Source organism: Podarcis cretensis, assembly GCF_951804945.1.
Source record: "Podarcis cretensis genome assembly, chromosome: Z".
In the NCBI taxonomy this organism is placed as follows: Eukaryota; Metazoa; Chordata; class Lepidosauria; order Squamata; family Lacertidae; genus Podarcis; species Podarcis cretensis.
This window is the reverse complement of record NC_137184.1, coordinates 40,005,260-40,265,225: the sequence shown is the minus strand read 5'-3', so window position 1 is coordinate 40,265,225 and position 259,966 is coordinate 40,005,260. Positions and strand designations below refer to the sequence as shown.

Sequence of the window (259,966 nt, the reverse complement as noted above, 5' to 3'; positions counted from 1 at the left end):
CTGCCATCTTCATCTGCCATTCTTCCAGAGTGGGTAGGTCTGATGTCTTCCAATACTTTGCAATAAGGATCCTTGCTGCTGTTGTTGCATATAAAAACAAAGTTCTGTCCTTCTTTAACACCACATGGCTGACCATACCTAGGAGAAAGGCCTCTGGTTTCTTCAAGAAAGTGTATTTAAATATCTTTTTCATTATATATCATTTCCCAGAAAGCCTTTATCCTTGGGCACGTCCACCAGAGGTGAAAAAATGAACCTTCATTTTCTTTACACTTCCAGCATTTGTTATCTGACAAGTGGTAGATTTTTGCAAGCTTGACTGGGGTCATGTACCACCTATAGATCATTTTCATAATATTTTCTCTCAAGGCGTTACACGCCGTAAATTTCATTCCGGTGGTCCACAACCTTTCCCAGTCAGCAAACATAATGTTATGACCAATATCTTGCGCCCACTTGATCATAGCTGATTTAACTGTTTCATCCTGCGTATTCCATTTCAGCAGCAAGTTATACATTTTTGATAAATTCTTAGTATTGGGTTCTAACAATTCTGTTTCCAATTTAGATTTCTCCACCTGGAAGCCAATTTTCTTATCCATCTTATAGACCTCCATTATTTGGTAATAGTGAAGCCAATCTCTCACTTTATCCTTTAATTTCTCAAAGCTCTGCAATTTAAAATTACTACCCTCCTGTTCTAAGAGTTCCCAATATTTCGGCCATATACATTCCATATTAAGTTTTTTCACAGCTTTTGCCTCCATTGGTGAAAGCCACCTTGGTGTTTTGTTCTCCAGTAGGTCTTTATATCTGATCCACACATTGTACAATGCTTTCCTGACAATATGATTTTTAAAGCCTTTATGAACCTTAACTTTGTCATACCACAAATATGCATGCCACCCAAAAAAGTTATTAAAACCTTCTAAATCTAAAATGTCTGTGTTCTTAAGGAGCAGCCAATCCTTCAACCAGCAGAAAGCTGCTGATTCATAGTAAAGTTTCAAGTCTGGCAGGGCAAATCCCCCCCTTTCCTTTGCATCAGTTAAAATCTTAAATTTTATTCTGGGTTTTTTGCCCTGCCAGATAAATTTAGATATATCTCGCTGCCATCCCCTAAAACACTCCATCTTGTCAACAATTTGTAGTGTTTGAAACAGAAATAACATTCTAGGCAATACATTCATCTTAATAGCTGCTATTCGACCAGACAAAGAAAGCTTCAAGTTTGACCAAATTTCTAAGTCTTTTTTCACTTGGTTCCAACATTTCTCATAACTGTCTTTAAATAAATTCAAATTTTTAGCTGTCATGTTAATCCCCAAATATTTTACACTCTTAACCACAGTTAAACCTGTTTCGTCCTGAATTGTAAAAAATTTTAGGGAAATAAGGGAATGGAATTGCTGATGGGATAATGAAACTAGAATACAAAACGGTGAGGTATGAGGAAGTCAGGGAAATTAGGTTGAGAAAATAAGTTTTAAAATTATACTTGTTGTTTCTTGTTTGTGTCTGTTTTTTATTGTAGTTGTTTTGTTTTTGTATGTTTTTATTGGAAATTTTAATAAACATTATTTTTTTAAAAAAAAAAAACCTGTCTACTTTAGGTAAAGGTAAAGGTAAAGGTACCCCTGCCCGTACGGGCCAGTCTTGACAGACTCTGGGGTTGTGCGCCCATCTCACTTAAGAGGCCAGGGGCCAGCGCTGTCCGGAGACACTTCCGGGTCACGTGGCCAGCATGACATCGCTGCTCTGGCCAGAGCCAGAGCCGCACACGGAAACGCCGTTTACCTTCCCGCTGGTAAGCGGTCCCTATTTATCTACTTGCGGAGGTGCTTTCGAACTGCTAGGTTGGCAGGCGCTGGGACCGAGCAGCGGGAGCGCACCCCGCCGCAGGGATTCGAACCGCCGACCTTTCGATCGGCAAGTCCTAGGCGCTGAGGCTTTAACCCACAGCGCCACCTGCGTCCCGTCCCGTCGACTTTAGGAAAAAGCCTCAAAACTTTGGAAATTCATATAAAATCACTAGTTCCTTCGATTTGCTTGATTCCAGTGCCCTTTAATACCTTTGGCCAAGGACTTCAAACCCCATCAGTTCCCGCCATGATCCCTCAGGCGTGCAGTCACGTACTCAAGCTCTCCTGGGCAGCCCCTTTGCCACTGCAGAGCGCTCCTTCGGTTCACCGGGTCTCGCCTGGTGAATGGGGCTTGGGCTACAGGGCACATACCAAACTTTCTGTGGGTTGGCCGCCCCTGGAGCCCTTTCCAGTGACTGCCACAGGGAAGCCTGTTTATTTATTTCTTGGAGTATTTTAATCAAAGTATCACAGAACTGGATGGTTGGAAGTGACCCCGAGAGTCCTCTAGACCAGCGTTTCCCAACCTTGGGCCTCCAGCTGTTTTCGGACTACAACTCCCATCATCCCTAGCTAGCAAGACCAGTGGTCAGCAATGATGGGAATTGTAGTTCAAAAATAGCTGAAGGCCCAAGGCTGGGAAACACTGCTCTAGACCAACCCCCTCCAGTGCAGGAATCACAGCACAAGCATCTCTCACAGTACTTTTGTACTGTTTTATTGTTGTTAGCCGCCCTGAGCCCGGCTTTGGCTGGGGAGGGCGGGATATAAATAAAATTTATTATTATTAGTGCTGTACTTTTGTACAGTGGTGCCCCGCAAGACGAATGCCTCGCAAGACGAAAAACCCGCTAGACGAAACGGTTTTCCGTTTTGGAGGTGCTTCGCAAGACAAATTTTCCTATGGGCTTGCTTCGCAAGACGAAAATGTCTTGCGAGTTTTTCCGACTTCCCCCCCCCCTTTTTCTAAGCCGCTAAGCCGTTTATCCACTTATCCGCTAAGCCGCTAAAAGCCGCTAATAGCGCTAACCCGCTAAGCCGCTAATGAGCTTGCTTCGCAAGACGAAAAAACCGCTAGAAGAAGAGACTCGTGGTATGGATTCTTTTCGTCTTGCGAGGCACCACTGTACTGTTTTATTGTTGTTAGCCGCCCTGAGCCCGGCTTCGGCTGGGGAGGGCAGGATATAAATAAAATTTATTATTGTTATTATTATTATTATTATTATTATTAAAACACATTTGCTCCATCTTCCCTGTGAACTGAGGAGATTTCACCCCTCCCATATCCAAGAATCTCCTGTTGAGTCTGGTGATTTTCCAGAGAGGAGGGGGCTGTGTTCTGCTCTCTACTTATTCCACTCCAGCCTAACATCAAAGAGTCAGTCACTCAGTGGGGGGGGGGGGGAGAGACTGAGTGTTAGAGATCGTTTGTATAGATAAGATTGCTGCTAAGAGCAGCTGCAGGCACTCAGTGCAGTTCAGCATTTTCAGTTTAGACCTCATTTAGCTCTGTATATAGTTGTGTATTATAGTTGTAGATAGAATAAAGAAGACATTCTACAGAGCTGCTCTCCGAGTCGTTTATGCTCTGCTATACTCTGCTGTGTGGGACGCAGGTGGCGCTGTGGGTTAAAGCCTCAGCGCCTAGGGCTTGCCGATCGAAAGGTCGGCAGTTCGAATCCCTGCGGCGGGGTGCGCTCCCGCTGCTCGGTCCCAGCGCCTGCCAACCTAGCAGTTCGAAAGCACCTCCGGGTGCAAGTAGATAAATAGGGACCGCTTACCAGCGGGAAGGTAAACGGCGTTTCCGTGTGCGGCTCTGGCTCGCCAGAGCAGCGATGTCACGCTGGCCACGTGACCCGGAAGTGTCTCCGGACAGCGCTGGCCCCTGGCCTCTTAAGTGAGATGGGCGCACAACCCCAGAGTCTGTCAAGACTGGCCCGTACGGGCAGGGGTACCTTTACCTTTTTACTATACTCTGCTGTACTCTGCTGTGCGACGACTGTCTTCTTGTGGAAGTGAATCTGGTGCTCACAACTCTAAGCTGTGAGTCCACAGCACTTTGACCTGTTCCTGTCCAGAAAGTGGTCTCTGGAAGTGCTACCCAGCTCGCCTAGCCCAGTCCGGGCTGAAATGGATGAGTCCAGTTGGTGGCACTAGCTCAAGGGCGATGCTGACATGAACAGGCCTTCAGTTACAACAGAATAACAGAACCATTCACAGAGTTGGAAGGGAACCACCAGGGTCATCTAGTCCAACCCCCTGCAATGCAGGAAACTTTTGCCCAACATGGGGCCTGAAACCACAACCCAGAGATTAAGAGTCTCGTGCTTTACTGACTGAGGTATATCTAAGTTCAGCATTTTCTCTCTCATTTTGGTGCCAGGTTAAGCTATGCCATTTTGCTTGGACAATTTAAGACTTGTCAGATTTTGGCTGGCCCACATGCATCTGAGACTATATAAGTGTGTATATAGGTGCATAGTTAATAAATGAATAACTAAAAAAAGGTTGTTTATGTTTCCTGTTTTCTTTTCCCAAGCAGAGATAATGTGTAAGCGTGGTGTCAGCTCCCTTAAAAAAGGTCAGCAACTTTGCCCCCCCCCCCCCCGTTGACAACTCTGGGAAAAGGGGGGGGCGCAGGAGGGATCTTTGCACCATAGCGCCGGATATGCTTAAGACAGCCCTGGCGCTAGAACTAAACTCCCCGAGCCACGCGCGCTCCGGGCTCCTAGGCACGGACAATCGGGCATCAGTCACCTGCCTCGACCCCTCTCCAGCTTCAAAGGGTCAGCTCTCCCTCCCTTTCCCGTCTCCAGACCAAGTTGGCACCGCCCCGCGACGGCCTTGCGTAGCGCACATAGGGGCTGGACTGCCGGGTATGCGTCGCTATGCGTCCTCCTCGCTAGTTGCCCGGCCCGCAGCGGGCATGGTGCAGCCGCCGCCCGGGCGGCATGGCGACCTGGAAGCGGGACAGTCGGCTCACCGCTCTGCAGCGGCTCAGCTGCGCCGGGCTGGCCGGGGCGCTGAGCCACAGCCTGACGGCGCCTCTGGAAGTTTTCACCGTCTTGGCCCAAGTTGGCACTCACCACTCGCGGCGAGGGCTCTGGGAGACGGGGCGCAGCTTATGCAAGGCCGAAGGCATTGGGGCCCTCTGGAAGGGCAACCTCACCGCCTGTTTGCGCCTCTTTCCCTACAGTGCCCTACAACTGGCCTCTTACCGCAGGTAAGCCAGGGCGAGAACCCCCCTCGGCTTTCGGACCCAACCAGTTGATACCAAAGCAATGGCGTGGCGCGAGGACACGGCTCTCCAAGGGTTAATAATTCCTGCAGCTCGTTGTGGCTGCCCAGCATTTTTCCATTTCTACAGGCTCATGGGAGGGGAGGGGACTCCAGTAAACTTCAGTCTTATTTTCACCTAACTACGACTAAGCTCTGTTGAACACAGTGAGACTTCCGCGTAAAGATGCACGGAGGTCCGAGTAAGAATGACTTCAAAAATAAAAAAAATCTATATAGTATTAACCAATCAGAGGGGTGGACTGAAGAGACAGAGGAATACTGGTAGTTAAAGGGCGCTTTGAACGGTCCAGCTGATGTCGAATTTCCTCCCTGTCTCTAGGAAGGTGTGTGGAACAGTGTAGCTACACTTTCTGGAGGTGTTTGTTTTTTAACTGTCTCACTCTGAAACCTAAAAGATAAAATATGATTAACTGTCCACAAAATGTATTTTCCATGCAGAAAGTGGGTTCCAAAACTGGTTCTTGCCCTGTGCAATATACAGACTTTCATTATAAGCTGTATTCTGTGCCCAAAAACAGAACTTATATTTCCCCTTTGGTTTTGAATAAGATGAAGGTTTTCTATATTTCCCCCAGTGGTGGGAGCTAGATGTAGCTTCCCGGGGGGAGTGGTGCTGAAGCTGTAAATCAAGTCTGATTTCTTTTAAAAGAAAGACAGAAATAAATTAAACCTGTTTTAGATAATCTTAGGCAGCGGGGGGGGGGGGGGGTTGCCTTCTATAGCCAGACTTCACACATGCGTAGTAGGCCTGCCATTTTTGTGTTGGAAGAGAACTGAAACTTGCATTGAATGGAAAGTTCGCAGAAGGCCTTTTTGATTATTGTCTGGGGTGGGGTGGCCAAACTACAAAGGTACAAGGCAAGAGCCACTGAAAAAATGAAACAAATGAGGGGGGGGGGTCATGGGGGGTCAAAAATGAAACAAATGAGGGGGGGGGTCATGGTTTCTTTGGTTAACTCATGGTTTGTTAAACAGTGGCTTAAACAAACCATGATTTAGTGTTACAAATGAATCACTGACTTTATCTATGTTGTGTATCTGACTTGTGATATCCTCACCCCCATATATCATACTAGGTTTGTCTTGCTGTTTGTGGATGATTTGGGCCACATCTCCCAGTGGGGTTCGATCATGGCTGGAAGTTTGGCTGGCATGGTGGCTGCTGTTGCAACATACCCAACCGAAGTCGTCAAAACCCGTCTCATTGTACAGAACCGGTTGGAACCCTCCTACAAAGGAATTCTGCATGCTTTGTACATGATTTATCATCAAGAAGGCGTCACTGCACTTTATCGTGGTGTTTCACTGTCAGTATTAGGTATCGTGAGACTGCATTCTTTTTCCTATAACATTGGGGTTGGAATGGTGACTGAAAGTCAGTGCTTTTTAGTTATTTAACTTACAGTATTTTCTGTGCCACCTGTTTTCTGGGCAGCTTCTAACAAAAATACGTTAAAATACAGCTGTCAGTTCGAGCAATAAAACAATAAAACAATAAAAGGCAGCATTAAATTTTGAAATGCAATAAGACAAGCCCCCCCCCTTTTTTTTAATCGCTTGTGTCAGATTTCAGTCTATTGCCTGCAAAACTGGTGTATCGGCAATGTGCTGTTAACTGCGTTCTCAGTCATTCATCCTCCCCAAAGCGATGTGAGGAGATCCAATTCTTCTGATTTTGCAGATGGGGCATCATGATTGAGAGGCATAAATTTTCCCATGACCAAATATAGCAAGGAAAAAAGAGGCAATGCACACAATCTGCAATAAAGATTCTGATTGGACCCAACAGCAGATGCTATACAGTGGTACCTCTGGTTGCGGACGGGATCCGTTCCGGAAGTCCGGACGGATCCTGAGGTTTCCACAACCTGAGGACCGCTTCTGCGCATGCGTGTGTGGCAAAACCCAATCAAATACTTTTGGGTTTGCTGCTTTCGCATCCTGAAGTTTATGTAACCAGAGGATTACATACCCGGAGGTACTACTGTATATGGTTTTTTAAAGACCCATTCAATTGCCAGTGATGACCTTGGCGCCTCACCTACTTCGGCTTTTATAGTCCAAATGTTTTAGAAAACCAAATATATCCCAAAAGAATATTTGCACCTTACATTGTGCCGTTTTGTAGTACAATGCTTTTCTGTTTTACCCTTAACAGAAATGCAATCAGACTTTGGAGTTAGTGACATTTCCAGGACAGTAAGCACATGTTAATCAGCAACTTCTGCTACAAAAGAGCATCAAAAGAATCCTGCTGGATGAAACCAAAGTCTTATGTAGTCTAGCATTCTGTTCTCACTGTGGCCAACCAAATGACTGTGGGAAGCCCCAAAAGCAGCCCCTGGGTGCAAACACACTTCTTCTGTTTCCATTTTCTGGAAGCAGAAATTATTGCAGGAGAAAGATATTCCCATCACACCCTGCGTTGCAAACTTCTCAGCGGCATCTGATTGGCCAGTGTTAGCAGATGGAATGTTGAGCTAGGTGGTTTCTTGATCCGAACCGGCATAGCAAGTTGTATCAGTAAGCGCCTAACAACTTCCACAAGTCTCTTTTGCTTGCTTGCTTTTCATGACAGGTGCTATCCCGTTTTCCATCGGCTCTTTCCTCGTTTACACACATCTGGATAAAATCTGGGGTCAGCCCAGCATCCACTTCACTCCTGTGCAGAACTTTGTGAATGGTTGCCTGGCTGCTGGTGTTGCACAGTCACTTTCTTTCCCTTTCGAAACAGTCAAGAGGAAAATGCAGGTATGGAATTTAGGGCTACCATATTCCTCTAGAACTGGGGTATGCAACACACCAGCCTCTTGCTCAGGGGTTGCCAACCTTTGGTGGGGGCCTGTAGGCACATTTGCAAAAGCTCTTGTGGGCACCACACCCCCACAACCAAGCACATGTTGCAACCTGTTCTGAGGACTACAGGAGAACGCTTCTTTCACACCTAATTTCATTGGAGGGAGGGAGAGGATACTGTTGGCATCAATGAAGGTCAACGGGCACTACATTGGCAACCTCCGCTCTAGTGGCATAGGCAGCGGAAAGGTTGTGGTGTATTGGGAGCAAGGGGACCCATTCATGAGGCGATCACACCTCTTCTGGGCTGCAGTGTTGTCTGCTTAAAGGACGGGAGGGAAAATCATACCTGGGACTCTGTGCATATGTTTAGCACTATGTGCTAGATTCTGGAACTAGAAGGTAGATGTATTGGTAGACCTTTGAGTTGTTTGCAGGGGATCATTCAGGTTTTCTGATTTGACTGATCCAACTGGCAGGTTTTATCTCGGAGTCTCAGGATTTCCTAGCTGTAAAATGGGGCTCTATTTATTTAACAATTTCTTTACCACTTGATTAGCACAAAAGCTCTGAGTGATTTACAAGAAAAAATATCAATAAAAGCAGTTAAAATCAAGTAGCTAAAATGCAATTAAAACCAGCTGTAAACTTTAAAAGAGTTTAAAGCACATCAACATGTATGTGTTTGGATAGGCTTGCCTTAAGAAAAATGTTTGAATCAGACCGTATAGTTCATAACTTGCTGTGCCTTAAATTTGCAAGTGCAAACACCCCTCACATGCCACTGTCGTGTCTTGCCTTTAGTCAATCACTTATCTCTCATCTTTAGTGTTCCTTGCCTATAAATAACATGAGTATTAACTGGCCAGCCCTTAGACTAATTTTAGAGCTTTGTGATAGAATCCCTAGTCTGTAATAAGTCAGAAGTAGTTTTGTATTTGTATATGCAGTTTATCTAACTGTATGGCTCATGGAGGGGATGTGGGTGGCGCTGTGGGTTAAACCACAGAGCCTACGACTTACCTATCAGAAGGTCGGCAGTTCGAATCCCCGTGACGGGGTGAGCACTCCCGTGACGGGGTGCTCAGTCCCTTCTCCTGCCAACCTAGCAGTTCGAAAGCACGTCAAAGTGCAAGTAGATAAATAGGTACCGCTCCGGCGGGAAGGTAAACGGCGTTTCCGTGCGCTGCTCTGGTTCGCCAGAAGCGGCTTAGTCATGCTGGCCACATGACCCAGAAGCTGTACGCCGGCTCCCTCGGCCAATAAAGCAAGATGAACGCCGCAACCCCAGAGTCGGCCACAACTGGACCTAATGGTCAGGGGTCCCTTCTCCTTTACGGCTCATGGACAACAGCAGAGAGTTGCACCGCCATTTTGTATCTGTAGCCCAGCTGTTGAGCCTTGGGGTTCTAGTAATGAGCAAAGCAGACCACCACCATTGCACTAGAATGGTACCAGTCCTTACATTTGCCATGTGACATCCTTTGTCACAAAGGAATTGTTGCTTTAGAGCAAGGTTGGAGAACCTGTAGCCCACCGGGTGTTGTTGGACTGTGGTGCCTATCACCCCTACCATTGGCCATTCTGCGTGGGGCTGATGGGAGCTGGAGTACAGCAGCATCTGGAAGGCTGCAGTTTGCTTGCCCCTGAGTACCTGTGTTGTTTCATGCATCCAATGAAAAAGAGCCTGGGAAGCAGGGCTTGTGGGAGACACTGCAATGGAGGGGAGGATCAAGCACACCCTGTTCCATCCACCAGTTTTCCCCTTCAGATGCTCTCTAAATGCACATTAATTTATAGATTTGGAAGCTTGTTATAGGAAAGCAAGGAGGTTCTTAATACTGCCATTGGTGCATCTAGCTCAATATTGTCCTCACGGACTGGCAGTGCCTCTTGTATCCCTACCTGGGGATGCCAGGTATTTAGTCTGAAACTTTCTGCATGCAAAGCAGATACTCCACGCCCGAGTTATGGCCCTTCCTTGTCTACTACATTTGCCTTGTAACATGTAGTTCTGCCCTTAGCTATATAGCTGGCAGAGGAGAAATGTTAGGTCATTTTGAGCCACTAGATGGTGATGTTACTCCACAATACACTTCCCACTCAGGCTGATTCCTGCAGCCTCCAACATTTCCTCTCTGATCTTTCTGCCTGGATTTACCAGGCAGAAACCTTTTTTATTATTATTAAGTTAGGATATTGCACACACTTAAGACCCGTTGAAGTAACTGGGAGTTACTTCTCGCTAAATATGCATAGAACTGAGATATGTGTTAAGTTGCTTCTTTCTTCATTTTAAAAGCATCCTTACAAAAATGTAAATTTGCAGCATCTTTGTTGTTCACCCTAACTATATCCCTTTGTCTCCCTCTTTCCCTTTGCTCCTGGTTGACCTATTAGCGAACTAAAAGGTATAGTATGCATGTTTGCGCATGGGTCCTCGTGGCTTACAGTAAAAAGTGCAGATGCTGGGTAGGTTTCTTTTTGCTAACAGGCTACTGAATTTTAGAAAGAAAGGGGAGGGAAGCAAGAGAGTACTAAATCATAAAGCAACAATGACTTTTCATAACGCTTTCCAATTCTAGCAAATGTGAAAGGCTTAGAATTTTCTACATAAGAGCAACATTCGCAAGATCCTTTTACAGACCCTTAGATCCTTCTGTTGCACTGTGACCAAACAAACCAAGAAGCCTTCAATTAACCATAGTTGCCCAGTTTGTCCAGACTGGGAAACTGTGGTTTCCCAAGGCCATGGCTCAATGGTAAAGGATCTGCTTTCTATGCACAAGGTCCCAGTAGTTCCTGGGGGAGACTTCTGCTTGAAACCGTGGAGAGCTGCTGCCGGTAGTGTTGACAGTACTGAGCTAGGTGGACCAGTGCTGTGACTCGGTACAAGGCAGCTTCCTCTGTTCCATATAATTGCTGGCTTTGGATCAAGCCTAGATCTTAAATTGTGGCTTGAAGTTAGTTTCTTATGTACTGAAGCTGCTAACCATAGATTCTTGGTTTGGATAAAAGCTATGGTTAATTAAAGGTTTCATGTTTTAATTACATTTTGAGTGAAGGGAGATGCAGAGGGGCTTCAAGCATTGGGGAAAGACTTGCTTTATTAAGCAGATATACGACTGAAGCAAATGCACAATGGGTAAGTGCATCTTGCTGTTAACCAGAAGTTTGGTGGTTCAAGCCCACCCAGGGATAGCTGTGGGCAGGATTCCTGCATTGTAGGGGATTGGACTCGATGACCCTTGAGGTACCTTCCAACACAACAATTCTATGATTCTATGTAACATATGATTGTCTGAAGCAGCTGGAGTACTCTTAAGCAAATATATGATTGACTGAAGCAGCTAAGTATTACTCATTTATTTATTATTTACACCCCTCCATCCTTTCTCAAATGAGCGAAGGACAGCATGCAAGACTCCTCCCCATTCCTACCCCCCATTTCATCAGCATAACAACCTTGTGAGGTAGGCTAGACTGAAAGAAAAATAGCAACTGGCCCAAGGTGAGCTTTACGGCCAGCAAATATTTGGACCCTGGTCTCCAAGATCTTACTCCGTCCCTCTACAATGCCACCGTGACCGTTTCTAATTGTCGCAATTTAAATAAAAAGAAAGGGTAATCTATTCATTTATTTAGAAGATTTATATGCTACCCTTCAATATATCTGTTCCAGAGCGGTTCGCAAAATAGATCAATAAAATAATAATAGTGATAATAATAATCATCATCATCATCATCATCATCTACAATAACGGAAGTAGGCAATTCCAGGCACCCAAACATGTGGAGGGAATCCTTTAAATCAGGGGTGCAGAATTTGTGCCCTTCAGATGTAGTTTTGGGATTACAACTACCCTAATCTTGAACTATTGATCATGCTTGGCTGTAGCTGAAGGGAACTGGAATCTGCATGTGTGTAGAAAGTAGCCTAGTGTACAAAGTTAAAAGTCACACTTGTTGCTCCACCTACATTTGCCTATGGCCCCGCCCACTATTGGCATGTGGCCCTTGGGGGGTTATATAGAAGGGAATGTGGCCCTTAGCTGGAACAGGTTCCCACCTATGCCTTGTATCATCCATTTTTGATGCACCTAGAACCTGAGAGGATATATCAGAAAACACACACACACACACACACACACACACACTTCTCTTTTACAGAAGCTTTCTGGACTGGTTGCCTCGAGACAGATCTTATTTACCCAGTAGGACTGGCTTGGCGTTAGATTAATGACAGACAAAAGAAAGCTGTTCTTCGCACAATGCATACTGTACTTTTATGGAGTTGGCTGCAGTGAAAGCCACTTGCCTTACAGAGATTTCAGAGGGTGCTCAACAGGTTCATGGAGATCAGCAACTGTTAGCTCTGACATGAGGGTCCTGTAACAAAATGCTGCAGTGTGGAGTGCTTTGCTTCACTATTGAAGTCAGCCAGCCATGTCTTCCTCCACAACACTTTATACCATTCTCCCTTCCACCCCAGTTTTCCTCCTCCCTTGCAAATTCTACAACCACTGAGTTCATAGGCCTGGTTTATTTTAGGAACAGGGGTGTCGGCTCCTCAACAAGCTATACACTCATACAGTTATTCACATGTAATATTCAGTGAGTGCTGTGCTTTCCCCCCAGAGGTACTCAAGGGTACGTAGTACCAGCACCTCTTTTTCTAGAATAAAAGCACTAGCTAAAAGTGTTGCACTTACTGTAAGAACTTCATGGTGAGTACCTTTTTCCCTAGAAGGAAAGCACTGAACAAGTGTATAGTTTGTGTGCCTGGGTACCCAACGTTCAAGCTGTACATGTGCACAGTTACTTAGCCACATGCTAAGCAGATGCGTATAGCATTGCACTACATGTCATTTTCCTTTCTAGTCCCTTATTTCTGTTTCTGTTTCCATAAAGCTCAAAGTTGGGATCCCAGAAAGGAACTGATTTCTGATAGGCTTAGGAGAGTCAGAAGGAATCTCAGGCTAGGCCAGAGAAAGTATAACTTGTGGAATTGTTTGGCAGAGCTCCTGCACCTTTAGAAGCTGAGTTGAAGAGGAAAGCAACACCTGCTGAAATCCCCTGTCATGCACAGCTGCTAATATGCTGATATTTCACAGCTGAAATTCGGGGTCAGACTAGATGACCGCCGGCTCCCTTTTTGTCCTGAATGTGCTGAAATTTGGGGTCAGGCTAGATGACCCCTTGGTCCCTTTTTGCCCTGAATATGCTGAAATTTGGGGTCAGGCTAGATGACCCCTTGGTCCCTTTTTGCCCTGAATATGCTGAAATTTGGGATCAGGCTAGATGACCGCTGGGTCCCTTTATGCCCTGAATATGGAAATATGCCCACTTTGGTATCTGGTCCTCCTATAATGGAATTCGCCACCCCGAGATCTGGCACTGAGCATTAGCTCCAGTGACTTTCATAGCACAGTCCTATAGATGTCTACTCAGAAGCAAGCCCCACTGTGTTCTCCCTGATAAGTGTTTATAGGAATGATTTCTTGGGAGGAGTACAAGTCTACCAGTTGGCTGCGCTAGCTAAAAACAGAAATCCTCAGAAGAAGGATTGGAACCTCAGAACAGAATCCTGAAACATTAGATCAGATTCTGATATCTGGCAACCCCAGACCTTGTTCTCACCTTGGGTAGCCTGGTGCAAAAGAAGACAGGTGCTCTTACACCTTTATGTAGGAAACATCATTTTACCAGGTGCACAAAATCCCCCTCCTATTAAAAGTCCCATTCTTTCTGGACACCCTAGTATCTGTTATGTAGTGAAGTTTCACCCTGGGCCAGCAGGGGGATACTGTATATAGTTTTCACTCAGGTCTGTAGATAGTTTTCACTCAGGTCCACATCAGTTATTTTAGGCGGGAACTCTGGGCTGTTGTTGCTACAATGTTGACAGCCGGCTGCCTATAAAAGCAGGCCGGCTGAGCTGTTTGCAGTCAGTTCGATTCCAGCTTACAAAATAAAGAGCCGCTTTGGAGAAATCGCTGTGTCGTCTGCTATGTCAACCCACAACTTAACACTATTTCACCAGGTGTACAAAATCCCCCTCCTATTAAAAGTCCCGTTCTTTCTGGACACCCTAGTATCAACCAGCAAAGGAAGTAGTATCAACTTTTAGTGTATGTATTGTAAGCAAACCCCCATTGGAAGCCTGAATTAATCCACCACCAGCAGAGAGTCCTATTGTCCCAACCTAGTCCAATGCAGAAACCGTGCCTGATTCCAAAACTGTTTCCCTCTAGGGATATAACTGTGTCAGTTTCCCAGGCCCTTCCTTTGGGCAAAAGGAATAAGCACATCCCCAGACAAACAGAATCTCAAGTGCTTCATTGAAGCTTCGACTGAGGGCTGCAAGATTTGAAGTTGGGCTTCATTCAGCCTGGAAGTATTTAGATATCCTCAATCGGCCGTGTTAACCTAGCCCTTGAAAGGATTCTGTGTTCTTATTTTAGATTTCAGATTAAGTGAAATAAACGCCCCGAGTACTTCTGCGCCACTTCTTTTCCTAATCCCTTATTAGCAAGGCTGGCACATATTTGCACTCCTAGGCTTTCTCAATGAAAATATAATTTCAAAGAATTCTTGCAGGGCAACTTTTTTGTACCTTGGAAAGATCCATAAAAACCTGTGTCTTTATTTCTTAATTCATTTCTATATCTCTTGGGTTTGGGCTTGTGTGTGTGTGTGTGTGTATTTAGTGCATGTATTAGTTGCATTTTTGTTTTATTTACTTACAGGATATTAGTGGGGGGTATTTTAACCTTGCTTTGGAAGCAAGGGGACATGGTGAAGGGGATTTAAAAAAAAAAATTAAATTGCAATCTGTTAATCAATTAAAAAGCAGATAGTAAATCCAATCAAAACTCTTCTGTCCAGTTGAAGAGTGCTTCTCTGTAGCGGAAACATGTCCTGGAGGGCTCATCTTTCAGTAAACAAAGTGAAGCAGCCAAGAACTTAAAATATGAGCGTGGAAGCATCTCATGTATCATCACAAGGCATCCCTCCGACAGAGAGGATCATTTTAGGCTTATCACTGTTAAGAAGCTGTCTAAGGTCTGATTTAACACAGAACATGGGGCATAGAGAATGCTTTCCCCTTGTGAACCCTCCAGATATGTTTGGGTAATTGAATCTCTGGTGTGCTAGTGTTAACATGTGAATTTAAACATAACCTAGGTAGGTTGCAAGCATTCCTGCACAGAAATCTGCAGGACTGAGGCTGGGTCTGCAGATGCAACAGAAGGAAATGGTAATGAGGCAGGGGTTTGAATTGCTTGTACTACTTAGGTTGCAAGTTGAAGATGCTACTTTTGAATGCTGTCGTTTTGTTGTTTTAAGGCCGTGCAAGCAGAAATGCAACACATCTGTGAATTTCATCTGCAGTTCTGGTATTCTGTTTGCAAGAAGTTTTTATCCTGCAGTCCAAAGTGGTGTGATTTATCCTGTTGACTCTTTCTTCTTGAGTTTAAACCAGTCCTAATTCATTGTAAGAAAACGAACTTGTTTCCTCTATGCGTGAAAAACAGTTTCCAAGCTGAACCTGCAGCGCTAGTATCTTTGTACTTTCAAAGTTTCTTGCAAATTCTCTCTAATGCTGAAGAATGAGAAAAGGAAATGAGTTCTGCCCTTATGGCTTAACTTGTAGGTCTTGGCGGATATCTCACACAGTGCCTTGCAGACATTGCTTAGCATAACATTTATCTGGGAACTAGGCCAGAGAGAGAGTGAGATGCAGAATTCCCTAGCTGGAAGCACAGAACTTGTTGTCGTTTCCCTTCACTGTGGCTGGAGCAGTGATTTCCAAACTGGAGCCAGGGCACAGACATATGTCCCAAGAGTATTGCCAGTGTGGTATAAGCAAGCAATTAATTAAATAACTAAAGCAGAAGTGGCTAACCTATGATCCTCCAAATGTTGCTGGACTACAACTCCCATCATCCCTTGCTCTTGGCCATGCTGGCTGGGGTTGATAGGAGTTGCAGTCCAATTCTACTTAAACACATATACACACAGAGAGAGAAAGACTTTGCTGTTAGGAAAGTTATGGGGAAATGCATTTAAGAGTGTGTGAAAGAACGGAAGACATGTAAATACCCTCCAAACAAAACAGGACAAGTGCTTATTGCTGTAGAACCCATCCCATAAATAAATCAGAGCAAATGCTCAATGAAGACTGGACCTAGCCTGACCACTGGATAAACTTTGTGCAAGCTAAATAAATAGGTCATCTGGAGGATCCCTGAACAGACACATATTGGATTGCGCTGTAGACCTGGAATTCTAAACATGCTTCCTAACGTGTTTTCTCCATTGAAATCAGTGAGACTTGAAAGCAAACATGTCTTGAATTACTCCATGATAATGTAGCTGTTCCACGTAGAATACTAGCAGGAATGAACGAATGAATGACAAAAGTATGTTGTTGTTGTTGTTGTTTAGTCGTGTTCGACTCTTCGTGACCCCCTGGACCAGAGCACGCCAGGCACTCCTGTCTTCCACTGCCTCCTGCAGTTTGGTCAAACTCATGCTGGTAGCTTCAAGAACACTGTCCAACCATCTCGTCCACTGTCGTCCCCTTCTCCTTGTGCCCTCCATCTTTCCCCACATAAGGGTCTTTTCCAGGGAGTCTTCTCATGAGGTGGCCAAAGTACTGGAGCCTCAGCTTCAGGATCTGTCTTTCCAGTGAGCACTCAGGGCTAATTTCCTTCAGAATGGAGAGGTTTGATCTTCTTGCAGTCCATGGGACTCTCAAGAGTCTCCTCCAGCACCATAATTCAAAAGCATCAATTCTTCATCCATCAGCCTTCTTTATGGTCCAGCTCTCACTTCCATACATCACTAATGGGAAAGCCATAGCTTTAACTATACGGACCTTTGTTGGCAAGGTGTATACAAAAAAGTATACTTTTGTGTGTGTACAAAAGGTGTGTACAAAAGTATACTTTAAGCACACTTAGCAGAAGAATTTATAAGTGAATAGTATGGAATTGCTAGGCAGTGTATTTTTCATGTGTCTGTGTAATTTAGACCAAGGGTGGGAACCTGTGGTCCTCCAAACATTGGGCTCCAGCTCCCATCATCTGCAGCCAATACAGCCCATGAAGGGCTATATCTCAGTGACAGAGCATATGCTTTGCACATAAAGGGACCCATGTTAAATCTCTGGGTAGAGCTAGGAATGCCAGTAGGTGCAGAGACAGAGAACCAAAAGTCCCCCAGATGCTGATGGACTCAAGCTCCCATCAGCCCTAGCCAGCAGGTCTAATGGCCAGAGACACCGGGAGTTGTAGTCCAACAACATCTGGAGGACACCAGTTTCCCACCTCTGGTGTAGACAAGACTGAAATACTTGGACCAGTGGTTTGATACAGCAGCTTCCTATGATCTGTGATAATTGGAGTCCAGTAACATTTGGAGGAGGGACACGGGTGGCACTGTGGTCTAAACCACAGAGCCTAGGGCTTGCCGATCGGAAAGTCGGCGGTTCGAATCCCTGCGATGGGGTGAGCTCCCGTTGCTCAGTCCCTGCTCCTGCCAACCTAGCAGTTTGAAAGCACCCCAAAAAGTGCAAGTAGATAAATAGGTATCGCTGTGGTGGGAAGGTAAACGGTGTTTCCGTGCGCTGCTCTGGTTCGCCAGAAGCGGCTTAGTCATGCTGGCCACATGACCCAGAAGCTGTCTGCGGACAAACGCTGGCTCCGTCAGCCAGTAAAGCAAGATGAGCACTGCAACCCCAGAGTCGTCCGCAACTGGACTTAACGGTCAGGGGTCACTTTACCTTTTTAACATTTGGAGAGCTGCGGGTTTGCCACCCATGGTTTAGGCAAATAGGATCAGGTAGTACAGCAGTGCAGAATGGAGCATATCTCCTCTCCTTGTCTTTGTATTGGTGCAAGTCTGAAATTCAAAAGCCTGGATATTATGTTTATTACAATAAAGTAAGGCAGCAGCAATACTAAGACTACAATCTCCTCTGTGCACTTAATGCGGAAGTGTAAGGCCCATTACAATCTCCTCTGTGCACTTAATGCGGAAGTGTAAGGCCCATTTAATTCAATGGGACTTCTGTGCAGATATTCTGTATATATATATATTTGCTGCTAGGCTGCATTCTTAAATGCACTTAAGTAAGTGTAAGCCCCATGGAAAACAGCACAACCTGCTTCTGAGTAGACATGCATCAGAGTGCAGACTTAAGGGCGCTTGAAAACCATCACTGTTTTGGGGTGGGATTCAGTCACATACCAGCAAATGCAGCTTGTGCAACTGCAGCCATACTGGTGCTCTTGCACAGCAAACCCACTTCCCTTTTTGCAACGAAGGAAGTGATGATAAAATGTGGGATAAGACTTGCTTTGCTCTGCTCAAACAAATCAGAACAAATGTTCAATGCATCGCATAACCTCCCTGCAAACTTTGTGCAATCAAATTCGGACGAATGCTCATGAAGTAGGGCACCCGGAAGTGACCTTGGGCTGCAACCATAACCCCACTTCCCCACTAACCTTACTAGGACTTACTTCTAAGCAGACATGGCTAGGCTTCTGCTGAAAGGGTTTCAGAACAACAGGGACTTATTTTCCTCCTTTAAAATGGTGATGTGTTCTCTCCCGAGCAGGCTCAGAGTCCTTGCCTCCCACATCACGGAGGGGTTGATGTCCATTTTGCAGGCATGGTGGACTGTTTTAAGCAAACGGTGAAGACAAAAGGGGTTCTCGCCCTTTGGAATGGACTCACTGCTAACTTACTCAGGGTACGTACTAAAGCACCTGTTGTTCAATACCACTGGAGGTCTGATTTATTGTGCTCCTAATTAGAAATTTATTCTTTTTTCCTTTTTCCAGGATTTAACCATGAGGTGTTGATGGAAGTTGAGGATTGCATGCAGTTTTTTAAAGCTGCCATTCTTTGTAGATCCATCTTTATATAACCTCAGAGTGGTTTTCAGGGTTCTCTTTTTTTTTAATAAAATTTTTATTAAGGTTTTTACATTACAAAAAATAAGAAGAAAAAAAAGAAAAAATACAAAATACAAAATAAAAATTGTTAAAAACAGTCAATCTTTCCATCACATTATTTTTCATTAACTTGTTTCTCGGACCTCCTCATACCTCCCTTTTTTGTATTCCAAATCAAATTATTAATTCAACAATTTCTTTCCCTCTTTACGCTACCCAAATCTTATTTTTAAATTATTACAATCTTGAATTTTTACTTGTATAAACCCATTTTTTCATATTCCTTTAACCCATTACAGCTAGAAACCACTTAGTTCCAATCCAACATTGTTCTAACATTCATTAATTTTACAATGTCTCTTTAAGTAGTCTTTAAATTTCTTCCAGTCTTCTTCCACTGACTCTTCTCCCTGATCTCGGATCCTGCCAGTCATTTCCGCTAATTCCATGTAGTCCGTCACCTTCATCTGCCATTCTTCCAAAGTGGGTAGATCTTGTGTCTTCCAATATTTTGCGATAAGTATTCTTGCTGCTGTTGTGGCATACATAAAGAAAGTTCTATCCTTCTTTAACACCGATTGGTCAACTATGCCCAGAAGAAAGGCCTCTGGTTTCTTCAAAGGGGTATATTTAAATACCTGGTTTTCAGGGTTCTCTCCTTCCCTGTTTTATATTCCCAACAACTCCATGAGGTAGGTTAGGCTGATCTAAGATGACTGGCCTGCGGTCACCCAGTGAGTGGGGATTTGAACCCAGGTCTCTCAGTTCTAATGGTCCACCATTCTAACCACTGCACCACACTGCCTCTCGATTAATAAACATGCTCAGGCTTTCCCCCCATAGTAGGCTTGAAGCCTGGATAATGAAAGTACGTGACTATTTATGTGTTTTCGTTTGCTTGCTTTCTAAACAGATTGTTCCTTATTTTGGAGTCATGTTCAGCACTTTTGAATTCTGTCGTCGCGTCTGCCTGTATCGAAATGGTTACACTGATTCCCCTCTGACCTACAAGCTAACTCCAGGTGTGGACCAGAGTTTAAAGCCTAAAGAACTGCAAGAATTTAAACTACTTGGAAGAAGAAGCTTTTAAGCCTCAGGATGCATTTTCTGCAAAGCAATACTAGGTCAACGCTGCAAAATAAGACACTGTGGTTTACTACCAGCTAACTAGCCCTCAGTTTAACAGCATGTGACTTTTTCCTTAAAATGCCTCTTATTGATAAAACTAGGCCCGAACTACTGAACGGGCCACTAAGCCAATGGAGCTCACCCGATATTGATTGTGATCTGCCGTGCAGTAGAGATCCTCCAGCCTGTGGCCACAAGTGACATCAAGTGTGGAGCAGACGGCTGCCCACTTGTCAATCACAGGATGCCACAATGGCATCAGGTGCAAGGTGCTTTGAAGTCCCAAAGTCAGGACTTCAAAACACCTTGCAAGGCACTGCTAAAACAGAGGGCAAAGTCGTCTTTCGTGTTCTTGGGGTTTCCTTGCAGACCCCTCCCTGAATCAGGAAAGGGTTTGCATGGAATCCTGCCAAACTGAGCAGGATTTAACCCTGTTCATCAACTGATGAGTGGGAGTTAAATCCTGCTCCATTTGGCTGCTCACCGGTTCAGGATTTAACTCCGCCCTCCTGACTATCAGCTATCAGCTGACGTCTGCTGATGGACGGGTGGGCACAGTCTTGGGGGAAGTGGCCTTGCAGGTGGCTGTTCCCTTCCCTGCTCCAAACAGACTTCAAAGAGGCTCCCTGATCATTAGTTACAGCAAACTGCTATGGAGGCACATCTTCAAAGGAGGCTGCTGTTAATTACCAATCAGCTGTAACAACAGAGGGATGAGGAATTAGGGATCCAGCCTGCTGGTCTCCTTACCCTGGGCTGAGCAAGTCTGTTGTCTCAAACTATACGTGCTGCAGAATGAGATGACAGAATGGACTATAACACTCAAGACTGAAAGTGGGGGGTGTATGCTATTTTTTTATTTCTCTCCCATAGTTCACTCCACCGCAACATAACACAGCAGGGAGAAAAGTTCTGTTCCAGACCCCTCCTTGCTGTGCTATTTTTTTCTGACTCCAAATAGCTTTTTGATGTAAGGGAGCACTGGCATTTGTGGTCCCACCACCCCCTTTGAAATGATAGCCCTTTCTGTTCCTTTGACTACCTTATTCTGCTATGTATGTAGACCTCAGAGGCCCCTGCTGTATGTAGAGGCCCCAGAGAGGCAGCAAAAACAAGTCTATTGAACCTTTGCAGGCCATCACATATGGAAGGTGGGCTGCATTCAGCACACTGAATCTCAGGTTGTACATGCATGGCCTATTCTGATGATGTGACTGTAATAACAGCAGGGAGGCAAAGTCTTATTGGCAGTGAGGAGAAAGAACCACTTCAACGTCTTTTGGGAGGGAGAATGCCAAAATGAGAAATCAGGTGGTTTTACTTGCATGCACCGAAAATAATGAACTGTTTTTGAAAAGTAAAAAAAGCACATGCAAAGGATAATCAAAAATCACACAAAATTTTCATTTGATGCTACGTGTCTTTGGGAAATACATTAGGTGGTTCACAGGTGGGGTTGCCCTGCCCACCTGTCAAAGCTGACCTATAGGGGGCCACCAGGCCAAAAAGATTCCCTGTATATGATGTATGTGATAAGTATGTATGGATAAGTTAAGTATGGAGGAGTTGATGAAGAGTAGTGAGATGACATGATGGAAGTGCTTCTCCACATCAGAATTCCCTACTCATAAGAAACCAGCACAGGGAGATTAGATTGGGAGCCTGTCTGAAAAATGCAAGGTTTCCACAGGTACAAAGTTTATTTTGGGAGGGTGAATATTTACATAACACAATGCTGGGTGCCACTTGAGTTCTGAAGTGGCACTGCACAAAGCAAACTTTGCTACGTTATGCTTCTGGCTACGGGGACTGCAGAATTTTCTGGTGGACTGTGACCTCAATGCAATGCAGGGAAAACCCACTGCTGGGTCTCTTTGTGACTCCTAGAAAACCTCACAAAACCAGTGACTGTGCACTTTATAAACGGCAAACCAAAATGTATGACAAACTCTTCTGTCTCAGGCACATGGAATGCAGGTGTATTAACAAAAGTGAGTCTCCGGGGAGGGTGTGTGGGTGTGGGTGTGTGTAGAATTGTGGCTCTCTGTGTACCCTTGTTGTCATTTTAGTTTTGAGCACATGCATACTGTTGTCAACAATTGCTGTTGAAACCCTTGCAATAACAGTCCTTGTTTCACTTTGCCAAGGTGTATTTGATATTAAACTTACCTTTTTCCAGGAAAAAACAGTGCAAAATGATGATGTGGTTAAAGAGTTGCAATGCTGCTTTGTCCCAGTTCTCTCTCATATTCATATGTGCAAAGAAGAGGGAATTTTGTCATACAAGGATAGGAGAAGCCAGCTATGCCAAAATCCCCACTTCTACATATATACTAAAGAGGAACAGGAATGCTGTAAATGTATTTTGCATCTGTGCAGAACAGAAGGATCAATTTTATTGGAAGTCTCACTATTACTGAAATGGGTTCTTGTAGGCAGGCCAGACCCTAGCAAGGTGCAGGGAACTTCCTTCACACCAAGGGTGCCCCAGTCCTTTCTGGGCAACATTCCTAGGGCCACATGCCAGGTATGGGAAGGTCCATAGGCAAAGCAATGAATGTAAATGTTACCTAGTTTCTAGACACACAGACACACAAATGTCCTATCAATCCAGGCAAGCAGAGGGCATCATCAGAGGGCATTGGTGACTGCCTGACATCCATTGGGGCTGGTAGGGCAGAAGACAGGGTACCCAACAGCAAATGGAGCTGGAGCAGATGACAGGCAGATCCAATTAATTCTACTTCTGTTTCTTCCCTCTCTGCTCAGTTCTACAAGCATGCCGGTCACACAAGCATGCTGGTCAAAGATGGAGTTGACTCTTTATTAGAAAAAAACCCACAATCTTCACTTACTTGATTTGAGTGTCAGGCCAACAAGCATAGCAGCTCATTCCCGGTACTCATACTCCGTGAAACTCAGTTGCCAAGACTGAAAGTCCCTGCTCCCCACAGTCAGGGCTTTACCCGAGCAATCAGACTCTGCTTACATGTAGTCAACCTCTACTCCACCCGTGTCTCTTTTGGTTCTGGGAGACAAGGGGGGAAGGGAGCATGTTGCAGCAGGAAAGGAAGACACCCTTGCTTTTTCACCAGCCCGACTCATGTCTGCTTCTTGGCGTCCCCACTTCCACCCTCCTGCTTCTGCATCTGCCACTGATTCTGGGCTCCTCTCTGCCACGGGCTCTCCCCGCTCACTAAGCCATGTTACACAGTCTTCTCCCTCTTCTCCCCCTGACCACTGATCATCGTCCCATCACCACTCACCAGGCTCTGAGCCTTCTTCCCTTGGGGGTTCCCCAGCTGGATCCTCCCACCAGTCTGTGACAGTAACACTGACACTATGGAGGAGGAAGCTGGCAAGCAATGCCATCCTCTGCTGGTTGTAAGGAATGAGGCAGGTGGGGGCTGGCTGAGGGTGAAATGTGTTTGGTGGGGACAGTGTGCCACATGCTCTAATTCAGTGTTTCCCAACCTTGGGTCTGCAACTGCTTTTGGACTACAATTCTCATCATCCCTGACCACTGGTCTTGCTAGCTAGGGATGATGGGAGTTGTAGTCCAAAAAGAGCTGAAGACCCAACGTTGGGAAACAGTGCTCTGATTCACCAGCCTCCACTGTCAGAGTACACACCTTGAGGCATCATGCCTCTACCTGTTGCTTGGAATTGCAGGTGGGGAGGTTGCTGTTGCACCTTCAGATCCTGCTTGTGGACGTCCCGTAGGCATCGGGCTGACCAGTGCAACAACAGGATGCTGAACTAAGTGGTCTATTGGCCTGATCCAGTTGTTGGTATCTGTTTCGAGAGACAATGGAGCACACACAATGGGGATGAAGTCAAACCCGCTGGAGAACCACAGTGCCTGCTGTGGCTGCAAAGACCGGTAACTCATAACTGCTGTCTCCTGTGTTGTTTTTGCTGAGTTAGCAAGCCTGGGCAGCATAGGATGCAACTTCTATGGGCTAAGGTCTCTTCTGCCCTCCCAGTAAAATATCCCTCCCACCATGTTGATGGACATTGTCATTCAAGTGGTGTGTGTGCACCACATCATGTGATCAATTATGCAGGGTGGGGCTTGCCTGCTCCCCCCCCCAATATTTTATTCAAGTTGGCACCCCTGCTGGACAGCATGTATGGAGGTCCTGGGCTGCCCAGACTACGAGACCCCACTCTTGGCCTCCCTGATGTGGTCCAAGGGAAAGCAGAGCAATACGTTTGGTACCAGCTGGGCTGCAGGAGTTGCCTTCTCCTACTTTCCCAGGTCCACGAGCCCCATTTGCCCCTGTCCCAGTAGGGCTGTTCTTATTGAAGGACACCGATTCCACCTTGCTCCTGTCAGCCAGAAAATGCATTTAAGGACACACAGCCTGTTCCTTCCTGAGGTTGCCTGGGGAACACCCCGTCTGTGTCATCGCACGTCACCCAGGTGCAAACCCACCCCACATCATTCCGTAAGCGAAGCCCTGCCCCCACCTTCCAAGGTTATAGCCAATCTCCATCGCGCGCTTCTCCCAATGCGCCCCATCCGCTGCAAGCCGTGGCAACTTAGGATCGGGGCTTCCTTGTATTAAGGCATCATAGGCAGCCAAGGCCCACCCACTCCCTGGCTGTCAGGGGTCTCTCAAGAGGAAGGAGCACAGAACTCCCCCACCCTCACACATTGCCACCGCAGTTCTCTCTGCGGTTCCTCCCTCCAGCTCAGGTCCAATCAGGGCACTGGGAAGCGGCTGTACGTAGATGCCCGCGTTTCCCCTCCCTCCCTCTGTTCCCACGTTAAAGCCTGCGCGGTATAAAAACCGGCCATTTAATTTGCTCGGTCTCAGTGAGCCGGCAGCCTGCCTTCCATCTCCGTTTGTGCAGCCATCTCCCCTCCCTACGTCTTCTCTTCCGATCGGATCTTAAAGCAGTTTTTGTTTCACTTTTTTCCCGAGCGCTCAACCTTCTTCCCACCGGCATCATGACTGACGCGGCTATTTCTTTCATGAAAGATTTCTTGGCGGGCGGCGTGGCAGCCGCGATCTCCAAGACAGCGGTAGCCCCCATCGAGAGAGTCAAGTTGCTTCTTCAGGTACCACGGGGTGGGTGGCTGGGTGGGTAGAACCGCGCGCCTCTCGATGGAGAACGGTGGAAACGATTTGGAGAGGGTGGAGGGAAGAAAGATGGGGATCTTTTAAGTGGTGGCTCTCACTGGCTTTGAAGTCTGCTGGGGACGACGAGGGGGCCGGGAAGGGATTCCTCAAAAGAGGACATATAGGCGGGTCGACTGAGTTGAAAGGCCTCTTTTGTCCAGAGTGCGCTGGGATGTTCCGTGCGCTATGGCGCGACAGGCTGATCCTGCGCTCTGCCTTTGTCTGAAGCGCTGCGGCCTCGTGGCTTATCCCAGCTCCAAGGAGATGCGAGGGAGTTTTTTTAAAAAGCCGCGGTTCTCTTCCCTGCCTTCCCCACCAAGGTCGCGCCAAGGAGATGCAGGCCGGAGCATCCTTTATTCCCTGCCTTTGAACCCAAGAGAGCAACAAAATTAGATTTCCAGCCTCGGTTCTGCGCCTGCCCTTCCGCTTGCCCAGGAAAAAGGCTCTTGCTGACCCAGGTAGAGAGAGTGGGCCGCAGCTTTCTCTGGCATCCAAGATCAGCCCTAAAATTCTATGCTAGGCTTGTGATGGAGGTTTCCTATGGCCCAGGCCTTGGTGACGGTCCGAGGCAAGCGGTCGACCTCTGCCCGCCCCCGTACCAAAAGGAACACGCAGTTCTTTTCCCCCCCTTTAAACGTGCTGGTCGAAGGGGAGGAAACCCCACGCTCGTTGGCAGTTTGCGTCGGAGCTGCTGCTGGCGAAAACTAGTTCCGCTTATGCAAATCCCCGCCTGGCGTTGGATTAGTTGCGGGGGAAGGAGAGGCTGGCAAGGAAGGGCAACGCGAGTAAATCGCGGCCTGTCCCCGCAGAGAGCCTGGGTTCCCTTTCTCTCTGCTACCGTTGCGGGCAACCTGCCACTTGGCAACGTGGCTGCATCCAAGCAGCATCCCCTCGGAATTCGAGGAGGCACAAAGGTGGCACTTCATCCCCTCCAACGTGCCATTGCTTTTGGGCAAAGCCCAAGGTCTTTGGAGCTTACCTGGCTGTGTAAATGAGAAGGAAGCATATAGCACATGGTGCTAAAACCTGTGATAAAAACTCAAAACTCCATAAAAATCTTACTGAAGGTATTATTTCAAAGAATCAACCCAAAAGTTTGGGCAGGTGACCTTGAAGGCAAATCTCTAATGGACACCAAGTCGAAACTGCCTTGCTACATAAATGGGCCACCTGACAGGTCTTTGTATTCTTGTTGCTTCATCAACAGATTGGCTCCCTGCATACGGGAGAGTAAAACATCAAAATTTAATTAAACTTGCCTTCCCAAAACTAGGGTGTTGCAGCAAGAGAAGGCCTGTCAAGGTCATGTGGATGGATTGAAAGTACTGATCATAACCTATGGTAGGGGTCTGCAACTAGAGACAGGAGGGCCAGATCAGGCTCCTTAAGGAGTACTCGCAAGAGCTGCCAGTTGCCAGAGATGGTAGATGGGAAGTTGAGATGTGTTGGCCATTTTATTTGGGACACGGGTTTGTCGTGTCACCTTCCAGTCCCTCCTGTGGCACCTTGGGGCCTTTATGAGATCTGGAACACCTCGATGATCTGGGCACAACCCCTTGTAAAAGAGGTCACCTTGCAATAAGTTATCATTGGCTGGATTACAGGCATTGTCTGGCTATCTTGCCAGAGGCTAAATAGAATGGAGCCTGAATACAGATTTGAGAGATGACCTATCAGGTAGCCATTAGGTTCAGCAAGGATACAGGATTCTCTTATCGGACTGAGATTCTATTCTATTCTTCTTTTTTTAAGCCTACCTCTCTCTTGTCTTGTTAAGCTAAAGTTTAATCTCTGCCTGAAGGCCTGGTGTTTTCCTGAAGCTGACTTCGAGTCCATGGTGATCACTTTTGCTTTCATGCCTCAGAGGCAAAAAAATTGCACCTAAACTTAATAATAATAATAATAATAATAATAATAATAATAATAATAATTTATTATTTATACCCCGCCCATCTGGCTGAGTTTCCCCAGCCACTCTGGGCGGCTCCCAATCAGTGTTAAAAACAGTACAGCATTACATATTAAAAACTTCCCTGAACAGGGCTGCCTTAAGATGTCTTCTGAATGTCAGGTAATTCTTTATCTCTTTGACATCTGATGGGAGGGCGTTCCACAGGGCGGGCGCCACTACCGAGAAGGCCCTCTGTCTGGTTCCCTGTAGCCTCACTTCTCGCAATGAGGGAACCGCCAGAAGGCCCTCGGTGCTGGATCTCAGTGTCCGGGCTGAACGATGGGGGTGGAGACACTCCTTCAGGTATACAGGACCGAGGCCGTTTAGGGCTTTAAAGGTCAGCACCAACACTTTGAATCGTGCTCGGAAACGTACTGGGAGCCAGTGCAGATCTCTCAGAACCGGTGTTATGTGGTCCCGGCGGCCACTCCCAGTCACCAGTCTAGCTGCCGCATTCTGGATTAATTGCAGTTCCGGGTCACCTTCAAAGGTAGCCCCACGTAGAGCGCGTTGCAGTAGTCCAAGCGTGAGATAACCAGAGCATGCACCACTCTGGACAGCTGTGAGTCCAAAATGACTCCCAGGCTGCGCACCTGGTCCTTCAGGGGCACAGTTACCGCATTCAGGACCAGGGAATCCTCCACACCTGCCGGCCTCCTGTCCCCCAAAAACAGTACTTCTGTCTTGTCAGGATTCAACCTCAATCTGTTAGCCGCCATCCAACCTCCAACCGCCTCCAGGCACTCACACAGGACCTTCACCGCCTTCACTGGTTCTGATTTAAAGGAGAGGTAGAGCTGGGTGTCATCTGCATACTGATGAACACCCAGTCCAAACCCCCTGATGATCTCTCCCAGCGGCTTCATATAGATATTAAAAAGCATGGGGGAGAGGACAGAACCCTGAGGCACCCCCACAAGTGAGAGCCCAGGGGTCTGAACACTCACCCCCCACCACCACTTTCTGGACACGGCCCAGGAGGAAGGAGCGGAACCACTGTATGACAGTGCCCCCAGCTCCCAGCCCCTCTAGATGGTCCAGAAGGATGTTATGGTCGATGGTGTCAAAGGCCGCTGAGAGATCCAGCAGAACTAGGAAACAGCTCTCACCTTTGTCCCTAGCCCGCCGGAGATCATCAACCAGCGCGACCAAGGCAGTTTCAGTCCCATGGTGAGGCCTGAATCCCGATTGGAAGGGATCCAAATGGTCCGTTTCCTCCAGGCGTGCTTGGAGTTGTTCAGCAACCACCCGCTCAATCACCTTGCCCAAGAATGGCAGATTTGAGACTGGGCGATAGTTGGCCAAATTGGCTGGGTCTAAAGATGTTTTTTTAAGAAGCGGTTTAATGACCGCCTCTTTCAGCGGGTCTGGGAAGGCTCCCTCACAGAGGGAAGCATTCACCACCCCGCAAAGCCCATCGCCCAGCCCTTCCCGCCTCGCTTTTATCAGCCAGGATGGGCAAGGATCAAGGAGACAGGTGGTCGGTTTCACTTGTCCAAGCAGCCTGTCCACATCCTCGGAGGTAACAGATTGGAATTGATCCCATATAACAGGACCAGACAGAACTCTAGCAATCTCCCGCCCTGGCCCTGCTCCCACTGTGGAGTCTACCTCCTTCTGAATCTGAGCGATTTTATCTGCAAAAAACTTTGCAAAAGCATTGCAGGAGATCTTGGGGTCCCTACCAGGCCCCGGTGGTACAGGTGGTTCCGATAAACTGCGAACCACCTGAAAAAGTCTCCTGCTGCTGTTTTCTGCAGATGCAATGGAGGCGGCGAAGAAGGCCCTCTTCGCCGTCGCCATTGCCACTTGGTAGGCTTGACGTTGAGCTCTAACCCGTGTCCGGTCTGATTCAGAATGAGTTTTCCGCCACCGGCGCTCTAGCCGTCTCAACGATTGTTTCATCACCCTCAGCTCCGGGGAAAACCATGGGGCTGTCCGGGCTCCATGCAATCGGAGAGGGCGCTTCGGAGCCAGACAGTCAATAGCCCTGGTTAACTCCGCATTCCAGCGTGCCACCAGGGAATCAGCTGAAAGGCCATCAACTTGGGATAAAGCATCCCCTACCACTCTCTGGAAGCCAATTGGATCCATTAAGTGGCGGGGGCGGACCATCCGAATCGGTCCCACCTCCCTGCGGAGGGGAAGGGTTGCGGAGAAGTCCAGTTGCACCAGGAAGTGATCTGACCATGGCACTTCTTTTATTTCGCTTTTAGTTAATGTCAGATCACCAACATCCGTAGAGGTAAACACCAAGTCTAAGGCATGTCCGTGGCTATGAGTTGGGCCAGACTTATTCAGGGACAGCCCCATGGAGGCCATGCTTTCCACGAAGTCCCGAGCGGCCCCTTGTAAGGTCGTGTCGGCATGGATGTTAAAATCCCCCAGGACAACCAAGCTAGGTGTCTCCAGGAGCATATCCGCCACGACCTGAAGCAGCTCGGGCAGGGAATCCTTGGTGCAGCGGGGAGGTCGGTACACCAGTAGGAATCCTGTACTGCCCCTGTTGCCCAACTTCCAGAACATGCACTCAGAAAACTGGGTCTTCCCAATAGGACGCCTGGTGCAGACTAATGACTTCCTAAAAATCACTGCAACCCCCCCTCCCCGCCCACATGACCTGGGTTGCTGTGCGTAAGAGAAACCTGGTGGGCAAGCAGCGGCAAGGACAGGCCCATCTGCTTCATCCAACATAGGTCTGAAAATGATGGTTTGTGATTAGGCCTGGGTCAAGTGTGCCTAGAAAGGACAAAAGGGGCATTCAAGGTCTTTCTCCTATTGCAATAGGCCGGAAAGAAGAAACTTAAACTTAATTCTTAGTCATCATTGTGTACAGTGGTACCTTGGTTGTTGAACAGCTTGGCTCCCGAACACCGCAAACCTGGAAGTAAGTGTTCCAGTTTGCGAACATTTTTTGGAAGCCGAACGTCCGACGTGCTTCCAATTAAGTGCAGGAAGCTCCTGCAGCCAATCAGAAACCACACCTTGGTTTTCGAACGGTTCCGGGAGTTGAATGGACTCCCGGAATGGATTAAATCTGACAATCAAGGTACCACTGTAGTTCTAAATGGTGGAAGAAAAATGCACAGGCCCTGCTTGCTGTACTTGTGAGTCAGAAAGAATGATTTAGGCCCTGTAACATGATACTTCTAACTTGAGCCTTGCTGTGTGCTACTTGGTTTCCCCAATAACCTCCCTTTATTCGGTTACAGCAGGCATCGGGAACTTATGGCCCTCCAGCCTCCCCCAGCCCAACAGTTGGGAATGAGGGGAGTTGGAGTTCAAGTGGCAGCCAGCAGTCTTCATCTGGAAATAAATATCGCCACAACATCTGTTATATTAATCTTCATTATCACATGGGTGACGTGCCTGTATTTGAGTATTTAAACTGTAACTTCCAGTGTCTCTAGACAGTTCAGTTGGTTAGAGCATGGTGCTGATAATGCTAAGGTTGCAGGTTTGATTCCTGTATGGGACACCTGCAGGGGGTTCAACTAGATTATTGTCAGGGTCCCTTCCAACTCTGATTCTGTGTGTAAAGAATGATGTACTATGTTTTCTCACATATCTTGATACTGATTGTTCTATTGTATAAAATATATGTTTAAGTATATATCTAGAGAAAGGGACGCGGGTGGCGCTGTGGGTTAAACCACAGAGCCTAGGACTTGCCAATCAGAAGGTCGGCGGTTGCTCAGTCCCTGCTCCTGCCAACCTAGCAGTTTGAAAGCACGTCAAAGTGCAAGTAGATAAATAGGTACCGCTCCAGTGGGAAGGTAAACGGCATTTCCGTGCGCTGCTCTGGTTCACCAGAAGCAGCTTAGTCATGCTGGCCACATGCCTTGGAAGCTGTACGCCGGCTCCCTCTTCCACTAAAGCGAGATGAGCACCGCAACCCCACAGTCAGTCACAACTGGACCTAATGGTCAGGGGTCCATTTACCTTTATATATCTAGAAGGGCCACAGGACCCCCCCCCCCCGGCTAAGTTAGAGCTTTGGTCCATATTCTGGAGAAAAATGAGTAACTATGCTAGATTTCTTAAGCTCAGGAAGAGCCACATTGCCAGTGAACATTGAGGCATTGGCAGTGAAAGGGTTTTCGGGATAGTATTTAGGAGCCTAAGGAGAAGACTAAAAAGGTAAAGGTAAAGGTACCCCTGCCCGTACGGGCCAGTCTTGACAGACTCTGGGGTTGTGCGCCCATCTCACTTAAGAGGCCAGGGGCCAGCGCTGTCCGGAGACACTTCCGGGTCATGTGGCCAGCGTGACATCGCTGCTCTGGCGAGCCAGAGCCGCACACGGAAATGCCGTTTACCTTCCCGCTGGTAAGCGGTCCCTATTTATCTACTTGCACCTGGAGGTGCTTTCGAACTGCTAGGTTGGCAGGCGCTGGGACCGAGCAGCGGGAGCGCACCCCGCCGCAGGGATTCGAACCGCCGACCTTTCGATCGGCAAGTCCTAGGCGCTGAGGCTTTAACCCACAGCGCCACCCGCGTCCCATAAGGAGAAGACTACAGAGAGATAAATCCAGTTGTGGCATAGCATGTCATGGTTAATGATAGTCTGCAAGACACCTCTGTTTTAACCATGGTTTATGAACCATGGTATGGGACACGGGTGGTGCTGTGGTCTAAACCACAGAGCCTAGGGCTTGCCAATTGGAAGGTCAGCAGTTCAAATCCCCTCGACGGGGTGAGCTCCCGTTGTTTGGTCCCAGCTCCTGGCCACCTAGCAGTTTGAATGCACGTCAAGTGCAAGTAGATAAATAGGTACCGCATCAGCGGGAAGGTAAATGGCGTTTCTGTGCGCTGCTCTGGTTCACCAGAAGCAGGTTAGTCTTGCAGACAAACGCCGGCTCCCTTGGCCTATAGAGCGAGATGAGCATGCAACCGCAGAGTCGTCTGCGACTGGACCTAATGGTCAGGGGTACCTTTACCTTTTATGAACCATGGTTAACATCAGCTATGGTTTGCTATGGATTATGTCACTAACTATGCAGCCAAACTTAATGTCCACTTTCCATTTTGGCAGGTGCAACATGCGAGTATGCAGATCACAGCAGACAAGCAATACAAGGGCATCATTGACTGTGTGGTCCGGATCCCTCGAGAGCAAGGTTTCCTGTCCTTCTGGCGTGGTAACTTGGCCAATGTTATCAGATACTTCCCCACACAGGCCCTCAACTTTGCTTTCAAAGACAAATACAAGCAGATCTTCCTGGGTGACATTGACAAAAGAACCCAGTTCTGGCGTTACTTTGCTGGAAACTTGGCATCTGGTGGTGCTGCTGGTGCTACCTCGCTGTGCTTTGTCTACCCTCTCGACTTCGCCCGAACCCGTCTAGCAGCTGATGTGGGGAAAGCTGGGGCTGAGCGTGAATTCAAGGGGCTTGGAGACTGCCTGGTCAAAATCTTCAAGTCGGACGGCCTTCGGGGACTGTACCAAGGCTTCAACGTCTCTGTCCAAGGCATCATTATCTACAGAGCTGCTTATTTTGGTATCTACGATACTGCAAAAGGTAATTTTCTTGGGGTTTTGCTGGGGCCTTTTGGTAGTTTTATTGGCTTCCCATTCAAAGTTTGGAAGTATGGATGCTCAAGAACAGCATTCCCCTTATTTCTGATTTCTTCACTTCACAGGGATGCTTCCTGATCCAAAGAACACACACATCTTGATCAGCTGGATGATTGCTCAGTCGGTTACTGCTGTTGCTGGCCTGACCTCTTATCCCTTTGATACAGTTCGGCGGCGTATGATGATGCAATCTGGTCGCAAAGGTGGTAAGTATCAAAGCTGCTGCAGGGAGCACAGAAAGCACAGCTGGTGGTTTTGCTAGATCTTTATGCCACCTCTGTGATGTCTGCACAGTCCCACATATGTGGGACCTGTGGCTGTATACCTAGCAGGGACATGGGTGGTGCTAAGGTCTAAACTACTGAGCCTCTCGGCCTTGCTGATCAGAAGGTTGGCAGTTCGAATCCCCACGTCTGAGTGAGCTCCTGTTGCTCTGTCCCAGCTCCTGCCAACCTAGTTCAAAAGCACGCCAGTGCAAGTAGATAAATAGGTACCACTGTGGTGTTTCTGTGCACTTTGGCTTCCATCATGGTGTTCTGTTGCACCATAAACGGTTTAGTCATGCTGGCCACATGACCTGGAAATCTGTCTTTGCACAAATGCCAGCTCCCTCAGCCTGAAAGTGAGATGAGCATCGCTACCCCATAGTCTCCTTTGACTGGACTTAACTGTCCAGGGGTCCTTTCCCTTTACCTGGCAGACATGTTTTGGGGGCACAATGCATTGTCTACTTTACCAGACTGAAAGTGTGTCCCTTCTAGCTATGTATTGTTGGTTCTTGCTGATGATAATATCTTAAGTTCAAGCTTGGCTCTACTACCTGGTTTTCCTTGGTGGAAATCATAGCTAGAGCTTGTTTCAGACAAAAGCATGCAATTCTTGTAGATGACCAACTTTGTTCTGAAACTTCACGCAGGTAAATGGAGTGTTGTGGAAGGGATGTTTCTTGCTAAAGGACAGAGGGACTGGTTTATAAAAGAAAAAGAGCCACATTGCCTTCTGGAGTCTCTCTAAATTTTATTAGAATAGATTGAACATAGGCATAAAATGGACTGCTTCTTGGCTGATGGGTCTGTCATGTTAGCTGCAAGTTCTACTTCAGAATAAGAAATCCTATAGGAGAAATGCAAGACCTAGAAATTTGAGGAAGATGCTAAACTTCTGGAAGCCAGGGTAAAGCTGATTCTTTGGCCTGTCTTTTGCTCCTTTAGTGATCTCTTCAGCAATAGAGAGCCAGGGGTTTTCTATCATGTGAAAGCAGATGGGCTAAATGTCCTTTAGATACATTCTGTGTATATGATATCTCCCAGTCTTAAACAGTGAATATTTGTTAAATACATAACTGGAAATTACCCAAAGGTCATCCAGTTCACCTGCTGCATGACCAAGTCAAGTAAACTCATGCACCTCAGTTTCACCATTTAATACAAGCTCCTAGCATCTGTCCATTTCTCCCTTCAAAAGCTTCCAGAATAATTAGAGGGTTGGATAGTTTAAGAGGGAAAGCATTCTTTACCACTACAGGGTACTTTTGATAAGTACTTCCAATTTGTACAGACCACAAGCACTGCAATCTATACAAATTCCAAACATGCGGCCATTAACTAAAGGAAAACACATTTTATCATGCTTGGCAAGATGAGTGGCTCGAAAGGCTGTAGCTCTGCGGAAGAATGCCTACTTTGCATGCATTTGATCCCTGGGATCGCCAGGTAGTGCTGGAAAAGATTCCTGACTGAAACCCTAGAGAACTGAGGACAGCCAGTGTGGACAGCACTGAGCTAGGTGAACCAGTGATCTGATTTGGTACAAGGCAACTTCCTATGTAAGGGATGTGGGTGGCGCTGTGGGTTAAACCACAGAGCCTAGGACTTGCCAATCAGAAGGTCAGTGGTTCGAATCCCCTGCTCCTGCCAACCTAGCAGTTCGAAAGCACGTCAAAGTGCAAGTAGATAAATAGGTACCGCTCCGGCAGGAAGGTAAACGGCGTTTCCGTGCGCTGCTCTGATTCACCAGAAGCGGCTTAGTCCTGCTGGCCACATGACCCAGAAGCTGTATGCTGGCTCCCTCGGCCAATAAAGCGAGATGAGCACCGTAACCCCAGAGTCAGCCACGACTGGACCTAACGGTCAGGGGTCCCTTTACCTTTACTAGCTTCCTATGTTCCTAGGCACTCTTTTCCCTTTAAATATGTGCTACAGTATTAGATCCTTATTTCTGTTTGGCTACATGTGGTAATAAGTGGCCTTGAATGGCTAGCACACTCAGCCAATGGGAGAATTTTGTTCCACTTCCTACCCCTCTGGTGAACTGCTGCAGATTATCCCAGAGGTAGGTTTGTTGAACAGGGACAGATCTACCATAAAACTAATGAAGCTTAAATTTCGGGGCCCCTAAATCCAGAAGTGTCCCAGAAGTTACTTTAGTCCACGTTGCTTAAAGTTTTTGGGTCTAGTAGACCTATTTTGAGTTCCACAACTGGAAAACTATAAGGCATAGGAAAAAAATTGTTCACACCAGTGACTTTGATACGTGAGATAAAGCAGTACAATGGTACCTCAGGTTACAGACGCTTCAGGTTACAGATGCTTCAGGCTACAGACTCCGCTAACCCAGAAATAGTACCTCGGGTTAAGAAGTTTGCTTCAGGATGAGAACAGAAATCATGCTCCGGTGGCAGTGGCAGCGGGAGGCCCCATTAGCTAAAGTGGTACCTCAGGTTAAGAGCAGTTTCAGTTTAAGAATGGACCTCCAGAACGAATTACGTTTTTAACCTGAGGTACCACAGTACAGAAATTTTAACCAAAATCTGAGATGCAGTAGTTAATAAAATAAAAATAAAAATTGTGATCTGTTGTGGAACAACCCCATTGAAGAAGGTAACAGTAGTTACCCAGACCTCGTTGCTGTTTGCGATGGGGCCCCCATAACAGTTCCAGCTTCAGGGACCCCCTAATGTAGGCCTGCCACTGGTGTTAGGTATTTTTACCCTGAACGCAAAGTAAACATGGTAGATAGTGGGATGTAAGAGTACTATGTCTTCACCGCTCTTGCCTTTGGCTCAGCCCTCTAGTTTCCTTGCCCTGCTAATGACTTAGTCCATAACTAAGCCTATTCCTTCCTTATCTCAGCTCTGATTCCACTTTACTCCATTCCTGTCCGTCCCCATGTTGAATGGTAGACTTCCTGGGGCTTTGTCCTAAATTCATGTTTGCATGCATTCATGCTGCACAAATCAATGTGTGTGGAAGCCAAACAGAACAGCAGGATTGCAATATGCATCAAAAAAATCACTTGCTCTCCCATGCCAAGTTTTCTTTCTCTTTTCTTCTTTAGCTGACATCATGTACTCTGGTACAATTGATTGCTGGAAGAAGATTGCCCGTGACGAAGGAGGCAAGGCTTTCTTCAAGGGTGCTTGGTCCAACGTCCTCAGAGGAATGGGTGGTGCTTTTGTCCTAGTCTTGTATGACGAAATCAAGAAATACACATAAGCTGCTCCCCTCCCGGATGGCACTTACTATGTTATGTTCATGGACTGCGTCAAAACTATTTATCAGTTCCTACTGAGGTTTCTACTGGTTGGCAGAGGGCCACAGTTCTACTTGCCTGATTCATTTATCAAGTTGTTCCCCTGACAATGGGACTCAAACTTTATTTTTGTTCAGTCGCTTCTGTTAAAATAAGTTTGAGATAAATAAAACTTAAATTTAAAAACAGAAACAAAAGTGCTTTGATTCTGTCATTAATAACTTGAATTATCCACCGCTTTGAGTCGTACCGTTAAATCGATGAGCATTTTGCCAATGGTGCTAGTAGTATGTGGATTGCATCTGGGAAGACTTAATAAGGGTGGTGGTTTTATTTTTGCAGTATATTTTGAAGCATGGAGCTTTAGTGCTTGCTACGGGGCTTTCTGGGGGGCGGGGCTTGAGTAAAATGACCTTGATTGGTCCTTCTCCTAGTGAACGCGCCTCCTTGCCCTGGCCACCTCTGCCAATTTACATAGCTTTGTCTTCTGAGCCCCACTGGCATAATCACCCAGAGGGAGAGTGTGAGCCAAATCTGCTCTCCAAGCACACAAGCAGTGACAGGAGCAAGCAGGAGGAGGCACTGATTGGCCACTTGGAAGCAGGTGGGCCTTAGCAAGGTATCCAACAATACTGATGCTGTCTTCAGGAAGAAGGATAATGAGTGGTATTTTATGAACGACTAATTGTCCAGGAATTGATAATTTTACTTCTTAGTTCTGCAAAAACTAATATAAAACAATAGCCCAAGCAACTGTTTAGAATTACTCACGTACTGTATTGGGAAGTTAAGGTTACAAGATCCAGGAGAAAATATAAAAGCCATCTTCATTCATCCCAAATCACCTTTCTGTTAATACCTGCAAGTCACAGGTTGGTTACAATTATGTTCACCTCTAGCAGCAATAGATGATGGAGCTACTCCAGGTGGCATGAAAATCATTCATAGTTTTCTCCCCATGCACATTGAACAGACCTTTTGGTTTAAACTTCTCCACAAGTTATATTCTGCATCCGTCTTGATACCATGATTCCAGCGTTTGGGGGACATAATTCTTTCCAGGCTAGCAGCAGTCAATAAGAATGCTACCTTTTCCCTTTTTTATTGTATGACTGATTTTAAATTAGGGGTTACTTGAACATTGTATAGGCTTGGACCAAGTGCTACCCTTCCGTTTCCCATCTTTTATGGCTCAATATAATATACAGCATCTCAGATTTGGGGTAGTCTTGGGCCCTGTTGGACAAAATGTGCAATGGCAACATTGCACTGACTTCTACACCAGATTATAGTGTCTACTCTGTTAAGAGCCCAGTTTATAAGCAAAGCTAATCCATTGACCTGTTACAGAGTTTTTTTTAAAAAAAAATAAAGCTTGAAGATGTAAACAGAAGAAAATAAACATGGGGCTTTTATCTTTAAATTTCACAGGTAAGATTTAACTTTATGCCTAGTATGCAAACATGAAGCATACTGACAGGACTTCATTTCACTTAAAGATTCTATTCTATACCAATAGAGTAAATGCAGGTGCTGGGAGGATTATATTATAGCTAAAACAGGGCCACAGGAGAAACAAGGAAGAATTGGCAAGTTAGGGAAAACCCAAGGCTTGTAGAAGAATGAGTTGTTTTAATTCAATACTAGGGGGGAAAAGATTGCAAATGTTCCATTGAGGACTGATCATACTGAGTGGATACAGCATGCTAAATCTCGGTTGTGGTGGCAGTGAGAAATCTGCTTGAGAGTCCTGGAAGAAGATGTGGCTATTTTACTGCTGAGCCCCATAAGTCTACCAAGAAACACACATGAATGCACTCAGCATACACTTTCCCAAAGTAACTGCTAGAACCAATACTTGCAAATACATAATTGCAGCAAAACACATTTGATGTCTAAGGCTACCCCAAACTTCGCAGCTTGGGGGAATGGGAATGAAATACTTCTACCATGCTCTAGGGAAACCACTTCCCATTTTCTTTCCTGCTTCACCAGTCTGAGTGACGGAAAGTTTCATTGTGTAGTACTTGGCTACACGTGGAGACCATAATTGTTAAAAAGCATTAACTGGAACACAGAGTTCAGTTCCAAGGACCGGCTTGGCAAGTGCGCTGACCTGGAATCAACACCATAGCTATGGCTCCCTCACTGTACAGCCACCACCTCCTCTTCTCTGCAACTGTGATATGAGTGATATGCAGCAGTTTCTTCACGCTTACATGGCTGGCTGAAGTCCCCTGGTTGCCCGTTCCAAAAAGGCCCAGATTCCTTTGCCATGTGTTGCAGCTTGGATTGGAAAGAAGCCATTGGGATTGGGATTTCCAGTTCGGCAAGTTCCTTCCTACTGGAGGTTGAAATTAATCCTTCATGTTAAATGTACAATAGGAAGTGCCTTTCTTTTTTAAAAATAAAGTGAAGAAAGAAAAAGTGCATGAAAAAAAATAAAGAGGGCAATAAAGAGGGTATAATTATAGCACACTAAATGTAATCAATTTCACTTCCACACATTATTATATATATGCTAATGCATATAGAACTATTACTAACATAATTATATTCCTTACTTTTTTCTTTCAAGGGGAAAACCCAGTAAGGTCCCTTGCAATGCTATTTTGGGATGCACTCCAGGTAACATTAAGCACCCAGCTGATGGGGACTTAAAGGTGTGGTTGTACATAATTTTGTGCAAGTAGGACTTGCAACAAACCTTGGAGGTGTGGAGCATGTCTGTTCCAGTCAGTCAGCCATGATCTCTTCAGTACTTCATTCTGTTCCACACCTGGTTTTCTTGTCTCTTCTTTTCTTCCCCTGATCAACCAGCCAGCAGTGAACACATTCAGTCCTCAACAGATTGTTGCTGAGTTTTCCCCTCCTTAGGGTTTCTCCCCGTAAATATATTTTGTACTTCTGCAAACTTCAGGTTTCCTATTAGCTGGCGCCCCCCTTGGTGGTGCTACTTGGGCTTACAGCAACAGCAACACTTATGCTGCAACATCAGAAGCAGACACAATAGTAGTGTCGTCTTGTTGCTCAAATGCTTGGCTGAGCATGTGTTGTCTAGTAATTCTTACAACAGTCTGTATAACAGGCCACTTTTAGCTCTATATGGCTGATGTGGGAGGCTGGCAGAGAGTGGGCAGCCCAAGGGTATTTAGTGCTATCACAGCAGAGGTGAAATTTTAACGAGGGATCTCATTGTGTCTGCTCTCAGCAGCTATGCCACGTCACTTGATTGCAATATCGTGGAGAGCTGGGCCATGTGTTGGCTAGTCATCAATAGAACTGCAAGATTTCATCAATAAACCAGTTAGATTATTTTTGAAAAACCCACAATGGCTAAGAAGGTACATTGGTTAATCTAGCAGCATGTTTGCTTATATGTAATATTTTTATTATAAATACTTACAAAAGCTGCAGATGGGAAGAACCATTTTAAGAGAGGTATCCCCTATTCCCTCACACTTGGTAAACAGTGCCTCTTCTAAGATTGCCTGCTGTGGCCCAGCAGTTAGAATATAAGAAGTGGCTGGATCAGACCAAATACCCAGCTTGCTATTCTCACACTGGCACATAAGATACCACAATGGGAAACCCAATGGCAGGACCTGAATCCTATAGCACTACTGCAGTTGGTGATTCCCAGCAATTGACATTCCTAAGGATATTGCCTCCCAACAGCATAGGTAGAGAAAAGCCATTGTGGCTAGTAACTGTTAATAGCATCATCCTCTGTGAAATATAAATTGGGTAGCAACATTGAACCGCAAGAAGATCAAACCCCTCCATTCTTAAGGAAATCAGCCCTGAGTGCTCACTGGAAGGACAGATCCTGAAGCTGAGGCTCCAATACATTGGCCACCTCATGAGAAGAGAAGACTCCCTGGAAAAGACCCTGATGTTGGGAAAGATGGAGGGCACAAGGAGAAGGGGACGACAGAGGACGAGATGGTGGGACAGTGTTCTCGAAGCTACAAACATGAGTCTGACCAAACTGCGGGAGACAGTGGAAGACAGGAGTGCCTGGCGTGCTCTGGTCCATGGGGTCACGAAGAGTCGGACATGACTAAACAACTAAACAACAACAACAAACAATAACATTTTTCAGCCCAAGGGCTGCATTTTCTTCTAGGCAACCTGCCAGGAATGGATATGCCCAGGAGCAAAAGTGAGTGGGTCAGCTAATTTTATCTTTGAACGGTAGGACAGGTGCATTCACACACTCAAGTCTCTCTCCCAGGCAAGTAAGGAGAGTGATCATAATTCAAAAACACATGCCAGTCAGACTAAAACACTCAAGAAAGCTGCAAAGGAAGAGATGGAGCAAAAATCTGATTCAGTTTGCATTTAAATGTGAACTTCTGGCCAAGATGGCATCGAGAAAGGTTGTTATTGGCAGAGCTCTGCATTTAAAAGTGAACCTGCCCAATTTGCCATTTCAGAAATAATATGCAGACTGCAGAAATCTATGGAAATCCAGTTCTCCAGCCGATTAATGTGTACAAAAATGCATATGCTTGGCTAAAATGCATATATTAGTGAAAATAACAAAACAAAAAGAATTACATTAGAGAGAATTGCTTCAGAAAAATATGTATACTAGGAAAAATATCTATGTGTATACTGGGATAAATTTGCATTAAAATGCTTAATAATTTTCATGAGGACTTAAAAAAAAAAATCTCAAACTGATGTGGAAATGTGGAGCACTGAACTGAAGGTGGAAACAAATGAGATGCTGTGGGAAACCAAAATTGGTAAATTCACTCATCCCTCTTAGCAATCAAGGTGTGTCCACTTAGGCTATGAATTGCTTAATAAATAGCACTAACATATCCCCTTATGAGTCAGATATGTTGAAATCAAATGAGCAACACAGCAGCTTTCCCCTCTAGACATCTGCTGCTGCTTCCCTTTCCCCCGGCCCAATTTATCTCTTGCCAAATTGGGTTATATAACAGTTTCTTTTCCTGGAGAAACAGTGGTGTTGGGAAAATAGTGTGCTATTTTACACCTAACTTACTACCCCTAACAATTGAGGGAAATCAAACTAGTGAAAGTCATTTTGGTTTGCCCTCTTCTCGAAACCCATTGCAGAGATTTCCTAGTGACTCCCTTACCACTTAAAATTATCGATTTACAAAGAGCCTGTAAGCCAGTATTTGTTGAGGGATGATACCCCCGAAACTACCAAGACTGTTTCAGGGGTACTTAGCCGAGATTTTCAAAGCTAAATCTAAAGTTGCCTGATTTATTCAATAGTGGCTATCTAGTCTTTTATATATTGTATGTGTTTGGATTTTCAATGTATTTGGATGACTTTGTAAAAGGATAGTAGTAGTAGTAGTAGTACTAGTAGTAGTAGGTCCCTGTGTGCATCAGTAGTAGTAGTGTGCTCACTTGCTCACTCTACTACCTCTGGTAGTGAAAACGTTCAAGTGAGTAATCTTTGACTTCCCCAGGATTACCTGGTGAGTAAGAACCCTCCAGCAGAAGTACAGTGGCAACTCCCTCCCTGCCCCAATTCTCCCTGCCCACTTTCCTCAGATGCTAACTAACTATTGTGCAATTATAGTTGGCAGTGGAAGTCCCCAAAGCGGGACAGCATGCTTGATCAGGCAACAGGAGCCTCCAGCCCTTCAGGCTGCCTCCTCTTATCAGGGCCTCATGACTCTTCCCCAACATGCCCCTCTGCAAGACCACACCTCCTCACCAGCCCTGATAGCCCTGATCCTTGTACTCCCCAGGTGCTTTTGTCTGCCTGCAATGTCTCCATGTGTCCTTGAGCTGTGGCAAGGTTTCTTGGTTGTCAGGAAAGAGGTATGTATGTATGGTGTGTGTTTGTGTGTGTGTGTGTGTGTGTTTTGTAGAAACCTTTGACTTCTGCATGGCTGGAGTGTAATAAACGGTGGTGCAAAGGTAAGAGCCACATCCATGCTCTTTCCTCACTTTTGATGCTGGCACCAACCGCCCCTAGTATGAGGTCACCAGAAGGTTGTCCAGGAAGGGATAGTACGTCATAGGAGCTTGGAAAGTTGTAGATAGTCGATTTATGACCTAAAAGGGAGCTTCTTTCACATTCATTACTTGTTATTTACAGAGTGCTTTAATTGGGATAGTTACTTACAATCTTTCATTGACAAGAAGTTGTGTTAGATACTAGGTCATTTGTTGAGAAAGTCATCTGCACAAGCTCTGAAGGGAATGGAAACTGCTAGAGGCCTGCCATTCATTTCGGCTGGGCTTGTACAGGAGGAGAAGGGATAGTTCAGCTGATCAGAGCAGAAGACATTTAATCTCAGGGTTGTGGGTTTGAGCCCCACACTGGGTGAAAGATTCCTGTGTTTTACTAGGTGATCCTAGTGGTCCATTCCAACTCTTCAATTCTGTGATAAGACATTCATCTTGGAGCCCAAAAGCATTCACACAACAATGTATTGCACAGTTTCACACAACAATGTATTGTACAATGTATTGCAAGTTAATTACCTGGCTTCCAGCTCTCATGTTAGCAGTTTTAATAAGGAAAATAGTTTGTGGCTAAAGTTTGACCATTGCACTGCCACCAACAAGAGTCAACCATTGTATACTGTGTGGGAGTTTAAGCTGGCACAAACCTCATTGACAAATCAGCAGGCCCCATGATACCAGCATTCCAGTGTTGGCACTGCCTTCCTATAGATTTATGGGTGCAAAGGGACCCATTGGGGGAATTTTCCCAAAACAAACTCTAGGATCAAAGGAGGGGTTTTCCTTGGGACTGCAGTGGGAGAGGACAATATTAACCCCCCTCCCCTCCATGCCAGTTCTGATCCCTTAATTAGCAGTGATTTGTGTGTTAAATCGTCACAGTAATTTGGTCCTAATAGGATCTGAAGAATGTCCAACATGCTGGTTTCTCTTGCTGCTTCGTGCTTGAGGCCTCCTGCTGACTGCTTTAGTGACCGGTGTGTTTGTGCTGAGCAGGAATTTTACACAATGTGAAGAATGCATCTCTATGCTCTGTAGGGGAGGGCAAGCAGCCGGCTGAAAAGTTATTGCCAGAGAAGTACTTTGACCTTAAGAGCATGGCCCGGTAAAAAGACAGAGGGAGGGAGGAGCACATGGATAAATAATTGCCAGTTCATGGCAAAAGCCAGCACTACTAGGAACTATATGTTGATCAAACAGATGTCACCATGTCCTATCACAGATAGGTCTAGGGAGCTTTTAAACTGGTCCAGGGAGCTAGTCCAGGGAGCTTTTAAGCTGGATACATGTAAAAAAATCAGTAAACAATACCAGCAGGTACTGTGCACAAGATCCAGAAGACTAATGGTACAATCCTGTACCTCCATGAATTGGATTTCACTGTAAGAGTGAAAAAAGAAAAGTATGTTCAGAAATAGAATGTGGTACAGCTCTTTCTGGACTGTACCACCTCAGGCTTTAGGCTGAGATATTTGTTTGTTTAATATGTCTTTTCACTTCAAATGAAGCATCCAAGGCAGCAAACATATTTTTTTAAAGACCCTGAAAACAATTTAAAATACAGAATGGATGAAAGCCAACAATCTAGGAAATGCCTGGCAGAGTACATTTTTAGAATATGGTTAGGTCAAAATACCGCTGCAGCAAGAAGCTTTACACCTGCACTGGAACATAAAGAAGCAAAAGGTGACATGAACCAGGGAGTTCCACTGCTTGGGCAACAGAGAACAGATGTTGTCCCACAGAATAAGAAGAAAACACACCTTCCCATAGAGGTATATGAGAAAAATCTCCCTGACATAATAGCTTTCCGAAAATCCCACGTCAACGTGTGCAAAAGCAAACAAACGCTAAAGACAATCTGTTCCAATCTATGCTACAAAAAAATAAAATCTTGTTAAAGCATGTGTTCATGTCAGCTGTGCAGTTTGGTTTAGGCCAAACCAAACCAGATGTAGAAACTTTCCTCTATCTCCAAAGCTGCTTACCTGTCAAACAAGTTGCTCAGCAGGTTCAGGCCAACCGTCAGGTATGCTGTTTCCTTCAGAAAGTGTGAGTCCTACCTACATTTTCTTCATCCTCCTGCCTGCAAGCTTTTGTATACAATATGATTTTCAGATATCTGGCAGTGCACAGAACCTTTCCTTATTTGAGAACAGTAAAGCGCTGCAGGTAACTTTTAGTTTAGAATCTAAAACTTTGATAAATAAACCACAAAAATCATTTTAAAAAATAAAATGAAATAAACGTTCAGAATTTCAGCTTCCTCCAGCATTAGAAATCATTTCTGGTAGGGAAGGACCTGAGATTTTTTATAAAAAACCACACACACACACACAAAAGAACACATGGAATTTTTAAAGTGTCACTGCTTTATTAATGTTCTGCCTTTCTTCCACAATTCCAAAGACAAAATAAGTTGCCTTTTGCTGAGGAAGATCACTGGTCCATCAAGCTCAGTCTTTGCTAACCTGGAACATTCCAGAAGTTTTGGACTATGAGCTGCAGTTCAAAACATCTGGAAGGAATCAGAGTAGAAAAGGTGCACTCACTCACTGGATCATTAGCTTGTCGTGGTGCGTGGGCTTGCACGTTCCTATGACCCTTGTGAGCGAAGCCATTGGGAGTCTCATACTCCCAGCTGGGTCACCCAAGGTGGTAAGGTCAAAGGGGAGGAGCTAAACCAAGAATGATCCAAGAAGTCCTGAACGGCAGAACAAGCAGAAGATAACAAGCGGTATGTTACAATGGCTGTGAAGGCGGATGAAGGCTGCAGCAGATAATAATCTACTGGTCGTCGTGATATTCATGCCATCGGAATAGAGCCTTGCTGCTGAGCACTGCAGCATGCACAGATCTACACACATAAAACAAATTCACGCACAATGTCCCCTAACCCCCACCAATTGTAAAGAATTCAGCCCACACTTGATCAAAAGCCACCTCAACTCATATGAGCAAATAAAAGGCAATTCTAGAGGGAATTTCCCAGGGAGGACAGCAAAACCTTTGTATGTCGTATTGGAGCTACACCCGGCCATGAGTGGTGTAAAAATCAACATCAATCAATTGTCTGTTTGTGTTCTACCACTGAACTACTGCCCTCGGTACATGACAGTTCTATATTAAAAACTGAGTGTAGTAATACTGAATAACCGTTATTTCAAATAAAACTATTCCTGGAGTGCCCCTTGCCTTGTTTTTATTTTCTATCTCGCCTATGTTTTTAGGCTACAGGATTGGCAGCAAATGAATATACAGTATGTCTGTAAAAATTAAAAAAGGCTGTTTTCTTTTTTGATTGCCCCTTGGCTTGGTCTCACGAGAGTTATGTTCCAAATCATCTGGAAGGCACCAGGTTGGCAAAGGCTGCCCTCATGTATGGTTTTTGTTCATGCATGGAGCTGGGTTGTTATTGTTTGGATGAGGGGAGTATTCTAATATGTAGCCCACCTCATCCCTACACTCCCAAAGTGGTACAAATTTTGCTGAGCATACCTGAGTCTCTGAGTGCTAAGAGATCTCAGGAGTCCCAGCAAATATATTGGGTTTCGTATGCTTGGAGTGAAGGTCACTGGAAGCCTGCCATTATTGTTTTTTCTGTGATGTAAGGCTTAATTAGTCATATATATGGGTTGAGTGCAGCATGGGAGGCTCATAATAGTAACACTGCTGTATTTGACTAACTTCGGCTTAGACTAGGTCTTTTGAAGTTAATGGACCTTAGTTGGTCGTGGCCATTGACTTCAATTTACTACTCTGAGCAAAAGTGAGTTGAATGCAACCCCAGGTTTCTAGGAGCACCTGGGCCAGACTTAAGGGGGCTTTCTGTCTCTCTCTCTCTCTGTGTGTGTGTGTGTGTGTGTGTGTAAGAAAGAGAGTGCTTATATTCCTTTCTGAAAAATAAAAAAGTACAAAATTACAAGTGTGCAGAGTAAGATAAGACACAAAAAAGAAGAAGAAACTAGAAATAGTACCCATGTAGAAAACAAAGCAGAACAACAACAACAAAAAGATATTGCTTACATTACCCCCGAAAAAAGGGTGGGACTTGTTATTGTAGCCAACCAGATCTTAATCTAGTATGGTATTTATAAAAATAAATTTCAAATATCATTAAATTTGTCCATGGCAAGTCTACATTTGTACACAACTTGTTCATGTATAGCGAGTCTGGTGCCTGTGATGAAATCTGACACGCTGAACATCTTGCCACTCACCATGCAGCCACTTAGCCTTGGGCAGCAACCATACCAACGTGGCTCCTGACTGTGGGGGCTGGTGGCCATCTTAATTCCTCCAAAATGTAATGCCCTCGTCTATTCAAGGTTGGGCTCCCATTCCAAAGTAGTACTACTGTCCATCCAGTTCACCATTACAACAACCATCTGGGAACCTGGCAGGGAGGGCAGGGAGCAGTGACACAGCCAGGTTGGACCAGTGAGGGACCTTTCTGAGCCCCAAAGAGACACTTGGCCAATGCCCAGGCTGACTGGCTGCTACGTCACCTGGCCTTTGTAAGGACATAGCACCCAATCTAGTAGACAGTGAGTTGGGTCTCTGTGTCTCTTTTCAGCTCCAGTCCCAAGCCTGACTGCCCTCTTTCAGACAGACACATCTTTCTGGCATTTCATCCAGCCAGATGTGGCAGAGGGGCGAGGGGAGGTCTTTCCCCTTTTGCTCATCTTCCATTAGAGTCTCCAGCTATTTCTTCCCATGACCACTCATTGTGCAGAGCTTACATTACAAAGCATATACTTAATAGACAAGGAACTGTCCACACTCCTTCCTGCACAGAAATAATCTTTCAGGTATAAAACATGGGACTAGAGAGGACTCAGAAAAAAATCCCAAATTCATTGCAGCATAATTGGTCAGAGATTCAGGCAAAGAGTGACACCTCCCTGCTACCAGTATGTGTGTGGAAAAAATACGTAGCTGAGCCTGTCAGAGACTGCAGATCAAGCATTCTGTAGCAACTGAATGAAGACTTTTGACTTCCACGGTTGTGAGATTGACCTTCAGCAGCAGAAAAGTGCTTACTTCCCCCTCCCCTTTCTCTTTTGCCCTTTAATTGTCACCTGACTGAAGGTCACCCATGGGCCATGACAGTGTCCCCTCCCTCCCTGCTGCTGCTGCGTTTCCTTTTAAGGATATTCAAGATGCCAGGAAGTGTTTTTTACTTGATTAACTAAAGCTCCACCTTTGCTTATGTCATCATCAGAACGCCTGTCTGGGAAACTCTCTCTGAGTAGGCCTGCTGAGGCTTTTGCCAAGCGAAGGAGCTGGGAACCGCTCAGTGGCCACACTCTTAAGATTAACATCCAAACCATTTTCAAAAGCAGAGTTGCCTTGCCTTGCATCCTAAACATTTCTAAAGCAGGCAACACAGCGCCGCATCAGTTTGCATACAAGCTAGCCACATGTTGCTGGACTACAGTTTCCATAATCTCTGACCGTTGGGTACGGGGGAAGGGGCTGATGGGAGCTGAAGTCCAGCAATCTCTGAATGATCGCAATTGGCCCAGCCTGATATAAACATTCAACCCAGTCCTTTGTTAAATGCCTGCAGTGACCTGGTTCCCTGGATTCAATGCTGTTTCTTTTCGCCCAGAAGGCAGAGACCTGTTCTGACTCTAAACTACTGCCATTTGTTATGAATCCTCTGTAGCCCGCTAAAAGATAACCTATCTGCCAAAGCGTGTGTTAGAGAAGCTACAAATATTTTGCATTTAATTTCCTCTGCTGCAGTCTAATTTTCTTTGGTGTTTTGCTAGCAAGCCTTCTGTTTTGGTTAAACAAGGTGATATGTTCTAATTTGGAAGGCTCCTGCCTGCTAGTATCTCCACACTGTTTTAACAACTCCCTTCGGCTTTGCTGCCGCAACAGCATAACAGCAGCGGAGCTGGATAGTTAAAGGATGGAAGGAGGCAGAATTGTAACAGGAGACCTGTTGGATCACTTCCCACTTCATAAGTGGGAGTCCTGCCCTTTTATCTCAGTAGGTGCGAGGCAGCAATGGATTATTTAGATATAATTAGGTTGAATCTTGTTCCAGCGATAAAGCTGGAGCAATTAGATGACCACTAAGTTTGTCTTATCAGGAGGGGGAGTAAGAATTTTACAAGAGTTTGGAACTAGAGGCTGGTCCACTAGAATAAATGGAGCACTACCCCAACAGAAGTCCCTACCTGCCTATTCTCTTAGAATCATAGAGTTGGAAAGGGCACGAGGGTCATCTAGTCCAACCCCTGCAATGCAGGAGTCTTTTGCCCAATGTGAGGCTCGAACCCATGACCCTAAGATGAAGAGTCTCATGCTCTACCAACTGAGCCATCCCAGCTGGGAATTTATATCCAGTCCAGGTCTAGCAAGGGATTTTCCCTCTCTTCCTTAGTCTCAGTGTTGTCCCTTGCAGAACTCTGCACAGAAGAAGTTGGAGACAAAACCATTGGCTCTGGTTTCACCTTCTGTAGGGCTCTCAGCCCCATGAGTCGCATTTGGGTACCTGCCACAACTGCAGCTCAGAGACATCGGCCCAGTCTGCTTCTCATCCTAAGCTTCCTTACAGGTCATTGCGAAGATAAAGGGGTAGAGGAGAACAACACACATCAACACCACGAACCCCCTGGAGGAACAGGTAGGTAGCCGTGTTGGTCTGCCATAGTCAAAACAATATAAAAAAATTCCTTCCAGTAGCACCTTAGAGACCAACTAAGTTTGTTATTAGTATGAGCTTTTGTGTGCTGAAAAAGTGTGCATGCACACAAAAGCTGATACCAATAACAAACTTAGTTGGTCTCTAAGGTGCTACTGGAAGGATTTTTTTTTATTTTGTTTCCCCTGGAGGAAGGGTGGGATAAGACCACATTAGCCCTATTCTGGCATTGGAGTATATGGGATGTTAGGGGAGGGATAGTACCTCCAGCAAATGTCACATCATGCAACTTATTGGGGAGTTTGTCCACCTTTGATCCCCACCCTGCACTCAGCTCTCACTTGTGGCTATCAGCATGCAACAGCAGCCACCACTCAGAAAACTGCTTCAATTGGCTGGCTAAATCCAGCGAGGGTGGCCAATGGGTCTCAAACCTTCAATGAGTTAGGTGAGTTCCCCTGCATACGAAGATGGGCTCCAACGGATTGAGCGGATGAGACCAGTAGTGGGTCCAACAGTCAAGAGGGAAGCTTCTGCATGTGCTGTGGAGGGAGGTGAGGGGCAGTTGGGGCTTGTCAACCTAGGAAGGTAGCCCATCTAGAAGGAAAACTCTGATCCTAAACCTCTGCTGCCTTGCAGCCATACAGTGGTACCTCAGGTTGCGAACGGGATCCATTCCGGAGCCCTGTTCGCAATATGAGCAGAATGCAACCCGCGTCTGCGGGTCACAATTCGCTGCCTCTGGGCATGTGCGTGATGTCATTTTGAGCATCTGCGCATGTACTTCCGGGTCCCTGCGGGACACAACCTGAAAAGATGTAACCTGAACCGAACATAACAAGATGTATGACTGTACTCATTTGTGAGAAAGGCTTCGGGAGTACAGTGGTGCCTCGCAAGACGAAAATAATCCGTTCCGCGAGTCTCTTTGTCTAGCGGTTTTTTTGTCTTGCGAAGCATCCCTATTAGCGGCTTAGCAGCTTAGATTAGCGCTATTAGTGGCTTAGCGGCTATTATCAGCTTAGCGGCTAAGCGGCTATTAGCGGCTTAGCAGCTTAGAAAAAGGGGGGGGGAGCGAAAAAACTCGCAAGACTCGCAAGACGTTTTCATCTTGTGAAGCAAGCCCGTAGGGAAATTCGTCTTGCGAAGCTCCTCGAAAAATGGAAAACCCTTTCGTCTAGTGGGTTTTTCGTCTTGCGAGGCATTCGTCTTACGGGGCACCACTGTAAACCTTGAGGCAAAATCTGTACCCACTGCATTGCAAGACATCTTTAGGGAAAGAAAAAGCCTAAGGAGTAAACCCTACACAAATCCAGAGTGGAGTCCCTAAACCAGTTAGGTGGCGCCTTGTACTCATCCTTCCGGCAACTTCTGCAGCCAAACTGGTGCCAAATGTATTGATCTGCTTTCCTTTGTATAACAACAGCCATGCAAAAGGGGGAGTCTTTGTAATCTAAGCAGCCCAGTACTTCTATACACACTGCCCATGCTTGTGCCTCAGAGAGGCAGACAGATGCCAACAACAATTCTGGCACTGTATTCATAAATAACACACAAGTGGGGACAAGAACACTTGTCCCATCAGCAGCCCAATGTCCTCCCTGAGTTGCGATGTCCTCACGCTTCCCACACCATGTAGAACCAGTGTAAAAAACTGAGGCCCAGATTCACCCAGCCCTACTGAAGAGGCTCCTCATGAGGCCCGGCTGCGAGGCATGAAGGCCGCTCCCTGCAAGGCCCTTTCCATCTGGCCCAGAATGTGGGGCCCAGATTCACCCAGCCCTACTAAAGAGGCCCCTTATGAGGCTGGAGGAACATCACACAGCTATTGTTTTATTGATGATTTAATATGCTGTAAACTACTATGATATTTTTATTAAAAATATAAAGAACTAAATAAATGAATAAATGAATAAATGAATAAATAAAGGCATCTTAAACCTAGGTTATGGGCGCTGCAACGGCATGTCTAGGCACACTTTTTAAATAACAAAATACAAAGCTGAAAACAAATAAACTGCAGCTGAAATACTATGTTCATTTTTCACATGGTCTAGTCCTTCCCCTGCCCACCCCCCTAATATACTTAAGAGGGTCTCTTCTCCAGTTTTCAGAGTGGCTGGAAGTGGGGAGGCAGAAAAAGCTCCTCCTTTCCTTCCACACTGCAGTTTTAATCTGAAATCTGAGGCACAGTACTGCCCAGAGCTCAGAAACTGCTTGCGCTAACGAAATTCCCTGTCGCAAAAAGCGCCTAGAACAATGGAGTTTCAAACACATTGTAGAACCCCAATTTCTAATCACCTTGGAATCCTAACAGGAGCAGAGCAGGCTCCCCGCCACAGATGGTCACTTTCCCGGAGTCCTGGAGGGGGCAAAGCTTTCATGTTTGTTCCCATTCTCCCTGATCATATGATGGTCTCATGATAATAAAATTATTACTATTAATAACAATAAGAAAGGTAAAGGATGCCTGACAGTTAAATCCAGTCGCAGATGACTCTGGGGTTGCGGTGCTCATCTCGCTTTACTGGCCGAGGGAGCCAGCGTTTGTCCACAGACAGTTTTTCCGGGTCATGTGGCCAGCATGACTAAGCCGATTCTGGCAAAACCAGAGCAGCTCATGGAAACGCCGTTTACCTTCCCACCAGAGCGGTAACTATTTATCTACTTGCACTTTTTGGGATGCTTTCGAACTGCTAGGTTGGCAGGAGCTGGGACTGAGCAACGGGCGGGGATTCAAACCAACCTTCCAATCAGCAAGCCCAAGAGGCTCAGCGGTTTAGACCACAGCGCCACCTGCGTCCCTTTTATTAATAACAATACTTCCTTTAAATACAACCCGCCCTCCTAAAGGAACTCAGGGTGATGTACAACATAAGGTTAGTATGGCTGATAAGAACTGGGGGCCTCTCTGGACAACTTTTTCATTGAGCATGCAGCACTATTTGCTTGCAAGAAACTTAAAAAAGGTAAAGGACCCCTGACAGTTAAGTCCAGTCGCGGACGACTCTGGGGTTGCAGCGCTCATCTCGCTTTACTGGCCGAGGGAGCTGACGTTTGTCCACAGACAGTTCTTCCGTGTCATGTGGCCAGCATGACTAAGCCGCTTCTGGCGAAACCAGAGCAGCACATGGAAACGCCATTTACCTTCCCGCCGGAGCGGTACCTGTTTATCTACTTGCACTTTTTGGGGTGCTTTCGAACTGCTAGGTGGGCAGGAGCTGGGACTGAGCAACACGGGCATTTGAACTGCCGACATTCCGATCAGCAAGCCCTAGGCTCAGTCGTTTAGACCACAGCGCCACCCGTGTCCTTTGCAAGAAACTTACGCAGGGCTTTAAAAACAACAACCCTCGAGTCTATTGAGCAACCATTCTGATCTGTTTGCCCATTCACAGCAGCCCTCCCATGAGTGAGACTCTCCTTCCATTCATGGAACACAAACTTTTGATTGGTTCCTAGTTAACAACCTAGGTGAACCCAATCACTTCCTGCTTGGCTTGGCTATTTGGTTTGGATTTTGCCAGCACTGTGCTGTAGTTTGAGGCCCCCAGCAGGCCAAACATCGTTACTACTACAACAAAATCACTCTCTCTTGCTTAATGAAAACTTGGATTTTATACAAAAGCTCCTGAGAAACACTGCATCTCCACCTCTATTACACCAGGGTGCCGTTCCTAGACTACAACTCCCATCTTCCTTGACCACTAGCCATGCTGGTTGGGGCTGATGGAAATTGAGCTCCCCAAATCCGGAGGGCATCTGACCTGCACGGTTTCTCTTTTTCCCTCCCCTAAAAAGATAGATTGAAGCAGCTATAGAGGGGAGGATCAAAGGAGGTATAGAGAAGGGCTTTTACCCTTTTCTTCCACTATTGCAGCATTGCACTGTTATTTGCTTTGGGGTGAAAGGGGAATTCCCCATTTGCATGACAGGGAGATTTCCCCCAAAGCAAATATTGTGGTAACGGAGGGGAAATGGTTGAATTCCCTCCCCATGCATTTTTAAAACCTGCACGATAAATGTCATGTCACATTTGATGCCACCTGTAGTATGGCTTTTAGTGTGATCAATATCTGGGTGGAAGACTGCACGAGAGCTCCAGATTATCCCCTCTGATCTCTCCAAGGAATGGTGGAAAACACATGTAATAAAGAAATTTAACTTTATGTCAAGAGACATGGGTGGGTGGGAAATGATAAGCCACATAAAAACAACTTGTTAGGGATTTATTTCTCTGTACACATTGTTTCCGCCTCAGCAACACAATGCTTACAATATGTAAAATTTCTACGTACATATGAAAATTATAAAAATTTAAAAACACTGCATAACAGAGGCAAACTAATACCTCTCAGCTCTGCAGTGGAAGAAGTAAAATTCAATGGAAGTAAAATTCAATGGAAGTAAAATTCAATGGAAGTAAAATTCAATGGAAGTAAAATTCAATGGAAGTATAACTCAAAAAGTTTCCAAATACATTAAAAACATGGTGTGCAGAATAAAATGCAAAATCCATAAAAACAATGGAGCAGTTCCATCTTCCATGGTAGAATCAACAAAGCAAATTAGTGATTTCATAGGGCAGATTAAAAAAGGACGAAGGGGTATTGTGTTTCCCCCTGTCCCTGCTTCCTAAATGACATTTCTTGGCTAGTCCTCTATATCGATGCTCCTTATTTGAACTGGTTATCAATAAGAGTTCCTTTCATTTTGGCCTTCTTCGCTTCCAGCTCAGCCTGATTAAAACAAAATTTTAAAAAAATTAAAGGGTAAAATTTTATTAAATATTCTTGGAATATCCCTAAATCCAGTGTTAATTACTATGTTGGTGCTTCAGAAACACAGACAAAAGACTAGAGGAATGATACCTCCTGCTTTGCTAGTTTTCAAATTGTATTCCAGGGAATAGCAAGTTCCTCAGCAGCTTAACCAAGTATCCTTAGATCAATAATATATTGAGTTCCTGAATATGCACTTCACTGGCCACTAATCACATTTCTTCACGATCTGACATACTGCCATGCCTGGATATACCACGAGCAATTCCAGATATTTCACGCCTCTCTATCTAGGTCTCAGAACTCCCCCCAGACACGCCCATGCCCCCACTCACTGGCCCTTGAGATGAAACAGGTTTCCCTAAACCTGCTGTAATGGTCTGAATATTACCCAGCCCAGACAGCTAGCTGCAGGATGGCATTATTCCAGACCTTTCTTGATAAAACAGTTCAGTGCCTTTCTAGAACAAATGCTTCGCAACATACTGGTGGCACAAAAATATCTGTAGAGTTCATCATGCCTGTCTGCACTTGTAAGATGTGATGTTAAAAGAGGGAAAATGTGCTTATTTGGATGACTATATCTCAGCTTAATAAGCTTTGTAGGAGCACACACAGACCCATCACTCATCCCTGTGCAGAAGGAGAGAATATATCAGGAAATATTCAATTAACTGTAGTTTCCTTTTTTCTGCCTAGACTAGGACAATGTCTTTAACAGCACTGGAACAGGACAACTTGCTAATGCAGAATTCTGTGCTGCAGCTGGACCCCTGCTGGAAGCCAGTATCTATTAGCAGATTAGTGATGATTTCAAGCCCTGCTTAAATCAACAGGGAACTTCCTTTGTAGGAAATGACTTCAACTCAAGCCACACTACAAAAGAACGCTGGGTCACCTGATGCCATTGTGACATGGCGGTGGTTACCTCAGGATCCAGTCTGCTGGTTGGAAATGTTTCCCCACCCCTGAGTCTGGACTGGGAGGGATTCTAACAGTTATCTCACTTGTGCAGTCAGAAGGCTTGTTCCTGTCTTAGCTAACTAAGGGATTATCCCCTCTTACCTTTTGCCCTGCACTTTCCAGGCACATGTCCACGCTTTAACGCTCCGTGTCTGAGCATCTTATTTTTCCTTTTGCCCAATGTTTCCCCCAGAAAAAACTGCTCTTTAAAGCTGAATCGGAGCAAACGTCAATTTGGGTTTTCCATGGATTGACGTTTGCTCCAATTGAGCTTTAAAGAGCAGTTTTTCACATGGAAAGTTCTGGAGCCAGAAAACCCCCCAAAGCAGGGTGTGTGTTTGCTTGCATGTGGAGCTTTAAATTGTGGGTCATTACTGAGAAAAGCAGAAAAAGGTAAGTGTGGATAAGCCCTAAGCTAAAATGTGATTGTCTGAAAGTAGCCAGTGAGCTGAATCTTACCAGCATATAAAGAAAATGATTGCATCTAGCCCATCCATGAAATGGGAAGGAAGGAAGGAGAGAGAGAGAGAGAGAGAGAGGGAGAGGGAGAGAGAGAGAGAGAGAGAGAGAGAGAGAGGGGAGAGAGAGAGAGAGAGAGAGAGAGAGAGAGAGAGAGAGAGAGAGAAAACAACGCACCAGCTCCTGCAGCCTTCTCTTGCTCATGCCCTTCCGCTCCAGCTGCTTCTCAATCACCTTGGCGTTCTGTGCATACGAATCAGCAATTTCTCGCTGGAAAAACACACGAGAGTTAGGGAAGTTAACACAAAGTCCAACACTTAGTAGTACTCTGCACCAGAAAAAATCATTAAAAAGACATTGCAGGTTAAGGAAGTGGCATTACACTTTTTTCCCTACCCCACCATCTATTTTGGGAAGGTATTTAAACTCCTCAACTGCTAACTTCACAATCCCTTTCTGGTACCTTGATTTCCCTTGGATGCTGATACATATACCCTCCGGGTCCTTTCCAACTCCCTCCCTAATCCATACTAAAGAATGTTTACTCAGCAGCATAACGTGGTACAGCTTTTGTTTGGCTGTACCATTTGAAGGCTACAGAGGATGAGACTTGAATGCTCAGCCTATGAGAAACCACCCTCTGCAGAGAGCAGCCTAAGATGGTGGAACAGTCTCCCTTGGGAGGTTGTGGAATCTCCTTCCTTGGAGGTTTTTAAGCAGAGGTTGGATGACCATCTGTTGTGGATGCTTTACCTGAGATTCCTGCACTGGAGGGGGTTGGACTGGATGACCCCTGGGTCCCTTCCAACTCTATGATTCAGTGATATCTATTTCTATTTTTTGCTCACTGATCTATGTTAAGAATAGATCCATGGGCTTGTGGCTCTTCAAGAGATGCTTCCTTACCCTTCCTCACCAGCTGCAAAGTGGCTTTCATGTGTATATAGTATGACACCAGCCTTATATTAAACAGCTCGCCTCCTTGCCATAGGCAACCAAGAATTCTGTGCATGAGAATAAGTGGGCTTCATGGTGGAGGGATTGTTCGCCTTGTTACTCTTCTGGCAGCCCACTCAGTGGAAGGCAGTTTCTTTCGCAAGAGATTGGCATTAATTTATAGTGCTTATGTCACTCTTTCTATCCAAGAGGCTCTTGGAGCAGCTTGCATAAAGCTATCACAGTGAAAAGCTCAGTGGCATCAGGAAGAGAAATATCATGATGCACTTGGTATTTCCGGACCTCATCCTTGGCCTTCCCCTGCTGTTTCCTTTTGGTCTCTGCCTACTAGGTGTTGGGAGTGCAAAGCAGGGTTCATTCAGTTTGCAACAAGGGTTAATTCTGTTATTGTTAAAGCAACCAGCCAAGAGGAGGACAGGTAAAACTACTGCTTAGCAACCAGACAGAGTGGCATGATCTTCACAGAGGTTGAAAGGGGCCTGATTGGCTGTGTAGTTCTGAGGGAGCTTTTCCTCTGCATGTTTAGTTGAATGTCTCCCAGCTATGTACAAGGCATCAGTGAAGGAAAGACAAAACCTCCCTATTCCTTTCTCCTTGGAGTATGCACTGTTTTTGCTCAGTTTCCTCAGTAACGTGTTTATCAAGACTTTTTTCTCTGGAGGCCATCTGGGTTATTTAAGTCACTTTGCTAATGCCAGGCAACAGCTCCCACTGCTGTCCTCTGAGGCAAAGGAGTGGGGCTAGTACCTGGACTTCAGCCCACTTTGCTGGCAGTTGCACCTGCAACAGCTTCCCTTTCTCTGCAGCCAGCATGGAAACATAGGCTAGTAGTCTTTCAGGACACTGTTGCAGGCTTATTTGCAAGGATGTATGACATGCACGGTATGTATTCATGGTGCCTCTTTTCTCTACCCCTCAGAGGCAGCTGAGACTAAGAGGCAGCAGCACATCCATGCCGACATGTTAAGCTTTGTGGCAGAGTGGGAGGTTTCAAAAGCAGTTCTCCCTGGCCAAAATCTTTGCAGAGGCACTCCCTGTTGCTAGCTGCCAGAGCTGGTGGGTGTACCAGAGACAGAAACGGCCAGTAAGAGGAGGCCAGCCTTGAATAAAGCCATCACCATGTGTGCAGGTGCAGCAACCAATTGGCGTGAACTTCTGGGAGGTAGTCAGCAACAAGCAGGGCATTGGCCCCACAGAAGACTACCACAGAGAAAGAAACCTGCAGCTAGAGAGGATCAGTGAATACTACAATGGGGGGCGCTGTGGTCTAAACCACTTGGGCTTGCCGATCAGAAGGTTGGTGGTTCGGTTCCCTGCAACGGGATGAGCTCCCGTTGCTCTGCCCCAGCTCCTGCCAACCTAGCACTACAAAAGCACGTTAGTGCAAGTAGATAAATAGGTACTGCTGCGGCAGGAAGGTAAACGGTGTTTCCATGCGCTCTGGGTTCCGTCATGGTGTACCATTACACCAGAAGCGGTTTAGTCCTGCTGGCCACATGATCTGGAAAGCTGTCTGTGGACAAACGCCGGCTTCCTTGGCCTGAAAGCGATATGAGCGCCACAACTCCATAGTCACCTTTGACTGGACTAAACTGTCCAGGGTCCTTTACCTTTTACCTTTACTACAATGAAGCATCTGGTAACAAGTACGTATCCCATGCAATCCTTGTTGACTTGGAACCTGGCGCAATGGACTCAAGTCAGGTCTGGACTTTTTGACCTGACGGCTTTGTCTTTGGCCACAGTGGTGCTCTAAACAACTATACCGAGGGCCACTGAACAGAGGGAGCCAAGCTAGTGGACTCTGTGTTTGATATAGTAAGGAAGGAGTCCAAAAGCTGTGACGGCCTGGGCGGTGGCACTGACTCTGGGATGGGGATGAGCAACATCAGCAATATCAGTGTAGCGCAAGTGTAGTGCGAGTGTTTTGGGGGACAGTCTGTTCCGCTCTACTGATGCATGCATTTTCTGTTCTCCTTGGCTCTTTCCCTGTTGACTTTGCAACCAGATTTACTCATTGTGTCCTTGTAGTTGCAAATGACATATGAAGAAGTCCCTGTCTAAACATCTGATTCAAACATAAAACACATTTTTGTCTTCCACAAATAATAATAATCCTACATTCTAACCAGTTAACCATACTGGAGCTCTTCCCGAAAGGGAAATTTACAGGGCCAGCAACCGCAGAGGCCAGCTCACACACTGATCTGAACTAGCTGGCCAAAAGATGGCTACGGAAAGGCAGCCTAGATTTCGCCTACTACTACAGGGAAGGAGAGAGAAAACTCACCGCTTCAATCTCCTCCTCCTCTTCATCAATGGTGGAGACTGTGACCGAACTGAATTTGCCCATGTCTTTCGTCCGTTTGGTCATCATCACCTTGAAAACAAAGGCATGTATATTTTTAATTAAGTGTGCATCAGCTTGGGGCTTAGAACAGTGGCAAGGAACCTGGAGCCTTGCCTATATTGCTGGACTCCAAGCTCCTATCTGCCCTAGCCAGCATGACTAGCACTCAGGGATTATGGTATTTGTAGTCCAGCAGCATTTGAAGGGCCACATATTCCTCATCCTCATCCATTGCTTAGAATATGTAGAAGCAACTATCCTCTAATTAGAAGAGGCTGTTCTGGTGCTGTGAATTAGAGGCAGTAGCAGTAACAGGAAGAGAAATTAATTCCCTTTTGGTGGAACTAGAGAAGAACAAAGGGCCGCCTAGCCCAGGCACGGGTCATCTCTGTGTTGGGATTTCAGCCCCCACCAGTTGCCACGCTGGCAGGAAACAGCAGGTGCTGTTTACATCATGTGAAGTCTCACAGCATGAGAACAGAAGCTGACTGTCCTCCAGGTGCTTCTGTCTGGACCTTGGAATTCTCCCCAGATTACACAGCCCTCACCAGCCCTCCTTGAGCATTTTTGCTTCACTAGAAAGTATATTTGAACTCTGATCATACTTCTTGATTGCCTGGATAGAGAAAAGAGGGGGATTTGCAAGTGTGCATAGAAATGAGCCTACTGTTCACATTTGTTGCCTCTGGTCCTGCCCTCTGGTCCTGCCCACCGCTAGTATGCTGTCCCCAGAAGGTTGCCAACCCTAAGCTTGAAGGCCACAGCCATCTCCTACTGTTCAAGCTGAGCAACAGCCAGGCACTCAGAGCCACAGTCTCAGTTTTGAGCCCTCAGCATGGAAGCAGCCATGATTCTACAAAATCCACGTCCCTACCTTCTTGGGTGGCTCTTGCTTCTGGGTGTATATGTTCGTTTTTCCAAAGCCCTGTCCAAATTTGACCACAGCACCATCAACAATGAATGTTACTGGGGCGTTCTTCTGCTGGTGCTGGTAGAAGAGAAGAAGTCCACACCTAACAAGTAGGGGGATGGGGAGAAAAAGAAAATAAAAAGAATGAATGATCTGCTAATTCATTGGACCTTAAATAGAATTACATTGGCTGGTCAGGTATTGCTCCAGTTGTGACAAAGTTATAAAAGCTTGAATCTCTCTCTCCCTTTTTGTGTGTGAGAGCGTGAGAGTGTACCTGTATGTATGTGTGTACAAATAATATTTTAATTAATTATTTAGGAGTTTCATATAATGCTTGATCGAAGAACTTTCCAAGCAGTTTACAAATAAAATTGTAAATAAGACACTGCTAAAATTCCCAAAATACCTATAACGTTATACTCACTTTCCACACTTTTTTCTGTACTGCCGTTCAATGCCTTCCGGCCTGGGGGAGGAAGAGAGATAGTGTTGACTGTATGAACAGAAGACCCTAACCACACATACTCTGCGCTGAAGAACTGAACACAAAACCCTAACGATAGCAAGAAAGAAGATCACTGGCTTGGGGTGAAAAACATTCCTCCCTCCTGCTATATATTAACAGCGAACTGATTCCTCCAGTGTCAATCTTTCTGTAATTATAATAGCCCCATCTACACAAAGTAAGGAGGTATCAGCAGCCAAGGGAGAACCCCAAGGTTTGTACAAGTAAGAAAACAAACCTTTAGCAAGGACACCCAACTTCTGAGTAAACCATTTTCAGTTCTGTTCTGTCCATATGCAGGCTAGTAGAATAAAAAATGGCAGCCCAGGAACCACAAGGGTGATTAAGCATTATGCTTGCACAGCGACTTTGTGGAAGAGGCTGGATTTTCCTACCTGCGGAGATAAACGTTTTCCTCCTCTTCGGTGTTGCAGAATTTGTGGGCATGTTTGGCCGCATCAATCACCCGGGCCCTGTCTCGAGGTCTCATGGGCAGCTTCTCCAGCTGACAATCTGCAGAAACACAGAGACTAGGGGTAGTTTTTCACCACATAAGGACAAAATTCTGTCCTGTTAAAGGCCCCTGGGGTCATCTGTTTTTAGTAAACTAACTGGGAAGAAAATACAAATTTCCATATATTTAAAATGTACTTTCACCCTCACAGCATGTTATAAAGCAGGTCTTTATTATTCCTTTCCCCACAATTTTTTTATTATTATTTTTAAAAACACGCAAATGTTTACCCAACAGTGAAGGCAGAACATTGTTGCAGATGCTGTGGGTTGTTAGGAGGCCCTCCCAGAGCTACAATTCCCAATTCCCTGGGAAGAGGGATTCATTATTAAACCATTATGGGAACTGTAGTACTGTGAGGGGAATAGGTGTCTCCTAACAACTCAGTACCTTTGGGAAACTACAGTTTCCAGGATTCCTTGGGGAAATACGACTGTTTAAAATGGCATGATACTGCTTTAAATATATAGCTCCTAGGCGACCTAAGTCCCACTGAACTCAATGAACAATAAAAGAGAAGTGTATAAAATTGCTTGTGGTGTAGAAAATACAGATAGAAAGGTCCCACCCCCATAGAACAAATAGGCCTGTTCACACCGAATGTGAGCAATGTATCTCTGCAAATGTACAAGTGTTTGTATGAAAGAGTACATGTTTTTATTAGTTCAGCTGCTGAACTTTACATGTGAATAACTATAAACAAACAGACTGACTATTTGTATACACAGGGACAGAGATTGAACACGCAGAACCGCTGAGTTGGAAGGGGAGCCCGAGGGTCATCTAGTCCAACCCTCTGCAATTAGGAAATCTCAACTAAAGCATCCATGACAGACGACCACCCAGCCCCTGGGACAGCTCAGTTGGTGGAGCATGAGACTCTTAACATCAGGGTTGTGGGTTCAAGCCCCATGTTGGGCGAAAGATTCCTGCACTGCAGGGGATTAGACTAGATTAACCTCAGGGGTCCAAGACTCTATGATTTATTGGGGCATGAAAGCAGAAAACAGGGTCTGCCTCCTGGTGGGGGGGGTATATTTACCAAACCATTCCTGGGTCCATATTTTGCTTTTTTATGTCGTGAACCGCCCTGTGATCTCTGGATGAAGGTCGGTGTGTACGAGCGAAGTAAATATATGATTATAGAACTAAGAGGGGAACAGGCCTCGCGAGATGTTTCAGCGGCGCCCAAATCAATCCAAATATTGAGGTTCTTGCTCACCCCCCATCCCCACCCGACGGCAGCGCCTTGAACAAACTGCAGATCCCGGAACCCCTTGGTGGGGGTGGAGAAGAAGAAAGTCAGCGGCCGTGGACACAGCAGCATCGCTGAAATTTAAGCCTGCCTGTCTTTGCCTAGCCTACCTCGCAGGGTCGTCGCGGGAAAGAACCGCGCCGGCTAAACCCAGAGCCCCGGGTAGGTGGAAGGCGTGGGATTGAAATAGAGGAAGAGAAGAAGAGAAACGCTGCCTGCGGGATCGGGGCCGCCCCTGCCCTGGTTCTCTATGCTCACCCAGGACCAGCACCATCTGCCCGCACAGGCAGTAATAGACGTGCAGGGGCTTCTCGCCGTCGTCGTATTCCTCCCGGTCGCGGGTGTCGGAGCAAACCACGGAGCGGGACACTACCTTGGGCATGGCAACGGAGGAGGAGGAGGAGGGGATCGGGCCCCTCCTAGCCTCCTATGCCAGCTGCGCTTGCTCGCGAGGAAGTGCGTTTAGGGTTTCAGGACTTTTCTACAAAGGCCCATAGGGCTACCTTAGCTCTGAACGAAACCTGCACCTACACTTCCGGTTCCCAATCGACAATACACGAGGGTGCCAGCTTGAATAAAATATATCGGAGGTGGGGGCGGGCTAAGCAGATAAGCCTCTCCCCACATGCTCGAACTCATTGCACACCATTTGAACACCGAGGCCCATTAACTTGGGGTGGGGGTGGGGTGGCCCCTCAGATATGTTGGGGGCGGGGGGGGGGGAATCAAGAGACCTCATCCCTTAGGAGTTGGCTCCTATACCGATACAAAAGGCATGGGGGAGGAAATATTCTCCAGGAGAAGGGAGGCGCAGCGAAGCTCCCCACCCCTCTTCGTGTTGCCTTTCTGCCCCGCATTCGTCGGGCTTCGAATATGAACCGGAAGCGAGGGTTTTGTGCAATGCTTATAGGGATTCCCCATCCCCCTTCTTTTAAACCTCTATAGCTTAGTGGCGTCACTGCGTTCTCTCTCCGCCAGGGGACTCTCCACCTTCAAACCGCTGTGAAGGACCTCAAGCCAATCCCTCGTTCTGATTGGTTCTTCTCCCGGCCAATCCCGAAACGGCCCGAACGCCTTGCGCAGTTTTCGAGGGATGCTCCTAAAACCTTGAAACTTTCCCCTGCTAAGTCGTGTCGGATGCTGGATGTTCCCACGACTTCGTTGCCAGCCATGGTTGAGGCAGCATCCGCAAAGTTGTGAGTAGTCGGTATCTGTTTGGGAAACATTCTTCTGAGCATTTTCTTAAGTTGGTTATACACCATCTCCCAAAATTCTTTTATTGTTCTACAAGACCACCATGAATGATAAAATGTGCCTGTTTTTTCTTTGCACTTCCAGCATCTTTAGACTGGTCCTGGATGATATATTGATATATTGCCCAGGCACAGTTCTCTTCTAGCGCACAACTAGCAGTGAATTTTAAGTTTATTTTCCACAGTTGTTCCCACAGGTTCAAATCAACTTTATGACCCACATCTTGTGCCCATTTAATCATAGAAGATTTCACAAATTCTTCTTTCGTTTCCCAATTGAGTAATATTCTGTACATTTTAGATTAATTTTTAACTCTAGATCTTAATATTTCTTCTTTGAATTGTGATGGTTTTTATGCAAATCCCAATTTCTTGTCTACTTTAATTTTGAATTGATTTGGTTATAATATAGCCAGTCCAACACATATTCTTTAATCCCTTCAATTTATTTCATTTTTTTTTGTTCTTTTGAAAAGTCTAACAATTCATTATAGGCACCCAAATTATCCCTCATATTAATTTTTTTCCTTGTGTCAGCTTCTGTTGGGGATAACCATGTCGGTGTTTTGTTTTCTAATAAATTTTTGTATTTTTCCCATACCCTAATTAAGTTTTTTTATAATAACATGGTTTCAAAAGCTTTTATGTATTCCAGCTTTGCCATACCAAATACAAGTGTGCCAACAGTATTTGACGACATGCCCCTCCAAGTCTAGCAACTGTGTATTTTCTAGCAGCAGTACCCAATATTGTATCCAGCACAGGCAAGCAGTTTCAAAAGACAATTCTAAGTCTGGGAGTATGAAACCTCCTCTATCTTTTATGTCAATAAGAATCCTAGGCCTTATCCTAGGCTTCTTCACCGCCAAATAAACTTAGACAGATCTTTTCGCCACTCTTTCAGACATTGTTTGGAAAAGAAATAGCATTTTTGGGAGAGTATTCGTTTTTATTGCCAAGATTCTCCCCAATAATGATAATTGCATTCTGCCCAATATATCTAAATCCTTTTAAACTTCTTTTCACGTCCTTGCGTAGTATTTTTGTAGATGTTATTTTTATTTACCAATAGCCACACTCCTAAGTACTTAACTTTTTCTCTATCTTCCATCTGGTAATTTCCCCTGATTTGTTTTTGGGTTGATTATCCATGTTCTTAACTAACATTTTGGTTTTATCTTTATTTATTTTGAAGCCCACCAATTTTCCAAATTCGATTATCTCCTTTAACAGCTATAGTACACTTTCTAAGGGTTGTTCCAAAGCTTTTATTTTCTAGTTTTGTTTGCCCACTCTTATTCCTCTAATTTTATCATTATTCCTTATATTTTGCAATAAAGCTTCTAGGGTGAGAATAATAGCGGAGAGAGTGGGCACCTTTGTCTTGTTCCTTTCATGATACTGCTGAGATTATGTTGTTTACTATAATATTTGCCCATTGTTCCTTATGTAAAGCGTTGATACCTTTAAGAAGGCATCACCTGGTTCCATTTTTTCAAACACTTCTTTCATAAATAACCAGGAGATGATGTCATGCTTTTTCTGCACTTAGAAAAATCAGAGCAGCCGGTTTTTCACTGTGTACCTTCAGATATTCTGTTATGTTGTTAACCTTCCTTACGTTATTTTTCAGTTGCCTATTGGAGAGAAATAGCACTTGATCCATATGGATCAACTCATTCAACACTTTTTAAAGCAATCCCACCCCGCAAATAGCTTTGGAGCCTTCTTGCCTCTAGCCTAGCCCTCACCCCTTTTCCTGTTCCCGCTGGAGTCTTCTTTTGCTTGCCACGCCTGTGGGCTCTCTTCCGGCCAACGCTGCCATTGACGGATCTTAAAAACTTGTGGTCAGTGAGATTCGGCAATTGCAGCACCTTGCGCCTGCTGGACCTCCTGAGCGGAGCGGGTTGTGTCTTGCTCCTCGTGAAGTAGGGTGAAATGTGAGGAGTGTTGCAAGCCGGTGTAGAGGCAAAAGGTCTGGCCGAGATGGTAGAGCACGGCTTCTCTGTCAGGGGCTTCTTCCTAACCCAGTGGAACACCAGTATCATACGCCTCTTAGATGGGTTGGACATGCTGAAGAAGGTGCTGGAGGCCCAAAGACCAGGGTGACTTCAAAGCGGAGGACGCAGCAGGCAGTTCCCTATCAATGGTGCCAAATCCAAGCAAATGTTAGCTCCAGTCCTGTTAAATCGATCCAGAAATTATGAATGTTAAATAAGGGATTAATTCCTCAGGCAGTATGAAAAGACTTTCTGTGGCTTTTGAATAGATGGGAGCCCTCAACTACTGCCACTGTTGACAGCCTGTTGCCCCTTCACTCTGCTTGAATGGGTTATGTCACAATGGTTCCTTCATCAGGTGTTTGTGAGCATGAAAATGCTGTTGGGAGTTTCAGCAATGAAGGCTCAGGCATGACAAACTGTTTGAAAGTCTGAACATTTCCTCTTTTTTTATTTAACAAAATTTATATACCACTTTTATTAGGAGAGTAAGTTAAAAATATACTGTAGTTTATTCACTTATAGGCTAGTTTACATACTTTATTCCTTCTTATACTTCTATCCCACCTTTCCTCCACAGAGCATACACACTTCAGCCTCCACCTTCTCCATTTTATCCTGACAGCAATATTGTGAGCTAGGGCCATAGCTCAGTGGCAGAACAACTGCTTAGCATGCAGAAGGCATCAGGTTCAGTCCCCAGCATCTCCTGGTGGGACTGGGAGCGCTCCCTCTGCGCTTCGGAGGCTTCGCGTTGCTATCGCTGAAGCCAAGGAGCCTGCATTCGCTCCATAGGACACACACACATTTCCCTTTAATTTTGGAGGGGGGAAGTGCGTCCTATAGAGCAAAAAATACGGTAACTGTACAGAATAAGCACCTGAATGTAGAAGCAAATCCAAAGGGGTGTGTGTGTGGAAATAGTAACTGGGATCTGTAAGTCCTTGGCGAGACCTTGAAGTGCTTGCCAGTCAACTAATAAAAGAGTTCACTGCTTCCAGGCCCTTCTTCCCAGGGCTCGCCTGGCATTGTCCAAACAATAAAGTCTCTACCCGGAACTTCAGTCCTGCACCAGGAATCCCTGAAGTTCTCTGCTCCAGTCCCTGGTTTCCCTTTTCCAGCTTTCCATCAGCCTGTTTCTCCTCCGCCTGTTTTTCCTGCAAACCACATCAGTTAACAAACATGGCTACATATGCTATAATGTTATTGTACTAGTTAAATACATTGTTTAAATTGTTATTAAGGAAGTGATTATTTTTCTCCTTCCAATAAAGTACAGGAGAAAAGTTGTCCAAATATAAACAGTTAACTTATTAAACCTCACAATAATTTCATAATTATCTGTCTATGTATGTGCTTTGGTTTTATTTAGTTTATGGGAAATGTTACTGAATATTGCTGTTGCATTTTTATTGTGCATTGTTCCATTATTGTTTTTTATTGTTTATATTGTTAGACAGTGGGTTTTATTTCAGTTGGGCGGGTGGGGCAGCCAACATGATACCCTGCAGATGATTGTTGGAATAAAGCTCCCATTAGCCCCAGCAGCATGACCAGTGGGTATGCCTGATGGGAGTTATAGTGGAACATCATCCAAATGGGCATGAGTGAGAACACAGAGTGAGTTGAACCATTGCAACACCTGTGTGTAGGAACCAGTGGCACGATGTTATCTCAGATAGCCTCTTGCCATTGTTATAGCTTCTCTCAATTCCAGAAGGAATATTGGAAGTCAGCCCATATAAACTGGGCAGAAAGCCTTACCACTGTTTCTTTCAGTGTTACGTACACCAGCATTCATTTCAGAGTGGTCTAAAAGCATGTGATGCTGCCACGTTGTTGTTTTAATTGGGTTTTATTTTTTTTATGCTGCAACATTGTTAAAGCTACGTAAGGGTCAGACTCATCATCACTTCAATAGTAGATTGCCTGGGAATTCTCTATTAATGGTTGAGCTTCCTGAAGGAAGAGTGCAGAACACAGCATGTTAAATAAAAGAAGTCACAAGCAACAAACTCTTCTTTCCCCCCCCCCCTGTTGTTGATTCCCCCCCCGCCCGAGTAAATCCCTTCTGGTTGGCATGACTGAATGCAGCTGAATGGGAGCCTATGCAAGTCATAGAGTAGGTGGCCAAATGACTAGTTAAACTGTTAATATTAGCCTTACTCTGTCATTTCAGCTGGGGCTTAAATGCACATGCAAGGAAGTGAGAGGATGCAAAGGTGTGCCAGGTCTGAGTCATACACACATATATCCCTGTCACCCTTAGTGTGTTCATCACCTGCAGTGGGGGTGTCAAATTCAGATTCATTAATAAGGCAACAAAATACAGGTTGCAGTCAAACATATAAACAAAGATTATACATAAGAATGATACAAAATAATAAAAATAAAATCTATGCAGTAATAAAAAGTACCTAAAAACCAGAACTGACCTCCTTTGAGGTACATGCCAAAGTTTCTCTCTGTCCCCACTGCTATTTGCAGTGTTTATAGAGGCACTTTCCTTAAAACTCTGTGGGAACACTTCAGTAAAAGAGAGTAGGGTGAGAAGCGTAGAACACAACATGAAAATGTTTGTGAATGACACTCCCTTGATGCTCCAGAACCCGCAGGTGGCCTTCCCCTATATATTAAAAGGTAAAGGTAAAGGTACCCCTGCCCGTACGGGCCAGTCTTGACAGACTCTGGGGTTGTGCGCCCATCTCACTCAAGAGGCCGGGGGCCAGCGCTGTCCGGAGACACTTCCGGGTCACGTGGCCAGCGTGACATCGCTGCTCTGGCGAGCCAGAGCCGCACACGGAAACGCCGTTTACCTTCCCGCTGGTAAATGGTCCCTATTTATCTACTTGCACCCGGGGGTGCTTTCGAACTGCTAGGTTGGCAGGCGCTGGGACCAAGCAACGGGAGCGCACCCCTCCGCGGGGATTCGAACCACCAACCTTTCGATCGGCAAGCCCTAGGCGCTGAGGCTTTAACCCACTGCGCCACCCGCGTCCCGCTCCCCTATATATTAGAGCAACTCAATAAATTCTACAAAGTGACATGCTTGCAAAGTAATTACAGTATTCAGAATCCACCATCCTTTTAGTCAGCCTGAACACAGAGGATCACAATTGGGTTCTCTCTAACTCAGGGTTTTTCTAACATGAATCTTCAGCTGTTTTTTTGGACTACAACTCCCATCATCCCTGACTTCTAGTCCGGCCACCCAGGGATGATGGGAGTTATAGTCCAAAAACAGCCAAGGCCCAAGTTAGGGAAACCTTGCTCTAAACCTCCTGCCATAGCCCTAAGAATAGCTCTCACACCTGATATTAAACAGTTCCCTGAAGGAACTACAGGGAACTACCATTTTGCAAGCGGCCAAGGCATGATAATGTTGGTACTAAGCAAGTGAGAGCCCAGGTGACAAATGGCAGCACTAAAGCTCCATTCTTTATTACACACACCTGTTTTACAGCGTGCGCCCCTGGATCACTTGTGCGGCTTACTTCCTAGTAGCGCTACATAGGATCAGGCCCTTAATGCTGTAATCTTAAACAAGGGCTCTGCCCAAAGGAGAAACTCCCAGTCCCCTGGACACCAATGAGAGGAAGCAAAGGTAAAGGTAAAGGGGACCCCTGACCATTAGGTCCAGTCGTGACCAACTCTGGGGTTGCGGCGCTCATCTTGCTTTATTGGCCGAGGGAGCCGGCGTACAGCTTCCGGGTCATGTGGCCAGCATGACTAAACCGCTTCTGGCGAACCAGAGCAGCGCACGGAAACGCCGTTTCCCTTCCCACCGGAGCGGTACCTATTTATCTACTTGCACTTTGACGTGCTTTCAAACTGCTAGGTTGGCAGGAGCAGGGACCGAGCAACGGGAGCTCACCCCGTCACGGGGATTCAAACCGCTGACCTTCTGATTGGCAAGTCCTAGGCTCTGTGGTTTAACCCACAGCACCACCCACATCCCTAATGAGAGGAAGCAAAGCATAGCATTAAAGCATAGCATAGCATTCAATCATATATCATTCTCTCATAGCATTAGAAGTAATGGGCATGGTTAACTTGGGCCCGCTAGGTCTACCACACCCTGGGAACAGCTTCGACTGGCTGGCTAAACCAAGAGAGGTAGCCAATGGGTCTCAAACCTTTGGTGAGTTAGGGACTTCCTCTGCATGTTGAAAAGAACCAAAATGCTCACCGGCTGATCTCCAGTCCTTAGGGGATTCCGTGAGCCCACTAGGTGAAAGGATTCCCTGCAGTCGGAGGATTTCAAGAAAACAGACAAGACCCAGGCAAAACTTAAAGCAAAGTGGCTAAGAAGCCTGACCTTTATTTGTAAGCAAAACTGCTAAAGCAGGGTCCGCACTCCCCTTGCAAAGAGAAGAGTCAAACCCCTCCCAGAAGGTGCTCCTAACTTTTATTAGTTTCCCCATTTCCAGTTCCCCCTCCCACCTTTCATCATCACTACATCATCAGAAGGGGAGGTACATGGGCAGAGCCTGGGTGTCAGGTAGCTATCCTTTGCGCCTTTTACCCATCACCTGACACCCGAGAAAAACAAGAGAATAAAACTACACTTCCTGACCCAACTGGTCAAGTTGCTCACTATCTCCGGAGTCAGAATCCATTCCTGGGCTGCAGCTCTTTGTGATCTTGATGGCTACCTGTCTGGCACTTGGGTTAGGTAAATGGCCATCTAGAGTCTATTTTTCCTTATGCCAAACAGGACTTATGGAGATGGAAAGAACAGATGTTTTTAATGGATTCCTGAGGTTCTGCACAGTGAAAGCTGTCAATGAGGAGGATGCATTCCATTTGGCTGCAGTAACAGAGTTACATACTCTGGGTGGCACTGTTTGATAACATTCATTTGCTGGAGCTCGACAAGTTATTAAATACAGACAATTCTAAACACTCAGTTCTTTCATTGGCTATACTGTACTGTATGTAATAGTGCCGTTCTCTAGGTTGTTGTTTTTTTAGCTGTCTTTATGTACAGGGACTGTCCACTTTATTTGGAGGCTTTAGGTAAGTACACACAATATAATCAAGAACAGAAAACTGTACTCCTTGTTTTTTCTGTTGTTCAGATCTGCCCCCAGCCATGGGGGTCTTCTGGAGTTTGGGCATATGCATAATTGCTGGCTAATCTGACTGCTCTTTCCCCCCAACAGGAATAGCTTTGCAAAAAGAATGTAACAGCTACTTGACTCAAGACATATATGGATTTCCGCTGGAATGTTTGTGGCCCCTTGCAGTCTCATCTCCTGATGCACATTTCCTAGTAGTCTCAATGTCTGCATCTAATGAATAAACTGTGAATCTATTGTCAGTTAGCCTGCCTGGTGTCATTTCTTTCACTGAAAGTGTGAAGTATGTCAGTGTAGTGTATCAGAAGGCTTGTGGAGTCGCCTTTCTGCAATTGTGGTGGTTTTTTCCTCAGGAAAAAGTACAGTTTATGATGCACAGGATTCCTTTATAGTAACATTTCATATAAACATACAAGGTTCTCCCCCCCCCCTCACTGCATTTAGTGCAATGTGAAGCCAGGCTCCAGTAGATTGAAAGGACAAGACCAACAGTGTGGGTCCAGTGGTCAAGAAGGTGGTTTCTGCACATGCTGTAGAGGGAAGTGAGGGGCAGATGGGGCTCATCAGCCTGGGAAGGGAGCCCATCTAGGAGAAGGAAAACTCTGATCCTAACCCTCCATTGCAGGAGATCTTTGGGAGATGAAAAGGCTCAGGAGTAAACCCTACACAAATCCAGAGTGGAGCCCCTAAGACGGTTGGATGGTGCCTTGTATGCCGCCGTTTGGCAAGCTGTTGCCAAACGTATTGCTTGGATTTCCTTTGGACCACATCAGCAAGGCCACAAGTCTTTGTGCTTGGGCAATTGAGGATCACCATACACACTGCCCAGTATTGCACCCCAGGGTGCCCTTTGGTCTGCTAACACAGCGGTTTGACTTCATCCCAGTAAGGACACTCCGTTGTCTCTGGAGACAGACAGATGCCAACAACAACTGTTCCTGCACTGCAAGGGATTGGAATAGCCTTTGGGGATCCCTTCCAACTCCACAAATCTGTCCTGAACCTTCCAATATTCAGCATCATTGGATGTCTACAAGTTCTAGTTGGTGTGGGGAGAAGCGGGTGGCGTTTTTCTATCCACTTTCCCCATGGCAATGCATCATTTTATCAACTTCTATCATGTCCCCTCTTTTTAGTGCAGAGAAAAGGTGAGCAGAAGGTGGCATGACCGAAGTACCTTCTTCATAAGGGAGTTGCTCCATCCCCTTGATCATTTTGATTGCCCTTTTCTGGACATTTTTCCCAGCTTTCTTGTTTATTAAATAGGCTGTGTTATTTCTTTGGAAGGCCCGCTGCAGGAAAACTGCATACACACCCTAAGAAATTTAAAGCACATGACTTCCACTCCCGAGTGAATCTTTGAAAGGAGTCTATAAAGGGTGCCGTGAACAGTTTCCCATCGTTTGGTCGAGATATCCAACTCTTTATTCCATTCCTCCTTTAATAACTGTGCATCAAACTGATTTGCTACTAATAAACATTTATATAAGGTTATAGTGGGTTGTTTGTTGTAGTTACATAAGAGTTAATCAGGTGTTTTTAATATCTCTGAGGTCTCTTGAGCCTGTAAAAGCTGCTGGAGGAAGAGAGGGCTCTTGTGCCCAGAGCCTGTCTGAAGGTTTCTCCACGTTGTCACCCCTGAGAACGAGAAACTGGACTAGAAAGGTTCCTTTTCACCTGATCCAGCAGGCTCTTCTTAATGCTTCTCATGACCATAGTGACAGTGGTGACAATGAGCTAGTGAGAACGGCAGCACAAATGCTCCATTCCTTAGTCACCTTTCCTTATTCGAGAACATGTTCCCTCGAACAATTGTGGCGCTTACATCTCAGCGGCCGTGTGCAGGATCAGACCCCTAATGCTGTAATCCTAAACAACTGCCCCGCCCAGAGGCGCGGCTCCCAGTCCCTTGCGCACCAATGAGGAGGAGAGGGAGCCTACACAGGTACCTAATACAGATAGGTAGCCGTGTTGGTCTGCCATAGTCAAAACAAAAAAAAATTCCTTCCAGTAGCACCTTAAAGACCAACTAAGTTAGTTCTTGGTATGAGCTTTCGTGTGCATGCACACTTCTTCAGATACCTGAAGATATCTGAAGAAGTGTGCATGCACACGAAAGCTCATACCAAGAACTAACTTAGTTGGTCTTTAAGGTGCTACTGGAAGGTACCTAATAGTTGGTTTATGCTGCACACCAGGGTGGCTTCCACCCCCGCCTGCCTCTTCCATTTGGTATCGCCCAGAATCCTTCGCTTTACGTCACCGCCCACTCTTTCTTTCATCCTCCCTCTGGTGGTATCGCCCCCGCGAGACAAGCCGCAGCATCCCAGCTCACCCCTCGCTCCCCCTGTTGCCTGCGCAGTGGTACAGCCCGAGCTGACTCGGCCCCGCGGAGCGCCGCCCCTCGCAACGGCAGTGGTGCTGCCCGGTATTGCCCGGCAGCCTCCGCCGCCGTAGTTAGGGCCGCGTTGTTTGTGTGTGTCTCTCTCTCTCCTCCCCCCCGCGCTTTGTTGAAGTGGTAGAGGCGGCTATCGCTCGGAGTCTCGCCAGCCGCCGCCCTCGCCCCGCTCTCTCGCCTCCGCTGTCCCGCCTTCCCTGGGGGGCCGGTGGGGCTGGTGTGTATGAGTGATTTATAACCGCGACCCCGCGATGTCCACGCCCGCCCGGAGGCGCCTCATGCGGGACTTTAAGAGGTAAGCGCGGCGGAGGGACGGTTTCCCGAAGTGGGGGGAGCGGGCAGGAGAGCGAGGAAGGTGGTGAGGTGATCAAACATGGCGGCGGCGGAGGGAGCGCTGCGCCGCTGGCGTAGTGGGCAGTGTTGCGCTACTTGCGCAAGGCGGGCAGGCGAGCGAAGGGCGCCCGTAGAACGGGGGGGGGGGGGAGCGCTACGCAGTTTGCGCAGGCTGGGTGGGAAGGCGGCGCTGTCACTCCTGCCACTGAGCTGCTGGTGTCCCTTGTCCCTTTCCCTCTGTAAACAGGCTTCAGGAGGACCCCCCGGCGGGAGTCAGCGGGGCTCCCTCGGAGAACAACATCATGGTGTGGAACGCGGTTATTTTCGGGTGAGTAGGCAGAACCTCTCATCCCACCTGCAAGTGCCCCCCGTTTCAGGGTAAACATTGGGGAGAGGGACCGGGACGGGCAGAAGAAGAAGAAGAAATAGAGCTAGAAATTTAACCTGCCCTCCCTTTCTCTGAAGATGGTTTCTGAAGACAGCTGGTGCAGAATTCAAGGGCCAGGTTGCAAGAGGGTTTGAGCCTATGACACTGATCCTGGTCTGACTATTCGCTGCCAGTTAGTTTCATTCAAATTGCTGGTTTTGACCTACAGAACCTTAAAATGGTTCAGGACCACAGGCCTGTAAGGGGCAGGTGCATATTTGTATATTGCATAGGGTTGGACTACATGGTCCTCAAGGTTTCTTCCAACTCTTATTATTCTGTGAGATAACTGAGATACTTCCAGTTCTGCCTCTCCCCATGTGAACTGATCTGGACCCTGCAGTCATCCATCACCTGAGGCCCTTCTTCATGTGTCCACCTCTGGGAGAGGTCCAGAGGGTGGAAACACGTGAACGAGCCTTTTCTGTGGTGGCCCCACTTTTGTGGATTGCGCTCCCTGGGGAGGCTTGCCTGGCGCTTTTGTTCCACATCCTTAGGTGCCAGGCAAAAATATTCCTCTTTTCCCAGCCCTTTGGATAATTAAGCAGTCTGTGGCCTTTTAAATTGCTTGTGTGTTTTTTTTTGGGGGGGGTATTGTTCTTGTTTGTCGCTATGTTATTATGTTTGTATTTTATATTGTAAACAGCTCCGTGTGCCTCAGATGATGGATGGTATAGAAATTGAATAAATAAATATTAATAATACAGTTTACTACTAGTAGTACTTATTTGTGTTAACTCCTGAGCCTTGCTGCACCTTCAAGTGATCAAGATGTCACTGATCTGTTTTTCACAAACATAGGCATATGCATACATTTATTCCCAAACATAGGAATAATAGCTGTAATTATTATTATATTAGAACACAACAGCTTGTATCCCATGAAGAAGAGAAAGATGATGATGATGATGATAGTATCATCATCATCATTATACCCCACCCATCTGGCTGGATTTCCACAGCCACTCTGGGCGGCTTACAGCATATATCAAAATGCAAGTGTAGGAATTGTAATTGCTATTATTGTGCTGGTAGTTGCATCTTGCTGCTCCTTCCAATATGCTCAGGGTGGGGAGTTTGTGTTGCTATAATTATTGCTTTAATGATTATCATTGTCATATCTTGCCTTGCTCCTTGTCCAAGGAGGTTAGGGCTGTGTGGTTCTGCAGGGATGACAGTATAGCAGCTATTTTTCTTAATCGTATTTTGCTCTTTGTCCAAGGAGGGCAGGTGGTATTGGTTTTTAATCTGCACAACAGTGCTAAAAGGCTGTATATCCAGGCTGAGAGGTATGTGAGAGAGTTTCCAAATACTAGATCTGGCATTAGCCATAATTTTTTTTAAAAAATCTCTTCCTGTGAGGCAGTGATCACCAACCTTTCTGGGCCTGTGGTCAAATAGACTTTTAAAAAGCATTCCATTCTACCCAATAGAATAGGCTGTGATGTGTGTGGTGCTTACAACCATTTCATCCATTTGCACAATTTCTGCTGGGGGCAGAAGAGGATCTTGTGGGCTCCAGCGGAGGCCTCTGCAGGCACATGTGTGCTCATGAGCACCATGTTGGCACCCCCTGCTCTAAGGAGCTTTAGAATGTGCACATGGTTGTCATTCCATCGCTCTCCCTATTATCCTTGTGACAGACCTGTAAGTAGATTACTTGGGGTTGGTGTGGAAATATTGTTGCCAGTGGTGACCAGGAATCTTAATTTTGTTGACAAGCAAAGCAAAACTCCCTATATACCCCACCAGGCGCAATGTTTTTATTTTTAAAAAGCTGCTGGCAGTGCAGGGTCACAAGACTGCAGGTTTCATGTTTATATTGGAGCACTTTCAGTGCCTTGGTCTGGGAAAGGAATGGGAAACCTGTGCTCCTCTAGCCAGTGTTAGAAACGAAATATGAAAGCTAGGAGCTAAATGGCACCTTAAACCTAGGTTATAGGTGCTACAATAGAACGTCTAGGTGTGCATTTTTATAACAAAAATACAAAGCTGAAAATGAATGAACTGCAACTAAAATAATATGTTCATTTCCCTGTGGTCTAGTCCTTCCTCTGCCCACCCCCTTAATATTCTTAAGAGGGTCTTTTCTCCAGTCTTCGGAGAGTAGGTGGAAGTGGGAAGGCAGTTTTAATCTGCAGTTTTAATCTGAAATCTTAGGCGCAGTTCTGCTCCCAGAGCTCAGAAACTGCTTGCGCTAATGAAGTTCCCTGTCGCAAAATGTGCCTAGAATAATGGGAGTTTCAAACACTGCCTCTAGCTGTTGCTGGACTACAACTCCCATCATACCTGAATATGGGCCACGTTGGCTGGGGCTAATGGAGTCTCACAACATCTGGAGGGATGTTCCCACCTTGGTATAGCCCTATTTTCTGCTATACAGGGGATATACATTAATTTTTGTGGTGCAGAAAGCAAGCAAGCCAGACTACTAGAAACAACTGTTGGCTATCATGTCTTGCTAGCTTGTAGTGAACTTTTGTAATTTAAGGTGAGAGAGTAGCTGTAACTGGCCTAAGAAATATGGGGTGGTGGTTGTTATTTTTGTTTGTTTCTGTGTAGGCATTTTATATTGTAAACCACCCAGTGATCCTCAGATGAAGGGTGGTATAGAAATTTAATAAATTAAATTAGTGAACATCCTCTGTGAGTTTTGTGGCTGAGGAACAATTTGACCATCTAGTTCAGGCCCTTGCCCCCAGCAGCATTCAGAGGGATACTTTTCTGTGAAGGATCTGCTGTTCACTGTAGAGGATTCTAGAGTTTGCTTTAGGTTGGAGACTCAAATCAATAAAGCACTGACTGAACTTTACCGTTCCCATATACTGAAAGTAAACCGAGGAGTGTAATGAATGTGCTTCCTTGGCTGCACTTTGCAGGGAAAAGTCAGTAGTGCTGGGCAAACCTTACTGATCTTTTAATTGAGAAACTCCACAACAAGCTTCTGAAGAATTGTCCCCTCTGCTAGATAGAAAAACACTGCCACCTCTGTATCCAACCGTATTATGCAAGTTTGCAAAGCTGCAGTGAAACTCTCCCCCTTCAGCCTGTTTTTGTGGTGGTGGAGCTGATTCCTGCCCCAAATTTTCAGCAAGTATTCTTTTCTTCTCATATCCAGGGAACTTCCTTGCTCACTCACTCCTATTTAGCAACCACCACATGCTGTAAGATTGTCCAAGGAGTAGGTGCTGTTTCTGCCTTCTGAAGTAACAAAGCCACTTAGGTAGAGCCTGTGCCAAAGCTCCTCGAGTGACCTCCATCGAGGGTAGTCAAGAGCTGGTTGAATGATTTCCTCCCCCACCTCCAATACACATCCTTATTTTCTGCATGGGATACTAAGTTTGCCTTGCCTTAAAGGCTAGGGAAACACTATATTGGGGTAGGAAGTATCTTTCATGCCTTTGGAAGTATTGTTCTTTCATTTTATTCCCTGCAGAAACTGTGCTTCAGTAGTGCATAGCTCAGTTGGTTAGAGCATGGTGCTGATAATGTGAGGGTTGCAGGTTCAGTCCCTGCAAGGGACAGCTGCATATTCCTGCATTGCAGGGGGTAGGACTAGATGATACTCAGGGTCCTTTCCAGCTCTACAATTCTGTGATTCTATGTGGGACTGTTTTGTTCATATTCTTCCCGTTTCATTTGTCTCTGCCTTCCCCAACAGAATTTAGGCTGCATTCCTCAGGGCAGGGATCTTTCTCTTTTATGTTGCTCTGTAATGTGTTGTACGTATTAACATTAGCTAGAAATCTTCAGGTTGGTTAGCAAATTGAGCAAAAACCCAAAATCCACTGAGCATTGTGTTCTTCTATTCAGGGGAGGAAATATTTTCTGAGTATATGTCCAGTTACCTGTGGCAAATTGGTTGCCATCAGCTCCGAGCCATGCACAACCCTTGCGCTGCTGCTATATTGAATTTAAAAATACCAGCAAAACTGGAGTTGGGGACAGTGAGCAGCGGCAAGTGTGCAGCATCCTTAGCTCTGCCATTTTAAAATGAAACAGTGCTATGGAGACTTTGGGTATGGCACCCCCACAATTTGTCCTGGATAGTTTCTAGGTTGAGAATAGAATTAGAGGTGGCAGCAGCATGGGAATGGGTGTCAGTTTTACTTTAGACAAGTAAAACTACCCAGGTGTAGAAATTGTGAAACTTCTAAAACTTTGTTTCTTTTTTCTAAAGCCCTTAAGCATTGCTCATTCTGACCCCTGTTTCTGTGCTGGGCATGGATTAAGCTACATGTCATTCTGTAAAGGTTGAGTGCCAGTTTAATAATGAACTAACTTCACTAAGCCAAATGTAAGATGCTGACATGCTCTCTCTTCTTTCAGGCCTGAGGGAACCCCATTTGAAGATGGTAAGTATTAAAACAAAACAAAACATTTTCAGTGGGCAGAAGGGTGATGTGATCAAATTGTTAATCAGTCTTAGGATTCCACATCAGAATTTCATGGATCAGTGTAGCTCGGAAGCAGAGATTCAACTGTTTGCAATCTCTCCCTGGCCTCTCAGTATAATTTAAATGTTTCAGAGAGAGGATGATGCCAAGTCCTCCTCCTCCTCCCCCCCCCCATCAGCCACCCTTTCTAGAAAGGGGATAGGTGTGTGGGAGAAGAAAAACTTTGGATGGAAGATAAGACAGCTGCAGTTAAGCACTTTGCTTTGAAGTGGTGACTAGGCTTACTGTGTAAATAGTACCCTTTACTTAAGAACTTTCTTGAAGCTACTCCTATAAACAAAGTCTGTTTAGGGTACATGTTCAGAAGCATCATATCTTTCATAACCCGTGTATTGGGGTACATGAAGGATGGCTGTCTCCATAAATAGGGAATGTTACAAATATATCCCTTGGATGAAAACTGTATCATGCCCTCTCACCTTGACTATTGTGGCCTTCTCCTCAGTCCTCTTTCTAGCACTTTTCTACCAGCAGCATTCACATCCCTAGTTATTCTGATCACATAGTGGTCTTTCTTAAATTTGCACATTGTTTTCTTGCCCTTCCCTTGATCCAACATACTTTCCACATCAGAACCCTTCATGGCCCTGCCTTCTCTTAACACCCCAACATATTCCTGCTCTTTTCTACGCCACCTCGCTGCTCTCAGCCATCTCAAGATCTGTAGCTTCCTTTGACCCACTCTATCCTTGGTGCCGCTTAAGCTTAGAACTGCCATCTAGAACTCCTGTCTTCCTTCAAATCCCTCAGAACCCACCTTTTCCTTGATGGCTTTGGCACAACTCCTTAGTTCCCATGTCTTACTGTAACTAGGCCTGTGTACATGTAACTGAAATAAACAAAATCTTCCTCTTTTTAGCGCTGCTGCTTTCTCCGTGTCAGATCATATAAGCTGTGGGGCAGGAGCCTTTCTAATTGTACTCTGTAATGTGCTGTTCACATTTTCGGTGCTACATAAACAGTAACGCTTTGGCTGTGAGCTTCCTAAAGCCATTTGGCTGAGGAAAGGTGGACTAATCTTTGAATCTCATGTACCAAGAGAATTTTGTGAAATGGTTGGTGCTTCTGCACTTGAGACCAATGGGAACAGGGAGTTTCCATTTGTAAACAAGATACTTATAACTTGCCTCTCCCCATTGCAGGAACTTTCAAGCTTACCATAGAATTCACAGAAGAATATCCAAACAAGCCACCTACTGTTAGATTTGTGTCTAAAATGTTTCATCCAAATGGTATGTACCACCTAAAATGAAGCGATTTGTTTCTTAACTGCAGTAGTGGTCACAGAGGTGGACCTGACACTGATAGTTGCAGGGAATTTTGGACTCTCTATGTGTGTGTGTGTGTGTGTGTGTGTATGTGTGTCCATATGCTAATTGTTGCTGAGTTCAGTCCTACCTGGCCTCTCAAGTTTCTAGTGCAATCAGATTATTTCCCTCAGTGACTTCCTTGATCACAAAGGTGTAGGGTTCTTTAATTTTTAAAGGCAAGGGGAACATATTTAAATAAAACCATATCTACTTCATAGCAATACCTGCTCAGTTTTAGGATTTCTTATAATCCTAGTTCTTGTCTGCTGATTCTGTTTTGGTTATATGACTTCTGATGGAAGCATGAAGAAACTTTTCTTGTGGTCACTAACCAAGTGCACCCAGTTTAAATTTGTAGCACTCCTACAGCTGCTGATGCTTTTGTAAATGAGTTCTTAATGGCTTTTTTTAAACATGATTTTGTCATCTTGCATTTATATCTTCCCCACTTTATGAAGAATTTTAAATCCTACGTTGGAAAGTTCACATTAGGCAATGGGGTACATGCTGTCACTAGGGTGACTGCCATAGATCTTTGAAAGGAGACACATTACTGCTCTTTAAATCTTTTCTTGAAATGCCATGCTGTGAACTTTTTAATAATCAGAGTTGTGAGGTTATAAAGGAGGAAGTGTTTGTGGAAACAAGGTGAACTTTAAAAATTCATTTCACCAGGGGCCTGTTCCATAACTTGTTGAAATCAGGTATTTGAGGCACAAGCTGCCAGATGCTTGTTCTATGGGCAGCTTAAGATAGTTATGCAGGAAATGTTGATAATTAGCTGGGAGTGACAACATAGCAAGAGAAACTTGAAGGCACTGATTCTTGTTATGAAACTCATTCATTTCCTTTTGCAGTCTATGCAGATGGTAGTATATGTCTGGATATTCTTCAGAACCGTTGGAGTCCTACCTATGATGTGTCATCCATCTTAACATCCATACAGGTAACATCAGGGCTACTGATGACCTTGCTAATACAGTTTGAAGCAGTGTAATAACTAAGGTGGAAACCTCTATCTGCCATGGGATTCCATCATCATTATTTATGACCCATCTTTTTATTTCTGTAAATGGGTTTGTGAAAGTATGGAAATGCGAATTTATTTCTCAGTGATTATTATCCACTGTATTCACAAGTGTACTTAAAAAGATCAATAAAATGGTTTCACAAACTGAAACAGCTATACTGTACATTTAAAAAGCATTGCATCTTTTTCTAGTGGTGGTAATTATATTTAGTCTATTTTTATACCATTGTGTTTTTAGGTGTATTTGGTGTAGCAGAGCTGTATTCTTACAGTTCAGAGCGTACTTTCTTCTCCCCTTGCTTTTTACACTTCTGTCATTCACCATCAAAGTCTTGCCTGAAGCCAATGCAAGATGACTGCTGGCAGACCAAAAGCCCTGTCCCCCCATTCTCCATTAGAACGATGGAAGAGCAGTCCATCGGAGTTGATACTGAGTCTAGTCCTGTAGGCTTAAAGAAGTGGCTCGCTGCGCACATTAAGCTTTGCTGTTGAAACAAAGATAATCGTTAATCGTGTAACTAGTACCTGTGCAGAGTCCATGTCATTTTGTTAAAAGCAATGTGATAGGTGCAAGCTAAGCAGCAGGCTTGAAATAGTCAAGAGATCTTCCTAATATACATGGCATCTTTTGCTACATTGAATTAATCACTTTGCTTGCATTGTGTGAAACCTCATTATGAAGCTGATTCATCTTTTCTTTTCTCTCTCCCCCCCCAACAGTCTTTACTGGATGAGCCTAATCCAAACAGTCCAGCAAACAGCCAGGCAGCTCAACTATACCAAGAGAATAAGCGGGAATATGAAAAACGGGTTTCTGCAATAGTAGAACAAAGTTGGCGTGACTGTTGACCCTGGATGATGCAAATGAACACTCTGATGAGGAAAATATATGTATGAAGTGTCTGAGTCATCCTCCTCGTCCTCCTCCTCCTCCTCCTAGCATCACTGCATTTACTTTGAAAAGCAAAATAGCTGTTGTGCTGTTGCCACCCACCCTTGCTGAAGCTTCTTTCTCCTTGGACATCAGAAAGCACCCCCTCCCCTCCCTCTTGAGGTCAAATGTACCGTACTTGGGTTACTTGTGAAAGAATTACTTAAGGCTGAATTCCACTGTCTGTGATCTTACCATCTCCAGTCTTAGGGCAGCATTGTGCATTTCTGTAGTGGACACTAAGCTTTTAAGTGTAATTGTGTTATACACAGTGATGCTTACGTGTAGCTTGATTTTAAAAAAGGGGATATTTATATACAGTATACATTTTTAAGTATGATTCAAGTGCTAGCATTTTAACTGCTGCTATCAGCTTCAGTGCATCTGTAAGTACTGTGTGAAGAACTAGATTTCCCTGCTGCTTTATCTCCGCCTGGTTTTTTTTTTCTTTCCATTTAGCAATGTGATGAAAGTATTAGGAATTGAGATGAAATTGAGAAATGGACTATTATGTCAAGCTTGGGGGCGGGAGGAGAGAAGGGGGTTGCAGTCTGCTCTATGGGTCATGTGCAAAGTGATCTATCATTGTGTGTGGTAACATATTCAAGGTTAAGTGCTAGGTATCCTTTCTGTAGGGCTCTGCTTAGTTGTTTTTCGAAGCTTTTGAACATGGTTATGGGACAGGGGCGGACAATAACTTTACTAATGGTAAAAGAGGACAGAGAACGAGGAAAAACCAAAGTGCTTCAAAAAAACTTTTATTTCCCTTAAATAATTTTCATCCAAACTGCTCTTGAGAAGATATCAAGAAGCTACTGTTATGTTGTTGAAAAAAGTAGCAAGGTCAAAAGTGCTACTACTGTATGCTTCGCTTTTTCTTTCCCCACCCCTGTGCAGTTTTACAAGTTCTGCCTTTGCAAAAGCATTTTTGTAAAGCAAAGCTCAAATCAAACATTTTGGATACCTTAAGCAGCAGTGTGGGAGGAGACTGTCATTGTGCTTGTCTGCTCTACCAGTGTCTTCTGTGTACATTGATCTGTTCAACTTTGCACAAGTAACCCATGTAAGAAACTGTACATTTTTCAATTACTTGTAAATAAATTCTTGAAGGGAAGATACCTATCACTATTTTTATTATGACAAATTCTTCTGGTGGTAGTTGATCCTCAATCAAGCTGTCTTAATCCACTGTGGATGGTTACATCTTGTAGAAACAAGTCTTGGAACACTGACCTCATCTTCCTATCAGCAGTGGGGAGCCTATATTCCTGGGTGTTGAGATACGACAGCTCCCATTTTCTCTGACCTTGCTGGCTGGGGTGGAAGGAAGAGTTCAGCGGGATTTTTGCCTTACATGGTATCTTGATGGTAAATTAGTATTATATACAGTTGTCGTAAGGCATCCCTCTTTGTTAATGTCTACATGGAGAGCTCATGGCACTTCTCCCACAAGTGGTACCCCACATGCTATTTTATAAAGTAAAGCAGTTTAAAACCCAATGGACTGTATAAGGTTTCTGGCAAAGTGTTTCTCACTACTTAACTTGCTACCCTTCCCTGAAACTTGCAGGGGCCAGTTGTCAGCTGTCACATTCCATTTACACTCACACTGGTTTCTGAGAGCATTCTGTGCCATTTTCAGCAGCTGCTTGGGGGCCGTGCATTTCCCAGCAACCTTTTTGTAAACACCAGTTACTTTTTGTATTGGCGACCGATAAGCATAACAGAAAACCAAGAGCAGGTATGTTTGCATGCTAGGGAACAGCTTGCAGCATAGGAATAAGCTACTCTTAAATGGAGGCGGGTAAGCTAGCACACCAAGCCAACTCTATAGAGCCCCCCTTTGTTTTCAATTAGCTTTGCTATCACTGCTTTAATTTGGTTTCCTCACTTAGGTCATGGGTACATTCTTTTCATATAAGCTAGCCTTGTCTGGAGGGGTTTATCCCCACTAAGTAAATCTTATGTTTTCTTTCTTGGATGCTCATGCTGTTTCAGGAGTGGTTACCATTTTCAGTCGAAGGGGTGCACTTACCCTTGGAGACGGGGGTGGAGCATTGCCAGTGGTGGGTGTATCACCTTACACATATAGGCACTGAGCTTCCCCTCTCAGCTGATCTGTGCACTTAACGGTCCCTCTGTGCTTATCAAACCAACCATCAGTATGGGGAAGCTGGTAATTTGTACAGCCATCCAGTTGCCGGGCTGGACAGTGACATTTTAACTTTTCTGCCTTCCTTAGTGCTGCCTACTTCCTTTTTCCCACTACTACCAAAATTATTGGGAGGCTTGGAACAGCCTGAAAATATGGGGGTTTGGATCAGGTCTCTGGGTTGGGGGCTGCCCGCTCACCCCTACTTTATGATTGATTGATTGTATATACCGCTCTATACCCAGAGGTCTCAGGGCAGTTAACAAAATAAAATCAAAACAAGCCAATAGCCACCACCCAAATTTTAAAAGGACATGGGATGTCAATCAAATCAACTACCATTTGTAGTAGTAGCAGTACTATTTCTGTTCCCTTCTGAGTTAGGAAAGAGATTTTGCTGGCACACAGTAGCTAGCTATCACCAGTATTACCTCTCTTTTTTTAGTTCTCATGATTGGCAAGAGAAGCTATGGGTTGTTACATGCTTCAGTACCTTTTCTAGGTGGCAAAGGTCCAAGAGAGTAACCATTAAATAATTAGTTAATTCTTCAAGGTGGTCCCAGGTAGCCCAGTAATATCTAATTTGTTAATTTTGAAAGCCTTCCTGTTGATGGAAATGGTGCTTCTGATTAAATTTGGCAACAGTATAAGTCTCAGAAGAGGTAGTCCACCTTCCCTCATCCATAAAGAGGAGTGGGTGCCTCTTCTTGGATGGCACCTGCAATGATCTGTGTGCATAAGCTAGTTTTTATGCATAAAGCAAAGTTACACAGGCTTAGTAAATCAACCAGATTTACTCATGACATTCTCTACTTACTGTTTCTAGCTATGGATGACGGTTCCCAGAAAGACAAGTAGATTGAAAAGGTAGTTGATTTTTGCATCCTTAACAAGGCTGCATTTTATTTAAAGGCTCCTGGAACTGGGAGGGAGGTATGCCTTCAAAAAAGCTTAGTTTTTGCATAGGAAATAAGGGGAAGTAAGAGAATTACGCACACACTAATCAAACACCCTACAGAGAGAACCTTTTACTTGTTTCTCTCCATATTTTATACGAGCACATGTACACAAAAAATGCAGTGGAAGGAAATGAAAAGTGGAAGCAGCACACATAGAAACAAATGGACCTGACCCAAGAGTGTTTATTTTTTAAAAAATACTTCACTGAACAATAGTTGTAGGAGAAATCCACTCCACCAGAGTTCATCTTTCTGTTAAGGTGATAGAAAACGCTTTAATTTATTCATTAACATCATCAGATTTGGAAAGCAAAAGCATGGCCACTTGAGGCAAAACCCAGAGCCTTGTATGTTCTGTAGCATGCACAATAAATCAATTTTATGTCAAAGAATTACAGATTCTGGCTCTTATGACGGAGGTGGGGAACCTGTGGCCTTGAACCAGATTTTGCAAGGCAACAATTCTCTTCGCCGAAGGACTCTTGGGAATTGAAGTCTAACAACATCTGGGTTCCCTATCCCCTGCTCTATGAAATAACAAAAATTAGAACTAGCTTGCGTGTGTTTACATAATCTCACACATACAGAGCTGTGACATGCTCCTCAGGCGTCTTCCCCAAGAGGAAGCAGAAGGCATTGCCTCAAACTCTGAAAGCTATCTTAGAAACCGTATGCAACTTGCCACAGTTGAACACACTTAAGGCCCACTGATTTCAGTGGGAGTTTTATGCCATTGTGCTCCTACTAAAATTAAAACAACTCAAAATTAAAACAACTCCCAGCCACTTATGAACTTTGGCTTATAAATATAGATTTTAAATAAAAATCTGAGACTCGGGCTTTTCTGACTATCTCCCATTCTGGGTTTATATCAGGGATGGAGAACCTGTGGACCAGATGGTGACCAGCTCCTAATTCCCCTCAGCCCCAGCCAGCATGACCAATGGCCAGGGATTGTGGTAGTTGTAATTCTGCAGCATCTGGAGAGCCACAGCTTCCTCATCCTTGGCTTTTAGGGTACAAATGAAGAAGGCAGTCTTGGGTAAACCAAATCACTAATTACTGTAATGATGCTGCATTTTGAATAAACTGAAAAGCAAGTTCCCCATCCTTCCCACAATAAAATCCAACATTTTAAATACAAAACATGCAATTCTTTGCATGTCCAGAAATAAAAATCTATTTATTATTAATACCAACTTTACATAGTTTTCTACATATTGCCACCTTCTTTATTTTTTTATTTTTTATTTTTTTAAAGTCAAAAAATAGAGAAGGAAATCATCCTACCCTTTTGCTTTAAAGTGGTGTGCAAATTTTCCCTATCACACAAAGTGTTCCTGCTATTACAAAACTAGGAAAATGTGAAGGAAACAAGCCTTTTCCAAGAGATTTCATAAAACAGTTAAACTGCTTATATAAAGCTCTTATTTTTTTCCCTAAGAAAGTTTTATAAAATTAATGAACAAGTAAAACAGGTTTCAATCATTCCCACAACCGTGTGCAACTTTCGCTCGGTTTAATGGAGAATTCAGCCTCAGTCTGAACATCCCCAGAAGAAATGGATGGCCCTCAAGCCTTATTTATCATGTGGCATAATGAGTTCATAATGGCCAACCTGACCATCTTGCTTTAGCTGGTGTAACAAGTCTTCTTTACGCCTCTTTCGGCTAACCACTAAGAATCTATCACGGCCCTGTCCATGGGATTTACTCTTAAGCCCATATTGTTGGGCTATCTGATGAATCTGTTTGCGCTCATCGTTGGTCAGTTCTGTTGAGAACGTCAGATCAACTTTGCTGTCCGAGAAGGCATAATTCTGGATGATCTGTTCAACATCTTTCTTTGCAATTTTTGACCCCCTTTCATTGTCCATCCCAAGCCCTTCCCTTTTGAACTGTTCCTTCACGGCAATCGGTTCTCGGATCCCTTCCCCACTTTTCCCCAAGCCACCGCCTGTCCAGCCCATTTTCCTTAGAATCTGATTCCCAATGTTGTCTTCCTTGATCTGCTGCTTCGATGCTTCTTCTGCTGAACGCCCGCAGATCTCGTTCCTTGAGATGACGTCTTCGATGGTGCCTTTTTTCAGGTTGTTGATGACTGTTGGTTGGGTTCTTTTCAGGACTCTGACAGCCTCTTCTGCCGCCATGTGCTTGACACTCTTCTTGACCCCAATTGCTTCAGCGATTAATTCCTTTTCCAGCATCACCTTGCACTTCCACCGGATCCCCATCACCCTTTCAAAGATGTACTCCACTGTCATCTTGTTGAACTGAGCAGTGTCGTTCAGGGTGCACACAGGGTTCATGGAGTTCTCATACACAACAAGTTCCTTCAGACTCTTCTTCTTGGGGGGAATACGAGTGGCCCCGCTCAATTTCCGAACCTGGACTGCTTTGGTGGGCCCAGTACTGGACTGGGTCTTCTGGAGAACTTTCAGCGCTTCGTCTGCTGCAGCATGCTTGCTTGTTTTTTTCGTGCCATACCCTTCAGCTAAAAAGTGGTCCTGCAAATAGACACAGCAGCGCCACAATCTATTTGGCATCATGGCATATTTGTATTCAATTGCCATTTTGTTAAAGGAGGCTGAATTGTTCAAAATCCCAATGGCATCACTGGCGTTTTCTGTGAGGACAAAGTTAGTCCAATGTTTAGCTGAACTGGAGCCCTGCTGGGGGTTAAAGGTCAGCTGTCCAGGTGACCATTCTTTCGTGGAAGTGACAGTGTCATCCGAATGCTTGAGCACTGGGGGGAATTCAGGAGGAGATTTGCCCTTCTGACACAGAACTAAATCCTCCAGGGTGGTGTTCTTGTACTTTCGCTGGGCAACCTTAACCTCCACAGGGTTTTGCAGCAGAATCATTGCCAGTTCCGTCGCTCGGTCCCTCGATCCATTTTTGCTGCCGGCATAACCTGTGGCCAAATATATATCCTGACACCTCACCTCACAAGCAAAACCATCTTTTAGGAGCTTCTTGTTATCGGGAAGGTCCTCAGGGGAAAAATATTTCAAGTGGGAATAAATATACTCAGGGTTTGTCCTGCAAGCCTGTATGGATCGTGTCAACAGAAAAGTGTAGTTAATTTTGTCTGGCTCGCAACTAGCTTCAGGGCTAGCAAGATTATTGCGGACTGCCACTCCAAGTTTGTTAATGAAATACTGCTTGGCTACTATAACCGATCTGGGAAATGTTTCAGAGGCAGCCTGGAGAAGAGAAGGCCCCCACAAATCTGCTGCAACACCACTGGCAGAAGAGTCTTCGTTTTTGGAAACCACTTCAGCTTCCATCTGGTTTCCCTGGGTACTTCCATAACCTAAACCTACTGTTCTGGAAAACTGTGTGTCCTCATCCTGGGTACTGAAGCTGCTGAAAACCCGATCAGCGTAGTTTTGGATTTGCTGGGTTATGTTCTCACTGGCCTCCTCTGCTTCATTTTCTGAAGCAGGCTTTTTTCCTTCATCTGGAGTATTGCTGGCTACAAAGTGTATAGGTTCAAAACGAGGCCTGACATGGTATTTGGCAGTCTGCTTCCTTGGAGGTTCGAGACCTATGCAATGTAAGAAGTTAAAAGAGGATTTTTTAAATGAAAAATGAAACATGGGTGAAATTTAACTTTTCTTTGCAGGCATGAGAAATTGTAACTTTGGGCCGGGGCAGGGGGGAGGCAGAAGTGGAAGGCAGATTTTCAAAATATTATATTCCATAGCTGTGTGATTAAAGCTATGGCTGAAAACGCATACAGTCCTCGGAAGATCCACTTATTTAATGGAACTTATTCTCAATTAAGCATACATAGGACTGCAACTTCAATATTCCAGTGTCAGTCAGGTTTTTTTTAGTTTCTTTAGGGGGGGGGAAGAATTGTAAAGTGGCAAGACTTTGCAATTTGAAAGAGGAAGCACTTTTGGTTTGGGAACTACAACTATATGTTGCAGTGTTGCAGTGTGGAGGTGTATCTTAGGATCAATTTAATAATCCAACAATGGGGCAACAAAGAACTGCTGTTGCCTATATTAGCTTCTGACAGTGATGAACCTTCCACAGAAATCCTTTTTTGCTGTTGACAGTAAGAGGGGGAAGAGTTACAGAGAGGTGAATTAAAGGGGCAGAGGAGGTGAAATGAAGTGAGCAGAGTTAAAAAAAGGAAAGTGAAGGAGACATAGAAAGGTAATACCAGCAGATAAAAAGGAAGCAAAAGAAGGTGAGAGAGAAAGGAAATAAATTTTTGAGAAGGTAAAGAAAATGTGGAAGAAGGCATGAGCTGAGAGAAAGAGGAAACAGGCAGAGACCTAGTGATAGAAAACATTGAGAAAGAAGGTAAGACAAAAGTAAATGACAAGAGATAAAGGACTGAGAGGGTGCAAGGAGGAGGCAAAGAGAGGGAGGGAGGTGTAGAGGAGAACAACAGAGGCAAGAGGGTGATGTGAGTCCAAAAGTGCAAGGTAGGCAGAGAAAAAGGCACCAGCAGTTGACAGAGAAAAGTTATGGAAAGCTAAAAAAGTGACAGAAAGCCTTTTGGAGGGGAATATAACACAAACATAATGGTGATGATGACTTGCCCTCTTGCTCAGTGTTAACCATGGAGTAAAGATAAAATATAAAAGAGGACACATCTACTAAAAGCGTACAAAATTTGACCGATGATATATTAAATATTGGCTCACATGCTTTTAAAAAAAATAGTGTGTGATGTGTGCTGAGATGTTAGCACAATTAAGTATAAATCAAAAGTGAAAATCTGAATGTGGGTCCCATGTTGCTGGTTGAGATTTAGAGGTGGGTCTCAGGTCTAGATTGGCTGAAGACCACTGTGCTGGTGCAACTGTTGCAGCGCTGGATTTCTCAGCTGCACAACATTTAAAACTCACTCGTCCACTAGTGCATGAGGCCTTGGGCTAGTGGACAAAGAATATTAGATACAGCCCTTGGTCTTTTCATGCCTGACATTGCTGATTCATTTATCGTCATTAAAGAGCCAATTCTGCTGTGAATGGAATGGAGGGAAATGGAGACACTCACTACGAGATGGAGAATAGTCCGGCAGGGAGCGTGGCCTTTTAGTTGCCTTGGCATCAGGCACCAATTCAAATGACGGCATCTCGCCAATGTCAATCCCTTCGGCCATATGGAGGACTTTCTCCATAACTTCAGGGCTATACCTGCATTTAAGCAAAGGAAGCTTCAGGTTATAGATTGCCATTACAAAAACCCTCCTTGCAGCTCTAATCCTACCTCTGCCCACCAGAGGATTACCTAAGTGGGTGTCCTGTTGGACCAAGAGATGTGTGGTTACAACACCTTTTCACACCTTTGCCCAGCGAAACATAATACAAGATACAGGAACACAGGAAGCTGTTTTATTCAGAGTCAGGCCACAGATCCAGGTAACTCAGTACTGTTTATGCTTGGAATAGTCCATGTGGCTCCCTCCATATATTGCTGGACACTAGCTCCATCATCCCTGCCAAGTTGTATCCTGGCTGGGGCTCTTGAGAGTTGGGAGCCCAGTAACATCTGGGGGGGCCACAGATTGGGGTAAGCTGCTTTTGGCGAAACGAAAACTATCTGGAAACTCACAGCTATACTAAAGAAAACCGTGGATGCAAAACTTTCCATCATGATATCTAACTGGCAACTATCTCCAGTTCAAATGTAAACAATGGACAAGATAAAGGAATATGCTGGCGTTGATCTTTGGCACAAGGGATGCTATGGGATGCTAACCCAGACATTGTGAGGGCAACTGTTGTGACAGAACAGACAACGCTGAGTTAGAAGGACTAATAGTCTGGCCTGGTACAAGACTCTTTCCTATGCTCCTAAACCTTGTTGATTTCTGACCCAGTTAAGTGAATGGAGTAAGGCAGTCACTGGTCAAGGACAGCTTGATTCTTAGCATAAGCAACCTCTTCCCCACCAGCACTTTTTTAAAGGCTGGTAGACAAAACAGGGAATACTGCACTGAATACTTGAAGGTCTGTTTTCAGTGGGTGCTATGTCATAATGGCAAAGGCCACACCATACATTTAAAGCACTACTGTACCACTTTAGACAGTCATGGCTTCCCCAAAGTATCCTGGGAATTGTCATTTGTTAAGGGGGCTGAGAGATGTTAGGAGAATACTATTTCCTTTTGAGAGCTACAAACAATCCCTCTTCCCATAGAACTATGTAAACTTTGGCTCTCAGAGGGAAATAGGGGCCTCCTATCAACTCTCAGAACCCTGAATTAACTACAGTTCCCAGGATTCTTTGAGGGAAACCATGGCAGTTTAAAGTGACACAATGTATGGTGCAAGTGTGGCCCCAGTGGTAAAAAAAGACAGGGCTTCCATGCCCTCTGATCTGCCTGTAACTTTCTTGTTTGGGGGGGGGGAGAGAGAAGAATGGGTGATAGTTATTCTGGGAAGAAATAAAGGTATTTGGCTCAAAATGAAGTAAAGTTAAGGAAATGAGGGCCGCCTACCAGAGCAAACCCAAACAGGGTACAACAGTGAACATGGCAGACTGTTAAAGATCCTCACAAATATACAAGGCCTTAAAATATTTGGAGAAATATTGCTTATGAAATAGAAGATTTGTCAAGGACTGGTTTTGACCCACGACAGTGATGCCAAGCCAATAAGCAATGTTCTTTTGAAGAAAACCTGTACAGTCTCAAGGGTGTTGGGAACTTGCAATTGTTTTGTGAGTCAATAAAGAAGCTAAACAGAAATTTTAATATTCTGCCTTCCACTGGCATTGCTCTCAGCCTCTGTTGCTGCTCTATAATGGCAATCAGACAGATGTCAATGAGGTGCTCCCATGAGGGCTGGGGAGATGGAGGCTAGCACCACCACCTATTGTTGTACTACCCCTTCCTTATTCCTGATGAACCCTTATATGGAGAACAGGGCGAATAGGGGGCTTTGCAAATTGCCCTTGCAAAAAGAAACTTTGGAATATTCTTCCTGCAGAGATTTGTCCAGTTTCCTCTCTGTTGCCTTTTGAACCAAATGTGAAAGAGTTTTTATTCAATAAGTCTTTTCATGGTTAGTTCTACTGCTGTTTTCCCAAAATATTTTATTTACTGTGCAGCTGATGTTTTTAAATGGGTGGTTTTAGTGCAGCATGCCCTTGTTGATTGCACTGCTACTGGTTTTCTGTTTGCAAACTGTCCGTAGTATTTAATTGCTAGAAGAGCATGACTAAAATATTACATACCAAACACGAATAATCACTGCATGGAAAGGAAAATGACTTGTGAACAGAGAGTAATGGGAAGAGAAAGGGGAAGGGTCAAAGGTGAGTGGTAGAGCATGCATCTGCTTGGCATGGAGGTCACAGGTTTATTTCTTGACATCTCCAGACAGGGCTGGGAGAGATCCCTGCCAGATATTCTTGAGAGCCACTGCCAGTCGTTGTACAGGATGGGGAGTGGGCAGCGGCGTAGCTATTTATTAACAATTAATTAATTAATTAATAATACCTAGGGATGGAGAGCCAGTGGCCCTTTAGACCTTGTTGGAGTCCAGCTCTCATCATCCCTGGTTAATAATAACAGAACTGGCTAAGCTTAGTGGAGCTGGTGGAAGTTGCAGGCACAAATTCCCCACTGCTCTTGTGAATTAGAAGAAAATCTTCCTCTTGTGAACTTCTGAACTAGGCACACCAGTGGCTGGCGCTGGACAAGGCAGCGTTTTGTACCTAAAACCACTGTAGGGAAGGGCTGCAAATCAGTGGCAGAGCAGCTACTTTGTTGGCAGGAGATCTCCCAGGTTTATTTTCCTTGAAACCCTGGACAGCCGCAGCCGGTTAATACAGAAGACAGCATGGAGCTGCATGGACCGGTATAATAGTTGCGCTGAGTCCCTAAGCAAAACAACCGGAAACAGCTTAACGGCTGAATCAGTGAAAGTATGCTCAAGGCCAGGCGTGCGTGGGTGGTTGGGATCACAGAGTTGTAGAGTTGGAAATGATCCTGAGGGTTGTCTAGCCCAACCCCTTGCAAATAAGGAATCTTTTGTCCAGCACAAGGGCTCGAACCCACAACCCTGAGATGAACAGTCTCATGCTCTACCGGCTGACATATCCCAGCAGCTCGACAGACCTCTATTAACAACTCAAGCCCCCTCCTCCTCCTCCTCCGTTAACTGCGATACGCACCCAACGTGTCACCAGGGCTGTACACACCACCAGTTTACCCCCCCACACACACACACACGTGTCATTGCGCGCGCGATCGATCGCTGAAGTGGGGAAAAGAAGCTTACAGAAGCGCCGCGCGCCTTACCTGCACCCCATGAAGACATGGTTGGCCCAGGCGTGGGAGAGCGCCAGGAGCTTCTGGAAGGAGACGTCTCCCGGGTAGTCCGGCAAGTTGCGGAGAAGGAACTGCCTTCGCACCGCCCAGTGCCGGTCGCTCTCCTGCTTCTCGCGCCAAGGCTCCAGGTCGGGCTCCTCGGAGGGAGTAGCGGCTGACCCCTCGGCAGGAGGCTGCGGAGGCACCGGCTGGGCAGAGGAAGGCGGCCGAGGCGACAAGAAATCCCCGCCGGGCAACGTCCACCCTCCGCCGGCCATGGGATGGCCTTGTCCGGGCACCAAGGCCAACCGGCGCCGGCGTGAGGCGAGCGGGAAGGGGGGCAGCACTCAGGACGGGGCTCCCCGGCGAACCGATCCCGCCTAACCCCGATCCGGAAAGGGAGAGCGAAGAGCAAGCGTGTCCGTTCACACGTGCGTGAGACCCCGCTCCTTCTCTCCTTTCAAGTGCGCTCCCCTTTACCCCCCTCCTCTGTCTTCTTTCCTTCTCGTGAGCATGCGCGAGCGCTTCTTCCTAGCTCCTCCCCCGGTCCAGCCCGCTGCTTTCCATCTCTTCTTTTTCCGCTTGTTAGACGCTGCTCGCGTGGGCGGGATGGAACGTTCGAGCCGCGCGAGATCTCCGGAGGAGGCGGGGGAGCCTAGGGGAGAGCGAGTGAGGGGGGGGAGCGGCATGGAAGGGCCGCAAGGAGCGCTCTCCGCTTCTCCCACAGCGCCATCTGGAGGTGGGGAGGAAAAGAGCCCAGGCAAGCGAGCGAGAGCGCTTCGGCCGGCAAGGCTAGGAGGACGGAAGCATTCTTGAGTCTAGGGTTCGAGTCCCACGTTCGGTGACAGTTTCCTGAATTATAAGGGGTTGGATTAGATGACCCTCGTGACCCCTTCCAACTCTACAATTCTAATAAGACAACAGATGTTTGCTGGTGAGGAAGTTCTGTGCATGCGTTTAATGTTATGGTCCTTCTCTAAAACCTATGCATATTTGGAATCAAGAATATGTTTACCCCCAAGTCATCTGAGGACAATGGTTGACATATATTTTATTCTGAGCTAGAATCACACAACTGTAGTGTTGGGAGGGATTCCAAGGATCATTTAGTCCACCCCCTGCAATGTAAGAATCACAGTTAAATAATAATTGCTGGGTGGCTTTCCAACCCATTTAAAACCTTCGGTGAAGGGGAGTCCACTACTTTTCAATGTAGTTCCTTCCACTGTTGAACAGCTCTTAACATCAGAAAGTTCATCCTAATGTTGAGTCAGAATCTCCTTTATGGTAATCTGAATCCACTGCTTCAAGGTTTCTTACCCCTGGAGTAGCACAAAACAAGCTTTCAATAATCTTAGCTTCAGCAGTTCTTTAGCATCAGGAGGGAGGAGCATAAACACAGATGAGCACAGTAAGCACAGATACAGCAAGTTCTTTGCTTGTAAAGGTAAAGGGAACCCTGACCATTAGGTCCAGTCGTGACCGACTCTGGGGATGTAGCGCTCATCTCGCTTTATTGGCCGAGGGAGCCGGCGTACAGCTTCCAGGTCATGTGGCCAGCATGACTAAGCCGCTTCTGGCGAACCAGAGCAGCGCACGGAAACGCCGTTTACCTTCCCGCCGGAGCGGTACCTATTTATCTACTTGCACTTTGAGGTGCTTTCGAACTGCTAGGTTGGCAGGAGCAGGGATCGAGCAACAGGAGCTCGCCCTGTTGTGGGGATTCGAACCGCCGACCTTCCGATCGGCAAGTCCTAGGCTCTGTGGTTTAACACACAGCGCTACCCGCATCTCTCTTTGCTTGTACAGTATGCTTATTTAATCACTGGGTTGGGGAGTGTTGTTTGTTATGGATAAAAGCTACCTTGCAACAGCTTTAATAAAGGTATTTCTACATCAGTTTCAAGCCTCATGATGCTATTCAGTGTGTTTATTTCAAATCTGCAATCCATCAACTGACTTAGATTTATAGGAAATGCTGAAAGCTTGAGATAGGTAACAAAATCATACTGACCCCTGTTTTTGTCAAAATTCCACAAAGTATCACCCTCCCTTCCCAACTAAACCCTGATCTGCCCTCATCCTAGATTGGCAGAACTTGCTACACTTCTGAAATATGATCTGTCTTGAAGTGTTGTGGTGGGTTTGTAGGGGGAGTACCAAAACTGGGAGGCAACCACTGAGAACAGCTCTCTTCACACCTTTGATATTGGAACATGATACACAGATAGTGTTAATCACAGGTGGCTCTTGGTGAATTTCAGATTATAACAAGGCACATGATTAAAGAAGACTATCTCCAAGACACCTTGGGCTTATGTTATTCCTAATTACTGCTGCCAACCATACTTCTGAGTGCGTGGGTAGGTGAGTGAGTTGGTGGGGAACAGTTGTATAGTTTCTGTATAAAATTACAGAATAAATTGTAGGCAAGTCAAATGGTTTGTTATTATGAATAATGATGTCATTCAACTTAAATAAATCTTGCACTACAACCTTAGGAATGTTTACTAAGAGATAAGTCTTACAGAACTTAATAGACCATACCCTCTTAAGTTAGCATGTTTAGGGATTGCACTGCAAGACAAGTAGACTTTGAAGCTGATCACGCAATAAAAAGTATTTGCAAACAGGAGTTCTGAAGATGACAAGCATGCTTCTTTTTAAGATGTTGTATGTATATGTCAAAATTATCTTAGAAGAGGCATTCCCTTCTGCATGAGTGAAGGAGAAGGGAATGCCTCTCTAAGATGGTGCCTATCACCTGCTGTTACTATAACCATGCCTATTAAAATTAACATTTTAAATATGTTTTTTAAAATGTGGAATGCCTTTTTGGTCAATTAAAAAGGGTTGTTTTATTTTTTAAAAAAATCAACTAATCTAGCTGATGAAACAAATAAATAGTTCTAATAGTTCTAAATAGCTCTAATAGTTTCCAGAGCAGTAATCATGCTTGTGGCAGCCAAAACAACACCTGTACCAAGTTTTACATAGAGCAACCAGCTGAAATCAATGGCCTCAAGTTACTCATGCACATTAATTTCAATAGGTCTACTCTAAATATGACTGACACTAAAAGAGGAGTTTGGACTTGATATCCTGCCTTTCACTCCCTTTAAGGAGTCTCAAAGCGGCTAACAAGCTCCCGTGCTTCCCCACAACAAACACTCTGTGAGGTGAGTGGGGCTGAGAAACTTCAAAGAAGTGTGACTAGCCCAAGGTCACCCAGCAGCTGCATGTGGAGGAGCGGGGAAGCAAACAAACCATTGAGTTTTTTAGCACTTTAAAAAACTAACCAATTTACAGTAGTACCTCGGTTTTTGAACGTCTCTGTTGAATAGTTTGGATTTCAAACACCGTAAGAGCTTCAGTTTTCAAACAAGCCTTGGAAGTCAAACATGCCACGCAGCTTCTGTATCGAGTTTTCTGTACTGAGTTTTCCGTTTTGAGGCTTCTGTTTTGAGATTTCGGTTTTCGAATGTTTCAGAACTCGAATGGTCTTCTGGAATGGATTACGTTTGAAAACCAAAGTGCCACTGTATTATGTATGGAACACGATTTCACGGACTAAATCTGCTGAAATGAACTAGACTTCACAAAACATTATACCAGGGGTACCTGGAGCACCCTTCAGATGCTGTTGGACTGCAACTGAGATGAGTCCCTGATTGGCATAGCCAATGGTGAGGGATGCGAATAGTCTTCATCCAGCAACATCTGAAGGGCCACAGCTTCTCCATGCTTGACAACAAGCCATAATGCATTTGCAAGTATTTTAAAACTCTTTGCTGTTTTAGTCCCAATAACATTTGGCATACAAATACAATGTAGACTGATCCCACGTGATGAAATCCACGTGTGCATCAAAAACTACAACAAAATGATATAAAATAGCTCAGTGAACACAATTCATTCAATGGATTCCAGAAATAATTACCAGGGAAAAGATGTTTCTATTTTTTGGGAGGGTTACTTTTTATTGAAAATTGACAACATTAGAAAGGTATCAAGCTCAACAGTGCTGGTTCTTTCGTGTGGGTCATGTAAATAGATACTGAGTGCAGCTGTCAAATCACAATTCTTGTTTGTAGAGAGACCAAAAACAAAAAATAGAGAGAAAAGACAAGAGAACAAGGTATTGGGAAACAGACCCCCATGCAGTGAACGTTCCAGAAAAGTTCCAAGAGTGCTCGGAAAATGCATTATTAAGGGCAGTTAACACTTGACTTGCATGATAACTTTTAAAGAAACAGATGACCAATTACAGACAAATTTCTCCACAACCTTGATATCGACAATAGAAAAGTCAGTTTGTAACCCAGAAGACATCTGGGAAGGGCTGAACTACGGGGATTAAATTAATCATGGTTAATAATACTTAAGTCTTTACTAAAATGCTTCCCCCTCCCCCAGTGTTCAGAAAACACTTCACATATTTTACCGTGGTAATCCTTACAACATTACTGCAAGGTGGGCAAGCTTGATTATTCTCAGACTGGAGGAGGGTGGACAGCTGAGGCTGGAAGAATAAGTAGTTTGCTTAAGGCTATCCTTGTAGTGAGAATGTATAAATGGTGTGCTTTCTGGCTCACAGTCCTTCCTCAGCCACTAGGGTCTGTGGAAACTTTAGTGGACCTTTTTTAATTAAAAAAAAAAAGTTAAATGAGAAATATTACTCAATCAACCTGATTATTATTTTTTTCCGAAATGGCAGAGGTTATCTATGACCCCAATGAAAAATATACTTCCCCCCAACCCCTCCCGCACTGTCCTTTGCTTCAGTGTTAAAATTAAATATTCCTCAAGAGGTAGCAAAGTCGCGTGTTTCTCTGTTTGCTGTTCATTGCATAAAACTTGTATTTTTAAAGTTTTTGTTTAGTTTTTAATCCAAGCAAACCAACGAATTAGCACATTTTTTTTCACAGATACTTATAAACCACCCATCATATTTATATTGAGGCAAAATAGAAAGGAAATACTTTGCTTTTAATAAAAAAAAAAAGAATCTGTCTCAGTGTCACTTGGCTACATCAATAATTTGCCTGCCACCTTTAGGTTGCTCCTCAAAGCTTTTAACTGATACACAGATGTTTGCCTTTCCAATATTCTCCCTGTCTTGCAGCGAAAACCACAAAACACCTCAGCTTTAAACACACCCCATGCACATCAGAAAAAAACGTGAAAACAAAACCAAGTCTTTCCAGATATCCAAAGACTTATTCATTCCTCCCCCTCCCAAACAGGATGGGAATTCCTAAACTCTTCCTCAAGTGGAAATCTTCTCCATCAGACATAGAGCAGCGGGTGGAGACAGATCAGAAAAAGCTAGAGAAAGAAAGCAAGAGAGAGAGAGGCGGGGGGGGGGAGAGAGAAAAAAACACAGATCATCAATTAAATGCAAGGAGGGGTGGAAGAAGCATTCAAAGAACAAGCAGAGAAAAAACAGATCCCACACACAATTAAATTGAGAGAGAGAGCAAGACGACAGATGAATGGATCAATGCTCGTGCTACCATTGGGGCCCCAGACAGAGCAGCATTGATACATCAGAAGAGTTCAAGCATGTTAAATATTTGGACACAATGCATGATACACCTTATAGTAGAGTTAGACTGTAAACACACTTTTAACAAAATGCATAGGAGCACAATAAAGTATATATGGAAAGAGAGGGTTTGCTTTTCAGTGCAGTGCAAACATTTACTGTATAGGATGGTTAATGCAACTTTCTCTTCCCAAGAGGCACCAATCAGATTCCTCTGAGGTGAAGCCTACAAGCAGGGGCATAAAGCCGAGTGCTCCACTGTTTCTTTGTCACTTTGTCCCGCTGCCACAGTCAGTGGCACCCTGCACTTGAACATGGATTCATAGAGGAAGACATCTCCATTCTGAAAGGATACCTGGCTTCTGCGGTTGCCTGACCTACCTCACAAGGCTGTCATGAGGGTAAAATGAGTAGGTTACTTTGAGCTCTTTTTGGAAGAAGAGATCGATATGTAACTAAAATCAACGGACACAGCCCTTGCTTGTTTTTGTGGAGCAGCAAAAGAGCACCCTCCTACAGCAGGGAAGAGGAACCTGTGGCCTTCAAGATTATGTGGGACTACAACTATCAGCCTGTACTGGCATGGGCAATTGTAAAAATAAAAATAGAAGTTGAAGTTCAACAATAAATATCTGGAATCTTCCCTAACCTTGGTTGTGACCCATGGATCAGGATTGGCCTACCTTCGACCCTGACTGTGGGGGTTGCATCACTTCTCAAGTCAGCCACTTGCAGCTGCAGGTTCATTTTTTGTTTTGTTTTGTTCCTCTAACCAGGGGAACAACTGATGCCGTTAAGAGTGCTCTCTTGATTTCAACCCTTCCATTCATCTGAATCACCAGAAAGAGGCCTCACCATGTCACAATCTGGGTCTTTTGTTAAGAGTTGCACCCTTCTGTTGCATTTAGATCTCCTAACAAATTTGAAGAATATCAAACGTATTTCAACAACTGGCTTAAGAGTAATAATGGTAACTTTGCAACTCCTGTGATTGGCCAATGAAGAAAGGAACCTTCTTTCAAATATTAATTGATATTCTAAGAGGTCATCTGCACATCCATACAGAACTTCTCTAAAATGCTTATTGTTCAAAATCTTGTGGAACTTCTGATCTTGCTAGGTGCTTGCCCCATAAATATATAGCTGTGTGTGAGCAACACACTTGTGTCTCTGAGTACACAGCAGTTGAGGATCACATCTCAATAAGCTAACCACACCAGGTTTTACCTTACCTGTTTTTCCAAGTGGTGGGACCAGCCAAATGTCCCCCAAAATATTGACACATATAATGACAATACCATTACTTTATATAAACAATGTTTAACTGTTCTCCCCATTCCAAACTTTAACTAAAGTTAGTGATGTTGTCCTGAAACAAGCAACCCACCAGTCAAAAACCAGCACTGTATTTTTGCTAGGAGAAATCAAAAGTCATTAAAACAACAGACCAAAGAACTACTATTTTGTTTGCCAGATGGAAAAGTTAAAGGAAATATATATATAAATTTAGCAGGCCCTTTAGCATGCCCTTCTCTTTTCCCCTTCCTCTTTACACATTCACCAACAGCAAACCCTGAAATAGCATGCTGAAGAAATGGCACAGGCTCCTCCACCATTCAGAAGACATCTCATGTGAATCATGACATTCACATGTACAGCTGATCACCGGTGCTCTTTATGGGGCTTTTCTTAACCCCCAGAAAAAGGGTATTGGCATAAGGGCTGTCTGAACAACTGGCTCCAATTTGCATGGAACACTCTCCTCCATTGGTGCAATGGAGGAGCTCTGGTGCCACCCAATCACCACATTAGTTCAGAGCTGGCCCCTGGCAAATGCATGAATTGGGGCTCAAGTCCCACAGTAAGGCAGGGCACGGGGTCTGGCAACACACTTGACTAATATGGGGGTAGCCAACCTTGTGCCTTCCAGATGCTTTGGACTGCAACCCCCCATCAGCTCCAGCCAGCACAATCAATGATCAGGGATGATGGAAGCTGGAGTCGAAAACATTTGGAAGATACTACATCCTAAGGACTTTTGTTAAGAACATAGGGGGGTCACCTGCTGGATTCAGACATTTACAAACAGGGCCTTTGCAACATCTTGACAACAGGACAAGGTCCAGCTGAGGTGTAACGAGTTAAATAAGCATAGTGTGGCATAACAAGGGCCTTGATCCATGCATACGAAGGCAAGGACAACCAAGGTTCACATTGGCAGACTTTGGGGGTGAGCCAAGACTAGCAGGTCATCCTGTGGATGATCGCAGGATGCAAAGGCCCCTGGTTTGATGGACAACGCTGCCTTTAAACAGAAGGCATTTTCTGACAGATGCAGGATATTGCCCCTTCCCTCTTCTTCAGACTCCAGTTCCCACAATTCCCCAAGCTGCCTTAGGCATGGCTTCTATTACTTGGTTTCCTCACCTTTGGAAAGAAGCACACTCGGGAGGCTTCTGAGTGTTCAAGGCAGTTTTCTGACATGGTCAGCCAGGAAAAACAGTAAGACACATTCCAGCAGGTCTGTTTACAAACATTTGTGCAGAATGTGGAGTTTCAGGGCTCATGTTTGGGGAAGCTTGGGGAAAGCCTCGCTTCAGAGATCTTAAGCTAATTTCTAATTTCAGTGGAATCAAGGACAGTATACTTTTGCAGGGGAGATGCTGGAATCCCTTCACACAGTTGTGGGGTTGCAGTAATTCTACAGTACTGGTGCTACTTCTTGGACCCAGCAAAGCCAGAGGCATTCCTTCAATCCCAGCATAGGCTAGAATGGATCTATTTGTAATGAGAAAAAAGAACTACCAAAACAGACAGTAGTCCTATGTTGGAGTATTTCATCTCTTGCAGCAAAAAAAGTTGCCCTGTGTATTGACATCACACTGCTATGAATTTTCCTGCCTTGCACTGCTGGCATATAAGGGTACAGCAGGGTGACGTTAGGGGAAAACCATACAGGCTCCATGGTAGAGCATAGCTTTTAATGCAAAAGGTCCCAGGTTCAGCTCCTAGTATATCTAGCTTGGAAGGTGATTGGCACAGCCTTTCTCTGACTCAGACTTACTAGCCTGAGCAAATAAGGAAGGGTACAACCTGGTACTGAAAAGACACTGAGATTTAGCACCATGTGTACCCTCCCTGTAGACAGGATTCCAAATACTGGGGTTGAGAAAGGAGCCACAATCAGAAAGGCCCTACCCTTTAGCTAACCTTTGATGGTGGGGCCCAAAGAAGGTCTTTAGAAGATAATCTTAATAGTCAGGTGGGTTCAAGTGGGAGTAGGTAGTCCTTGTGGTCCCTACCTGCAAGTTCTCTTTTCATTAGGGATGTGAAAAGTGTGGTCCACCAGAAGTTATTGAACTGCAACTCCCATCATTCCTAACCACTGGCCATTATGGCTGGGCTGATGGGAATGGGAGTCCAGCAACATCTGGAGGCTGCCCAGGTTCTCCATCCCTGTCCTACATGACTATGAGCAAAAGCAAGTTAGAGGACAATTGTGCATAGGGAATCCACCACTGCTGTATTACTGAGCCTGGAACAGCCTTGCATTTAAGCACTAGCCTGCTAGCCACAGGTGATAAGAAACTGCAATCAGATGAGTGGATGGCCTGGCAAAGAAAGGTAGAATACTTTTCCTTCACCACAGAGGCCAAGCCAGCTGCCAGAGGATGGAAGCTAGCCTCCAACATGCCAGTAAAAATGTGTTTTTTTAATAGGCTAGTACCTTTGGGCTGGGGGCTTATCAACAAGGGTGGTATCCTAAAAATTCCACAGTGTCTTCAAACTCTATAGTGTTACTTTACATGGTATACAAACACACACCATTATACAGTCAAAAACAAAATAAAAATAAATCAGATACTGATTAATGTAGAATATGCATCTAGATTAACACATTGGTGGAAGCTTCATGAGAAGACCATGGCTGAACGGAAGCGTATTAAATAAGTGAAGGTCCAATTCCAGCCCCATGTACTCAAGGGAAATTACTCAGTACACAGCCATGGGTTACTGTAAAAGAAGGGCAAAAGAACAAAAAACAAAAAAAAAGTATTAACCAGAATTATTGTACGAAAGAAGTTTATTCTTTTAAAAAAAAGTTTTCCATAAAAAATATAGACTGTAACAAAGCAACACAAAGATAGACATTTTGTTACATTTAAGGGGACCTCAAGATTTCAGTGCAAAGATTTCACTTCTAAATAAGTACTTTGTAATCCAAGACTAATACTCTGATTCTAAGTGTACATGTTTGTCTAGAAATCCAATTAAGGATAATGGGGTCGTGCATGCAAGTTTCCAGGAGAAGGGGACAGAAACACTGTAATCAGATTATAGTTTCTTTTAGCTGTTTGTCTCAGGGATAGGCAACTTTTGCATCCTGAGGTGGGGGGGGGGTATTCCTAAGGGAGAAAGCTAAGGGACACAAGTGTAATTTACTGCTAAAGGACCTCACCCTCCCTCACAAGTAGTCTGATTCCATTGCTGAAACTGAAACTGATGCCATCAAATAGAAACAGGTGCTCAGGCAGCTGGGGTTGCTACAAATCCAAAACAGAGATGAAATGCTGTCATGAAAGCTTCCTCACTTGTGCATTTAAGGAAGACAACCTGCTCTTTTTGGTGTTAAAGGTGACACATATGAGGTCACATCTACACTATCAACTTACATCAGTTGCATACCACCTAATCCAAAATGGCTTTCCCCTCCAAATACCTCTATTCCATATAGAACTATGGTTTCCAGGATTTATTTATTTTTGGGGGGGGGGAATTGAATATTAAGCCAGACCATAATTTTTTCTCAGTATTCTTATGCTATATTTTTCTGCTTCATTAGCTCATATTATATTTCTTTAAACTAGACAGATTTTAGTATTTCACCATTATCTGAACCCTTTGAACTCTCACTTTAAAAATGTAACTCTCCCCACCAAATTAAAGTGAAATACATGTAAAAGACTGCAGGCTCTGAAAAAACAAATCAGATTTCCTTTTCCCAAAGGGTGAAACTTCTAAACAAAACCTTCCAGTATAAAAATAAAGCTCTCAATAAATTTTAGTAAAAATGAAGTATATTTTTTTTAAATTGAACATATGGTTCTTTTCAACTTTTGGGAAGGAAAAATACTTACCATTTTCCAAACTAATCATAAAGCATGAGAATAAGTCACATTTCTATAATATAGTTGATGTTTAAGGCGAAATACTTAAATTTAATCAGATTTAAGGGGATAGTCCTGCAATACCAGATTTGAAGCAAGCTTTATTGAAATGAAAGGGTTGCCAGTGAACAGGTTTAGGATATAGTCTGACTTCGTATAAAGGGCCTCCCACGCCCCTAGAAATAAAGCTGTGGGAATTCTGTTCAGATAAAATAATTCTATCCAAACCATGCTTACTAAGAAGCTGAGTTCCACTGAATTCAGCAGGACTTCTAGGAAACATGTTATAAAAGGTAAAGGTAAAGGTACCCCTGCCCGTACGGGCCAGTCTTGACAGACTCTGGGGTTGTGCGCCCATCTCACTCAAGAGGCCAGGGGCCAGCGCTGTCCGGAGACACTTCCGGGTCACGTGGCCAGCGTGACGAAGCTGCTCTGGCGAGCCAGAGCCGCACACGGAAACGCCGTTTACCTTCCCGCTGGTAAGCGGTCCCTATTTATCTACTTGCACCCAGAGGTGCTTTCGAGCTGCTAGGTTGGCAGGCGCTGGGACCGAGCAGCGGGAGCGCACCCCGCCGCAGGGATTCGAACCGCCGACCTTTCGATCGGCAAGTCCTAGGCGCTGAGGCTTTAACCCACAGCGCCACCTGCGTCCCAAAAACATGTTATAGGATCAGTCTATTTACCTGGCCTAGTTCTCGATGTGAACAACAGGCCCAAGGACAGAACCTTGAAGCACCCCGCGGGTCACATTTTCCCAGGATGATGATGAACTCTTTGGGTTCCATCAGACAACCCGTTTAAAGTCATATGATACTGATTAAAATGTATAGTGCAGATGTGGACTCACATCCCTGAGGCTTTTTTTCATCAGGCCTTTGTGACAAGTTCTGCAACTGTCAAAATGCAGCTAAAAAGGTGAGGTGTGGGAGAAGGAATCTTTTGCACACAACCTTTTTTTTTTTTTTTTTTTGCCTTTCTTAGAGAGTCTGCAACAGGGCTCAGGCATTGCAGAACAAGTAGAAAGCAAACATGCTGCCCTATCATGCAGAAACACGCATCAATGCATTAATGAGATGCCGACAAAGAAAGGTCCTGCAAGCTTCGGACTAAGACAGAAAAGTACTCAGAGCCTTTCTTATCAGCTCCACAGAAGTGACTGCCAAAGGGTTCTTCACCAAAACAGCCTCTTTTTGTGTTTAGGAAAAAAGCAAAACAAAAGCAAAAAGGGGATGTGTGTGCAGTGGGTAGGAGATGGGCAGGTAGGTAAGAAATGCACTGCATGTTAATTCAAAATGCGGGGTGGTCGCTTCTGGAGCAAAAGAATAGGATCTACAGGAAACCTGAACTGAAAATGGAAAAAAAAGAAAAAGGATTAATGTTTATCTGGATTAAAAGGAAGTTAATAAAATATATATGGTTGTAACAGGGGTGGGCAACATACTGTACTTTGGCCACAGTGGAAACAAATAAGACATAGAGGTCGCTTGCATGGATATTACATGCAATTTGCTCATTATTACATCAACATGGTGAATTTCAATGATTGCTATATAAATTGTGATACTTCTGTTCTGAAACTGAACATGAATAATCTAAACAAGATTGTTTGTATGTTAAATAATTGTCTTTGGAAATAAAGAAACAGCTTCAATAACAGGCAGAAATCAACAGAAAAGAATGAATTTGAGTCAGTATTTAACTGCCTGGTTCCTGAGCCATTGAGCTCATAAATATTGACATCACATTGTCAAGTGGACTAGATATTTAAAACTGATGTTTAAATCTGGGGTTCCAAATATGCAAGCAAAATATATGCAACACCAAAGAATCTGGGTGCCCACATTTATGTAGCCTGTGGCTGTGCACTGCCCACCCCGGTCCCTCATTTACAGAAGGGAGGGGGGAAACACACACATCAATATGGTTTTTAATTTTACTTAAACATGCTTGAAGACACAGTAGCATGAATGCAGCCTTTGAGTTCTCAGCCGATTGCAGTGGGGTTGTTCACTTAGATGCAAATTGTTTATGCTCTGGCAAAAATGAGGAAGCCACGCAAGGCTTTTCAGGCCAAATCAATACTGGAAAGTGTTTTGTGAATCGTTGAACAGGATTTTTGGCTATTGCACTTGGCAAGGACAAATGCTCCCATTCAGAAAGGGCATGTTTGCAAATTGTCTTAGGAACAAAAGAAAGAAAGAAGAAGGCCTATTTGAGCCACTGACCAGCATGCCACAGTCTTGCATATGGCGGCCTGCCAAAAACAATCCAGAGCTAACAAGAACACACAATGTTTACTCCTGCTACTCTCCAACCCCTAGATAAGTTCTCAGGCCCCATATAAAACACTCCTATTGTTTGAGCTTATTTTTTCAAGTCTTGAAGACCAAACCATTGTTTTCCCATCTCACCACTTGCGTCCCTCCCTTTTGTTCTGCATGCTTATTGTTCAAGAGAAAGCACATTTAACCCAGAATAATTCCCATTCAAATTACATACCAGGCCAGACAGGGGAAACAAAACAAACAGCAGCACGAAGGCAGCTTAGATTCAAACAAGATGCCATACTGAACACGGGCACAGTTAAGAGTGCATGCTTCCTTGCTAGCAGATTGGCTGGCAGGAGGGTAAATTATTGTGGGACCCTAATGTTGACCTCTACCCAGCAACTAGTTGTGTTTTTTTAATGGGGTCACAACTCTGAAGCAGAGCAAGAAGGAAAAGGCAGGAAATGCTGGCTCCACTGATTGCTATATGGGCAAAAGGCTTATTAATGTGAAAAAGAGGAATGTTGAAATCCCCACCATCACCACACCACTGTACCTTAGGCTATGAAGAAGTCAAGCCAAGACAAAAAAATGTGTAAGTAACAGGAGTACATATAAGAACTTAAAAGATAGGTTTTGTGGCCAGTTCATGCTGGACAGGAGGGGATTAAAAAGCCCTTTGCTTCTTAGAAAAAAGTGGCAGAGACACATTATTATTATTATTATTATTATTATTATTATTATTATTATTATTTGTATATTGCCCTTCATCAGAAGATCTGAGGGCAGTTCATATAACTGGAGGGTGTGTATGTGCTGGGATTGCTGGATCGACTAGAGGCCAAACTGCTGGTTCAGATTACATTGTGTCTGTTTGCACAAAGTGCCCATTCGGATCCCACTGCAATGGCTATTTGATTTAGTCAAGCTTACCAGCACAACGTGCCCTCATGCACCATGCAGCAAACGGCAGGGTTAACTGTAAAAACAGCATACAAATGGCAACTAAGGAAGATGAAGGCAACTGAGTGCACCAAAAACGAAAATGAAAGTGGGGTGGTAGTGATCAGATCTTGATTTTACACTCTGTATTTTTTTAAAAGAAAAAAACCTGACATAAAAGCAACTTGCAGGGCTTGTTCATGATCTACATGTGTAAACTGCTCCAAATTTAAGATATGACAACTCGAGCAATGTTCAAATTAGGGGGAGGAATGATCCCTCTTAACTTCTGGCACCATTTAGAAGACTAAGAGGATAGATTTTGCCAGGCAGGGTTGGAGACTCTGTGGCCCTCCAGATGTTTCTGGACTCTTAACTTCCATCAGTCCCGGTCAGCATGGCCAGTGGTAAAGGAATGATGTGTACTGTAATCCATTAACATCCAGAGGGCCACAGGTTCCCCTCCTTTTTTTAAAAGGCTTCCTACCTTTGTCCCTGTGATTCAAGCACTGGAATGGAGCAACGTACCTAAGCCTAAAGTACTGAAGTTGAAGGCTAGATGATGAAGTGTTGCTCTATCCCTCCACGTCTGTGATGAAAGCCCTATGTGCCTGCCATTGGTGATGACGAGCGGCAACCAGTTTAATTTGATACAAAAGTGAAAATAAAGGATATTCCAAAAAGGTTAGGATCCCTGCCAATGGGGTGAGCTGATTAAGGTGTAGACACTGCTGCCCCATGGAATAATTAAAATGTGGCCTCTGTACAGCGGTCAGCATATAAAAACCAACTTGTTGTCAGGCGATTCCTGCCTGCTAGCACAGGCTGAGACTTGTGCTATAGGAATAGGTTTTCCTGATAGGCTTTCACTTGTCTAGCTTTTGCCAGCATGAAATCAAGGTGGGCCAAAGACTTGTGGGGCAGGGGAAACACTTTTAGCGACAACTGTTTGAGGTAGAACATTGTAGTCTCCCACCATACTGTCCCAAGCCCTTGCCTGTACTCAAGCCAGGGTCTGAGCCAAGGGCTTATAAAAGCCAAGGCAAGTGTGGTGGTGGGAGAAAATGATGAGGCAAAATGCCACCCAACTGAAAACCAACTTACTTCTTCCTCTCCTTGTCCCTTTTCAGAGTTTGCGAGCCTCCTGCCTGCTGGGCCTGAGACTGGAGTAATTCGGCCGCCGTCTTCCTCTGCTTAAATGCGTTGACTTCATCATCCAGGGATTTCTTCTTGTCCTCCACTTTCTTCTTTTCATCCTGGTGAAGCTTCTTCAGGCGGTCAAATTTCTCATGCAACTGGAATGGAAGCCCAGGGTAAAAATATGCATGAGTGCAAAAACAGGGAGCTGGGGGATAGATGCTTGGCGTAAGAGATTTCAAAGCTATGCTGCAGGGAGCCTTCAGGTTCCTCATAAACCTACCACAGGGATCCTCAAAAAGGAAATCAGTGATGATGTCCCTGAAAGACAGCTTGCCCACTGCTACTGCTTTCCCTACAGAATGCAAAGCTACAATGGAGTGCTGAGGGTATACTCTGCACAAGGCAACCACAAGACCTAGTAATTCTGCAACCAGTGCTATTCACGAAGAGTCTGTACACCCAAGAATATGCTCCCATAGCCAATGCACTGCTTGCAGGAGTTTGGAGAAGCAAGTCAATGCCTATGTTCACACATTGCAGTAAGCCATAAGCTGGGATATGGGATCTTTTGGGCCTGGTGGATCATATCATTATCTGGCCCCACCCCTGCAGGCCAACTTAGGCAGGTGGGCGAGAGGACAAACCCACCAATCAGCTGAGAGGTGCATTGTCCTGCCCACCGGTCAGTCCCTTTTGCTATGCTAAATGGCTGTTGGGTGGTTGGGAACCACAGCAGAAGAGACTTTGCCAACCCTATGCTCAACCAAGCACCAAGCAGAGGGCTGGCACAGCTGCTTTCTGCAGGGATTGGCTTCATGGCTGAGTTCTCCATGGAGAACTCAGTCATGCAGCCAATCCAGCAGTGTGAACACCTTTACTGTGATAGGCTGTGCAACTGAGACTCTGTTGGGCAGCCAATCCATACATGTTCCAGCCTGCTCCATAACTGATGTCACATATGGTATTAGGTGGCTTGTTTGGGAGAAATGGTTTTGTGGACCAAGCTGTAACCCATAGTGGGCCAAATTTGGCCCACAAGGCAGAGATTCCCCACTTCTGTCACAACCATGGCTTGCTCACTGTACACGAGTGAAGTCATGCCTGCTTTGCTGCTCTCAGCTCATACCAAGAGGAAACAAATCACAAACCCTAACTTAGTTACATCTGAACTAGGAATCATGGTTTGTTTCATCCCCAGCCAACCACAATCTGTAGCTGAGGATCGTTCTTAGATTACAGACTGTGATTTCTTGGGAGCAAAAGCACGTACCCCATGATCACAAGTTCAAACAAAATGCTATGACAGAGACCATGGTATGTTTCTTCCCAGTACAAGCCAGGAAAAGCAAAGCAGGTGGACAATGAGAAAGGGTTTTGTAGCAAGATCGAGAGGAAAATCAGGAGAAGATGCATGTAGTATTATGGGAATGTGAAAGGGTGAGCAAATAGCCCTGCTTTCGAAAATCAGAAAATATTCAACCCATTGAATACCTATTTCTTCCTATTGCTGCCACTGATATAGTGTTGATTTTTCCCTTTGCTTACTCTCTGCCCCCCTCCCCCACACAAACTAAATTAGACATAACTGAAGACACAACATATTTATAGGCAAGGAGTCTGCTGCTAGGTCCTTGCCTGGGAGACTCCCAAAACACTGGTTATATGGATAGGTTTTCAGCTGTTAACTTTAAAATACACAAGCTTGCTATGGTGTGGAAGTGAACCAACAAATGTGAGATGATAAAATAGTGCTAGTTTTATTACACCAATAAAAAAAATGTGATTGATATAGAATACATTTTATATTAATTTTGTTTGATTTGTATATTTTATAATAAAAAGAAAAATTTAGTACTAGTTAGCCTTGATTAATCTGCAGATATAAACCTCCCTGGTTACAGTTAACCTGAACAACACACACAGTTTAAGCCAAAAATCAGAGAACACAGTAAATAAAAGTTATCACGTTAACCTCTTTTTCAGCCTCTTTCAATTCCGCTTCTTTTTCCTTAACTCTCTGCACAAACATTTGCCGCATTTCCTCCTCCTTTTTCTGCAGCTCTCCCAGGAACTCATTCCTTTTGGCCTCATAGGTTTCTTGTAAACTAAGGTGACAGGATGGAGGTTGAGGAGATAAAAGAAACATTTCAGAGAGATACAGAACAGGGAAAGCAAAAGGATCAAATTTTGTTTCCCACTCACGCAACCAGAAACCTACTAATGCCGCGAGAGTCTACAAATATGCATTGCTGTGATAATGCTGAACTGTGTGAAACAGGACCTCAAATCTCAAAACGCCATGTCTTAGGTTTTTGTTAAAATTAAATGCTGCACATTTCTAGACTTCAAGGTTGAAAAGGGGGAACTTTAAAAACCTTTGGTAAACTGAGGCTGGTAAGTTTCTTCTCACTACAACAAACCTCCTTGTGACAAGAATGAAAAATCTTTCAATAATCAAATTCCCTCTGAGGGAATCTAAAATTCTGTGTTCAGAAAGTGAGGTTGAGTAACTCTGTTGACTATTTGCTGTGCACAATTTATTATCCTTCAATTGTTTGCAGCTTCAAATTATTTTAAGGTGTTTTTAAGATCGAGACAGCATAGATGGAAGAGATTTTAAGGGCGTGGAGAGATCAGAAACCATGCAAGGAATGGCACATGACACTGAAGCTTTTTTCTACACTGTCCATATATGTTTCCAAAAACTTCACTAAAGCCATGAGGACTAGAAACAAAATTTTCAAAAACATGACACGAAATTCTTTGAATGTCAAAATTTGTTACAGGACATGTGTTCCAGACACACACTACTAGACCCAAAATTTAGTGTTCCTCGCTGTGTTCCATGGCCAATTAACAAAGTGTTGGCACTGTTCATTTAATATTTTCTAAGTGGACAAGTGTTCCTTTCAAGTCATGTCTCACCAATGCCTAGTAATAATATTCTGGTGAAATACAGGCGTCCCCCCACTTAGGCGGGGGTTACGTTCCCAGATGCTGTGCGTATATGTGAAATAGCGTAAAGTGGGGAGGTCACTGTTGAGAGAGGCTGGGAAGTCTCTCTCTCTCTCAGCAAATCCCATCCATCACACCCACCTTCCCTGGGTGGCGATGCGCCCTTGCACATGCATGTGTGCGACCTGCCTGCCTCCAGTGACCGGAAGATTGAGCTAGAGGTCAGTGGGTTCAATGGGCCATTGGCTGGGTGGCTCCCGGTGCCCAATGCCACTGCAGGGCCTCTCAGCACTCTCCCTGTTAAGTCTTGGAAGCTGCTGGAGACAGTTTGTTTTTTATTTATTTCTCTGCCACCCCCCACCCAAGAAATAATGTTGCTGCTTGCTTTTGGGGCAGCAGCGATTGGAGGGCAGAGGGTGTCTCAGCTCCTGCCCAAGGAACAAAACTGATAAAAGAGAACAAGCAAAGGGATGGGCAGGTTGGGTAGAGAGTGATGGCTCTGCAGGACAAGGAAGAAGAAAGTCAAGGAGGATGAATGAGTGGGGGCATTGAGACACTCTGAGCAGCCATGCAAGCTGTCCCCCCCCCCCTCCCCACACTCTCCAGCTCTGTCCTGCTCTTTTCACACTGTTTAGGAACCATTTTCTGGTTCAAGTTATTTATTTATTTATTTATTTAGCCGCCGCCCGTAAACGCAGTTGCACACGAGTGGAATGGCCGTTAAGTGGGGGGATGCCTGTATACCTGAATGGCTTGCTGTCTGGATCAGTGTCCTTAAATCCCATTTCCTCCAGTTTACATCGCCGGTACAACTCGTAATGGCGCGTGTGTGTCTGTTCACGGAGATCCTCCATGTTGACACGGATCAACATCTCTCTTAGCTTCACAAAGTCACAGTGCGCTTCGTTTTCCACTGTTCATGGTAAAAAGAGGAAGGGCCACTTGAATGCAGGCGGCTCTAAGCATGTGTTACACAGAGTCCTCCGTAGTTAAGGAAACAAGAAGTTTGAACCTCCCCTTGAGGGAAAAAAGAACTGGCACAGTGAAGCCTATACAGTGCTCCCAAAAACCCCGAAACAAACAACAACCCCAAACCAGGAACTTGGAGAAAACATGGAAAGGTGGCAAAAGTTGGATGATAGAGGAACAGGGAGGAAATGGTATATAATGGCCGTAATATTTCAAAACATTCTTAGACATAAACAGATTATTACTCCAGAAAAGTCTACCCACCCACAGTAAACCCCAGAAAAGTTTTCTCTCTCAGTTCAGCTCTTACTGGCACTTATTTTCAGCAGTATTCACTATGGGTGTTCTCCATAGCATCACCTACATTAGCAGTACCCTGTAAGACAGCTAGATGGATTTAGCTTAAGGTAAGTACAACTGAAATGTTGGCAATAACTAGGTGGCTGCTAGTACGTCATCAGAAAATAAGAAGAGGGAGCACATATGTATTGATAATTTATATGTGCAAATTTAGAAAAAATTGCTATAATTCAAATAGAAATACATCTCACAGCAACCTAGTGACCTGTGTCTGCTAACTGCTGGTGAGCAACTTCCAAGGTCTCTCCTGCTCATCTTTCTTATAGCTATTTATCTTTAAACTGAGGGCTGCAAAGCAGCTCCCACTGCTACCTAGCAACGGCTCCCAAATATTTGGGAAACCAAGGATGAACCAGAACCACGTCAGGAGAGGATTTCATCTTGGCTAAGACTGGTGCAGCAGTCGCTCTGCTCTGTTATTCAGCCAAATGTAAAAAGAGAATTCTGGCTTCCCAGTTTTGTACTGTGCTTGGCCAGCATGCTGCCACCCAATCACAAGGGTTAATGGTGTGGAAATGCTATATATAAGTCCTTGTAGTTTACTAGATGTTGAAGCTCTGGCCTGGAGTAATTTCTCATCGTTGCCAGATGTGTAGGGCCTGGCTGTGGTAGCCATGCTTAGGGAAACCATTGTTAGTTAGGGACTGGCATACTCTCAACATGCTAGGCCCGACCCCTGCTAGTGAAACGTATTTCCAGGGTTAGCCACAGAAATAAAGGTTGAAGTGACATGCTACAACACTTTATTCCCATCTGATACTGAACTGGTTTTCCACACCATCTTCCAATGCAAAGAATAAACCATTTTAACCCACAGGGTTGCCATGGGGATGAAGCAATGCTATTTTGTTCCCACACAGAATTGCGGGCCAGTGGGTGCTTTCATTTTTTTATGGGGAAGTACAGCTGGCTGCCAGTCATCTATTCATATAGGCATTTACGCAGTACACATAAAAACACTTCGATCTTTTCCATTTGAGTATTTCGAACCTTTTCCTATCTCTGTGGAGTGAGGCTTAGATAACATAGCAGGGGATAAGGCCTGTATGTAGCATTGTGGGGAATTACCCACCAGAGGTTCAAGAAACATTGCATCACTTTTGTGAGGCCGGAATCCAGAAGTGAGGCCCAGAAAAGAAAAGAAATAAGCATCCACTTGAGCAGGATTTCCCCATTTATTCCATACTCGAGTACTGAGGTGCAGCGAACAAGCAATCTGGGAACCTAGCAAGAAAATGGCTGGACTGCAAACAAAGGGCTCTGGGGTTTTCTATGTTCATTTTAAAACAAACAGAATTTTACTGGCAGGAGGGGCTACCTGTCTGCCTCGTGGACATCATCCCACCAACTACAATTCTGGCTGGACCTGTTTTTTTTCCAGATGTCTCTAATTCCTGCTACTTTTACTTAGGTTCATTGTTCTGCACACATCAATAGCAACTCTGGTCTGGGTAAAAACGTCACCACAGCCAAAGCCATCACTTACCCTGCACCGTCCCCCAGGGATACTGCCGGGCCTTCATCATTTTGTTCCCTATCTTGATTTCTTCTGTGCTGCCAATCACGGCGAAAGGTAAATGGGCCTAAAACAGAAGCAATTCAAACAATAATCATAAGGAACACGGCATACCTTTTAATTTATTTTTCCTTTTCTGTTAGAACTTGTAAAGGTGGTTTCATTGCTTTTAGAGTTTGTTGAAACGATTTTGTTGGGGTTTCCCCACTCCACCCCTGAACTTCTGGATGGTGGTTGTTTTAAATCTTTTGTACTCCTTACAGGTAAATGTGTTAAATAACAAGGGTGGTATTCAAGGCTAGCCCTACTCAGAGAAGACCCACTGAGGTTAGTGGGCATGACTAGCTTAGGTTTGTTAATTTCAGTGAACTTGCTCTGAGTAGGACTTGGCTGAATACCACCCCCATATCTACAGCCGTTTTCCAGAATGCTCAAAGCGTTTGACAATAAACCTGAAAAGGCAAAGATAGCACACTAGGATCCTGTTGTGATCTTCCCCAGTCTTTCTCATGAAGGATTTGGATAATTACTAAACCGCACATGACCCAAAATGTTTTATGGTTTATTATTTATATGGTGCTATTAGCCAGCAGGTACTTTTTACAAAGCACAGTAGTATTAGGTCCCTTCCCCCAAGGAGCTTACAATCTAAAATTCTCCACGGCAGAACCAACAGGAGGAAGGAAGTGGACAGCAGGGGAAGAATGTGTGATTGATTCTGTTACAAGTGCTTAGGCACAGTTACCACAGATTATGAGAGGAGGGGTTCTGCCTAAAGCACAGCGGAAAACAGGAGTTTTTAAGATTACCCCTTGTTCTTTCATTTAAAGTACAGACACATGATCATTTTATACTCTGAAGCTATCAATTGGACAGATGGAAGAAAGTTAAGAAAAATTCATAGGAAGCTGCTTTATACTGAGTCGGTTACATGTTGGGTCAATCTAGTTCAGCATTGCCTGCACTGACCGACAGCATCTCTCCAGATGCTCTAGACCTGAGCTCCAGCCCTTCATCCAGTAGGACTGGATTTATAGCTCTGGCTAGTGCTGCTTCTTAGGGACGTGGGTGGCGCTGTAGGTTAAACCACAGAGCCTAGGACTTGCTGATCAGAAGGTCAGCGGTTCGAATCCCCGCGATGGGGTGAGCTCCCGTTGCTCGGTCCCTGCTCCTGCCAACCTAGCAGTTTGAAAGCATGTCAAATTGCAAGTAGATAAATAGGTACCGCTCCGGCGGGAAGGTAAACGGCGTTTCCGTGCGCTGCTCTGGTTCGCCAGAAGTGGCTTAGTCATGCTGGCCACATGACTCGGAAGCTGTACGCCGACTCTCTTGGTCAGTAATACGAGATGAGCGCACAACCTCAGAGTTGTCCATGACTGGACCTAATGGTCAGGGGTCCCTTTACATTTTTAGTGCTGCTTCTTACTGAGGCAGGTGCCTCTCTCCCAGAAGAACCTGACAGGTGAAAAGCAGCATTGCACCTTATGCACTCAAATTCCTGACCAGTTAAATACCAGAAATCCTGCCATGCGTCTTCTCCAGCTGCAGGTTTTGATACAGCAAGTCTGGCAACATCAGCCCAGACACACTCAGGAACAACGGACCTTTTCCATGTATGGCAAGATTTGCATTAAACAAAAACAACCCTGAATGTGTTATAGACGACCTTTTCGTTCTTTCATTTCAAAATCATCCTTACACACAAGCGGATCACGCGATAGGTATTTATACACAAGCAGATCACAATTCTATGTTTGGAAAATGAAAAACACCAAGCACGGGAACAGCATGGCTCCCCAGCCACGAGAAACACACGCCTCCACCCTACAGGAAATGAATGGGAAATGCTATTAATTGCAGCACTGCACAGCAAGAGCCAGGGATGGCTGCCAGAAAAAGAAACACATTTCGAAAAGCAGCAGGGGTGGTAGGGGATATAAGGTTGTGTTAGTGACTGAAAAAGTGATCCCTTGAGAAAATATCTACAAGGCTGGGTTTTGTGCATAGCTACACACTTGCTGAATGCAACTGTGACAATAATACCACAGCTACACATAGCTATTATAATAAAAATTTGTTTCTATGCTATTTTGGTGAGACTCAGCATAATGCATATGGGAAGGGCTGCAGAGCGCTTAATACTTTTCTCATTCATCCCCTCAACCTACTCCCTGTATATCAATTTATAAAGCGGGAAGTCTGTGCACAGAATAAAGGTAAAGGGACCCCTGACCATTAGGTCCAGTCGTGGCCGAATCTGGGGTTGTGGCGCTCATCTCGCTTTACTGGCCGAGGGAGACGGCATACAGCTTCCGGGTCATGGGGCCAGTAGGACTAAGCCACTTCTGGCGAACCAGAGCAGCGCACGGAAATGCTGTTTACCTTCCCGCCGGAGCAGTACCTATTTATCTACTTGCACTTTGACATGCTTTCGAACTGCTAGGTTGGCAGGAGCAAGGACCAAGCAATGGGAGCTCACCCCGTCGCAGGGATTCAAACCACCGACCTTCTGATCGGCAAGTCCTAGGCTCTGTGGTTTAACCCACAGCGCCACACGCGCCCCTTGTGCACAGAATAGGAGGGTGCTAAATTGGGCAGCTCAGGTGGGGTAAGAGCAACTCTGCCCCCCCCTGCAAGTGTTGGGTTCAAGCCCCTCCCTTCCAACTGGTATGCGGATGAGAGCTGCAATCTCAAGTCTCCTAAAATCAGTGGTAGCAGAGAGAGACATGCAGGCACCAGCTCTCACCCACTCCAGCAGTAAATTGGGGGGGGGGACTGCCCTTTCCCAACCAAAAGCATTGTGAGGGGAGAGTGAATTGGGCTAATTGGAATAACTAAATGCAGGAGAGAATGTGTCAGCTTCTAACTGACACACTAATTCCAAAAGAATGTGAATTTTCACAGGTCCGTGACTTGTAATTCTTATTTCAGACATGCATATCCAAGTCATCAATGTGCTACTCAGCGTGTTTCGTGGTTGATGTGTCAGGCCTCAGTTCATTCACACCTCTCACCAGATCAGGGTTTCCCAAACTTGGGTTTCCAGCTTTTTGGGGGACTACAATTCCCATCATCCGTGACCACTGGTCCTACTAGCTAGAGATGGTGGGAGTTGTAGTCCAAAAACAGCTGGAGACCCAAGTTTGGGGAAAGCCTGCACTAGGGTTATACTTATGTGTGGACTACTTACTATCTATGGAATAGGATATACAGAACTCTAGTATTGTCAGGGTGGTTTTGGTTTTTTTTTGTGTAAGAAGGTAGCAAGCTGCTAGTCCCTATGGCTTAAAGAGTGCCAAAGTGGTTTTGGATAAGCCTAACAGTGAAGAAGGAGCACTTCTTCCATGCAGTACCTTAGCAAAAAACCCTGATATGCTCTCAACTTCAGTGAAAGTTCTTTTTAGCTAATATATCTTGTGGCTGGACTTTGCTGGACTCCCTGCACTTTATTCCACCAAGGTTCATCTGACTGAGACAATGGCCACATTCACACATGCCCCAAATCCTGGTTTAATATGCCAGGGTATGTACTTAAATTTTGGGCTTAATGTTGCATGAGAATACAGCTGGTGCCTATGAAAGTAAAGCAAACAAATCTCTCACACTGCAGTCAAGAAAAATGTTCTGCCCACCAGGTTATTTCAGCTGATGAAAGATTTGTTTTTCACTATCACATCACTCTTGGCTGAGACAATATGGGTGCACTTTCATAAAATACACCCCACACTCTATATGTAAAAATAACAACGGCAGCATTTATATTGTGCCTTTTGAACATTCAAAGTGCTTAGTGTACATCATCAAGGAAATCACAACAGCCCTATAAAATGGCAGGCTGGTATTTTAACCCCTGTTTTGCAAATGTAAGAGACAGAAGGAAATTTGCCCAGAATAAACTATAGCATCTGGCATTATTGCCTTACATTCATAGTCCCGTTTATCTCTGCCACGGACTCGTCATCTGTAGGGAACTGATAGATCTGCACCCCATTGCTGACAAGCTCACTTGTGATCTTAATCTTGAATTTCGTCAGCTCGCTTTTGGAAATGGCATCGGATTTGGCGATAATAGGAATGATATTTACCTGTGGAGAAACCAAGAAACAAAAGGGGGGGGGGGCTTTGAATGTTTAAAGTTGCCCTAAGTTTCTCATTGAACATACGAAACAACCTTGCACTGAACAACCTTACACTTAGCCCATTAATGTCCACTCTGAAAATAAATAGCTATGGTCTCAGGTAGGGAGACGATATTTGCATTACCTGCTGCCTGATCTTTCTTAACTGGTGATGGCAGGGATTGAATCTGGGACCTTCAGGATGCAGAGCACCTGGTCTGCCACTGAGCTTTGGCCCATCCCCAAAGTATAGGAAACAATGTGGTAGATGCGAAAGAGAAGGAAGCAATTTGTAGTTGAGCTGAGCCACGAATAATGACCAATGACATTTCCCCTCTGGGTGTCAACCTGACTCCTACCTTGCTATCGAGCTTCTTCATTGTTACCAAATCCAGGGATTTCAAAGAGTGGCCCGTGGGGGCAATGAAGTACAAGCAGGCATGGATGCGGGAGTCATGGTAGTTATGTAGCACCCGCTTGATCTTCAGTTCCTCTTGAAGGTAAGATTCAAACTGGGCATCAATGAATTCCACAATAGATTTATAGCTTTATAAGAAAGAAAGAGGGAGAAAACATGGAACATGTTGTAATAAGTGAAATCGTCCAATGCTTCAATCAATAAAGAAGCAAAAGTTTCTTCCTAATTTATGTAATCACATGGACCACACAAAGGCTTTCATGAAAAGCAATGTCTCCCCCTCAAAGCCATCCTTGAGTCAACCAGGGCCATTCCGATGAGCAAACACATCTCCACAGAGTCAATTCAGACAATACAATGGAGGTCAACTTGCAAAGTGAAGCGAAACAAAACAAAACAAAACTATCATGCTCATAATACTACTATTACTATTACAGGGTGAGTCTTTTAAAAGAGGTCCTGTGGAACATGTGTACTCTGTATCCAGGGGGCTCTTTTAAAGGACTCACCCTGTAACAGTCGTCTGCTCCATATGAGCAACGTAGAACCACAAAAAAAACCTAATGGAAGAAGATCGCCACTGTGTATTTTGTAAGCTGGAAAAAGTTGGTGACTTTGGGGCAGTTCATAGACATGAAGCTGTATCATACAAACACACAGACTGGTTCATTTAGCCCAGCGTTCACTAACCTGGTGCCCATTCTGGTTGGGGCTGATGGGAGCTGTAGTCCCAAAAAATCTGGAGAGAACCAGGTTGGTGAAGCCTGATCTAGCTGACTTGTCTGATATAACACAGATTCCTAGATCTTTCCCCCAATTGGCTACCAACATATATTCAGAGCTGACAATCATTGACTGTTAGACAGGCAATAAAGTGGGCGTGGGGGTGGGAGGACGACCTGATTTCCATTTAATCAAGAACAAACTTTTGCTTACCTGTCCTCTTTGTTAATCTGATCTCCAAAGCCCACTGTGCTAACAATGGTCAATTTCAGATGGACATTGCTTTCCTGGAGATCGTAAGTACTGGATTTCAGCTGAACTCCTGGCTGCGAATGAGAGGCTGGCTCACCTTCAAACTTGGTATTGAAAAGGGTATCCATCAACGTTGATTTCCCAAGCCCTGTTTCTCCTTTGGGGAAGGGGGGAGGGAAGCAACATGTTTTACAAGACATTAAAAATACACAGTGCCTCATTTTGAGCCTGTAGTTAGTTAAGAAAGTTGAACATTAAACAACAGAGTCAGAACAATGCTGATGAAAATTGTTTATTTTTGTCTTATGTATTTAGAACCCTACTTTCCCATTGTCTGTATTCAAAGCAAATAACAAATAACAATTAAAAATCATCATCAAACAAATCGAAGACCCATAAAATCCACTGGAAAGCAGCAGAAAACATAAATCCTCAAACTGCTCAAACAGTGAAGCACACACACACAGCTTTTCAAAAGAATTCAGACTAGGCAGTAGAAGATAATAGAATAGTTTCTCTGGTTGTTTCTAAAAATACAAAGATAAAAATAAAGTACCATAAAAAGACAGTATACATTAATTTTAAAAGATTCTGGAAAGAATGAATTTTTTTTTATTATGTTAGTCCAGCACATTTCAGCTCAGGTGAGCATTCTTCAGAGTCATAAATCACTAGTTGTTTTATCTACAGCTCAAGGACCATCCATCCTACAGGCAGAATATCTCCGCTTGGAAGGACAAGAATATTTTCACAGCCCAGTTAAAACCCATAAGAGAAAGGGCCAACTATCTCTAAGAAAGATTTGATTGAATTAATATGACACCCATTTATATAATGTGTGATATTCGCCCACCAACTGCTCATCTGTCTTTTTAGACAGTCATCATTCTCTGTACTGAGGTAAATTATCCTCAACATGTAATTGTTTAACACTGCCTACACATGTGAAATATCTTCTTTTTTTTAACATTATGCCTTCCTTTACAGCGATTTCATCTCATATGGATATAACTTGTTTAGTATTTCTCTTGATATTCTAAATTTAATTAAAACATTAGTAATAAAAGGGAGAGAGGGCCAACTGGTCAGAGTTAGAGCAGTACAACAATCCAATTGAAAAGCGGATAATTTAAAGCTGATATTTCAAGTGTATGGGTTTTTTTTAAAAAAAAAAAAAACCTCTTGCTGTATATTTTCTCATCCTTTATTTTATCTAGCTGCAGTTCCATTTCAGGTGCTTTTAAAAAAAATAGCATTTGGATTTTGCAAAGGTGTATCTAAGCATCATTTGTAGCAGCAATCTAAATGTGTGTATAAGGCTCTCCATCAAAATCTAGCAACATCAACCAAGTGCAATGTTACAACTCACTGCTGATCTGTCTCCAGCCTTTCTTTCCTTTTAGTAGTACATTAATGCACTGACACACATTTCCTGCATCACAGACCAGGAAAGCATTTGCCCTCAGGGGATGGGGGAAGGCAGGGAAACCTAAGCCATTACAAGAGAAAATGCCTTTTAGTCCATTAAAAAAAAATCCATCCACTTTTAGCAGGCAGATCTTTTTCTTTTTCTTTTTAAGGAGAGCAAATTCCCAGATTCCCAGCTTTCATTTAAAAAAAACCCAATACGTTTTTAGCATTTGTATAACCTGAGATAACAGGCAAAGCGTTCAGACCCTGTTCTTCTCATTTGCTTGTATGTGATAAACCAGCTCACTCCCTTCTTTTTCAGTGATTTATTTTGCTTGCCCCTTGGTAAAATTATTGCAGATACCCATGGTTGTGCACCTCTTTAGTTTTGGGTTACCGCTGCAGTGTGAGTACTGCCTTGAAATCACTACCTTGGAGCCAAATGTCATGTTGCCGTGGTAACCTAGATAGTATCAGGTAGGGCAGGATGGGGGACTGTTTTTCAGTCAAAGGCCACATTCCCTCAAAGGGGGGAAATCTGTTGAGGGCTGTATGCTGGGGGTGGTGTGGCTGAAGAATGGTGAACCTGGCTCACTATTACTTCAGGTAAAAGGTAAAGGTAAAGGTACCCCTGCCCGTACGGGCCAGTCTTGACAGACTCTGGGGTTGTGCGCCCATCTCACTTAAGAGGCCAGGGGCCAGCGCTGTCCGGAGACACTTCTGGGTCACGTGGCCAGCGTGACATCGCTGCTCTGGCGAGCCAGAGCCGCACACGGAAACGCCGTTTACCTTCCCGCTGGTAAGCGGTCCCTATTTATCTACTTGCACCCGGAGGTGCTTTCGAACTGCTAGGTTGGCAGGCGCTGGGACCGAGCAGCGGGAGCGCACCCCGCCGCAGGGATTCGAACCGCCGACCTTTTGATCGGCAAGCCCTAGGCGCTGAGGCTTTAACCCACAGCGCCACCTGCGTCCCTTTATTACTTCAGGTAGTTGAGGACTATTCTCAGGACATTATCGAAACTATAAAACCTGCATTGTTTTGGTACCACTTTTGACTGCCATGGCTTCATACAACACATTCTGAGAATTATACCTTCAGTAAGGGGCACTGATAATTGGATGATGGGGGTGGTGTGGTTGAAGGTCTTGGAGCCGGAACCAAAAGTAAACAGGACAACCACTTTTCTCACTTTCTGCCACCCCACTTTCTCTCTTGACACTTCCTTCCACCCGTTTCCCCCACCCTCCTGAAACTAGGCTGCGGGACTCATGTAGACCTGAGGCTGTAGGTTTCCACCACTGATGCAAGTCACAAGTTACTCCACTGAGCTACTACAAAGGAGTGAGGAAAGCAGCAATGTGTCCTGTGCAAGGCCCATACAATATGACACTTCCATAGATTGCCATGGCAGCATGATCACATGTACGAACTGGGACCAAGTTCTTTACCACACAAGAGCCACCCCACTGAAAAGTGGAGCTCATCCTGACATAATTACCAGCACTCACCACATGATGGCACATTCAGTTCACCATGGTGAACCTGGCTCACCATTACCTCTGGTAGTTGAGGACGATTCTCAGGACAATATCGAAACTATAAAACTTACATTGTTTTTGTACTACTTTTGATGGTCATGGCTTCACACAACACATTCTGAGAATTATACCTTCAATAAGGGGCACTGATAATTCTCTGTCAAGAGATCCCTACAGTTTAGCTCGCTGGCAGTTCCTAGGGCAAAGCAAGTGAGCATCCAACCAAAATTTTCCTCTCTTACCACCTAAAGCAAGAGTGTGGAGCCAATGGGCACTACCTATTGGCCCTCCCAATTTAGGTCTGCCATAAAAGACTTGGCTGTCCCACCCCTAGCTCATCTTTGTCTCCAGCATCCAGTATTCTGAGGTATACTGCATGCTCCCAGTTTTGAGACAACGTGAAGATGTCTACCATCGTTCTCTGTGAACATGGATAGGAAAGCTTTCTGCTCAAATGCTAGGTCACTGTATTTCCCAGTCAGCGGTAACAATTCTGGGCGAGACAGGACATTGACCCAGCAATTTAAGTGGCTTTCCTGCTCCCTTTCTGAGCTAAGCATTTCCCCTCCTATAAAAGCACCTTGCATTAAAGGACCAGAGACTGCCAATTATTGTCCATTTGGAGGCATAATTATCTAACTACAACCATGGCTGAAGCCGTCTCCAAGTAGTCATGGCAGAAAAGGAGAAGGGTACTGCCAGGGCATTTAAAATGCACTGAGTCAAGGAAACCTTTGCAGGCCTGCCCCCCCCCCCCAAGCCCCATATCAAAATATGTTTACTTTCAGAGGTAAATATTTCATGGCCCACAGCACATGATCAGTCCAGACCAAAGTACCACCATTTAATGAGAAGCAACATGGGAGGTACTTTCTGGAACAGAAGACTAGACTTAACTTCTAAAACACATGCAGGGCCTCCAGATACAAATCCAGGCTTCCAAATAACGAGCTTACCTGAACCACTGACCCAGCACTGGTACTGTGTAAGTGGCTAAGAGACTGGTCCCAGTTCAAACATCACCCCTTCAGTTCATATATTCAGTTGAAAGCCATCCAATGAACGGTAATCAAGCATTGCACAAGGATGTGTAAACCAGCCCCAGGAAGCTGTTCTTTCTAATGTCTGTGAAAATGCTAGCTGTAGTTTCCACCCCCTCACCAATGAGCACTCTGTGTGTGGTCAAAGGCACTATCCTTCTCGTGACTGCATATGCTTTGGGGCTAAAGCCCTGGGTTAACCCCATATTGGGCCTCTTTACAGTGCTGGGAAAACAACAGCAGCATAGATGGCATGGATGCCTGCCATCAGTCTCAGGAGATATACCATGTGCCTGACTATGCCAATCCTAAATTAGAATCTCTTTCTGCCTTTTAAAGAAAAGTATCAGCTGGCTCAGACATCCTTTCCCACCAACTATAGTGAACCTTGTCTCTTTGGGCCAGATTTAATTCTAGCTATAAATAAGTATTTTTATTGTTTAGGAGAACACCCCACGCTGTGCTAAAAAAACAACAACATCCCTGCCATCACTAAAGGCCATTAAAAACACAGTTTTAATTAAAACTGGCATCGTGTGAGTTGGGGACACACACACACATAAACAGCAAACATTTAAACTACAAGAAATGAAGCAAAACATGATTCCTATGCACTGCTTAGAATTGCTAATGATTGCGCCCTATAGAAAAGCCTCAAATAAATATAACATTTCAGGGAAACAGTTAAATGGACATTCCATAAAGAGCCTGTAGTTATGATCACAGCACTAAGAATTGAAGCATTACAAATGGATGACATCTGTGCAAACATGGAAAGAGACAATATCCCACCATCCAGTGTGACACTTGGACTAGATCAGTCTTCTCAACCTGGTGCTCTTTGGGATGTTTTGGACCACAGTTCCCATCAGCTTCAGGACCATATGGCTGGGCTGGCTAGGCTGAAAGGAGATGTGGTCCAAAATATCCTAAAGGGCACCAGGTTGAAGAAAGTTGATGGTTTGTTTTTCTTGGCCCCAGCGGAGGGGGGTATGTACAGACTGGAACCGTAGTATATGGAGTGGGATCTGACTACACCCCTGTGTTGTTTTCATGCTGAAATTCCTCTCCCCAAAACTAACCATACTTAAATGGTGCCAACAGCAGCAAATGATACCTGCAGGGCAAAGAACAGCAGGAAAATGGTACAGAAGGCAGGAGAAAGCCGACAATACCTTGTGTCTTCCTGCACACTATTCTCATGAAACTAAAGCACCTTGCATTTTCAGTATTCTTAAATGCTTAGCCCTGGAGCATACAGTGGCTAAAAAGCTCCCCTTTTCCACTGTTTGGGTGACTCTAGGACACTGTACACAGGGACTCCGCTTCAGAAATAGTAACGAGTCTTCGGCCCCCTGCAACCCCAGGCTGCTACACTACTGGGAACCAATGCTTCTTTGTCCTTGGTGCAATTAAAGCAGTGGGGCACAATCAGAGCTAATTTGTCTGCAAAGAGCTTCACTAAATGCCATTTTAAGACTGAAATACACTGCAGTCTGGGCTTCCATCTCATCTGCTACCAGCCTTCCTACCCAGAACTCCACCCTGTCACTTCCTTTTCTTTCTTTTTAACAATTGAGCATGAGGAAGAGTTTCTGGAATTCACAAACCAATTCTCTATATTTTGCTTTTTTTTCCAGCCAGCTCTAATAAAGATATTGGGTGCTACTGCCCTACCAGGGTTATTGCCAAGAAACAGTAACTGATATTTAATGAGCTACGGATTTCCTGGAACAGAACCCAAAAGAATGGGCCCTCATCAGAAGGAGGTGCAAACTGCATCACATCTCTGGGAGGAAAGTGTATGGATTTATTGCTTTTGAATTCAAGAGTTTCCTGGAATGGGACATTACAGACCAATCTCAACTCTCAATGAGACTCCATCCTGGAGCTGTGCCCAGGCAGCGCTTCCTGACAGAGAGGTCATCGAGTTTTGAACATGCAATCTTTCACAGCTTGCCAAGGCTAGGAAGTCTTTGCCAGACCCAACTTTTAAAAGAAAAGGGACAGAGCTCTCTGTGTGTGTATCAGACCATGAGTTCCTGATGATCAAGCAGAAAGCATCTAATTCCTGCATTCTTAAAACATTTTTATACAGAAAAATAGCATCTAACTACCCCATTGGCGGGACGCAGGTGGCGCTGTGGGTTAAAGCCTCAGCGCCTAGGACTTGCCGATCGAAAGGTCGGCGGTTCGAATCCCTGCGGCGGGGTGCGCTCCCGCTGCTCGGTCCCAGCGCCTGCCAACCTAGCAGTTCGAAAGCACCTCCGGGTGCAAGTAGATAAATAGGGACCGCTTACCAGCGGGAAGGTAAACGGCGTTTCCGTGTGCGACTCTGGCTCGCCAGAGCAGCGATGTCACGCTGGCCACGTGACCCGGAAGTGTCTCCGGACAGCGCTGGCCCCTGGCCTCTTAAGTGAGATGGGCGCACAACCCCAGAGTCTGTCAAGACTGGCCCGTACGGGCAGGGGTACCTTTACCTTACCTTTACCTTACCCCATTGGCATAATCTGGCATAGCCAAGTTGGGTAAAGACTGAATACATCCATTAACTGAGGTCACATATCATCGAAACAAAAGCAATCTGGTAAAAATTCAGTTTTTAAAGAACACAAAGTCTGATGCAGCCATAATAAGAGTTCAAGGTGGCGTTCATTGCTGCCCCCTTTTGTGTACAAGTCTGTATAGATTGGTTAGGCTGAGAGAGGTGGTCTGTCCCAATGTTATATTCATGGCAGAGTTGGAATTCAAACTCTGATCAGTCTTAACCTTGCACTCTAACTACGACACCACAAGAGCTTTCAAAAAGTCATTACACGGCCTTAGGCCACTCTCCATCGCTCTCCCTGACCCAGGCTCCCTTTTGCAATATAGGTATAATAAACATTGCCCAACATTTCAGGGCTGCAGCAGTAAGGCTTATCTATGCAAAATGCTTTTCAACACTTTAGCGCCAAATAAATGCTAAGGTATTCATATTAGTAATACGCTGAGATATGTGGTTTCCTCCTGCTTATAAACGACTCGTAAGATCAGGTTAGTGCTTTGAGGGCCATGACAGGTCCTCACTGGTTTTTAAAACGAAGTATCAGAATGGACAACCTTGTATTTACTAAATCCCCTGGGGGGACACCACTGTAACAGAATTCCAGGCTAATGGAAAAGTGGGTTCCTCTCCTGTCCACCGAAGATAATAGCTGAAGCGCAGCTGTCAACTCCCTTCAGATTTCTTTCCAACTAAACAGGGCAGACAGCACATTAAAAACTGCACAAGGCAGTCAAATTTTTATGTGCATAATTCACTCAACAGGACGGCAGTGAGTCTCGTTTACCAAAACTGTATTACCGGTGCCATATGACCTAGAATGCTGAACCCTGGTTAGTGCTAACCGTAGTTTGTTGCTTTAACCCTGGTTAAGATCACAAATAGATAATGAAACCAAGGTTTAGTTTACTGAACAAAGCCCTGCCCTGGAGGATGTATACAGAAAGGCCAGTCACCTTATAAAGTGACTTGGAGAGGCAGCGTAACAAGAGAACCAGCCCTATCAATGCTGGCACTCTCCTTGTGGAATGCTCTCCCCAGGTATGCTCACCTGGCACCATCATTACATATATTTAGGCACCAGGCAAAAATATTCCTCTTCCATCAGGCCTTTGACTTTTAACTACCTATAGACTTTTTGCATGGGTGGGATGTAGTTGTTTTTAAATTTATATATAATTGTATTTTAGATTTTCTAAAATGCTGATTTTAATGTATGAATGTGTTTGTTTTTTGCTTAAAATACTATAAGTTGCTTTGAGCTGCCATGGCAAAAAGAGCAAGTACGGTAATACGTTTAATAAATAAACAAACAATTTAACCAGGGTATGTTCAGTGCAGATGAAATACTTAACCCCCAATCTTAGTTTGCAAACCTTCTACAAGTCATAGTATCACAGCATGGTTGGCAACCAATATCTAAACAGAAGTAAAGTGTTCAGAGGTAATGGCTAACCTTTTTTTATTAATGCACCGAGCCTCAGAGAACACTCTGCTTTCTGCCGAGCTCTACATTTTATGCATTTACTATCAAGTACAGAGATATTTTTCTGCTACGAAATCAGAAAGCAGCTACTTTAAGCTCTCTGATATGATTTCAAAGACTTTTGTTTGTAATGTACGGTAATTGGAACAAAATGTAATCAAAAGAGCAGGCTTGCATCCAATTGGGTTCAGAAGGGAGGGGGGAAATGGAGAAGAGAAAGAATTTATGTTTCTCCAATTTCCATCAAAGGTGACTTGTGGCTTCCAAAAATAAAGCTTGCTTAAATGCTTTTTTTGTACCACTTTCAATAGCTTCACTATACATTGCTTGCTTTCATAGTGGAAGCTATCAACTAAATTTCAACAACTGCTTGACCATAACAGGTTCTGAAGAAGGATCTGAAAAGTATCAGTGAAGGGCAGTAGCTCAGTAGTAGAGCACCTGCTTTGAATGCAGAAGGTCCCAAACTTAATCCCCAACACCTTCAGGTAGGGCTGGGGAAAACCTTGTCTGAAACCTTAGAAAGCCAGTTGTCAGGCAGTGCAGACAACAGCAAGCTGGGTGGTTTGACTCAGCGCAAGGCAACTCTCAACTCCCAAAGCTGACAGAGACTGTGCTGCACTGTTCTCCAGCAGTCAAGAGAGAGAATGAGCCCAGGAAAGTGTCTTATACTAAGTCAGGCAATTGGTCTATCAAGCTCAATACTGTCCTCACTGACAGGCAGTGTCTCTCCAACGTTTCAGGCAGGAGACCTTCCCAGTCCTATCTCAATATGCAAGGGGCTGAACCTGGGACTTGCATGTAAAGCAGATGTTATAGGACTTCCCTGAAAACATTAATGGTGTCAATTAATGCCCCTTAGCTAATCAGGTTTGAAATCTAGGCATGCTACTGGCGTCCAGCTGCTGAGTTTAGAACAGGGATGGGGGCACCTTCAGATACTGTTGGGAGTATAAATCTGAAGCTCCCTTTCACTCTCAAGGAGCGTATATCTTTGGGACATATTTTTGATCTTAGTGCTGTGGGACCTCTGTGCTTTGATTGGAGATCTCTGCTCCTAATGTCATATGGCATCAGGTGTCTGACCACTGGCCATGCTGGATACTGGCCAGCAGCATCTATCATCTTCCCCACCCCAAGGTTCACCATCCCTGATCTAGAAGGTCTGGCAGCAGCTGCAGCAAGAAGCATTTGACAACAATTTGGTTTGGAAACTGCAGCTTCTCCTAGATCAAAGGGCTCCATGCCTGCAAGCATGCATCCTCAAAGGCCATCTTCTGCAATGTGTTCTGTGTGGTTCAGAAGCTACAGTTGGTGCGGAAATAGCAGCTCACTTCCTGGCAGAGGAGAAGCCACAAAAGCCATGTTCACAGGCAGATTTCTAGCTCAAAGTCCTGCTTCTAGTTAGAAAGCCTTGCGTCATCTGAGCCCATTAATACCTTAGGGAAGGAAAGGCTTCTCTCAATGTCAGTCCTCATGTCCACTGCTATTATCAGAAGAGGCCATGACAAATTGAATGGCTGAAGCGGGGCCTTTCTAGCTGTGGCCCCAACACTGCAGGGCATGTTACCCAATGAGTACTGGAATCAGCTCAAATCTATTCTCTAGAATGTCTTCCTTTCTTAAAAAAAAACACAACAAAACACTTAGTGTTTGAAACCCCAACAGTGGGTATTTACAATTATTATTTTTATTTCTAACTTAGCTCATTGTTGATTTTAAAGAAGGGTAATCTTTTTTAAAAAGAGAGAGTAAAAAAGGTAAAAGTACCCCTGCCCGTACGGGCCAGTCTTGACAGACTCTGGGGTTGTGCGCCCATCTCACTTAAGAGGCCAGGGGCCAGCGCTGTCCGGAGACACTTCCGGGTCACGTGGCCAGCGTGACATCGCTGCTCTGGCCAGAGCCAGAGCCAGAGCCGCACACGGAAACGCCGTTTACCTTCCCGCTGGTAAGCGGTCCCTATTTATCTACTTGCACCCGGAGGTGCTTTCGAACTGGCAGGCGCTGGGACCGAGCAGCGGGAGCGCACCCCGCCGCAGGGATTCGAACCGCCAACCTTTCGATCGGCAAATCCTAGGCGCTGAGGCTTTAACCCACAGCGCCACCTGCGTCCCAGAGAGAGGAGCCTTAAAACAGAAAAGAGGGGTTTGGGGGGCAATGCTTTAAACAGGATCCACAGGGATAGTAGATTTGACTTCCACGGAATGCATCTGCTGCTGCTACTATTGCGATGCCACTGGTGGCTGCAATATACTCCTTGGAGGCTGGATCTGCCCACCCCCCATGTGACTTCTACCATGTCTCTTGGAGAACAGGAGGCACTGCTGGTCTCCTCCCACCTTTGTTCCCAATGTTAGATCATTATTCCAGCCCCCACCCCCTTGTAGAACTTCACTCACTCCTTATTCCCTGGCGAGAGGCACCATTTTGTGGTTTGCCTCAAGTACCAAAATGTATTGGACTGGCCTTGCATGGATCAATACAGTTGCCTGTGTTTTGGGACTCTCCTTGGGGTAGGGGCATGGTTGGTGGAGGGGGGCTGTCTTGAGCTGCTCCCCAGCTTCAAAATGTACCACAAAAGCACTGCTTCCTGAACTATGGAATTTTCCTTCTAGCACATCTGCCATTGTCTATTAGCATTACCTTGAAACTAGAGCACCGTCAAGAGAGCGTGTCACCTAGTTACATATAGCAACTCGGCAGCTTCTTACAAAGGCAATCAGCAAGTCGAGCTCAACCTTTCAACATGCAGGGTTTATGCACAACACCCCATCCCAGAAACACACACACACAAAATAAATGTGTTACAGCAAAGACGGTGCAGAAGATCCATTATCAGCTCTCCTAACTTGATTTACTTTAAAGCAGCTTCAGTTTTCATCAGAGAGGAGGAGGTATTTAACTACCCCCCCCCAAAAAAAATGCTGTTTTACGAATGTAAATCCGAATCCCTCAAAGCTGCTGAAAGCCCTTCTGTAGGGAGGAATATAGGCATAATACAAGGATCTGTAGTATTTCCCTCAGCAGGGCTAACAGCAGCTGTCAATTGGTGGCAGTTTCGATCAGGAAAAAAGCAGGTGGAAGATATTTAATTAGGAGCAGAAAGAGGGGAGTTTCCCCCAGGCCACAAGGATGCTGCGATCTACCTGCTGCTTAAGGGGTCCTCCCTGAACCCAGAAGTGGTAAACGACTAAAGCCCAGTTGCCAACATCCCCCCTTTTTGTCAAGCTGCTCAAGAAGGTGCATAGTCAGAAACAGATCATTTAGACCCATTTCAACTATGGTTTTTAGCTGTGCAACTTCCCCACCAATAACTGATGTTGTGCAGTCCAGAATCAGTTCTCTCTCTCTTCATCTGCTGTTTCAACTAGAGGTGGCATATCTGCAGAGAAAGCCTGCTCTGTGAACTTCAGGCTCCCACTGTGATATGGAACCGTGATCAGAGAGGAAGGCAACACATGTAGAGCAAGCTCCCCTCTGCAGACGAACTCATCCAATGCACAGTTCCAGAGATCAAAAAGCAGGGTGTGTTTTTTTAATCCATGTCTGGATACAACGGAATGCCAGCTTAATTCAAAATGGTGTCCAATTGTGTCCCAAAACAGATAAAGAACTTCTCCTTCATCTCCGGAACCATCTTGCAAAACTTGATTAAAATTGGTACAGCTCTGAAAGGTTCAGTCTGCCACCTTGATATAAAAGAGCACCCAATTGTATCCAAAATACAGGTGACTAGCTGCTCTTCAGGAGCTATCATGCAAAATTTGGTTACACAGGGAGACCATCTAACACAGCCTTGTTCTCACTCTTCCATGTGATAACTAATCATGTGAGGGGGGAGGATGCCCGAATCAAACTTAAATGAAGGTACATCATTGGAGCTAGCAAACTCACAGCAACAGCATTACATTTGGAAGAACCTCTGTGTGTCTATTCTTTCCAGAAACAACGGGCTTAAAAACAAGCCACCCAGCTGATTTTCCATCAAAGAATATCACATCCCAAGTCAACAAATCCTACACGCCTTCAGTGTAAACCTCTGTGCTTCTGCTCATTTGTCCCAGCAAAACGCAACACATCCCACCTCATCATCTTCAGACCACCCAAAGAGGCAGTGATCCTTGTTTATCTGTTGTTAAAAACTGGATCAGATGACAACACATAATGTGTGTTCTGGATAAGTCAAAGGATTACTTTGTTAGGCAAGTTTACCTTCATTCATCAACAGAATTTTCCAAAAATGGAAAGGGGGGAAGAAGTGTTGTACTCACCCACACACAAGATGTTGAAACAGAAACCATGGCTAACCGATTTATTAACCAGCTGGTCAGGAAGGCTGTCAAATCCTACATGGCCAGAAAGAGGGACAGTACGGCAGCCTTCGCCCTAAGGAAGTTTGAAAGAAAGTCATGTTAAAATTAGATTTAAAAGAACACCACATTCTATTCCTGGTGGCCTTTTGAAAATTCTCCCTTCCAAAGAAAGTACACCATGGGTTCTATCCAATGCTAGTCCAAGAGTAGACCCATTGGGTGGCATTCAATGAAGTATTACTTGGAGCATGCCCATTGAAATGAATGGCTATGGCTTAAGTAAGGTCCATCCATTCAATGAGTCTGCTCTGAGGAAAACTTGGTTGAATGCCACCCACTGAAATTAACGAACCCAAGTTAGTCATGTTCACTAATTTCAGGGGGTCTGCTAGGACTAGCATTAGATACAGCCCCACTTCTTTGTTTTGCCATCCAAATCTCAAAACAGGTTTTTTGCATACTTTTCCAAATCTTTTTTCTTGACTGCTAGCATCCCTGACTGCTAACCTGATAAGGAGTCAACTAACAAAGCAAAACACAACTGAAGTGTGACATTCACATATCAAAAGGCTGTTTTGCACTCATAAAAATTGTGTTTCCAACAGCACAAGCAATGCACACACCATTTACAGCTGTTGGCATTTTAAAACACAAGGCAATTCAAAAGAAGAGGCACACCCAAGGACTTTTTCTCTTTATAAAATGCAAGAAGGGTGGAGTAGGAAAAAAATAAACTAAAAAGTCGTCCTGAGTCCAGAAGCAATAGTTAAAAATGGAAGCTGTGACTGCATTATGACACAATTTGAAAGCCTAGCCAAAAAGGAGCAACATCTGGAAGCTCTGCTCATATGGCTATTTGATCAGTTTGAACAATAAGGCTCCAAGACATAAAACACTGCAAGATAGAATTTCCCTAAGTGGCTTGGCCAAAGCTGTAGTGGACAGCAAAGTAGTACAGTAATGTGGGATTTCTGCAAAATTTTGAACTGGAAATTTTGAATGGGAATTTAGGGTAATCTTCACAGGGTAATAGTACTGGAAACAATTCAGGTTTCATCTGAAAACGTTCTGATACCCTGGTGAATGAATCAAGTGGGAACCACATCCAGAACTGGACCATCTTCTGTGGGCCATTTTTTGACAGGTGGCTGGGGCCACTCACGTGTAAATCCCCTGACATCAAACCTCGAGCCACAGAACAGAGACAGACTTATGTCTGATCTTAGCACTCCAGTGACATCCCACAGGGCTAAGTTCAGATATAAGCTTCTGCTGCTCCCTTTTACTATCAAGGAGCAAGCAGGGGCATATCTACGACCTTAGTGCTGTGGGACCTCAGCACTTTGGCTGGAGATCTCTGGTGTCAGGTGACTGATAGTCATAGGCAGCTGTAGTTTGTCCAAAATGGCCTTGTTGGCTTAATCCAGAGGCTCATTAGACCAAACTAGGATTGTGGGCCAGAGATTCTGCCCTCGTAAGTGATCTACCTCAGCACGTTTATTTTATTTGCATTTAGTAAATGAAAGGGGGGGGGGAGTACTCCACGTTCATTTTCAACGGGTTTTGTTTGTTGTCTATTACAGTGGTACCTTGGGTTAAGAACTTAATTCGTTCTCAAGGTCCGTTCTTAACTTGAAACAGTTCTTAACCTGAGGTAACACTTTAGCTAATGGGGCCTCCCACTGCCGCTGCATCACCACCACGTGATTTCTGTTCTCATCCTGAAGCAAAATTCTTAACCCGGGGTACTATTTCTGGGTTAGCAAAGCCTGTAACCTGAAGCATCTGTAATCCGAGGTACCACTGTAAGTTGCTTTGAGACTTTTGTATAAAGCAACTGACAAATATAAATATATGATCAACAACAACAACATTTTCTGTCCCAATATACTACAAGTATTTGAACTGAAATATCTGAGGCAAAAATTAAAGCACACATGGGGCAATCATCTGGGGTGGGGAAAACCACATTAACTGCAACTTTGAAACTGCCAAGCTTGCTTCCTATTGTATCTACAGTTGGCATCCATTCATCCTTACTAATTAACTTATGAAACATACTTTCTTCCACCCCACATCACTACAGCTGAGGACCCTGGGATGAATTCGCAAAGATGGCTCTATGTATGTATGCATGTATGTATGTTTGTGTACACATATCCTGGTAAACTGCCTCAGATTCAGGAAAGGCGCAAAGGTGCAGAAAGAAGTTTAAAACAAACATTTGGAACACTTTTAAGCGGGAACTGCCTACTGCACAAAAGAAACATTAGAACAGTTCTGCTTGATCAGACACAATATCTAGTCCAGAATTCTACCTCTTTGGAAGTCTACAATGAGATCCACAAATCCATACACCAGCAACTTCTATCTAGAGGCACGCTCACTTTTAAACAGTACCTAAATGTTGGGCTGCCAGCTCCCAAAAAACAAAAATCCTGATCCGTAGGCAAAGCCCGACATTCTGTTGACAAGTCCAGAGACATAGACCAACACAAAAGCTGTGTGTTCAGCCACATTGGGTAGCCAGACTGGTGTCCTCCAGAAGTTATAGACAACAACTCCCATCTGGCACTGCTAGCCTGCCCAATGGTCAGGGATAATGGGAATTGAAACCCAGCAGCATTTGGAGGGCACCATGTTGGCTCCGCCTGAACTACATACATGATGATTCCTTATACTAGGAATATAGTATGTAGTATATTTCTTAAGCTATTCATTATACTATTAGTCCATCCAGCCCAATATTTTCTATCCTTCTGGTGCAGAATTTGGTGGCTAGGTAGCTCACAGGGGCAAGATGGCTTGAGCACTGAAAACCAATCCTGGCCCAACTGCTCTGGCTGCCAACCACTTTCCGGGTCCAGTTCAAAAGCAGCCTTCTAGACTGCATTAATGCAGTAATGCTGGAGATGCATCACAGAACAACAAAGTGGAATGATATGCGGACAGTCCAGTATAAATCCACCACTAACGAGCTATTACTGCATCAAAGGCATGTTGCAGAATCCACCCACATACAAACCACCAATCCGGAGGGTCCCTTTATGTCTCAGATGCTGAATGCGTGTGCTTCTCCATCTGCCCCACTGCGTGCATTTCGATTGCTTCTCTCTTGCCAACATCCTCACCAAGTATGGTATCATTACACATTCCAAAATGCCCTGTCACAGAGTCATATATTTCGTAGAGGAATGCATTTCTGCTCATGCAAAGGTTCTCCTCCCAAGGCCTTACAAAGCTACTTGCCCCAAGCGGCAATCCTTCAAAAAGTATGTCTTTATATAAAGCAAATAGCTGCAGACCAAACTATAAAGTTTTTTTTTGGGGGGGAGGGGGGTTAAACAAACAGAACTGAGAAAAGGAATGAGAAGAATCAGTCAGGTGTAGTAATCAGATCAATCTTCCCATTTATTGGGTAAGGAAAAGAAAAAGCAAGAAAAATAGCAACATAAAGGGAGTCGCATCAATTACATTTTTCAATAGTGGGTCAAATGAGCATTTCAGAAATGTTTATGCTGTAAGCCATTTGTTGCAAAAGAGTAAGCAGGTGTCTAATTCTCCTGTTGCAGCTCCTCTCTGTACTTTATCCACAAAACATAAAAGCAATGCAGGTGCAACACTTAAAAAAAAAAAAAGTCTGACTGAACCATCTATCAAGAGGACATTCTTTTCACTACAGTCATTTGCCATCATTTCATCTACACTGAACTTGCTACATTGAAATTTCTGTTAGTTTTCAAAATCACAGATGACTTTAGAAGTACCGAACTGCACAGCATACTTGCTGCAAGATGTAGCAGCAAACTGTCACACCTTGGGGGTGCTGCAGAGGTAACTAAGGTGGGGGATCTTCTTTGGAAGAAAGCACACCCACCCTCTAATCCCTTGCCATTCTTGCTCCTTGCATGCAGAACAGGATGCTTAGCATTTTAAACAACTGAAAAAATAGGTAAAATGAGTCCATGTTGCTTCCGTTCCTTTCCAGGAGGTGCATTGCAAGATGCACTTACTGGAAAATACATCCAATTACAGCAGTCCAATTATAGATGCTCCTGCTGAGGAAGCTAATAACCTCATTGTGTTTTCGATCTTTAGAGCAGCACCAGCAACCTGGGCTTTGCCCTTGCCACACCATACAGAAATGCAGCATCTTCAAGAGTCACTTGTTTAAAGCACAAAGCAGGGGTGATTTATGGTGACCAATAAATGCCACCATGTATATGGTAACCAACATCCGGCCAGCAGAGCTTCCCTAAAAGCAGGTTTTCCCAAACTTGGGTCTTCAACTGTTTTTGACTACAGCTCCCATCATCCATGGCTAGCAGGATCAGTGGTCAAGGATGATGTGAATTGCAGTCCAAAACAGTTAGAGACTCAAGTTTCTGAAACTCTACCCTAGAGATTTGTGAGGACAGAACAAGGCAGCTCCCCCATCAACACTGTGTTCCTCTTGCTATGCAAGCTGCAGCTTTCAGCTGAGAACCAGACGTTCAGGATGCCGTGCGTCACTCCAGCCTCCTCTTGGCTCTACCTCTAGGACTAGAGGAGGAACATAGGAAGAGACCTGCTGGATCACACCAAAAGCCCATTCTAGGACAGCATCCTGTTTCCAGAGGTGGCCAGCCAGCTGCTTCCTGAAAGCCCACAAAAGCCTGAAGGCAACCCCCAACCCCTGCTGTCTGCCCCCAACATCCTCAAACAGGCTCTCAGGGGTGAGACTTCCTGGTGGAACTAAGCTGCTGTTATCTCTCTTTTGAAATAGGCTTGCACTGATGGGGACTCTTCCAAAAACAGAGCGCTGCAAATTCCAGGAATGAAACAGCCTAGATGGGTAGCTGCAAGAGCCTTGGGAAATTAGCAAATGCAAAACTCCCCTCTCATGGGCATGTGTGTGTGATTCTGCTCTTGGTTCAGAATGTGGTGAGTCTTCAAATACATTTCTTGACTCCTCTTGATCTGCAGAAAGGGGAAATGCCAATTATGCAATGGCAGGGATCCTTGTTGGAATATGCATGTGTCATTTTGCTATGCTGCTATTGCACACACATTGCAAACTTGAAGGAGGAGCTCTGAATTTCTCTCTCTCTCTCTCTCTCTCTCTCTCTCTCTCTCTCTGTGGTGTTAATAAAGCCAGTAAACTGTGTACAGTGGTACCTCTGGATGCGAACAGTATCCGTTCCGGAGCCCCATTCGCATCCTGAGCAGAATGCAACCCACGTCTGCGTGTGTGCAGGTCGTGATTCGCCGCTTCTGCGCATGCACGTGATGTCATTTTGGGCGTCTGCGCATGCGCGAGCGGTGAAACCCAGAAGTAACCCGTTCCATTACTTCCGGGTCGCCATGGAACGCAACCTGAAAATGCTCAACCTGAAGCGACTTTAACCCGAGGTATGACTGTATAAGGCAGAAGACATTACATGTAGTTTCAAAATGCACTGAGCTCTTTGGCCAACCTGAATTCACAGTTTCTGACTGCTTTTTGACTAGAAACGACAGTAACGACAAACTATCTGGATATTTTAACAGTTCAATTTTCTTCACTGAGTCAATCCGGAAGAGAAGGATAAAAAGATACCAGCCACTACTTTGTTATTACAGGGAGAATTTGGCACACAAATGGGGGAAAGCACTTCCTTCCAGCTCTTGCAAGGAGGAGCTGGAGTTCACGAGAAGGGCAGGGAAGCATGCAGAGGCTAGGATGGCACAGAGTCCCTAGAGTCCCCCATAGCAGAAGGACATGACTGTAAACCATTGCACAGCTGGGCGGGGTTCTTCCTGAATTGGCAGGAGACTGTTTTTCAGCCACTCTTGCTCTGGTGACTTTGCATGTCACAATTCCATCATGTCAGAAGCAAGCAGCAATTTCAATCTCTAAACAGGCAGGGCAAGCATAACATCACCCCTTCTCATAAACAACAGCTGCAGCCTTACCTTGACCCATTTCTCTTGCCAACCTCTATCCCATGAAAGAACCTTAATTCAGTGGGAGAGCAATACGCTTCGCAGGCATAAGGTCCCAGGTTCAATAGTTGTTGGTGTTGGCATCTGTCTGTTTTGAGAAGCAACGGAGTGCACCTCCTCTAATACCCGACCCTAAGTAAGGCAGGGTAAAATCTCCCATCTGGACACCTGGACAGCAGCTGCCAATTAATATTTACTTAGCTAGATGGACCAATAGGAACAAAGGAAGCAGCCTTATGCTGAAGTTGATCACTGGTCCGCATAGCTCAGAATTATCTACACTGACTGGCAGCAGCTCTCCGGGGTTTCAGACAATGTTCTCTTCCAGCCCCACCTGAAGATGCCAGGGTCTGAACATGGGACCAAATGCACACAATGCAAATGGCTTCTACCGAGTGATGGTTCTTCTCCAATGGTTTGATTTGGCTTAAGACAGCTTCCTAAATTGTTTTCCCCACATTGCAAACTCCGTAGGGTCTGGACCACATAAAGAAAGCCTAATGCTTTTTAAATTGTGTATTAAAGGGCCAGATCCCCAGTTTCCCATAATCTGAAATATAAACTTTTGATTGTAGAGGAAACTATTTCCTTTGTGCACCCACACATCCCAGGTGTGTGTGTGTGTGTGTGTGTGTGTGTGTGTGAAAGATCCATCAGGTTTGTTGCAGGATCAGGGCCATAATTCTGCAAAAGGTAGCAATATCAACCTTTCCCCCCTACTTTGTACTGCAAGAAAATTACCTTGTAATAATGTCACAAATAGGAAAGGTATTGAGAAATCATTGCACTGCAGAGAAACTGGTATTTCTGCACAGCTCAGTAAATAATGCATTAAGGTCAAGCAGAAGTCATCTCCCCCAAAACTGAAAAGAAGAGGAAGGAATTGGGCTACCTGAGGCCTTCCAGATATTGTTGGATTCCAACTCCAATCACCCCCACCCACAATGGCAGATGGTCAGGAATGATGTGATTCATAGTCCAACAACATCATGCAGAGAGCAGCTAAGTTCCCCTCCATTGGCCTAGGCCAGGCATGGCAAACTTGGCCCTCCAGCTGTTTTGGGACTACAATTCCCATCATCCCTGACCACTAGTCCTGTTAGCTAGGGATGATGGGAGTTGTATTCCCAAAACAGCTGGAGGGCCAAGTTTGGCCATGCCTGATGTATGGCATTTCAGTGATCTAGGGACATAATCATCAGTGGGAATTTGGTTTTTTTGCTGTGTTTGATCAGGTTCAGTAATTTCCTGATGGACGTTGGCTGTCTTGGGCTTGGGTTAGCAGTGCTTCCACCACATGAAACATAAACTAGTCAAGGTAAGAGTTGAGGCACACAATATGGTTGCCTTAAAGCCTTTGATTGTTTAGAATGGAAATAAATACTTCTTAGCAGTGTTAACCAACTTCCTACAAATCCTTAAACAAATTTACTCCCAAGCTTCAGCAAAATGTAGGATCAATGGTACGGACTCTAATACCATAGCAATACAAAGAGGTTCTAAACAAGAGTGTCCACCACCTCCCTTCCTACTCATCCTGGCCCTGGAACCCCTAGCAATCCAAACCTGGACAGCCCCACAAACACACTAAATATTACCACCCCAATCTCCTCTCTCCCTCTCCTCTTTCTTCTTCCCCCACTTTATTCTGTATAATGACTCGCATCAAAAGTAAAAAAAAAAGGACTCTACAACATGAAAAAAGACAATGCACATTTTTGTGAACCAATAAAATCTTTAACAAAAATATTATTTAAAGAAAAAAGACAGCCAGCGTGAGTCATGCACTAAAATGAAGACATTCGCCATTTGTGGCAAATTCATTTCTTGCTTGTCAAAAAGCTACACACATTAAGACAACCCACTAACTCTCATTTGCCTGGAAGCATCAGCCAAGCCTTGTTACCATCCATGGCAGGTTGACAATGCATGTTAAATAGACCTATGCACGCTCAACACAGAAAACGCAGTTATGATTTTAAACATTCAGGTTTCTTTAGAAAGGCCTTCCTTATATATCTGCTAAGAAGACAGACTGCCAAGAAACATGAGGGTCACAACCCTGCTCATTTTGCTTGCTGTTTGACTGGAAACCAGAACAGCCTTCCTCACCTCTCCCACCAGTGTATTCTACCAGGCACTCTGCATTGTGTTAGGGAAAGAGGAGACCTCAGGGGTGTAATAATGACAATAAATTAAGATTCAGTTTAGTTTAGAGGAAATGCAAGTAAGAGGAGACAAGACACAGGTGTGTAAAATTATGCATGGTGGAATGAAAGTAGATTAAGAGAACAGTTTATCTCCCTCTCTCTTAATACGGGAACCAGGGGCTACTAAACTGAATGCTAGAATATTCAAGCCAGACAAAAGAAGGTACTTAGTCACACAGCGCAGAGTTAAACTCTTGAATTCATTCCCAGAAGTGGTGATTGCCACCAAGTTGGAAGGATTAGATGAATTCAGGGAGGATAAGGCTGTCAGTGGCGACTATCCCTGATGGATGGCTATGTTCTATCTCCACTGTCAGAGGTAATGTGCCTCTGAAAGCCATCTGCTGGGAATTTCCGGTGGGGAGAGTAGTGTTGGACTCAGGTTCTGCTTTCGGGCTTCCTCTAGTCATCTGCCCAGCCAATGTGAGGACAGGATGCAAGACTAGATGGATCATTAGCCTGATTCAGCAGGTTCTTCTTAGGTTCTTAATGGATATCAAACCACCAAACCCTTGCTCAGGCACAGCTGGTGCTATTTCTCCATGAGACAACTGTGTACATACACGCTACATGGTAGATTGCATCAGATGCTACCCACTCCCCAACCTTCTTCATGTTCAGTTGCACTGCACCAAGGCCACAGCATTCATTTTCCACATCTTGAAACATTCGGCTTCTTAAATACTTCCTCAGTGCTCTAAGTGCAGGCCGATCTCAGCGGAAGAAGTAGCCCCCGTACAGAAGGATCTACAACAGATGAATTCTGGCTGAATGTATCACAGAAAGGTGAATGCCTAAATATTATTGTTATTGTTGTTATTAAATTTTGTATACCACTCTTCATCCGTAGATCTCAGGGTGATTCACAACATAAAATACAAGACGAGAAACACAAAATGCATAATAAAAGCAGCTAGACTGGTGACTGCATGTGGCTGCCTAAAGGTTCTGGCTCCCAGTATGTTTCTGAATACAGTTTAAAGTGTTGGTGCTGACCTTTAAAGCCCTAAATGCCCTTAGCCCAGTATACCTCAAGAAGCATCTCCACCCCCATCGCTCAGCCCAGAGACTGAGGTCCTCCTCCGAGGGTCTTCTGTGGTTCCCTCACTGTGAGAAGTGATGTTTCAGGGAAACAGGCAGAGGGCCTCCTCGGTAGTGGTGCCCTCCCCGTGAAATCCCTCCCTTCAACATCAAGCAGATAAAGAACTACACAACTTTTAGAAGACATCTGAAGGCAGCTCTGTATTGGGAGGTTTTTAACGCTGGGAAGAGCCAAAACATTCTCCACCCCTGATTTAGGGCTCTTCCTGCACTGCCTCTCAGTCTACATGAGGCCAGGTAGGCCACTGCCTTGGGCAGCAGATCCAGCACCCAAAGAATGCATCGCCTGCCGCCACCACCATGGTAACAGCAATAGCTGTGGTGTGCTCTTTGGAGGCTGGATCTGGCGCCATCTTGGTATTTCCCACCCCCACTCCTGAATACTGTATATGGTCTCTTGGCAAACAGAAGGCATTCTGGTTTCCTCCCACCCCCAAGGAAGTAAGTGCAGAAACTGCCCTCTGAGGGTCTCCTGGACTCTGCACCCACCTGGCCTGATTCAGAGTGGGTCCCTTTTCCCTCCATTGCAGCGTCTGATCCCCACTTCAGCTGTTGGGTAAGGTTGCTTTGCTTCCTCCCCTTGTTCCCGATGTAGATCTTCACTCACCCATCTTGTGGTTTGCCTCGGGTGTCTAAATGTCTTGAGCCAGCCCTTTGCATGTCATGTGGCAGAAGAGTGACTGGGGATCTTGCGTTTGTTATGGCTGTGGACATGGGGGTGTTATGGCTTGAGTACATGGGGATTGCTGCGTTTCCCTAGGCTAGCAGCTAGGTTAATTTAAAAGAAGCTGCAGCTTTCTTTTAAAATTCAAACCAGCTGAGCAGATGAATTGCTGTTGTTTTTATTTTTTTATTATTTTTAAAAGATGAACTTAAAAGCAAATATTAGTTGGTGGTGCTTTGGAAATCAGGCAACCTGGGTAAGAAGCTGCCTTAAACTTAAGAACATAAGAAGACTCCTGCTGGGTCAGGCAAATGGCCCATCTAATCCAGCAACCTCTTCTGTCTGAGGCCACCCAGATGCCAGGCGTTAGCCATGTGGATTGGCAGTAGCATGTTCTGCAGTCCCAAGAAGCCTTCTCACTGTGGTCTTCCGCTTAAGTGCCTTTACATGTGACACACACACACACACCATGTCACAACAATTTTCTCTGGCAATCAGTCTGTTTTCAGTCTCTTTGCTGGTTCTGACCTACAAAGCATTGCACAGAATGGAACAGGTTGTCTGAAACAGTGCATTTTCTCATACAAGCTTTTCCAGATCCTTGGGAAGGGCCCGTCTTCCTGTCCTGCCAACCAGATGCACATTTGAAGGGAAGGTCTACAGCTCAGTGGCAGAGCATCTGTTTCACTTGCAGAAGGTCTCAGGTTCAATCCCTGACATCTCCAGGTAGAGCTGGGAATGTCCCTGGTCTGAAATCCTGGAAAACCATCTACCAATCAGAGTAAGCAATCTAGAGCTCTCTGGAAAAATGTTCTGACCTGATATAAGGCAACTTCCTTGTAAGAGGGCATTTTTGGGCTTCCCACATGCACCTGTGCCAATGTGGTATATAGTGGCTGGAGTATTGTGCTAGAACTTGGGAGACCAGAGTTCAAATCCCCACTCAGTCATAAAGCTCACTTGGTGACCTTGGGCCAATCACCATCTCTCAGCCTAACCTACCTCACAGGGTTATTGAGAAGGTAAAACAGAGGGACAGGAGAACCATCCATGCCACTACTTTGATCTCTTTGGGAGGAAAGGTAGGGCAGAAATGTCATTGTTGTTGTTGTTGTTAAAGAATCCACTATGAGGACAAGATGCTGGACTAGACAGATGGGCCATTGACTTGATCCAGCAGCCTCCTGTGATGTTCACCAGGTTGGCTGGCGCTGACTGCCAGCTGTAGCCCAAAACAACTGGGAGCCACCAGGTTGGCAAAGCGTAGTGTAGCACATTTATTTTTAACTTTTTATCACACTGACATTCCAAACCTCAGTCAAGATGTTTATTAGGGCAGCATAAATGAGGTCATCACATTTTGTCTTCAGAGCTCTTTTGAGGGGAAATAGATTACAAGTGACCTGCAAAGGCCTCACAGTGAGCTTCATGGATCCGAGCAGGGATCTGGACCCTACTCTCACCATGCCAAGCCAAATATATGTCACTTGGTGATATACACTTGGAACGAACTGTGGATACCACCCAACTGAACAAACTGAAATATTGCACTCTGAAGGTCAGATTCATGAAATGTAGGGCTATAAGGAGCTGTCTAATACAAGCTAGTTGTCCATCTAGCCCCAAACTGCTTGCTCTGACTGGCAGCAGTCCTCTAGAACCTCAACTAGGGGTCTTCCATTCACTTGCTCCCCATTATTTGTTTTAACTAGAGATGACAGAGATTAAGATCTAGGACCTTCTGCATACAAGGCAAATGTTCACTAACTGAGTTATGGTCGCTTCTCTTTAAATATTTGAAACTGGAGAAACTGGATTCATTCCAGCCCTAGAACATCATGCAGTACAACACATTATTTTAACACACAAAGATGATCCATTTAAAATGGGGTGTGGAACCTCTAGCCATCCAGCTATTGTTGGACTCCAACTCTAATAATCCCCAGCCAAGATGGCCAATGGTGAGGGATGATGGGAGATGTAGTCCAGTATCTGGAGGGACAGAGAATCCCTATCCCCAATTGCTGTACTACACTGCATGCTCCTTCTTCTAAACATCCTGGCATGTTAGAAATCCCAGGAGCTCCTGTGGTCCTTTCCCTAGTTAAAATGAACAGGGAATTGCAAACAAATTAAACCCATCTACAAGCCAAAGATGTTCAATTAATTTGGTTTGCAAAGGGCTCCATCTCCTGCCTCAGGAATGCCTCTGTGCTCCCTTTCATCACAGCAGAGACAAAAGGGCAGGTGAGCTCTGGACATTACAGAGCTTGTGCAGAGACAAAAATCTCCCACCCTTCCAATTAAAAAAAATAAAGAATTCTTTGTCATATTGGGAGATGCCAGGCATTGTGATGTGAGTGATGCACCCAAAAGAAAAAAGCCAATATATGGGAATCTAAATGGAGCCAGAAAGAGAAATGAACACTTTGTGGAAAATGATCACAATGAAAATTAAGCTGCTTGAAGAGGAAACAATTTACAATCAAACCCAAAGCACTTTATTTATGGAGGTGGCCTGCTGTGGCCCCTGGCAGTTGCAACCCCACAGCCTGCAAAAGAAATAAATATAAATAATCCCTCGTCTGCAAAATGCACACATGCACCACAGCTCCAGTTTAGCGTAGCCCAGAAATGAAGAAGGCTCCACAACTGAGCAACCCAAACCTAGTTAAAATCTGCCCCCAACTATCCCACGCTAATGCAAGAAGAGGTCACACCCACCGCATCATTCAACCCACGGATCTCCCCGTTTCATCAGGCCAAGCCTTTAAGACAGTCATCTGCAAAGCACTGCTTCCTTCGTCCTATGCAACACGCTACCCAATAAATCCGGCCCATCACGGCCAGTCAGATCACACACAATCAAGCAAACCCTCTTTTGTTTCATACAAAGGCTCTTCCTCACCCCCCCCCAAAAAAAACCCCATCACCTTTAGCCAGTAACATCCTCTTGTCCTCCTGTCTTCCCACCCGCCCCCGCACACACGCGTATAAAATCCAGCCTGCAAAAAGAGACAAAAAGCAGCAGCAGCAGCAGTCCATAGCCTCCCCGCATTCGCCATCACCCGAACCTAAAACGGGAAAGTCACCGCCAAGAGCATCACCCCAGCGGCTTCTCTTATATCACCAGCCCGCTCCACATCCCTCTGCGCTGACAGTAACAGCGATTTGCAAAAATAAGACCGAGATTTAAGAAATCACATCTCTGATCATTTACAAAAGACGGTTTCGGAATCCCCCAGCACCTCTCCCGCTGTGTTAACGCCCAGTTCTTAATTTGGAACCATAGGAATATCTCGGACTGGGGAGTGTATATGCAGCTCGCGCCCGCTTTCCTGAAGTGGCCATCCGGGTATCCACCCAGCATTCATTCATTAGCCAAGCTGCCTCTTTCCTCTCTGGCCCGTTTCCCTCTCAGTCGTCGGCATCACCACCTAGCCGCGGATTCCCTCGCCAAAGTAGCGCGCGCAAACCTTGCCAGTCCCCGAGAGCTGGAGTTCTAGCGGCAGCTTCGCAGGGAATGCAAGCTAGCCAGCTAGCCGGCCGGTCAGCCATGCTCAGGGAGGCCCACCCCAGTCCAGAGCGCGGTGCGCCCTCCACGCCAGTCGCCGCGCACTCACCACCTGGCGCGCTATCTCGGTGGCCGCCATGGCCCCTTCGCCTCGCCTCCTCGGAAGCCGAGCCCGCTGCAAACTCTACCTCAGTCCAGGAGACACTGTTACACTGACTGAGCGAGTGGAGGAAGGATCCGGCTACTGCGGCATGGGGGGGGGGGGAGTGAAATGGGGCGTGGACACGACCGAATCCTCTGCCACTCGTTTGGAGCTAGAAAGCCGGCTAGGGCGCAGAGAAGAAGGGCGCTGGCGGGATCCTTCCCTTCTGAAGCAGTCAGCTCCTCCCGCGCGCTTCGAGGAGTCTCCACAGGCGGCTCCACAGCATTCCTCCCCCCACCGCCTCCCCCGGGCGAAATGGTGCAGTCCGAGACGCGCGCAAGGCTAGGGTCCGCGCGGCTATGATGTGACTGTGAGCTTGCCTGGGTGGCTCTGAATGAGACCGGGGAGGAAGGAAGCCAAAGAAAGGGGAGGGAGGGACGGAGACCGCGAACTAAAGCGGAGGAGGAGGAGGGGGGCGCTCCAGCCTTACTACTAGTGGTGCCCTCAGGGCAGGACTTCAGGGCCCCCACGCAACAGAATTAGCAGGAGAGGCCTCCAAGTGCAGCAGTGCTGGCTGACCTCAGCTGGAAATAAGTGAAGCATGGCACCTTAGCATCCAAAGTGCTAAAACTACCTAACCATAGCTGTCAACGTTTCCCTTGTTTTAAGGGAATTATTCCGAATAGGAATAAGGCTCTAACTGCACCGTTGCATACTAAGCTGGCCCTGCATTCCTCTTGAGCCAAGCCAGCTTCCTTCTCTCCTGCCTGGGCTGGATCAGGGCTGGGCAACCCTTTTCTCTCAGAGGGCCACATTCCTTTCCAGGGAACCTCTCTTGGGGGCCACATGCCAGTGTAGACAGGGCCAGAAGCAAAAGTGGGTGGAACAAGAAATGCTAATTTACTCGCACACCTCTCTTTGTCCGCTGCCTAGGGCAGAATCAAAAGAGTTGGAAGGGACCACAAGAGTCATCAAATACAACGCTCTGAAATGCAGGAATCTCGTGCCCTATGTGAGCCCAACAACCCCACAAGCTCCAATCTCTACTTTTGGTTAAGTATGTATTTTTATTTGGGGTGGGCATCTCCCCCACCCTGCTACACCCCTGTACACAGCCAAAGGAAACTGGAAACAGCATCAACATCAAAGAGTCTTGTGGCAGCTAAAAGCCTAACAGGTTTTATTACAGAAGGTTGAGTCCATTTCAACAGATGCATGAAATGTAAGTCTCAGTTGGCAGCTGCAGATGCGTTTGCTCTGTTGAGATAGAAAATGTTGCGAACAGCAGGGGCCATAGCCATGAAATACAAGAAGTACAATCTGTGACAATTTCTTTGTAAAGCTTAAAGATAAGCCAAGTGACCCTTCATTAACAGCTTATCTTAAGCTTTACATAAAAAAATCACATACTGTATTTGTTGCATTTTGTGGCCAAGTGTTTCCCCTGTTTACAATTTGTTTTTCTCTTTACTCATGCACATGATACTGAACATTTATATAGGCTTTTTCAAGCATTCAAAGCATTCCACATTCCAGCCCTTACAAAGTAAATCAGTATAATATCCTCTGTGTTGCAAAGGCACCAAGAGAGTAGTTTGCCAAAGTCCACCTGGTGAGTTTGGGAGGAGGTGACATTCAAACCAAGGACTTGCCAGTTTGTAGTTGTTGTGAAATTGTGTTGTATTTTTGCACACATGTCCTGCATGCAAGCTTCCCAAAGGCATTCTGGTTGGCTACTCTGAGAACAGGACCAGACTGGACACTGGCCTGAAATATCTCAAAACAGTGAGCAACCTTCAGTTCTCCAGAACCCTTCATGAGGCAGGATGTTAAGCAAAGTGGGAGCAGAGGTAAGGGAAGATAGAGGAAAGCTGAATTGAGGTAGCCACAAATCTTCATTTGGTCACAGTCTTACAGTGGAGCATAGGAAGAGATAAGAACTGGATCAGCCTCAACTAGGTGCTCTGCGAGTAACACTCTCCACCTATTAACTGTAGACACAGGACTGCACTGTGCATACCACAGGCACCATATGTGAAGGGCACTCATACTGGAATCCACAAACAACACCACAATGGTGTTGACCTTTAAAGCCCTAAACGGCTTCACCTTCATCACATTGATCCCTAAAGTGGAAACTGAAAAGACTCAACTTAAGAACTACCGTCCCATCTCACTCCTAAATGTGGATTACAAAATTTTTGCAGATATTTTGGCAAGTAGATTTTAAAAAGTATTAAATGAAGTAATTCACAAGGACCAGGCAGGCTTTCTCCCAGGAAGACATTTGTCTGATAATACTAGGAATATTATTGATATTTTGGAACTTTTGCAAACCAACATTAATACAAAATCAGTGTTAATTTTTGTTGATGCGGAGAAGGCCTTTGATAACATTTCTTGGAGGTTTATGAAGAAAAATTTGGAAGGGATGGGAGTGGGACGGGGGTTTGAAAATGGAATAGAGGCAATTTATTCAGAGCAGAAAGCTAAACTGATAGTAAACAATGTGGTGACAGAAGAATTTAAAATTGAAAAAGGAACACGACAAGGTTGCCCCCTATCCCCTCTGTTATTTATTTCTGTTCTGGAGGTGCTTTTGAACATGATTAGGGAAGACCGGTTGGTACAAGGAATACAGGTCGGAGTGAAACAATTTAAATTGAAAGCTTTTGCAGATGATTTGGTTTTAACACTACAGGAGCCAGAATCTAGTACGAAGAGAGTGTTAGAATTAATTTATGAATTTGGTCGGGTAGCGGGGTTCAAACTGAACAAGCAAAAAACCAAGGTTTTGGAGAAAAATCTGACACCTTTGAAAATAGATGGGTTTCAGAAAGAGACAGAGTTAAATGTTGTTAAAAAGGTAAAATACCTAGGGGTAAACTTGTCTGCCAAAAATTTGAATCTATTTAAAGATAATTATGAAAAATGCTGATCAGAAATTAAGAAAGATTTAGAGATCTGGTCAAGATTGAAACTTTCCTTGTTGGGTCGAATTACAGCTGTAAAGATGAATATATTGATATTTCTAGGTTTGTCTGGCAGGGCAAAAAGCCCCGAATAAAATTTAAAATATTAACGGATGTAAAAGAGAGAGGGGGGTTTGCCCTGCCAGATTTAAGGTTATATTATGAAGCTGCGGCTTTCTGCTGGATGAAAGATTGGTTACTCCTTGAGAACACTGACGTCCTAGATCTGGAAGGGTATAATAATGTTTTTGGATGGCATGCATATTTGTGGTACGATAAGGTAAAGGTTCATAAAATGTTTAAAAACCATTTTGTCAGGAAAGCTATATTTATGGTCTGGACAAAATACAAAGACTTATTGGAAGGTAAGACCCCGAGGTGGTTATCACCAGCGGAGGCCAAGGTTCGAAAAAAACCCAATATGGAGGCCGGATGGCCGAGATACTGGGAAATAATAGAAAAAATTGGAGATAATTGGAGGCTGCAGAGCTTTGAAAAATTAAAGAATAGGATGCAATACTGGTTTCATTATGCTCAAATTCAAGAGGTTTTTAAGTCAGACAAAAAAATAGGATTCCAGGTGGAAAAATTGAAATTAGAGACAGAACTGTTAGAACCTAAGACCAAGGCGCTTTTGAGAATGTATAACTTGCTGCTAAAATGGAACACCCAGGATGAGATAGTCAAATCAGCCATGATAAAATGGGCTCAGGATATTGGGTACAACATTATGTTAGAAGACTGGGAAAGGTTATGGACCACTGGAATGAAATTCACGGCATATAATGCCCTGAAGGAAAATATTATGAAAATGATATATAGGTGGTACATGACCCCAGTCAAACTTGCAAAAATATATCATCGGTCTGATAATAAATGTTAGAAATGTAAGGAGGCTGAAGGGACATTCTTTCATCTTTGGTGGACTTGTCCAAAAGTGAAGGCCTTCTGGGAAATGATCTATAATGAGTTAAAAAAGGTGTTTAGGTACACCTTCCCTAAGAAACCAGAGGCCTTCCTCCTGGGCATTGTGGACCAAAAGGTGTTAAAGAAGGATAGAACTTTTTTTATGTATGCAACTACAGCAGCAAGAATACTCATTGCAAAATATTGGAAGATACAAGACCTTCCTACGCTGGAAGAGTGGCAGACGCAGTTGATGGACTATATGGAACTGGCTGAAATGACTGGCAGAATCCGAGATCTGGGAGAAGAGACAATGGAAGAGGACTGGAAGAAATTTAAGGACTATTTACAAAAACATTATAAGTTGTATGAATGTTAAGAATCTGCATGACTTGGAAATTTTAGCTCCTGCAATTAGATTAGGAAAATAGAAAGTTAAGTTATAAGTACGAAAAAGTTGAAATTTAAAGTTATTTTATGTATTATCTTAAGGTATAAATATTTGACAAAAGGTACTTTAAATTTAGAAGTAAAACACTCTGAAAGATATAAATAAGATACGAAACAAGGTAATAATTTGCTGATATGTTTATTGTAAAGAACACAGGGTGAGGGAGATGTGGGGAAGTCCAGTTAGTAACCTAAAAATGTATTTTGAAAGTTGGATTGTTTTTCTTTCTTTCTTTTTTCTGGTTTGTCCTTCTTTTTCTTTTCTGTAAACTGAAAATGTAATAAAAATTTTAATAATAATAATAAAAAAATAAAGCCCTAAACGGCTTCAGTGCTTTATACCTAAAGGAGTATCTCCACTCTCATTGTTCAGCCTGGACGCTGTGGTCCTTCTGGCAGTGCAAGAAGTGAAGTTACAGGGAACCAGGCAGTGGACCTTCTTGGTAGTGGTGCCCATCATGTGGAATACCCTCCCATCAGATTTCAAAGAGATGAACAATCATATGACCTTCCGTAGACATCTAAAGACAGCCATGTATCAGGATGCTTTTAATGTGTGATGTTCTGCTGTGTTCTTTTTATATTCTGTTGAAGCTGCCCAGAGTGGCTGGGACAACCCAGACAGATGGGAAGGGTACAAAAAATAAATTAATCTATTATCATCATAAGCATCATCATCATTAAACTTATTCTCATGGAACTCTCCATGTAGGCTCACTCCCTTTCCACCTTTCACAAAAAATTAAAGCCTTTTTAAAAAAAGGCGGGTAGAAGATATAGAAGCATGATTAGTCGCACCAACAGGGTAAAGAACAGCTTCTATCCGTGGGCTGTTAGGCTGCTGAATGAAAAGATAACAACAGGGCAACTGACTTTCGAGTTTGGTGGGTGTGCATCAGTATACGAGGGGAATTAAGACTAAGAGAGCTGAGTGGGGGTGCTCATGTAATCTCACTGTATACAAGTTGTACAAGTGACAATAAAGTATTTCAATTTTAAGGAATGATCTGTTGTTTTCAGGAGATTTGTATTAGTGTTTTATCTTGCTGATGTATTAGTGTCCTGTTATTGAGCCTGTCAAACTGAGTGTGTAATTTAAGTGTTTCCTTTTTTTAATAATGTATTTCCATGTCTCTCTTGCAGTTTGCTTTATCATTGTCATGCAAAAGTGGGATTAAAATATTAATCGAACTTTTAATAAACCATATATGCGGTTTGTATTTGGAGGGGAGCTGAAGGAGATCACTTGGAGAATGAACTGTTGAATGGAGCTTGAAGAGAGTTGTGGGGAGAATTTGGTTGCCAGTTGGAAGCAGGAGAGGGATGCCCATTTGTAAAAAGGTAAAGGGACCCCTGACCATTAGGTCCAGTCGTGGCCGACTCTGGGGTTGTGGCGCTCATCTCGCTTTATTGGCCGAGGGAGCCAGCGTACAGCTTCCGGGTCATGTGGCCAGCATGACTAAGCCGCTTCTGGCGAACCAGAGCAGTGCATGGAAACACCGTTTACCTTCTCACCGGAGCGGTACCTATTTATCTACTTGCACCTTGACGTGCTTTCAAACTGCTAGGTTGGCAGGAGCTGGGACCGAGCAATGGGAGCTCACCCCATTGCGGGGATTCGAACTGCCAACCTTCTGATTGGCAAGTCCTAGGCTCTGTGGTTTAACCCACAGTGCCACCCGCATCCTTTTGTATTCATTGTATCCCTTTGTGCCCATTTGTATCTGAGACCAATTCAAGGTGCTCACATTGTTGTTTAAAGCCCCAAATGACCAAAGTCCCAAATATCTGAAAGGCCATTTCCATCCCTACTGACCTTCTCAGGTGTTGGGGAATTGTGTCCTAAGAGAGGGTTTTCTCTGTGGCAGCCACCAAATTGTGGAATGCCTTCCCTACAGAGGTGTGACTAGCACCTTTACCAAGCAGCTTCACCCAAGATGCACCTCTTTATCCTAGTCTTGGACCATTAAGGTACTTTTTTTCCTGGGACTCACCTCTATAAGCTGAACTTATATAGACCCCAACCCATTTGGAGCAGTTTCATGTGTTTTACCTGGGTAGTGGTTTTATTTTGTTTTTTTAAATAAGTGCATATTCTATTGCTGTAACTTACCCAGGCACCTTATGGTAAGGGGCAGGTCAGAAATCTTATAAAATAAATAGGAATTAGCTGAGTGCTAATGGGTTCAGCACAATACGCAACTCCTTAGCAATGCATGCTTCCTTGGAAGTAAGTCCCATTAAGTCAAATCAGACTTACTACTTGCCTTAGCAAGTGATGTGTTTAGGATTGCAACATCAGTTTCATTTAGGAATAAACGGATCACACGCTACCCCTAGTGGATATCTCAAGAAATGCTTAGGAGAAGATGCAGACTGGAAAATATACTTCTTTTATCTTCCCAATAATTAATGAGAAGCAGATTTTTAAAGTTCACATCTGCCTATTGGGCAGCGTAAGGGAAAACAGAATGCTTGTATTCTGTTTGGTCAGCCTAAACTGGCCTAAAAATAATTGATTTTAACATACTTTATGTCTCTCATTTGCAAGAACAAATACGGTAATAATATTCTAGACCACAGTGTTGCAACTTCCAGTGAGAAAGCTGTGTTGGCTGGTTGCTGCAGAACCTAAGATTCTTGTGATATCGGAAAGCTGCAGTCTTATAAAGCTTAATAATAATAATAATTTATTATTTATACCCTGCCCATATGGCTGGGTTTCCCCAGCCACTCTGGGCAGCTTCCAACAAAATATTAAAATAAAATAGTCTGTTAGACATTAAAAGCTTTCCTTAACAGGGCTGCCTTCAGATGTCTTCAAAAAGTCTGGTAGTTGTTTCTCTCTTTGACATCTGGTGGGAGGGCGTTCCACAGGACAGGTGCCTCTACTGAGAAGGCCCTCTGCCTAGTTCCCTGTAACTTGGCTTCTTGCAGTGAGGGAACCGCCAGAAGGCTCTCAGCACTGGACCTCAGTGTCCGGGCAGAATGATGTGAGTGGAGACGCTCCTTCAGGTATACTGGACCGAGGCCATTTAGGGCTTTAAAGGTCAGCACTAACACTTTGAATTGTGCTTGGAAACGTACTGGGAGCCAATTAAGGTATTTCAAGACCTATGTTATGTGGTCTAGCTGCCGCATTCTAGATTAGCTGCAGTTTCCAGGTCACCTTCAAAGATAGCCCCACATAGAGTGCATTGCAGTAGTCCAAGCGAGAGATAACTAAAGCATGCACCACTCTGGCGAGACAGTCCATGGGTAGATAGGGTCTCAGCCTGCATACTAGGTGGAGCTGGTAGAGAGCTGCCCTGGACACAGAATTGACCTGCGCCTCCATGGACAGCTGTGAGTCCAAAATGACTCCCAGGCTGCGCACCTGGTCCTTCAGGGGCACAGTTACCCCATTCAGGACCAAGGAGTCCTCCACACCTGCCCGCCTCCTATCCCCCAAAGCAGTACAGTGGTATCTCTGGATACAAATGGGATCCGTTCTGGAGCCCTGTTCGCATCCAGAAGCGAACACAACCCGCGTCTGTGCAGGTCACAATTCGCCGCTTCTGCACATGCGCTTGATGTCATTTTGACCATCCGCTCATGCGTGAGTGGCGAAACCCAGAAGTAACACATTCTGTTACTTCCGGGTCGCAGTGGAGCGCAACCCAAATGCGCTCAACCAGAAGCAACTTCAACCCCAGGTATGACTGTACTTCTGTCTTGTCAGGATTCAACATCAATCCATTAACCGCCATCCATCCTCCAACTGCCTCCTTCACCACCTTCACTGGTTCTGATGTGAAAGAGAGGTAGAGCTGGGTATCATCTGCATACTGATGAACACCCAGCCCAAACCCCCTGATGATCTCTCCCAGAGGCTGCATGTAGACAGTGGCGTAGCGTGGGGGGTGCAGGGGGGGCCGGCTGCACTGGGTGCAACATCTGGGGGTTAGGGTTAGGGGGCGCAAATCCACGGGTTAGGGGGCGCAAATCCATGGGTTAGGGGGCGCAAATTACTTGCCTTGCCCCGGGTGCTGACAACCCACGCTACGCCACTGCATGTAGATGTTGAAAAGCATGGGGGAGAGGACAGAACCCTGAGGCACCCCACAAGCGAGAGCCCAGGGGTCTGAACACTCATCCCCACCCACCCTCCCCCACCAACACAGCACAGGAGGAAGGAGTGGAACCACTGTATAACAGTGCCCCCAGCTCCCGGCCCCTCTAGACAGTCCAGAAGGATGTTATGGTCGATGGTATCAAAAGCCACTGAGAGATCCAGCAGAACTAGAAAACAGCTCTCACCTTTGTCCCTAACCAGCTGGAGATAATCGACCAGCGCGACCAAGGCAGTTTCAGTCCCATGATGAGGCCTGAATCCCGACTGGAAGGGATCCAAATGGTCTGCTTCTTCCAGGCATGCCTGGAGTTGTTCAGCAACCACTCGCTCAATCACCTTGCCCAAGAATGGAAGATTTGAGACTGGGTGATAGTTGGCCACATTGGCTACAACTAAAGATGTTTTTTTAAGAAGCAGTTGGATGACCACCTCTTTCTGCAGGTCTGGGAAGGCTCCCTCACAGAGAGAAGCATTCACCACCCCGCAGAGCCCATCTCCCAACCCTTCCCGGCTCGCTCTTATAAGCCAGGATAGGCAAGGATCAAGGAGACAGGTGGTTGGTTTCACTCATCCAAGGAACCTGTCCACATCCTCAGAGGTAACAGATTAGAATTGATAGTATATTAACTACCGGGATAGCTCAGTTGGCAGAGCATGAGATTCTTAAGCTGAGAATCACAGGTATGAACCCCACACTGGGCAAAAACATTCCTTCAGTGCAGTGTGTTGGATTACATGACCCTCATAGTCCCTTCTAACTCTACAATTCTATGATTCTATATTAAGTATATTGTTGTTATTAGTTTAGCAATCTCCATTACATGCATTACACATCCTCCTCAAGCAGAACTGGTTTCCTGCATTAACAGCAGGCAGAATTGATTTGCAGTGGTGCAAAAACTCTGCCCCACCAGACCTATCTAAGCCCAGCATGGGGCCTAACTTGGCCCACAAGGCAGTCTCCCTCCCAAATATACCCACCAGCCCCACACCTAAAATCAGGTAAGCACCATGGCTCAGAGGTAGAGCACCTGTCTCACATGCAGCTGGCCCAAGGTTCAGTCCTCCAGCATCTCCAGGTAGGCCTGGGACTGTTCCCTGACTGAAGCCCCTGACAGCAGCTGCCAGTCAGTGTACATAATACTGAGCTTGGTGGACCAATGTTCTGACTTGGTATATAAAGCAGCTTCCTATGTGTCACGTGTGGTGCCAGGTGTGGAGCAGGTAAAGACATGTCTGCCAAAGGACACTCCTGATTGTTCTTTGTTTAGCCACTGTCAAACAACTGATCAGGAAGGGATTAGCAGCGCTAGGAAGTCCCCCACTGAGAATCGCTGGCCCCCATCTGCGCTATATAGTTTAAAGTAGTGTGATAAAGTAGGGTGCTCACTGGAAGGACAGATCGTGAAGCTGAGGCTCCAATACTTTGGCCACCTCATGAGAAGAGAAGATTCCCTGGAAAAGACCCTGATGTTGGGAAAGATGGAGGGCACAAGGAGAAGGGGATGACAGAGGATGAGATGGTGGGACAGTGTTCTCGAAGCCACCAGCATGAGTTTGACCAAACTGTGGGAGGCAGTGGAAGACAGGAGTGCCTGGCGTACTCTGGTCTCATGGGGTCACGAAGAGTCGGACACGACTAAACTACTAAACAACAACAGTGTGATAAAAGTAGGCTTCCCCCAAAGAATTCTGGGAGCTGAAGTTTAGGACGTAGTGTACTGTTGAGAGTTGCTAGGAGACCCCCTGTTGCTAGGAGACCCACTCATTCACAGAGTGGTTTCACAATCCTTCTTTCCCAGGGAACTCTGGGATTTGCAGCTCTGGGAGGGGAATTGCCTCCCAGTAACTCAGCGCCCTGAGCAAAATGCAGTATCCATGATTCTTTTTCGGAAGCCGTGGCTGCTTAAAGTGGTACAACGCTGCTTTAAAAATGCATAGTGCAGATCGACTCTCCAGAACCATAGAACGAATCGGGGACTGTAGACTAGATAGGTAACCAACCCCTAAACGGTTTTTAAGGTGCCAGACCATTTGGGAGCCGCTGTCCCTGGATAGGGACAGGCTTTGGGCATCTTTGGTTTCCAGCGAGAAGTCAAAATTTGGCGCCCCCAAACGGATCTTCTCAGTTATGGGTCTGTTCAATTTTGCGGCGCCCTGTGCGGGAGAACCATCCGCACCGCCCTAAATCCGACTTCTGCAACTCCGCAGAAAGGGGAGTTGTATAGCTGCGTCCGGCGACCACCACTCTTTTGCTTCTCCCGGAATAAAAGATCGCTGGCTGTTTAAGTTTCTCGCCATGCGGAAGAACGCAGTCAGCAGCATCACATGCGGCGGCTTAATCTATCCCAGCCAATAGGTCGAGAGCAAAGGTCACGCTGTTGCTTTTCTGCAGCGCTTCGAAACTCACCGATGGCAAACTTTGCACAAAGGAACTCCGGAGAGGCGCTGGCTGGAGACTGCGCTGAGACGCGGAAGGAACACTAGGCTCAGAAGGGGAGGAGGAGCCCCGAGGGCGGCTGCGCCTCTGCAAGGTGCCCCAGCGGCTTCCAAGCTGGGAAAGGCCTGGGGAGCACCTGGTCCGAGCCGCTGCCCCCCGCCACCCTGCAGGTACGCTTGGAAAAGGTAAAATGAAAAGCGTTGGGAACTTCCCCGCCCTTCCCAAACGGCTTCCTCATCATTTACTGGAATAGCTAGGACTTCCTAGGGGAGTTTCTTTTTCAGAAGCCCCAAAAAGAAAGTGTACAGGTGTCTAAACGTCAGCACCCAGGGAAGGTAGTTCGAAGGCTAAGTGGAACATGAGGCGGTGGTTTTTCATGCAAGACGCCGGATCATTCTCGCGCTACGCTGAAGTCAGGGCTTTCGTCGCAGCGTCTCAGAGTTCATTTTACAGACGGTCGCGTAAGGGTATGAACTTCAGAAAGTTGCCCCTTGGCATTCCCCAGAAAAACTCGGGAAAAGCCATCGTTTCCCGTCTTTGGGAAATGTTACTACTATTGACAAGGGTCATAATAAGGGCAGCGCCGATTCGGGGTATACAAGCGGGTAGCCAGCATAGGGCACAGGAGGTGCGTGCGTGCGTGCGTGCCCCGAGATCTACCTGCGGGGGAGGCATCCTCATGGTCGGAGCTGCTGCAGCTGCGGGCGTCTTTGCTTCCTCCTCCTCCTCCCCTCCCCTCCCCTCACCTCCCCCGGTCCCTGCTGCAGACAAGAGATTCGCTTTCCCGGACGAGGCGCAGGTGGCACTTGGGGCAGGGAAGCTGCAGCCGGGTCACAATCCTGCGGGCGCTTCCAGAATCCAGGGTCACGGTGGAGACGAGCTGGCTCATGCACCCTGAGTGCGCAGTGGCGTGGGGTGTGTGTGTGTGTGTGTGGATTTTGTCCTCACTCATGGTGCCATATTAATTACCCAAGTTCGCCTCTGATAAGGGTTGCCAAGCATTTTTAACACAATGATAACTACTATTAATATAAATGCTACCTATCAATTCATCCACGTGTAATTCCTACTTCAGAAGTACAGTAGATTCAGTTTAAAGCATGGCTTTCTCCCACTTTTTATCCTGCAGTCACAACATTCCTAGGTAGAAATGAACATCTTGAGGGGATCAAAAGCATTATGTTGTATGTTTATTACATGGGTGAACATTGCAAACTGCTCTGCCTGCATGTTGCTGAATCCACACCTAAGACATTCAAGCTCAGTTTGTGTGTTGGGGTCATGCCCAGAGCATATGAAATAAGAACAAAGGATGGTGCACTTGAGTAGGTGCAGAGAGCATTTATTTCACCATTGAATCATAATAGCTTGTGTTTGGACTGTTGGTGTGCCACTTTGCATTAGCACAGTGCAGCAAGAGAGAGCCGAGAGGTCTGAATTTAGGCCATTTACACATAAGTAGCCATAGGCAAACCAATATACTTGAGCTTAAAAGGTAAAGGGATCCCTGACCATTAGGTCCAGTCGTGGACGACTCTGGGGTTGCGGCGCTCATCTCACTTTATTGGCTGAGGGAGCCGGCGTACAGCTTCTGGGTCATGTGGCCAGCATGATTAAGCCGCTTCTGGCAAACCAGAGCAGTGCACGGAAACGCCATTTACCTTCCTGCCGGAGCGGTACCTATTTATCTACTTGCACTTTGACGTGCTTTTGAACTGCTAGGTTGGCAGGAGCAGGGACCGAGCAACGGGAGCTCACCCGTCACAGGGATTCGAACCACCGACCTTCTGATCGGCAAGCCCTAGGCTCTGTGGTTTAACCACATATTACAACTTAGTTAGCTGTAATATGGAAACAATTAAAGCAGGCAATCTGGTTCTGTCTCTTGGGTGTTATGTTGGAGGAGTAAGACAAGTGGGAGGCTATAAGGGCTGCTTTTCTTAGCTACCATAAAGTTATGTCTGTGTGAGTTATTACTGATCAGGAGGACCTGCTTTAAAAGAACAGCAGCCTACTTTACAGGTCTGTTGCAAGGACAGCTAAAATAAGGGCTGCCCAAACAGAGGGCATTTGCATGGAGACTTGAGTTCCAGAATCTCGCTGATGCCCCCAACAGTAAAATAACCCTGAAAGTTGCTATGTTGGCTGAGGAATGAAGTCACAGATCAATAATCCCAGTTTATCCAAACTACGGTGGAAAGGGAACAGAGGAGAGACAACTGTGTTTGCATTTCGGAGTTTATTTAACACTTTTGACAATCAGAAAAGAAGTGTCAGAAGCCTATTTAAAAAAATACTTTAAAATCAGAGCAGAATTTGCCAAAGTGTTTGCCAGAGGGTGCTGGTGCCGCCAGGTCATTTCCTTCTGCTGAAATTAGGTCTGAAATCAATAGAATAGGTGAGAGGGTGTGGGGGTATGTGTGCAGATGTGCCCAGGGCCCAAAACATTGGGCAACCCCTTGAAAAAGATGTTTGTTTCACATTGTATGCCTGTGTTCCTCTCAAAATGTGTCTCAACAACACCAAGCAAAAGGAAACTTCAATTCGTCTCTGGAGGAAAAGAAGTGGGTGTTGTTCTTTTTGGCTCTGGAATATTTAACCTGTGTATGTCTCTGACAAACAGGTTTTAGATTCCCCAGAGTTCCCTGAGAGGAGGAATTGATTATTGAACCACTCTGGAATTGTAGCTCTGTGAGGGGGAATAGAGGCTCTCCTACACACTCCCATAGCCCTTAATGAATATACACTTTCCATCATTCTTTGGGGGAAATCCATGGGCGTTAAAAGTGGTACGATAAGGCTTTCAGTGTATAGTGCAGATTGAGCCAATGACAGTGTCTCACCAGTATGACAATATTTCACAGTATTTGACTTACAGAAACAGTCAAATTTCAAATAACTCCATATATGATGAATAAGCACACATCCCACCAGGGAATGGCATAATAAAATCTGAGCCATCCTAACTCAGCTCAGAATTATGTCTCTAAACACCCTGATAATTTATTGGAAAAATAGTTCTCATTATTAGCATGCTTGGGCTCTTTCTTGAAAGTGGTCTCCAGAACCACCAGAGTCTATTTTATGCTCCATTGAAAAGACACAGTGTATATCTAACAGCAAGCACTCATCTATACAATGCACAGTATATATTTTCACTACCAAGTGTTGAATGCTCTGCAAATGCACACCCACCCATGAACATATTATAAAGTAAAAAGCAAAATGGAACGAAAAGTTCAAAAATGTGAAGTAGAGAAAGCTTTACTTTGACAAAGGCTGCATTCCTATCCGCACTTATTCAGAGGGTCTTCTGAATAAGGTCATTCAGTGAGACTTACTTCTGAAAAGACATGCACTGGATTTCACTGTTAATTAGAACTGGCTGTGATAAATTTTGCACTTTGTCTTGCACTTAGCACAGTCTAATCTAATTAAGTCCTAATCTTAATTAAGTACACCCAGTGCCTCCTGCACTCTATCTTAATACAAACTGCAGGTTTGCAGCACAACTCCCCTCTATCCCCTGTTTGTCTTACAGACCAGCCTAAAGAGGAGTTCTGGAGTCTGGACTACATGCAATTTTGCTCACTAATCTGTCACACTTTAGTTGGTTCTAATGAATGAAGAACTTCCTGTGCTGCTGGGTTGTTTTTCTTCAAATGACCCAATCTTGCCGCCAACCATTGTTGTGAGTTTCAAAAACCTTATTGTGTAGAGGCGACAGTGGAGCAATAGAAATCTGCACTATACATTTAAAGCAGTGGCACTTTAAATAGTCATTCTTCCCCCCCCCCCAGGAATCCTGGGAAATGTAGTTTGTTAAGCGTGCTGAAAGTTGTTAGGTGACTCACTTAATTCCTTCACAGAACTACAGTTCTCAGAGTGGTTTAACAGTCAATCCCTCTTCCCAGCTAACTATACCGATTGTAGGAATAGGGGTCTCCTACGGTGGTTCAAATCCCCGCGGCGGGGTGCGCTCCCGTCGTTCGGTCCCAGCGCCTGCCAACCTAGCAGTTCGAAAGCACCCCCGCGTGCAAGTAGATAAATAGGGACCGCTTACCAGCGGGAAGGTAAACGGCGTTCCGTGTGCTGCGCTGGCTCACCAGATGCAGCTTGTCATGCTGGCCACGTGACCCGGAAGTGTCTGCGGACAGCGCTGGCTCCCGGCCTATAGAGTGAGATGAGCGCACAACCCTAGAGTCTGTCAAGACTGGCCCGTACGGGCAGGGGTACCTTTACCTTTACCTCTATCAACCTTCAGTACCCATAACAAACTATCCCTCTGTGCTGCAGGTATGCATACAACCTTAAAGACCATTGCTTAACAATGGCAGTGTAGACTTGCAGTGGAACCCTAACCTTCTCTGGCCAGATGGTTGCCGCTTGCAGTTGTCAGTTTCGCAATAAGTGTTTTCTTCCTCCTTTGTAACAAAACTAAAGTTTCTGTTCCCCTTTGCATGCAGAATCAGGAAGCCCTGCAGCACTGAGACCTCAGGAGAAGCTTCCTTCTTATCTACACAGGAAAGCAAGACATTGAACATGTGGCTCTTCCAGAAACTGACAGTGACTTAACGGGAGAGTCAGGAAAAACCCAGGGACTTTTGGGGATCGGTGCACTCTGGAGGAGACATGGCAGAAAAACAAAGGGAAGATGGCTTGGAAGAGGGACAAAAGGTGCTTCCAGGTTTTAAGCCATGCATGCAGGAAGACGCCACCCAGGCTCAGCCACAGACTGCTGTTGGCAGCCAGTCTCCCAGGCCCAGCAGCCGGGCTGAAAGCTTAATTCTCCGACGAGGACAGTTGTTGTCCAACTTCAGCAGAAGCATGAACAGGTCGAGCAGGCGTTCGGGAAACTGGGCAACAGGGGTGGACACAGCCAGACTATCAATAGGTTACGGTAGCACGAGAAGGAAGGGACTGAAGGATAAGCTCTTCCAAAGCAGCCAGGCCAAACCCATGTGGGTGACAGCTTCCCATCAGGAGAGCATTGTGCTGGACACCCAACCAGAACAGGAACCTCTCATGGATGGGAACAATGATGACTTGTCCTTAGCTCTGGATCCAGTGGAGCACGAGTGGATGTTGACTGTCGCCCAAGGAGACGCAGAGAGCATCCTCAACTTACTGGCCAAGGACCCCAGCCTTCTCTCCAGGAGAGACTTTGTGACGGGCTTCTCTGTCCTCCACTGGTTGGCCAAACATGGCCGCCATGAAGACTTGATTGAGGTGATTTCTTTTGCGGAAAGGAATTGCTACCCATTTGATGTCAACATGCCCTCAGCCAGTGGCAGACTAACCCCTTTGCACCTAGCCGCCCTCCAAGGCCATGAGATGGTCATCAAAGTGCTGGTGGGAGCCTACGGAGCCAATACAAGCCTTCGGGACCACAACGGCCGCAAGGCGTGGCAGTACCTCCGAGAAGATGCTTCCAGAGAGTTAAAGGAGCTCTCGGGGGCTTGCGAGGAAGACCTGGCCCAGCTAGGAACTGGAAACGCCAACAACAACTGTGCTCCATCAGCGCGAGGTGGAATCGGCATGTTCAAGGGGGACAGCAAGGAAGCCAAGGGCAGAGGACACAGCCAGAGGGCCACGCCCAGACTGTCTTATTTCAGGAACAAGTTCAGACAAGCCATTGCGTTCTTCCAAGAGCGTTAGGTGCCTGCTCAGTGGTTGAGGCAGTTGGACCTGTTGGCTGTGAGTGGACTGTAATCAAAGCCATTAAATGAGAGGGTGGGACTGTAGAAGGAGGAAGCACTGGAGGTGCCTGTTGTGAGATTGAGATACGTCGCCAGAGGGGGATAGCTTCAGCAAACCTGCCTGCGTTTGCTTTTTGGCCTCAGGTATGAGAAACAAGGCCTGAAATTTGGAAGGAAGGGGAGGGGAAGGGAAGGGGTGACAAAGGGGATTGGTGTGACAAAGTGGGTATGGCTAAGTTTGGGAAAACCCCTATTTGTCTCCTTGTTCCCCAGAAAGGAACCTGCAGATAGGGGAGGGGGTGACACAGTGGATTGGTGTGACAAAGTGGGTAAGACTAAGTTAGGGAAAGCCCCTATTGGTCTCCTTGTTTCCCAGAAAGGAACCTGCAGATAGGGGTGTGTGTGCAGTGTGCTGAAAGCAACTGTAATTCTGCACTAAGAAAAATAAATTCTGCAACCTGTGCAAGGTTTGCTCCTGTGGAAAAAAACCTGTGTATTTTTCTCTTCTTTCTTTCATATTCCCAGAAAGAGAATAGGGTTTGCTAACAACTCTCAGCACCCTCAGGACCCTAGCTTATTCCCACATTGCAGGGGGGTTGGACTAGAGCAGGGGTCAGCAAACTTTTTCAGCAGGGGGCTGGTCCACTGTCCCTCAGACCTTGTGGGGAGCCAGACTATATTTTGGGGGGGAAATGAGTGAATTCCTATGCCCCACAAATAACCCAGAGATGCATTTTGAATAAAAGGACACATTCTACTCATGTAAAAACACGCTGATTCCCAGACCGTCCATGGGCTGCCTTTAGAAGGCGATTGGGCTGGATGCGGCCCCCAGGCCTTAGTTTGCCTACCCATGGACTAGATCCCTGGAGCCCTTTCCATATCTACTGTTCTGATTCCCCACCCCCGGTGTAGTTCTAGCTTAACCAACAGTAAGTGGGAATAACTTTCAGGGTGACTCCAGAGGATCATTCTCTGTTTCAAATAAAGGACTGGGGTGTTGGAGTCGGGGAATCCTAGCCAATTTGAAGGCTGTTTGTCTCCATCAGATATAAGGGGGCACATAAACTTCCTCTCAGAACTTGACAAGAACCAACTTTGAGATGTTTACATGTGTATGTAAAAAAAAAAAGGACCATTCAGGCTTCCAGCACTACACAGCTTATGAAGGGGGTGATGGATAGAGAACCAAACTAGGGAGACCTGCAACAAAATGCAATATGATGTGCTCCTATGTGCATCTGCAGCCAGCCACACCCACTTTCAGTATACTCCCTTACAGTCCCTGCTTCCCAACACTTTCTCTACATTGTGGCCACAGAGCTCTGTCACCATTAGGAAATTGGGCTTCATTCTGGAGCTCAGTTGGCCCAGCTCTGTAATGAAGCATTGGCTGCATCATCTTCAAGCACTATATGGGCTTCACTTTGTTCCAGGTGAGTACTCCTCACAAGGTGAAGCAGAATTATCTGTAGCAATAGTTCTCAAAACTCCTTCCCTCCCCAGCATGGACCACTTGAAAATTGTTTGGGAGTCTTCCTTAATAGGGATGCGGGTGGCGCTGTGGTCTAAACTACTGAGCCTCTTGGGCTTGCTGATCAGGAGGTCAGTGGTTCAAATCCCCGTGACGAGGTGAGCTCCCGTTGCTCAGTCCCTGCTCCTGCCAACCTAGCAGTTCAAAAGCACGTCAAAGTGCAAGTAGATAAATAGGTACCACTCCGGCGGGAAGGTAAACGGCATTTCTGTGCACTGCTCTGGTTCGCCAGAAGCGTCTTAGTCATGCTGGCCACATGACCCGGAAGCTGTACACCGGTTCTCTTGGCCAGTAAAGTGAGATGAGCACCGCAACCCCAGAGTCGTCCACAACTGGACCTAATGGTCAGGGGCCCCTTTACCTTTACCCTCATGGTCCCTTCCAACTCTGATTCTATAAGCAACTTCAGTTGAGCGGATCCCTCCCTCTTTGAGTGCCGTTTTGGCTACATAAGGATATGAACTCATAGATGAGTTTGCTAGTACATAGGAAATTACAGCAATTTGCTGTGGTCCCGATGGCTGGAGCTGAAGGGAGTCTAGCAACATCAACCCCTTTCTTAGTTGCCCTTACCTTAAATCCTAGCAGAATGCACCCACTCTGGAGCTGGGCACATCCAGGCAGCTCAACCAGAAAGGAGAACTAATTTAATAATGAAAGGAACTTAACCCCTCACCTCAGGCAAATGTAACAGAATCAAGAAAAGTAATGGCAAGGGCACTAGACAGCTGCTGCTGGCACACCCACTCACATTAAAAGGAAATAGTCCTTCACATAGCATATAGTTCAGCTATGGGAATTCGCTGCCACAGGAGGCAGTAAGGTAAAGGAAAAGGATCCAAGGATGGTTTAGTCCATTCAAAGGCGACTATGGTGTTGTGACACTCATTCAGGCCGAGGGAGCTGGTGTTTGTCCACAGACAGCTTCCTGGGTCATGTGGCCAGCATGACTAAACCACTTCTGGCACAACGGAACACCATGACAAGTGCCAGAGTGCACAGAAATGCCGTTTATCTTCCAGCCTATTTATCTACTTGCACTGGTGTGCTTTTGAACTGCTAGGTTGGCAGGAGCTGGGGCAAAGCAATGGGAGCTCACCCCATCGTGGGGATTCAAACAACCAACCTTCTGATCGGCAAGCCCAAGAGGCTCAGTGCTTTAGACCACAGCGCCATCTGCAGGAGGCAGTGGTGACCACCAACTTGGGTGGTTGACCACTGTGAGAACAGGATGCTGGATCTAGGTGAACTAGGTCAGTTTTTCCCTAACTTGGGTCCCCAGTTGTTTTTGGACTACAATCCCCATCACCTCTGCTAGATAGGGATGATAGGAGTTGCAGTCCAAAAACAGCTGGAAACCCAAGTTTGGGAAACACTGGACTAGATGATCCAACATGACTCTTCTTACCTACTTATCCAAATGAACTAATAGCAATGTACACAGCAGCTTGTATGTGTGGTTTAGTTGTAATGGGAGCTGTATTCTTCCCAAAAGGATGTACCAGACAAACAAACCTTTGAGGGGCAGAGGGAAACAAGAGACTTGCCTCCAGTACCTATTTTCAATGTAAACACACTTCATCTGGAAGGCTCTCTGGGTCATACATTAATGCACTCTTAAATTTGCCCATTTTCCTGTTCTTCCGATGCAATAAGCCAGCACACATCTTTACAAACTGGAACTGGTTAACATCAGACTTTACTCCAAAGTTGGCTAGGAGATCTAGGCTGAAGAGGGAGCACATCATTATTTCTCGTTCTTCATCTTTAACTACCCATTTAATTCTGTCAGAATTTAATTTATACATTTCCACCTACAATATGGCATATGTGATTTACTTAGGTCAGAGGTCAGCAAACTTACTGCGCCTCGGGCAGGTGTCTCCAGTGCTGATCATGTGGTGAGTTGGCAGGTGTAGGAGCGTGTGCCCATATGTGTGCGCACATGCTATTTCCGGGTCGGAGGAGCACCAAAAATAGTTTGTGCTCATGTGCAAGCATTATTTGTGCACGCACATTATTTCCGGTGCACATGCATGTTGGAGGAGGCCCATGCACATGCGCATAAACTATTTCAGGTGCTCCTCCGACCCGGAAATAGCATGTGCGCACACATATGGGCACACGCTCCTACACATATGCCATATTGTAGGTGGAAATGTATAAATGGGCAGCCGCACAGCGCAGCGCCGGTAAGAGCAGGCGTCAGCAGCGGGGGTCGCTGTGTGCCAGATAAACAAGTCCCTCGGACCTTATCCAGCCCGCAGACCTTAGCTGGGGGACCCCTGATTTAGGTCCATCACGTTTGGCATGTGGTGTTCCATGCGGTGTCTCAAAGACCTTGTGTTTTGTTCCTTCATTGTCATCATTGCTTTCTTTATACAGTTAAATCTCCTGGCACTGTAAATACAAAACTTACAAGCTCAACAGAAACCAGAAAGCTATTTCCTTGTACAGCAGCCTCTCCACTGTTTACTCTGCTTAACAGTATTGACAAGATGCATTGATTGCCTTCTGAGAACCTACAGAGTTCAGCCAGCCTTTTTATTCTTTCTTCCCTAAATGCTATTTGAGAAATACAAAATAAGTTTTAATAGAATCTGGTTATGTCTTCTTTTAAAATATATTGAGCCAATCCAGGCAGGGTGGGGAGAGATAACTCCAGGGGTCGGCAAACTACGGCCCGGGGGCCAGATGCAGCCCCCCTGGCTTGTAATTCTGGCCCGCAGACTCTGCCACCTGCTCATTCAGTCCCCGCCCACTGAGGAGGCCTCACTGTACGGGGACTGACTTCCGTGACGCTGGCACAGCTTCTGGGCGGGCAGCAATGCTGGCGCGGCTTCGGATTGGCTGCAGGAAGCTTCTGCAGCCAATCCGAAGCCCCGATGTTTGGATTTGCATGCAAGGGAGGCGACGGCACAGAGCAGCATGGAGGCGGTGCTGACACCCCCAGCACCTGAGCGGCGCTTTCCCCATGGCGACAGCGTTCGCTTGGCAAGGGCCCCTGGCTTCCCCTTGGCCTCCTCCTCCTCCTCCTCTTCTGCCATTGCTGCTCCTGCTGCTCCTCCTTCTCCCCGATGCTGCTGCGCCAGCCGCAACCCCTTTCCGGGTAGGTGGGATATGAGGAAGATGCGCTGCCACCGTTGCAGGTAACTGGGCTTAGGTCTCAGGTAAAGGGCTGCTCTCCTGTCTCCCTGCGGCGAAGCGGAGGGGATGATCATTGCAATATTTGTGTGGCGCTTGCACAGAGCCAGTGATTATGCACGCAGAGACCTTGCCACAATATTGTTGTGACAGTTGCATGGTGTGCACTTACCCAGGAGTTGTTGCGCTCTGGTGGGACGTGATGTCAACCTAACTTTTATGCAGAGGGCAGGTCCACTGGAATGAATGGACCCAGGTTAGGCATGGGGTTTACTCGAGTAAAAAATAGGGAAGCGACTTCCGCATAAATATGCATTTTTAGAAAACAATTATCCTGGCCCCCAGTAGTGTTTGAGGGACAGTGAACCGGCCCCGTTTAAAAAGTTTGAGGACCCATGGAATAACTCCACAGGCAATACTGTGAAGTCCCACTGGAGGTTTTAAAGAGCTTGGATTTGTAAATTACATCAGCACCAAGAATACTACCAAGTGGCAAAACCATGAAGATTAAGAAGTTATTTCTGTGGCCAGATATTAAATTTCTGAGTGCATGCCTGTGAATGCATTATTTTGTGTGTGTGGATGTGTTCTCCATCAAAGTGAACTGGAAGCCTTAAAAAAAGCCCTTATTAGAGCAGAGGTTGGGAAATCTTGGCTCTCCAGATCTTGCTGAATGACAACTCCCATCATCTGTGACCACTGGCAGCAGCACCCAGAAAGCTTTGTTTCCCATGCCCGAATTGGATCACCAGAATTTTGAGAGTACTTTCTTGTATATCGTATAAAGTATTTTATATAATTGCACATAATCCCCTCCCTCAGCTTGTCCTTGCAGCGTTCTTCTCAGATTCTCCCAAGAGTTTGAAATTCACTGGTAGAGCACAGGTGTTGCATGCTAAAAGTTCTCTGGTTCAAGCTCACATCTACTCCATGGCTTTTCAAAACTCTTCCCTTTTTTTTGGTTCTTCATTGGTTGCATCTGAGGTGCTCTACCCCACCTCTACGCATTTCTGCCCCCATTTCCAGATTTTGCTTGGTACTTCCTTAGCCAAAGCCAATGGCATTCCAATCCCACTTCCAGCCGTGGATTGTCACTGTGGGGTTTTTTTGTTTTTTGCCCAGCTTGTTTCAAACTATTCACCCAAGACACAGTTGGAAATTCTCAGCCTTCAATGCAATACATGCCAATTTCACAGCTATTAGCCTTTTGTACTGCTGCCAGCTCCCCTTGTGTGTAGCAAGTATAAACAGTAAATCCAACCAGAAGTCGCTAATTTGCTAGACTATGTGGAATCTCATATTTATTAATGAACTTCTCTCCACTGGCAACAAGAATTCAGCCAGTACGCATGGGACTGAGAACCAAATGACATACGCTAACACAATGCTTTCCATCATTCAGTTTTTAATTCATTAATATTTGTAATAACAAATATTTTTACAAAGGGGGAGACTGCACAGCACAAGACAAAATTCCAGCCCTGATAATGGGGCAGGTTGGTAGGAAGAGATCATTCTGGAGCTTGAGAGTTTGATGGAAGATTCAGTGTTGTGCAGGGAAGATTGGAGCTGCTTCTCTTTACAGGCCGAGCTTGGTCCTCCTCCAGTGTCTCCTTTTTGAGTTGTACCTAGAACAAAAGGGACATGATTAGTAAGCAAGGCACAGCTCTGTCTCTCCAGCAGACCAAAACCCCAGGCTGCATTAAGCAAATGAACTGGCCACCCCCTTGCAAATTGCATATGGCACTTTTCAAAGGGACCCACAGCTGTTAGCAGAAGAAAGTGTGACTTTCCCAGAGCCATTTGTGCTCCCCTGCTCCCTCTCACATGAGCACATACCCAAAACCCTATGCACTAAGTACTGCTGCATTTTCTATTCTAACAAAATTATAATTTTTAACCAAAATAGTTCTACATTATGGGGAAAAATAAGTTTAAATTCTAAACTTAGAATTTAAATATTTTAAAAATACTACCTGTGTGATTACCTTCCTTTTCCATCCTAATTAAGTTAACAATTCTCCTTCTTGTAGAAGAGGCTCTTAAATACCAGCCTACTTAACTGAATGGGTGTGGGTGAATTTTAACTAAAGCTTTTGACTTATCTATTAGAAATCTGAACCAATGTCAACTGGTGTGAACTTAAATTTGGGATACATTGTGGGGGCAGCTCTTTGTCCCCAGTAATAAATAAAAATGAGTCTAAAACACCAACTTTTGGGGTCTGGCAAACCACAAAGAAACTATGTGTGTGTTTGGATGATGGCACATGTGTGTAGCAGGCTTTGGGAAAAGGTATGGCAAGAAGGCAAAAAATATGCACACATTATGTATCACTGACTACTACCTTTGTCCATGCAGCAGTGGCACCAAACTATGGACAGAGTTGTACTGATGGAGTTATCAATCAGTAGTTCTAGCCACTGAAAGTCTTTGTGGCTTGTTTTTGTGGGGAAAGCATTCCTTATTAGTGCACAACATAAATTCTGATGTTAATTCCTTTTGAGAGGGCTGGAAAGATGGGACTTCTGGATTATCTTTCACTGATAGAATCTGGCCTAATAAAAACACAGCCCGTTATTCACAATCATAGAGGCATTTCCCCTAGAAAAGCTTCCATTGGTCATTTTCACTGGAAGTGTTCATGTTGTTCGGAGCTTTCCTTGCATACCTGTCACTGCTAAAAAGGGAGTCTGATTTCACCAGAACAGGTGAGATCGATTCCTAAGTAACAGAATTGCTCTCAGCAGGGACATGGCAGTGCTCCCACAGAATGAAGCACTGTAATTGCAGCCTGCTTTGGGAACACACTTTATCTGGAAAACTCACCTCTGAACAGCTGATATTGGAGACAAAGCTCAATGATTCCAACACCACAGCCAAATTATAGCTAGTGGGTAGGTATGGAAAACCCATCATGCTCAAAGGAGACGTAAAAAGAAACAGTAGGAAGAGAAAGTGTTGTAGCAAGAAAACACACACACAAAAAACTGAGTAAGATGGACCCTTTTAATACTGAGGTTCTATAGAATAGAGACCTTCAATATAACAGGCCTGCAAGTCACACAAGGGGTTGGTTCTGGGAGTCCATGTACAAAGGCAAAATCATGAGAAGTCAGGAAACCCTCAGAACCCCAACCCCCCTGCATCTGTCTGCAACGGGCCTTTCCCTCTGCCTTGCTTACTGGCCTCTGGGAAGGTTGCACACTATCTTGGATGGCCCCTTCTGACCCCTCCCCCAGCCAGGCTCTCCATGTATTTGTGGCAGAACCACTGCAGTAAAAGGTTCATGTGAAGGTTAGAAAACGAACAAAAGATGTAAGCTGGAAGTTCAACCAACCAAAAGAAAGTCCTGTTGCCAATAAGAGGAAAGCACTAAAGAGTTCACTGTGGCATTTGCTGTTCAGTCAGCCAAGAAAGGAACTCATGGCTGCTTTCTTTATGGGCAAAGGATAGCATCCAGCACTTTCAGAAAGATCGTGCCCATGGTAAAGAATCAGTTAGCATAGAAGTTTGTAGGGAACAGGGTTCTGCATTGAGTACACTTACACCAGGAAGTGCAAGCATGATGCGGTATTCCCAAGCAGATGAATGATAAACCACCAGGAGTGGGCATTTCCCATCCATAAGTAGTCCAAGGGAGCTAAATACTCCAGCAGGACCCCAGTTTCCATGCCTTGAAGGCAATCCCCATACCTGATTTTATTGCCAGTTTTCATGCGGATCCATTGCGGGATGGGCCGGTTCTGCTTCTGCTTCTTAGCGAGAAACCGCTTGATCTTGAAAGTTTTGTGGGAAGACTGGCAGGTTGGAAAGAAAAGATAAGGAGTTTTAATTATTATATCTCACCTTTTCCTACTGGGGGCTCAACGCCAATGCTTAGAGGCAGTAGAAGATGCCAATAATCAATATCTGGAGGGCCATAGGTTCCCTATTAAGCTCCACTTTATTAGACCAGGGAGGGATTCCCTTTCTGCACTACATATTTGCAGCTCTGCTATGCCGAATGAAGGGGTCGGGTCTTCCCCAAAAAAGAATCTCGGGAGCTGGAGTTTGTTAAGGTTGCTGAGAGTTGTTTAAACCACGTTAGGAATTAAAGCTCACCGAGGGGAACAGGTGTCTCAAGCAAGGCTCAGGCATCCTAAGCAAACTACAGCCCCCAGGATCCTTCTGGGGAAGCTGTGACCGTTTGAGTTCGCATGATGCTGCCGCCAATTCTAATAGTGCAGTTGGGGCGAAGGGGAGTCAACTCAGCCCAAAAGTTTACACGGCCAGCCCCTCAATCTCTCGGAGTGCAACCTACCTCTCGGGATTGTTGTGAAGATAAAAATATTGTGGGATATTGGGCCTGCCGTCCTTTCCCTCCCATCTATTTTGTACTGGGCTCCCCCCACCTCCTTGCAATGAACGAACCAGGATATCAGGGAACCCTTCCCCACCCCCAAATAGCCACTAGGCCTCCGGGGTTTGGACGTCTCACGCTAATTCTACGCGGAGTGCCATGGGGATGGTTAGCAAAGCTGCCCCGGCGGAGGATGGCAACGGATTAACTTACCATACTGAAGCACCACCAACCGCTCACCACAATGGCTACAAACGAAAAGAGGAAGAGGAAGCGGCGCAGAGGCTGATGGGGGAAAGAGGCGGTGTCAAGAAACGGTGCTAGATGGCCTCCCGGGCACATACGCGGAAGTGCCGTCAAAAGACGGCAGCGCCCTCTGGCGGCTCCAGGAGGCCGTTGCCGGCTTCCGAGCGAACACATGCGTGTTTATTAAAAAGTGTGTTTTGAGCTTTGCAACCTTTAAAGCAGTAGTTTTCATCCAGTGTGCCGTGGCACCTTGGGGTGGGGTGCTTTGAAGGATGGTCATGGGTGACGCAAGCAACACTGGCCTCTGTCCCTCTTTCCTCCCCTTCCTCCTCTAATGACCTCTTGCATCTCTGCCCCCCCCCCAGCTTGCACAGCTGTTTGTTCCAGCAGCCCTGGCTACAAGCTCCCCAGGCGAACCCTCCGGGGCTGGCCAGGGGGTGCTGGTTGCCAGGAGTTGAGTGTGATAGGAATTTTGAGGTTTTAGATATATGGTAAAGTTCGTAAGTTTACCAACCAAGCACGTGCATAGATCAGTGCAGGAATAATAATGATGATGATGATGATATAATAATAATAATAATAATAATAATAATAATAATAATAATAATAATATAATTATTTTTACCCCGCCCATCTGGCTGAGTTTCCCCAGCCACTCTGGGCAGCTCCCAATCAAGTGTTAAAAACTGTACAGCATTAAATATTAAAAACTTCCCTAAACAGGGCTGCCTTAAGATGCCTTTTAAAGATAGGATAGCTGCTTATTTCCTTCACATCTGAAGGGAGGGTGTTCCACAGGGTGGGCGCCACTACCGAGAAGGCCCTCTGCTTGGTTCCCTGTAACCTCACTTCTCGCAATGAGAGAACCACCAGAAGGCCCTCGGCGCTGGATCTCAGTATTCGGGCTGAACGATGGGGGTGGAGAAGCTCCTTCAGGTATACAGGACCGAGGCCGTTGAGGGCTTTAAAGGTCAACACCAACACTTTGAATTGTGCTCGGAAACGTACTGGGAGACAATGCAGATCTCTCAGGACGGGTGTTATGTGGTCCCAGCAGCTCCTCCCAGTCACCAGTCTAGCTGCCGCATTCTGGATTAATTGCAGTTTCCAGGTCACGTTCAAAGGTAGCCCCACGTAGAGCACGTTGCAGTAGTCCAAGTGGGAGATAACTAGAGCATGCACCACTCTTGTGAGACAGTCCGTGGGCAGGTAGGGTCTTAGCCTGCGTACCAGATGGAGCTGGCAGACAGCCTCCATGGACAGCTGTGAGTCCAAAATGACTCCCAGGCTGCGCACCTGGTCCTTCAGAGGCACAGTTACCCCATTCAGGACCAGGGAATCCCCCACACCTGCCCACGGACTGTCCCCCCAAAACAGTACTTCTGTCTTGTCAGGATTCAACCTCAATCTGTTAGCCGCCATCTATCCTCCAACTGCCACCAGGCACCCACACAGGCCCTTCACCGCCTTCACTGGTTCTTAAAGGAGAGGTAGAGCTGGGTGTCATCTGAATACTGATGAACACCCAGCCCAAACCCCCTGATGATCTCTCCCAGCAGCTTCATATAGATATTAAAAAGCATGTGGGAGAGGACGGAACCTTGAGGCATCCCACAAGTGAGAGCCCAGGGGTCTGAACACTCATCCCCCAACACCACTTTTTGGACACAACCCAGGAGCCAGGAGCAGAACCACCGTATAACAGTGCCCCCAGCTCCCAGCTCCTCCCCCCCAACCCTCCCCCACCAACACAGCACAGGAGGAAGGAGCGGAACTATTGTATAACAGTGCCCCCAGCTCCTGGCCCCTCTAGACAGTCCAGAAGGATGTTATGGTCGATGGTATCAAAAGCCACTGAGAGATCCAGCAGAACTAGAAAACAGCTCTCACCTTTTTTTTTTTTTTTTAAATACATTTTTATTCAAGGTATACAATTACACACATCAAGACAAAAACAAAATACACTTATTAATAAACATATTAATTCTAAATTATTTACATAATACATTATATTCTCTCCCCGTTTATACAAAACACAAACAAAAACAAAAACACCAACACAAATTTCTCTATATTTGGGCTCTATTTAAGAGCCCTGGACTCCCTTCCACCCTTTTGGTAAGTACCAAATAAATTCCACGGTCACGTATTTTCTTTTTAATCTTAAATATTGGTTTTTCTCTGTAAGTGTTAATCCAAAACCGCCAGTGCTTTCTACAGTTCGTTTCCAATATATTTCCAATATTTACTCCAGTTTTTTTGAAATTTCTGTTCATCTTGATCTCGTATTCTATCTGTTAATCTAGCAAGTTCAGCATAATTTACCATTTTAACCTGCCAGTCACTTATACTAGGTATAATTTCTGTTTTCCAGTTTTGCGCCAACATAATTCTTGCGGCTGTGGTGGCATAGAGGAATAGCATTTTGTCCTCTTTTTGGATTTCTTTACCTGGCATTGCCAGCAGGAAGGCTTCGGGTTTTTTGGGAAAAGTGTATTTAAAATTTTTTTTAAGTTCATTGTAACTTAATTCCCAAAAAGCTTTCACTTTGTTACAAGACCACCACATGTGGTAGAGGTCGCCTTCTGCTTCTCCACACTTCCAGCAACTTTTATTCTTTAATCTATACATTTTTGCCAGTTTCACCGGCGTATGATACCACCTATAAGTCATTTTCCAGATATTTTCCCTCAATGCCGTACAAGCCGTAAACTTTATGTTGTTATTCCATAGTTCCAGCCATCTTTCAAAATCAATATTGTGGCCAATATCCATCGCCCACTTTATCATTACCTCCTTCACCTCCTCGTCTTTTGTGTACCAGTCCAATAATATATTGTAGATCTTAGATAGAATTTTACTCTCACCCTCTACCACTTCTTCATTAAATCTAGATTTTTTATCTTCAAATCCTATTTTCTTTTTATCTTCATTTAACAAACCATTCACCTGATGGTATTGCAACCAGCTAGTAAATTGGTTTTTAACCTCCTCATACGGTCTAAGTTTGACACCTTGGTCTGTTTTAATTATAAGTTCTTTATATTCAACATCAGAAGCCTTCAATATATTTAAAGGAACTAGACAAGGATGCCCCCTGTCTCCTTTACTATTTATAACAATATTAGAAATATTCAATAAGAGACTGAGGGAATCAAAAGAGGTTAAAGGAGTTAAGATTGGATTGAAGGAATATAAAATCAAAGCTTTTGCTGACGACATTGTATTAACATTAGAAGACCCAAAACAAAGTGTACAAGAAGCCCTGCAAAACCTTGAAGAATTTGGTGCTGTGTCAGGGTTCAAGGTAAATAAGAACAAAACTAAAATGTTGGTTAAAAATTTAACAAAGGATGAGATGACAGAATTAGAACAAAGGGCGGGAATTATGATAGCCAAGAAGGTGAAATATCTTGGGGTGTGGATTACGACAAAAAATATCAATTTATATAAGGACAACTATGAGGTCACCTGGAGGAAGATCAAGAAAGATTTGGAAATCTGGGAGAGAATGAAACTATCCTTTCTAGGAAGGATAGCGGTAGTTAAAATGAATGTTCTGCCCAGAATGCTGTTCTTATTTCAAACAATTCCTGTACTTAGAGGTTTGAGTCGATGTAAAGAGTGGCAGAGAGCTCTCGCGAGATATATCTGGCAAGGGAAAAGACCCCGAATAAAAATGAAAATATTGGTGGATAAAAAAGAAAGAGGGGGCTTTTCCTTGCCGGATTTGAGTCTTTACTACGAGGCGGCATGTTTGGTATGGCTAAAGGATTGGATAAAACTGGAAAATACAGATATATTGGATTTGGAGGGCTTTGACAACAGGTTCGGGTGGCACTCGTACCTGTGGTATGGAAAAGTTAAGATACACAGGGGTTTCTTAAACCATATCTTCAGGGGACCTATATTTCAGGTATGGGAGAGGAACAAAAATCTTCTGGAAAGAAAGACCCCATGGTGGATTTCACCAATAGAGGTATTGGCTATTAAGAAAACCAATATGGAAGAGGAAAACAGCTCTCACCTTTGTCCCTAAACCGCCAGAGATCATCGACCAGCGCAACCAAGGCAGTTTCAGTCCCATGGTGAGGCCTGAATCCCGATTGGAAGGGATCCAAATGGTCCGCATCATCCAGGCGTGCTTGGAGTTGTTCAGCAACCACCCGCTCAATCACCTTGCCCAAGAATGGTAGATTTGAGACTGGGTGATAGTTGGCAAAATTGGCCGGGTCTAAGGATTTTTTTTTTAAGAAGCAGTTTAATGACCTCCTCTTTCAGTGGGTCTGGGAAGGCTCCCTTCACAGAGGGAAGCATTCACCACCCCGCAGAGCCCATCGCCCAGCCCTTCCTGGCTCGCTTTTATCAGCCAGGATGGGCAAGGATCAAGTAGACAGGTGGTCAGTTTCACTTGTCCAAGCAGCCTGTCCACATCCTCGGAGGTAACAGTTTGAAATTGATCCCATTTAACAAGACTAGACAGAACTCTAGCACTCTCCTGCCCTGGCCCTGCTCCCACGGTGGAGTCTACCTCCTTCTGAATCTGAGCAACTTTATCTGCAAAAAACTTTGCAAAAGCATTGCAGGAGATCTTGGGGTCCCTACCAGGCGATTGATTGCAAACCACCTGAAAAAGTCTCCTGCTGCTGTTTTCTGCAGATGCAATGGAGGCGGTGAAGAAGGCCCTCTTTGCCATTGTAGCAGGAACCCCCCACCCCAATCATTCAGTTTGTATAAACTTCACACACACTCACACACTACATACGCCACGCTTCTGTTATAAATTCATAGAAAAATCAACCATACATCGGATTTGCACTGTTCCATTTTTACATATTTTACTCCATATGACAAGGACTATCAAAGGGGGGTGGCTTAGTTCTGGTCAGCCATAATCCCTTAAACATGAGAGCATTTCCCAGTTGGCATGGCAACTCTGATAGCCGGCTTGATGGGCTCAGACAGAAGACTATCAAGGACACGACTGACTGCATACCTGAGTGGATTCAATATGGACTATAACAAAGGAACAGTGATTGGATTCCCCCCTCAGGGGGCAGGAAACTGCGACCACCTTTTGTCTTCTGAAAATGACTCATGGGGAGGGGGAGAAGGGAACCAGCCAGGTGACAATGACTCATGGGGAGGGGGAGAAGGGAACCAGCCAGGTGACAGGACACTCAGGTTACCACCACAACTCCTCCCTCAACCCCTCCTTTCTGTAATATATGCATGATGTTTCTGGGGGTGGGCTTGACCTACAGGATGGGAATTTCAAAAGTTTTTATAAGGCCTTGCACACCATTTTTCTGTGTCTTTTCCTCTCTCCTGCAAGTGAGGGGAACACCCTGTTGCAACAGTTCAATAAAGGCCAAGCCTACAGGATGCTGATTTGCTCCAATTTACTCTGGTTGGTGTCTTTACTTTTTGTCCAAGGGAGCCCTCGGATTTTTCCGGTAACACCATCGCCATTGCCACTTGGTAGGCTCTACGTTGAGCTCTAGCCCGTGTCAAGTCTGATTCAGAATGAGTTTTCCGCCACCGGTGCTCTAGCCATCTCAACGATTGTTTCATTGCCCTCAGCTCCGGGGAAAACCACAGGGCTGTCTGGGCTCCATGCAATTGGAGAGGGCGCTTCGGAGCCAGACAGTCAATAGCCCTAGTTAACTCCGCATTCCAGTGGGCTACCAGGGAATCAGCTGAAAGGCCATCAACATGGGATAAAACATCCCCTACCACTCTCTGGAAGCCAATTGGATCCATTAAGTAGCGGGGGCGGACCATCCAAATCGGTCCCACCTCCCTGCAGAGGGGAAGGGTTGCGGAGAAGTCCAGTTGCACCAGGAAGTGATCTGACCATGGCACTTCTTTTGTTTCGCTTTTAGTTAGTGTCAGATCACCAACATCCGTAGAGGTAAACACCAAGTCTAAGGCATGTCCGCGGCTATGAGTTGGGCCAAACTTATTCAGAGACAGCCCCATGGAGGCCATGCTATCCATGAAGTCCCGAGCGGCCCCTTGTAAGGTCGTGTCGGCATGGATGTTAAAATCCCCCAGGACAACCAAACTAGGTGTCTCCAGGAGCATATCCGCCACGACCTGAAGCAGCTCGGGCAGGGAATCCTTGGTGCAGCGGGGAGGTCGGTACACCAGTAGGAATCCTGTACTGCCCCTGTTGCCCAACTTCCAGAACATGCACTCAGAAAACTGGGTCTTCCCAATAGGACGCCTGGTGCAAACTAATGACTTCCTAAAAATCACTGCAACCCCCCCTCCCCGCCCACAAGGCCTGGGTTGCTGTGCGTAAGAGAAACCTGGTGAACAAGCAGCGGCAAGGACAGGCCCATCTGCTTCATCCAACCAGGTCTCTGTCACACGTGCCAGGTCAAATCCTCCATCCACAATCAGGTCGTGGATGGCAGTGGCAGAAGTGACAGATGGCAGTGAAGACCGACCTGAAACCATTTTGATTCCCAAACTGACCAAATGTTTTCCCTGCAAGGAGGGTGGAGGGTCAGGGAGCTTTCCCATTGTCTCAGGAATTGAGTAATCAGCATTTTAATGGGTGACAGACTATCAGGAAAGGCAATCAGATAACCTGGCAAACAGGAAAAACAACATTCAAATTTCTATTTTAGACCGCCTTTTCTGTGATGTAGGTATGATGTATCTGGGGGGTGGTCTTAGGTTACACCCCTTCTGTGATGTATGATGTTTCTGGGGGTGGTCTTGATCTTGTTGTTGTTGTTTAGTCGTTTAGTCGTGTCCGACTCTTCGTGACCCCATGGACCAGAGAACGCCAGGCACTCCTGTCCTCCACTGCCCCCTGCAGCTTGGTCAGACTCATGCTGGTAACCTCGAAAACACTATCCAACCATCTCGTCCTCTGTCGCCCCCTTCTCCTTGTGCCCTCCATCTTTCCCAACATCAGGGTCTTCTCCAGGGAGTCTTCTCTTCTCATGAGGTGGCCAAAGTACTGGAGCCTCAGCTTCACAATCTGTCCTTCCAGTGAGCACTCAGGGCTGATTTCCTTCAGAATGGAGAGGTTTGATCTTCTTGCAGTCCATGGGACTCTCAAGAGTCTCCTCCAGCACCATAATTCAAAAGCATCAATTCTTCGGCGATCAGCCTTCTTTATGGTCCAGCTCTCACTTCCATACATCACTACTGGGAAAACCATAGCTTTAACTATACGGACCTTTGTTGGCAAGGTGATGTCTCTACTTCTCAAGATGCTGTCTAGGCCTGTCATTGCCCTTCTCCCAAGAAGCAGGCGTCTTTTAATTTCGTGGCTGCTGTCACCATCTGCAGTGATCATGGAGCCCAAGAAAGTAAAATCTCTCACTGCCTCCATTTCTTCCCCTTCTATTTGCCAGGAGGTGATGGGACCAGTAGCCATGATCTTCGTTTTTTTGATGTTGAGCTCCAGACCATATTTTGCACTCTCCTCTTTCACCCTCAATAAAAGGTTCTTTAATTCCTCCTCACTTTCTGCCATCAAGGTTGTATCATCTGCATATCTGAGGTTGTTGATATTTCTTCCGGCAATCTTAATTCCGGCTAGGGATTCATCCAGCCCAGCCTTTCGCATGATGAATTCTGCATATAAGTTAAATAAGCAGGGAGACAAAATGCAGCCTTGTCGTACTCCTTTCCCAATTTTGAACCAGTCAGTTGTTCCATATCCAGTTCTAACTGTAGCATCTTGTCCCACATAGAGATTTCTCAGGAGACAGATGAGGTGATCAGGCACTCCCATTTCTTTAAGAACTTGCCATAGTTTGCCATGGTCGACACAGTCAAAGGCTTTTGCATAGTCAATGAAGCAGAAGTAAATGTCTTTCTGGAACTCTCTAGCTTTCTCCATAATCCAGCGCATGTTTGCAATTTGGTCTCTGGTTCCTCTGCCTCTTCTAAATCCAGCTTGCACTTCTGGGAGTTCTCGGTCCACATACTGCTTGAGCCTTCCTTGTAGAATTTTAAGCATAACCTTGCTAGCGTGAGAAATTAGTGCAATTGTGCGATAGTTGGAGCATTCTTTGGCACTGCCCTTCTTTGGGATTGGGATGTAGACTGATCTTCTCCAATCTTCTGGCCACTGCTGAGTTTTCCAAACTTGCTGGCATATTGAGTGTAGCACCTTAACAGCATCATCTTTTAAAATTTTAAATAGTTCAGCTGGAATACCATCACTTCCACTGGCCTTGTTATTTGCAGTGCTTTCTAAGGCCCATTTGACTTCACTCTCCAGGATGTCTGGCTCAAGGTCAGCAACCACACTACCTGGGGTATATGAGACATCCGTTTCTTTCTGGTATAATTCCTCTGTGTATTCTTGCCACCTCTTATTGATGTCTTCTGCTTCTGTTAGGTCCTTTCCACTTTTGTCCTTTATTATGGAAATCTTTGTACGAAATGTTCCTTTCATATCTCCAATTTTCTTGAACAGATCTCTGGTTCTTCCCATTCTATTGCTTTCCTCTATTTCTTTGCATTGCTTGTTTAAGAAGGTCTTCTTGTCTCTCCTTGCTATTCTTTGGAAATCTGCATTCAATTTCCTGTATGTTTCACGATCTCCCTTGCATTTTGCTTGCCTTCTCTCCCCCGCTATTTGTAAGGCCTCATTGGACAGCCACTTTGCTTTCTTGCATTTCCTTTTCATTGGGATGGTTTTCGTTGCTGCCTCCTGTATAATGTTACGAGCCTCCATCCATAGTTCTTCAGGCACTCTGTCCACCAAATCTAAATCCTTAAACCTGTTTCTCACTTCCACTGTGTATTCATAAGGGATTTGACTTAGATTGTATCTTACCGGCCCAGTGGTTTTTCCTACTTTCTTCAGTTTAAGCTTGAATTTTGCTATAAGCAGCTGATGATCTGAGCCACAGTCAGCTCCAGGTCTTGTTTTTGCTGACTGTATAGAGCTTCTCCATCTTTGGCTGCAGAGAATATAATCAATCTGATTTCGATGCTGCCCATCTGGTGATGTCCATGTGTAGAGTCGTCTCTTGTGTTGTTGGAAAAGCGTGTTTGTGATGACCAGCTGGTTCTCTTGACAGAACTCTATTAGCCTTTGCCCTGCTTCGTTTTGATCTCCAAGGCCAAACTTGCCAGTTGTTCCTTTTATCTCTTGACTCCCTACTTTAGCATTCCAATCCCCTATAATGAGAAGAACATCCTTCTTTGGTGTCACTTCTATAAGGTGTTGTAAGTCTTCATAGAATTGGTCAATTTCAGTTTCTTCAGCACCAGTAGTTGGTGCATAAACTTGGATTACTGTGATGTTAAAAGGTCTGCCTTGGATTCGTATCGAGATCATTCTATCATTTTTGAGATTGCATCCCAGTACAGCTTTTGCCACTCTTTTGTTGACTATGAGGGCCACTCCATTTCTTTTACGGGTTTCTTGCCCACAGTAGTAGATATGATGGTCATCCGAACTGAATTCACCCATTCCCGTCCATTTTAGTTCACTGATGCCCAGGATGTCAATATTTATTCTTGCCATCTCATTTTTGACCACCTCCAACTCATGGTTCTTACATTCCAGGTTCCTATGCAATATTTTTCTTTACAGCATTGGACTTTCCTTTCGCTTCCAGGCATATCCGCAACTGAGCGTCCTTTCGGCTTTGGCCCAGCCACTTCATCAGCTCTGGATCTACTTGTACTAGCCCTCCACTCTTCCCCAGTAGCATGTTGGACGCCTTCCGACCTGAGGGGCTCATCTTCCAGCGTCATAACTTTTATATGCCTGTTGTCTTTGTCCATGGAGTTTTCTTGGCAGGGATACTGGAGTGGCTTGCCGGTTCCTCCTCCAGGTGGATCACGTTTGGTCAAAACTCTCCACTATGACCTGTTCATCTTGGGTGCCCTGCTCGGCATAGTTCATAGCTTCTCTGAGTTCTTCAAGCCCCTTCGCCATGGCAAGGCAGTGATCCATGAAGGGGGGTCTTGATCTACAGGGTGGCAATTTCAAAAGTCTATATAAGGCCTTGCACGCCATTGCTTGGGGTTCCCTCTCCCTCTTGTGTGGGGTGAGTGAGGACCCCGTTGCAACAGATCAATAAAGATCAGGCTTACTAGCTGCTTCTCAATATTCTCTGGCTGGCCTCTGTTATTTTCTCCTACCAATATGGAACCTACATAAGGACTCTATATGGGCTCTTGGATACCCCATAAGGGAAAAGGACAAATTTTTGTGTACAACATGAGTAAGCAAGCAAGTGGGTAAGAGAGCCCAGCCAGCTAGTCCACCAACCTTTGCTGTTGGAAATGGACAGACAAGTGGGAGACCAGGCAGGCAGGCACTGTGCTGGCCTTTCTTGTTGTGTGCAAAGACTGCCTGGGAGCTGAGTTCCTGGTGCTGAACGGGAGCCTTTCTGCTATGTGAGCCTGGTAGCACTTGCTGCTGCCACCCAACATAAGGTGCTGACCTCACACTTATCTTTGGCCAATCTCTGTTGGGCCACTAAGGTGGGGTGCATTTTCCTCCCAGCCCCCTGTGGGGCAGTGTGAGGAGGCACCTCTCACAAGGCAAGGCAGCTACGTTTGCTTCAGGTTGTACGTTTTCAGGTTGCGTCCCACGTCGACCTGGAAGTACTAGAAAGGGTTACTTCCGGGTTTTGCCGCTCACGCATGTGCAGGCTCACAAAATGATGTCACGCGCATGCGCAGAAGAGGCAAATCGTGACCCACGCAGACGTGGGTTGCGTTCTGCTCATGTTGCTAACGGGCCTCTGGAATGGATTCTATTCGCAACCAGAGGTACCACTGTATATAATTGTTTAAAAGCAGAGGATGACTCCTACTATAGATTTGGGCTTGCAGCAGCTAAAGCAGATAAATGCCGGCCTGTTAATTGAATCCTCAAAAGGAGAGGTGAGCAGCCACTGGATAAAATGCAGCTGCTGCTTACTGCAGCCCAGCAAACTCAGGCATTTGAAAACAAAGCTTTTAAAGTGCTAAAATGTTGTTGTTGTTGTTTAGTTGCTTAGTCGTGTCCAACTCTTTGTGACCCTATGGACCAGAGCACGCCAGGCACTTCTGTCTTCCACTACCTCCCGCAGTTTGGTCAAACTCATGCTGGTAGCTTCGAGAACACTATCCAACCATCTCGTCCTCTGTCGTCCCATTCTCCTTGTGCCTGCCATCTTTCCCAACATCAGGGTCTTTTCCAGGGAGTCTTCCCTTCTCATGAGGTGGCCAAAGTATTGGAGCCTCAGCTTCAGGATCTGTCCTTCCAGTGAGCACTCAGGGCTGATTTCCTTAAGAATGGATAGGTTTGATCTTCTTGCAGTCCATGGGACTCTCAAGAGTCTCCTCCAGCACCATAATTCAAAAGCATCAATTCTTTGGCGATCAGCCTTCTTTATGGTCCAGCTCTCACTTCCATACATCACTACTGGGAAAACCATAGCTTTTACTATACGGACCTTTGTTGGCAAGGTGATGTCTCTACTTTTTAAGATGCTGTCTAGGTTTGTCATTGCTTTTCTCCCAAGAAGCAGGCATCTTTTAATTTCGTGGCTGCTGTCACCATCTGCAGTGATCATGGAGCCCGAGAAAGTAAAATCTCTCACTGCCTCCATTTCTTCCCCTTCTATTTGCCAGGAGGTGATGGGACCAGTGGCCATGATCATTTTTTTTAATGTTGAGCTTCAAACCATATTTTGCGCTCTCCTCTTTCACCCTCAATAAAAGGTTCTTTAATTCCTCCTCACTTTCTGCCATCAAGGTTGTGTCATCTGCATATCTGAGGTTGTTGATATTTTTTCCGGCTAGGGATTCATCCAGCCCAGCCTTTCGCATGATGAATTCTGCATATAAGTTAAATAAGCAGGGAGACAATATACAGCCTTGTCATACTCCTTTCCCAATTTTGAACCAATCAATTGTTCCATATCCAGTTCTAACTGTAGCTTCTTGTCCCACATAGAGATTTCTCAGAAGACAGATGAGGTGATCAGGCACTCCCATTTCTATAAGAACTTGCCATAGTTTGCTGTGGTCAACACAGTCAAAGGCTTTTGCATAGTCAATGAAGCAGAAGTAGATGTCTTTCTGGAACTCTCTTTGACTTCTCTCTCCAGGATGTCTGGCTCAAGGTCAGCAACCACACTACCTGGGGTGTATGAGCCATCCATATCTTTCTGGTATAATTCCTCTGTGTATTCTTGCCACCTCTTCTTGATGTCTTCTAAAATACTAACAAACAAAAAAAATACTAAGTGCTAAAATACTAACTAACAAAAAAAATACTAAGTGTTAAAATACTAACTAACAAAAACCAAGATAAACTGTGGAGCTGCCTCTAACAGGGTCGTCCATCTTTGATGCGTTGGTACTTTCACACTTACAAATAGGTCTAAAATGCTAATTGCTCTACTTTTTGCAGTATTGCAAGTGTAATAAACTCTAACTTTCGAGAAGTCAAAAAACATGGGTCTTCACAAAGTCATGGCGTATAAACAACTGATAAGAGGAAATACCATTGAGCAAGTTAAGTGATTTAAATACCTGGGCATTTATATCCATTATAAGGCTGGCTGGGTAACCTGCAGAGAATTTGCTATTAATACTGCAAAAAGTAGTGTGTCAGTGATCACTCATTTCCATTATTCCAAAGGGAACCAGTATGTTCCAGCAGCCCTGAGGGTATTCAATGCCCTCAACTACTGTTCAACACAACAACTGCATGGCATCCCAGTTTGAATAAACGCCTTCAACAACCAGGCTACCGAAAGTCTTCAATCAGTTTTCCTCTGAAATCCCCCCCCCCCCCCGCTATTCTTTGTCTAGAAATAAACCAAAGACTTTTAGAAATTAAAGCATGGCTGCTATGATAACCAGGTCTACCTCTCTTTCAAATCAGAACCAGTGAAGGCGGTGAAGGTCCTGTGTGTGCCTGGAGGCAGTTGGAGGATGGATGGCGGCTAATGGATTGAGGTTGAATCCTGACAAGGCAGGAGTACTGTTTTGGGGGGTCAGGGGGCGGGCTGGTGTGGAGGACTCCCTGGTCCTGAATGGGGTAACTGTGCCCCTGAAGGACCAGGTGCGCAGCCTGGGAGTCATTTTGGACTCACAGCTGTCCATGGAGGCGCAAGTTAATTCTGTGTCCAGGGCAGCTGTCTACCAGCTCCATCTGGTACGCAGGCTGAGACTGTACCTGCCTGCGGACTGTCTCGCCAGAGTGGTGCATGCTTTAGTTATCTCCTGCTTGGACTACTGCAATGCGCTCTACGTGGGACTACCTTTGAAGGTGACTCGGAAACTACAACTAATCCAGAATGCGGCAGCTAGACTGGTGACTGGGGGTGGCCGCCAAGACCACATAACACCGGTCTTGAAAGACCTACATTGGCTCCTAGTACATTTCCGAGCACAATTCAAAGTGTTGGTGTTGACCTTTAAAGCCCTAAATGGCCTCGGCCCGGTATACCTGAAGGAGCATCTCCACCCCCATCGTTCTGCCTGGACGCTGAGGTCCAGCGCCAAGGGCCTTCTAGCGGTTCCCTCATTGTGAGAAGCAAAGCTACAGGGAACCAGGCAGAGGGCCTTCTTGGTAGTGGCGCCCGCCCTGTGGAACGCCCTCCCATCAGATGTCAAAGAGATAAACAACTACCTGACATTCAGAAGACATCTTAAGACAGCCCTCTTCAGGGAAGTTTTTAATGTGTGATCTTAGTGTACTTTTGGTCTTTGTGGAAGCCACCCAGAGTGGCTGGGGAAAGCCAGCCAGATGGGCGGGGTACAAATAATAAATGATGATGATGATGATGACGCTAGCATTTAAGTTTTGTTTGTAGCTGCATTACAGATCTGAACCTAATAGTCTTCTTGTGGCCATGTTAGCTGAATAACAATCGTCAGGATGGTTAAGGAGGATTGAGAACAAAATTAAACAGATAGGAATCCCATTAGACTCCTAATGTACTGCTTATTGGAAAACCCTGCATTCGAGATAATTAAATGCAGATTGTTAAGACAAGGAATTTCAAGAATTTGATAGCCAAATCAGGAATAGCATCTGTGCAAGTCTGGAGATGTGCAATGTGAATAGCCATTGGCTACTTATCTCCACCTCCCAACCAACCCATACCATTCACAGAAACATTGTGCCCGAATCAGTTGTGCATGTTCTTTCGCATTGCCTCTTGTGTTTAGACAATTCGATCCAAGTTCATTAATCAGTTGGCTGTTAGCAGGAGTGGCAGTCAGATGAGTGTAAGGTAGCCTTCCTAATGTTTACCCAGGGTGGGGATAAGATGGAGATAGGCAGGTTCCTGCAACATGCAATGAGGATTCGTGAATATCATACAACAGTGTTTTTAATGTTAGGTGCAGATTTTGCTGAGTGATGTGATTGTACTGAACCTTTCAGAATTTTGTCTATATGCCAATAAAGGTTTGAGTTTGAATTAAAATTGGCAAGTAACCAGTCAAGTTCAAGTTGTAGGTAGTATCTTCATATGTATTGTAAATCACTTTGAGATGCCTCATAGGAAGCCATTCTTCATAAATGAAAAACAACTGACATGCAGCCTTTTAAAAATTATAGTTGCAGTCAGCTGGGTGGATGGGCAGATGATTAATAGGATCATAAATGGTAGGATCAAGGCGGAATTTAACCCTCTACACCCTGCTGCAGCAACCAGGTGGAAGATCTCTTTTCATTTTTATATTTTTTAAAAAAAATATTGAAAGATTATTGAAGCCCACCCTCATATGATCTTGGACATGATAAAACTTCAAAGACACAAAGATGCTAAATAATTACATAAAAAATAGTAACAAGCAATTTTAAATGCTACTTCATAGAGTTTTATTAAGTATCAAATAGGGTACTGCCACAAAGAGATGCAACTCTTAGCAAAACTTTCCTGGGTTGCCAGATGCTCTACAGCTTTGGTAAAAACAGTGCACAATTAAGACGGATCATTTTTCCTATGAGATACCAGCAAACAAAAGAATATCGAATGCAGGGACTGTTGAGGACTATGCAGCTACCTTCAATATACATCTATATCTGGACTTTAGAAGACATGTGTAAAAAAACAACAACACGTTTCCTATGGCGAAGTTCATTTTCCTTCAAGCTATACAAATGTTAAGTGAAAGAACAAAGAAAAATATTAGCATCCACGCCTTGTTCTGAAAATTCATTTTGCAGTCGGTTACAAGCAGCACACCAGACAAAAAGATGTCTTCAGTACCAAGATTATGTTGGACCTTCCCACCCTACCTCCAGTTAATGAAACAGGTCAGAAGACCACACTCCACACAGCACAGTGGTAAAAGACATTTAACACTTGAAGAAACATGAGGCTCCAACATGGCTGTATGTTAAGTGCAAATACTGGTTCGTGGCTTTTATCTGAAAGACAGCACTCATTCTGGGCAACCACTCGTCCTATTTTAGGGTGACAAGGCCTTTCCACTCTTCAGAGATGGAAGCTTTCTCCCCCTTGTGGTTTTGCTGCCACTACCTCCCACAACTGAAAATGTATTGAGGACGCCCAAGCCCGAGTCCCAAATCTGCAACAAGGACCTGAAACCAGATACATCCAAAAGTACTATTCCCTCTTTTCCCCCTCCTCTTTTCTACAAGGCACTTTTGGACTACAAAGTTAATGCTCTTTGGCTGCTAGGTCAGTGAGGAAGCACAACACTTGTCACTCTTCTTTTGTGTTACTGGTATCGCACTCCTGCTTCTTATCCACTCCTTGATCGGGTGATTTTGCAGAGCTTTCATCATAGCCTGACAAACGACTCCGATTCCGAGCTCCTGGTTGGTAGAGCTGCATGGCTGGGCGATCCTTAAATTAAGAATACATAAAGCTGTGATGCATAATAGTGAAAGAGTATACAAGACCTGGAACAGAGATATAAGTCCAATCCCCTTGCTGCCACCCTACCCCTCCGCCTTAAAGTTCCAGGGCTTTTGGTTAAGGGGAATATATGAGATAGCTCCACAGGTGCTACTCCTGAACTTCTTACAAAAAAAGAGCAGAAGATAAATGTCACTTACTAGATAAGCAAGCCAATCATTTCTACAATCCTGTAATTGCAATCCTATGCATTCCCAGTAGGAAATAAGTTGTACTACAAATAAACCTTATTTTGTAATGTCCTTAGATGGAGTCATATTTTTTTAACATTCTGTGTCTATAATAAAGAGCTGCACACACCCACAGCCTAACAAAGAACAATGATTTTATTACAGAACCAATCAGCACCTTGTTTCTAATGCGATCCCTCTTAGCCATATCTTCTTTTTTGTCCTCTTTGGTTGCTTTCTCAGATTTCTCTGCATTGCCCATGTACTCTGCCAATTCAGCTCTCTTCCCTTTCTCTCGCAATGAGTCTCTTTCCCTTTTCACATCTTCCTCCTTTCTTCTAAAGACCTTCTCTTTCTCGAAGCGCTCTTTCTGCCTCCTCCTCTCTTCTTCTTGGCGTCGGAGTTTGTCTCTTTCTCTCTGCATTCTCTCATACTCTCTGTCTCGATCATATTCTCTCTCTCTTTCTCTATAGTCTTTTCCACAGTCATCTTCCAATCTGTATGAAAAGAGACTTGGGAGATTCAATCCAGAGAGAAGACAGTAAAATGAAGGCCTATGACCACTATATTGCCATGCAGACACTAAAACGACGCCCTGAAAAGAGAGCATCCTGGCAACTTTATACAAGATCAGCTACTGTACATTCCTTGAAAACCACAGCCAAAGATAACACAAGGCTATTTACTAAATCAGAAATTCTCAAGGCTGTTTCTCACGCTTCGTGCGGCAACAAACCCAGCTTTGCAGCTGAATTTCAATTCAACAGCAGTCAATCCTAGTTCTCTGGCATTTGCAACACTTCGCTTTTCAGTTTACACTTTGAGAAGCGTACTTAAAAATAATTAAATTCTAATATGCGAAGGGACCCTAACTGAGCTGCGTAACTGACCATCTGCTCTTCAGCCATTTGGAACTGCGAGAAAGACTGGAAAGACCAAAAAGTGGTCCATCCACAGTTCTAATCTGGAACACTAGTCAATTATAGAATCTAAAAGCAGATCTGGTACAAGGCAGTCTAATTAATAATCATATTCTGAGAAATAAGGATAGGTACTGAAATGAAAGCACTAACTTTTTGGACTTCTCCTCCTTAGCCTCCCCATCGGAGCGTCTGGCTGGCATACCGCTGGTGGCACTTGCTGCTTTTTCCTCCCTCAGACTCTCTTTCTCCGGTTTCTTGGCCTTTTCTTTCTTTTCAAAGTCTCTTTCATCTTTTTCTGGCTTCTTAAGTAGCTAGGAAGAGAACAAATTTAGTTTTCCTTACTAAGTTAATTCTGCTGCTAACTGTGCTAGGATGCTGGTCTGCACTGAAAGGCAAGGGGGTACCTGGTGCATAATACAAGAGTAAATATATTAGCATTACGTAACTAGCTATTTCCATGATTCACTGTTTCTTATCAGTTACCAGAACTTTGCTTTAAAAAAAATAAATCCCAATGCAATCCAATACTTCTGAGCACACATCCCACTGAGTCCAGTGGTGTTTGCTCTCAGGCTTAATGGTATAGGATTATGGCCTTATTCTATGTTCTGCTTTTTATTCTCAAGAGATTTCTATGGCTAGCTTCTAGTGCAATAAATAATAACTTGTCACCACTGTTTGTTTATACAGTGCCTACAGTACTATTCCATAATACTTTAATCCAAGTCTGTATAACTTAGTACCAAGCATGCATAGGATTGCAACCTCAAATAACTGTGTGCATGCAAAAAAGAGCACACTTTATACAAAGCCAAATGCAAAATTGCTCTCGTATTTCACGAGTGTGCGTACGAAAGCAACATATGGCCAATGCATCCTACAGGAATGAAGGCATACCTTAATCTTTGGTTCATCCTTTGATTTGTCCCTTTCTTTTTCTGGGCATCGCTCCACTTTCTTTGTTTTTTCGGCTTCTTTCCTTTTCCTTCTTTCTTCCTCTTTCCATTTTCTTCTTTCTTCTTCTCGTTGTCTTTTCCTCTCCAGTTCTCTCCTCCTCCTCTCCTCTCGCTTTTCTTCTCTAAGCCGCTGTAAAAGGGGAAAAAAAAGATGCAGTGAGACTATAGCCAAGTCTTTATGTTGGGACAGGAGAGCTTTTGCATCATAAACTGCTCCAAAAGCTCCAGACTGAGTGAATGGGTGGTAAATCATAGAATCGTAGAGTTGGAAGGTACCCTGGGGATCATCTAGTCCAACCCCCTGCAAGGCAGGAATATGCAGCTGTCCCATACAAGGATTGAACCTGCAACCTTGGCGTTATCAGCACCACGCTCTAACCAACTAAACTATCCAATTGGCTAATGGCATATAGCACTAGGAACAGTTCTGTATATGGATAAAGAAGTTATAAGCTCACAAATAGAATTAAGATTTATTTGAGCACTGTAATAACAATCATTACCTTTACCCGACAACATAACCTATCGCTTTCCTACCTATTAATCATGGATCTAAGGATGTCAAATAATTTTTTTAACAGAGGGTTTTAGATATAGAGCTCCAGGAGCTGCAAGGGTACTCTGTTCCCCATAGTCACTGGGGTTACTATGAACCTTTGTAAAGATGGAACGCCATACTTGGGTTGGTAAACAATCCTTAAACCTAGGAAGTATTTCTCTCTGGCAAGGTTTAATGTTCTTCCCTTGAATTTATTAGATGGCAATAAAACTGCTAGCACATTTGCTAAGTAGGGTCTAGTATGGTTTCAAATTAGATGGGGGACCACGTGTTGAGATTATTGCACTGCAGCGGGTTGGCCTGATTAACCCTTGGTGTCCCTTCCAACTCTACAATTCTATATTAAAATGCTGAAGAACAACAAATGCTGCCCCTGTAACAATGCTGAGGTGGAGTCTGTATTGCATATCTTTTTCTATTGCAGTTTTCATCAAGGGGCTAGGAACGACCCAGTAGATCCTATTACAAAGTCACCCCATCCCCCCCCCCACTTGCCCCTCTGCGTCTCTAAAGATTACTTTGCTTCACAGTTACAATTGTTCCAGTGTAACCAATTGTTAAAGAACAATTGGTAAAGTTTTTGAATATTTTTATTAGACACCTCATGATTACCTAATGTACATATATTATATCTACTATATATTTTGGAAAGTGGTTTGTCTGCCACTTCCTGTTCTTCATAAGTTTCACCAAACATGGCTTGAGGGTTCTGGAGCTGGCAGTCATCATCAATGCTTGGATGCCGGCTGCCATTTTGATTCAAGATGGCAGACCAAATCATGACGTTGGTGTTACCTTGTCCCAATTTTTGGCATGATGGGTCCAAATTTACAAATCTCACTATCCTTTTTTTTTTAAGAACACAGCATTTTTTGGTTTCTACAAATTCCCATGCCATGCGCTTCCCACTATACACATATATTCATTCTAGAATTTCAATTCTGTGTTTTCCAGCTGTATTAATATTTTAATGAATGTTATCAAGTCTAATTGTCAATTGCTATGTTTTAATGGTCTGCTGACTGCTATTTAACAAAATTAATTTGAGCAATTACCTTTACCCCAAAACATATATTCTGAAATTATGCAAAATTCAGAGATGCTGCATTAGGACACCTGTGGGAATAATGATTTTAAAACATTCATTTCACCCTGGTAGCCTCTTCCAAAGAAAGCTGGAAATGCCGAAGTACACATAACAAGATTAAATAACAGGCTTTTCAGTCTCACTCACTACTGCCATGAGATTAACTGCTATTGGACAGCATTCAAATATTCAAAAATGCCAACATAATTAAGCAGGCTGTTCTGAAATAATTGTTACCTGTTTATTCTTCAAGAAGTTCAACAGAGGAGTTGTTTTTTTTGCTAAAGAATGTAAAAGAAAGTGCTTTTGTATTTATTTCAACACATTTTATTTGTGGAAATAATGCAAGAAGAATATTCATATGAAAATTTTAAGTTACAAAACAAAACTGAAATTATGTATAGCCAAAACTCATCAAAATGTAGTACAAATACGTATAGTTATGCTGAGACAACAATTCTTTTCTGGCGTTTCCGAATGGGGAGATAAAAATGCTGTCCATCTTCATGTATCTAACTAAATTAAGATCTTCCCTCACTACAGTGGTACCTCAGGTTACAGACGCTTCAGGTTACAGACTCCGCTAAACCAGAAATAGTACCTTGGGTAAAGAACTTTGCTTCAGGATGAGAACAGAAATCACACCGTGGCGGCAGTGGGAGGCCCCATTAGCTAAAGTGGTACCTCAGGTTAAGAACAGTTTCAGGTTAAGAACGGACCTCCGGAATGAATTAAGTTCTTAACCCGAGGTAGTACTGTATTCGTTCTGGAGGTCTGTTCTTAACCTGAAACTGTTCTTAACCTGAAGCACCACTTTAGCTAATGGGGCCTCATGCTACCACTGCGCCGCACGATTTCTGTTCTCATCCTGAAGCAAAGTTCTTAACCCGAGGTAATATTTCAGGGTTAGCGGAGTCTGTAACCTGAAGCGTATGTAACCCAAGGTACCACTGTACTATTTCAAAAATAGTAATTGATTTTTTTAAAGGTAAAACAGTAAAGAATGAAAAAATCACAACCATACTTTAAAGCATACAAAAGTTAAAATACTAAAACAGATTAAAACTACCTCAGCTTTCTAATCCTCTAGGTAGGCTTGTCTAAACAACAGTAATTTTAGCAGGTGCTGAAAAGGGAGCAGTGAAAGTGCCTGATTGGTCTCAATAGGCAGGGAGTTCCAAAGATTAGGGGCTGCCACGCTATGTTCTGTAACTATATGCTGTGTAACAATACTTTTTATACCTATTAATTCTTTGTTTCTTGCTTCTATTTCCTCCAGCAATGTCTCAGGGGTGGATGTTAATTTTTCATCATCAGCACTATAGTTTTCCAAAAACTTCTTATATTCTGGATCTGATGAGGAACCAAAGGGTAAGAAAGAACTATAAATATATGCACTTAAAAATGATATATAACATGTAAAGCTAATAGAAACAAGACCTCCAGCTGCCATGTTAGATATATGCTCTACTTCTGAATAAAGTATGTTGTTTCTACAGTACTACTGTTTCTATCTACCTGTAAAATACAACAACCTGTAAAATACAACAACCATGGAAGTGAATGGAACCCTACACTGGAAGTATTTTCATCTAATGACAGCAGTGACTGCTACTACTCACCATCTTCAATGGTTCCAGCTTTGGCATCCTTTTTCTTACTCTTCTTTTTAGCAGCTTTTTGAAACGGTGCAAATTCCACTACGGCAGGATATTCTAGACCTGTTCATATGTAAAAATATTAAAGACAACGACAAAAATGTTAAGAATGGAAAAGCCTTTCTTTTGTGTGTGGGGGGGGGCACTATATCTCAAAACCAAGAAACCCCACAATCAAGATAATGTTTTGAGACACGAGATTCACAAAACTCATTTCTTGCCAGACACGAGCTGTCTGTCCAGGCCTCCTGCAACAGCAGCCAATTGGAGAAAATACCTCCATTGCTACCCAAACCAATACTATGGTTTACATTCGGCTCACCAGGGAAAACAAGTGAACTGGCCCTGAAACTACAAAATAGTTCTGATACATTTTATGAACTGGCAAATTGGATCGTATTTTTTTAATCATGATATGAAAGCTACTTGTTTGGTCATTCAAAAGCAAACACTTACATAAGAGTATTCTATCAGAAACAGTAGAGGGGGGAAATTGGCAGTATGAAGAAGGGTAAGCCATCAAAATAATATAATTATATTATTCTAGAGTGCCGTTTCAGCTACTGTTGCTCAAGTAGAGAATGCTAAAGCAGCATTCCATACCACGCAGAAATAATGAACTCTGTTTTGCATGTCAGTATTGTACAATTAAAGTTATTAGGGTGCATTACGAATCCATAAAAAGGATTTGGGTCTCTCTGGATCCACTACACAAATGTGGCACAAACTGTGCTTCTTCACCACACCCAAAGCCATCTGCTTATGCAAAGCAGCAGCTATCCCTAATTAGCAGATTAAGGTAGGTCCTCAGTAGAGTGGAAGATAGGATTTAGACAAGGGACAGGGTACTGTGAGCCTCCCCAGATGTTGTTGGACTCTAACACCCATAAACTGAAGCAGAGATGACCAATTATCAGGGGTCTGGGAATTGTTGTCTAACAACATCTAGAACGCCAAAGGTTCCCCATTATTGATGCACACTACAATCCTAAGTGTACTAATTCAGAAGCATGTCCAATTGCTGCTCGTGCAATTTACTTTCAAGAAAGTGTGCTTAGGAATAGGCTGTTAAAACAACAGTCCAAGAAAGATTATTTTGAGATGAACTGCACTAAAATCAAAGGTACCTACTACCACATTATAATGCACTGAATTGGGCTATAAGCTGTCCTTTGAAATCTTGACTCAAATAATAAATGCATGGGTTTTCCAGAATTACAGTTTAATTACGGTATAATGTATGCCAACATGTTTTAAAGCAGATATATGATATACAGAACCAAGTTTTAGGCTTACTTGCCTTTGTGATCAACAAAAACATAACCATCAAAGCGATCCCTGAACAGAACAATGTCTTCTTGGTTTTTAAAGTTGATGTATGCTCTGGAAAACATGTGAGGGTACAAACTGCAGAAGGACAGAAAATGGCAATGTATAAGGAAACGTCGCTGAGTGATGATTGTAAATATACACAACACAGACGGATGTAAAACAGAAAGACATTTATGACATGACATTGTTACATGAAGCACAGCCAAATGTTTATAGTTCCTTTTACCTGGAGTCATTAGCAAAGAATTCAAAATAGTCATGTTCAGGCAAAGGTTGGAGATGTTCTTCAAGCTGTTCCTTGGTCAAGCTGGGAGGCAGGCGTCGAATCACTACCTTAAAGAAAAAGTTGCATTTGTTTACAAAAACTAGGTGTATTATACAATATTTTTTTCTTTTAAAAAAGCAAGGTTCCATCATACAGTGGTACCTTGGTTGTCAAACCACTTAGCTGTCGAACAAATCGGCTCCTGAACGCTGCAAACCTGGAAGTGAGTGTTCCTGTTTGTGAACGTTCTTTGGAAGCCAAATGTCCAGCACGGCTTCTGGAAGTGCGGGAAGTTCCTGTGGCCAATTGGAAGCCACGCCTTGGTTTTCGAACTGTTCCGGGAATTGAACGTTTTCCTGGACTGGATTAAGTTTGACAACCAAGGTATTTCAAAACAAAGGAAAACACCTTACATATGGTCACATTTCTACCACAGATTTCATAATAAACCAGCTTCTCTGCAGCCCGTGCTCTTCTGGCATGTAAATCTCTGTGTAATGAATTCCATCATGTAAAGTAAAGAAAAAATGCTGACCTGTCCTACAACAGTCTGATGTTTTTCCATTGCTATAGTTTTTTTGATCCACACTTGTATATACACCAACACACACACACCAACACACACACACACACACACAAAGATCCACTAGACTATATGCTTTGTACACAAAAGGTTCCATGTTTAATCCCTGGCATCCCCAGGTAGGTATGGAAAAGGTAATCTTATCTGACATACTGGTGGAGCCAACTTGCCAGTCAGCACAGAGAAGACAGATAGGTCAATAACATTATCAGTACAAGACAGCTTCCTGCGTAATCTTTCAACCAGTCTGTTGCATCATGTTTGTTACAACTGAAAGACATTTTTGCACACCAATTATTTACTGAATAGTAATAGGGGACGCAGGTGGCGCTGTGGGTTAAAGCCTCAGCGCCTAGGACTTGCCGATCGAAAGGTCGGCGGTTCGAATCCCTGCGGCGGGGTGCGCTCCCGCTGCTCGGTCCCAGCGCCTGCCAACCTAGCAGTTCGAAAGCACCTCCGGGTGCAAGTAGATAAATAGGGACCGCTTACCAGCGGGAAGGTAAACGGCGTTTCCGTGTGCGGCTCTGGCTCGCCAGAGCAGCGATGTCACGCTGGCCACGTGACCCGGAAGTGTCTCCGGACAGCGCTGGCCCCTGGCCTCTTAAGTGAGATGGGCGCACAACCCCAGAGTCTGTCAAGACTGGCCTGTACGGGCAGGGGTACCTTTACCTTTACCTTTACTGCATGGCAAGTAATAATGCTCTTTGGTGACCAGAATGTGAGTATTCCCTAATAAGAGAGTTTTATCAAAACAGAGATTTTAAAATGGTGCAATTTGAGAGCAGTTTATACAATGAGCAGAACTGAAAAGAAAACCCCTGTTCTCGACCACTTCTGGTATAGGCCAGCTAAACCAAGTGAGAGCAAACCCTAGGTGAGTTTGGGACTTCCCCTGTTTACTAAGACAAGCTCCAGCAGATTTGGCAGGTGAGACCAATAGTGGATCCAATGGTCAAGAAGGCAGTCTCTGCACATTCTGTAGAAGGAAGCGAGGGGCAGGTGGGGCTAGGAAGGAGCAGGAAAACCCAGATCCCAAACCTCCTCTGCCTTGTGGGAGATCTTCGGAAGAAGAAAAGGCTAAGACCCTGCACAAATCCGGAGTGGGGTTGTACGCCTCCTTCCGACAACTTCTGCAGCCAAACGTCTTGCTCTGCTTTCCTTTGGACCGGCGAGTCAGCAGTGAAGCCCAGGACCTCTATTGCACAACACTGCCCAGGCTTGCAGTGACCCAGGCAGGTGCTAAATGCAGCACTTTGACTTCACCCCAGGCGCTCCATCGTCTCTCGGGGTACAGATACCCACACAGACATTTCAGGCTGCAGGTGACAGTGGTGGCCGCCAGCAGAGTTTATGCGATGGTAGGGGAATGGGGAATAACGCACGCACGCGCACCCGCCTTTTGAAACCTTGCAACTTAAAAGTGTCCCCGCACTTTCTCTCTCTCTCCCCCACCCCCAACCTGCGGATTAAGGAGAAAAAGCCATCGCGTCAGGAGAGGCGAGGAGCCTAGTTCTGCATGCACCGCTGGGGGAAACCGCACGGGAATATTTTTGCGCTTGGACTGTCACCCCACGAGCAGGAGGAAGGCTGACGCCACGGGGCTACGATGCGCAGCAAGGCGCTTTCGGCCCCGCCGAGTCCAGCCCAGCCCAAGGGAAAGGCGCCGCACCTGCCGGGGGACTCCGACCCCCACGGGCCCCGCGCGGGGAGCTTCTCTGCTGGGCGCACCTTGCTCAGGATCTCTTTCTTGTCCTTCGGACGCTCCAGCCTGTCCGGTTCGCCTCCCGCCTTGGCGTCCGCTGCCCCCGCCGCTGCTCCCACGCCGCCGGTCGGGGTGACGGGAGCCCCTCGCTTCTCCTTCGGCCGCGCGTTCTCCTTGTCTTCCTTCATCGCGAACGCGGAGAGCCGCACCAGGCCTTCGCCCGTCAACGCCCCCGCCCGCGCCGCCGGTGCCTCCCTCCGCCCGCGCCTCGCCAGATCCGGGCGCCCATTGGCCGCCGCTGCTCTCGCAGGAATGGGAGGGGGAGAGCGGGACGCCGCCGCCGCCGCCGCCGGCAGCAGCAGCATAGTAAACAACGGCGCCACAGCGCCCCCTCGGCCGGCGAGAGGAGAGCCCGGCGCTCAGACCCAGGGGAGAGGCGCTTTCCCGCGACTACATCTCCCAGCATGCTCCGAGGTTGCCCATCTTAGTAGGGCTCTTTAATTCGCTTAAGGCTTCGGGACTACATCTCCCAGCATGCATCGCGACAGGTGTCCGCCTCTTAGTGGGGCGTTTCAATTCGTCGGATGCTTCGGGACTCCGTCTCCCAGCATGCATCGCCCCGCGGAGAGATTGCCTAATTTTAGTAGGGCGCTTCAATTGGCTGGATGCTTCGGGACTACATCTCCCAGCATGCACCGTCCCGAGGAGACGTTTGCTGATCTCATTGAGGCACTTCAATTCGCGGGATACTTCCGGACTACATCTCCCAGCATGCTCAGCCCCGCGGAGAAGTCGCTTAATTTTAGTGGGGCGTTTCAATTCGCTGGATGCTTCAAGAATACGTCTCCCAGCATGCACCGCCCAGCGGAGAGGTTGCCTAATTTTAGTGGGGCGTTTCAATTCGCTGGATGCTTCGAGACTACATCTCCCAGCATGCTCCGCCAACCCCCAAAAAAGTTTCCTGCATCTTTAAAAGGTTCAATTCCCGGCATGCACTGCGACCTGTCAGGCACCTACCGTAACCGTTCCAGTATATATCGTGGCTTTTATATATAGGTATAAATATACTGTAACATATAGTGTAAGATATATAGTGTAACAGCGGGAAGCGATATCCACTGAGCCTTTAAACAGAAACCAAACAAATCGCCTCAGAGCGTTCCGCGGGGCTTGTCGCCATAGCAACATCACCCCTTAACCCTGTCGTGGCCATGATGGGGGCGGGGGGGGCACATGCGCAGCTGACGCCTTTGGAGCGAGGGATGGAGGGAAGGTTGCCTTCTGGGCCACGCTGCCTGAATCTCGCGATAGTAGGGCTGTTGGCGGAGCATGCGCAGGAGCGCCAGCTGTGCTTTGAGGGCGAAGTCGTGTGGCAGCGCTGCTGACTGAGAGGTCGCCAGGGTCGCGGAGGGAAAGAGCCGCGCAGCCGTCGGGATGTGGTACGAGATCTTGCCCAGCTTGGGCCTCATGTACGTGTGCCTGGTCATCCCTGGCGTGGCCACCGCCAACATCCACAGATACACCAACGGGGGCAAGGTGCGTGCCATGGAAGCGGCTCCTCACGAATCCCCATCTCCCCTCTCCTTTTCTGAAATCCCATACTGCTGATTTAGGAATTGCTGTATCTTTAAGAACTTGTTTTGCGTTTACATGTATGTGGTCGATTTAGGAACAGCGGCTTTAAGAGCTTGAGTTTTCTCTTCCCTTCTCCTCCCCCCGTTCTTTTCCCTTGCGTGCCATGACTTTTCAGAGAGTCTCTTAAAACTGGTGGGGTTGGGGGTGTGTTAAGCTGCCCTGAGAACCTTTTGGGTGTAAATAAAAATTTAAGTGAATTGCACACCTTCTTTGAGACTCTCTGAAGAAGTCGTCTAATATGCATCCCCAAATCCAACGTGCAGTACTTGCGTATAAACGCCAGGAGGCCTAAGAGACCGAAGAAAAAAAGCAAGTGACCCAGAATTTCTAAGATGCAATCAAAGCCAGCAGCAAAATCATAATAATGAAAGCAATACATTTCAGGAGAAAGCTAGCAAGAAGAAAAAGAAAAAATGTTTTCAGACCTTCCTGAAAGGGCTGCAGTGTTGATTCTGTTGATAATGAACGCCAAAGCTGTGGGGCTACCATGGAGAAGGCTTTAAGAGAGGATTGGACAAATTTATGGAGGACACAGCTATTCATAGCTATGCTCTGGTGCCTCCACAGTCAGAGGCAGCAAGGCTTCCAAATACAAGTTTCTGGAAATGACAGGGAGAGTGCTGTTGTGTTTGTGTTTATAGGTTTCCCATATGCATCTGGGCAGCCACTGTGAGCAAAAGGACGCTGGATTTGATGGCCCATTGGCCTGCTCCAGCAGGTTTGAGTTATTTCTTAGACTGCCTTGTGCCTGGCAATTCACCTTCACCTGGTGGTTGGTCTCAGAGAATGGGCAACTGGGTGTGGGAACTGACAGCCCTTCGAATAACTATGACAAAAACCTTTTTAAGGCTTTAAAGCACGTAAGGATAGGGAGAGTAGTGTCGTCGTCCCCCGTCCCCATTTCATAATATTAAAACCCAGGGCCATCCAATGAAGCTGAATGCTGGAAGATTCTAAGCAAACGAAAGAAAACACTCTTCTACTGTGGAATTCACTCCCAAGAGATGCATTGATGGCCACCAGCTTGAATAGCTTTAAGAAGTGGTTGGTCAAATTCACTGAGGCTAATGCTTTCAAGGGCTATTAGCCACTGGTATGTACTGCCTCATGTGTTAGAGGCAGTATGTCTCTGAATATCAGTTGCTGCGGTTCACATGTTGGGAGAGTGGTGTTTTACTCAGGTTCCCATAGGTATCTGGTTGGCCACTGTGAGAACAGGATGCTGAAGTATCCAAACTTTCTTTAATGGCAGCCCTATGTAGAGTGCATTTCAGCAGCCTAGTCTGAATGTGACCAAGGCACAGTACATGAGGCCTGGACAAGTTTTATTTATTTATGTAATTTATATCCTGCACCAGAGGTTTTCAACCTTTTGGAGTCCACAGCTCCCTTGACCAAGTACATTCTTTCTGCGGTTCTCCCGTGGGGCTCAGAAGCCCAGTTATGTCACCCCTTGCCTGCAGAGCTGGCAGCCTCTCACCCTTTCTTAAATACCCTCGCTTGTAGAGTGTTCCCTCAGCCTCCTCCTCCCCTCTCCTCTGGCCAGTCCCAGAGGCACCATTCACCTGCTGCAACAAACAGCCGTACAAGCCTTTGGGAGGCAGAGACGTGAGAGGGCATCAGAGGAGGAAGGGAAGGAAAGAGGGACAGAAGCCATTGTTGCCCACGGCCACCATTCAACTCACTCCGTGGTGCCATGGCACACTGGTTGAAAACCACTGCCCTACACTGTCATTGTAGGTTTATTCTAGGGCAGCTAGTAGAGTATTACAGGAGGGGAAAATAAATATTTTTAAAGTAGTTAACAATAACAGATGGGACGCAGGTGGCGTTGTGGTCTAAACCACTGAGCCTCTTGGGCTTGTCGATCAGAAGGTTGGTGGTTCGAATCCCCTCAACAGGGTGAGCTCCTGTTACTCGGTCCCAGCTCTTGCCAACCTAGCAGTTTGAAACCACGCCAGCACAAGTAGTTAAATAGGTACCACTCCGGTGAGAAGGTAAACGGCATTTCTGTGCGCTGCTCTGGTTTCGGTGTTCTGTTGCGCCAGAAGCGGCTTAGTCATGCTGGCCACATTACCCGGATTAACTGCGGACAAACGCTGGCTCCCTCAGCCTGTAAAGCGAGATGAGTGCCGCAGCCCCAGTCTGCGACTGGTCTTAACTGTCAGGGGTCCTTTACCTTTACCTCTTACCTTTAACAATAACAGATAATAATTACTATTTGAAATGTGTACCTTGCAGATCCCTGTCCCAGTAGATAGGCAGATTGATGCAGAAGAAAAGTATCCAACTGGTCTCTGGGCTCCAAGCTGGGCTCTAAAAAATAAAAGGTTACATATAGGCCACCCTGAACTCTGATTGGATGAAGGGAGATATAGCAATGTTTTAATTAGTTAAGGTGAGGATTAAAAAAAAAAAAGGAAAATAAAGAAGAATGGTAAATGACGACTTTTTAAAAAAGCAAATTAAAATAATAATTGTAAGAAAAAGGCTCAGTAGGATGATTTTTTATTAAATTTAATAAAAATTAAATTAAATTAACAAATAAAGCATGAACAAATATGTTCAAGCTGAAACTCTAGTTGATTTTCTTTGTTTATGAATATATTCTTTTTGGGGTGGGCATATTCAGTGAAACAAGCCTCACTCACACCTGCAGTTTGCAGCAGTGCTGTTCAGACATAGGCTTTCTTAATGCATCTATTGAACCCCACAGTGTTGTCCCCTGAATTGCCCACGGCATCCAAATAATCATACCTTCAGCTAAGAATGACAATGACAGTCATGTGTATATCTGAGCCTTGGTGCTAGGCTGTGAAGCAGGGCTGAGCAGTCTGATTTTCATCTCAAAAAAGGAATAGGTCTGCCCGCATCTGTTGAATTTTTCAATATTTCACATTTTTTGTCAACTTTGCTTTAAGTCTTCTCACTATATGTCTTCCACTGCCTCTTGTTTACACATTGTCCACCTTATTTCTTATGTGCCCAGGAGAAGAGAATTGCTCGGAACACCTACCAGTGGTACCTGCTGGAGAGAGACAGGCGTGTGTCTGGAGTAAATCAGTACTATGACTCCAAGGTTCGTTTGAAGAAACTTCCTTGCATGCTGCTGTCTAGTTGCAAAGTCACAACACTATTTTTTTGTGGGGGTGGGAAGCTAAATGCCACAACAGTTTACATTTGTTTTGGCCCCTAAATGATTTCTGTTCCTCTGCACAATGTTATTTTTATCCTTAATCTGTGTTCAATACTATAATGTGCATGACATGTTCTGCTCATAGCAGAGCCCTTTTCAGAAATGTGTTTCTCCACATGATGTTAATGATGTGAAGAAAGAAACAGGGATGACCGTGTATGCCCTATCTCCTCTTGTGCATTCCTGATCATCTTCCACAAGTTGGAGAACAGCTGTCATTACTTGTGTAGATTCTCCATGGGTAGTTATGTGGCATCTTTAAAGACTGAATAACCTTCCAAACTACAACTCCCATCATGTCTGGCCATTTGTCATATTCGCTGATGGGAGTTGCAGTTCAGCAACATCTCAAGGACCAAATGTTCCCCACTCCTGCCCTAAGGAGTCTTCTTTCCTGGTCCTGTGATGGCAGAGCACTTCTGTCAGTGGCAGCCTGATGTAGCAAAGGAAACTGCAGACCTGCCTGCGCTTGCTAGTATTAAAAGTTGAGCAACTTGCTATGTGTTTGCGCAATTAGTATTTTTCTGTTTGTGGGATTAAGGAGGACACCACCTTGAAAAGAGGTTTGTTAAACCTGATTATATAGTGTAATTTGATAGCAGCAGCGTTGTGCACATTTAACTCATTTGCTTTGCTTTTTATTTTCCAGGGTTTGGAGAACATTAAGTAAAACCACGATGCAATGAAAGCAACTTAATAAACATGTATTTGACAAAGTGTGGAGCATATTGATCATAATCTCATGAGGAGAGAGGACAATAAGTTTCTAATACTGTATCAATAAAATTGCAATAAAGAAATAAAATACAGATTGAAATAATGCAGATGTGAGAATGTTGACAAGACAGACAGAATACTGTATTGGGTTTGTTTTTCATGCTGACCTTCATGAAAGGTACATTTGATACATTACTCTTAACACATGGTTGCTGTTGTTGGCTTGAGTGATGGCACTTGTAGTCCAAAACATGTGGAGGGCACCATGTTGACTTACCCCTATTTTAATGGGTACCAGATTGTTCTTCTTTGCTCTTTGATTACTACATGAAACCAATGGGAAACATCAGCTGCAGAGTTAGGTATACTAATGACCACAGTTCGTTCTCATTTTCACCATCTAAGCCAGGTGTGGGGAACCTTTGGCCCTCCAGATGATGCTAAACTGCATCATTAGCCATGCTTGCTAGGACCAATGGGAGTCACAGTTTAACAACAATAGGAAGGCGAAAGGTTTCTTACCCCTGGTCTAAACCTAAGGAGGTGGTGGTTATCCTGAATCAGTGTTTTGAAGTTCCGTTTTGGTATGAACATGGATGGAACTAGCTGAAACTTAATCCTGATAAGATGAAAGTGCTATGTTTAGGGCTTATGCCTTTACTCTTCCTGAAGGAACAAATATGCAGGCATGGTGCTCCTGGACACAGCTTTATCTTTGGATCCTCAAGTAGTATCTACCATTTCACAAGCTGTGGATGTTTCTAGAACAGGCTTTTGTGCCAATTTTGACCCTTTAGGTTTCTAGCCAGCCATAGTGACTTTCCCTAGGCCAGTTCCTCACCCTCCCTGAGTAGTTTTGCCTGGCGGGAATGTTAACTGTAATAATAATGCCTCTCTCTTGCCTGGATAGAAGAATGTGTGGTATGGGAGTATAGGCAACTTTGACTTCTGCATGGCTGGAATGTAGCCTACTGTGCAAAGGTTAAAGTCATACCCATGGCCCACCCACCACTGGCATGTGCCCCCACTCCAAAGATTGCTCATAAAGGAATGTGGTCCCTCCACCCCTGATCTAGAGAAAATCAATCTATGACACTGGAATTGAGTGGTCAGAATAGAATGTTTGTGGGTTTTCAAACTTGGAGCATATTGTGCCAATTTTATATCAATTGACTAGGTTGCCTGTTTGCTTTTAAGCCTAGTTTAAAGAATTAGACATTGACCCTTAAGGCTGTTAATAGCCTGGGACAAAGTTACCAGAACTTGCCACATGAATTTGTCTGAGCCTCCAGTTGGTTTCAGGGACTCTGCTCTCAAACATGCCTCTGTTAGCAGATACTAGGCGCAGAGCCTTTTTATGGTAGTGTCACTCATAACCTCTGGAGAGTTGAGAGATGCTTTGGAACAGATATTGTGGGGATATGAGGAGCTGTAGGGGGGAAAGAGGAACCAGAAGTCCTGTTGCAAAAGGGAATTTCCTCTGTACAAGTGGATGAACATCACTGGATGTTGCCCAGTTTTCATTAAACATTCACTTGGGAGTGTAAACACTTTTATTTTTTTAATCTATCCCATCCCCAGTATCTTAAAGTTTATATTAGAAGAAGCAAAAAAGCTGTACACAAAATGCCAATTGAAACAGTAAACACAATTTCAGGAAAGTATTCACTGCAATGAGCAAAGCTTTTTATTATTTAATGCATATCCCACACAAAACAATGCGTTTAGATTACTAAAGAATGCAAGTAAATTGCTGTATGCTGGTTTCTAAATGTATCCCAGTAAAATCAGGAGCAGAGAAAAGATTGCTGCATCAGCAGATGACCTTGTAAATGATTCCACTCCACAGGTAGCTTTGGAATCTGCAATGGTGGAAAGAAAATCAGAGTCATGAAGATACAGGTTAAAGTTGAGATACAAGTGGAGCTTGCAACAAAATGTTGTGGTGTGAAATGGGCCTGTTTGGGATGTCAGACCCCTAACCAGGCCCTTTCCAGTATATTTCATTTTTCCCCATTTTCACCTGGTTTTCTGTTTCCTACCCATCCATCAACAGTCGGTCAGCGTGCCATGGCCATTGAGCACACATGCTCCTCATTGTGTTAGTGTGCATTAAGAAGCAGGCAAGGCACATCATTCAGACCATTGGGCATTTTTTCAGTGATGCTTCAAAAATTACATCAATACATTGTGCATCTTTGCTAGTCAGTGTTAGTTGCTTTTGGCTCCAATGGGGCACAAAGCATGAAATTTGCAAAACTACATCCTGACATCTTCTGAGTTTTATGCATTCAGTTTCTCTACCAACAATAAGGTGTCTTTTTTAAATGAAAGGTACACTCATCAACTTCCATCATAGCTAATGATTTTACTAGGGCCAGAGACTATCAAACAAGGCAGTCTCATATAACCCAGTAACCCCTTCAGAGTCATAATAAAACAAGGAACATTTCTCCTGATCCCATAGCGGGGTATCAAGTACCCAAGCAAAGCACTATACCAGCTGATATGTTATTGCCCTTCATCAATCTTGTTCCCTTCAAATGTTTGACTACAAGTCTAAAGCCATCCCACAAGCAATGGCTGTGGTTGATGGGACTTCTAGTTACTAGCATTGGAGGGCACCTGGTTGGCGAAGGCTGTGTTATTGGGATATATTGATTCCAATGCCATCTGTACTTGTGGCCTATTCAATTTCAGGGGAGATGCATAGTTACTTTAAGACTGGGAACTTGTTTCACATAACAGAGTGGTAAGTTACTCACTTCTCCAGATCACTTTGGATTTGACGTTGGTCCAGTAGATGTCATGAGACTGGGCGACTGTAGCCCTGATACAATAGGAAAAGGGACATCACAATTACAATGCATATTGAGATTGGGTTCTGCCTACTCCTACAATCATCATCATCATCATCATCTTCTTCTTCTTCTTCTTCTTATTATTATTATTATTATTATAAAACCCTCTTCAGTTTGTAATTACTTTGATGCAGTTCCTAAAGTTCATTATCCGAGGGTTAAAGATTTCCCCTGACATTCTTCCCATGGATTGAGACAAATGAAACTCCGCACAGTTATTAGTCCTTCTCCACATAGCTACCAGCAAGAGTCAAACACTTCTCCCATCGCTTTATGCAGTTGTGGAGACCTCGTTGGCAGGTTGCGTCAGAAGCCACAACAACCTCAGAAATCAGCATTTCACCGTATGGAAAAAGCTTGCCTTTCAAAAATAACTTAATGGTTGGAAAGAGGTGGAAGTCTGATGGTGCAAGGTTTGGAGAATAAGGGGGGTGAGGAAGGATTTCATAGCCACAGGACTATGCTTCCATCTGAGCAACATGTGTATTGTGAACCGGGGCGTTATCCTGCAGAAGGCAGGCGCCTTTGGTCAGCATACCATGCCTCTCGGTTTTGAGGGCCTTCCACAATTTCTGCAGCAGTGAAGCATAATATGTCCCGGTAATTGTGGTAGCCTTTGCCAGGAAATCCATCATCACTATTCCATGCTGGTCCCAAAAGACCATGAGCATGACGTTGCCTGCTGATGGTTGGAGGTGGTGAGGCGGAATGTTTCCATTCTTTGGACTGGGATTTAGTCTCTGGGTCATAATGATGGACCCATGTTTCATCCTGAGTAATTAATAATTAGTCTGGCGAAGAAGCCATCATAGTTTTTGTGACACATGGCCAAATGAGCCCATGAGCATGTGACTCGTTCCTGCTTCTGGGAAGGCAGCAGCTGAGGAACCCACAGTGTGGACATCTTTTCCCATGAAAAAATGGTCATGGATGATTTTTTTTCTACAGAGCCACACTGATCTTGACATCTGCAGCTAGCTGGCGAATGGTTATGCGATGTTCCTCCAGAATGGCGATCTCCACTTCATCAATGAAGTGGCTTCATCAATGACAGACTGTGGTCGCTCAGGAATGGGAGCTGCTCCGCCAAAGTCTGACCACACTTGAACTGACGATGCCAGTGCTTGACTACGTCATACGATGGGGCATCTTCCCCATAAGTCCCTTTCATCTCATCGAACGTCTGCCGTGGTGTGTGCGCTTTCAAGTACAGGAACCTGATGACTGCCCTGCATTCAACTAGAGCCAGGGCCTTCTCGGCTGCGGCTCCAATCTGGTGGAACGCTCTGTCACAAGAGACTAGGGCCCTGTGGGACCTGACATCTTTCCGCAGGGCCTGCAAGACAGAGTTGTTCCACCAGGCCTTTGGTCAGGGCGCAGCCTGACTCCCTCCTCTGGCAACCTGCACAGAATCTTGCTTAATCGGTTGCCATTAATTTGATTTTAATTAATTTTTATAATGAATATTTTGAATGTGTGATTATTCGATTGTTTGATTATTTTATTATTGTTAGCCGCCCTGAGCCCGGCTTCGGCTGGGGAGGGCGGGATATAAATAAAATTTATTATTATTATTATTATTATTATTATTATTATTATTATTATTATTCTTCAAGTGGTTCCATTATCAGATGTTACTCCACGTTAGCACCTGTAACAGAGAAAATGTTAGGAGCTCAAAGCTACAAATTACCACATTACCTAGGGAGAGATGTACATGTGCAATTTCATCCTCCTATGATAACCGGAAGTGGGTCAGAGGAAATCTTTAATGAACGACCCTCATACTCTTAAAATAAACTTGCCTTCTGCCTTCTTGCAGAATGAAATCATAGCATGCAGACAGAGAAAATTATCTCCCATTAATTGCCTGGTAATGTTTGCAGCCATCAAAGAGGCTTCTGAAGCCATGGGAAGGAGCTTAAATCTAGATCAGGAATGGGGCCTTTGCCTTGAACTACAATTCCCATCAGCTCTAGCAAGCAAGTCAGGGATGGCCAGGAACAAGGGTTGTATTTCAGCAATATCTGAAGATTCCTCACAACTGTCTTATGATTTAGGGAAGGCAGTATTTTAGAGAACATGTGAAACTTACACAAATATAACTACTGAAGGGCAGCCAGAGTTGGGTGAAAGCCATGTGTAACTGTCTTGTCCTGTTTTTAAATTGGTATTAGAATGAGTCACTGCGCCTTGCGGATTTCCAGAACACTGCAAAAGGAGACACAACGTCACTTTAAATAAGCTTCCTCAAATTTATCTATTTTAAAGCAGAACCAAGACCCCATAACACTTTTTATAGAGCCAGTCCAGAAATATTGGGAGATAAATTTATTTAGTTCACCATCCATTAGTAAACAAAATTCATTTCCCCACATTGCCCAGGTTCCTGCTCTGATTTTTAATATTGCAACATTTTTTTTAAAGCAGCCACTTAGTATTCATCCTTTACAGAGATTCGTTTGCCTTTAATAGCTAACCAGGCACATTCAAATTCAAATGTTGAATTTTACAATCTGAGTTAAATTGATGGCATTATATTGAAGGTTATGATTCCTGACACATTTTATAGACCAAGAGTGGGGGGCCACCCTCCCTCTAGCTGTGGCTGAACTACAACTCCCATTATCCATTATCTGGAGGGCTAAAGTTCCCCCAAACCTGTTTTGGACATTTGGAACCAGCCATTTTAGGATTTTTGGTCACTTCTGCTGTCCAGATATCAGAAGTGTTGAACTTCCCACTTATTTTAATAAAATACATGTGAGCCTTCCTTTCTGACTTGCTCTCCTGAACATGTTGCCATTTCTTCACAGACAGGCTGTTTAGGGCAGGGATGATTAATCTGTGGCCATCCAGACATTGTTAGACCCCAGCTCCCACTAGCCCAAGCCAGCATGTCTAATGATCAAGGATGATGGGAGCTAGAGCTTCAACAGCATTCAGAGGACCGCAGATTAGCCACCCCTGATCTAGGATGTGGCCAAATTCTCTAATGCAGCTGATGGGAAGTGTAGCCCAAAACATCTGGAAGACACCAGAGTGAGGAAGTGTAAACTAACCTCATCCCCACCGCCCAGAGATGGGGATATTTAAGTTGTCCAAATTTTGGGCTACAAATCCTATCATCATCTCTGACTACTGGCCATGCTGTCTGGAGCTGATTGGAGTCCAGCAACATCTGGAGGGCCACACACTCCTTAACCACTGGCATAGCGCCTCATCAAACTGTAAGTGCAGAAAGAATGAATAACTAGCTGGATCAACTATGAGTTGTATCGTTCAATCTGTGACCCTTCTCTGGTTTGGGGTAGGAATGGGGACTATTTCTGGCAATGATTCTGCTACAGCAGACACTAAAGAATGACCATTTGTCTCTTACCTGTAATAATTTAGTATTATTGGGAGGAGTTTGCCAAAAACCTAGTGCAGCTGTGGAACCAAATGCACGAGCTTCCAACAATAACCCTCTGTATGAAGAACCAAGGATCTGAACTGGAGAAAGATGACAGGCATCAAGTAACAAATAAGCCTGGGTTGGTTAAATTGCTTGTTTTCCGCACCTGGATCTATAATGGTGTTTATAACCTGTCCAGGAACAGGCTATATATTATGTTTGGGGAGCCTTTGGCATTCCAGATGTGGCTGAACTACAGCTCAAATCGCCCTGGCCATTGGCTATGCTTGCTGAGACTGATTGCAGTTTTAGTTCAGCAGCATCTGGAGCACCAAAGATTTCCCATTCTACATTCTTTCTTCGGCCCCCCTGTGGGGCTCAGAAGCCCAGTTATGTCACCCCTTGCCTGCAGAGTTGGCAGCTCCTCACCCCTTTTGTAACACCCTCCCTTGTGGAGTGTTCCCTCAGCCTCCTCTCCTCTCCTTGGGAGTCTTGGGGAGCTGCAGCTGCTCCCCCACCCCCAAGAGAGGTGCCTCCTCACACTGCCCCACCGAGGCCTGGGAAGCAGCCGCTGGCCAGCCCTAGAGGCACCATAGCCTGGGGAGCTTGTAAGCGGCACCTCTGATTATCCTTAAGTGCCATGGCAGGCTGGTTGAAAACCACTAGCCTACACCATCCCTGCTGAAACCCTAACCTTTTCCTTCTCTGCCCACTGACACACACATTTGGAAGAGAGCCCCCATTCCCTGTCTTTCACAGGCATCACCCAATTGAAGGGTTGATGCCTGGCCATCACCAGCCTTTGTTGTTCTTAATGATTTATACCCAAAGTGATACCCTGGTCCAGAAAAACAAAGTTAGGCTGCATTGTCCCACTGTTAAATGAAACTGTCTATGAGCCCATCTTAATTCTCAAATAACTGATTAAACTCCAGCACTGAGGAATCTAGAGGAGGTCAGGGCACCCACAAACAGGGTAGGGTGGGTGGATGAGGGTACCCATATACCCACAACAAACTAGAGACATATGCAGCAACATTATCAAAAGCCTTTTCTGGAAAGAGACTAAGTGCAAACTGTAACTCTATCTGGTATTCAATTAAGTTTTACTCCAATTACACCTATGGAACTTAACGGACAAAACTTAGTCACTTTGATTAATTTCAGTAGGTTTACTCTGAGTAAAACTTAGTTGCATACCACCATTATGATGAAGTACAGAGAAGGTTGCAAAGGGTTTTGCATTTGTGCCTACCTGTATCTTAGGAGGAAAAACTTAGTTAGTAATTACATTATATAACATTTTTCTTTTGTGTTTTTTAAAAAATAATGAGAATATATTGATTTCTTCTCCCCTCATTTTTAATAAACTATTGAATAAAACAAAGGTATTATTACAGACATCTATCTATCATCAACCAAAGTTTTTTAAATCCAGTTTAGAAACTTACCATTAACAGGCTGCCCGTTTAGGAAATAGGGTGTACTAACTAGGAATTCATAGGGTGCTGGAGTCTGCTGAGGCTGGGTCCCTGTGTGAATAGGTAACATATTCTCACAGGCTGATGCAGGCGCACCACTTGGAAAGGCATGAGATGGACAGAGCATGGTCCAGGGGGCCATTAAGCTGAAGAGAAGGAAGGGGTTCCAATAAGCCATGTCTGCAAGAAGAAGTGGCTCCTAGTTTTCTCTCTCTCTCACTCTCTCCTGCTCCTTGGAAGCAAGAATGAATTCTCAGAGGCTTGAATAATCTTCAAAATGATGAAGGCATGAGCTTTGCTGAGTCACTGACCCATAACAGATTCACTTTCTACTCATTTCGGATGCAATTATAACCCCCTTCTCTTGCTCACATGACTTCCAAATTGATAATTGCATATTGTTTCTTAAGGTTTCCATGTGGACACGAGCTAAGGAAATTGATTATGGAACTTGCACGGTGAGGACTTTACAGTGCTTTTGCCTCTTTCAAAGGGGCATTAGTTTTCTCCACTGTTCACTTGTATATTAAAACACACACACACACACACACACACACAAAAGCATTGAGTGAACTGCATCTGTTGGGAAACTGCAGTCGGTTGCTGCTTCCTAGTGTTCCTACACTGACATGTCATAAAACAGAAAAGTGTGCAGACTTTCAGTTCATTTGTTCATCAGATAGAGCACAGGGTTATCAAGACCACCACAGCAGAGAAAAATATACATACAAATTGCATGGAAATTGTGCCTTTTAAAATAAGAGTGTAACAAAACCCACAGATTTAAAGTACAGTTTTGACCCACAATTCCTATTTATTTTAATGATTACGGTATATCCTGGTTTTGATGGATTAGGCAAGGAGCTTGGCTGCGTAGAGTTCCCTGGGAAGAGGGACTGATTGCTAAAGGACTCTGGAAGTTGCAGATTTGTGAGGCAGATACAGTTCTTTGAAAAAATATTAGCACCCTCAAATCACAGTTCCTAGGTTCTTTAGGTGAATTCAAGATTGTTTGAAGTGATAGTGCTGCTTTATATGTATGGTACAGATGTGGTGCTGGTGGAGGTTGCCTGTCAGCAGTTAGCACTAGAACAACAGCTTAAGCCAGGGGTCAGCAAGGTTTACCTCCCCTGGGTCGGTTCACTCCAGCGGAGATCCCTCTGTGGGTGGATCGTGCACATGTGAGTGTGCGCACCCACTATTTCTGATGTCTGCGTCTGCGCAGACACAATTGCCGGCATCCGCGCAGACAGGATTTCCAGCATTTGTGCAGACACAATTTCTGGCGCTGCAGAATCAAATCCCCGCACCATACTGGTTTGGCGCAGCATGCGGGGACTTGCCAAGTGGATGGCTCAGTTTGGGGCCGGCTTGTGGGCCAGTTAAATGACCCGCGGGGGCCGCTTGTGGCCCATGGGCCTTAGTTTGCCGACCCCTGGCTTAAGCACATGGATCACTTGGTCAAAAAACTTTCCCATTACAGTGGGATGCACTGCATTTCTTCTAAATAACAGTAATTGGGTTTGGACCCAACTGAGTTCTTCTCAGGGTAGACACATTAATGGACCTGAATGAACCACCTCTATTAATTCCAATGGGTCTACTTTAACTACCAAGCATGGGCGTAGCCAGGATTTTTGTTAGTGGGGCGCAGGACTTTTGTTAGCGGGGGCAGAACCTCAGTTAGCTATTGGTTTTTATTGATCTGGGGGAGGGCAGCTGCACCTCCCTGTCCCACCCCACACCCCAGCTATGCCCATGCTTCCAAGGGATAGTACCCATAATTTATCATTTGCATCTACACTTATTGATTAGCCTATGCAACATACTTTTTCAGCCATCAAGCATTCATCAGCACCTTTTTTACATTCCTCTGATGTCTGGCATACAGTTGCAGCTATTGTGTTAGATCAGCTCCAGACCTTGAAAGTCTTCTTCCTTTCTTCCCTTTCAAACTCACCCACCCCCCAAGTGTTTTTGAGCCAAAGCAATATTAATAGTAGGACAAATTTGCAAATGCTGATCTGAATAGAATGTATTAGTAGTGGGTGAGATAAAGCAGCAATGGTGAGTGACTCCACATTTTTGGAACTGTGGGACATTTACCCAGAGAAGATTAAATGGCTTATATTATTAACTATCTCTGCAATATCTCTGTGTCGTTGGCTTTCCTTGCAAGCATCAAACCACCTGTGCTGGCTTTGTAGTCCAACACCAACAAACGAGTGTTTGTTCTCAGTCTTATTGAGGTATTTCCAACTAGGGAGAAACAGAAATTCTTTTTTGGGTGATCATCTTTGTCAAAAACATCACCGTATTTGTTATTATGTCCAACCTGCTCTTCTGTTTTCATACCCAATAACAGTAAGTAAAGGCAAACATCATAAAGTACAGCACAAATAATCAAATCTTGTCAAAGCAGTGATAAGAAATGCATTAAAGTGAAAAATGGGGAGGAGTGAAAAATCAGACGACATAATGGAAGTGTATAACACTATGCATGACATGCAGAAAGAGAAGAGAGAAATGCCCTTTCTCCTTCTCTCATAACACTAGGGCTGGATCTACGCAGCTATTAGAAAAAACACTGAAAATGCTCTGCGAAAAAACGTTGCAAAGCTCACAATCGAAAATACTGAGATGTGATTTCAGCTCTACAGCGCCATCTGGTGTTGCAGTGTTATAACGCATTTATCATGCTGTGTTTTGACAAACATAGCTGAGTCCTAGAACTTGAGGCTATCCAATGAAGCTGAACATTGGAAGAGACAGGAGACACAAAAGAAAGTACTTCTTCAGACAGAACATAGGTAAACTATGGAATCCACTCCCACAAGAAGCAGTGATGGTGACCAATCTGGATGGCTTTAAAACAGGATCGGAGAAGGTTCTCAGTGGCTACTAACCCTGATGTCTACATCTTACCTGTACAGTCAAGAGGTAGTAATGCTTCTGAATACCAGTTGCTGAAACCTGTTACATTCAGGTGCTGCTTGTGAGCTTCCCAGAAGCGTTTGACTGGTTGCTGTGAGAAGACTGCTGGGTTAGATGAGTCATTGGCCAGTAATAGGTACAGAAAGGACTATTCCCTGGATGCCAAGATCCAGATTTGGGGTGGCATGTACTCTTTGGTGAGAGAGCCCCAGTGGAGATTTAAAATCACAAAGCATGCAGCAAAGTCAAGCATGGAAATATAGGCTGTTAGACCTTTAAAATATGCCCTTGTGAGTTCCAAAAGTTTCCTCGTCCCCCAGCATAGTGTGATAGGAATTTTATGGTCTTAGATATATGGCAGCGTTCATAACCACACGTACATAGATGAGCACAGGAAAGCCAACCTGGAAACCATTTTGATTCCTAAACTGAGCAAATGTTTCTCTGCATGGTCAAAATGGAAAAGCCTCCCCATTGTCTCTTCCTTCACAAATCCTGTCTTAATCTGTGTTTGAATAAGGGTGTGAGCCTTATCATTACAAAATACTGCCCAGGCTCCCCAAGAAATCCAATCAAGTAACCTGACGCAGGTGGCGCTGTGGGTTAAAGCCTCAGCGCCTAGGACTTGCCGATCGAAAGGTCGGCGGTTCGAATCCCTGCGGCGGGGTGCGCTCCCGCTGCTCGGTCCCAGCGCCTGCCAACCTAGCAGTTCGAAAGCACCTCCGGGTGCAAGTAGATAAATAGGGACCGCTTACCAGCGGGAAGGTAAACGGCGTTTCCGTGTGCGGCTCTGGCTCTGGCTCTGGCCAGAGCAGCGATGTCACGCTGGCCACGTGACCCGGAAGTGTCTCCGGACAGCGCTGGCCCCTGGCCTCTTGAGTGAGATGGGCGCACAACCCCAGAGTCTGTCAAGACTGGCCCGTATGGGCAGGGGTACCTTTACCTTTACCTTTAACCTGCCAGACAGGAAATAAACAAAGCGACAGGAGAAAACAACATGCAAATGTTCTGTTTTAGATCGCCTTATCTGAGGGGTGGTCTTAGGTTACACCCCTTCTGTGATGAATGCATAATGTTTCTGGGGGTGGTCTTGATCTACAGGATGAGAATTTCAAAAGTCTTTATAAGCCCTTGCACAGCAATTTTGGGGGTCCTCTTCCTCTCCTGCGTGTGAGGGGAGCACCCTGTTGCAACAGATCAATAAAGATCAAGCTTACTAGCTGCTTTGCTTCTCAATATTCTCTGTTTGGCCTCTGTTATTCTCTCCTACCAATAGGGAATCTATGTAAGGACTCTATATGGGCTCTTGGATACCCCATAAGGGAAAAGGGCATATTTTATAGGAAAAGATGGGGCATTTGGTAAGCTAAAAATGGTTTACTTACAAACTTTCTAAAAGTCAAGATTCATGTGCTTTAGAAAGTTGCACAGGCGGTAAAACTTGGGATTAGTTACAGTGGTGAAAGTTCCTAAATTATTAGCACAGGAATTTAAGAGTGACTTGTGAGAGCCATCCAATCTTAGCTGCAGCAACCACCTCAAACCTCGCTACACATTGAGCTTCTCAAGTAGATTGATGGTGAACAATAAACTTGATTACTTATTTTCTTCCAAGATAAGGGGAAGTGACCTAGGCTAAGACTGGCAGGACAGCTTAATCTATGGTCTTAACCCCTTTATGCATTAATTAGTCTTAATAATGTTGGTTATATGAGACTGGTTATCCCCCACATATGACACTTTAAAAGCTTGCTAAAAGCTCTAGTTTCTGGTGAACTATATCTAGTACTTAATACTAATACTAATAAACATTTCCAGCAAGTGAGAGACTAAAACCATTTCTGCTCTGAGAATTTGTGGATGTTCCTTCCCAAATGAGTGACAATATTTCATCTGTGTTTCAGTTTCTAAACTTTAGTTTATTGTTTTTAAATAGTGATTGGGATTGTAGTTGGGATTGAAGAAGAAAAAAGACCACATTGCTTGCAAAAAAATTAATAATTTGTTTTTGTTGTTGTTGTAGAAAACTGTTTGTAGGACTTCGCCCTCTAATAATGGCAAATTCATTGTGCATCCTATCTGCACATGTCTTTTGCAGCAGTTGAGGTCACTGAAATAAATAAAAAGCCTGGTTTGTTTTTCAGAGAAATCCAGAACAAGCATTTTAAAATTGATTAAAACTGGAACCCAGATTTCCTGTCACAAGCAGTTAGAGGAGATGGCTGATCTAGTGGCTAAATATCTCACATGCAAAAACATGAAAGTTCTCAATCATTGTTTCCAAAACTTCTGAGATGACATTATTGCCACTTCTAAAACTGGGGGCACCAACATGCATTGATTTCTTTTAGAATGTGCAGGAACTAAGCACCTGCACACAAGATGATCCACTGTGGTTTATTTTATTTTTTTAATCCAAATGCTTTTACCCTGGGTTTTTCTTTAGGGGGAGATGAGGGTGAAACAGACCGTAAAAGCTCTTCAAATCCAATCCAAAATTAAAATGGTAATTTCCAGAAGACTTCACAGCAGAGGTACTAAAATCCAATGCAGACTAAAGTCCTGGAAAAGCTGGGTGTTCTCTTTTGTTACAGCTAACAAAAAGGCCATTATCAAAGGGGCCAATCAGGTCTCCCAGGGGAAGGGAGTTCCATATCCTGGGAGCCATAACCGAACAGGCCCTGCCTTGCATCCCAGCCAGAAGTGCCTTAAAAACAGGAGTGGCATGGTGAAATATACTCGGAGTCGAGTGTGGATTTCATGCTCTTTATTCAGCTCATAGTAGTGAGGAATGGAAGTTTCCCCAAACTGTCTACTTTATATACATTATTTACACAATGGGCCCCACGTGATTGGCTAATTCCGCGATTCTCCTGTAGGCCAATCAGGTTGCGGATTCACTTCTACCTGGAGCTGGATTGGGTGGCTCCTGCAAAACCAATCAGACTGCTGCATTCTGGATTCTATTCAACTCAGTACATAACACATGGCTATAGGCCTCCAGGTGTTGAAGCACTACAGCAGGGGTGGGAAACTTGGGGCCCTCCAGATGTGGTCAGATTCCAGCTCACCAACCTGCATGGCCAATGGGCAGGGCTGAGGGAGCAACATCTGGAGCGTTGCAGATTCCCCCATCCCTGCACTACAGCTTCCAGCATCCCTGGTGTTTGGCCAGGCTGGTTGGGGCTGATGATGATTTCAAGTATTACACCTGGGCCACGAGTTCCCTATTCCTGACAAAAAGGTACAGGACCTCTGATTACAAACAGTAAGGAGTCATTCTGCATGAGTCATTGTTCTTGGCATATCTCCTGATATGCTTGTGAAGAGTTGCAGTATGTAGCCTTCTGTAAAGGCAAGCTATTCTACAGCTTCTCTGAATGAGTAGGGATACAGCCATGATAACATTCTATGCAGAAATGTCACTTGTGTGCTTTCAAATGCCAATTCAGGCTCCACCCTGGTGTTGGTAATCTAATAGGATTATACAAACATCACTCCCTGTCAGGATTTTAATTTAGGCTTGTGACAGGCTTTGTTTCAGGCCATGGGAAAAGAGGGAAGGGTGAGTCTAAATTATGTTTAGGGAACAGCACACCGTTAATTTCCAATTCTTGACAAGTATACAGCTAGGAGACAGAGGCTGATTCGATAGTGGGAAAGCCAGAGCAAGGAATCTTGCAGAGATGCAGTCGGCATCCTCTTCTGTGGTTGTTCACATGAAATATATTTAATGCTCATTTAAAGCATTTGACTGTACCCAGAGAATCCTGGGACCTGTGGTTTGTTAAGGGTGCTGGGAATTTTACCCCCGGGGAGGGGTGTGAACTACAGTTTTTGGGGGAAGCAATGATGTGTATGCAGCCTATGTTTGACTATTTAATGGTTAGCAAGTTCACAAACTGGGTTGCTGCATGCTCAAATTTCGTGGCCTAGAAAGCACCAAGTATTTTCCTTCCTCCAGTCAAACTGCATCTTTTAACCATGGCCATTCTAAAGGGCTTCACCCCCAATTCCCTCCCACCCCTCAAAAAAGTAACATGCAAAAAGTGCACGTATGATGTGGGCTGATATGCCCTGCTCCATAACCTGAAAACACCACCCAACTCGCATTAATCACTTCCCAGCCTCTTGAACGCCTAACAATATCATTGGCTGCACGCTGTGTGCTAAGAGCTGATCTCCACCAGTGTTTTTTTTTTCCTTTCAGTAGGATGGAATGCCTGTACATCAAACCTGCAGCTCTATTGGATGAACTGCTGTTGCCCAGGCGATGATTGTGACCAAACACTTGTCACAGAAGCCTGAGAGCCCGCTGCTTAATGAGCCCTGGGAACCTGTATCTCGGAGGAAATAAAGCAGCTCCGATCGCAAGAGAAAAGCATCTGCAAAGCACTTTCAAGCTGGTAATGGAGTGATCTACTATCCTTTGCGGGATCTGAGGAAGTGCTGACTTTCATACAACATCCCTTGGTGATTATTTCTCAGAACATTCTCATTCTTAATTATTTGCATTTGTGGCTGAACGCAGTGGAAATGAGAGGACTAAAGAAATGCAAAGGAACCAGGCTTGTTCATGATTTCTCATTCCCTCTTTGCAGATTATGATTTGCAGGCATACACCAAATACTTTTCAAGGCGTACACTGCAAAATGTAATGAAAGAATGTAACAAATATGTGTTTGAGCCATAGCTCGGTGGTGGAACCACATGCTCTGAAGCAAAAGGGGCCAGGGTTCAAACCCTCCCCCCCCCATCTCTAATTGGGGTTGGGAAAGAATCCTGTCTGAAACCCTGGAGAACTGTTGCCAGTCCATGCTGGCAAGCTAGGTAGGCCAATAGGCTACCTTATACTAAGGCCCTTTCCGTGTTATTACAGGGAACCAGGACTAGTTGCAGCTTCCAGTTGAGCATACACTCAGTGGTAAACCAGGTCTGCCCTGTGTAACAGCCCAAAATGTTTTTCTTAAGAATGGTGATGGGGTTTTGATCTTTTCTATGATTAGCAGTGGCAGAGTAGGTTATGCCAAACAGTGGCGTAGCGTGGGTTGTCAGCACCCGGGGCAAGGTAAGTAATTTGCGCCCCCTAACCCGTGGATTTGCGCCCCCTAACCCGTGGATTTGCCCTAACCCCAGAAGTTGTGCCCGGTGCGGCCGGCCCCCCCTGCACCCCCCACGCTACGCCACTGATGCCAAATATGCAGTTTTGCTTGCTGTGTTGGTCAAATTCTGATCAATGATCCTTATGACCCTGTGTGCTGTCCTTATCCTCTCTTTCTAGAGTTGTGGGCAATGGAGTTGACCACTAACGTGGAACGCAAAGATGCACCTGTGAAAGCTGTAGATGCATCCATGGAAGCTGAAGATGCATCTGTGGAAGCTGAAGATCCAGCTCTAGAAGCCATCAGGAAGGCAGCAGAGTCTATTGTGAAAAATGTTATCAGAGATGCAATATACACTATTAGACACCTGCAAAAGACAGAGGCAGGTATTACAATATTAACTTGCTATGCTTTTGATGCCTCCTGGATAGTATAAAAGCCACCCTTACCAGAGATTAACTTATTCCCTTCCCTTCAGTTCCAGGAATCAAATATCCAGTACCAAATATTACATGGATGAAGTGCAAGGATTTCACAGTATTTAATGGACTGGCACAGATTGAGGATTATTTAAAAGTAAGTTTAAAATTGGATACTTAATGCCTTTAGCCAAGTGACATGACTGTCTGGATGCATGAATATGCTGTGAGAATCAGCTGGAAAGGGCCTGTATGTTTGGTGGCATTGAAGGCAACACACAGTGCAATGCTTTAGACAGTGGCGTAGCGTGGGGGTGCAGGGGGGGCCAGCCGCACCGGGCGCAACATTTGGGGGGGGGGGCGCTCGCACTCGCAGCTCTCTGCCCCTACCTGGCTCACTCACTCTCTCTCACTGCAGTACTGGCTGTGCGAATCCGATCCGAGCTGCCGGGTCGCCGCCCACTGTGGAGGGGGAGGGTGCCAGGCGTGCGTTGTGGTGCAGAGCGGATAGAGAGCGAGGGAGGGACTATCTGGGGGAGGGACAGTGCAGCGGCCGCCCAGCGCAGCGCTGAGCGTGGGAGAGAACCACACCCGACCAGCCCAGGCAGCAGCAAGAAGAAGCTGGCAGCGGCGGCAGGTTAGGGGTTAGGGGCGCAAATTACTTGCCTTGCCCCGGGTTAGGGGGCACAAATTACTTGCCTTGCCCCGGGTTAGGGGGCGCAAATTACTTGCCTTGCCCCGGGTGCTGACAACCCACGCTACGCCGCTGCCTTTAGAAGAAGCTGGCAGCGGCGGCAGGTTAGGGGTTAGGGGCGCAAATTACTTGCCTTGCCCCGGGTTAGGGGGCACAAATTACTTGCCTTGCCCCGGGTTAGGGGGCGCAAATTACTTGCCTTGCCCCGGGTGCTGACAACCCACGCTACGCCGCTGCCTTTAGATCAATGGTTCCCTCAAGGGGTCCGCATAACCCACCAAGGGTGTCTGTGGCACCATTCACATAACAAAAGCTACCACAGAGATTTCAAATTTTTCAAAAGTCCATAGCTTGACTTTTGAAAAAAACACAGTACTTAGGTAGCTAATTGGGAACCACTGCTGTAGATGTGTACTTGGAAATAAGTTCCACTGTGTTCAGTGAGCCTGAGTCCTTGGTAAGTGGGTTTAGGATGGCAGCTTTATTGTACTAAATAATTGATACTATGTTAATAAGAGCAACAATATTTCTTTATCTTTTTTCCCTAAATTTTGGTGGGTAGGTGCTGCAAGTACATCAAATATACAGCAATGAATGACTAATAGCATAGGTAAAGGTAAAGGAATCCCTGACCGTTAGGTCCAGTTGCAGACAACTCTGGGGTTGTGGCGCTCATCTCGCTTTACTGGCTGAGGAAGCCAGCGTACAGCTTCCGGGTCATGTGGCCAGCATGATTAAGCCGCTTCTGGCGAGCCAGAGCAGTGCATGGAAACGCAGTTTACCTTCCCGCCAGAGTGATACCTATTTATCTACTTGCACTCTGACGTGCTTTCGAACTGCTAGGTTGGCAGGAGCAGGGACCACGCAACGGGAGCTCACCCCGTCGCGGGGATTCAAACCGCTGACCTTCTGATTGGGCAGTGAATCTGGCTGTTATCATTAATTGCAAGTTCTTCTGCACCTCATGTGAAAAAGACCAAAGGAACCCGCAGTCAATGAACATCCTCAACCACACAGTTAAACATTTATGCTCATTTATAGCTATCGTTCTTCCACCTTGGAATTCATGGCAGAGTACATGCACAAACCACACCCAACCCTGTTTCTCTTCACTATCTGGCTGCTGTGACAGAAGGTGGGGGCGAGGCCTTTTTTTCTCCCATCCTTTCATGACTGCTAGTGCAGGCAATCCATTCGTGCCAGGAGCTCTCAGGTAGGCCAACACCACATTCCCCTTAGGATCCATCTATCCCAACCCTATCTTTGGGCAGGTAACACTTTTTGTCGCATCCTTATAAATAGTGGTACACATTTTTTTGTGAGACGATGCAGGTTCACAAATGAATCATTTTTGTATATTAGATAACAATTATCAGCTCCTATGGGGAAGCCTCCACAGACATCTTGTTTAAGCAAGGAGCAAAGAATGGTTTGTGTTTGTCAGACTTTAAAAAAGTCTGTTGTTGTTGTTACCTGCCCTTCACTAGAACGTCAGTTCTATTGCAGCGACTTACAAATGGGCTTCTGGTTTCCACATTTGTTGCAGCATAGATGGTCAATTGGGCAGACAAGGGACTGTATGGCAACAGTCCATTTTGAAGAGTTTCTTACCAAGTGGGTCTTAACTGACAGGTGGCCTGCTCAGCCAATCACAAAGGGATTGATTGCCCACCATGACATAGCCCAGAGATTCCCAGAGGCTGTGGGTGATCAGAACTGGGCCATCTTAAAGTGACAGGCAGCCAAGAATGGGGCCTGGATAACACCTCCATCATGTGCCCTCAGATCACGGCCTCAAACCTTCCCCTGCCTCTAATCCTCCTCACTACAATCTTGGAAAGTTGGGAGAAAGCGAATGGCCCAGTCAGTCAGAGAGTTTTTGCAGCCTGGCAGGCGATTTGAAACCAGGAGTCCTTATTGTGTGACTCATAACATTACAATTCTGATAACGCCAAAGGCTTGACATGTGCTTGACACAGCGGGTTGTACCCACTATGTTCGATTGCTGGCAAATGTGGGCAAATGCTTGTGCATGGGGCCACATCATGGCTTATTTTTATTCCACAGACATGGGAGCTTCATGAGAGCTGGCTACATTGGACAAACTATATCAGCGAAGAGGAACTGGAGTATTCCACGAGGTACTTTTACCGGGTCCGCTGGAGTATCCCAACCTGTAGAAAGCCCATCCCACGAGCTACAGCATGTGTCTATTTCGTCATAGAGATTTCCAAAATCAGACCATCAGTAAGTATTTTGACATCGCCTCTGAAGACCTATAAGCCCAGAGGATAATATTCTTATATAAAAATAAAAAAGCAGGAAGGGGGAGAGAACACCCTCATTAGGATCAAGTTTGAACTTCTGAGATCTATAAACTTGATCATTTGCCAAGTGCTTGATCACGCTCCCTTCATGCCCTTTATTTGAAGGCACACATATTTAGGCAGAACAGTCCCCTGAACCTGAACTTCCTAAGAACTTGAACTAAATAATTGTGCTAGTGGCAGACAGATTAAAGACTCCTGTCAGCGTTATGAGACTTTCCCCCCACTCTTCTGCCCCATCATGCCCCCACACCCCCCACAATTTGGAGGAGAGGAGTATCAGAAATACTTGTGCTGATGGAATGATTATGAACCATGACATTGAAATACACCCTCCTCATTTAATTGTTTATAAACTGTTTAAACTGTTGTACATTTATAGTATAGTCTAATTATGAAAGCTTTTAAGGCTTTGATGGAATTGTTTTGTCATATATTTAAATTATGTTTTGATTTTGTAACTGATTTTATACTTGTAGAAGCCATTTTGGCATGTAAGCAGTTTCTAACTTTAATAATAATAGTTACAGTAATACTTCCATTAAGGGATGCGGGTGGTGCTGTGGGTTAAACCACAGAGCCTAAGGCTTGCCAATCAGAAGGTCAGCGGTTCGAATCCCCACAACGGGGTGAGCTCCCATTGCTTGGTCCCAGCTCCTGCCAACCTAGCAGTTAGAAAGCACGTCAAAGTTCAAGTAGATAAATAGGTACCGCTCCGGTGGGAAGGGAAACGGCGTTTCCGTGCGCTGCTCTGGTTCGCCAGAAGCGGCTTAGTCATGCTGGCCACATGACCTGGAAGCTGAACGCCGGCTCCCTCGGCCAATAAAGCGAGATGAGAGCCCCAACCCCAGAGTCGGTCACGACTGGACCTAATGGTCAGGAGTCCCTTTACCTTTACCTTTACCTTTAATACTTACATTGCAAATAACCAATAACAAGTTTTGGACCGTTTCCTCTGTAATGGTACAAACAGGAAAGGATCTTCCCATATACTTCTGTTTTTAGGTATGATTTACCTTGTCATCCACCCAAAAAATGGCAGAGGCGGGGAATGTGACCCCACATGGCTGTAGTGTGAATTGGTTTATGTATAGAACTTACACTGCTTCAAGGGGGTCTTTAGAAGCAGTGAAAACAATACAGTACAGTAAACCAGACAGCAGCAAAATGCCAGGGATAAAAACAGCAGAACAAGGCAAGAGAACCTCAGCTAAAAACCAATACAGCAGGTATGGGGAACTTTTGGCCCTCCATTTGTTGCTGAATTACAACCCCCATGAACCCCAGCAAGCACAGCCCATAATGGTCAAGGATGATGAGGTCAGCAACATCTGGAGAGTCAAAGGTTCCTTACACCTAGAAGCACTTCCTTTTGCCTGTCCTGTATCTCCCAATCAGCTTCATCAGATGTCCTGGCTTCTTGTTTTGTAAGAACAGGAAAACTGTTGCTGATCTACCCAACACATAATTTTACACACTTTGACCAAGTCTTCCTCTCCTTTTTTCCAAGTTAAAAGACTAACTACTGCTGCCTTTTTAGGATACTGTTCTTTTATTATTATCATTATTACATTTTAATCTCTATATGCAGACACCATCCTGTAATTTATTTTGATGAACCGCGGTATTGAAATGTTTAAAAATAACTGAAATACAATTTTGTAACCTTTCCCAGTTGGAAAGGTTGAGCTGCAGAGGCTTATAGTATACATATGTTAACGGAAAAATCCGAGGGCTCCCTTGGACAAAAACAAAGACACCAACCAGGATTACTTGGAGCAAAACAGCAGCCTGTAGGCTTGGCCTTTATTGAACTGTTGCAACAGGGTGCTCCCCTCACCTGCAGGAGAGAGGAGGGACCCAGAAAAATGGTGGGCAAAGCCTTATAAAGACTTTTGAAATTGCCACCCTGTAGATCAAGACCACCCCCAGAAACATCATACATACATCACAGAAGGGGTGTAACCTAAGACCACCCCTCAGATACATCACACCTACATCACAGAAAAGGCGGTCTAAAACAGAAATTTTAATGTTGTTTTTCTCTTGTCCTTGTTTATCTCCTGTCTGACAGGTTACTTGATTGGATTTCCTGGGTAGCCTGGCCAGTCTTTTGTAATGATAAATATTTAGTTCCTGGGCAATGTCACAGGCTCACACCCTATTCAAACACAGACATACCCTTAAGACAGGATTTGTGAAGGAAAAGACAACGGGGAGGCTTTTCCATTTTGACCTTGTAGAGAAAAGATTTGATCAGTTTAGGAATCAAAATGGTTCCAGGCTGGCCTTCCTGTGCTGATCTACCGGTATGTATGTGCTTGGTTGGTATACTTATGAACATTATCATATATTTAAGAGCATAAAATTCCTATCACACATAGTACCAAGACCCTAGAGGCCCATCAGACCCCAACATTACGGTCAGGCTTCTCTTGCTTGCAAATTTCCTATTGCTATTGCATTTTGAGTTTACTAGTGTCCATGAGGACCAGAAAGCCCTTGCAGGGAAGGGTGATTTTAAAAAGCAAAATGGAAACCCAACATTCTCAGAGTTTAAACGAAGTATTATTTTTCTCTCTCCCTCATTTAATGCAGACATTACCTGTTGAAGTATTCTTTGTGGTGGAGACGAATAAGCTAATTCACAGGTATTTTCTATTTTAAAAATAATCCATGAAATAATGGTGGTATGATAAATTCTGCTAAATGTTTTGTTATGGGGAAAGATCTGCTCATCTTGCAAACCCATCTAGGAGTGAATTGTACCTGCCTTTCTCTGTGTCTCTTTGATTTGCAACTAAGACAGCTGGCTTAGAAGAGGCCAGGCCTGCTCTTGTGCAGAAATCAGCTGCAAAAAAATGTACCATAATCTGCTACAGTTTGCAGGACACATGGCTGTTTTTTGGTTTTTTTCAACTACATTCACTGAAGATTCATCTCTTAGCCTGCAATCCTATACCTACCTACCAGGAATGTCTAGGATTCTGCTGCTTAGTGCTAAAGGATTGTTTATTCAAGATGTGCCCTGAGTTTAAGAGGCTTCCCCAAAATTGGATCACATGCTCATTACTGGACACCATGCCTATGACTGACTGAGATTTGTTTTACATTAGGGACCTAAGAGGGTTGCATCCAATGTAGTGTTAAGTAACCCATTCTGGTAGTGCAGGAATTTACACTTGTGTAAAGTGCGCGACTTCGTATACCCCTGTGTGACTCGAAGATCTGTCCTGGGTTTCCCCCAACTCTCAGGAGTTGACGCAGGTGGCGCTGTGGGTTAAAGCCTCAGCACCTAGGGCTTGCCGATCGAAAGGTCGGCGGTTCGAATCCCTGCGGCGGGGTGCGCTCCCGCTGCTCGGTCCCAGCGCCTGCCAACCTAGCAGTTCGAAAGCACCTCCGGGTGCAAGTAGATAAATAGGGACCGCTTACCAGCGGGAAGGTAAACGGCGTTTCCGTGTGCGGCTCTGGCTCTGGCTCTGGCCAGAGCAGCGATGTCACGCTGGCCACGTGACCCGGAAGTGTCTCCAGACAGCGCTGGCCCCTGGCCTCTTAAGTGAGATGGGCGCACAACCCCAGAGTCTGTCAAGACTGGCCCGTACGGGCAGGGGTACGTTTACCTTTACCTTTAAAGTGCGCGACTTCGTATACCCCTGTGTGACTCGAAGATCTGTCCTGGGTTTCCCCCAACTCTCAGGAGTTGATTATGAGTGTGCAGAGAGGGGGCAAAATTCAATTGTGCAAGTGTAAATCCTTCTGCTAATGTAGGGTTGCCATATTTCAAAAAGTAAAAATCCGGGACACCCAGAAAGTTGTTGAGCTTTGACAAAGAACGCCCTCCCCCCAAAAAAAAATCACGATTTTTCGATTGACTTGCCTAAGATCCAGGATAAAGTACTGCCTTTCAGAAATTGCCCCCAGACATCAATTCCAGCTTTGAAATTCTGGACTTATGGCAGCCTTAGCTAATGGAACAAGTTCACTGGATACCATCCCTTGACACAAATTTTGTTTTAGTTTTTCTGTGTGCAAGAGCACTCAGATTTTGGTTGCAGAAATTTAAGGTTTTTTCCTGTGGGTTTTTTTTAAAGTCACCATAAATGGGTTAAAAGGCACAAATCAGTGCATTAAAAATACAGATGTGTGCAGGAACAAGCTAAAGGTGGCACAGACATCAGGACAGAAGTGTTAGCACATAGTGCATTTGAGCAATGTCAAAACAAGCCATTTTAAAAAATCAGGATCCACCCTATTCCTATTCCTATGACTGTAATCTGTTTTTTTTTTTTTTAACTGTTGTAACCCGAACTCAAGACCTGCAGATAGTAGATGATTATGATGAATATTGTAAGGGAAATAACTTTTCAAAAAAACAAACCACAGTTCCCAACTCAGTTGTGTTAAGTAACCCAACTCTTGTGTTATATTTCTTCTGCTGTCTCTCTCTATAGGCCAGGAGAGTCTCGATTCAAAGAAAAATGGCTCAAAGATGTGATTGAAAGCAAAATAATCATGATGGAGACCATCACTTTTTAGTTCCTCTGGAATTGTTACAAACTAAAAACTCTCTTTTAGGTTTTCTGCTAGTTTTTATAAATAAAAGTTGTGCATATCTGTAGTCAGCTTCTCATTTTTGGTCTTTCTGTGTTGTGTTAGAAGGCTTAATTCCTGGAGAGCAAATGTTATTTGATCAAACCCGCGAAGCATCAGTGCCCTTAATCTTGCAGTAGACATGGCAGAGATCTCCACTTACTGCAATCTTCCAAGTCTATGTAGGCCAAGGGTAGCAAACGTGGTGCTCCCCTCCCTACATAATTCATGACCATTCACCAGGCTGGCTGGGGCAGATGCAAATTGTACTCCACAACATCTGGAGGGTACCATGTTAGGAAACGAAGCTTTGCTTACACAGATATGGCCACACTGCCAAGGTCTGCAAAACTCTGTTTAAGGGAATTTGCATGTCACTTTGTGTCATAAGCTAGACCGCCGCCAGATGTTTTGGACAACAACTCCCATTATCCCTTACTATTGGGAATACTTAATTATATTTTACTGTTGTATTGTTATTTTTGTTTTCCTCTACCTTTTAAAATGTTTTATGTATTATTTTTCTTGAAACTCATTGAAATATGCTTAATGGTTTTTGTGGGAATGCTAAGGATGGTAGGGAAGGATATACAATGGTACCTCGGGTTACAGACACTTCAGGTTACAGACTCTGCTAACCTAGAAATAGTACCTCGGCTTAAGAACTTTGCTGCAGGATGAGAACAGAAATCGTGCTCCGGGGGTGCGGCGGCAGCAGGAGGCCCCATTAGCTAAAGTGGTGCTTCAGGTTAAGAACCGTTTCAGGTTAAGAACGGACCTCCAGAACAAATTAAGTTCTTAACCCGAGGTACCACTGTATTGATTAAGTATTATGATGTAGCAGAGCAAATTCCCCTCAATATAGCTGGAAGCTAGTTTGCAGATTCGTTTGAATCTCGTAGTTAAGATTATTTTCTGGTGTTGCCTTTAATCCCTCTGAAAAGAATAAAGATACGAGAGTCTTTCTGAGCAAAGTAACAAAAAGTTTACTCACATTTCAGTTCACAATATGATTCCTGAAAGGCAGACTTTACTTGGTAGTTACACAAAGAAACTGTGAGTTCATCTCATATGGAGACTGAACTTGTGCTGCTGGCTAAGAGCCAGCAGACAGCAAAATTACATGAAGAATAGAAAATGGTTGCAGGAGAGCAGCGTGGCAGCAAAAGATCAGCAAGGAAGACAAGAGAAAAACAGGAAGTGAGAAAATGGCTTTATGACTCGGCTCTTTTAAGGAGTGAGGCAGAGCCATACCAATCTCCCAGGTCACAAGCAGTGGAAGGAGCTCCCGACCGGTGGTATAGGAAGTTACACTGACTGGATGTCCCCCTGCCTGTGCCCACTCTAGGGAAACAAGGAATGTTGCATTTGACTGCACCAATGGATTACATCCCACAATTTTATTATTGGGAATTCTTGCTCTCATCAGTCCCAGTTGTTCACCTATTTGAGTAATAGCAAGTTAGTACCATAGACTGCAACATGCACACTAAGCCGTTGACATGTGATCTTTAATCAAGACCTGCTTGGGAGCCACAGCCCCGGGTTCCAATTTTCCAAATGGCAAGTGCTTTCAAACACTGTCAAATGAAGTGTTTATTTTTATAGCTGTTTCAAAGAACGAGCGAGTCATGGCTTGAAACTGACAAGCCATAGATAAAAAACAACAACTAAGGTGCACCCAGGGAAACAATTTTAAATGTAACTTTCCAGAAATAATACATGGTTTTGGAATTGTGAAAGGAATGGTACACAGGATGCACATCAAGCCCACTGCCTGTACACATTTTATGACTTCACCACTCCCTCCCAACTTTTGCATCACAGTACCTTGTGCCCCTAAGGGTCCCCTGAACTTGGGAGGCTGGGTTTGAGGCTTTTTGGGAGGCTATTTTGAGGCTTCTGAAAGAGCAGAGGTGCTCAGAAGTCACAGTGGATGGCACCTGCCAGACACATTTCAATACTGGCATAAAGACTTTGCCTACAATAGGGGTCATGTTTTCAGCCCATCAAAGCCTGTGGATATCTAACCTGTTTTGTTCCACTGAAACTCTATTTGCACAATGAAGTCAGGTAGGAGGATGCTTCCAATCTTCAAATAGTTCTCTCTCTTGATGAGCTATCAGTCAGACTCCCCATACTAGTTAATGTAGAGGATGATGAAAGCAAATCTGTACTAAGAGAAATGCCCATTACACTGCTGGCTCAGTAACAGGCTAGTCACTGGAAGACACTCTACTGAAGCATTATACAGCTTCTTATTAAAATTATAAAATATATTAATACTTAAAATGTACAAATCTGACCAAAGTGAGCTGCTCCAACTATATTTACAAGGAATCAGAGCCACTGAAAAAGACTATAATTTAAGTCACTTAAAATCTAGTAAAAGAGAATCAAGTCTCACTAATATACAACAAACAACTCTGTTCTGAAGCTTAAAAAGGCTGTGTTAATGACTTTTTGTCTTTGTGCAATCAATGGTACAATCAATTTGCACCATCTGTTATTGTGGGATAACCAGCCCCATATAACCAACATGCTTAAGTCTAATTAATGCATGAAATGGTTAATACAATAGAGTTAGCTGTCCTGCCAGGCTTAGCTATGTCAGTTCCCTTACCTTGGGAATCAAACCTATCATTTCCTCCCAGTCTACCTGAGCACCTTAGCATGTGAAGAGGTTTGAACTGGTTACTCCAGCTTAGCAGCATGGCTTCTCACAAACTACTCTTCACTTCCTAGGCCAGTTCCTAGGCCAATTCACTTCCTATGTTTAGGAACTTTCATCACTTTGTAACTAAGTTAAGTTTTACTGCCTGTGCAACTTTTCTGACTGATTTGTGGAAGAGCACATGAATCTGACCTTTGGAGAGTTTGTTAGTAAACAATCTTGTAACTTGTCAAATGTGTGGTCATATCCCACTCTGGGGGAAGAGGGAAAATTTGGAACTCACCTGAAAGCGCATATTTTAAAGGTAAAACAGCCTATATTTCCATGCTTTACTTTGCTGAATATATTGTGACTTCCAACTCTCTGATGGGGTTCTCTCACCAAAGAGTACTTGCCCAGAACTTGAAATGTTGGCATCCAAGAATTCCCATATATATATATATACACACACCAACATTTATTTGGTTATCTAATGCCATTGGAAGATCACCCTGATCCACTCTGTGACTCGTACTGTATACTCAACATTCTCTTAGGACTGAAAACAAAGCAACCTTAACAAAATGCCAAGTTTCAGTTCCACAAGTCTTGATTTGCTGCTCAGAATTTTAAATCCACCAGCTGGCACAGTACCTTGGATTCCTAGCAATATTTTGGGATAGTTTGCAATAGAGCCTTGTCTCATTTCATTTAGGTAATTGTCCTTCTGCTGCTGTTAATGCCATACAGCAAATTTGTGAACAGGCTATCCACATACACCTGTCAAGGTTCTTATTGATACATATAAACCATTTCCAAAAGTTCAACCAGCAGTACACCCTGCAAGTAGGGCTGTGATGCTGGACACCTGTTTGTGAATCGCTGTAACGGGACAGTTGTCAATATGCACAAGAAGAGCATCCTGTTCATTTGTCGTCTTTGCCCTTGGTTTTCCTGTAGACCATCTCTCGGAAGCTTGCCAGAATCTTGTTCTCTCTCTTCCGCCTCTCCTCCTGGTTGAAAGATGCCAGGGCCCTCTTTTCATCTGCACTGTAGATCTGGTTCTCCTTACGCAGACGCACGGCTTCCATTCTCCGGTGCCTGTAGAGAAACAAGATGTGCATCAAATAACCAGTAATGTTCAACAGGAAGAGAAGATTTCCTTCATTACCAGCTCAATTTCTATTAGCCATTACCCAAATGTCTCCCTCTACACTGTATAACAGCAGCAAAATTTCACAGCAATCCCCACCAGAACACTCACCTGCTGCCGCTCATCACATAGCCAGACTTCTCAAATGATGCAATTTCTTCACTGGTTAGACCAATTTCACCTCTCCTAGGGATGCGTTTTCCAGCTTTTACATATTCCGCCATGGCAGCGCCTTCACCGGGGAGTAAAGCATGTCCATAGCTTTAAGAAAAAGACAGGATCGTTACATTACAAATATATATATATATATATTGGCATCCCAAAGCCCCGCTGACTTCTCTCTCTAGCTATGGATACAGAGAAGCTGAAAAGGACAAAGCAAGATAACTTAAAAGTATTATTTCATATACAGGCCCATTTTCTGCAAGATGTCCTAGATAGGTAAGGGAAGCTGGAACCTTGGATCCCTTCTCAGTTTACCATTGCAATCCTAGCTTCCTTACAAAGTGCCTCTAAGATAGACAGGACAAAAGGAGGTATCTTAATTATCTTGGCCTCATTATTCCACCTAGATTTCCTCCTGTTAAGCTTTCCATTCTGTCTGGGCAACAATAAGAAAATGCTGGGACAAGCAGTGCAGCCAGAGTTTGTTCTTTTCCACATTGCTACCTGTTTCCCTTCACTGTCAAGGTGAGACATGTTAGAAAAGGAAGTGTAAGAACATCTAGTTTAAGCAAATGTCACAGCAAAATATAGAGCAAGTTTTCATGGGGCTCCAGCACAGTTCTCTCGCGTGCATTAGCACGCCGCTATTAGATTATAGTCCATTAAAAGGTCAGGGCACACAATTGCGGCCCATATTTTCAACTCATGAAACGACCCCTTCTGGAACATCCACCCATCCAGGTGCCAATAAGAGCAGGAAGTTCCCACATCAAATTTCACCTTAGCCACAAATGAAAAAGATGGACTTAAAGCAAGCTACTATTTTTTTCAGACTCACTCATCTGTAGTAGTGGTACCTTGGTTCCCAAATGGCTTGGTTGTCAAACAAATCAGCTCCTGAATGCCGCAAACCTGGAAATGTTCCGGTTTGCAAACGTTTTTCCCGAAGCCGAACGTCTGACGTGGTTTCCAATTGAGCGCAGGAAGCTCCTGCAGCCAATCAGAAGCTGCACCTCGGTTTTCGAACAGTTTCAGGAGTCAGACAGACTCCCGGAATGGATTAAGTTCGAGAACAAAGGTACCACTGTACAGGAAACATAGCATTGATCTAACTTATAGGATGCTTGCTGAGGATTATTAAGGATTATATAGGCTCTGTTATCTGAGCTCTGTGAACATCTAAATATGCTATACAGTTAAGAACTGCATCTGGATTCCTGGGCTACCTTGGATTTCAAATGCTGAAATAAACTAAAGGTGCAGCACTTACTTCAAGGGCCGATCATCTTGAGAGGCATGAGTAATGGGAGCTTCTGGTCCTATGAAATCCACAGCATCTGCATTTTCTGCAAGAAAGCAATAAAAGGAAGAATGAAGCCAAAACCTTCTCTAATGCATTATTTAACCAGGTTTTTTTAACCCAACTACAAATGTTATCATTGCCATCCTTTCTGTGGGGTCTGCCTGGCCTAACTGCCACCTTGACCCTCCCACTTTGAGCCCCATCAGCAGCCAGCCACTCTGCATGAGTGGTCTGCTCTATTTTGTATGGCATATTCATTTTATTAGCCCACCTGATTTTTTTCTGTTGGAATAGGTGGGGTATACATATAAACTAAATAACCATCTTACAAAAGGAATAAATTTAAGCCTACTTCAGTTGACATCTCTTTAGGGATGCCTTTCCTTAACAAAGACCAATCTAACAGTGAAGGCTGCTCCTGTGCGCAGGTTTTTCCAAGAAGCTATGAGCATTCAAAACCTACTTGATCTCTCAATCCAGAGATCATCCTCTTCCTGCTCATCGTCATCAGAATCTTCGCTGCTTGACTCGCTGAAGTCTTTCCTGCTCTTTTTACTCTTTCTTTTCTTGGACTTTTTTCTGTTGAGAAGTGAGAGGGAAATGGGATAAATATGTAAAATCAAAGCAAGGAAGAAGAAAGGTTGGTAAGAACAAGAAGAAATGTTTTGGCTTCGTGTCGCTTACAAGAATATTATCAATATATCAATATTAAGAATATTATCAATGAAAGGGTTAAAGAAAAGCCATATGTATAAAGGATGCTATGGGGGGAAAACCATAACCCAAGAAAAAACCTTTTGGGGGCCAAATAAAAAACAACAACACACACACAATGCAGCACAAAGCTTGCTCACAAGGAAGATGTGAAGCACTGAGAGCATAAACACATTTGGTCCCCCTTCTCTTTTCCTTTACAACACAAACTCAGAAACCACTCTCATCAAGTTCAGTGAGGCTTTCTTTCAGATGAATGTGGCCTTAGTTTTGTTCCATATCTATTTACTAACAAAACTTCTACTACATTATTGACATAACTGGTGACAGCAACCAGACCAAAAGGAAAGGAAAATAAAATCCAAAACAAAAATTAACAATGCAAAATGAAATAAACAAAAGCAGAAGTTGAAAGCCGAGTCAAGAGTTCTCTTGGTGACAACATAGTAGCTGGGGAAACAGGAGTTTGATACTAGTATTATGAAACACACAAACTCTCCGCAATTTTACAAGTTTTTTTTTAAAAAAACAGCTCTTACTTCCTATGCTTCTTTTTCCTCTTCTTGGATTTCTTTTTTTCCTCATCACCTGAAATGTTAATAACAAAGAGAAACAAAAATAAGCAGGGGTAAGGCATAATATGCTTGAGTGAAAGAAGGGTGGAAAACCAGTGTGGTATAGTGAATGCTGTTGGGTTAGGACTGGGAAGACCAGAACAAAAATTCCAAATCAGCCAGGAAGCCGACTGGGTAACTTTGAACCACCTACTCACTTTCCCAGCCTAATATACATTACATAGCAGCTGAATAAGGAATTTAATTATTCCCCAGTGCATAATGCATTGCAGTCCTGGACTATTCACAATAGGAATGGAAAAGCAGCAGCTTTCCTGATGAGAATCTGCAGCTGTCATCACCCCCGCATTGGCTGAGGCTAATGGGAGCTGGAGGGCCCAGCACCACTATGCCACACATGATATTCATTTTAAAAACCCCCACTATGATTTATGAACATTCATGCAATATCACTCAATTGTAGCTCATCTTCCTGAGAGCTTAAGGGTCCAATGGAACAATGTTAGTATGGGGCTATTGTGATATGATTCTCAATTTGCCAAAATTCTTGATAACTGAAGAAGTTAATACTTCAGAATGAATGGAATAATAAATATGACTTTAAAGACTATGGGAATTTGCTATTCCTTATTTGAACTATAGTGTAGGTGGGTAGGGAGAATCCCCTTTAAGTGTGCAGCTCAAAAGAAGAAAGAGGCCAATTCCAAGCTGGGAACACAAGTTTTGCACAACAGGTTCACACATACGTGAAGCAGCTTTTCTCTTCCTTTTCTTCTTTTTCTTCCTCTTCTCCTCCTCTGAAAAGAATTTGAAAACGAAATGTTTCTACAATCAAGCCAAACAGTCCACTCTATGGGTTGTTACTTCCTGACCAACAGATTGCATCTGCTACACCTATGAGGCCAGGCTGCAGCCTTGCTTTCTAGAACAGGTAGGGGACTGCTGTTGCATATGGATGGGAGACATCATTTGCAAATAGTATGACAACTGTTAAGGCAATGGGAAGGGTCACCGAGTCAGGAACTGGCGACATTAATTATTATTGATGCAATTTACTTTAGAAATTCCATTTGGAGTGCATTCCTTCTAGGAAGGAAAGACAACTCAGTCCCTACAAATACTAATGATGTTACCCAAATGCCACCAAATCAGTGCAAAATACCTTCTGAGCTGGAATCAGAAGAGCTGCTCTTTTTAGATGTACCATCTTCATCTTCTGCAGGAGTGTGTTCATCAGAGCTAGATTTAAAGGCAGAGCACAAAACAATATTAGTGTAGGGAGAAGTGCAAAATATATCATCATAATTTGAAAAGCTGCAGTCAAAAGCATATAAAGACTTCAGTGTTAAGTATTTCAATAAAATAAATTTCTGTATGAGAGCTTACCACTGTTCGGATTTAAAAATATTAATTATATATATGGGGCTAAATATGCCAAGGGATTCTACAATTTGGTTTTAGGAATGTAGCAAAGTTGAACACAAAATGCATTTGACAAAACCATGATGCTAAATAAGCCAACATGGGGGGACAACAAAACAAAATGGAAAAAGGTAATCACCATCCTCCTTATTAGAATTCAGGAGATGGTCCTCAAGACAGGTTACAGCAATGAAAACAGAAGTATTTATTTATTTATTAAAAAACCACAAACCTACTCTGGGTCAGGAACCTTTGGTGAGAATCCCCAAACTTCAGGTGCTCCAAGTTCACCTATTCTCTCTCTCTCGTTTAATCGCCTGTAAAAGATGCATCTCTGTTAAAACCGAGGACATATTTTCCATGTATAAAAATTAAGCACAACACAGGGATAAGAGACAGCATTGCTATAGAGCAAAAGGGTGGCTGGAGTGGGGAACTGTTTTTCAGCCTGAGAACCACTTTTCCTCACTGACAACCTTCTGGGGCCCACATGCCAGTGGGGAATGGGGTCAGAGACAAAAATGGGTAGAGCAATATTAGCTTTGCGAAGTAGACTATATTCCTGTCATGCAAACAGTCAAGAGATTTCTGCACACACACACACACACTAGGGCTGTGCAATAAGTTGCCATATTGTATCAAAATAACAACATGATAAGTGTTTCAATAAGGCAGAGACTTGACAGTTTTCCAGAAAGTACCTCAGCTGAATGGATACTTTGCAGCAGATACCGATACTGCTGCAAAGTATCCATTATAATAATTTGTAGAAAAGTGTATCCAGCTTTGTTTGCTCTTTCCCTCCTCTCTCCTAACCCATGAGAAATGAAGAAAAACCTTCACACAAACCAGCAAGCTTTTTCAGATTCACTGGTCCACTTAAGAGCTCAGTCTGCTAGCAATCCAGGAGGGACCGCCCACAGCTAGTCAATCAAAGAGACAAAGTAAACAAAGAACTGGAAAGCACATCTTTCTTCCCTCACCAGTGGAAAAAAGAGGGGGAAGAGTTTTTGTTTTTATTTTCTGGTGCTGTTTATGTTGTTGGTTCCCCCTAAAAAGCTTTCCCCCATATTAAAAAGGGTGATTTTTTTTTTTAAAGTTTAAAGGAGACTCTCTTTTTGCTTGTTTGCCTTCCTTCCCTCCCTTTGATAAAAAGGGAGTGATTGGTAGGATGAGGGCTTGGGTGGGGGGCCTTCTGGGGTGGGGGTGGAGGGTAGAAGATTTAGCTGGCTGCCTTATGCTGAAATGGGAGGTTGGGTACTGTGTGAGAATGATGATGAGGGTGTTTTTCAGTATTAGTTGAACTCAATGGGGCTTATGCATGCACATATTCCACTTAGACCTCTATGTGGGGAAGCAGATGCAACTTGACTAGTAAATCACTTAAACTACTCATAAATTAGTTGAAAAATATATTAAATATAATATATGGAAGTTCATTTACAATTTTTATTAAATCTACTTTTACATTTTTAGGGCCTCCACTGCCACAGGGAGCCTCATCAAGGCCCTTAGCTGCTGCAGGGAAGCATAGCGCACCCTCCACCACCATAAGGAGCTACAGTGGCACCCTCTGCTGCTGCGGGGATGTGCAGTGCACTCTCCACCACTGCTGCGGGGAGGCCCAGCAAGGCCCTCTGCTGCTGCAGGAAAGCACTGCGCACCCTCAGGGCTGTACCTAGGAGGTGGTGAGGTGGGCCCCCGCCAGGGGCGCAGGCGAGAGAGGGGTGCAAAATCGGCCTAAAATATGTCTATAAATAAAAATATCAATTATTGCCTCATAAGAAAAGCTTTTGAAATAGAGGGTGAATTGAATGAGGGGAGGTTGGAGGAGAGGCGGAAAGAATAATTTGTCCATGGGTAAGGGGCAGAATCTGGACGGTTCTGCAAGGGGCGCAAGATCACCTAGCTACGGCTCTGCGCACCCTCCACTGCTGCAGGGAGGTATGGCAGGAGTCTCTGCCCCCGCAGGGAGGCCCAGCAAGGCCCTCCGCCACCACAGATATATATTGTGCTATATCGAGATATTGTGACATTTAGCTGGTGATATATTGTGATGTTGAAAACCAGATACAGTATTGCCCATCCTTAATACATACAACACACACCTCTCTGACTGGGTAATTAAGAAGCTTTATCACAGTTCAATGATACATTTAAGCCAGCAAGGAGGGTGTGAACAGTGCAAGTTTGGGTGTCTGGGAAGGAGGGCATGATGTAGGGAGTCCAGGAAGACTGCGTTTGGACCCAGGCTGAGGTTCCTCACAGCTGAATGGAACTGCTAAGGCAAGAAACATCTTAATTTATCAGTAACAGTATTTGAATTTTTCTTAAAGGGAAAACAATCTCCCTAGATCAGAGCTTTCCAAACATTTCATTTTGGTGATACAGTTTTTGGACATGCATCATTTCGCTACACAGTAATTCAGTTTTACTAGCAAACCAGAGGTTAAACTAATCCAGAGAGGAGCACAGGGAGTATTTGCACAACACACCTATGCATTACAGCCAACACACTAACAAGTCACGATACAAAATTTGGAGAGCTCTGCCTTAGATGCATTGCAGTGCTGAACACGCTAAAGAGGTTAGACAAATTAATGTCCAGAGGTCACAAGAGAGGTGAGATCATTGAAGGCTCATCTTAACTGTGAGTCCTGGGGCACCTGCTCCCTTCGTTGCACACCTTTTGCCACTTGGCCTGGGAGAGAAGGGCCTTGACTGACTCTAGCTACTAAAGCTGAGGCTTCTGAAGAGGCCAAAGACCATCTTGGCTGTCTCTTAGTACAAACCCAGGTCATCAAGCCTGAACTTCCACAACTGCTATCTGCCATGAAACCCTACTGGAAGGATTAGCAGCAGTGGCAGTAGCAACGTTATGTGGTTATAATATTTTAGTCTCTTGTTAGTTATGCTGGTTTAAATGTGCATTTTATATCTGAATTCCTTTAGTAAAGTTTTATTTTTAAATCTTTAAAATAATATTTAAGTTTCCTGTTAATTATATTGCTTTGGATGTATACTTTATACATGACTTTATTCTGGATTGTTTTACTTGATGCATTAATACGTTGTAAACTGCTCTGATATTTCCCTCCCTTAAGAATATAAAGTGGTACAAAAAAGATATAAATAAAAATAAAGATATTGTTTTAAATCAGAACAAAAGTTACACAACAGCAAAATCAACATACAAGATGCTTGCATCAATGGACTAACATTTAGTGATACGTTGCCCAATCAAAATCACTACCCGACCTAACCTTTGCATATGTACTCAAAAGCAAATCCTTTCTGAATTGAATGAAACCTACTTCCATGCAGGTATGAACAGGGTTTATGCTTGAGACTGAAGTCAATTTAGCCATCACTTCATCAGTTTAAACTGCACTATGTATCACACCTTAAACCTCCATGGCTAGGAGTCATAGTAATAACCTTCTAGCTGTTATGATATAACAAGGGTAGGGGATGAGTTGCAATACTACTTGCCACAGGCAAAGTGCTGCCACCAAGAAGATCCCATTCTCATGCTTCTTCCCCATCCCGAGCTCTAAAGTCAAAGATGATCAAAACTTCTGAAGGCGGTAGGCTGTCAGCAACCTGGTCCCAATAAGGATTGGAATCCATATAAAGCCAACATATTAGATCTTATGTCACAAATGGTTTTGTTATGGTTTAGAATTAGATTGTCATAAAATCCCCAAAACAGCCCTGCTTCTGTGCTTTTTAACAGCAACTCTGGTATACAGAAATAAGGGAAGAACGGAGATCTGCAAATATGGCAAAACTAACCATATACATACATTCTGAAAGGGTGGGAGAGAAATGACTTGGGGCACAACCACAACCACATAAAGGCACAACCACTCTTTGTGTTAACTTTTTATGAGAAACTGGTTAAACTTGGACACTGATTCATATAGATCGGGGATGGGGGACATTCCATATGTTGCCAACTTCCAGTCTGCACAGCCAACTACATCCAGAGAGCCACAAGTTCCTTATCCCTGAGTTGAGATCCTCTACACTGATTTCACAGTTGTCCGTTTCGTAGCTGCAGCTAGCAAAAGCGGGGAAAGGAACAGGTACCCGGGGAGGGGGCGGGGAAGGGAAGCCTCAGCCGAAGCTGCACCTTTTCCTGCACAGCTTGCATGTAACTTTCCTCTCTCTCTCTTGGTACTTTATTTAACCTTCCGATGTTTATAAAGGAGGGCACGTGCCTCGGCGCTGCTATCTTTTTGCAAGCCTCAATCAAGCGGCGCATTAAAGAGGTAAGGGAGGAAGGGATGAAATATTCAAGAGGGGAGACCCCGCCAGGACCCTTTCTCGGATGAGGCCAGCAAGCAAGCCTCCCCACGTACCTCTGCCTCAGCGACTCCTCCTGCTCCTTGCCGTAGTGCTCTGGGCCATGGCGGTGGCCGAAGTGGTGAAGCGGGCCGGGCCGCTGACGGAACCCGCCGCCGCCACCGCGCTCGCGGGACCGAGACCCGGACGGAGACCGGGCTCGGGACCTCTTGCTCCGGCTGGACCTGGGCGGGGAAGGGCTGGTTGAGCTGCCGCTCCGATCCCGCCGTGAGGGCGGCGGCGGCGGCGGCGACTCCTCTGGGCTCCGCGAGCGGGACACCGGCGCCATGGCCTCGGCAGGAGGTCCTCCGGCGCCTCGAGTAGCGGAAGCGTCGCCAACGGTCCACAGAGAGGCCTTTTCCTTCCGCCGGATGTGGCGTCGGTGTGTGTGTCTGTGTGTTTGTGTGTTTATTTCCCCTTCACGTCACTTCCGGCGCGCTTTTCAAACTCCTCCGTCAAGCGTTTGATATCCTATATTGATGGGTCTAAACGACTAGTTTTTTCTATTTTCTGTGGCATTTAAAAAATAAAGACACATGCACACACTCTCTCTCTTTATATATATATATAGTTAGCCTCTGTGTGAATGATGCCGTTTATAATATTCACGGGTCAAATATTACGTAGATTACGTTTCTTTACTTTTTATCTCTACGGTTACCCTCTGCATCCGGGCGCAACACCGTATAGCGCTCGTGCTGCTACAAGGTGACTCGCAATGGTTCCTAGAGACGGTTCCTTTGTGCTTGGATGGGCTGCAGCCCCTAAGGAGCAATGGAGGCTGGCGCCATGACCGAGGCGGGAGGCCAAACTCCAGGTGAGAACAACCTTTCCTCGCAGTTCATTGCGCTTCGGAGGTGCGGCTACGGAGCCGGGCAAGCAACTGAGAAAGGTGGAGAGGGGGGAGGTTTATTAGGGACCATTTGACCCAACCCCTTTGGATAAAAGAAAAAGCGAAGCAAGGTCCTGGCTGGGTTGCCGCGCGCCTTTCTTTTCTGTGGGGTGCAGATACCCTTCCTCCAAATATTGGGGATCATTTTTTTAAAAAAATAGGACTAAGAACTGAAGGGCTTGTTACGTTTTCTGATTCTGGGTAGCAAAATGTAGGAATAAAAATTAGTTCTCTTGGCGTTAAGAACCATCTCAGTACCTGTTATCACACCTACCACATAAGAGTCTCTCAGATATAAACACACACAAACACACAAACATACACACACACACAAATCCATACGTTCATAAAACTTTTTATCTCTACAGATTAGTTGAACTGGCAATTCTGTTTTCCCAGCTAAGCTTTACCAGAGCTGAGATCCACAAAACCCATAAAGGAAAATAGTGTTTTGATAGTCAGCATTTTGATACCTATCATATGTGCAGGATAGGTGGCAGATTCATTGTTCAAAGTTACTAGAGAACATTGTTGGGAAGCTACACAAATACTTCTCTTGTACCCTAAATGTAGACAACATAATTAGAAAGTAGTTTCATAGAACTGTAGAGTTGGAAGGGATCCTGCAGATCATATAGCCCAACCCCCTTCAATACAGGAATGTGTAGCATATTGGGATTGAACCTGCGACCCTGGTGTAATCAGCTCCATGCTCTAACCCAGTGGTTCCCAATTAGCTAATTACTGAGGGACCCCCCCCCTATTTTTCAAAAGCCAAGCCACAGACCCCCCTATTTTCAAAAAGCAATTTTCTGAACAAAATGTGGGGTAGTGCCTAATAAGCAAAGGATTTTAGGTATACTGAAAAACAGGCTAGGGCTGAGCAATATCTGGTTTTCAACATTGTGACACATATTGCTAAACCTTGCGATATTCTGATACCTGAAATTGGGGGTGAGGGAAGGAGCAGTCACATAGATCCAGTGGGTGGGGTGTGTGCAGATCAGGCGTGGGGATGAGGGAAGGAGCAGTCATGGAGATCAGAATGGGTTGGAGGGGGAGAAGAGGAAGCGGAGTCACCTCCACCACATTGTTTGAGGGGGATGGGATGGGGATGGGTGGTGCATCAAGCCCCCTTCAATGGGTCAGCCAGCAGTGGCAGCCAGCAAAGATGCATGTCCAGTGGGACCGCTGCTGCTTTCCTGCTGACTGAGAAAAGCTGCTCCACCTCAGTGCCAGGGAAGATAGCGCCATGGTGCCTTGAAGTAAAGGTGATCAGTTGCTCTGTTTGTCAGCATGAGTGAAAGGCAGCGCCTCACAGTTAGATACCCTGTTTTCCCTCAGTGTGAGGGAAGACTGCAGTGTTATCGGCTGCCTTTGTCTCCCTCAGCATGAGGAAGGCAAGCTCAGATCAGCAGTGTTAAGGGCTGAGTTCATCATGTGGTATCAGCGATGCCTTGAAACTGGCTGCCCTGCTCTCCCTTGCGTGAGGAGCAATATATTGCTGCGCATTGCTGGGTCAAAATTGATATCGCGATGTGATATCCAAACCGATTTTCGCCAATTTGTTGAAAAATCACACAGCACTAAACAGACCATAAAATTTGAGATATTACCATGCAAAAATGACCCCAAATATAGTTTGGGTCCCCGAAACCCCTGGGTGTGTTCTGCAGACCCCCAGGGATCCCCAGACCCCTAATTGGGCGCCACTGCTCTAACCAACAGAGCTTTCCTAGTGCAGTTCAACAAGCGTTCTTCATTATGTGTTTGGGACTAAAGAAATTACAGTGCTTATAACGCTTCTCCCTACGCCTTCCCATTTTGCGAAAGATGAAATATCATTAGCACCTTAGGCAACTGAGAGAAATTTTATTTGAAGCCTGTCTTACAGGAGTAATAATAAAAATGTGAACATTTACTGGGCTGAAGTATAATAGGTAGAGTTATTTGATTCACTTCAGTTAAAGCCTTCTTCTTTGGCAATCACTTGTAGCTGAGTAAGATTGTCTTCCATGAACACGGTTTTAACAGTGAGTCCGTAAGTGACTGTGGAGGCCAGTTCTGGATCCACACATCCTTCCACATAGGTTTCTGGGCGGGAGTTGAACATGGTGAGGGTTTGTCAAACGTGCCTTCCTCTTAGCATGTTTCTACCTTTTGTCCTGAATTCAAGTGTCTTCAATACCTTTGGTAAAGGCTGTTCTCTAATTGGAGCACTCGCAGGCCAGTGTTTCCCAGTTGTCGGTGTTTATACTACTTTTTAAAGATTTGCCTTGAGAGAGTCTTTAAACCTCTTTTGTTGATCACCAGCATTACGCTTTCCATTTTTAAGTTTGGAATAGAGTAGTTGCTTTGGAAGACGATAATCAGGCATCCGAACAACATGACCAGTCCAACGAAGTTGATGTTGAACAATCATTGCTTTGACACTGGCGATCTTTGCTTCTTCCAGTACACTGGCATTAGTTTGCCTGTCTTCACAAGTGATGTGTAGAATTTTTCATAGACAGCATTGATGGAATCTTTCGAGGAGATGGTGTTTATAAGAGATGCATGTTTCACAAGCATACAGTTAGTAGTACAATAGTAGTGTACAAGCATTTTTGTTTCCCTGCGACTGTCCCGGTCCTCAAACACTCTGCACTTCAATCTGGAGAAAGCTGCACTCGCAGAGCTCAGGTGATGTTGGCTTTTGGCATCAATGTTGGCCCTTGTGGAAAGATAACTGCCCAGGTAGGAGAAGTGATCAACAGTTTCCAACGTTACACCATTGGGTTGGATTTGTGGCACTGTTATATAGTGGTTCTGCTCCTTCCTCCTAGGCCGTCACCAGAAAGTGGTGTTGGGGATTGAGTGTTCAGTCCCCTGGGTTCTCACTTGTGGGGTGCCTCAGGGTTCTGTCCTCTCCTCCATGCTTTTTAACATCTATATGAAGCCGCTGGGAGAAATCATCAGGGTGTTTGGGCTGGGTGTTCATAAGTATGCGGATGATACCCAGCTCTACCTCACCAGTGAAGGCGGTGAATGTCCTGTGTGAGTGTCTGAAGGCTAACAGATTGAGACTGAATCTTGACAAGACAAAAGTAATGTTTTTTGGGGGGACAGGGGTTGGGCAGGTGTGGAGGACTCCCTGGTCCCGAATGGGGTAACTGTGCCCATGAAGGACCATGTGCACAGTCTGGGAGTCATTTTGGACTCACAGCTGTCCATGGAGGCACAGGTTAACTCTGTGTCCAGGGCAGCTGTCTACCAGCTCCACCTGGCACGCAGGCTGAGACCCTACCTGCCACCAGACTGTCTCACCAGAGTAGTGCATGCTCTAGTTCAGTGTTTCCCAACCTTGGGCTTCCAGCTGTTTTCAGACTACAATTCCCATCATCCCTGACCACTGGTCTTGCTAGCTAAGGATGATGGGAGTTGTAGTCCAAAAACAGCTGGAGGCCCAAGGTTGGGAAACGCTGCTCTAGTTATCTCCCGCTTGGACTACTGCAATGCACTCTACTTGGGGCTACCTTTGAAGGTGACCTGGAAACTACAACTAATCCAGAATGTGGCACCAAGATTGCTGACTGGGAGTGGCCGCTGAGTCCATATAACACCAGTCCTGAAAGACCTACATTGGCTCCCAGTACGTTTCTGAGCACAATTCAAAGTGTTGGTGCTGACCTTTAAAGCCCTAGATGGCCTTGGCTCAGTATACCTGAAGGAGTGTCTCCACCCCCATCGTTCACTGAGGTCCAGCTCTGAGGGTGGTTCCCTCCCTGCGAGAAGTGAGATTACAGGGAACCAGGCAGAGGGCCTTCTCAGTAGTGGTGCCTGCCCTGTGGAACGCCCTTCCAATAGTTGTCAAGGAAATAAAAAGCTATCTGACTTTTAGAATACATCTGAAGGCAGCCCTATTTAGGGAAATTTTTAATGTTTAGTGTTTTATCATGTTTTTAATATTCTGTTGGGAGCTGCCCAGAGTGGCTGGGGAAACCCCACCAAATGGGTGGGGTATAAATAAATAAATTAGTTATGTATTTATTTCTATCTCTTTGCCAGATCTGAAAAGCCTTCCTTTTCTTGTCAATAATGTCTCCAATCTTACTGTTATTCTCATCAAACCAGTCCTGGTGTTTCTTGGTTTGGTATCCAATAGTTTGTTCAAATGCTGCAGTAATTGATGTTTTTAGCTTGGTCCAGTGTTTCTCAATGTTATCAGGGAACTCCAAATGCAGATGGTCCTTAAGAGTCGTTTGGAAGCAATCTTAAGGGTCTTGAGTGTTCGTTTTGCACCTTGGTTTCCTACCTTGAAGCCTATGTTGTGGTATAATCTTGATAGCCATCGTGGAGTGTATTAATCGGTGATCTGTCCAGCAGTTGTCAGCACTCATCACAGCTCTGGTAAGGAGCACATAACAGCGATCTTCTACTCGGACAATTACATAGTCTAAGAGGTGCCAGTGGTTTGACTGAGGGTGCCTCCATGATGTTTTAAATTTTGTTGTTGTTGAAAGAGGTAATAACAAGGTTGTGTGCTGCACATATAGTCAAAAGTAAGATTCTGTTCTGGTTGCTGTTGCCAGTTCCTTCTTTCCCAATAGTCCAAGGCTACAGATCGAAATCTCGCCCAGCTTTTGAATTAAAATCACCCAGGAGAATAACTTTATCCTCCTTAGGTGTCTCTGAGAGGATGGTATCCAGCTGAGAGTAAAAAAAATTCTTTAATGTCTTCATTGGCATCCAGTGTTGGTGCATAAGCGCTTAGAATCATAGTCTGATGGTTTATGGTGAGTTTTATTCGAAGGGTTGAAAGTTGCTCATTAATGCTGATAGGGACTTCTGACAAGAGCTTCACAAGCTCTTTTTTGATAGCAAAGCCTGCTCCATGTATTCAATGTTCTTGTTCAGGTAGACCTTTCCAGAAGAAGTGTAGCCTCCTTTCTGTCCTTCAGTTGTCCCTCACCAGCTCTTTGAGTTTCTTGAAGCACTGCAATATTGATGTTAAAACGTCACAGCTCTCTTGCAATGATGGCAGTTCAGCGTTCAGAATGCTCATCATCTGTGTCATCCAGCAAAGTCCATATATTCCATGTTCCAAAGTTCAGTTCTCTTTTATGACCGCTGGGTGACCCCACTGGGCACGGTAATCCAGTCAGGGAAATAGGGAGGCAGACTATGTTTAGGGCACCTTTTTTAGCCTCTTTTTGGGATGAGCCGACAGAGTGGATCCTAAATAGGGCTGCTCAGTCATGGATACAGCTGCCGAGATGCTCAACTGCCTCATTCCTTGAGTCAGAGCGACTGAATCTGTATCCACCGCCCATGTACTGGTTCATGACTAGGGCCTTCCAGATTTCACAGTCCTGCCTCTGTTACCATTTGCCGATCGCCATGGGACTTTTGGGGTTTGGGTTTGGGATGGGTTTTTGGAAGACACCTGTGCATGCATTTGTTTTATGTGTCTAGATCAGTGCACGCTGACCAACGCACAGTCTTCGCAGTAAGGCACTATTCCGATGGCGTGAGTATCACGACGACTGGTAGATTCTTATTTGATGTAGCCTTCATCTGCCATCACAGCCGTTGTATCTTCCGCCTGTTCTGCCGTTGAGGACTTCTTGGATCATTCTTGGTCTAGCTCCTCCCTTTTGACCTTACCGCCTTTGGTGACCCTGCTGGGAGTATGAGACTCCCGATGGCTTTGCTCACAAGGGTCATAGGAATGTGGAAGCCCACTCACCACAAGGTGATGATCCAGCGAGTCACTCAATAGGACTCCCTGCTGCCTGACACCATCTTGCCCAGGAAGTGACCTGGGGACTTGTAAAGTTAAAGTAGTATTGGAGTTACAAGAGACTGTGGAAATAACAGGCACTTCCACAATTTTTCTCTCTCTGAGGAATTGACTCTGTCTTAAAAGTGAAAAGAGATGTGGGTAGGGAGGAATATTAGAAATACCCAGAAAGAAGGAGAAAACATCCACATTCTTTTAACTATTGGAAGTTCCACACTTATGTCCTAGTGGGCAAGCATTCCAAGGGCTGCTCACCAGTTGAGCTTCTCCCAGAAAACAATAGAGAACACTTGCAGATTCTACTGAGAAAGCAGGGTATGAATCCCAGAACTATGCTAACTGCAAGTGGAGAAAGTACATTAGCAATACAAACAAACTGCAGTCATTTCTATTGAATAGATAGTTGGCACCATCAATATACAGGTGGGAATTAAATGACAATAGGTAATTACAATTAAATGACAATAGGTGATTTAAAGGATACTTCTGCTTCTTGTGTTTTTTCTGTTATTGAATCAAGTTCTTTTTTTATATACCGTATGTTAGGACCAGTTGCCTAATCTGAAGTGATTAATAAGTGGCTTGCATTGTCAACTTGTAGGCAGCTCATACAGTTGTGGATTGACTGGATGTGCGTAAATCAACAGTTTCCAGAGTAAAAGCCAAAGCCAAGCTAGGGGCAAGCTGCTTTCTAGGCTGTCTTTATCAAGATTGACAAATGCAGGTCAGGGCATTAGCATAGGAATCTAGCATTTGAAGTGGCTCCTGGGACACCCAGAAAGCACTTTGCAGACTTGGTAAGTAAATCTTTATTTTTGCCCCTGCTGAGATTAGCTGCAAGGTATGTTTTTAAAGAATGTCGGAAGCATTTTACATGCAAGTTGTGTTTTGACTATGCATCATAAAGTGAAGTATGCCCAGCTACCTCCAGTGGCTGCCTGGAATAAGCTGCTGTTTCCCAGGACATCAACTTGCTTTTCTTTCTCAGTACGGTACTGGTGAGTTTAACACCAGCACTCTTGACTGAAGTGGGACTTGTATTTGTAGTAGGTAGTCAGGTGTAGCAGCAGCAGCATAATTTTTTTTTTTATAGCCAAAGTGAACGAGTATTTAAATGCTGATTTTTATTTAGAGTCTGTGGGCTTTGAGGGTAGAGGTGATGTCTGATTATGCCTTCCCTTCACCCCCGACCCGAAAAAACAACAACCTGGTGCTTGCTGTACTCGGAAGTAAGCTTCAAAGAGACTCCTTCCCAAGTACAGAGCATGCATAGGAGTTCGCAGCATTCTCCTTTTTATGTTTACACGGAAGCCCCGTTCTTTAGTAAGACTGTGACTTTCCCTGGGTTCTGGGGCACACGTGGCTTGAGAGCTTGCGATGATGCTCTGATGTCTCTCAGCCACGTGGGCGGCGGCTTTCTAGGACCCTGGCTTTGTGGTTGCTGAGCCCTAGCCATCCATCCATCCATTAATTCTTTTTTATTCATGACTTTAATTACTTTTAATTAATGAGATTTCGGCTTTTGGCGTGCTCGAGATGACCGCATTCTGGCAGCTCCATTTTTTAATAATAATAATAATAATAATAATAATAATAATAATAATAATAATAATAATAAAATAAATAAATAAATAAATTAACCACCCGATCGATCAATTAATTTTTTATTTTCTTTAAAAAAGACTTGGAGCCGCGCAGAATGCGGTCCTCGTCCCAAAAGCCGAAAGTTGCCGAAGAGCTTTCGGGGTTCCTTTCTGGATTTCCCTTTCTTTCGCCGGAATTTTCCGACAGCAGCCGAGCGCGCTCTCCTTAAGGCTCTCCCTTCGAACGCGCCCTTTCCCAACGTTGCCGTGCGCGCTCGGGCGAAGTCGCTGAAACCTTCCGAGCGTGCGCGCGTGTTCGCCTCCAGATTCTTGAAACCGGGAGGCGGGGCGGAGGCGGAGGCGGGGAGAGGAAGCGGCGCAGGCGCTACGGAGAGCCTGCGACAGCGGCCCCTGGCGGCGGCGTGGCTAACGGGGAGGCGTCTTGGACGTCTGCGGGCGGCGAGTTTTCGCGTGCGCCTGTCTTCGGGGCTGGCGGCTTTGGGCGACGGCGCAAGGAGCGCGGCGGAGGTACCGGGCCCGTATATATCTCTCTTTCTCCCTCTCTCTCCTACCTCCCCAACACCACTTACGCGGGGTGCGGGCGGGGTCCCAGGGAAGGTTAAGCGCCGGGTGAGGCCGGCAGGAAAAGAAGGCGGCGCGCTCTCCTTTGTGCAAGCCGGTGCCGCCTTGCGCGTGATTCCCCCACCGCCCCCAGCATGCTACCGGGGCGGGGGGCTCAGGCTTCCCCCATTAGCTCGGCTGGAGAAAGAGGGTGGGGGGAGAAGGAGCCGGGGGGAGAGGAAGCAGCCCCCTGGGGTGTCCTGGAGAGCCGCTTCCCCGTCCCCCGTTATTTTTTGCGCGCGCCCCCCACCCACTCCACCAACTTGTGCTGAACCCTCAAGTGTGTTGGTTTGCCCCTACTGAGATTCTTCCTTTCCCTTCAGGGATAGAGCACCCCCCCCCACCGCCGATTTATTTTCTTTTTGGAAGCAAAGGGTAAATAACAAATAAGAGGACAGCCCCCATTGATCAGGGCTTGTTCATACTTCCGTTTGCATCTCCCTGCCCCCCCCCCCTGCCCGCCAGGGAAACACATGGTTTTGTGCTGAATCGGAGCAAACAACAATTGAGTTTTCTGCAGATTGCCTTTGTTCCAGTTCAGCACCAAAGAAAGAGCTTCCCTGGGGGAAGTTGCTGGTTAAGGGGCTTATCCCTAATTCCTCTTGTAAAGGCAATTCGGGTTTTCCCTGGATGGCCATTTGATCCAGTCTATCGCTAAAGAGCAGGTTTGCCCTAGGAAAGAGAGGGACAAAGGGGAAACCACTCAGACATATGCCTAGAATGTGGAAAAGCACTTGGACCCATGCTTTCTAGGTAGAAGTGTGGACGAGCCCCCTGGTCCAGCTATGCTTGGGGGGGACAAGGGCCTAGAGAGTATACTTGAGCTGTACAGTAGATGCTTAGTGTAGGGGGACTTGCAGCTTGAGTTGGTCTGCCATGACCCCACCCCACCCCACCCCCTGCTTCCCCCAATAGAAGAGCTGCAACTCAACGGGTTGAGCAACTCCAGGTAGGACTGTCTGAAACCCTGGAAAGCCCCTGCCAGCCAGTGTATACGTTACTGGGCTAGATAGACCCATAAGTCTGATTTGGTATAATGCAGCATCCCATGTTCCTAAGGTGCTACAGCACATCCCCTTCCTGGGGTTGCTGTTTGCTTCTTCCCTCCTTGGTGTTCATTGTTTATTTTCCTCCCAAGTGTTCCCTCCCCCTCCCCATCTCTGCTTCTGCTCTTTTTCCACCTAGCATCTTCCCCTTGTAGTTGCATCTCACTCCCCCCCACAAATGGCACCTTAAAGCCTCTTCCATTTCACACACTTACAATTTGAATACCATCATTTACACTTGAAAGTGTTTCACAGCAGCCACCCAGAAGTTCTCCTTGCTGCTGCTGCTGCTGCTGTTTGCAGTGGTTCCATCAGCCTTCAGTTTGGGGCATGTATAAAGCAAAATCACAAAAGAACTGCATGCACTAGCTGATTGTCTCTGGACACAGTGTGAAGCTGAGTGGAGTTGAGCATAGAATATGTGTATGTAGCAATCAAAGATTTCCCAAGGTTTTTGCGTTTCCTATAGAAACTTGTTGCTCCAGTTTGACAAATATATTCTGCATGATAATCCTCTATGCTTCACTCCTAAGAGTTGATGCTTTGTTTACAGGTTCTGTTACTCCAGCTTTGACTGCAGCTGAAACTTTCCCCAGCTGTGGTTGGGGTTAGGGTTAGGGTGCTGTTTCAATTAGGGTAGGAGTAACTGAGCCAACTTGGCAAAGTGAGCTTGATTTCCAGGTGATGTAGCCCTGAATTGAGTCTCCAAAGGGGAACCTCAAAACTCTGTTCTGCCCTTCCCTCTGCAGCCAATGGAAGCTTCAGTCCGGTTATCCCTTTTTACATGTGCAGCACAGGGTGAGAGGGAGCTGGTCTATAGCTGTCTTTGCCATTGATGGTGGTAGTGGCTGTGGTGGAGCTAGATTTAGCCCTGAAAGTGGGCCTTTCCCAGGCTTCACGCTCTCACATGCTCTCCTCCCACATATCCGGTCTATAGTCCCTTTAAGTAGTATATATATATATATATATATATATATATATATATATATATAAAAGCAAACACCTCCAAGGATCTGTCTCAGCATGCTTATACTATTTAACCAAGCTGGCTTCTCAATCTGTAGGATCTTACAAGCACTGAATTTCTGACTTCATTCTCACTCTCTTTCATACAGGACAGGAGCTGTCTGCACTTTAATTATTCTAAAATACAACGTTGTCTCACTGGGCCCATCCTAGAAAGCACAGGTCCAAGCAGTTTCAGCTATAGATCGGAACAAATGGCAGGTAACATATGAGGAAAAGCCAAATTGTCATTTGTTCTGACTGGCCGCTAAAGAGCAGTTTTTCCCCAGGGTAAAAGCAGCTGCACAAGAAGAAGGTTGGATAAGCTCTTTGCTCTAAGGATGCAATAGGGAACTGGGCTCCCATGTCTTTAACAGTTGCCCAAGTTGTTAGTCTGACAACCTGACTAACAATACATGTGTAAGGTAGTAGCCCTCGGTTGTGTAACAATATATAAATGCCCCATTGCATTTTCTTTGCTTCAGTTAACAGTATTCTTTAAAAATATTTTTAGTTTTCCTCTTACCGTATTTTTCGCCCCATAGGACGCACTGGCCCATAGGACGCACCAAGTTTTTTGGGGGGGAAATAAAGAAAAAAAATCCCCCCCCCCCAGGTGCTTGTGGGGCCGGCAGCGGGGAGAAGCGCTCTTCTCCCCGCCGCCCGCCTGCAGACCAGGTCCGGGGACAGCGGGAAGACGCGCTGCGCCTCCCAGCTGTCCCCGGAGCTTGCGGGGCAGGCAGCGGGGAGAAGCATGCGTCTCCCCGCCGTCAGCCTCCAAACCACATCGGGAGACAGCGGGATGGCGACATTCCGCCTCCCTGCTGTCCACTGACTTTGTGGGGCTGGCGCTGCGGCTCTCCTGAAGCCTGGAGAGTGAGAGGGGTCAGTGCGCACCGACCCCTCTCGCTCTCCAGGCTTCAGTGAAAGCCTGCATTCGCCCCATAGTACGCACACACATTTCCCCTTCATTTTTGGAGGGGAAAAAGTGTGTCCTATAGGGCGAAAAATACAGTAATTAGGAGAATGAGAGATGCATTTATCCCCAAAGAGGCTGATATAATATAATCAGTCTTCTTTATGTATTGGATTTGCACAGATGTTTGGCATTTGAGGTTTGTAAATATTTATCGTTTTTCTGCAAAATAGTTCTAGGAAAAGCGTTGTCACTGACAGCGTTGCTTAGATATTTTTCAAAGCTGCTTTTCCGTCAACCAAGAGGCTGCAGCCTTATAACATTTGGCTTTATTTGAAGGGAAACAGTATTTAGTTTGGGACATTAATAAATTATTTGGTTTTTTAAGCACAGCTTTCTATCTGATAGTATCTGGAACTGAACCCATTCTTTGTACACACACTCTCTTGGATGACCCCCCCCCCAGTAACACATGCAACTTTAAACACATCATGCAAAAATAAGGGCCATTATTGTTAAGAAAATTTACTTTTAAAATGAGTGCAGTCATACCTCAGGTTGAATATGCTTCAGGATGAGCGCTTCCGGGTTGCGCTCCGCGGCGAACTGGAATTAACGGAGCACGTTATTTCCGAGTTTCACCACTTGCTCATGCGCAGACGGTCAAAATGACGTCATGCACAGAAGCAGGTTGCGTTTGCTTCAGGATGCGAATGGGGTTCTGGAACAAATCCCGTTTGCATCCTGAGGTACCACTGTAGTTTAAGATTGTAGCCCAGGTTATTGGGAAATGTAGTAGTAAATATTCTTAATGCTTTCCGTTTTGAGGAACTCTGAGTTGTTCCTTAATACATGGCTTCCAAGCAAGATAATCTCATAAGTCAAATTCATTAACATTCCAACTTAAAAGCTTTCATTCTGGTTCAAGATGCTGCTACTGAACATTCAAGATGATATTTGGGGCGCAGAGTATACGCATCTCCTTCTGTAGCACATACATATGAACACACTTCTCTTTCTCATTGTAGGAATGGAGACCCAGAAGCTAATCACCGCAACAAACAACCAGTACTCTGGCATGTTGTTAAAGGCTTTGGACGAACAGCGAGGACATGGACTTTTCTGTGATGTTACCATCATTGTGGAGGACCGGAAATTTCGAGCCCACAGAAATGTCCTTTCAGCCTCCAGCACTTACTTCCACCAGCTTTTCGCACTTGCAGGTCAAGTGGTTGAACTGAACTTCATCAGAGCAGAGATTTTTGCAGAAATTCTCAATTACATTTACAGCTCCAAAATAGTCCGGGTGAGATCGGACTTGCTCGATGAGTTAATTAAATCAGGGCAGTTGCTGGGAGTTAAATTCCTTGCTGATTTGGGTGGTCCTTTGCAGCAGGTGAAAAGTATGTCAGGAAGTGTCAAGCCTGGCGCTTCAGAATGGCCCAACTCTGAAACTAATGGCCTCGAAGTACAGAAACCTCCAACACCAGCTGGGGGCCAAAATCTAATTGATGAGAAGCCCGCAGTAACGGTCTCGTTGCATGGGGAAGTGTGTGATTCTGCAAAGATTACCATTAGTGATTCTGACGATGACGACGTCATTTTCTGCTCCGAGCTTGTGCCTCCAAAGGACTGTCCCCTGGAGCCTACTGTAGTAGCACAGAGCCAGCCTTGCCTAAATCCTGTGGGAGTCCCTGACCAAATAAATTGTACTAGCAGTTCCCCGCCTCAGTCAGCTACAGCGACAGCTCCGAGGCTTGACTCATGCCCTGGCCAGTCAAATCCAACTGAAAACCAAGTACCTGCTGAGCCGTTTGTCCCCTCGCTTCCAAAACCTGCGGCTTCAAATATGCTTGTGTTAAATAGGCCGCAGATTGGAGCTTTGCCGAATGCTGGCTCATCGCATGAAATAGAGGTATCTCCTATCCCCGAAGAGAATCAGCAGCCATCTATTAACGACTCCTTAACTGACATGGAGACCAATGCCATTGATGAAGAAGAGGATGAGGATGAGGATGTTGAAGATGATGACGACATCCTCGGTTCGTCCAGCCCAGGGTCAGCAAGCAGCAGTTCTTTGGTCCAGCAGCCCACCACTCCTAAACCAGCTGCTGCGCCTGATGCCACAGGAGTACAGAAGAAGCACAGTCCTAGCTTTCCCCAAGAACCAGTCTCCCCACCCAGAAAGTGCAAAAAGAAAGTTTCTGATGTTCTTCCTGGGAGCAACAAGGACGCTCCAGCGGGCTCTGTGCCAAAGCATGTGACGGAAGGCCAGAAGACCATCACTTTAGATAAAGCTACTGAGATAGAAGGCTTGTCGACAGGTTGCAAGGTTTATGCAAACATTGGTGAAGATACCTATGATATCGTAATTCCTGTGAAAGATGAGGCTGATGGAGAAGTGCAGTTGGATGACATGCCCAGAACATCGGGGGACGATTCTACAAACAGGAAGCGCCTCAAAGTAAAGCATGATGATCACTATGAGCTCATAATGGATGGCAAGGTCTACTACATCTGCATTGTGTGCAGGAGGTCTTATGTTTGTCTTACAAGTTTGCGGAGACACTTCAACGTGCATTCTTGGGAGAAGAAGTATCCATGTCGCTATTGCGAGAAGGTTTTTCCTCTTGCAGAATACCGCACCAAGCATGAAATTCACCACACCGGGGAGCGGCGGTACCAGTGCTTGGCATGTGGTCAGTGTTTCATCAACTATCAGGTCATGGCCACACATGTAAGATCGGTTCACAGCCAGGATCCTTCTGGCGAGTCCAAGCTATATCGCTTGCATCCCTGTCGGTCTCTGCAGATCAGAAATTATGCATATATTTCAGGTAGTTCCAGCGATATACCTATGGTAAATGACGATGCTCTTGTTTATCCTGTTGACCCTGCAAAAGAAGCCCCTCAAGAACCAGCCCCTAACCCTTCAGCAAAGCCAATGACCTGGGATGATATCTTTGTTCCCCAGGGAAGTGAATCACTATTCAAACAAAATCCATCGGATGGCAGTACTGAATTTGAGTTTGTTATACCGGAATCTTACTGAATCTTCTCTCTGATCGAAATAGAAATATAGATATATATATATATATAGATATATATATATATATAAAGAAAAACTTCTTTAAATGGGCTGCTTGAAAAAAGTTGTAGGACGTCTCATGTTATATAACAAGTCAGTGTGTTAATGCCTAGCCAACAAAATGTAGTATGATAAGACTAGAATGCCTATAAGTTTCAGAGATGCTTGTGAAAGAAAATTGGTCAGGGAAAGAAAAATGCTTCACTTGAATATGGGAAAAGGCACTTGAGAAGCTAGGTGTTAAATGTGTTTGGTTCATTATCATGGATCAAAATCTGGTGAAATAATTGTTTGAAAAGGTGTGGCTTCTTTACAATAAAGGTAACTCACAACTTATGCATTTATAACCCATGCGCATTCAGCTTCATGTGTTTGGCAATTTTTTTTTTTAAATTAAATAGGGGGCAGATGTCCAGGAAAAAGGACTGTGACAATCCCTCCTGCCGTTGAACCCAGTGTGTTTTGACCAAACATGACTTTGGCATTAGGTCCAGTCCCTGCAACATAATCCCCACGTAAGTTGAGAGTCTTTTGTAATGAGAAATGACCCCGATAACTTGTAGAATAATGGGAACATTTCTTGCCTCTTGAACCACTTATTATGTAATCCCTTCTTTCATGCTAGCACTTTAAAACTGATTTTTTAAAAAAAAATTGTTTGAGACTACGTAAAGGCAGTCTGGATAGGTTTCCTGATTATAGCTTAGTTCTTTTTTTATAGTAGAAATCATTGCACTCCTTTTAACTTAATGGAAAATACAGTGTTGTTGCGGGAGGGTATGTGAAGGTCCAATCATCCTGTCCATAAATCAAATTATTTTCTAAGTGGCATCCTAAATCTGTTCTGCTCCAAAATAACCATTCTGCCTTCACAAAAATTGCTCATAATGTAAGCTTGTTATCTTGGAGGAGAAAAGATGCTATTTGTTTGAAGAAGCCTGAACAAGTTTTATTTATATTTGGTAATTAAAAAGACGCAGTGGCTGGACCATTGTGTTCTATCCTAAACAACACAGGAGGGGCTTTGTCAGCAAAATTGTCCAGTGACATTGCCCTTCTTCAGTCTGCCCACATTTTCTACCCTGCAATATCAAGGAATTATGTCAGACCCTCCTTTTGCTGAAATCATGTTGGATTAAGCTGCCGTTTTCCATTTAGCTTACCATGGGAAAAGGTGGTGACAGATATAACTGTATAGGTGGGTTTTTGTTTTTGTTTTGTGCTGAAGGGTGTGGAAGCTGTTTCCCAAAGTTACACTTCAAATGATGTACAATACGCTCGCAGCTTACATTTAACTAGCGTGCATGCAACTTTATGTGCTTGGCAAAACTTTTTTAAAGGGGGCAGAAAGGAGTAAAGTGTTCAGGGGTAAAAAAGACTGGCAATGACAGCTGCTGTTGCACCCAGTGTGCTTTGACTCTCCCCAGAACATAACCCCCGTGTAAGTTGCAGGCTTACTGTCATTTTTTCCATATTTGAACTTATTTATAGTTTTTCATGAACTTAGTTAGTTTGACTTCATTTCAAGGTAACTGTCAGGTTAGTTAGGAGTTCTGATAAGGATTTAACATCTCACGTACGTTCACTGGCAGGGGTGTGTCAGGTCTCAGACATTGTGCCTGTTTACTTCCCCCTCTTGCACAATGTAACACATTTTTTAATGCTGTGGTTATAGTAAAAGTCCATCTTGAGTTGTGGGGGAGCTTGTCCCAAGTAAACTGTTCAGCAGTCATGTAGTCTGTTGCTTTACATTGAATGACGTCCTAAATTTTTGTAAATTACGCGGGGTTGTAGGGTGTGTGTGGAGATGTTATAGAAGACGGGAAAGGATTGTGATGAATAGAAGTAGCTAGAAATCAGTGGTATGTCGTTAAAATCTCTTCTTCCCACCACTTTAGAATTCCCTCTCCCCGTGTTTTGTGAAATAAACATTTCATTTTAAACGCAACCACCTCTGGACCTTAATTTTAAGAACATAAGAATACCTGCTAGATCGTGCCAATGGCCCGTCTAGTCCTGCGGCCTGTGGCCAGCCAGGTGCCTGTGGGAAACCAGAAAGCAAAACATGAGCACAAGAGCATTCTCCCCTTCTATGGTTTCCAGCGCAGCTATTTGGAACCATTGCTGCCTCCAGCTGTGGAAGCAGAGCATATAGCCATCATGGCAAGTAGCCATTAATAGCCCTCTCCTTTAGGTATTTGTCTAATACTCTTTTAAAGCCATCCAAGTTGTTGGCCATCGCTGCCTCCTGGGGAAACTAGTTCCATAGTTTGACTATGTGCTGCATGGAGAAATATTGAATCTTCCAACATTCAGCTTCCTAGGATGTCCATGAGAGGGGGAGAATTTTTTAAAAATCCACTTCTTCCACTATTTTATAAACTTTTATCATCTTGCCTCTTCCTAGCCTTTTCTCTAAACTAAAAAGTCTGTAATCTTTCCTCTAAGGAGCGTCACCCCCTTTTTCATGGCTATTGCACCACCGGTTTGACGTCTTCACCAAGCCCTCTGCCATGACCCCCCAAGGTCTTGCTCCTGGTCCTTCACCTTTAGATTTTAATCCCTTGATTAAAAATATATATATATCTACTTTTCTGGCAAGAAAGTAAGGTCTGTTGAAATGTGATAAGCTATGACAAAAAGGATATTGGAAATCTGTGTTTGCAGTAATGGGCAAAGGTCCTTTGTTATCTAGACTGAGAATACATTTTGTTTATGGGGGAGGGATTAAAAAGAAAATATTTCCATAAATCATGTTTTAAAGTGAGTGGTTCATATTTAAATCTGTGATTTGTGGTGGTGATGGTAATTTTAATCACTAGTTGAAATTGGTGTGTTCCTTCTGGTACAGGAGGCATGCTTCCAAGTTTCTCTGAAATTTTAGGAGTGAACCAGATCCCTGTTAAAGAGAAAATATTAGTAGTTCTTAGCAAAAGAAAAGTTGCTTTGTGCGAAGTAAAAATTGTTCAGTATTCCTTCAAACGATAGGTTTTGTGCATCTTATAGCCCATGCTAGCTATGGAGTTAAACAACCTACACTTCCAGAGAATACTAGCTGCAGCGCAGAGGAAGGAGTACAGAAATAAACCATGATACATAGCTGAGAATAATAAAGGCCACAACTTTATTGATTGATTACAGCGAATAGGTTTAGTGTAGGCCTAGGGCATGGATCAAAAGACTGAACAGCCTGAGTGCTGGTGAATACTCGTACAACCAATAGGGGGTTGCCCAAGGTCAGGGTCCCCTATAGCATGTACAGCTTTGAAGCAAACATGGACAACCTGGTAGGGGGTGCTGTGACCCTTCAGCCCCCAAACTGGGCTTCTGGACAGGGACACCACCCTCCCAAGTTCCCTTAAGGGGAACTTCCCCTCAAATAGGTCCGGGTGCCCCTTCTCACTTCTCTTCTTAGATTCCAGACCCGATGCCTTTGCTGCCACCAAAGGAAAGATGAGGGCAAATGGAGGGTGCCTCTCCTTTTAATACCCCCCCCTGCAACTATACCTGAGAAAGGGAGTCTTATTCCAGTCCTGGGTTGGGCAACAAGATTTCTGCATTGCAGGGGGTTGGACTAGATGACCCTCATCCCTTCCAACTCGCAGCTCTGTCCCCGTCCTGCACTGCGCCACTGCAGATCTAGGCTCCCTGGTAATTTCAGGAGAACCGGGACATAATTGCTGAAACTTTTTAAAACTTAAAAGGGATCGTATCCTACTCAGAGTAGGCTGATTGAAACTAATGAACCTAAGTTGTTCACACCCTTTATTTTCAGTGGTTCTATTCTTGAGTATGACTTAATGTTGGATACAGCCCCAAATCATGCCTATAGAAGGCGTCTTTTTCTTTTGATTAAGTGTAAAAGAAAACTGGACAATAGGGTTCCAAGCTGTATGTTTTTGGTAGAAGAATCATACATGCAGGCATCTCAGGTTCCTTGCTTTTCCTAGGAAGAAAGTTTTAGTATCCAAAGTTGAAAAGTCCGTATAAAGTGTGTTTATATTTTTTGAAATCCCCTGCTTTTAGTAATTATGGGTTGGAGATGACGCTGTACCCGTTCTGTACCTTCAGCCATTTTTGTGACACCCTATCGTTTCAATATTAAAGCACCTGACTTTTGCTTTCTGTAGGGTTAAAAAGAAACACTTTTGGTTTCTATCCTCACTTATCACCTTTCTGTAAATATTAGCATGTTGACTGTGGGGAGGAAGGTTACTGTAACCTAAAAATGTGTTTGTACAGAAGAGCTAGATATTAACCAGAAACCCCATAGCAAATCTGTACTCAAGGTTAAAATAATAGTGGTTTATTGACACCATTCCAAACATGTCCTGCTTGGAACTAAGTGCCCTTGATTTTAGTTGAACTTGTTTCAGGCAAGTTCTGCTGCGTCCATCTTGCACGTTACCCAGAATAAGGCGGCACGCTTCTGGAAGTACCACATCAGTCTGCATTCGTGTTTTTCGAGTGCTTTGCCCATCACCTTGCATGCAGCAAGGGAGAACAGTTCAGCATATCCCTCTTCTTGCAAGTTTAATGCATGACACCTGACCATAGCTGCCAAGCTTCCCTTTTTTTTGCGAGAAATTCCCTTATTCCAGCGCTGTTTGCTGCTGCTTCCTGCTGCTATCCCGGATTGTTAGGTATTCCATAGACTGTCCCCGGGACAGGTGAGGCTGCTGATCCCTTATTTTCAAATCTGAAAGTTGACAGCTATGATCCCGGATTATTAGCTACCCCGTAGACTGTCCCCGGGACAGGTGAGGCTGCTGATCCCTTATTTTCAAATCTGAAAGTTGACAGCTATGCACCTGACCTACCTGCAGACTGAGCTGGTACAGTCTTTGATTCTGCCATGACTTTTCTGTATACAGTTGTACCTCGGTTTACAAACTTAATCCATTCTGGAAGTCCGTTCTTAAACAGAAACCATTTTTAAACTGTGGCGTGCTTTCCCTAATGAGGCCTCCCGCCGCTGGAGCCCTTCCACCGTTCGGATTCTGTTCTTAGACCGAGGTAAAGTTCACAAACCAGGACACTACTTCCAGTTTTGCGGAGTTCGTAAGCCAAATAGTTTGTAAACAGGGCTGTTCTTAAACCGAGGTACCACTGTAATGTATACAAACAACCCTTAAGTCCAAGTAAGTGGTATTGCGAGGGTGAGGTGGGTAGGAGAGTGTTAAGTTCTCCTTAATGATTTCTTTTCATAATCCATATCATGACATTCCAGTATAAAATTAAAACATGTAAGGGGGCGGGGAATATCAGTGCATTGCGTATTTATTTCCTACTAAAGCATAGAACTTTTTTTAAGGGGTGGGGGCCGTGGTTTATTCCATACTGGTTTCTACTGAGCTTTATCCTTTTTAAAAAATAATATTGAATCAATACAGTACTGTAATGTATATAATTTGTACAGTTTTTTTCCTTAACATACTTTCTTGGGAATTGTGTTTTGCTTTTCATTAACCAATACTTGACCTTTAGTTCTTAGAGCTTTGTATGGCAAAAAAATAAAAAGCTATTAATTTTCCCAATGTGCAAACAGTTTATTATTGAGAAAACAAAACGAAACAGTTGTTTCTGGGATTGCTGTTCATAGATGGCTTTTGCTGCTGCCCAGTTTTTGAAAGTCAGATTTGGATTCCTTTGCAGGCGTAAACTGAAGGAAAGAGGCGATTAATCTGAATAGGGACAATGACAAGTCTGTCGGGTCCAATGTCAGGTCCACAAGCAGTTTAGTCGTGCTGGCCAAATGACATGGAAAGCTGTCTGTGGACAAACGCTGGCTCCCTCGGCCTGAAAGTGAGATGAGTGCTGCACCCCTGAGTCGCCTTTGACTGGACTTAACCATCCAGGGGTCCTTTACCTTTATTTACCAATGAGAAACCATTGTTTTAACTCATTTATGTAGTATGTCTCAAAATCTAATTGTTTTTGCTGCTGTTATTTTTTTTAATTTTTTTTATTTATTCAGACTACTTTAACCCTGCAGTTTAGCAAAACAACAACAGAAAGTATCCCAGAGCACTTTATGTAAGCTTATCAAAAAGGCCTGCATTCTAGAAGACATAAGGGGGGGAAAGGGGAGCAAACAAGCACAATTCTTAAACAGGAATTTTAAAAACCAGCTGGGATTAAAACAATTCAGGAAGAAAAGGCAATGGAATGGCTCTGCTTTGCATCTCTTTATTTGCTGTTGCCTGATGCCAAATGAGGAAGATTTTGGCATGATGCCAAAATGAGGTAGAGCTGGTGTCCTACAGTGGAAGCAATCAAGTAGCCCAGCGTCTACTTGATTGTGAGCAATTCTCAGAGCCCTGCATCCAACTCAAGGCACAACCTACTTGTCCCTTATGACAATTGGTGACCCTGGGTCGAGCTGTACATCAAAAGATGGACCTATCAGTTCAGGAGAGTTAAATTGTGATGCAAACGGGACATTGGTACCAGCTACACACAAGAGAGGCTGCTTTTGTGCACATTATTTTTGGCTGAATTGGGGTAAAAGAATATGGAGTCATTTTGTTATTATTCCATTCATTTAGCTTGTTTTATATAGGTGATTGGTTTTAAAAACGTTTTTGTTTAGGAAGCACTTTCCACGTCAGCTCCTTTACTGTGGAACTTCAGAGCATCTACTGCAGACACACACACCATTTTGCAGCAGATGGTGTGTTTTTAAGGGTTCACACAATTCACTGGCTAGGCCTTTATTGCCCATGTGAGCTGAGAAGGCACCCTGTAGCAGCACACCCAACATTTCCCCCAAATTTCCCTTGTTGAGAAAGTCCCTCAGCCCCTCTAGATTGGTGTCTTTTTGTGAATGTGTTCTGCAACATGTCTTTATGCAATAATAGTGCATTATTATTCTGCTGTAGTAGTAGTTCTGTGATGCTTCCCCAATGTTATCTGGAGGGGGCACTCTTGCACTACAGCAGCACAACTAGGATAAAAATAAAATGAACCAGGACATCTGTAGTACAAAACATTAACAGGGCTTGATGCTACATGTCCACTTAGTGCATGTTCTGTATCTGCCCCCAAAGTGTTGCAGGCTCGATGAGTATGGAAAGCATGCCTGCATATAACTGCCCCAATACCATTATGAGCATAAATAATAAAAAAGCTGCCCAGAGTCGTTCGTGACTGGACTCAACTGTCAGGGGTTCTTTACCTTTTTTTTAGGAGCACAGAAAACTGCCTTGCTCCAAGTTGATGCATTTGCCCATCTAACCCAGTATCAAGCAGGCATTTTCCCTATCACCTGCTGCTATCTTTATTTAAACTCTAAGCCTGGGATCTGAATGCAAAGAGTGTGCCCTACCACTCATTTATTGGCCCCCCTTTTTTTGCTAGCTGTGAAAAGAAGCAGCGTACTTTTCATGTTCACCGTCAAATGCTTCTCTTTGTTACCAGGGCCTTAAATACAAGCAGCTCAGCTCACCTCTCTCCTTCCCTGCCAACCACCCTTTCTTTCCTAAGTTCTATGTGCCATTATTTCTGCTTTTGGTCAAAAGCCTGTACTTAAGAATTATTGCAGTTATTTACAGTGACCAAAATTCAGCTGCAGAAGCGGGATTATAATGGAAGCCATGTTTCTGTGCAAACATGGGGGGGGGTCCCCCAACATGGTGCCCTCCATATATCATTAGTATCATTAGACTACATCTCCCAGTAACCCCTCTGCATTGGCAATGCTGGCTGGGGCTGATAGGAGTTGTAGTCAAACAGCATTTGAAAGGCACCATGTCTCCTTAAACACTTTGTATAGCTGGGAGTGAAACCCTTTGTACTGCCAGCAGATGAGACTTCGGGGCCAGGCTGTTTAAACATGCTGTTCCTTTTAAAAAGCATGCTAGGGTTTGCTGTTCCTACTTGTATTGCTCACCTA

At 44.9% G+C, this 259,966-nt stretch overlaps 13 protein-coding genes and 1 long non-coding RNA gene across 25 annotated transcripts; 7 read left to right on the top strand and 7 right to left on the bottom strand.

Annotated features, from left to right (window-relative positions):
• The first annotated feature begins 4,775 nt into the window (after window positions 1–4,775).
• On the top strand, window positions 4,776–22,242 carry SLC25A43 (solute carrier family 25 member 43). Its single transcript, XM_079962891.1, has 5 exons — window positions 4,776–5,085; window positions 6,239–6,480; window positions 7,741–7,913; window positions 18,589–18,723; window positions 19,842–22,242. Exons 1-5 carry the CDS (start codon window positions 4,814–4,816, stop codon window positions 20,016–20,018), a joined length of 999 nt encoding a protein of 332 aa, XP_079819017.1. The 5' UTR covers window positions 4,776–4,813; the 3' UTR covers window positions 20,019–22,242.
• Window positions 22,243–24,855: 2,613 nt separating this feature from the next.
• Window positions 24,856–36,439, top strand: SLC25A5 (solute carrier family 25 member 5). The gene is made up of 4 exons (XM_079962905.1): window positions 24,856–25,124; window positions 32,169–32,655; window positions 32,777–32,917; window positions 36,048–36,439. Exons 1-4 carry the CDS (start codon window positions 25,014–25,016, stop codon window positions 36,203–36,205), a joined length of 897 nt encoding a protein of 298 aa, XP_079819031.1. The 5' UTR covers window positions 24,856–25,013; the 3' UTR covers window positions 36,206–36,439.
• Window positions 36,440–53,082: 16,643 nt separating this feature from the next.
• Window positions 53,083–62,068, bottom strand: STEEP1 (STING1 ER exit protein 1). The gene is made up of 7 exons (XM_079962943.1): window positions 61,823–62,068; window positions 60,191–60,308; window positions 59,715–59,756; window positions 59,252–59,390; window positions 58,318–58,407; window positions 55,248–55,340; window positions 53,083–53,606 (listed from the first exon to the last, which is right to left on the bottom strand). Exons 1-7 carry the CDS (start codon window positions 61,944–61,946, stop codon window positions 53,544–53,546), a joined length of 669 nt encoding a protein of 222 aa, XP_079819069.1. The 5' UTR covers window positions 61,947–62,068; the 3' UTR covers window positions 53,083–53,543.
• Window positions 62,069–62,168: 100 nt separating this feature from the next.
• On the top strand, window positions 62,169–70,144 carry LOC307208333. Its single transcript, XR_013835102.1, has 2 exons — window positions 62,169–62,760; window positions 69,983–70,144. It is a non-coding gene; the product is annotated as an uncharacterized lncRNA (long non-coding RNA).
• Window positions 70,145–72,202: 2,058 nt separating this feature from the next.
• On the top strand, window positions 72,203–81,898 carry UBE2A (ubiquitin conjugating enzyme E2 A). The gene is made up of 6 exons (XM_079962970.1): window positions 72,203–72,591; window positions 72,877–72,957; window positions 77,386–77,411; window positions 78,656–78,745; window positions 79,681–79,769; window positions 80,574–81,898. Exons 1-6 carry the CDS (start codon window positions 72,548–72,550, stop codon window positions 80,700–80,702), a joined length of 459 nt encoding a protein of 152 aa, XP_079819096.1. The 5' UTR covers window positions 72,203–72,547; the 3' UTR covers window positions 80,703–81,898.
• A 2,162-nt stretch (window positions 81,899–84,060) lies between these two features.
• NKRF (NFKB repressing factor) lies at window positions 84,061–92,738 on the bottom strand. 2 transcript variants are annotated; one of them, XM_079962762.1, is made up of 3 exons: window positions 92,170–92,738; window positions 88,917–89,056; window positions 84,061–87,444 (listed from the first exon to the last, which is right to left on the bottom strand). In XM_079962762.1, exons 1-3 carry the CDS (start codon window positions 92,454–92,456, stop codon window positions 85,475–85,477), a joined length of 2,397 nt encoding a protein of 798 aa, XP_079818888.1. In that variant the 5' UTR covers window positions 92,457–92,738; the 3' UTR covers window positions 84,061–85,474. The 2 variants fall into 2 exon arrangements, with proteins under 2 accessions (XP_079818888.1, XP_079818889.1); XM_079962763.1 differs by lacking the exon at window positions 92,170–92,738 and adding an exon at window positions 89,739–89,870.
• Window positions 92,739–96,131: 3,393 nt separating this feature from the next.
• Window positions 96,132–144,841, bottom strand: SEPTIN6 (septin 6). 6 transcript variants are annotated; one of them, XM_079962853.1, is made up of 11 exons: window positions 144,450–144,841; window positions 130,846–130,960; window positions 118,516–118,711; window positions 117,521–117,707; window positions 116,967–117,128; window positions 113,014–113,110; window positions 110,943–111,111; window positions 109,216–109,348; window positions 107,208–107,398; window positions 106,632–106,714; window positions 103,556–104,239 (listed from the first exon to the last, which is right to left on the bottom strand). In XM_079962853.1, exons 1-11 carry the CDS (start codon window positions 144,477–144,479, stop codon window positions 104,091–104,093), a joined length of 1,512 nt encoding a protein of 503 aa, XP_079818979.1. In that variant the 5' UTR covers window positions 144,480–144,841; the 3' UTR covers window positions 103,556–104,090. The 6 variants fall into 6 exon arrangements, with proteins under 6 accessions (XP_079818977.1, XP_079818975.1, XP_079818974.1 ...); XM_079962852.1 differs by lacking the exons at window positions 106,632–106,714; window positions 144,450–144,841 and adding exons at window positions 106,095–106,140; window positions 140,652–140,702 and having other exon boundaries at window positions 104,161–104,239; XM_079962851.1 differs by lacking the exons at window positions 103,556–104,239; window positions 106,632–106,714; window positions 144,450–144,841 and adding exons at window positions 96,132–97,506; window positions 140,652–140,702.
• Window positions 144,842–155,412: 10,571 nt separating this feature from the next.
• Window positions 155,413–161,570, top strand: SOWAHD (sosondowah ankyrin repeat domain family member D). Of its 2 annotated transcripts, none has more exons than XM_079962890.1 (2): window positions 155,413–155,534; window positions 159,831–161,570. In XM_079962890.1, exon 2 carries the CDS (start codon window positions 159,997–159,999, stop codon window positions 161,020–161,022), a length of 1,026 nt encoding a protein of 341 aa, XP_079819016.1. In that variant the 5' UTR covers window positions 155,413–155,534; window positions 159,831–159,996; the 3' UTR covers window positions 161,023–161,570. The 2 variants fall into 2 exon arrangements, with proteins under 2 accessions (XP_079819016.1, XP_079819015.1); XM_079962889.1 differs by having other exon boundaries at window positions 155,427–155,549.
• A 5,559-nt stretch (window positions 161,571–167,129) lies between these two features.
• RPL39 (ribosomal protein L39) lies at window positions 167,130–170,448 on the bottom strand. Its single transcript, XM_079963003.1, has 3 exons — window positions 170,297–170,448; window positions 169,438–169,541; window positions 167,130–167,369 (listed from the first exon to the last, which is right to left on the bottom strand). The coding sequence occupies exons 1-3, from the start codon at window positions 170,423–170,425 to the stop codon at window positions 167,321–167,323; spliced, it is 282 nt and encodes a 93-aa protein (XP_079819129.1). The 5' UTR covers window positions 170,426–170,448; the 3' UTR covers window positions 167,130–167,320.
• A 14,681-nt stretch (window positions 170,449–185,129) lies between these two features.
• Window positions 185,130–195,965, bottom strand: UPF3B (UPF3B regulator of nonsense mediated mRNA decay). Of its 2 annotated transcripts, none has more exons than XM_079961833.1 (10): window positions 195,481–195,965; window positions 193,131–193,237; window positions 192,873–192,979; window positions 191,537–191,635; window positions 191,157–191,267; window positions 190,152–190,195; window positions 188,210–188,398; window positions 187,463–187,614; window positions 186,568–186,886; window positions 185,130–186,147 (listed from the first exon to the last, which is right to left on the bottom strand). In XM_079961833.1, exons 1-10 carry the CDS (start codon window positions 195,817–195,819, stop codon window positions 186,004–186,006), a joined length of 1,611 nt encoding a protein of 536 aa, XP_079817959.1. In that variant the 5' UTR covers window positions 195,820–195,965; the 3' UTR covers window positions 185,130–186,003. The 2 variants fall into 2 exon arrangements, with proteins under 2 accessions (XP_079817959.1, XP_079817958.1); XM_079961832.1 differs by having other exon boundaries at window positions 187,463–187,623; window positions 195,481–195,930.
• A 6,688-nt stretch (window positions 195,966–202,653) lies between these two features.
• LOC307207770 (putative defense protein 3) lies at window positions 202,654–209,074 on the bottom strand. The gene is made up of 5 exons (XM_079961834.1): window positions 208,712–209,074; window positions 207,246–207,358; window positions 205,959–206,074; window positions 203,768–203,832; window positions 202,654–202,864 (listed from the first exon to the last, which is right to left on the bottom strand). Exons 1-5 carry the CDS (start codon window positions 208,917–208,919, stop codon window positions 202,770–202,772), a joined length of 597 nt encoding a protein of 198 aa, XP_079817960.1. The 5' UTR covers window positions 208,920–209,074; the 3' UTR covers window positions 202,654–202,769.
• Window positions 209,075–215,721: 6,647 nt separating this feature from the next.
• AKAP14 (A-kinase anchoring protein 14) lies at window positions 215,722–224,835 on the top strand. 3 transcript variants are annotated; one of them, XM_079962937.1, is made up of 6 exons: window positions 215,910–216,081; window positions 216,959–217,163; window positions 217,256–217,353; window positions 219,958–220,137; window positions 222,816–222,868; window positions 224,669–224,835. In XM_079962937.1, the coding sequence occupies exons 1-6, from the start codon at window positions 215,998–216,000 to the stop codon at window positions 224,751–224,753; spliced, it is 705 nt and encodes a 234-aa protein (XP_079819063.1). In that variant the 5' UTR covers window positions 215,910–215,997; the 3' UTR covers window positions 224,754–224,835. The 3 variants fall into 3 exon arrangements, with proteins under 3 accessions (XP_079819065.1, XP_079819063.1, XP_079819064.1); XM_079962938.1 differs by having other exon boundaries at window positions 215,964–216,148; window positions 216,957–217,163; XM_079962939.1 differs by lacking the exons at window positions 219,958–220,137; window positions 222,816–222,868; window positions 224,669–224,835 and adding an exon at window positions 219,437–219,925 and having other exon boundaries at window positions 215,722–216,081.
• Window positions 224,836–225,778: 943 nt separating this feature from the next.
• NKAP (NFKB activating protein) lies at window positions 225,779–237,494 on the bottom strand. The gene is made up of 9 exons (XM_079962882.1): window positions 237,157–237,494; window positions 233,029–233,109; window positions 232,533–232,609; window positions 232,117–232,167; window positions 231,335–231,383; window positions 230,545–230,660; window positions 230,049–230,124; window positions 228,725–228,874; window positions 225,779–228,561 (listed from the first exon to the last, which is right to left on the bottom strand). Exons 1-9 carry the CDS (start codon window positions 237,426–237,428, stop codon window positions 228,387–228,389), a joined length of 1,047 nt encoding a protein of 348 aa, XP_079819008.1. The 5' UTR covers window positions 237,429–237,494; the 3' UTR covers window positions 225,779–228,386.
• Window positions 237,495–237,855: 361 nt separating this feature from the next.
• On the top strand, window positions 237,856–254,823 carry ZBTB33 (zinc finger and BTB domain containing 33). Of its 2 annotated transcripts, none has more exons than XM_079962790.1 (2): window positions 237,856–237,956; window positions 250,013–254,823. In XM_079962790.1, the coding sequence occupies exons 1-2, from the start codon at window positions 237,914–237,916 to the stop codon at window positions 252,034–252,036; spliced, it is 2,067 nt and encodes a 688-aa protein (XP_079818916.1). In that variant the 5' UTR covers window positions 237,856–237,913; the 3' UTR covers window positions 252,037–254,823. The 2 variants fall into 2 exon arrangements, with proteins under 2 accessions (XP_079818916.1, XP_079818917.1); XM_079962791.1 differs by lacking the exon at window positions 237,856–237,956 and adding an exon at window positions 245,806–245,924.
• The last annotated feature ends 5,143 nt before the right edge of the window (window positions 254,824–259,966 follow it).

Excerpts from the sequence above, each read along its gene's own strand:
- SLC25A43 (XM_079962891.1), top strand. The coding sequence starts at position 4,814 with ATGGCGACCTGGAAGCGGGACAGTCGGCTCACCGCTCTGCAGCGGCTC. Across the intron at positions 5,086-6,238 it reads CAACTGGCCTCTTACCGCAG|GTTTGTCTTGCTGTTTGTGG; the intron begins GTAAGCCAGGGC and ends ATATCATACTAG. Across the intron at positions 6,481-7,740 it reads TGTTTCACTGTCAGTATTAG|GTGCTATCCCGTTTTCCATC; the intron begins GTATCGTGAGAC and ends TTTTCATGACAG.
- LOC307207770 (XM_079961834.1), bottom strand. The coding sequence starts at position 208,919 with ATGGCTTATTGGAACCCCTTCCTTCTCTTCAGCTTAATGGCCCCCTGG. Across the intron at positions 203,833-205,958 it reads CCTTCAGTAGTTATATTTGT|GGCTACAGTCGCCCAGTCTC; the intron begins GTAAGTTTCACA and ends CTATTGTATCAG. Across the intron at positions 202,865-203,767 it reads ATCCAAAGTGATCTGGAGAA|ATTCCAAAGCTACCTGTGGA; the intron begins GTGAGTAACTTA and ends CCACCATTGCAG.
- UBE2A (XM_079962970.1), top strand. The coding sequence starts at position 72,548 with ATGTCCACGCCCGCCCGGAGGCGCCTCATGCGGGACTTTAAGAG. Across the intron at positions 72,592-72,876 it reads CTCATGCGGGACTTTAAGAG|GCTTCAGGAGGACCCCCCGG; the intron begins GTAAGCGCGGCG and ends CTCTGTAAACAG. Across the intron at positions 72,958-77,385 it reads TGGAACGCGGTTATTTTCGG|GCCTGAGGGAACCCCATTTG; the intron begins GTGAGTAGGCAG and ends CTCTTCTTTCAG.
- ZBTB33 (XM_079962790.1), top strand. The coding sequence starts at position 237,914 with ATGGAGGCTGGCGCCATGACCGAGGCGGGAGGCCAAACTCCAG. Across the intron at positions 237,957-250,012 it reads GGCGGGAGGCCAAACTCCAG|GAATGGAGACCCAGAAGCTA; the intron begins GTGAGAACAACC and ends TTCTCATTGTAG.
- AKAP14 (XM_079962937.1), top strand. The coding sequence starts at position 215,998 with ATGAGCCCTGGGAACCTGTATCTCGGAGGAAATAAAGCAGCTCCGATC. Across the intron at positions 216,082-216,958 it reads TGCAAAGCACTTTCAAGCTG|TTGTGGGCAATGGAGTTGAC; the intron begins GTAATGGAGTGA and ends CTCTTTCTAGAG. Across the intron at positions 217,354-219,957 it reads AGATTGAGGATTATTTAAAA|ACATGGGAGCTTCATGAGAG; the intron begins GTAAGTTTAAAA and ends TTTATTCCACAG.
- STEEP1 (XM_079962943.1), bottom strand. The coding sequence starts at position 61,946 with ATGCCCAAGGTAGTGTCCCGCTCCGTGGTTTGCTCCGACACCCGCGAC. Across the intron at positions 60,309-61,822 it reads GCAGATGGTGCTGGTCCTGG|ATTGTCAGCTGGAGAAGCTG; the intron begins GTGAGCATAGAG and ends GTGTTTCTGCAG. Across the intron at positions 58,408-59,251 it reads AGCAAGAGCCACCCAAGAAG|GTGATGATGACCAAACGGAC; the intron begins GTAGGGACGTGG and ends TTTGTTTTCAAG.
- RPL39 (XM_079963003.1), bottom strand. The coding sequence starts at position 170,425 with ATGTGCCCGGGAGGCCATCTAGCACCGTTTCTTGACACCGCCTCTTTC. Across the intron at positions 169,542-170,296 it reads GTTGGTGGTGCTTCAGTATG|TCTTCCCACAAAACTTTCAA; the intron begins GTAAGTTAATCC and ends CCAACCTGCCAG. Across the intron at positions 167,370-169,437 it reads AAAACTGGCAATAAAATCAG|GTACAACTCAAAAAGGAGAC; the intron begins GTATGGGGATTG and ends CTTTTGTTCTAG.
- SLC25A5 (XM_079962905.1), top strand. The coding sequence starts at position 25,014 with ATGACTGACGCGGCTATTTCTTTCATGAAAGATTTCTTGGCGGGCGGC. Across the intron at positions 32,656-32,776 it reads TATCTACGATACTGCAAAAG|GGATGCTTCCTGATCCAAAG; the intron begins GTAATTTTCTTG and ends TTCACTTCACAG. Across the intron at positions 32,918-36,047 it reads GCAATCTGGTCGCAAAGGTG|CTGACATCATGTACTCTGGT; the intron begins GTAAGTATCAAA and ends TTTCTTCTTTAG.
- NKAP (XM_079962882.1), bottom strand. The coding sequence starts at position 237,428 with ATGGCGCCGGTGTCCCGCTCGCGGAGCCCAGAGGAGTCGCCGCCGCCG. Across the intron at positions 233,110-237,156 it reads GAGGAGTCGCTGAGGCAGAG|GCGATTAAACGAGAGAGAGA; the intron begins GTACGTGGGGAG and ends CATCTTTTACAG. Across the intron at positions 230,661-231,334 it reads AGGAAAAAGAAGCATAGGAA|AAAAAAGTCCAAGAAAAGAA; the intron begins GTAAGAGCTGTT and ends ACTTCTCAACAG.
- SEPTIN6 (XM_079962853.1), bottom strand. The coding sequence starts at position 144,479 with ATGGCGGCCACCGAGATAGCGCGCCAGGTG. Across the intron at positions 113,111-116,966 it reads AGATAAACGGGACTATGAAT|GCCCATTTACCTTTCGCCGT; the intron begins GTAAGGCAATAA and ends CTTCTGTTTTAG. Across the intron at positions 104,240-106,631 it reads CTTCAGTACTTTAGGCTTAG|TTCAGGTTTCCTGTAGATCC; the intron begins GTACGTTGCTCC and ends TTCCATTTTCAG.
- SOWAHD (XM_079962890.1), top strand. The coding sequence starts at position 159,997 with ATGGCAGAAAAACAAAGGGAAGATGGCTTGGAAGAGGGACAAAAGGTG.
- NKRF (XM_079962762.1), bottom strand. The coding sequence starts at position 92,456 with ATGGCCGGCGGAGGGTGGACGTTGCCCGGCGGGGATTTCTTGTCGCCT. Across the intron at positions 89,057-92,169 it reads CATGTCTTCATGGGGTGCAG|GTATAGCCCTGAAGTTATGG; the intron begins GTAAGGCGCGCG and ends GCTTAAATGCAG. Across the intron at positions 87,445-88,916 it reads GGACTATTCTCCATCTCGTA|GTCTCGAACCTCCAAGGAAG; the intron begins GTGAGTGTCTCC and ends TACATTGCATAG.
- UPF3B (XM_079961832.1), bottom strand. The coding sequence starts at position 195,819 with ATGCTGCTGCTGCCGGCGGCGGCGGCGGCGGCGTCCCGCTCTCCCCCT. Across the intron at positions 188,399-190,151 it reads ACTTCTTGAAGAATAAACAG|CGGCTTAGAGAAGAAAAGCG; the intron begins GTAACAATTATT and ends CCCCTTTTACAG. Across the intron at positions 187,624-188,209 it reads AGGATGAACCAAAGATTAAG|CTACTTAAGAAGCCAGAAAA; the intron begins GTATGCCTTCAT and ends TTCTCTTCCTAG.